Source organism: Salminus brasiliensis, chromosome 17 (genome assembly GCF_030463535.1).
Source record: "Salminus brasiliensis chromosome 17, fSalBra1.hap2, whole genome shotgun sequence".
NCBI lineage: Eukaryota > Metazoa > Chordata > Actinopteri > Characiformes > Bryconidae > Salminus > Salminus brasiliensis.
The window spans coordinates 8,689,131-8,940,333 of NC_132894.1; the positions used below are offsets into that span (position 1 = coordinate 8,689,131).

The 251,203-nt window shown below is 42.1% G+C and overlaps 9 protein-coding genes across 11 annotated transcripts; 7 read left to right on the top strand and 2 right to left on the bottom strand.

Moving 5' to 3' along the window:
* Positions 1–11,770: 11,770 nt before the first annotated feature.
* Positions 11,771–95,585, top strand: ssbp4 (single stranded DNA binding protein 4). The gene is made up of 18 exons (XM_072660010.1): positions 11,771–11,926; positions 21,758–21,830; positions 26,584–26,645; positions 36,512–36,596; positions 73,729–73,818; positions 85,783–85,866; positions 88,884–88,943; positions 89,045–89,108; positions 89,276–89,343; positions 89,840–89,907; positions 90,043–90,088; positions 90,183–90,218; positions 90,355–90,409; positions 90,947–91,017; positions 91,756–91,834; positions 92,024–92,052; positions 92,171–92,272; positions 93,883–95,585. The coding sequence occupies exons 1-18, from the start codon at positions 11,871–11,873 to the stop codon at positions 93,910–93,912; spliced, it is 1,158 nt and encodes a 385-aa protein (XP_072516111.1). The 5' UTR covers positions 11,771–11,870; the 3' UTR covers positions 93,913–95,585.
* Positions 95,586–98,354: 2,769 nt separating this feature from the next.
* On the top strand, positions 98,355–108,058 carry fkbp8 (FKBP prolyl isomerase 8). The gene is made up of 9 exons (XM_072660302.1): positions 98,355–98,460; positions 100,797–101,075; positions 101,206–101,375; positions 101,456–101,544; positions 102,188–102,408; positions 103,484–103,656; positions 103,861–103,938; positions 105,699–105,836; positions 106,852–108,058. Exons 2-9 carry the CDS (start codon positions 100,808–100,810, stop codon positions 106,936–106,938), a joined length of 1,224 nt encoding a protein of 407 aa, XP_072516403.1. The 5' UTR covers positions 98,355–98,460; positions 100,797–100,807; the 3' UTR covers positions 106,939–108,058.
* A 576-nt stretch (positions 108,059–108,634) lies between these two features.
* ell (elongation factor RNA polymerase II) lies at positions 108,635–137,527 on the top strand. The gene is made up of 12 exons (XM_072660622.1): positions 108,635–108,801; positions 118,805–118,849; positions 123,833–123,948; positions 125,103–125,266; positions 125,784–126,031; positions 127,731–127,855; positions 129,393–129,483; positions 130,875–131,460; positions 132,290–132,356; positions 132,503–132,674; positions 134,261–134,305; positions 134,415–137,527. Exons 1-12 carry the CDS (start codon positions 108,667–108,669, stop codon positions 134,529–134,531), a joined length of 1,911 nt encoding a protein of 636 aa, XP_072516723.1. The 5' UTR covers positions 108,635–108,666; the 3' UTR covers positions 134,532–137,527.
* An 11,550-nt stretch (positions 137,528–149,077) lies between these two features.
* Positions 149,078–174,976, top strand: dot1l (DOT1-like histone H3K79 methyltransferase). 3 transcript variants are annotated; one of them, XM_072660067.1, is made up of 28 exons: positions 149,078–149,414; positions 155,685–155,728; positions 155,809–155,883; positions 156,170–156,233; positions 156,372–156,600; positions 157,903–157,997; positions 158,198–158,260; positions 159,451–159,506; positions 160,169–160,248; positions 160,379–160,447; positions 160,566–160,672; positions 161,035–161,076; positions 161,238–161,330; positions 161,563–161,797; positions 162,215–162,328; positions 162,732–162,823; positions 163,043–163,156; positions 163,303–163,440; positions 164,044–164,169; positions 165,054–165,487; positions 165,566–165,674; positions 165,771–165,917; positions 166,014–166,083; positions 166,295–166,848; positions 167,164–167,369; positions 167,502–167,554; positions 167,846–168,430; positions 171,120–174,976. In XM_072660067.1, exons 1-28 carry the CDS (start codon positions 149,334–149,336, stop codon positions 171,125–171,127), a joined length of 4,083 nt encoding a protein of 1,360 aa, XP_072516168.1. In that variant the 5' UTR covers positions 149,078–149,333; the 3' UTR covers positions 171,128–174,976. The 3 variants fall into 3 exon arrangements, with proteins under 3 accessions (XP_072516168.1, XP_072516169.1, XP_072516170.1); XM_072660068.1 differs by having other exon boundaries at positions 163,043–163,144; XM_072660069.1 differs by lacking the exon at positions 171,120–174,976 and adding an exon at positions 169,212–169,840 and having other exon boundaries at positions 163,043–163,144.
* Positions 174,977–178,863: 3,887 nt separating this feature from the next.
* amh (anti-Mullerian hormone) lies at positions 178,864–186,981 on the top strand. Its single transcript, XM_072660083.1, has 7 exons — positions 178,864–178,990; positions 182,869–183,123; positions 184,142–184,320; positions 184,466–184,580; positions 184,665–184,800; positions 185,550–185,947; positions 186,419–186,981. Exons 1-7 carry the CDS (start codon positions 178,864–178,866, stop codon positions 186,838–186,840), a joined length of 1,632 nt encoding a protein of 543 aa, XP_072516184.1. The 3' UTR covers positions 186,841–186,981.
* Positions 186,982–188,091: 1,110 nt separating this feature from the next.
* LOC140538086 (uncharacterized) lies at positions 188,092–194,010 on the bottom strand. The gene is made up of 6 exons (XM_072660498.1): positions 193,159–194,010; positions 190,911–191,150; positions 190,521–190,575; positions 190,255–190,389; positions 188,777–188,850; positions 188,092–188,699 (listed from the first exon to the last, which is right to left on the bottom strand). Coding segments are annotated over exons 3-6 (384 nt in total). The 5' UTR covers positions 190,522–190,575; positions 190,911–191,150; positions 193,159–194,010; the 3' UTR covers positions 188,092–188,525.
* oaz1a (ornithine decarboxylase antizyme 1a) lies at positions 193,255–197,769 on the top strand. The gene is given in 6 exon segments (XM_072660497.1): positions 193,255–193,445; positions 194,871–194,928; positions 194,930–195,016; positions 195,389–195,564; positions 196,949–197,034; positions 197,119–197,769. Coding segments are annotated over 6 exon segments (654 nt in total). The 5' UTR covers positions 193,255–193,326; the 3' UTR covers positions 197,247–197,769.
* Positions 196,796–204,143, bottom strand: LOC140538518 (inactive tyrosine-protein kinase PEAK1-like). The gene is made up of 4 exons (XM_072661112.1): positions 204,076–204,143; positions 203,499–203,653; positions 201,147–201,622; positions 196,796–199,373 (listed from the first exon to the last, which is right to left on the bottom strand). Exons 1-4 carry the CDS (start codon positions 204,141–204,143, stop codon positions 198,279–198,281), a joined length of 1,794 nt encoding a protein of 597 aa, XP_072517213.1. The 3' UTR covers positions 196,796–198,278.
* Positions 204,144–215,577: 11,434 nt separating this feature from the next.
* org (oogenesis-related gene) lies at positions 215,578–224,109 on the top strand. The gene is made up of 6 exons (XM_072661114.1): positions 215,578–215,628; positions 215,855–215,935; positions 217,176–217,401; positions 217,553–217,707; positions 218,237–218,341; positions 224,053–224,109. The coding sequence occupies exons 1-6, from the start codon at positions 215,578–215,580 to the stop codon at positions 224,107–224,109; spliced, it is 675 nt and encodes a 224-aa protein (XP_072517215.1).
* The last annotated feature ends 27,094 nt before the right edge of the window (positions 224,110–251,203 follow it).

A 251,203-nucleotide genomic window follows, 5' to 3' on the forward strand; every position in this document is an offset into this window, starting at 1 on the left:
TGGTTGACCTCACTCTATTTCCCAGCATCCTCTACTAAACTTCACATGAATACAACTGATGGTGAAAGTAGACAGCGCTCTACTGTGACCAGTTTTCTCATATTTATACACATAGTTTCTTTTCTTTTCTTTTTTTGAAACCCAATTTTGACCCTAGTTTTGGCAATTTTTGTTCCCACCCATTAGCTAGGACTTCCCCATTACATGAGCCAGTCTCTTCTTTTTGAACTGCCACTAATGCAAAATCATTGGACAGCTAAACACGCTTGGAGGAGAACATTAACTATCAGTTCTGTTGCATCAGCTAACAGCTGCATCTTGCTATACTTGATTGAATTGTAGAAGGTCATGGGTCTGATGTTGAATGCATGTTGTAGGTTTGGCAGGTCATCTTTCCTGGAAATAATTAATAAACAGATTAATTTGGTTCCACTATACTGCTAATAACATAGCATTACTACCAGCAGCACCTATCCTCATTTATAGCACTGCCATCAGATATAATGACCTCACATACTCTCTCGCTCATCTTTCTTTGCTTCTTTTTCCTCTTCTGTTGTTCAATAGGGGATAATAGCCTGCCTCAACTTAAGTCCAAAAGTCAGAACCATCAATAACCAACCAACCCAGGTTGATTTTCAGGTTGATCTGAATTGAGACCACCTAATTTGTTCGGACCAATCTTTGGTCCTTTTGTCCGGACCGTGGTTCAAGACACCTTTCACACCTGCTTCACTTTGTGGCCAAAAGTACTGAGACACACATGCTAGCCATTGAATTGATATGTTTAAGTCAGTCCCATTATCACAGGAGTATAAAATCAAGCCCCTAGCCACGCAGTCTGCCTTTACTATCATCAGTGAAGGAATGGGTGGTTTTGAAGAGCTCTGAATTCCAGCGGGGTCCTGTCATAGGATGCCACCCTTGGAACACGTCAGCTGGTGAAATTTCTTCCTTTCTAGATATTCCACAGTTGGCTATGAGTGGTATTATTTTAAAAAGTGGAAGCAGTTAGGAACCACAGCAACTCAGCAACACAACAAATGGCGCAATCCGATCACAATGCATGTTGGGATTGGCTTTTCACACAGACAAGTGAAATCCAAATGTGATCCGATCACTAAAAATGTGTGTTAATGCCAGGTGTAAACAGGCTTCCTGTTTGATTCACGTTCACATTATATGGAAAACTTGACAAACGTCCAAATGCCGAAACCTTTTTCCCCCCAGAGGAACGCCATCATGTCCTGTTTCCGGTGTCCAATGTCTTTTGCTCAGTTTCTGATTTCCTAGTCCTGCTATTGATACACAGTGTGCTTTGTTTAATGCTCATTAAATGGCTGTGGACATTTTTTTTCAGCCAACAGATGACAGACAGTTATCATGAACACGCTGCTGAATTTGGAAGATGAAGCTAAGAGGTCTGTGTGTGTTACTTTGCAGCAGTGTGGAGCTCCAGTTCCACCAGCAGCACTAACACACACAAGCCTCATTCTCGCTGCCTGACGTGACAACCTCCATTACACTGCTTAAATCTCTGCCTCCTCCCAGTGCCCTCCACACACTCACACACACACACGCATATATACACACATGCACACACGCGCACACACAGCACGCTCTTCCCTGTGGGCACAGTGGGGTCATACAGAAGCAATGCAGGAGTCTTGTGGGCATGGGATTGGTGAGGGGGGAGGCGGCGCGACTTCAGACTTCACACACACACACACGTGTCTGTGTGGGCTACTGGGTTTGGCAAGCACACATACGTGGGCGGCTTTGTGAGAGACTGAGGGGAGAGAGAGAGAAAGAGAGAGAGAAAAGAATGGTTTGGGCACCATTCAGTTTTTTGGTGCTGAGGAGAGTGCAGAGATTGGTAGCTGTGCTGCCAAAGAAGAGCATAACTGATATTCTGCCATCAGATATCAGTAGCCTTATCTTTGTCTTATTCTCCCCTGTGATACGCTAGCAGATATTATCATCAGCTTCTCGCATTAGCCTCTCATCTGAATCACAGTGCGGAAAGGAGGGGTGAATGCTGCTGTGAGGATTTTCCTTGTCCACACTTCCCACAATGTGAAAAACTCTCCTGAAAAAAAAACAACAGCCTTTCTAGCTCAAACCGGTCAGGCTTGTTAAACTGGCTGACCAGATTACCTCTTCACCAACATAGGGGATGTTTGTCCAGTTAAGTTTGATGGTTTAACTGATCCACCAGCATGACCCACTTGACCAAGCGAGACTACTAGTATGACTGAGCATGGTGTTCAAGCTGGTCGATAAGCTCTACTATGCTGTTGGACCAGCTTGACCAACATATTGAACATGACCAAGCTTATTGAGCAGCATGACCATCATAAGTGATCTAGTTGACCAGTTTGACTAGCATGATCAAGCTGGTCAAGCAGCATAACCAGCGTGATCTATTTGGTCGAGTAATCAATATGATCAATCCAAGCTAGTCGACCAGCATGCCCAGACTAGTCCGACCATGCTTGACCATGCCGGTCAATCAGCATGGCTGGCTTGATCATGCTGGTCGACCAGCATCTCTAGTTTGACCAAAATTAATGACTTAAACCAATCAACTAGTGTGGCCAGTTAGGCTATCAGGGTAAAGTTAGTTATGCTTGGTAGATCAGCTTAACCATCAAACTCAAAAAAGGAAACCCTGAGCTGTATGACCAGCTATCTTAATTGAAGGTAAGCTTACATCAATGGCTCAATGCCACCGCAGGGCTTTATGCCCCTCTAGCCCATGTCCGGCATACTTTTCTACAGGTACTAGACAAGCTGTCAGCAATGGGCGCAACTTCAAATAGCTGGATTCATTCATTAGGAGGGGTGTCTATAAACATTTGGACATATAGTGTACATATCCATTATCAATATCTGCTGTAGGGATGCCCAGTGATACTGGAATCATAGTCCAGATAGGTGAACAGAAAATATAATATTATTAGAAGGAATTTAAAGAATTTTAGACTGATTCTATTGGTCTATTCTCCATACAACCTTCATAACATGGGGAACAAGCTATTTATTAGACTGTATATAATGTATTCCACATATAATTCAAATATCCAGACTCAAAATAAACCATCCCAACCCCTAGTGCCTGCCCTCAGCTCTTGTCCTCACTGTGTGATGCATAAGGAACACTTCTCCTCTCTCTCTTTCTCTCTGTCTCTCTCTCTCTCTCTCTCTCTCTCACACACACACATACACACACACTCTGCCATCATGGGACCATGCCTCAGCCCACAGACACACACACACACATGTGTGTGTGAGGGCTGCTGCAGTTCGAGCTGTACTGAAGCCCGGCTCTTAAAGGGCCAGCAGCGTGTGCGTGTGCCTCCAGTTAGCGTGAGCAACACACATTCCCCAGCATAGCAGAGAGGAGAGAGCGATAGCCCTGCTCTGGCTTCCTTTGCTAAAGCTTTGTGGCACAAAATGTTCTTACTGAATAGCGAAAATTAGGATTTTCATTGGAACACAAGGGTACAGCTGACTGAAGCGACTGAGCTGCAACACACAGACATTTTACTGATTGGTTGATGGAAATCTACAATTCCTTTAGCACATATTTAGTCCATATACTATATTTATACCAATAAACCCTATCATTCAGCTATTGCTGACACTTGTCTAGTCACTGTAGAGAAGTACTAAGGTGGACTCTGTAGAGCAGAAAACCATGAACCTATTGGTACTATGCCTAATGCCAGGTGTGGGCTAGAGGAGTATAAAGCCCCCCAGCATTGAGCTGTGGAGCAGTGGAACTGTGTTCTCTGGAATGATGGATGCTGCTCCATCCAGTACATTTGGGATGAGTCTGGGAGTTGGGGATGAGGTGTGGTGGTGATCATCCAACATCCTGACCTCACTAACGCTCTTGACTTTTCTCAGGGCATTTTCTGTTTCTAAGCAATGTCTGGGCCATCAGTATTTAGGGCCAGGGTGGCTCGTTTACTTCAATTTTAAAGTGCGTCAGAAATGAAATAATTAAACTGAATCCAATTTCAAGATGTATTGAATAATTTCTTAAAGAACTGTGATCAGACATGAGGGTTGCAAGAGCTGACATTTGCACCCCTATTACTTATTAATATGAACATGAGCCGTGTCACTTTGCTTTACCTCAGGAAGTTGAGAAGGTACAGTAAGCGGCTCTATAAACTGTGAACATCCAGGCTCTTACACCAAGCCAGCGGTTTGCTCTAGGGTTAATGTTGCGTGTGTTCCTGACTCAGTGCTAAAAGCTGAATAACAGGGTGCAAAAACCTGCGTCCTTGTCTAATAGCAAGTGACAGAGACACTGTTATGCTGAGATATTGATTAAAGGCTGGGGTTTGGGCGGATGTTCACTTTTCAGGATATCAAGCCTCTTTGCCGCATGGCAGCAAATGAAGCCAGTTAGACTTCAGAAAGCTGGAGTGAGGGAGTGTGAAAGATCAGAGAGTTGGTGTGAGTCAGGCTTGAGTCATTGGAGAGACTGGGGGAGGGATGAGTGTGGGGGTTTGGGGGTCGTGTGTTTCCTCTTCGGGGCCCCACACAGTGCCACATGTGAGTCTCTTTCTTCTTTACTTGGCACATCTCAGAGGAGAATAGCTCTGAATTCACAAGATTACAAGATAAGTCTGTGAATGTTCTCACAGTTCATTCTTTAAAAATCAATGACAAAATCAAGACAAAAAAATGAATTTACAAAAACTTACAAAATGTAAATCAGGGCATTTTAAGGCAGATTGAAAAGCATGAATGTGGTGGATTTCTCCACTTGCTCCAATGCTCTGTACATACGTCTTGCGATATGCCTCAGATCTACCACTAAAGCCACTACCACTAAGCTGGCCATGCAACAACTCTTGGAGAAGAAGGACACAGATGGCACTGGACAGCTTGAATTCAAACCTGTATGTTCTTTCTTGTATTCATACAAGTGGGTTGCCAAGTATTTTCAGCTTGTGGTTTCTACAGTGCAGACTCTTACTAAGAAATGGCCGTTCAGAGGAACTGTGGAGGTCAAGCTGAGATCTTTTCTTGGCCTTCTGGATTAGAAGTGAAATGCTTGTAATAAGACTGCCAATAAGACTGCCAAGAACCTGCATAGAAGTCAAGAGCCAAGTGGGTGGTGCTCCATTTCACTGTGCAGCATTGCTTACCAAACATAATCTTCATGGAAAAAATATAAGCTTTTTGACCACAATCAGCAAAAAAAAAAACTTCTTTCCAACTGTGATGCATGGGGTGGAGCTATTATTCTTTTGGGTTGTGTTGCTGCCAGTGGCATTGGCAACATAGCATAGCAGGAGAGAATATTGAATCCCACAAAATACCAGCAAATTCTGGATACAAATGTCAAACCATCTGTTAAAATCTCTAATAAGGCTGAAGTTAACAATAGGGTGGCTTCTACAACTACATAATGTTCAAAAACACACCTCAAAATCCACCATCTAGACTTTAAGGAACACAAACTAAAGCTTTTGGAATTACCCTTACAGCCTTCTAAAGACCTAAACATCATAGAGAATTGTGGATAGGCCTTAAACAAGCAGTGCAACAAGATGACCCAAGAATATCTCAGAACTAGAGGCCTGTCCAGTACTGACATGATATATTTTGATGTTTTATTACAGTATTGTTACACTGTGTGACAACAGCCTTGCCATAATCGGTCTATACAATAAATGTGGTCCCAGAGTTCAGCACAGGATGCTTTATACTGTAAACACCAATGACTGTAGAAAACATGGACAGCGCAACGTCTTGCGCAACCACAGGTCAAGCGCCTCTGCTGGCTGGTGCTCTGCCCGTCCCCGTATGTTTCATTGATAGAACAGCCCATTTTCCATCTTGTTTTTCTCCTCTAAACTCTTTCCATATTCTTTGTCTCCAAATTCCAACAGTTTCCCGTGTGCTAATACTGACCCATTTTCTATTCAATTTGGAAGGTCTGCAGGACTTGCACGGCGTCCTTTCTGTTCATTTCTTGGAGTAGCTGAGTTGTTGTGGCAATTCACTTTTACTGCTGAAACATTGCACTTCCTGAACAAACTGGGTTCAGTCTGAGACACACTTGGTCTAGGAGAAAGGGTTGGGTCTACCAAATGAGTAGGCGAGTCTGGCTCTACCACTGGTCTCTACTGTGCAGACTCTGGTTGCACAGTTTTTAACATGGGGGACAATTTTGGCTTCATTTCTATAGATTAAAAGGAAATGGAAACATGGCCTTCATGCCGTCTCCAGTCACTGGTTTACACAATTTCATTTACCTTTTACAGCGAATCCTCTCAATTTTGGTGGGCTATAAATAATTGAACAGATTACTTTCACCACTAAGTAAAATGGTCATGTTTGGGTCACTAGAAAAATGTTTCATGATTAAACTGTGATAATTGCTTGCACATAACTTAATAATGCTAATTTGACTGCCTTTTTAATTTGACCTGTTTTTTGTTCATTTATCACATTTCATTTGTTTTCAACCATTTACCACTTTTAAGTCATGAAATTTAAAATGCCTTTTTTAGGTTTACCTAGTTTGCATTCTTTGAGTACCCGAGGATTGTGACTACCAAGGTCTTCTTCTTTGGTGTTGCTTTTCCAGCCTTGTAACGCTGCTATTTTCAGTTCCTGTCTGTTTGGTGTTTCTGAAGTCCATGTTCAGCAGCATGCCGGTCAGGTGAATAAATCCACAGTTGCGTTAGGAGTGTATTTCAGGTCAATGGTCTTGCAGTAAATTGAAGCATCATCCAGTACGTTTTGAGGCACTTATTTGAATCTTCAGAATAGACTTCAAATATCATCCTGCTTCTTCTGCTGTCAATCACCTCATCGACAAAGACAGGTCACCCAGTCCACTTGCAGTAATGCTTGCTCATGTCACCACAGATAATGTTTGCTATGGACTATGAGGAGTTCTTGTTCTCTCCACACTTTCCTCTCTCTTGGGTACAGATCAGTTGTCGAACTGGTATAGTTCTCATTATCTTTAAACATGAAGCAACCGCAGATCTAGCAGATTAGATCTGTCTGGTTGCAGTATGATATGTAGCTCCACCCATCTCTATATGTTTTCATGCCAAGACAGCACATTTTAAATTTTACTATGCTGTGTTTTCAGTGCCAGTGTCTAATTCCAACAGTTAGTTGTCTCTGTGCTTTGAACCCTTACTCTGCTTTACTATAAAAAGAGGGGGTTACACTTAAATTTGATTGACAGACTTGACTGAACGAGACAATCTGCAGGTCCTTTCTGTTCATTAAATGGAGTAGCTGAGTTGTATTTTAGCTGTCAGGCAACTAGATAGTTAATCGTACTATTATTTATCATGTGTTGTTGTGTTGTTGGTCACATTGACAGCCAGCTACCATTAGTGTATTTAACAAGCTGGACTTGATGGTATTTGTACTCTGTCTTGGCCAGCACTCTCACCACATTTATTTTCCAAATACCATTTCAACTTTTTTTTTTATCATCACTGGTGGTCTCTTGTAGCAGTAGCTTGGGGGTTAAACTGGCACGTATGAACGCTAGTTTGTCTCAGTGGCAAAAAACAAGAGTTGAGCTCTGCATTACTGTAATTTGGTGGACATGTGAATCGTTTGGTAATAAAATACAGTAATTGTACCTTTACTGTTGACAAATTCCACTTATTTTAACTGGGGTTTTACCAGTGGAAAAAAAATGTTTAGACTGTGCTGTTAACTCAATAAAAGTCTGGGAAAAGGGGACGGGTCTACCAAATGGGAAGGCCAATCTGGCTCTGCCTTCGGCTCTGCCTCTGGCTTTTTCTATATTTCACAGACTCTGTCAGCAAATTTGACAACATTGGCTTCAGTTTTGGGGAAAAGGGGGCGAGTCTGACTCTACCTCTACTACACAGACTCTGTCGGCAAATTTTGCCAACATGGCGGACAGTTTTGCCTTCATTTCTATAAGACGGAAGGGAATGTAACAATGGCTTCCATGTTTTCTACGGTCATTTACTTAAACTTGTCCTGTAAACTCTCTGAGGTCATGCTAATGTGCTCGCCTTTGTGAAAGCCCTTGACATATCTTTACCCACATCCAGAACAGTGTTCTTGATCTGTTTAATGTTTTTTTTTCCTCCATGACTCAAAGTCTTATTCAGTCATCCACTACTGTGGTCTTCTGTGGTCTGCTAGAGTGTTTGCCATTGCTCACCAATTTACGTCTTGGTAACATATTACTGAAACTGAACTGAAACGTAAGTTTGACACATCTAACTGTTTTGGTAAAGACTCATTTTTGATTTATTATGTATTATTAACACGTCTGTTAACACGCCTTTGGTTCTTCTTGAGAGACAACAGCAGCAGACTCCTGATGTATGTGCCCTAGTGACATGTAAACGTAAGCAGACTCGGTTTGAGCTGATTTGATTCAGAAGATCAGAGCCAGATGTGACACATCTAAGCGAGTGGAAATCAACTACATAGGACTTACATGAGTGTGTAGATGGTACCCTAAGATTTGAACAAACTAGGTAAACTGGGATCATGTGATACCACAGGCTTGTCATATACTCAAGGCAGATTACACTCTGCATGGCAAAATCTACCTTGTGCAGTGAATCTGTTTCCAACAGCTACAGTTCATACACTGCATTCCATCTAACTTTGTTTAGCACTCAATATCAATTACCTGTCACTACTGAAATAAATGAGCTGTCACTGCTGAACTTAATTAGCTGTCACTTCTGAAATCAATTAGCTGTCACTACTGAATCCACTGAAACAAAAAAGACAAACATACTGAATCCATTATGAAATATTATTTTTCTATTTGTATTATTGTCTCCCAGGAAATTAAACTCATCCTGAATGTTCATAATGTGCTATTTTTAAATCTCAAGGTTTTTGTCACACAAAAATATAGCAGGACATGGTGAGAACAGTTAGAATACCACTAAAGCCAAATTGCAAGAAGACAGATGTGAAAGGGTTTGATGACATCCCTGCTGAAAAGTCCAGCTCAAGAAAAGCTTTTGCTGGTAGCTGGTTTCAAATAGTCTAAGCCAGTCTGTGATGGTCAAGGTGGTTAAAAAGCTGGTCATCTAAATAGAAACATGCCCAAAGCTGGCTGGTTAACCAGCTCTTGAGTCATGCTGGTCAACCAGCTGGGTCTTGCTGGTCAACCAGCTTAGTCATGCTGGTCAAGCTGGTCAACTAGAATGGTCATACTGGTGGTCTAACTTTGCCAGGTTGATCATGCTTGTAGACCAGCTAAACCATCAAACGTAAACAAAAACATACCCTATGCTGGTGAAGACCTAAGTTGGTCAACCAGCTGGTCAACCAGCTTGTCTTCGTAATTGTGCATAAGATTAAGAAAGGTTTGAGTGGAAATGTGGCTAATGTTAATCAGTGGTGTAGTCTTGTCTGAAGTTGTGGGTATACTGTGACTAGCACTTAGCAACACAACTAAAACACTTACCTAGCCACATAAATATCTACCACTCTGTAACATCACAGATGCACTTAATTGTCTGTTAATTATGGGGCATAATTATTATTGACTCATGAGTCTTGGTAGCTAAAACTAACATCTAACACAAACTCCATGAGGGTCATGAAAGCATAAGCAGGACAAGGTGCCATGGCAATTACCTTCAGCTTGCGTCTCTAAAGGTAAAGGATAGAGGTAGAGGATTTTGAATTGTGTTTAGGATCATTATCCTGCTGTAGAAGCCATCCTCCTTTCATTTTAGCTCTTTTACAGATGTGTGATGTTTGCTTCCAGAATTTGTTGCTGTTGGTGTAATTAAGTCCATTCTTCCATCCATCCCCCTACTAGTGAAGTGTTCCCCATATCACTGGCTGCAACACACGCTCAAGATCAATCCACCCGTGTGCTTAACAGTTGGAAAGGCGTTCTTTTCATGAAATTCTGCACCAGTTTTTCTCCAAACATACCTTTGTTTATTGTGGCCAAAAGTTTTAGTTCAGTCGGCAAGACCTGTTTTAAATGTTTAGATGTTCCTTTGTAAACCTCTGACATTGAATTCTGTGGTAAGGAGGAAGGGTTTCTTCTGATGACTCTTCCATGAAGGTCATTTCTGTGCATGTGCCGCCGCACAGTAGAACAGTGAACCACCACTCCAGAGTCTTTAGCCGTCAAACATGGGTTTCGATTTGTATTTCTGGCAATCATACGAGCAGTTCTCTGTTCTCTGTACCTTTTTTGTGGTCTTCTAGACCTCAACTTGACCTTCACTGTTCCTGTTAACTGCCATTTCCTAATTACATTAATTACTGAGCAAAGAGCTACCTGAAAATGCTTTGCTATCTTCTCATAGCCTTCTCCTGCTTAGTGGTCATCAATTATTAAATTTCTCAGAGTGCTGGTGACTGTGGAAATTCATAGTCTTTTATTTTCACAATTTGCTGTACCAAGCCAGTCAGCCGTAATGGCTTTATTTGTCGGTTTATAGTGGCTCAAACACCAACCATATGCACGTGTATATTACTCATGTCAGGAGTCTGGGCGAACGTATGAATTGTTTTTAGCCCAAAGAGGTTATAAGCAGGGTTAGCTGTCCAGGATGTGTGGTTATAAGAAAATAAACCACTCCAGTGTGGCAATGGCCCTTAGATTGTGTTGGGCCTCATCGCCACCCCTTTGTGATTCATATTCTTAACTGGGCAGCCCATTGCGGTTTAACTTTTATGTATTGTAACAACAGTCTCGCAACACAGACATGAAGGCTGAAGCTGAATCTGAATCTGAAATGACTCCCGACTCCCTATACAGCGCTCAACATATGGCATGAAATGATGTCTTTAACGCTTTGTGTAGAATATACATCTACAAAAGGGAGTCATTTACGATCTGCTCAACAACAAAAAAAAAGGAGGGCTTTCTCACATCTGTCACACAGACAAAATGTACATGGGTGTAAATGTCAGTTACCCAAAGTTTTTTAAACTCTAGGAAAAGCAAAACAGAAGGACTTTCCCTTTAAATGCAGTGTGTAGGCTGCTCATGTAAACAGAAGCAAGATCAACGGCCACGGAAAGGGATATTTTTAGAGGTGGCAGATGTCTGCTTTTATAAATGCACCATCTTACAAATTGCCATATAGCACTTGAATTATTTTGTCATCAAGCAACGACACAGCACATTTTATTTACACATCCTGCTTTAGAGTGGGTCTAAATTTCGCCATTCACGTCTCCCAGTCACAGACGTAGGCCTGGGGCAGCTCAAGTCGTCTGCTCCTCTACATACGCCATCGTGGTACAGTGCTCAAATTGTTCGTAGCTAAGTGTCACCGGCCAGCACCAACACTGCCAGACAGATTCTTATTATTATCGCTCTCTTACGCGCTTCAGAGCGAAGGCCTAGACATTCTGCCATCAAAGTCTCAAAGTCACACAACCAAGGCCTGAGGCAGTGTGGTGTGTCTTACTTTTTTTCCCCTGATCAGTTCCCCCCTCAGTCTAGTAAACAAGGAGTGTACGTTCCCCTTTAAGAGGCCCCCACCGTCTCCACTGCAGGGGGAGGGAGAGCGCATTCCTGGAACAGCGGTAGAGGGAGAGAAAAAAATCTTCCAGCGACCTGTTTCAAGTCCCCCCAATAGAAACTGTGCCTGATTTGTGGCCAATGTTGGAGATGTGAAAAAAGAAGGGGAGGGAGGGGGGAGGAGGGAGCGAGCGAGCGAGGGAGGGAGGGAGGGAGGGAGGGAGCGAGAGAGAGGGAGGGAGGGAAGAAGAGGAGGAGGAGGAGGAGGGGGGGAGGAAAAACACTAAAGGGGTAGCTATGGAGATATAACGTTTTCCTGGCTGCTTTCTTTGACAGGTGTTGAGTGGGTAAAAGTCTTAAAACAGAATCCAGCATGTACGCCAAAGGTAAAGGAGCTGTCGTCCCTTCTGATAGTCAAGCGAGAGAAAAGTAAGTGAATTTTGCGCGCTGTTTTAGCTATCTAACACTTTAATGTTGCGGGAGCTCCAACTTTCCAACTCCAGCTCTTCTTACTATTGTTTGAGGGGGCTTGTTACTGTAACACGCTTTTGCACGCCGGGGGTGGCTCTCTCCTGCCCCCGGCTCGTCTCTTTAACTTTTCGTCTCTTTTTTTTTTCCCACCTAAGCAACCGGCCGCCGTTGTTGTTGTTGTTGTTGTTGTTTTTTTTTGTCGTTTTCAGCAGTTCGTAAAGCTGTTATAACTACTTAGCTAGCTATAGATATAAAGCAGCCCGGTGAAAGGTAGCTAGCTAACTATCTAGCTATCACGGCTGAACTTCCAGCTTTCTCCTATCTATCTAGCTAATGGCAGTTTTCTGGAGGTTGTGTTGTGGTGCGTTGTGGTCCGGAGCTCTGAAGTTAGATAGCTAGCTAACAAAGTGAGTTTCTGCTGCTGCTGCTGCTGCTGCTGCTGCTGCTGCTGCTGTTGTGCTGGTCGACCTGCTCGCACCACGTCGCGTTCAGCCTCGGCACGACGTGGTTCAAAGTTCGGGCGATGTTTCGCAGGGTTTCGCGGTGTTTACCAGCTCACCACACATCGATAACGTTAGCCAGCCACGCTCTTGTCTAGGTGTCGGTAGGTAGGCAGGTAGGTGGCGAGATCTCGTCTCGGCTTCTCGTCTCCTCGGGACAGAAGTGGCCGTCTTCCGCTGGCAGCGCTGAACCGACTCTCCAGGCTACTGTTCGCCGGTGCTAGTGAAGCGCTCGCCGGCTTCAGTAAGCCAGCGAAGACGCGCCCGTGTTGCTGTGGACAGTCTGAACGGACCGATATTTAGCTAAACGCTGCCGTGCTTTTCTGACAGCCCAGTTCTCCACTTCTCCTCTGGCAGGTCTGTTTTGGCTGTAATTTAGGCTGTGTGAATGCGAGCGGCTCGTTCCTCTGAGGAGCTACACGTGTGGCTGTGAAACACAAGGCAGAAAAAAAGTTGCCCGAAGTTGAGGAGGCTGAATTTGGAGCAGCAGACTTTTAAAACCTCGTGGAGAAGCTTTCTGTAAAAGCAGACTGTGCTCACATGGAGTCAGAGCTTTGAAAGATTTTCAGACACTTTTCTTTCTTGTAGATCCGTGTTTGGTTCTCAAGTGGATGAATTTGGATTGAATTAGGACCTAAGGACCCCCCTCCCAGTCTTGTAGAAAACTTCTAGTTGAAGAGCAAAAAGCTCGGATTTAAAATCAGATAGAAAGTCAGTGCCTGTGCAAGTGGACTCCTGAATATTAGATGTGGCCTGATACCACTGTTTCCTCTCCGATACTGATACCGGTATTGAAATCTCTTGGCTGATACCGATCCACTACTAGGCTGCTAAGCTATATCTCTTTTAATTGTAGCTCCTAACAAAGGAGGCTATCTCTCACACCACCTACTCAGACTTCTCTACTCTGCCCTTTTCTCTTCAATGTCCAATCCTGCCTTTTCACCTCTCTCTCTCTCTCTCTCTCTCTCTCTCTATATATATATATATATATATATATATACATACATGTTCATGTATCTATCTAGCCAATACCAACACATCATCTCCCAGATAATGTAACATTTACTTCCGACGGATTTACAAATGCAATAAAATAAAAATAAATAAAAAAACATTTCAGCTAAACGGTCAGTGAATATAGTATACATATCTTCCTCTGCTAGTCTGAGATATCAGACAATATCCAGTATCAGATACCAAGTCTCTTAAAAAGCAAATATCTGCAGATACGGACATGATCCCGATGTCATTGTGCAGCCCTAGCATCTCCCCAGCTGCTCACATCAAGCCATGGGTCTGTAGGACGAGAAGCACTCTCTGTTTAAGGTAGTGAACATTCACTGGAGTTCACGGCAGTTCATGTAGCTGCAGAAAAGTGCAGAATTATGCAGCTTCACTACTGTGCTCAGATCCCTCAGAACTTGCTATTGGACAGAAGTACTGATCTGACGCTGGAGGAGTTGTAGAACATCACTTAGAAGACGCTGCAGTTATGAGCCTGATGTGACTCATGTGGAACGTTCTGCCCTTACGACTGGAGGAGGCTGTAAATGTGGTACGCTGCACAGCAGCTATGGCACACCATCTTCAGTGTGAAGTGTGGCTGTGGTATCTTCATGCTACGGGGGTCTTTTCAAGATTGATGGAAATATGGACTGGATTTGGATACACAACTCTTGCATCGCTCTGGTAGAAACCTCAAGTCTGTGGCCAGACCTGAAAGTCAGTGTGTTTTGTCGATTTCCAGACATTTCTCAGAAATAATCTTGCCTGGAGGAATGTGCAAATATTGCTGTGTAATGATTGAAAGTCTTGAAGAATCTTTATTTCTTATTCTTATACCTTCCTTCTGTTTATGTATTTGTACATACATGGGAGGCTACTTTGCTCTTTACTTTGCTTTGCTATTGTTTGCTTTTCACTGTACTTCTGTGTACATCTGCTGTAATACCTGACTTTCCTTCTGGGATTAAAAAAGTTATCTATCTATTTACCAGCTGGGTGTTTTATTAGAAAGACAGCTGAATTGGTCCTGTTTAGCTGTATTTTTTGTAGCAGAAATGCAAAACCATGCTAAACATCCAGGTATATGTCAGAGATTGTGAAAATGTGTTAAAGTAACGCAATATACTTTCAACAACTTTTTGCCTTATTGACCACCTCTTACGAGGATGTGCAAAGCTAATAGAATAGAAATGAGCGGCAGTCAAAACTGTTAGAAGAGATGCGAGAGCGATCCAGAGGGGTGAACAATTAACAGTGAGAACTTTTGCATTTTAATGTTTCATTGTTTGAATTCTGATCTTCTTTGGGGAGACTCTGAGAAAGAGGCTGTGAGTCACATGCAAAAATTTTCCAAATGAGCATACAACACTTCACCACGACAGACAGGTGAAAATGCACCCTAGTTAACATCATTAGTGCTGGGTGCTATTGATACAGTAAACATACCACAGCATTCTGGTATCAAATGATGTCTTAATTTGAGGGTTTTCTGAAATTAACATACGGTTAAATTAGGCATACAGGGTCACAAATATACGTACACCACACTAAATGTCCCGTAGCAAGTCACCCCTGGCAAAATATTTGGCAGAATTGCTAAAGTCCAATTAAATGTTTATCACGGTCAGTGTATTTTCAGTAGAGTTAAGATCAAGACTCATTGTCCTGTTTACAACCGTGTCTAACTGATTGTTGAGGCTATGCTAACGAAGTCTTCATTATTCCATCCACTTTAAAAAACTGCCCCAGAGCATGCTGCTACCACCACCATGCTTAACAGTTGGTACAGTGTTCTAGTGGTTAAATACCTCTCACTTTTACTTCTCCAAACATACACTAATGAATGCATTCAGCTACTTGAAGTTGCACTCATTGCTGACACAACTTGTCTAGTACTCTCTGGAGCAGATAAACATGGACCTATGGGCACCATGCCTAATGCCAGGGTGGGCTAAAGTGGCATACAGCCCCTCAGCATTGAGCTGTGGAGCAGTGGAACTGTGTTCTCTGAAATGATGGTTTGTGCTCCATCCAATACTTTTGGGATGAGTTAAGAAGTTTGGGACGAGGTGGGGTGGTGATCGTTCCAACTTTCTGGCCTCACTAATGCTCCTGCATTAGTGCAATCAAATGCAATCAAATCCTCACTGCAGTGCTCCACAATCTAGTTGAAAGTCTTCTTTGGACAGTAGAGACAGTTACTCCAACAAAAGCAAGATCTGTTTTTAATACCCTTGATTTTGGAAGACACAAGAAATAAGCAGGTGTCCCAAAACTTTTGTCCATGTAGCGTTCCTGTATGTCACTAAGGCCAAACAACTCAATGTTTGTCATTTGCCTGAGAAAATGAACAGTTTCATAAAATAATTGCAAACTGAAAATTGCCCTTAAAATTGTGTCCATTATGAGTGTATGTAAATGTCCGACCACAACTGTAGCTTAGATCAATGGGACTGTTTCAATGGGACCACACTATTACATTAATAGGTTCTATTAGTCTTTAGTTGTGAGACACTGACGGTAACGCTATCATATATTAACCCCTTGAACAGTCTATGGGCCGCCAGTGGGCTGAAAGTGTTACTACAAACTTCTATTGTCAAAGAGTAGCCCCACGAGAAGTCCCTGTAGTTGCTGTATAATATGCCTTAGTGTGCATTAAGCCTTTCTGCATCAAGGGTGTAACACAAGGCACATTTTCCGGCCTTCATTTTTGCCACTTTGAGACACCACCCAATCATAAGCGTTTGGTCAGTGTGACTGCCAAACTTTCAGTTCACACAGCAAACTCAACCATACCCAACCTGTTCTCTTCAGCTGACAAACTCTCAGCACATACCCTTCAGCTGAAGACGCCACGAGGCGTCACTTATAACCCCTTTTGTTAAACAGAAATGCATAATGAGACTGTAAAGTATGAATGAATTTATGATAGAAGCTCTGATGGAAAAAATCCTGGTTCTACTCTCTTTAACTCAAAGATCCATTTCTTTGCCTGGCTGAATGGTTCTCCAATACAAGGAAAACCTGTTGACGGTGCTTTATAGACCCTTAAGAAAGGGTTCCACCATGGTTACAAGTCAAAGAACCCTGTTTCAGTACTTTACAGAACCCTCATTGCTTAGAGTTTAGGAGAACAGTCTCCAGTTACTCCTTAAGAGACTTCACTTAATCCTCAGTAGATGCTAGTCTTTTGTGTTTGTGAATGGTACCAGACTAACTAAACCGCAGATTTCTCATTAACCGAACCTATTCGATATTTCAAGCTCCAAGGTTTTAGGACACTGAGTGGCTGATGACTCCAGTAGTTGTGAGGGCTTTGTGTGCAGTGGTTTGATTTGCCGTTTTATCTGAACAGTAGCACAGGTGACTCAAGGGTGAGCCTTTAGATTCCTTACCTTCATCATGTCCTGTCCATTACATTCCTCATTTCTTTAGTGTATGAAGCTTAGACCCTTTGTTCACATTAATCTTGTGTTTTGCAAAGCGCTCCATAAAAATGATCACTGCAAATCAATATTCCGACTGTTAAATCAAATGAAGAATCTGTGTGACCGCCAAGGTTTTTCACAGTGGGCACTATTAGGCCAGTTATTAAGAAAGCCAGTTCCTAGCTGAGTGTTTGTAAATACACCAAAAGAGGTTTAGGTCCCATTCAATGGGGACCTTGGCTCGAAGCAAACAGGAAAACCATTGCTTGAATTGGGCCGATCACTTAACACTATTAGAGCGGGTGAAGCGGTCTCCAGCTCCTGCTATTCGGACAAGCGAACAGGCCTAGCAATCATTTGAATGCTGGAGGATTTTCTTAGGTTGAAAGATGGCTCTTTTTCAAGGGAACGTGCAGCACTCGGTCTTCACTTAGCTATGCAGGTCTAATTAAGATCAGTGAGCGACGTGGGGGCATAGCACGCAATATCGGCGTTCGGCTCTCGAGAGTGAAGTTGTGCAAAATAGCCTATATTTTGATATGAGTCCCCCCCCCCTCCTTCTCTCCATCTCGATCACTTTCTCTGGCTTTTCTGTGGAGTTTTACTGGAGGAGTGAAGAGGCAGCGTAGGGCTGAATGTATGGTTTTGATTTTCTCCAGATGGTCCTGCCTCCTCCATAGAGGTGTTTTCAGCAACGTATAAAGAGAAGTGCACACGCATACAAAAGCAGTATGCTTTCGCATGAAGAACGTCTGATTTTGCTGTGTTTTGGATAAATGTGGCACTCAGATGTAAACGTGGCAGTCAATTAATTTCCCTGCTTTCTGTGATGGTGAAGTTTCTAATCATTCAAATTGCCTCACAAGGGCACTGTTTGACTCCAAATATTTAGATGCCACACAGCGAGTGGGCCTTTAGTTCAGGGGCTGAATTTGCCTTCGTGTTTGTTTGCAGATTTTCTCGGATGACTCTTGAGGCATTTTTCAAAATGATTGATTAATATGGGATACAGCGAGACAGCTTATCAACACATAAGTCTGTTTCATCAGCATTGCAACTTTGAGCCAGTCTTGCATTACTTCACTCCAGTGGAATGAAACTATCAGCCTTCGGTTGCCGTACAACTGCTCCAAAAGCTTTAGCGGTAAGACCGAACATCCTGGGGAATCAAAACACAGCAGAATTTACAGTGATCTTTCTGGTGGCCTTGGGATTAAAATAGTGTATGTATTTTTGTAGAATGAAAAATGTGGCCCTGTTTTTGGCATGTTTTTTGAATGATACCTTGTATTTTCTATGATATTAGAAGCATGAATAGTTAACCCTGCATACAGGGACCTGTGTTCTTGGTTATTTCTTTGGTTTCATCATGGACAGATAGAAAAAAATGCAGGTCAAATAAGGATGTATGTTTTAACAGGACTTGCAGTGCTCGTATTTGCACTTGTATATATTATTTTACACTTTGCCTTAATGTAGGCATATTACCAAGGACATGTTTTTAGAAATGTGTAGGAGACTGAGAAGGCTGAATGCTAGCGGCTCTACCTGGTGTTAGCTAGACATTAAACAATAGCCATTGTTAGATGGGTTGAGAAAGTGAAAAATACTCCTCTGACAAATTAACATCTCGATTGAGGAGAAAATACCTGAAAATATTGGGTAAAAGACGACATGTCTTCATTAGCACCTAACACTGTACTGGTGGGCTGTAGCATTACATTATTATTAGCCCCCTTGAAGAGGCATTAAATAGACTTAGTAGTCTTAAAGGCTTTATGTTCATTTTTAGGCCATTTTGGCCAATTGTGTAATGGTTTATCTGTTCTATCATTTGAATATTATATATATATTAAATATTACTATAAAAAACACTGAACAAAGAGTCCTCCGACATCTTTTCGAACTGCCGCCTACATGACATCATTTGACAGCTGAACGCTCTTGGAGGAGAATGCTAAGTGCCAAATCTGTGGCTTCACGCTGAGTCACGCTACTCCGAAGCCCCCTAGAATCTTATGATCAGGCTTACTATAGAGCAATTTGCGTTATAAAGGAATTAGATGTGAAATTAAACATGTACTGGAACCCTGATTAGGCTGTGTTGCTATAGACTATATACTGTAGACACATTTCCTCTGTTATTGACTTCAGTAAGCACATTGTTTATTTACTAAAGGAAAGAAGTTGAATGTATGTAGATTTTTCTCTCTTTCTGTACATCTTTACATCCATCCCTGGTGATTCCACTCTTCCGCTGCTGTATGAATCTGTGAACCCAGCTCTGCGAGTGAATTATTGAAATCAAGACAGGAAGGTTCATTAGTTATACTGTCTGTGCTTGAGCCTAGCAAAACTTGCCTCCGCTCCTTTTATGTTTAAAACGAACCTCAACTGGGAGCCCCAGGCTAGATGTCAGGATGTGTTCTCAGGTTAAGTTGGAAGAAGCTTACCTTGATATGACTGGACACACAGCGAGGAGCCTGCGCTGAGTGTCGGAGGAAAAAAGCTGGACTAGCGTGGCTATTCCTGTCTATCACAGCCGTATTGACATTCAAGCAGATCTCCACACAACACTATCAGGGATGTGATTTATCCTCGCTGTGAAGCTTGTAGAACCAAAAAAAAGGGGTGAACAACTAAGCCGCTAGCATTGCTTAAAGGTGCTTTTGGGGTCCTGTACGGAAAATGAACATGGTCCTTACATGAAAACTGTGTGAGCTACTCACCAATCCGGTTGACCTCACAGCAAGCACTCGTCTTTCAGCAATACTCACCAATTGTGTGGAGTAAAATCTCTGGTAGTGTTACATTTAATACAGAATTAGGCCAGCAGGAGTGGATTTAACACTGGTGATTTAACTGTGCTGATGCACATCAAGCCCTCTCAAAGTGTGACCATCTTGTCTGGCTTTCCTCTGCTTGTGGCCTGATCCAGACATGGTGACAGAAACTGTCCTTCTGAGCTAATGTCTGTTTCAATATTTCATACATTATATATATATATAGGTTAGATGCCGCTGTTTATCTGACTTCTGATACCACCACATCCCTCAGTTAAACGCTGCACATGCACCCAGCCGTCAGTGTGATGCAAAAAGAAACATGACCTGCTTACCTGTCCATTGTAGGGGCTTTTTTTAAAATAGTGGACAGGCGTTAGCATGGGCACTCTCGACTGGTCTGCGGCCACAAGCAGGGTGTGATGCACTGTATATTGTGACACCATCCTCCTGTAACCATCCACTGTTTGCAACTTGTGCTGTGGTACAGTGTCTGTTGCTCCAGCCCAGATAGGATTTCCTTTGTTGTCCCTGTATAGCGACTTGGTGCTTAACAAAGTCGCTCAGGTCTTGCCTGTTTCTCCTACATCCAACCCAAACTGACTGTTCATTTAGTGTCTAATATATCCCAGATCTTGAATGCTCCATTGATACATGATAATCATTGTTAATAGATTAATGTAATGTTTTGGCTAATAGATTGTGTATATAAACATACATAATAAATACATACAAACATAAATACAGTTGTCAGTGTTAGTTAGAAGAAAGGTTAGAAGGTTTGACTGCTGATATCTCTGTGAAATCCTATTGATTTGTTCAATTCCACCAGCATCTCACCTGGTTTACTTTGATGAAGGCCTGGTCAAATAAATGAAGTACTACATGGTAATGGAAATGGTTATAAATAAATGGCTATAAATGAAGGCTTTCTGCCAAGATAAACAGCTTTACGTATCCTTTGCACTGTACTGTATATACCAGCATAATGTTCAGTAAATACCTTGAGAAGGCCAGGGACTGATCATCAGTCCTCTGAACCCTTCAGATCATTCATTCTGCTATGCACAATCACCTTTTAGTCATTCCAGCTTCATGGTGAGAGGTTTGTGAGACCAAATGCCTGAAACAGCCCAAGGCAAGATGGCTAATGGGTAAACAGAGTGGGAACTGCCAGTGTGGGGATGTTCCTGTGGATGTTTCTGTGTGATCCAGGGATGCATTCTCATAGACCGTCTGTCTGGCTCACCATGTGACCCTGAACATTCCTTTTATTGTTTTGCTATGTGGACTATGCTGAACAAGAACTCAGAACTGGGGTTGGCCTAGTATTTGTATCAGCCTGTCTTGATTTTAAACCACTGTGAAGGCTCTTTAAGATCACAAACAGGATTGCCCCTTGACTTTCACAGACCTGTCAGAGGTCCAGACCTCCATTCTTCAGTTCTATAACTTTAGAATAACTTTTTTTTTCAACACCTAAAATCTTTAGGATATAAACATATGAAGACGCTTAAGGGCTAAATAATGTGTTAGAGAGTACAATGCAGTCGCAATGCACCAAAATAAGCCTGGATTGCCTTGACCTTTTTACATTGACTTCCATGAAAATTAAGAAAGCTGTTTCTGCCTCCTGTAAAGTTGCCATTTTGGAGATACAAGGTTTTGTCTGACAGCGACAATATGCTGCCTAGTTCGAACACTGGTAGAAAGAAAGGTGTGATTTTCTGTGACTTCCATGATTTGCTTAGACGTCATCCTCATTCTACTTGACTGAGCTTTGTGTTCTACTTCAGTGCTCCACCTTTGAGTTTGTCACTTAAGTTGACTGGTAGTGTCCTACATTTCCTCCTACACATCTTTGATACAGAAGTGCTCAAAGTTCAAGCACGCTCACCTCCTCTCTTAGAATGCGACATCCAGTTGAACTGCATTTTCTTTTCCACCTGAGCAGACTGGACTGACCCAGTAACAGAGGGACTTTTTTCAGAGGTACAGAAAAAGAAGAAAAATGTAAAGAAAAAAGGAAACTAAGAACGGTCTTTTCTGTTTCTTTCTGTTTTGCAGGTTAGCTTTATACGTGTACGAGTACTTGCTGCATGTTGGTGCACAGAAATCCGCACAGACCTTCCTGTCAGAGGTAAGTGCTTTATGGAGATGAACTTCCTCAAGTGAGCGGATGCCTAGGATTCTAAACTATTGTATAGCGTGGGGATGGAATATGCATTATGGGTCATTTAAGAGTCAAGTACAGTAAGACACTGAGCAAGCAACATTGACTGTTTTTTCTTTTTTTCATTATTTATTTAAGCATTTTGTGTGTTTAAAGATTTAATGTGTAACAGGCCATCTTCCATTTTCTGTAGTTTGCTAGTAGAAACTGCAGAAACTGGTACAAATGAGTTTTTGTATACCAGACAATCAGTGCATTCTTACTAAGCAAAGCTAAACCACAGTAAACAGTAGTTCATGAACGTGCACCCAGGCATTGAAACGCATCCTGAATGTTTGTCCTGAATTCTGATTAATAAAGTTCCAATTTATATTAAATTGTATTTCATATAAAATAAAACAAATAGCTAAACCACAAAGAAAGTTGGATTTGTGATGACAAGATTACACCACTCTTGAGAGCCTTAAGACTGAGCCTTAGCTTTCAGTTGCACCTACCACGAACTCTAGGAAGATATTGCCGCTGTCATTGCCGTGAAAACCTTGTATCTCCACTTTTACTGGTTTTCACTTTCTGACCATTTTAAAACGGCTGTTTTTTCTTTACACTGTATCAAAATTCCATGATGACTCCCTATGTCAACCTAATGTCGCGTATCACTCACAGTTAATTAGCTAGCATTTAGCTGTTTCCCAAACGAAACATTTGAATAATCTAATCTAATAATAATTGTAATCTAATTAGAAATGTGTTAGCCAATAGTGCTAAGGGCATTTATGTAATGTAAGGTTAAAAAGTAATGTCAGTTCCTTACAAATAATACTTTCAGAATTCATAATAAAAAAAGGCCTTAGTCTGCTAGTCAAGGACGAGGTTGAGGTTGTTAAAAATCCCGGGCCACTAGTAGATCATTGTGAGCTACTTCTCTCCGTACAAACGGTTCTCTTCAACACTAAAGACTCTTCCACTCTGACCTTAAAGAGAGGACTTTCGTGTCATACCACCTTTCAGCTTGGTTTATACAAGGGTTCAATGACAAGTACAGAGGAAGGGATATTAGAAATTGGAGGTCTTTGACACCTAATTGTGTTTCTCTAGTGTATCTTGAAGACGTTTGAACCTGTGACCTCTTGCTTATGGCCGTGAGTCACTGTGTACCACTGCGCCACATTTTGCTCTTCAGTGCCCGACGTTCTTTGAAGATGTACACTACAGTACAGTATTTGTATCCTGCACCTCAAGACCTCTTTGAGAAAACTCTTTATTTTGAGAGAGAGTTTTTATGAGACACCTAATTTCACATACTTCAATTTATGAAGGCCTTATAAAGACCATTCAATTAAATTTTAATGCAACAATCATACTTGGATCTCTAGTTGAGCTTTTAACACAGCGGCATTGCGACCACGAATAAGTGGCTAACAAGCACTTGAAGTTACCGCTGGCTGTAATATCGCTTTAGCTGGAAGCATTGATAAACATTTCGTAAATGAATACCTTCTTTGTAAAATATGGGGACAATCTGTAGAAGCTTGAACATTTGTGCAGCTAATGCTGCCCTGATCTGAAGTGGATTGCTCTTTTTTTGGCACTAGTCGTGGTGCTTTTACCTGCGCTGTTGTTGCTGGCGTAGCCCGTGTCAGTGCTATCCTCACTATATGAGCACTGCACGCCCTTCAGCTCGGAGTGCGGTGCAGCTCTGGAGTGGAGGCGATGGTAGCGCTCGTTCTGTCGCTCTTAAACTCGACCACATGTTAAAAGTCTGGTTAAATCTCGCCTGTGAGCAGGGTGAATAGGTACAATTGGCTAATCATATGCTCTTAACCTCTAGACTCTCTACAGTGATCCCTTTCAAGGCCAATAAAGGAATCCCATCAGTTTCTATTGTTGTTGGCGATAAGAAATGATGGGCTTTGTTAGCATGACCACTATTTTAACAGCAGAGCTCGTGTCCCCTGCTGCACGCTCCATTCAGGGTCTTTCTCGATGTTCTGTGATTAGCTAATGGCCTGTTCTCGCAAATGTTCTTAGAAAGAGTGGAACATTCTTGGAAATATAAGGCATAAATACATCATAATTATGTTCTGAGTAATTGGAAGGTTTTATTAATCTCAATTCTCAATCATTTCTGATGGGTTTTTAGCTAGAAAGATAAAAGATGGCATTTACAATACTATTTTTAGTGAAACATGTGGACAAAAGTATTGGGACATCTATTCAGTTATTGTTTCTTTAAAAAACAAAGGGTATTAATATGAAAGAGTTTATCCTGCTTTAGTTGCAGTCTGTCTCTACTGTCGCTACTGTTCAGGGAAGGCTTTCTACTAGATTTTGGAACATTGCTGTGAGCATTTGATTGTATTCCGCGACAAGAGTGTTAGTGAGGTCAGAATGTTGGATTATCACCAGCCAACTTCATCCCCAGCACCATCATTCCATAGGGGGCTTTATAACCCTTTAGCCCACGCCTGGCATTAGACACGGTGCCGATAGATTCATGTAGTTCTGTGTCAGCAATGGGTGCAGCTTAAAGCTGAAAGCATTGATTAGAAGGTGTGTCCACAAACATTTGGACATATAGTGTACATGGTAGGTTTGTCCAGTGGGAATGCAATGGTCATGCACTCTGTTCTGACAGTGGTTAGAATGGCCTTTAAGTCCTGTAGATGCATCTGCTGGCAGGAAACCTATATTCTTCTCAACCTTATATCCATATTTTGGATTGTATCACAGGCAGCAAACCCAAAAGCCTCCAGTTAGCAGAGGGATAAGATGCTAAGCTGAGAGTTGGGAGAGACAGTCAGAGATTAATTGCAGAGTGTAAGTGTTGCTTAGTGACTGCAGGGCCCTGCTAGATCCCGGGTCATTGGCACCAGAACACTTCACTCGTACTTGTATCATAAAGCATACTGTCTCTTAAGCATTTCACTCAGTAGCTTAGTTTGAGAGGCCTTGTCCATTAAGGAGCTAATGTCGTGTAAGCCTCCCATGCGATGTATTCATACGCTGAATAAATGCTGAGGGTTGCCCTGTGTGCGTAGATTGTCGAGAGCATAATAAAGGTGGTGTGTAAATTTGAGGCGAAACCACTCAGCACAGTAACCAATGTTAAACACCTACAGTGCTGCTGAGCTGCTTCACATTGTGTGGATACACCGGGGTCCAATGTACCCTGTAGGTGTTAATTTAGCGCTGGTGCGTTTACAGTGGATGAGGGACCTTCCGAGTCGGAATGGAGTGCCATAGTCACAGATGTCTGAGCTTTAGTAGACTGCACTCTTCATTCTTCAATAATAGAGACCACCTCATCTGTTGATTTGCTGATAACATCAGCCTACATTGACAACTCATGGATTTATTGGCCTCAGGAAACCTATTGCTGATACCTGAGTGTATACACATACTGGCCACTTTATTGGAAACATTGTTGCATTGTTGGTGCACATTGTAGGTTTACGGTTAATAATTACACAATATGGACAGAAGTATTGGGGCAGCTGCTCATTTATTCTCATTTATATATTATTTCATTGTTTCATCCAAAATCAAGATATTAAAAAAGAAAGTTTATTCAGCTTTTGTTGAAGTAACTGTCTCTACTGTCCAGGAAAAATGGCTTCTACTATATTTTGAAGCATTGCTGTGAGGATTTGATTGCATTCAGCGACACTTGAAGTCAGGATGTTAGATGATTACCACCTTACCTAATTCCCAGCTCCCCAACTCATCCCAAAAGTATTAGATGGAGCACCATCCATCCTTCCAGAGAACACAGTCCGACTGCTTCACAGCTCAATACTCGGGTCTGTATACCCTTTTATAGCTTTTGCCTGGCATTAGGCATGGTGCCAATATTTTCATCTGCGCCAGAGAGTCCTATTCTATTGGTAGTGGAATCTGAAGACAGAATACAGTACTGCATATACATATACAGTAGGTGGTCCTGATGACAAGTCAGTGAAAGAAAAGAGGAAATACATAATAAGAGCATATCGATAAAATATATGCGTAATAAAGGCTTCACAGCGTTTTTTTTATTAAAGATCTGTAAATATGTACACACGCACATGCTCCCTGCAGGGCAGGTCTTTAAACCTTTGCGTGTACACAGCAGGAGAGCACACCTGTGATTCATGGCCTAATGAGAGAGCAGTCACCTGCCTCCATCTCCCAATTACTGCTGCTACTCCCTCCACTCACACCCCGAGCCACCAGGGGTTAGGCCACTTTTCACTCAAAAGCACACACACACACACACACACACACACACACACATACACACATAGCATCTTTAATCAACTAATACACTCAGGACCTCAAAAATGCAAGTCATGCACTTGCAGCCATCACTTGGCACCCACTAAGGTGCACTGTTATAGAATATAACACCTCTGACGTGACACACTGAAGAAAATAGTGCTCGAGGTTTAAACATGTACACATCAGCTGTACTTCAGGTACACTTAAAGTGTTGTTTCCTGTCCCAAACCCTGTGCCAGATTTGTGTTAGTTTTGTTAGCCTCATTAGCTTAGTTCTGTTGGATGGCTGTGGATCAGCAGACTGCTGGCTCCTCAAGTATCTCCCATACGTATTTCATGCTTTCCTGCAGTAGAACACCTTGACCCATTCATGCACCTTTCACAGTGTAAGGCACATACTCATCCTGCTTTTCTCTCTTTCTGCCTGTTTCTCTCTTCCCTGCTTACGTTCTATCTTTAGATCCGATGGGAGAAGAATATCACACTAGGAGAGCCTCCCGGGTTCCTGCACTCCTGGTGGTGGTACGTATCGATTCTCTAATTCATTATCTCCTGCAAAAACTGGTAGACTCAGTAAGTTGACATCTATAACGTTGTACCTTACAGTTCATATCTAAAAATACCCTGAGAGTATCTTTGAGGAGCTTTTAATTCTTAGACGTCCTGAGGTATTGCTGTCCCATCTATGTACAATTTAAAGTCATATAAAGTTCATTACACAATGAATTAAGTTTACATTCAATTCACTTTAAATTCACATTCAGTTTTCACATCACCATTTTTTATAGTTTAGATCCAAAATTACCCAAAAATTGGAACTGGATGGACTGAACGTAATACAAAAGAGAAGCACATCTTGTAGTAGGTGACCCACTGTCCGTAAATACAGCACTGTTGTACCACATAATGTACTACAAGAGTGTCTGGCCTTTTCTTCCTGTAAGTAGAGCTCCACAAACTGTTTGACGATTGGGAAAAGAAGGCCAGTATTTCTGAGAAGTGTGGCACAGAAGTAACCAGCCCCAGTAACCTTTTGTAGATTAGTTCTAAAGGGGACCTTTAGGGGCTTGATGGAGGATGACAGGCTATAAGCTTCTAGCCGCAGTAGCCCAATTCTTTTCTGTAAAGCATTCAGAGGTAACGGTGTAGAGTAGAGCTCGAAATGTTTGTCTGAACCGTAACTGTTTTTTCTCAAAGTTTTGTTGGGATTGGGTTCATGTTTCCCACTTTTCATTCTTCCTCCATACTGTGTTAACATAAACAGTTTTAAGTCACTAAGGTAGTTGGCACAAATCCAGTTTGTGTGTGCGGGAAAATGTGTAAAAGTAAGGTGAAATAGCGAATTCAGTTTAGAGAAGTGTAGTTGTGGGAGTTTTGTCAGGCTGCAGTCTGACTAGGCCATACTTTTTCACACTGACCTTTTTTGGGCTACAGTTAGGATTGTGTAGAATTTCATTGGGCTACAGTTGGATCAAGACTGGTATTTTTAAAGCTAGAGTTGGGTTTAGAGCAAATGTTGTTGGGCTACATTTGGATTCAGACTGTATTATGTTGGGCTACAGTTGGATTTAGGCTGAATTTAGTTTGGCTACAGCTGAATTAAGACTAAATTGTGTTAGGTTATGGTTTGGATTTAAGCTGAATTTCATTAGGCTACGGTTGTAATGAGGATAAGGTCACTGGGCTACAGTTGGGTTGAGATCTAATTTTGTTGGGCTAAAGTTTGGTTTACAGAAACTTTTGTTGAGCTGCAATTAGGTATGAACAGAATTTCGTTGGGAGACAGCTGGATCCAGGCTGATGTTTTTGGGCTATGGTTGAGTTTAGACTAAATGCTGTTGGAGTACAAGTATATTCAGAGTGAATTTTGTTGGCTACATTTTAATTAAGCCAGAACATTTTGGGCCACATTTGGCTTTAGGCTGACAAGTTGGTGTGCAGTTTGGGCTTCACTTAGGTTCAGATTGGATTGTGTTGGGCTACACTTGGGTTCCGGCTGAATTTTGTTGGGTTACAGTTGGGTTTAGAATAAATTCTGTTGGGCTACAGTTCAGGCTAAATGTTGTTGGACAAAGGTTGGGTTTGGACTGAATTGTGTTGGGCTACAGTTGAATTAAGACTAACATTTGTTGGGTTATAGTTTGGATTCAGGCTAGATTTTGTTAGGCTACAGTTGTATTGAGGCTGAAGTTTTTTTAGGTTCACATTTGGGTTTAGACCAGATGTTGCTGGGCTTTAGACTAGGCTCATTTTCTTCAGGCTGCACATTTTTTTTATGCTGTGTTCAAGATAAAACAGAATTTTGTTGTGTTACAATCAGATTCAGGATGAATATGGTTGGGCAACAGTCAAGGGTTGAATCAGGAGAGAGATTGTTGTCTGGTGATATTCTGGGTTGGTTCAAAATTTTAGACCTGAATGAAACTAGTGTAAAATTGGGATGGGAGTGGGTGTGGGGGTGACCCTGCGTCTGTCTGGGTTTATAGCACATGGAAGAAGGGGGGTCATTTTGGGGCTTTGGAGGGGGGGTATAAGCATTGCCCTCACCCCTCTCTTCCTTACCAACCCCCTCCCCCAAACAAAAGGGCCAGATGGTAAGGGAAAGCCGGGCCCCTCCCCCCTCCGCTACTCCCTCCTCCCTCAACCTTTGTCTGGAGGTCTGTCCTTTGTTTGCGGAAGAGTCCTCAAACGGATTAACTCCTTGCATTCCAGGCTCCTTTGTGTTAAACAGCCAAATCTCTTTCTCCCTCCCTCCCTCCCTCCCTTCTTCCATCCCTCTCTTCGTTTTCTTCCCTCCTTCTGTCTCAGGCAGTTTCCTGTTGTGGGGGTGGGGGCCGGAGGGTGTGTGTGTGCGTGTGTATGGAATAGTAGCGGCAGGCATCAGTGGTGGAGGTGAAGGGGTGTGGGGGTGTCAGTCATCCGCATCTATTGTAAGAGAGAGTTTTTTTAGAGAGGGGTTATAGTTAGCGAGAGTGCAGGTGTTACATCATTAGCCCTAATAAATTGCTTGCTGAAATTCCCAGTGTTGCCCAAAGTTCACCTCTGGAAAACGTTGTGAAAGTAGAGGAACACGGGTTGGTGCATGGGTCAAATCTGAGATGGCCTCAAGCTGACATTCCTCATCGTGAGGGGCAGAGAAAACAGGGAGGCCAAACAGACCTGCCCTCCACCAAATCTCTCTCTGTTATTTGAACACAAACAGGTTGAGCACAGGAAACTAAAGTTTAAGGGAAAACAGAACAGAACCGAGGGCGAGCGAAAGATGTTCACTGGAGGCTTTATGTGTGAAAAGGGAATTCAGTGACTATTCTTTTGTTACTTGTGAGATGATTGTTAACCATATTCTCACTTCATTGTTTCTCTCCTCTGCTCGTAAGTCTCATATACTCCGCTATAATGTAACCGCTCACAAGTGGTTCCGGGCCTGGATGTATAGTTCAAGATTAAATAAAATAGGACATTTATATATTGCAGAGATTCTTTAAACATTAAAGAAACTCTTCACACTCGCACATCTCATTTAAAAAAATTGCTCTTTAAAGAACCATCCACTAGTGCTGTAGTACTCTAAGCCGGTCTCAGGCATTGATCTTGTCTCAGACTTGCCTTGGTCTCTCGCTAAATTTAGAATCTGGTCTGAAACGAGACCAGCTACTCTTGAATCATTTCATATATTTTGGATTTGTTCAGGTAATTTAATTGTAAAAATGTCACTTTTGTATTTTATCACAATTTGAATTGTAGCTTTATATTTTTTGTAATAGTTGTATCAAAATAGGTGGCACCCAGACGCTGAATTCTGTGGTAAAGCACTCCCCCAGACATGGCTCAAGCTTTAGCTCCAAAGGTTTAGCTTTAGATTTAGCTCACCAGGTTGCTCAGACTAAATGTTAGCCATGTTAGCCTTGTGATTGGTCAGAGTTTTGCTGATGTAAACATGACCATTTTTAGGACCACCCATTCCACATTGAGAGAAGAGTGATACTGGTGAAATACAGCAGGCATTTATCAGACTTTGGGAAGATTTGGGAAGACAGACTTGCATGTACATTTACACCGGGGGCCCTGAGGAGCCAGCTTAACTTAATTAGAAAGAAAACCTGTTAATTTTGTTGTCCTAAACAAATCTGCACGAGTGTAGCTCACTTTTAGGTAACTTGATTTTTAGGTAAAAGGATTTGCAAAAACTCGGAAGTGATCCCTAAAGTATTCCACTGCATGCAAATTCGTCATCTGAAATTTCGCCCCCATTTATTTTTAATGGTAGTAGCAGAAAAAGGTGCAAAGGATTGTGGGACAGCAATGCCGCTAACAAGACAAACTGACCAATCAGGCAGAAGCAATATTCCGTTGTTCGCGCACAACCAGTATGTGCTAGTATGTGCGACATGGATCATTTGAGCTAATAACGGCTGTGTCAGGGCCCCCATTCTATATGAATCTAAATTGCAAATATACAGAGACTAAAGTTAAAGAAACACAGCATGGAGGAAAGTCCATGACATTGTCAGTGTTCCTGGTGAGATAGCTGTTTAACCGCTGTCAAACTTCACCGATATATTTAACTCAAAAGGCCCTTTTTAGATCCAAGTTTACAGGAGTTTACCTGCGCTGTAGACAGACAGACAGGCAAGGAAGCGGATGGAGAATTCCATGGCGCGTACAGTGGACTTGGTGTTGATTTGGTCTGTTGGACCCAGTCTTGAGTGATCTTGACTAATCACAGCCTTGGACTTGTGTTGGACTCGACAGAGGTGGTCTTAACTGCAGCGCTACCACAGAAAGGTTCTTTCTGGAACCAAACGTTCATGTGAAAAGCATTAAACAACTCCTTTTGGCACCTTTATTGAGTGGGAATTACTTTAAATGAAGAATCCTCTATGTGTATTCCAGCTTGGGAAGCCAGGTTCAGAACACAGTTCAGCTATGCCATGGCACCCTTTGTACAGAGAAGGTTAAGGGCCTTGCTGAAGGGGCCCAACGGTGGCAGCTTAGTGGATGCGAGCAGTAAACCCACAACCTCATGATCAATAACCCAGTGCTCTAACCACTGAGCGACCAATTAAACCCTAAGGGTCTGTGAGTGGGCCTGCAATTCAATTCTTTACATTTTCATAGCAATTCAATTCAGCAATTCAAAGTCATTTATAGCTGTTGCTGAATAATAATTCTGAATTTTAGTAACTGAATAATAGGCCTGAAGTGTAAGGGGTTAACGGGCCTGCTTTTGTACTCCTGCATCACACATTCTCCTGTGTGGTCTGTTATATCATACATCACAGCACTGATATCATGAGGACAAAACAAAAACTTCAGTAGTTCTAATGAAAGCTTTTGTTTTAGGCCTGTTATTGTTTGATCGTACCGTTTTGTCGTGTTAAGAGCTTGGTGTGATTGTTGTCAGCCACGATAGCGAGCCGTGTTTTGCTTCTTTTGTGACAGGCACTGCAGCTTTGTAGCTTTGGGAAGAGTAGGTAGCCTATATGTCAAAGAGCGTTTGTGTTTTCTACCTCTGTGTGGTGTGTTAGCCTAGACACAGGTGACAAGACATTCTTGAAAATTGGATCTTTTTTTGTTGTTTCTGGGCTTGTTGGGGTATCGTACAAGGGTACAGATGGTATTGCAAACATGTAAACAAATTAGATAAAAGCATGTTACTGTAACTTTCTGTTTTAAGGTGATACAATGTTTGAGGAAAGGTAAATGCAAAAATGCTGAAGTAGATTTGATCAGTGATCATGTACATTGTTTTTTTTTGCGGTGTAGGTGGTAGGGGTGTAAGAAAAGAGTGATATAGAAAAGTATGGCAATGTTATGTTTTGCGATAATAAATGGATAATTTACATGTTAAGATTGGTGATGAATCTCAACTGCTAGATTGCAGTGTTGTATATGGTAGTGTGTTTCTTATGCTTTTTCAACGCAAATATTGCCTTGCTTAAAGTATAGCAGTATATCACAGTATATTGAATCATAACCCATGTATCGTATCACCAGGTTCTTGCCATTTCACACCTTTGGTAGAAGCATTGCTTTTCTCCTCCTTGAGTGTAGGAAGTCTGTATAACATAGTTATCAATGAAACTGCACAGGTTTCAGGATGGCTGCTACACTCTGCCGCATACTTTTGTCCATTATTATAGGAAACAATATGTCATACAGTATCAGAAACCACATACAGATCTTTGATGCAGTTTGAGGTGATTTTGGGCCCGCAGTTTGCGTGATGCTAATTGGTGATCATAAGCTTCTATGAGTTATTAGCATCTGACATCAGCCTTGCAGCTCTAGTGCCAAACTAAAGACGCAGGCTTGAAACCTGACATGTCTTGGCTAATGAAGAGGGAAAAGTGTGTAAATGTATGTGTGTATCCTGTTATGTTTTTACACCTTGAACTGTCTTTAAAAGCAGGCATATTTGACCCATTAGACTTGTCATGCTTACACTGACTGACATGCCCCCGCATTAATATTGTGCATAATCCCAACCAGTTCTACATACCCCTAATAACTAACGGCAGTGTAAATGAGTTCGGTGGGTTTAATCAGGGTGGTCTAAATGCACACTTAGAAAAAAACCTTCTGCTGGCAGGATCACCACTCCTACCTTGAAGTGTGCCTAGTTGCAGCTTTTCAGTAACAAAGTGTAACTGGCGCCTTATTTCATTTCCCCGCGCGCTGATTGGATTTGAGATGGTCCTGCTGTCTCCCTCCGGCAGCTCTCTGACAAAGCTGCCATCTCTTTAACGGCTCCTGATAGATATGATAATGCAGCCTGGCTTTATTGTGGAGCGGCTAAGGGGCGGCGAGCAGGTTTCACAAACCCCCTTCCACGTGCCGCTCTGTCTTCGTGCCTGGCGTTTCTGCATCCCGCTAGCTTCCTCCCAACCCCCCCCCCCCCCCCCCCATCTCTGACTTGAGGTGTCTTTCTGCTTGAACATTTTAATCGCTTTTGTCACTGACTCACACACTCACTGACTCACACTCACTCACTCACTCACACACTCACTGACTCACACACTCACTCACTCACTCTCTCAGTGACTCTCACACTCACTCGCTCACTCACATCCTTTTATTGAGTGCTCTTTGTATCATCTGTGTTCATTTCATGTTTATAGTTCTTACTAGGGGGGCACTGTTATGGCATTTCCGGCCCAGTAGCCATAGCCGGTTCCCACTAGCAGACGGTATACCAGACCTCCCTGTGTATGGGAGGTGTAGGGTTTACTGTAACCTTAAGAGTGGCATGCCACGGAGGTTCAAGCACAATGAAGGAGTCATGGATTATATTAAAGCGACATGCAGTATGTAATCATCGCCTCAGCCTGAAAATATGAATGGTTTGAAGGGTCTACAAATTATGCTGTTAATAATCTATACAGTGTGTACCTTGTTAACGTTGACAGAATTAGTATCTATATGTTGTTCAGTTCGGTTTTTACTATGTTGCTCATTAAAAAGCCATCGGATTTAGTTTATTAAAGCACCTAAAATGATTTTATCTGAAAAACAAAATCCCTGTTTCAGCTGAAGGGCTGGAGAGCACCTTTAAACCAATCAAAAGGGCCCATTTAACTGAGAGGGGGCTATATAGACAGTCAAACTCAGCGGAACCAGTCAAAGGGGCCTGTTAGGCAGACATTTAAACTCAGCAGAACCAGAACCAATTAAAATGTCTGTTCAACCCCGTGGGTGGAAAGACAAACAGTCAACCTCAGCAGCAGAACCAATCAAAATAATAATAATAATATTAATTCAAATTCAGCTCAAGTTCAATTTATATAGCGCTTTTCACAAACCCAAGGCCGCTTTACATATAAAACAGGATGGAGGGGCGAAGATTTGAAGGATTTTTTGAGCCGAGATTTGAAGGAAGCCAGGGTCGAAGTTAAAGGGCCTGTTTCACCTGGAGGTGGGAAAGCAGACAGGCAGACCCATCAGAACCAGAAGCAATCAAAAGGGATTGTTTAACCCAGGGGGTGGGAAGGCAGACAGGCAAGCTTCAGAACGCAGAACCAACAGTTAGAACCAACAGTTCCCTGAGACTCTGCTGAAGTCCAGTAATCTCCTAAATGTACTGCAAAGGTGAACGAATGCACTCAGTTGAACCTGACTACATGTTTCTTACAGTATTTCTCTCTAATACCTCCATGCGAAGCTCTTTAGAGTTGTTGGCTAGCAGCGTTAGCCCACTCAACCCTGCAGGGTCATGTTGTGTTTAGGTTAGTTATTCGGCGTCTGATTGTCAGTGGCAGGCAGCCATGATTCCATGGCTGTACACATGACCTTTTTTTTTTAAAGAACCAACACCTCTGTACCACTTTTGGAGGTGTTGCTCACCCCTGGATGTAGCTTTAGGGGTTTAGGTCAAACAATTATTGATGTAGCAGCGGCGGTTCTACGTAGTTTGGGGCTTGGTGTTATGGTATGCTCTATTTCGGTGCAGTGGAAATGAGGAATTCAATTGTAAACTAAATTATGAAATTATCGCACGTAACTAGAATGTTGGACTGCTAATTAAAACCATTTATCAGTGAATAATACGCTATATGGACAAAGGTATTGGCACACCTGCTCATTCATTCATTGAAATCAAGGGTGTAACATGTACATTTTGGAGCATTGCTGTGAGGATATGATTGCACTGAGCAACAAGAGCATTCGTGATGTCAGGATGTTGGAGCACATTTCATCATACCAGAGAACCCAGTTCTCCACTGCTGTACAGCTCAATGCTGAGGGTGCTTTATAACCTTCTAGCTCACACCTGGCATTAGGCATGGGGCCAGTGGGTTTAGGGACTAGACAAGCTGTGTGTGTGCATTTGCATTTTTTGCGTCAGCAATGGATGCAACTTCAAGTAGCTGAATTCATTCAGTATTTAGAATGACATTTGTGTTTATTGGCCTTTATATCGTGAGCCTCTTCTTTTTACAATATATTTTTTACATTTATTTTCTATTTCTTAATTTAGCCCATCTTTTTATTCCATCTCCATGGAATCTCCATGTTCACGACAGAGATCTGTGGCCTGTGCACCTTTAATGCTTCGGCTGCTCATCTGCTCTTCCGCTCGGCACTTTTGCAGTTTTGTAGTCTGATGAGCATAATGTCGTTTAACCTTGCTTTCATATTCTGCTCATAAACACAGGCTTTGATTTATGGAACCTGTCACGAGTTGTCCTTTTGGCCATGCTTACAAACACAAACAAGCCAGGCGCTTTCTACTCAACAGCAAGAAACGGAGGCGAAATGAACCTGCTTAGCCCGATCGACCTGTCGCTTTGCTGTGAGCTCTTACAGTTTTTTTTGCCCTTTTTGCAGTCTGTCACATCAAATGTAAACCCACCCCCTCCTCCCCAGCATTAAGAACAGTGGTCTAATTTTGTCACATCAGCAGAAAGGACATATGGTCTCTCCCAAAAAAAAAAAAAAAACTGCTGCTTGGAGAGATGAAACATCTCTGACTCGTTCTCTGGAGCTCCTGGTTCAGCAGCTTTTCTGAAGCATCTATTAAATCAATGTCTAAAGAGCGAGAGTGAGAGCAATTTATCGCGGACCTGTTTAACAGGTATTTCATTTCAATGAAGTAATTAACGGCACGTTTGGAGTGAAACCTGCTCCCGTCTACAGCCTTTAAGCACAGTAGTACCTTAATTAACAAATATCATGCTTAATTGATCAGTCACCTGCAGGGCGCACCAGGCAGGCTGGGGAGCGCGAGGAGAGTGGCCGATTCTAAATGAACTACGCTAAATGAAAGCTCTTGAGTCGCACTGGACAAAAAGAGTCAGAAGACTGACCCAGCGGCTTATGGGTGTAGAACTAAATATGGCTGGAGACCTGATCCAAGATCAGTGACAGAATGGTTCTTTGAATGACAATATTGTATCGAACAGTAGTGGGCAGTTCCAGCCCTGGAGGGGTGAGTTCCTGCTTAAGCACACCTGATTCAACTCATCTGTTAATTGGCAGGTTTAGGGAAATCAGCAAACTGCGCCGGACTCCAGCCCTCAGTTGCCTACCCCAGGTGTAAAAAAAAAAAAAGCCCTGACAGCACGAACTACACAACAACCACAATTTCTTCGAGCAACGTCATAGAAGAACCATTTTTGGTTCCATTAATGAGCATGTTATTAATAAAGATGTGTGAGTCATTGTGTGAACCATCGTTTGGTGTAAAATTTCTTTACCAGTTTAGAACATCTTCACACTTACATATCTCAATTACAGACATGTTTTGAAAGTAGAACCATTTGAAGACCCTTTATCTTTACGGGTGTATCTGAATCTTCTGCGGTGACCTGTAGTATCTGTATTAGGTTAAATGACTTCAGCAGTAATGTACAGCTCACTTCTTTCTGTGTGCGTCTTCTTTTTTTCAGCGTATTCTGGGATCTGTACTGTGCGGCCCCGGATCGGCGGGAGACATGTGAACATTCCAGCGAAGCCAAGGCTTTCCACGACTATGTAAGTCCCTTATATTATCTGAACACTGAACAAGTCGTAGCATTGGTTCAATCCTGAGGTATTACTTGACCTTGCTGGCCGTTTGTGTTGGCTTATATTTATGCTATGTAGTAGGTGTAGGTGGCTCGTCCATTGAATGGAAGCTAATAGTGACCTGACTAGGGTGTCTTAGTATTTGTCATTTTAGCCAGGTGCAAGTATTTTCAGTGATTGCCACTTTTATTGACCCTTAGAAGTCAATAAAAATGAAAAGCGTGGTGTAATTTGATTCTGCACCACTCGCTTGGAGCTCTTTGAAACAGGTTCTTTCAAACGTTCGGATTGGAATCGTTGGGCCTATCATTGGAGGATCACATATTTACAGCCCAGCTGCACAGCTGGGTTCAAAAGGGGGGCTTATTGTCTTGTATCTCTGCCCATAACCACTGGACATTGCTGGTGTTTGTTAGCTGACTTAACAAAATCGGCAGTTAGTGTTCTCCTGCAAGCGTGTTGAATTGTCCAGTTATGATCAGTTAGCAGCAGTTTGAGAAGATGTGGTTGTCTTGGAGAAAGCATTTCTACCACTCAGCCTCCCAGTTCTGGTGGCGTTGTGCCCTATCTAGTGGGTGGGAATTTGCCAATGATAAAATTGCTGAGAAATTCAGGAAACATCATCTTTTACTTGACACTACTTTACTATTAACTACTAGACACTATAACAAAGGGATAGTATGAGGGTTGGTAGTATGATTAGAATGTAGTACAGTTGCTTGGTAGTCTGTGTAAAATTCCAGTTAGCATTGGGATTGTTCGGATTGTTGGACTTGTACTTTTCATGTCTGGTTTAGAGAAGTAGGCCTATTTGCCTGCCTTTCAACTTCTGCCTCATGTAAAGTTCTGGATAGATAAGGTCCCTGTCTCATTTCGGTCACCCAGGCTACCCACAGTCTAACATAGGGGTTAACGCTCTGACCTCCCAGCACCCTCACCCCTTCATCTGCAGCGGCCGGTCGCTTCCACCTGGAGGCATATGTGGAGACATCCTGAACGCCCCATGCCCACAAAAGAGCGCTGTATGGTTATGCAGCTTTCCGAGTGCAAATGACCATGTTAATGTTGCCGCAAAGGCTGACCCCCTCCTCAGCCTAACCACTCAGCCCTCAGCGGTTTGAGAGTTAGTGCTTTGCTATCTGCCGTTCACTGAGCGCTTGGGGATTCTCCTTCGCCCCTGCTCTGTTTTCTTTGGCAGAAGTTTAGCGTTGCATATAAATTGTGCGAGTATCTTTTATCCACCACATTAACAGTGTTAAAACCTCACGAATACACTCTAGAGGTGGATTATGTGTCACGCGGAATAATAAAGTGGCTAAGATTTAGTGCTAACTGCTAACTCCGGAGCCTCACCTGGGCTGCTCTGTCTTGAGACTCGAAATGGATTATGATTCTATTCTTACCTCAGACATTTAATTTGCTGGGCTTGCCAGTGAGACACAGTTAGAAGTCCATGTCAGCTAACTGCCAAAGTTTCAACAGATTTGACTTTGTGTGTGTGCGTCCCTGTGTGTGTGTGTGTATTGCCACTATAAGATTAATTACATGGTTAATTAAACGCCATGCTTAATTAAACCAGACGTGTGTTCAATTAATCTATATGCCTAATCATTTTTAACTCGCCTCCCAGTGGACACCTGGGATTCTTGTGAATGGTCAGATTGGAGGACCCCTCCTGTGGCAAGTGGAACACCCATATTCATGGTTGATGTGATATTTGATGTTTGCTTAGATTGCGTGTTTGAAAGGTTTGGGGAGTGCGTGTACATGTGTGTATGCTGGGGTGTTGGGGTGTTGTAAGCAGACTGTGTCTCCGCTCTGCTCTACCAGACCTCGGGGACTTGGGTCAAGACAGAAAGGCTCAAATGTCCTGCCCCTGAGTTCCAGTCAGAGGATTAATGACTAGTTTCCCTTGACCTTTGACCTCCGCGAGGTTCAGAAGGTCAGGGTGTATCCGCCTGTGGCAGGTTGAGCCGAGAAGTTGTTTTCGGTGTGAAATGCATCTTAAGAACTGCTCTCTCTTCGCTGTGAGGTTCATCTGACGATGTGTGGAACGCTTCAGCCTTTGTGGATTGCATGAGGTTATAGGTGGAGAACAGTGCAGTGAGATTTGCCAGCAGCTTTTCTACATGGACATATGCAGTGGGCATGAGGGTTTCCCAGAGATGGCACTTTACAATACTTTCCTTTCCAATGCTGATATGGAAATCTTGAGGATTACTCTGATCTTTACATTTAATTGAAAATTAGCAAGTTTCAAATTGGGTTAAATTGAATTGAACCACTTCGAATTAAAATGCGCATTAAAGTCGGTAAATGACGCAAACACCTTACTACTCCCCAGGAGGAACCGCACAGCTAACAGCACCGCATAAGTGCTATTTCAGGTTAGATTTGGTACAGGATCAAATCAGATTAGTTCTTTTTTACATTCTGTTATCTAGGGCCGATATCGAGCTGACTGTCTCATCGTAAAAAGGAACTATTTACCAGGCAGAGAGGTTGATTTAAGCAATTAAAATTAGGGATTCTCAGAATTTTTGGCAACTGAAATTATTTTGCCGAAAATGGTAGCATAAAAAAGCAGTTGAGTTTGAGTTTTGTAATTGTTTTTTCTTTAAAAAGCAAGACAGAAATATGTTGAAGCTCTTTAATTTATGCAGTGGCACAGTGAATGAAAACCTGCGAAAACTGTGTTTAATATTTGGCCTTTAGTCTTCGGGCAAATGTTTCATTTTGTTCAGTCCTGGTTTTGGCCAAAACTTTTATTTCGGTGCATCCTTAATTCTTCACTCTTGTCATGAATCTATAACGAAGCATTGCTTTTACCAAAGAACTCTAGAAAACCCTCTTTTTAAGGGTGTAGATTTCACCAGTTCCTCTAGAACACTGAACATCATCTCTTTAAAGAGAGAGCATAATAAGTCCTGCTTCATTGGGTTAAATAAAATATATTGAACTTTCTTGAAGTGTTTTGAAACTGTATTCATGCCATATCGCTCACCCCTATTTGGCCCAGTGCTGATACCTGCTCTCAAATCTGTTCCATCAGTAGTGTTTTCTCTATCCTGATTGTTTTTAGGCTAATTCAATTTATATGCAGCCTTCATTCAGTGTCCGGGTGGTTCTGAGAGAACCCGAGGACAGCCTCTGTCTATTTTGAGTGTTTTTGTGGACTCTGGGCTAATGTTGTGTGAAGAGTGTTATCGTGGAGGTTGTGATGAGCCATGGTTTGGGATGGGGTGGGGGTGAGGGTGAAGGAGGAGGAGGAGAAGGCTGGAGTCCCCCAGGATGCTCCAGACCTCTCTCTGTCTGATTAACTTCAGCCCCGGAGTCCCTGCGGACCGGCCGCCCCATCAAGCCTGCTATCTCAGGCTAGGCTGATAACAGGGCCCATTCCCCAGTGTGTCAGTGGATCAGGGGCAGAAAAACAAGCAGGATCCCATGAGTCAAAACCTTCTCACTCCAGCAATATTGCCTTCTTCTCCTCTTCATTCAGAGCTTCCACACAGGTGGTGTTTTTGTGGTCCAAGGATTAAACGTTTGTGTGTGTGTATAAAATTCTTTTTTTACCTGGAGGCTTCTTTTTTTTTTGCTCTGGAATTTTGTTGACCTGCCAGTCGTCTTGACTTGATGGATTTTGGAAATAATCAAGAGTTTTCCATGGATGCATGTTCCTTCTCCCTTTCATGCACACCCCCCCCCCCCTCTCTCCGGCCTGTAAAATAGGCTCCGGAGGTCCTCCAGTTTGGGAAAGATAATGGGATATAATGTGCTAATCCTCAAATCTGGGGAATGGTTTATAGCTAATCGGAGGATTTTTATGGGATTGGGGCTCTGGCTGGGCCCCCAGAACCCGAGGGCCTGGCAGCCTTGGTACAGCCGAAATGCCCTCAAACACCCACCCCCCCGCCTTTCAGCCCAGCCTACAGTGTAAGAATGTCGAGTAGAATTACCTTAGCATAGCTAACAAAAGTTAGCGCTGACATTTTTATTGCATCTTAAAGCACATCTGGGCAGCGCATCCCGGTGGGTTGCTCCGAGTCCAACGCGACGAGCGTGCACTGAAGACTTAGCATAAGGGCAGAAGAGTTTGACCAGTGAAGCGAAGCTCTCTTTGTTCTGAACAGCATCCAGGGGTCTCGACGTGAGCATCTGGAGTTTATGTTAATATGACATCTGTACCCGCCGCTCGCCGCAGACTCTGGGACACACAAGCTTGCCTCGCTTCAGCGTACTGCCAGAGCTTTTCCACAAGCCTGAGTGTATGCAGTGGGCATCCACTGGCGAAACCTTCCTAAATTCGTGAGCAGGTTTGCGTGTCATAAGCAATGAAAAATGCTTCAGTGTGTGTCGTCTTGGGCTTTCTTAAAAATAAAGCAACAGGATGGTGTGAAACGGTTTGCTGTGTATCAAAAAACGCTTCAGATGTAGGAACAGGTGCACATGATTGGCATGAACCTGTAAAGTAGGTCGGAAGATGCTTGCAAATAATTTCTATTCTTCATGTCATTGAAACTAAATGGACAAAAGTATTGGGACACCTGCTCATTACTGGTTTCTTCCAAAATCAAAGGTATTAAAAAATGAGTTTATCCTGCTTTTGCTTTTGAGTAACGGTCTCTACTGTCCATAGAAGGCTTTCTACTCAATTCTGGAGCATTGCTGTGAGGACTTTATTGCATTCAGCATCAGGAGCGTGAGTGAGGTCGGATGTTGAATGATCACAACCCCACCTCATCCATCCCCAACTCCCCAGCTCATCCCAAAAGTACTAAATGGAGCATCAACAATCATTTCAGAGAACACTGTCCCACTACTTCATAGCTCCACATGCTTGGGGGCTTTATGTCCCTCTAGCCTATGCCTGGCATTAGACATGGTGCCAATAGGTTCATGTTTATCTGCTCCAGAGAGTCCTATTCTCTTGGCAATACTTCTCTACAGGGACTAGACAAGCTGTGTGTATATGTGTGTGTGTGCAATGGCACATCTATGTCAGCAATGAATGCAACTTCAAGTAGCTGAATGCATTCATTAGAAGGGGTGTCCACAAACATTTGGACCTATAGTGTACATTAGAGATTGTGAGCTAAATGAGTTTTCCTCTCTCACATTTTTAACTCTGTATCTCAGTTTGGTCAACAATACAGTTTGAGCCGAGCCTTAAAAACATTAACAAATGAGCTGTGGGTGAAATAAATGAAATAGTTGAAAGATGTTTAGTCCCTTTAATTCGCTTACTGTTTATTTCCATCCTTAGGTTAGAACAATAGAGTGCTGAGCCCTTTGCTGGATTTTGAATTTATTATCTTCCACACTTAATGAGCAGCAGTTAGACTGTAGGGCCACTCTAGAGCTGTGAAATTACACTAAAAAAGGACACAGGTCTGAGTAAATGCACCTTTCTTTTGTTTGTTGGATACAGAAATGTACATGATCCCACAGCTGTCTAACTGCCTGCTTGTCCAGAGACAATAAGGAGACCATAAGATCATTATACAAACCTCATCAACATAACATCCCTCTATGGGCAGGATCTAGAAAGAATCTAAAGAATGAATCTAGGAAGAATCTAAAGAACCATGTTTGAAAGAGAGGTGTGTGAGTGTGAAGAACCTTTAAATTGGTAAAGAACCATCTGAAGGACCTTTATTTGTAGGCGTGTATAGTCCATCCCGCAGTCTAAAGCATGTCTTCTGAAACATTCTCTTGGTGCAAAATGAAAACCCCGGCCAGAACTCATCTGCTTCTCCCTCCAGCACTTGAGTGGGGTCTAAACGGGCAACCAAAGTAGCATCCATTAAAGCTGGCATGTATGTCGCTTGTTGTCTCAGTGTTATTGAGTATACAGAGGACACAGGTGTTCCTTGATGACAAGCTTATGAGGTAGTAAACCTGAAGTGGATGGGAGTGCGCCAGATGACTGTGTATTTAGTGGCTTGGTTTGCGGGCTGCGCACAGGGCTGGCTAGTCGGAGAACAGGTGGTCGGACGACCGGAGCGTTTCAGAAGGGAAAGTGAATGCGAATCACCCGTAGTGTTTCGCTGCTTTTGTTTTTAGTCGTTCCAGGTGGTCGTGGTTTCAGAAGAGGCTTTGAAGACTTTTGTAACACATGTATGGTCGCATTCTCTCTTTCCCACCCTGTGCTTTTTTTCTGTTTCACCTGGCTGGTTTTTATTTCCTCTTCACATGTATTGTATAATATCCTCTCTCTCTCTCTCTCTCTCTCTCTCTCTCTCTCTCTCTCTCTCTCTGTGCCAGTCTGAAATATGTGCTTTGCTCCTGTATGTTCACTTCTTCCTGTCACTTTTCTACACTCTCCCTCCCTCCACCCATGTACTCCTATGGGTGCTCCTTGCCGTCTGCTCTGTTTGGTGGTAAAATATGTTTTGTTTGTTTATCTGTGTTTGTGTTGATGTGAAACGTGATCGGAATGCCAGAGGAGTGCCCCTTTGTGGGTATGCTAAATAAAACATGTCATTTGCTTGAAGCCGACTGTTTAATTGTTTGCATGATAATAGTCCTAAGATGCGAACGTGCCAGTACCACATGTGCTTAACACTGAGAAAGCGTTATACTATTGTTTGGCTGGTGTTCTTCACAAATACTGATTTTCTATATTACTACGGAAAACACTGTTGGCATGGTGGGAGGGTTGACTGAGGTGCGGTGAGGAGGTTATGGAACGTGCCAGACCCTGTTGTCATCACCTTTGTGGGATGTGTCTCCCTATACTCCCTTTACATTGGTTGGTTTTTAGAAAACTATGGGTCTGACGTCAGCGTGTTGTCAATATGATGGGTCGCCTTTCCCAGAAAAAAAGGCATGAACAGATTCATTTGGTTTCCACTGAACTTCTAAAATGATGGCATTTCTACCAACTGAACCATGTTCAAGTGCAGAACTCGAGACTAGTTCCAATTCGCACATCATGCAACAATTACGACATCGCCAACAGATATAATGGTCCCCATATGCTCCCGCCGCTCTTTTTTTTTTTTTTTTACTTTCCCGTTTTTTTTTACTTCTTCTATTGTTTAATGGGTGATGAAAGCCTGCCTCAACTTCCTGTACTGGTCCGAAAGTCTGAGCCATCCAAAAAAATGACACTGCAAACCAACCAAACCTTGGTACAGTTTGATCCAGCTTAAGACTGGACCAAATTTTGGTCCTTTGGTCTGAGGCACACTTCACACCTGCTAGCAAACTGAAAAGCCCAAAGGTCCAGCCCGAACAATGTGAGTGTGAAAGCACCCTAAGGGTGTTTTCACACTAGCGTTTTTTCACAGACCCTGGAGCACTTTCTCTGAGGGCCTAGATATGGATCTACTTTGACTGGATTCTGATAACACTTGTCATTAAATTGTATCCCCAGCCTGGCCAGATGAGATCAGATTTTTGATAAAAAACACAACAACACCAAGCAGATTTCCGTTTCTGCTTGCCTGCGGGAATTCGATGACAGAAAACGCATTCCGTTTATACTTGTAGTAAATGTGGGACGTTTACCCCTGACCTTTTTAATGCACACAAGTGAAATCTGAATGTGATCCGTACGTTAATGCCGAGTGTAAACCAAACAGGCTCTGAGAGTGTGAAAGCTGCTGTCAAGTCCGGGAGCGGCCCGGAAAACCCATCCCTGGTCCTCCCGAAATCGGTGGTGTCCCAGCACCACGTGTGGTGTTGCATGATCGGTTCATTTTGTCCCATGACTGCTTCAACCTGACGCCTGCATGGCTAAAATCCTTCTCCTATGAGGACGGCTCCTTGTTTGCTGGTGTTTCTGCATGGTGAAATTCCATGACTGCAGAAAATCGCTGTAAATTTGTAAATTCTCTCCTCTGAATATTAAACGTTTGGTTATTGGTTGGCTAATTTATGATGGCCTTGGGTCGGACAGGTTTACGCTTTCATTTCTGGTTGCTTTATTCAGAGTCATCCCGAAAATATAAACAATCTGGCTGCTTCAGCATACTATCTACACATCCATCATGGCTAATTACAAATTGTGAAGGTCAGACACGAGCAGGTTGCTTTGTTCAGAACCCAGCTGGAAGCATTTTGTAAATATGAAATACCAGGACGTTCCTTAAGTACTGTTTCTGCTCTCATAAACTCAGTCAGAGTGATCAAATGAATAATTGGTGCCCCACGTGAGGGAGATCGCACGGAAGAGTGGTGTCAGCTAGTGGGGTCATCATCTCTGGTTGAGGTGTAACCATGGACTTGCCATCCTGTCAGAATCCACACAATTACAAGCCCCTTTCACTGATGCTGTTTGATCTGAACTCCCCTGCTGCTTTGAAGTTGGCTGGGCGGCCCCGGTCCAGACACGAGCAGAAACCATTGTGAAAAATCCTGCTGCCTCCAGAAATTGGCATAAATTACTGCCATTACTCAAATAATGCTGCTGCGTCTGCTTTTCAGGCTACTTTCCGCAGGCTGTGTTTCACGCGCGACGTTTTCTTTTTGTGGCACAATTACTGCGCACTTTCGGCTGCGGAGAGAGCAGAGGATGTAGCGTGCGTATTTTGAAGTGCTTCGCTGTGTCGAGCTCACCCTGACGCGGGGTAAAGCCCTGGACGCCTCCCACCTGCCGGCCTGCGATGGCGAGTAGAAGAACTGAAGTGAAGTGCTCCGGGAGAAGAAGAATGTGATTGCTGTTCATTAAGACGGGAATGACAGCCGTCAGGAATGATGAGGGAATTCCAGCGGGATGACATAGCAGACCTTTCGTTTGTTTTTTAGGAAGACAAACGCCATTCCTGGGACCGTGCAAACAGGAAGACTTCAGTATGTTCTTCTGGTTCATAAAACCAAAACATAAACTTTCCTAGTCTCCCTCTCTCTCCCTCCCTCTCTCTCTCTTTGTAGTGTGGGCAGCTGTGGTGTGTTGGCAGTGTTACGCTGGCAGGCTGTGTGGCTGGCACTTGGTACGTCTGCTGCTGCTAGGCCATTTGCTTCTGCTCTGCCAGAGAGGAGCGTGCTAGGCTGTGCTGCAATGCTCTCAAGTACCAGCTGGGCAATGAAAATAAACCTGCCACTTTCAATATCGGGTGTTTGTGTGGGTGCTCTTTAAAACTCTCATTGGGCTCAAGTGTCAACAGGAACGCCCATCCTTTCAATGAGAGTGAGAAAACTTACTCGACTGAGATGTCTTTACACTCCTCACGGTTGAACCCTTAGAAGACATTGATTGTGTTTAAATGTAATTATGAAATTGTGTGAATAGTAACTGTTTATCTTTTGTTTCACACCGTCCAGAAACCACACAAACTTGGCAAACATTTCTGTGGGTCTGGATTTAGAGGTGATCTAGGGGTGGGGCTGTAGATCCACTGGACCCAGTAAAGATCGGATTGGCTGATATTCAGCTTTAAGGTACTCAGATCAAATTGGGGGAACCCCTGACATCAATTACCACTAATTATCAATCAGGTGGCACGTTTTATTCCCATTTTTGTCCAAAATTGATGTAGAACACTTTGATTTGTGTGGAACACCATAATCTCTACGAGAGCTAAGGGATCATCTGTAAATTACATTGCAAATGGCAATCACGGGGGCCCAAGCAATACACATCTTATATTTGATTTGCCTCTATTTACAATAATTGTTAAGGAGGGATCTCAAATGAGATGTCTGTCTAATTTCAAATACACCGAACCTTTGACCTTTGCATGGTAAGCTGATGTGTTTTTAAACAAATAAGTCCTGGATGCTCATGTGTCCCCAGTGTCTTTTTTTTGGTCATCCTAGCACTTGGATCAGATGTTTTTACGATGATGGTGATGGATATATATGTGTGTGAGTTACATTTGCTTGCTATGTCCTCCAGGTTTCTTCACTTATTTTAATACTTTGAGTGATTATTATGTGAGTATTTTTGGAATCGGGGCTGTAGTACTGTAGTACTGTAGTACTGGGGCATTTTGTAGTTAATGTTCTTCATTTTACACTTGCGCTCTCTTCAACATCCCCCACACCCCTCCCCCCGCACACTCATCTCCCCGTCCTCATTGCTTTACAGCTACCCTGGGTATATTTACAGACAGTGAATTTAATGCCGAGTAATTATTATTTTTATACCATGTGCTTCCAGAGGCTTTCACTGAAAGGCAAAACAGCTCCCCACTGATCTGTGGATTGCCTCTGAGGCTGTGTTTGCACCTGGTTCCCTCTTACCTTGGCACCACTGTACGCCACTATATCAAGCAATGACAGTGCTTAGCTGATTACAAGGGGCTTCAAATGTCCCCCACATTTAAGGTGTCCACACACAAATATTCCTGTCTTTATTTACCTTCCTTCGTGTTGTTGAGCAGTTCTGAGCAGTTCTTCAAGCTTCACAGCTTTTTTTTCTTTTTCATTGATTCCTTCCCTCTCTCGCCACGTTTATTCATCCTTTCTTGTTTCATTTTTTTTCTTACAAATATATAGATAAATATAAATATATATATATATATATATATATATATATATATATATATATATATATATATATATATATATATATATGTATATATATATATATATATATATATACATACATAAATAAAAATGTGTGTATATATGCATAAATATATTGGCACAATTAGTGAACACTTAGCTAGTGGTCCATGCTACAGCAATGAATGTCCTGGAAGCTCTGAATCCACAACATCTCACACCCCAGCATACACATGTCTCTTCAGAGTTCTTTGGCTTTAGATGGCGGCTTAATGACAGTGTTTTCTTCCGAGGACAGTTCTGCAACCAATCTCAAACACAATGACACACAAAGGCGTCTCGCTGGGCCAGTTTCCTGGACACAGGTTAAGCTCTTCTGGCTGTGTAATTTAGTCCAGAACTAGCCTATCTATGAATAACCTGTTCAGTTTCTTGCTGGAATTCCTGTACCTTTGACCTTTGGGTGTTTGGGGTGTGTAGTAAGGCTTTCTGAACTGAACTGGACACTGTATTCTGTTACTATTAACAGTTTTAAATACAGGGCAGTATGAGACCTGTAGCAGCCTGGTGGACATGTGAAATTGTATGTTGTTGCTGTCATAAAAAAGCTTTTATTGACTGTCCAAACTGATTCATTTAAAGAGAACAGCTGGTGTTTTTTTTAATGGCTTCATAGTAAAAAAAAGGAGTTGTGAGATTTTCTTATGTACATGTAGTCTGAGTGTTAGGTTACAGTGTAGTGTGTGTACATTACAAGTCGTGTGTCATCATGTTGGCTGTGATGGCTCCACTGCATGCAAAGGCTGCTCGCTTATCTGCTGTCATAACAGAAATCTGAGGCTGGGGAGGAAGCGGGAGGGACGAGCAGCTGACCTGGTTTTTGGGGGGCCATGGCGGCCGGGCTGATGGTGGAGAGCTTGTAATCCCAGGAATGGGTGGCCAGATTAGAGGCCGCTCCATATTGTCAGAGGAGAGGTGGAGGCTGCACTAAAAGGCACAGCTCTGGCCCGGCCTCAAGGGAGGAGGATCTTTCATTTATTCATCTCTCCTGCCATTTATTTATTCCTGTATTTATTTATTTACATGCATATTGGATTGGAGCATGAGGGAGAGATGTGCACTTTGGGGGCAATATTTTATATAGCTTTTTATATAAATACATATAAGGTATGTTTTGTTATTTTAAAAATATTGTCCCATGCATAGTTTTCTGAATTATTAAACAAAAATTATGTATTTTGGACCAATAGCACTGGTACATTTACAATGTATGGATGTAAAAACAAATGTTTAAATGTTTAAGAGTTAATAATAATAAAAGAAGAAGAAACTGTACAAATGATCTACCATATCAGTGTCACACACAAAATTATGTTTTTTTGTTGTTTTTCCCTTTTTGATATGATGTGAATCTGGCGGTTGTTCTTTACATTGTATCAGATTTTCCATTTTTTATGAATGGACCAATACAAATGCTCCAAATGACTTGGAATAACATCTTTTTACATTGCTTTCCAATGAAAGTTGAGAAGTTTGTGTCCTTCTCCTGTAATGTTATTAATATAATGTCAAATCTGAGGGTAGAAGAAAAATGCAGTTAATTGCATATATACGAAATATAGATTGGGAGACACCTCTGAATAATTGAATTTAGGTCTTCCATTCAGTCCCATTGCCACAGGTGTATAAAATCAAGCACCTAGCCATGCAGTTTGCCTTTACACAGTGAAAGAAAAAGAGCTCAGTGATTTCCAGTGTGGTACTGGAATAGGAGCCACCGCTGCAACAACTAGTTAGTTGGTAAAATGTCTTCCCGCCTAGATACTCCACAATCAACTGTGAGTGGTTAAGCAACCACAGCAACTCAGCCACGAAGTGGGGGACCACGTAAAGTTACAGAGCGGTGTCCCCGATCGCAGAAAACTCTCCAAAGCTCTGCTGACTCAATAACTGCAGAGCGCCAAACCTGCTGTTAGAGCTGCAAAGGGGGTCCAACTACATATTAAAGGCTTTGGATTTAAAATGGGTTGTCGTAAAAGCTCCTGTAGGTGTATTGTGTAGGTGTCCCAATACTTTTGTCCATATAGTGTACATACAAACAGCTCACAGTCATATTTGCTTGCTTTTTTTGAGAAAATCGTTCAGTTTGGTGAAGTTATGGTTTTCCCACTCTGCTCTGCTGATGGTGTGTAAGATATGCTGACTCACAGTTAACAGAAGAAGCTGAACTGATATCCTGAGCCAGTTCCTTTCTCTTTCCTTTTCTGCCTCACTTTTACGCATTTCCCCTCTGTAATTTGTTTGTTAATTCATTGTGAGGGGCTGCATGCTGGAAGCCGCAGAGTAAATGTTTATCGGGGACTAAATGGCACCGTGCATAGGAGGTGCCCGCCCAAAATACAGGGTTTGACTGGCCCGCAAATAGCGTTTAATTGGGCTAATTAGTTTGGGCCTGTGACTGCCAAATCTGATTATTCAGCAACTGTATACGCTAGGCTCTGTGTCAAAACATTGGCGTGACTGGGGCTGAAACGCACAGCTTCCTGGGCGACGGTTTATTTAGCGAATTATCAATAGTTAAATTGGTGGCTTTGCCTAAATTCAATGGAATCGGTTATTGTTTACTTACTTATTTATTTGTTTATTTGTTTTAAACGAATAACAGTGGATTAACTGCAGAACGACAGACTGGGAATTTTCAGTCGCATGACCGCATTGTACCTGAGAACGCTTTGGCTGCTTTCACTGCCATTATGCTTTTAATGTCAGGATGTATCTGAAAGTGTGTCGTGACCCTCAGATGGGTGTGAAATTATTATAACCAAGGTGATGCTGTATCAGTTCTGCTTTGCGAAGCATCGCGTTTATATAATCTGAAGGGGCATATTCCGTGCTTTCCATTACGAGACCAGGCTTTGTCTGGACGCGGCGTCGTTTGGAAGCTCAAAAATAATTACCCACCATTCCGACCAGCCGTGAAAAGTGTGGACACTCTTGATAAGAAAACAAAAGAAAAAGATTGACTTTCACTGTATATCCGACTTTACTCTCTCTCTCTCTCTCTCTCTCTCTTTCTCTCTCTCTCTCTCACTTTCTCCCTCTCTCTATCTCTCTCTGTCTTTCTCCCCTTTTCCCTCCCCCCCTTCCCTCTCCCTCCATCTCTCCCTTGCTCCTTGCAAAAATGATTTCCATTTCTGAATTAATGAGATTCTGCTGAGCTGAGAAACAGAAAGCTCATTCTCTGTGTCTCTCTCTCACTGTCACTCTCTCTCTCTCTCTCTCTCTCTCTCTCTCACTCTCACTCTCACTCTCACTCACTTTCTCTCGCACTCACCCTCTCACTCTTTCCCCCATCATGTGTTCAGCCACACATGCACATGCTAATGGTTGCATATTTGGCTGAATTCACATTTGCATAGACGCCACACACCCAAACAAATGTAGCATTTCAGATACTACATTTTTTTGCTTTAACGTAATTTAAAATCTGATTGTTGTTTTTTTTAAACATTGTGTTGAAATTTCATGATGAATGGACCAATAGAAATGCTCCAGAATGCCCCATAATGAGGAAAAAATTACATTGCCTTCCATTTAAATTTTCAGGATTTTTTTCCCTTCTCCTTTAAAGTTGTTGTTTCTGAGAAAGGCTTTTGTCTGAGTGACAAAATGCTGTAAAGCAAAAAATGACCAGAAATCAGAAAGTTTTTACATCGTAAAGTAGTGATAATGATGTCATTCTATACTGTACAACACAGAAATAGCAAACCTTAAAGTTTACATGTAATTTACAGTTTAGAAATCTGGCTTATAAAAATATAGTCTGCTCGAGTCCCCAGATACCCAGACACGTACCTCAGTAGAGTACAATCAAATATAATGCGTCATACGTACACACACACACATGCTGGCTAGATGGGCCTCATGGGTCAGGGCCTAGCATTGGGCCTAGTCACCATGGTAACACTGTGCGGTGTATGCAAAATACAAGTGAGCTTTGGGACTTGGAGGGTGTTAACCCCCTCCCCTCCCTCCCAAATACAAGTCCATGAGTACTCGCATACACACACACACACTTTACAAGTCTGGACTTTCTACCTTTAATTGTTTTTAATCAGTTAGATGTTGAGAGTTTTTACCCTAATTTTTTATCACTTTTTGATCGTAATTACATCATTAATTATGCAGTTAATTACGACAAAAAGAGGCAAAGGATGGTCAGCACTGACAAGAATGACCATCAACAACCGATACACTGCCAGTCAGTTAAAGAAGGTCCTCCTGCGTCAATTCAGTCTGTGCAGATTCTGACGTCTGAAGAAGCAGTGGTTGCTCAGTAATGTGTTAAGCAGCATTGATCAGCAGTGTTAAGTTCCCTTGGCCTGCTACTTTGGTTCTAAAATGGATCAATAATGTTGAACGGGGGTCTCGGTGATCAGGGGCTACGTGCTGCGTGCTGAGCCCACTCTCATCATTCGTCTTTGTTTGCCGTGCGGTCACTCGCTGTAATGGTCTCCATCAGAGAGAAGGGACATATGCTGGAGGTCAGAGGCTTATGAGGACCAAGCAGCGCTCTTCCAGCACTTCACTCCTGAATCAACAACTGTGCCGGGATTGGGTTCCGTTTCGCATGCGATTGTTCCGGTCAGAGTGGGGTCACAGGCTGGAAATTTGAGGGCGAAATGTTTTAAAGACAGCTGTGAAGAGTTTTGAACCAGTAACACTTCAATTCTGGGTTCATATGATATGAACGATGTAAAACGATGTAAAAACGCTCTGACCTCCATTGCCCACATCCTTCTGTGCATCCTTTATGTTGGCATGGATGTTAAGCAATACATTCACTAGAGGGCGGTTCGGGCTCAGAGGTTCCTGACTAAAACAAACATGGAGGTCGTGAAAATGTACTTACCACGTACGAGTTTCTTCTTCGTGGTCTCCATATGACAGTGGTCATGTTTCACTTGACTTGGCTACACTGCCCCCACAGTTCCCTGTGATTTCCAGTGGTACTGCTCTGTTCTGCCCGTATCTGTAAGCTTTCAGAGAACATGCACAAATACGGAGACGAAATGAACTTAGGGACAGATGGCTCTTGTCTTGACTGATCAAAAATGATATACATTTGACCAATTCATCAAAAAGTTGCTTAAACTGTCAATTTTTTAAAAGCTGAGCAGTTTTTGAAGTAAAGGAATAAAAGGCATCGTCTTTTATATAAATGTAAAAAACATTCAATGGTAAAAAAGTGATAAAAACGCTGAAAAAAGTAGAGCGGAAATTCCTAGCAGAGAACAGTTATGAGCTGCCTCTGCTCTTTACAAAGACAAACAGTGCACCATTGTCTTGTAGCGTAGTCTGGCCTTCATCAGGGAGCAAATCACAAGGTGGAACAAAGACATAAATATTCCCCGCCATCAGGTAAGACAGACCGTCTGCTAAAGCTCCATTGACGAACTCGGATTATTGTGCTCCCGGTCTCCGCTGGGTTATCTGTCAGGCAGCTCGTGCGGTTTGTCTTTTCTACGTTGTGGAGTGTCTACATTTGAGTAATCGCTATTTTAAACCCCTGTAAATCTGCAATGTCAAAGATTGTCAAAATGGCAACAGTCTGAAGCGGTGGGGCCTACTGCAGAATTATTTGTGTGGTTCTCGACAGCCAGCGCCGACTGAAGTGGGTTCAACAAGTAGCTGTTGAGCCGTTTGGAAATTTTGCTTGGCGAGGAGGGGTGATAATGGTTTGCTGGGCATTAGTAAGGTGAGAAGCAGTTTATGGCTGCATCTGCTCAAATCTTTAGAGTTCTTGACACCAGCACTTAGCTTCGTTGGGTCGGAGCCAGCTCAGGCTCAATGGCATCACAACAAGAGCTGCAAACAGACTCAACAAACTGATCCAGAAGCCGAGCTCTGTTTTAGGACCCAAGCTGGATTCCCTGAAGGCTGTTGTGGAACAAAGGACAGACAGACTCTGAACAAACTGTTAGCAACTATGAACAGTACTTCACTGCCGTGACGGAACTGAGCTTCAGTGAGTGGAGAACACAGTCGTTGAGGTGCCCTCAGAGACTGGGAGCATTTGTGAAGGTTCTTGTAGATGTTCCTGGGGTGCTAGTTGTTTGGAACATCTACTTTTTAAAGATGCTAACATTGCTAAGAGTGAGAGAGTGATAGACACTAGACACCAAATAGAATCATGCAACCTCCGTTCCTTCCTCATTGGTATGCTTCGTCAAGCCGTCAAGGCTCTTTGTTACTGCTATAAGAAACCCTGAATTTTTAAGTGCATCCAACAATAAGGGGAGCATCATGTATTACATATTTTTTTATATAATATATGATAAAATCTATGCAATAAAAGTGTATAACATTTGGCAGTTACAAGATTTTCTTATGTCATCCCTGATTTGTACAGGGGTGCCGAACTCCAGAAAGACACCTACCCCAGACTTCATTTAGGTGACTCTTTAGTAAAGCTGCGCTCAACCTTGCAGAAGGAAGCACCTCACGATTTTAGGTCATACAGGCAAAGTCTGCCGAACACTCCTGCTGGCCTAGCCTACCGCTTCATCTACCCCTTTGTTCTTTTCAGTACCCCCCAGGTTCGTACCCCCTGAGGGTTTTTATTGGTGTTACGAGGCGTCCATCACCTTTCTTTTTTAAAGTGCCCCAGTCGTATATCAGTGCCTTTTCTCACAGGATGTCCTCCCACTTCCTGCAGGCAGCTCTGAGGGATCGCTCAGTGTGCTGGGATTGAGGGGGCTCTACCTGTTAACTCCATTTCTCCTGTCACGCTTAAGCACACATCCAGACAGCCTACGCAAGTGTTCACACGTGATATGCTAACTCTGTGTATGTGTGTGTGTGTGTGTGTGTGTTTGCCTGCCTGTGTGTATGTTTTGTTTGTGTATGTGAGAGAGAGAGTTGACTGAGCTGGTTATGGTCACATGGAGATATGGAGAGAAGAAAGTTAGTCTAATGCTTTTCTAATTTGGGATTATTAATTTACATTAAGAAATATTTGATGTACATGTACATGTAATGTATACGTCTATTGTGTAGTGAATTTGTGAAAAGATTTGATTTTGCTGTGTCCATTGTTTAAACTAGGGCTGATAATATCAGCTAACATTGCTGACAGCCGAATCGCTAAAGCTGATTCACTAAAGCTAAAATGATCAGTTAGATTTTTGACCAAATTACATTACACTGCATGGTATTATCAATTATCTGTAGTTTTATCTTCTTAAATTCTGTATTTGGTCATAAAATATTAATATTGATATTTTTCAAAATCACACCGATAAAGGTCCAATATATAGCGGCTGGATATATTATAATCAAGACAATATAGAGACCACCAAGCTAACTGTTCCCACAGGCCTGTTGCTACTCAGGGTTCAGCAGAAAGGGGTTTAAGTAATTATTAAGCAAAAAACAGTAATTTAAATAATAATAATAATAATAAAATAAATACAATTGTCATTTTTTTCCCCCAATTTGGTACTGCCGATTACCCCACCCGTTCGCAACTCCCCCTAGTACTAGCTATACTTAATGGACTTAATGCATGTCTCCTTTGATATGCAAAGATAACGCAATGCCAGGCAGCCAACATGCTCGGAGGAAAGCGCTGGGTCCTCGGCTCCACCACACCAGCTAACGGAAGCCTGTGCCGGCCAACAGCGCTTTAAGAGTGATGAGGGAAGAGAGCGCCATCTACCCACCCATTAGACATCCCTGCATCCATGCTGACATTCATATCAGTTAGTAAAGCACTGTTTTGCATTAGATTACACTGTTTAGCATTATCGCCTAATGTCATTTTTATCTCCATAAATTCTGTACCGGCATCGATATCACAGAAGGATCATATCGGTCAGACTCTGAGCACCGCCATCATTCATTCTTTTTGTCATTCATTCATTTGTCATCCTCAGTGCTGCTGTAATAGCTCTCTTTATCTCATTCAGTCCCAAAATGCGATGCTTTCTGCCTCATTTTATACCTCTTTACGCTCCCTCATGGTCTTTGTTTTCCTGATGCTCTCTTTGCCCTTGTTATTTGCCTCACAGTCCTCCCTCCCCATCTCTCTCTTTTCTCTCCCTTTCTCTCTCTCTCTTTCTCTCTCCCTCTCTTTTATGTACCCCCTCCCCTCCCCTGTTGAGGACAAGGAGGTGAAAGCCAAGCGGATTACAGTGGCAGTTTAATCTGGCCAACCCACCAAGGGATTTTTCTGCACTTTCCTGCGAGTCTGTTGGGCTGGGTGGGGGAAGGGCCGAGTTTGGATTCGGAGTATTGTTCTTGTTTGGTTGAGGCTCCAGCCGCAGCCCATACCCACATCACTGCCAGGAGGGGGGTGGGCTATGTGTGGGCTATGTGTGTGTGTTAGGTGGTGAACAACCAGGGGGATGCTAATGCTACTTTGCTACTAATTTGTTTCCATCTGTCCGGTCATATTGTGTCTGTGGCTGCACTTCCCCAGAGTGCAAAGCAGTGTTATGATAGGCAAATAAGCAGCTGAAAGAAGTTTAGCGTTTCGGTCAAATGCTGAAGGAAGGACACATTCGTCTACTGGACACACAGAAACAGCACTACTAATAAAAACTGTAGTTTCTGACGAGCTTTAGTTCATGGCGAAGATGAAGCCAATTCATATTGGCTAGCATATGCTTCCTCCAAATCATGTAAAGACAGGCTATCGCTTCTTCTTAAACTGCTGTTAATGCAACATAATTGGAAAGCTGAACACGCTCGAAGGACAACACTAACTGACAATTCTGATACATCAGCTAACAGACTTTCAAAATACAGGGACAGAGAGCAAGGCCGGTTATCTATCTGGACCTGTCCACGGATGCCTGTGTCGTCACTAGGGATCAATTTCCCTTTTAAGCATGACCATTTGGCAGAGGGTATACTATTGTGAATCATGGTATTTCCTATTTTACATCCCAACCAAAACAAGCTAAAGGCCACCCAGGTGCCAATATGGCTAACGGATGCCCCCTGAAAATGATCGCTGTTTTTTTAAAACCTTGCACACCCCATATCTTTCCGTTAAAAGCTACTAAGCTCTGACATGCTTAGCTTGGCTAAAAGTACGATCTCATGCACATCCTATTCAAACATGGCATTAGCGTAACAACTTTTTACGCCAATATTGACCCAATACCGATACCTGGTGCTATCGCATTGGTGCTATCTCTAAAACGAGTGTTCTCCATCCATTTTGGGCCATCCTGTTGTGCTTCAAGAGACAGCAGCGAGCGGCATTTCATTGCTAATCGCTGTATTAACACCTACGCTTTGGCCGGGAATTATTATGAGGAATTTATGGGATTTGAGCGCCAGGTTGTTTTTGTGGATGGTCATAATGAGTGGAACCTTATTGTCCAATTGACTAATCTAACGAGCTTATTGTGCCGCCGCTGACGCAGCGGCCACTAAACAAAGCGCTGGTGCTTGCCTCGTTTCACACAGCCTTTCATGTGGTTCATATCGCAGGCGCTTTCATCAGCCCTCCCCTGCTGTGCAAATTTAGAGGGAAAGAGTCTCTTCGCCAATGGGATTAGTTTCAAACTGGTACTTGTCCAGTGGCGTTGAGATTTCTGAAAAGGGCTTACCTAACCTCCACACTCAGGAGACTCCTGGGGGTTAATGTGGTGCTCTCAAATTGTTTGACTTACAATTAACATGCTGGATAGCCTTGTGAGGAAAAGTCAAGTATCCACAATAAGTAGGAGACTGCGCTTCATCCAAGCACTCCAGATGCGTTTGGTTGTAATGGGCATCTTGAATGTTGGAAATAATTGAGTGAATGTCCTCGTTGTGTTTTTACTGTTTTTTTTTTCATAGAAATAGAAATACACTTACTGTTTGGACTCCTTATGTGCGGTGTTGTTAACAAAATGCACAGATGTGTTGGGGTTGTGCGACATCAGTCAAGACGGGAGGCGCGGTGTGCTTCTGCGATACATTCCACAGTTTTGACAGCTTGTGCAACAGTTAGCTGTTGATAATTTGCAAGATCACTCTCCGTGGAAAAGATTCCAAATTTGTGAAACAGCTGTCTCAGTTGTCAGCAGTGCTCACAAAATACACAGCAACAGGACAGGACACTGGACGGTTTCTTATTTATCAGTCTCGGTAGCTTTCAGCCTGCTCACATTTGCGCTCAATAAGAATCGTTTTTTAACTCGGATTGGATCTTTCTACTTTTATAAGTGCTGACACACTGCCTATGCTGTCTTGATTGCTCTGGGTATGGTTGCATATTCATATGTTGGAAATGCACAGTATCCTCCTAAGACTACATATGAAAGTGGCTCAAAACTGATTTGAAAAAAATCAGATGTGTGTTCACACTGTGCTGGAAAATTCAGATCAGATCATGGAGCATTAAGATTACCACACACTGATTGCAGTGGACAGTACGCAAAGGTTCAAGTTCTATGATGTCCTGGAATTGTTCAGGCCTAAATTCCTTTTTACATGCAAACTCAGGACAGGATTACTGGGACACTTACTGGTAATGTTCAGGCTTTGCATCATTCACACACGCCGCATTTCAGTGAAAAGCACATGTTCATACTTGTTTGCAGAAGAGGATATAACATCCCCAGCATGAACGGGCAACAGCTCCTTCATTTCTGCATTAAGTTACTAAAATAGACTCTCACAAAAACTGTGAGGAAAAAAACTGAAACCCCACCATACAAAAAAAAGTGTCATACAGATGTTTTTGTTGGCCGTCTGTGCTACATCACTTTTGCTGGGTAAAGATAACATGCGCAGGGTAGGTTTCCGCCTCCACTCTACAGGATCGTATACAGAATACACTCCTGTGGTGGCTCAGCGGTTAGAGCGCCGGGATATCGATAACAGAGTTGTGGGTTCGATTCCCGGGCTCGGCAAGCTGCCACTGTTGGGCCCTTGAGCAAGGCCCTTTACCCTCTCTGCTCCCCAGGCGCTGGAGTTGGCTGCCCACCGCTCTGGGTGTGTGTGTGTGTGTGTACTCACTGCCCCTAACACATGTGAGTGTGTGAGTGTGTGTTCACTACCAGATGGGTTAAATGCAGAGGACACATTTCGCTGTACAGTGTACACTGCACAGTGACAAATACATGCACCTTTACCAAATGAAAAATCTCAACTTTTGAACTGAATCTTCACAGAAATGCTCTAGTTTCTAGGTTGCAGTGTAGATGTCATTTTAGTTCCCGTTAATCTATTAGCCTGTCTGTACTATTCCGGGTATTGAACTTTCGCGCGTAACTTCTTTCCATTGCCCTCTACTGGCCACAAATTTTGATATTCCCGTTTATTTCTGGTTTAAATCTGCTGCTAGAGGACAAGAGTGGATCAGTGTGTAGAATGTGGATGCCACTACGTTTTTCATTGCTGTATAAAAGATGTATGGTTTATTTTTGGATACACTATATTTTTCTGAATAGGGATGCACCAAATATTTGGCATCTAAAATGATTCATTCTAAAAAAAAAAGAGCACTTGTGGAAGTGAAAAAATTATGTTTTTGATGACATACCTGAACTGTGTTCAGTATTAGGCCTTTTTTCCTTATTCAACGCAGTGCCGTTTGAATTGGTTATTGATTTTTGTCCAATCAGAGTAGTGATAGTGGTTTAATTTCCTAATAATGTATTTTCTGGGTTAAAATAAGAGTTTCTGACACCAGCAAAATAGACCCACACTTCATGTGACTATTATCTGGATTCGTTAACACTCAGTAGTCAAATGCATCTCTGGATAGTGAAATCTGATCACTGTGTGGGATTAGCTTGTTGTGCGGCAGTTGTTACTGGTGTTTGGGTTGTACTGGGAGAGGTTTTGGTTGTGGAATGCGTCTTGGAGAGACGGGTACGTTTATACTGCTGAACATGTGGCTCAAATGAGTCTCAGACCACCTCCTGAAGTGGTCTGAGTGATCGGATTTGAATCTGGTTTAAATGCGTCCTGGGTGTGTTTACACTTGCACTTTTATGAGGCTTGGCCTTATCCAGAAATCATGATACACAAGTTACCAGGTGTAAACGGGGTCATAAAGACCTAGGAAATCCCAGAATTGTCAGGTGATAATATTACATATATATAACATAAATACGGTTACATCAGTGAGGTGTCACGTTATTCATGATGAAAAGTAGATTAAGTGGTAGAAATGGTAACCACTCAGATATGGTCCAGTTTTTATATGCTGAAGAGTGCTTGTGCTGAGTATGTTGTCAGGACAGGCAGCGTTTAGCTACTATATCAGCTCACATAAGATCACAAACTAAACGACCTGTTTCTTTTAAAATTGTACATTTCAAGCTTTTGTCCTGGGTTTAATGTATTGCATTAGCAGCAGGATGATTGACCCTGTAATGTGACCATAGCCTTACTGACCCTTCTGCACACCAATCAGTTCTTCTTCAAAACACTGGCCATCGCTGCCTGGGCCTCTATTTTAGCCCACACCAGGTGCATGATGTTTTGGGCACGTTACATGATCCACAGCAAATGCGAGCGAGGATCTGCCAGTGACCCTGAGTCGGGATAGGGCAGGACGGCGGGCCGGGCAGGTTGGTGTGGGCCGGCGGAGGTTGTCTGAAAGGTCAGGGGTGAGGTGGGGGTACCAGGAATAGGGGTGTGAGATGCCTGCTCCGTCTGCTGGCTGAGCAAAAGCCCACAGCGGCTAAACATGCTGTCAGTCAGCCTAGCTCGACCCTGACCTTTCCACCCCATGTCAGCGGGACAATAGCTGGTTAAAGTAGGGCAGTGTTTTTGCTCCCTCGCTCTTGCTGTCTTTCTCGCTCTCTCATGCTCTGTCTGCTGATGCTCTGTATTCTGTCTCAGGCCAAGCTCTGTATGTTTCTCTCCCTCTCTCTCTTTTTCTCTCTCTCTCTCTTGCCTGTGTCCTTTCTTACGCTTTCTCTCCATCTCTTTCCTCCTTTATGGTCCTCCACCTCCTCCTTCTCTCTCTCTCCCTCTCTCCCTCTCTCACACACACACTCTTTATCTCAGCTCTCCCTCCCCTTCTCTGCACATGTAGTCTTTTTTTCTGCCTTTCTCTCTCTCTCTCTCTCTCTCTCTCTCTCTCTCTCTCTCTCTCGCTCTTTCAAGCTCTCTTACTTTTTCTCCATTTCTCCCTCTCTCTCTCTGTCTCTCTCTCTCTCTCTCTCTCTCTCTCTCTCTCTCTGTCTCTCTCTCTTTCGCACACAAAATCACGATGCTTTCTGGATCTGGGATGCCTGAGGGACGGAGCACAGACAGGACCTGTCACCATGACAACGGCCTCTGTGAGCTGCCTGACACCTAGACTCTATTGGCTGAGGGGTGTGGGAGGTGGGGGCTGAGGGGTGTGGGAGGTGGGGGACACAGAGAGAGAGAGAGACAGAAATACAGAAAGAGAGAGAGAGACATATATATACACACACACACACACACACACACACACATATATATATATATATATATATATATATATATATATATATATATATATATATATATATATATATATGGAAAGAGAGAGAGAGAGAGAGTGTCTTGGAGAGAGAGAAAGAAGAGGGTGGAGGCAGACGACCCTATTTGTCCTCTAGGGACTTTGCAGCCTGCTGGTGTTCTCATGCAGAATTAGCATAAAGAGAGAGAGAAGGAGAGAAAGAAATGAACGAGAGAGACAGTAAGACAGAGGCTAAGGCAGCCTGAGTGTGCTTTGGGTTGCAGGACACACATTCAGGAGGTCCCCCGGGTCATAGTGTTGCTCTGGTCAGCACCAGTGTCAGGCCCTGAGACATAGAGACAAAATATTGTAATGATTTTGTGGTAATTTATTAGTTTTCTTTGGTTAACTGGCCCTAAATACACTATGTGTCCAAATGTTTGTGGACACCCCTTCTAATGAGTGCATTCAGCTACTTTACGTTGCACCCACTCCTCACACAGATGTGCAAATGCTGAGAAGTAGAGAAGTATTGCCAATACAGTAGGAACTCTCTGGAGCGGATAAACATAAATCCATTGGCACCATGCCTAATTCCAGGCATAGACTCGTGGGGTATAAAGCTCCCCAGCTCACACCATCGGGCTGTGGAGCAGTGGAACTGTGTTCTCTGGAATGATGGTTGGTGCTTCATCCAGTACTTTTGAGATGAGTTGGAGAGTCAGGGATGAGGTGGGGTGATGATCATCCAACATCCTGACCTCACTAACGCTCTTGTCGCTAAACACAATCAGCAAAATTCATTTTTCAATAGCCTTGAATTCAGTGACTAAAACAGTGAATGAGCGGGTGTCTCAATATTTTTGTCCATATAGCGTATGTCTACTTTTCCAGCAAACACATTTGCCTGCTTTCTATGCAAAAGTGCTGTGAACTGTTATCGCAGGGCTCATTTCGATGTAGCTTAAAGTGCCACCTCAGTGCAGTAGAATGTGTGGGCAAAGAACATGCAAGCACCAATGGAGGTGTCAAGAGAGATGATCAGACCTTGGAAATACATAAATGGAGATATTGTGGAGAAGTAGGGGAATGTTAGGTGGACTAGAGCAGAACAAGCTCACCACGCTACACCATTAAGAGTCCTTGGGCAAGACTCCTGACGCTACATTCACCTACCTGTGTAACATGACTAAAATGCAAGTGATTCTGGATAAGAGCGTCAGCTAAAATGGCATAAATGTAGAAAACAACTGAAGCAAAAGTGAGGCAGGAGTGAATGTAGCCAGAATATAACCATGATATTTAACGTGATATTTGAGCCTAACCCAAGTCGGGCAAATATTTGAGAAATTATGTCCGAAAGCTGACTGAATCCCGAGATGAATAGCCAGGTCCTGTTGGGTCAATTATGTGAAGCTCAGTGGTGGTTGAGGAAAGAGGGCAAGAGTAAGCAGTCAAATTAGAGGGCTCATTTAGTTGTAGCTTAAAGGGCAATAGAATGTGTGACCAAAGAACATCCCAGCACCAGTGGAAGTGTCCTGAGAGATAATCAGACCTTGGAGATACACAATGTGGACAAAAGTATCAGGACACCCTTCTTAATCATTGCATTCAGGTGTAAAATGAAGCACCTAGCCATGCAATTTGCCTTCACAAGCATTGGTTAAAGAATGGGTCATTCTAAAGAGCTCTCGGAAATCCAGCATGGTACTGGAATACGATGGGGGGGGGGGGGGGGGACGGGACTCATATTAATGCCCATGGATTTAGAATGGAATGTCATAAAAGGTATTACAGGTATTACAATTCTAAACTCAAATTCTATCAAGTCTGAACCCTGGTCTGAATGATCTGCTTAATGTACTAACGTGTCCAGTTCCCACCCACTTACTAGGTCTCTAGGTTTCTTCTCTCCTTGGCAAAGTATTGAGGGTGAAGGCTAGCGTGTGCTTCCACCATAAACTCAATGGATGACTCAACCAGCATGGAGGAGAACATTAACAGTCAGTTCTGTTACATTGGGTTGACATTGAAAGTGATAGTGCTAATTACGCTCTCTTGTGACTTTTATGTGACTTTGTGTGGCTAACCTTTACATGTGTTTTTGGCTGGTGGACCTCACTATCAACAACAGGAGAGGTTAGTGGTTGGTTGTTGGTGTAGATTAGGGCTCCATTCTCTGGCCAGAAAAGCTCCATGCTACAGCAATAAGAGTCACTGGACAAGACCTTACTTTCGCCTACCTGTGTAACATGATTCAAAGGTCAGTTGCTCTGGATAAGAGAGTCAGCCAAATGCCATAACCCTAAATGTGTAAGTGAGTCCAACTTTGAATAGCCAGGTCCTGTTGAGTCAATGATTTGAAGCTCTGTGTTCCACAAGGAAGAAGGATAAGAGGAAGCAGGCAAATTAGAGGATAAACAAAGAGGCTCTGATTAGATGGAAAAGGTAGGGTCACTGAATGAAGTTGCAAGAGTGTTTCTTTTCAGAAGACGGTCTCTTCTCAAGCACTTTACAAAATCAAAGGAACGTGGTTCTGTCATGCTCTCGCAGAGACGGAGGTGGAAAAGCTCGCTGTCCTGTGCTAGGGGTGATATTTCTGTCAGTCCATGTTTACTTATTGATGGAGATGCTAGCATGGGTTAGCGTGACATGCGCACTGCTGCTAGGACAAAGGAGGTTGCTCTCCCAAAACCCTGCACTAGCTTATCATTTCCTTCTCCTCTTCCTCCTCCCCCTCTGTACTGCTATTGTGTGGCAGACCTGGAGGAGGTCAGCATGGTCTGAGTTAACGTCCTGTAAGGGTGAACTTCAGAAACTAAAGATTGGGCTGGTGTGATATCATTACCCTTACTTTTTCCCAGTAGAGGGAAACCATCACAGGCTGTGCTCGTGTTGTTTAAGAGCTGACCGCTGAGTGGGCTGAATGCTGGTGACCACAGTTGGTTAAGGATAGGGTGACTCAGTTTCAGTGGTTTCACTCATGATCTGCATAGAGGGATTGTGGCTTTGGATCTACCAGTCCTTTTAGCCAAGCTGAGACTTAGTGGAACCTGAGCCAATATTTGCACAGAGAGTTGGGCATCTTGTTCAGACATTTTTCTTCCCAGACATGTTGAAATACTTTGGCTCTTGGTCTGAGCTGTATGATGTACCCAGTATGTGCATTAAAGTTAATGGAGCTGATGTTCTGAGAGAGCTGGGAGGACAGGTGTTCTGGTCTAACTTAGCCTTTTCTTTGAAAGTATTTCTAAGTCAAGTTCTATTTCTAACGGTCACCGGTCTGTTTTCATCCCACTGCTCCAAGAACTGTTTTTATGGTGATTTCATAATTTCTCATGCCTTTTGCTTGGGTGTCCTCCAGACTGATGGTCAAGTCCCATGGTTGGTCTACATCTGAGTACAGAATCTGTTAAAAGGGATCCATCAAAGTCAATTTTTGTAGATAACATAATATTACACAAGGTTGGAAACTCAGGGCGCCGAAAGGTTCTCGCCTCAATTGGAGGTAAGGGGAAAACTGTTTCCGTTTGAATTGTTTGGAAAGCTATTGCTTTAACCATTTATGGGGAAACTCCTGGTCTTCTTAACCCATTTCTGAGCCAGAATAGTACTCCCTAAAGCAAGAGAGCACATGTGGTAGAGTGGGCCTCAGATTGCTCCAAGGGAAACTCCCCTTCCAATGCGGACCTCCAGCTCCAAACGACTCCTTTGGGACTGCCCTTCCTGCGAACCATTCTTACAGCAGACGGAGTGTAATGTGACCACCTTACCAAGCCTCCAGATCAAAAATAGAGTGGCCAGACTGCCCTCAAGAGTACTTGAAGCTCAGCTTCCTGCATTATTCCCTACTTAGTGCCTTGCTCTAGTTCAGACCTTTCTAAACGTGTTCGTGAGGTGCTTTCTCTTCAGCCGTATCTTAAAAAAATAACCACCACATGCAGAACGGAACACCTCCACATCTCCTCACCAGCAAACTCTGAGGAACCACATATTCAGGACTTAGGCCTTGTTTCAGATGTTCTCCACTTGTGTAAGGACGATAGGTGTGTTTGCACTGTTAGCACATTCAACAGAAGAGTTGGCGTTCGGTTCTCCATTGTTTGAATGTGCACACTTAATGCATTTAAACATTGGAAAAGCCTGTTACATTACCACATTAGTTTTGCTAATATATTCCCTCCCCCTCTTGTCCTCTTCCTCACTCCCTTTCTCTTCTGCGTCTTGGTTCCTGAAGTTTTACTCTGCTTTCCTCCCTTTGCTAAACCTCTCCCTTTTTCCCCTCTGGCTTTCTTTGCTCACGAAATAAAACCCAGTTGTGTGGAATGGAGAAAGAATGGAGAAAGAAGGAGGGGGTGATATTGGGGCTGCCCAACCCTCTTTTCATTTTTAATAAGTCCTGTAGGAGGCCCTGCCCATAAACTGCACACTGATATATAGCCCGCCTCAGCAAAGCTGATGTGTTGGCCTAGCTGTGCTTTCACTGTCCGCACTGGTGCTTTGCGCCTGGTATTTTGAGTTGAAGTTGCCCAGAAGTGCTGACCCTAAGCATGGCAATGGAGCATGGTGGACCCAACCCCAAAACAGCAGCTAAAGGCTATTGGTACCTGCATTTACAACGAGTTTACAAGGCAGACTTGATAGAGCAATACACTTCCAGTTTAAAAGTGTGCTGTCTAAGAAGTGGCGGTGTTGTACTTTTCTCCATGGCCAGTTTTAGAGGAGAGGTGTTTGCAGAGTAGTCAGACGGTGTGTTTATTGGGAGTTGAGGTGTTTATTGGATGTTTTTGTGTGTACCCTCATAAACACTAGCCTTGCTCAGAATGTGCACCATATTTGCCTAAGCGATGGTGAAGCTATATTCAGATTATGAGGTTGAATGTTTTTGTTAATATGCAAAAGTGAAACTGAGCAGTGACTTCTCTCCTGTGTCCAAAAGTACAGAAATCCCAGCAACTGAAATCCCAGCCTTTTCCTCCATCAATACCAAGAGTTTTTGTGGTCCTAGATGTAGTACTAGATGTGACACTTTGTGGACCTGGATGTGATGCTAGGTGTGGTGCTGGATTGCACCTTTGTGTCACTTTCAGTGGCTATGGTCTGCTTATGGATCTTTTCACTGAATACATTTTACCATGTGTAATTATAGGGACTACATCACTGCATGTGTGTGTGTGTGTGTTTTTGTATGTGAATGTGAGAAGGGTCATCGAGAACAAAGTGAGCCACCTGGGGTAACAGGCCACTCAAGCTGACAGCTATTAACACCGGACAGAGTCAATAAGGGCAGTGAGTGAGCACAGTTGGGGCCAAGGCTGCCTCCAGCTCGCAGCACGTGGCTTCCCTGCGCTGGCCTCGCAGTGCCACTCTCACTTACAGTGAAGCTAAGGGTACCTGGGCTGAATGTAGGCTGGAAGGGCTCCTGTATCGTTTGGACGTCTCCAGGCCTCTGGACTGTGTGATGTGTGTCTGTCCGTGGGGCAACAGTTAGACGGCTGTTTTGACTTTTGACAGGTGCGCCATCTGATGCCCTCAAGGCATCATCAACGGACATTATTCCCAGCCGGGAGTAGTGCAGACGTTCTTCGAAGGTAAATAAAGGAGAACGTCTATTCGCTGGAAAGCTCTGTTTTACCAGCGGGAGAACCGTTTACCTTTCTGTGTTTTTAAATCAGCACTGTGGAGCACATTCAGAACCAAGAGGAGGCTAACGCTAATGCTAATACACAGACACTATAGAAAAACACAGCACATTCACCCAATATAAACCAGTTATTTCACACCAGTAGACCAACGACAGCAGACATCAGTCCACAGTGTGTACCACTATACACCCTCCCTCCACACATATAAAGTGATTTGATGGCAGTGTTTTAAAGGAGCTGGACGCTGATTGGTCAGGGAGGAGATTCAGACTTGATTATAAGATATTAAACCCACTATAAAACAGTCATTATAAGAAAAATCTCTACTAAACTAAATCAATTAGTCCAGAATGTCTCATTATAGACAATAAAGAGATTTTACTACAGTATTAATCAGCAGCTCAGCAGCGGCTTTATTTTTATACAAACACAAAGATCAGATCGTATTGGTATCGGCTGATACTCAGTATTAAAAGACTCGGATCAAATGAGAAGGGTCAAAATAACCTGATTGGGACATCCTTAATATACATATTTTTCTTCTTACTTAGTTCTTTCTTACTTAGGTCTTAATTAGTACTTGGTAGTGCAGAGGAAGAATTTCGTTAGGCAGTGCAGCTGCTTGTTTATCTGCGTATATGACAGTAAACTCTTAAATCTTGAATTTGTGTGGACTACAGTTAGATATTTTACCCACAGTCCCTCACATTAGTGTAGTTCAGTATCTGCTGTGCATATCGACGTGGAAAAGGTTGAGCTAATTTAGCAGAATGCCAAAATGTGTTTTAAAACTAATGACTGACTGGAAGCAACTCGACTCCCAGGGGTTTTATAGCACAACATGTTGATAGCCGTGTTTTACCCTTTACAGTGGTTATTATTTGGATCACAAAGGCTTTCATTATCTCAGCTTTTACGGCACTTTTTGTTCTCCGCCGCCACATTCTTACGCCGTTACCTGCCAGATTGAGTTTCACCTGCGTGTTTGTGGTACGAGCCTGCGCGAGGCCTGCAGTCTCACTGACAGCGGCCTGAACTGGTGGAAGAGCCTCAGGACAGTGTGATGTCTGTGTCTGTCCGTGGGGCAGCAGTCACACGGCTGTTTTGACAATTTAGGAGCTGTTCCGGGAGGTCTCGTGTCAGTCCAATAGCTGTGCAACACACATATGCTTGCTCTGTAACCCCATAGGCTCGAGGAGGCTCCCTGTAGGCTTTCCCGTTGGCTGCTTAGATTGAGTAAGGTTTGGGAATTTGGATGTGTGTGTGTGTGTGTGTGGGGACAGTTTACATGTGGGCTTTCCCCAGCAGATTTGTTTGCTGGTAATTAATTCACCTGATTGACACAACAGCTGTAGGAGCCATGGGAGGCAGCGAGAGAGAGAGAGAGAGAGAGAGGGATCTTGTAGTGGTGGAGGGTTTCCCCATGTCGCAGTGCGTATAGTGTAGCACCCGCGCACCACTGATTAAAAGCCACATCTGTCAGGCAGCAGCGCTGATTATGGCCTTGGCTCCACACAGCCTAATCTTTATGGAGTCAGCAGAGAGAGAGAGAGAGAGAGAGAGAGAGATGAAGAGTGACTGGAAGAGGAGAGGTCTGAGGAGAAGAGGGCAGGATGGATGGAATGATAGGGGAATAGAAACTGAGAGCTGAAGAAAAAATGAATGGGATAAAGAAAGGATGGAAGGATAGAGAGAGCTGTAAAGGGAATGTAAGGATGGAGAGAGCTGATGAAGGGGGCTACAGAAGGGATCTAAGGATGGAGGGAGCTGAGGGAAGGATATAAGAATGATGGAAACTAATGAAGGGGGCTAACAGAGACATGTAAGGAAGAAAGAAGCAGAAGAAGGGCTGCAAAGATGGAGGAAACTGATAGAAGGAGGCTGAAGGAGGGATGGTAGGATGGATGGGGCTGAAGAAGGAATGTAGGGATGGAAGGATCAGGGGAGGTGATGTAGGGAGCTGAAGGAGGGATGGAAGGAGAGAAGAGCTGAAGGAAGGATGGACACAGCTGGAGGGTGGATGGAAGGATGGAGGGAACTGATGGAAGAAGCTAAAGTAGGGATGGAAAGATGAAGGGAATCGGGCTGAAGAAGGGATGGAATGATGGATGTAAGTAAAGAGTGATGGAGAGAGCTAAGGAAGGGGTCTAAATAGAACACTGTTCAACACACACACACACACACACACACACACACACTATAGCCAGTTACATGCATGTAATACATCTGTGACCTGTGTGTGACCCTGCTGTCCTGACAAGATATAAAAACAAATGTGCTTGTGTGTATGTATGAGGGGGGTGTGTGTATGAGTGTGTGTCTGTACGATTGGAGAATTGTGTGTGAGTGTGTGTAGTTGTGTGTGCGTGCATGTGTGTTTGTGTTATGTTGGTGTGGGCCTTTTAGTAACTCTACTGGCTGCTTTTGAGCTCATCATCAGTAGGGCTGTCTGTGACTGTAAGTGAGTAACTCCACACATTACAGTGTGTGTGTGTGTGTGTGTGTGTGTGTGTGTCTGTGTGTTACCTAGCAGGTGATCAGTGTTCCGCTGCTTGTCCGGGGGCAGATAAGACGGGATCCATTCCTCGCCTGGATCTGGGGTCTAGATCGATGCTCAGATTGAGCTGTTCTCTCCCTGTCTCCTGCCCAGCTGAGTTACGCGATTGATACTGATAATTAAAACAGCAGCAGCTAATTACTTCAGAGGGTTCAGTTGTCGTGTGAGTGTGTGTGTGTGTGTGTGTGTGTGTATGTGGATGTGGAATGTGTAAAGGGTAAAACCTTTGTAAAGATCTGCCCATGTATTATTGATGGCCATACTTTAAAGGAGGAGGCTGGAATAAGCGTGCTGGCTTAAGAAGGGTTAAGTGGAGCTGGGATATTGTGTGTCTGTTTATGTGTTTGCACAGAAGAGAGAGAGAGAGAGAGAGGGAGCGCGAGCGAGTCAGAGGGAGAGAGGGAGAGGGGGAGAGAGATAGCAGTAGCAAACAGACAGTGCTATCAAAAGCCACAGGCTCCTTTAAACTCCATCTTTATTCCCCTCTCTCTCTTCCTCTCTGCTGAGCTTTCTCTCTCTCTCTCTCTCTCTCATTCCCCATTTCTCTCTCACTCCTTCTCTCTCCCCCTCTATTTTTTTTCTCACATTCTCCTTCTCTTGCTTATCTCTCTTTCTTCCCAACTCTCTCTTCCTCTCTCTCCCTTTCTCTCTTTCTTGCTCCCTTCTCTTTCCCACTCTCTCTCTTTCTTTCCCTGTCTCTCTCCCTACTCGCTGCCTGTGCCTCTCTCTCTTTCTCTTTCTTCCTCTTCCCTTCTCTCACCTTATTCTGTCTGTGCCTCTCTCTCTCTCTTTCTCCACATTCTCTGTTTGTGCCTCTCTCTCTCTCTCTCTCTCTCTCTCTCTCTCTCTCTCTCTCTCTCTCTCTCTCTATCTTTCTCTATCTCTCTCTCTCTTTTGCTCGCCCTCTCTCTCTCTCTCTCTCCACATTCTCTTTGTGCCTCTCTCTCTTTCTTTCTCTCTCTCCACATTCTCTGTTTGTGCCTCTCTCTCTTTCTTTCTCTCTCTCCACATTCTCTGTTAGCGCCTCTCTCTCTCTCTCTCTCTCTCTCTCTCTCTCTCTCTCTCTCTCTCTCTCTCTCTCTCTCTCTCTCTCTCTCCCTCCCTCTCCACATTCTCTGTTTGTGCCCCTCTCTCTCTCTCTCTCTCACTCTCTCTCTCTCCGGGCAGGCGGGTGATTGACGGCCTGAGGGTTTTAATGGGCACTGGAGAGCGGGAGAGCCGAGGTCTGGGTTGTCATGGCAACAAGGCGAACGGACTTTTTGCTGCTCTACCTGAGAGCAGCAGAGTCGCGCTGGCTCTGTGCGTGCCTGTGTGTGTGCGTGCTTGTGTGTGTGCCTGTGTGTGCGCGTGTGCCTATGTGTGCGTGTGTGCCTATCTGTGTGTGTGTTCACAACAACTGCTGTTCCCATCATTCTTTGCTGCGTACTGCCACTGGTCATCCCTGCCTCGCTTCTTGTGCGGCTTTTGCCGCTGTATGATGGTCCATCTCGTCAGCTCTTGTTAATAAACGTGAATCTCTTGAGTCAGCCTCTCTCTCTATCTCTCTCTCTCTCTCTCCCTTTTCCTCGCTTTACCCTGCTTTTGTATGTTGTCTTATAAGCGGCAGCAAACAGTGAAAGTGAACTGGATAAATATATAACACTCAGCCTATAGCAGCCTCTGAGGAAACAATAGCTCTAAAGCCCACTGTATGCCCCCCCATCCCACCACAAAACACACGCACACACACACACTTTCCCTTTACCAGACACACTCCATGCTGGCTCTAAGCCAGCCAGGCACTGCTGAGAAACAGGCTTTACTCTGCCACATTATACCTGTTTGCATAGGACAGTGCTGACTGGGTATAGACAGGCTTAGTGATGTGGAGTTACAGGGTGAGAAATTGGTCAATAGTGGATTTAAATGTTATGTTAAGGGCTTAAACTTGAGCCTTTAACTTTCAGAAGCTGACAGTTATTGCTTTCGCTTTGCTCAAGTGTTCAGATGTAATTATGTAATTAGTTACATCAAGAATCACATTTGCATACCATTTACATTCTGCATCATCGGGTTTGAGTCTGCACTTAGCGTAGTGACAGTGCTAACTTTTCTTCAGCTTTAAATTGTTAGAAAATATACACTATGTGGACACTAATATACACTAAATATACACTAAGTATTGGGACACACCTCTTAATCATTAGATTCAGATGTTTCACTCAGTTCTGAAGAGCTCACTGAATTCCAGCGTGGTCCTGTCATAGGATGCCACCTTTGGAACAAGTTAGCTGGTGAAATTTCTTTCTACCTAGATATATAGATAGATATATCTAGATAGATATATATCGGCTATGAGTGGTATTGTTGAAAAGTAATAGACCATGTAAAAGATGTAAATATACAGGAGGAGAAGCATAGTGCAGAAAAGTGGCCGACTCTCTGCTGACTCAATAACTGCATATATTAATGCCTGTGAATTCAGAAAGGGATGTCATACAAGCTTCTGTAGGTGTAACATGTAGGTGTCCCAATACTTTTGTCAATATAGTGCACTACATGTGGAGTTTGCATCTTTGAGTGTGAATACATTTTTTAATGATGCCATGCTTTATTATTGTCACTGATAGTAACTTTGAAGGGCTGCACACTTTGTACTGTACCAATTCACATTATGATAGTACACTGACAAAGCAGAATCTTCACCAAGAGATACAATTTCTCTGTTTTTTCCTTCAGTTGTGCCAGTGGAATAAACTGCAAACATAATGCTCTGATAGTCTGAAGTCTATCCATTCACGTACAACAAAACCCACAGTGTAGTTAATACAACTAGCAGAGACATTAGTGGCTGTTTACAGTAAACAGTGGCTGTTTATGTATAATGTGTATATATACCATATACATTATAGTTCACAGGCTGGAAGGTCACTGCTATTCCAGTAATGCTTTCGCCTTGGCAACGTTTACATGGCTGTATACTGCCTTTTGTTTAGGAGCTACTGTTCATTGTTGACTATCCCTTATGAAACTACTGTGTATTATGATATACTTATGTAGAGTGAAGAGTGTGCATGGACTTTATGGACAGTAGAATGGAAGCGTGTGCTGGGTGTGTGTGTGTTGGAGATGCTCACTAAGGGGAATTTGGTGGCCTTTGCTTTGCACCTGTAGGCCTCATCTCTTCACACTCTCAGTTCTGGGGCAGTAGTCTGCTCAGTGTGCTCAGGAGAATGCTCTATGTGTTTGTATGTGTGTGTGTGTGTGTGTGTGTGTAGCTCTGACCCATGGCCTTTTAGGGTCAGCAGTGTGTGTCTGGGCTTTGAGGGTGAGCCGTGCGGGGGCTGTTTGCTCACCCTACACCCAGGCAAAGGGGGGAGAAGAGAGTGAGGGAGAGGAAAAGAGGGATCTGATTACTGAGGGGAGGAGAGAGCCTGGGGCCTCAGCTAATCGGCCATGCCTCTCTCCAGCCTGGGAAACACAGTCTGCACAGGGTGTGCGTGGGGGAGGGGGTTTAAGCTTCAGACCCAATCAAGTGCTCCGGTCTCTGAAGTGATATTCTGACTTCTTCTATGAAATATACAATCAATCAGATTTATCAGTCTCATTTCTTGAAGTGGTAGTCTGGCCAAAGATCGCACGATTGAATTTTCCCTTCACCTTAGATGTAGACGGTCAGCTAAGCCACATGTCTGAAGCTTCTTTGGCTTTGCACTGGGGCTATGAGGCTAATGTAGAACAAAGGATGCTTTTAATGGATAGCACCAGTTAGCATTGTGCATACTACATACAGGCTAAATTAGCACACATTAGATTGCTGTTTAGAGCATGTATTTGCAGAAATGACAACTGCTCAAATAATGCAAAGATGCATTATAATATACACACACACATATATATATATATGTAATTCAAATTTAAACACTACTAATATTTGAACTTTTAGAGCATTCAAAAATCACTATGGTGAAATAACCTTGACTACCAATCATAGCTTTCATGTCTTGGCTGGCTCTCCACTAGTCTTTCACATTGCTGTTGGGACTTTATGCCATTCACAGTCTGCAAATTCAGGTAACTCAGCTTTGTTTGATAAAATGCCTGGAATAAAAAGGCTACCTATACTTATATATACATAGAGATGCAAATTTAAGAAATAAATTAAGTGGTCATCATTTTTTTCCAGATCTGTATATATAAGCCAAAGATCTAGCCAAAGTCTTGAGTCATAAATATGCTACCTGGCTAAAAACACTAGACGAAGCTAGTCAGTCTTGATGCGTGAAGTTATGCCTCAGTTTTAGTCAGTTGTATCATTTTTAATAGATTGTGCCACACACATATTAGTTTGCATTCACACATATGCGTTGCGGCAGTGCGAATACTACATTTACACCTATACACCACAAGTCGTGTTGTTACCATTCTGTAGGTGAAATCATGCCCATATTTGCACCTCCAGGTCTAAGATGGATTTCTGAATGGCAGAAATAAAGGGGATTTTTGAAAGCTGCTCCGAACTCAATACAGTGTGTGCTGTGAAGAATTTTAGAGGTTGTTTATGTTGTAATATGAATTTTGCTACATATGGACAACATAAGACTGGCAACCTCAACAAAACACATCAGAAAATGTTTTTTTTAGCAGCAGTGAAATGCTTTTTGAGTACATTATATGGACAAACGAATTGGGTTGTTTCTTCTGAAAAAGTGTGGACAACCTCTCAGCTTGTCAGCAAATGCATGTGTACAGCTGTCCTTGAGCGTGGAGGGGCTGGCGCTCCACAGCTCAATGCTTGATAATTTAAGCATGTGATTTCCATTATGCTAATCGGTGGTCATAGGGTTCCATTGCTTGTTAGCTACATTAGTCTTCTACCAATATTTGTACTAACCACAGACTGCGCTAGTGTTTCACTTGTTAATCGTTCCCTTCTGGCCATCTTTCGGATGGGTAGATTAGGGATTTGTTAATTAGTCCAGTTGATTAACCAGCATGGTGGTGTTTGTTTCTGTGTTCCAGAGTGCAGCAGCAGCCCCCAGTCCTGTAATGGGTAATATGCCTCCTAACGACGGCATGCCAGGCGGGCCCATGCCTCCCGGCTTCTTTCAAGTAAGTGATGCGTTCTTTCTCACTCAGTCTCTCAGTCATAACTTACCTTCTCTTTCTGTCTTCTCGTCTTCTCCTTTTTCAGAGCCTTTTTAGCTCCTTTAATCTCTGCCCAGATGTTTCTCTTTCTCTTCCTAAGTCCATCTATCCGTCCTCATGCTGTGTCTGAATCAGCCCTAGCTGTTATGGTCGTCTCAGTTGAGTAAGAATGTCCATTGGCTGGAGGCTGCTGCAGTGCTGTTCTCTGTGCATTAACTGTCAATGGCAGAGACCGAACTGTAGGCTGACAAATGTTTTGGTGTCCATGGCATCCCATTCCATCCCGAAAGTGTGTTGCCTTTAAGCTGTAGAAGGCAGTAACTAGAGGGCAGCTGTGTGTTGGATAAACTGGTGCAGCTTCACCAGCAGGAGAAAACGTCCTTGCTGTGGTCATCCAGTTTGTTTCGTAAAGTTTTGCTGACCTGAAGGGCAACCTCGTCAAGCTACAGTCTTTCAAGGAAACCCAGCACGGCTTAGTTTTCAGCGGAGCTGCAACTAATGATTATGTCTATAACGTATTGACTAATTGACTAGACTATTAGGCCCGGCTCCTCCACCATCATTCAAAGATCTATATGTGCCAAATTTTTTGGTGTAATGTAGTGGGTGAGACCACTATACTGGGTTCAGTTCCCTCTCCGGGCTCAACAACAACCTTATAACCCTTAATACAGTCCTTGGGCAAGATTTCTTATGTTACGATTGCCCACCTCTACAGCGTAATTAAAACTGTATGGAGTGTCTGAGTGGATGGGAGTGTCTGCCAAATGCTATAAATGATTTTCTCCTTTATAGTGCAGTGAGACAATTGAAGATATACACTCGTCCTATACACTCTTAAAAAGGGATTATGCAAAAGTTCTTTGCAGAACCATGAAAATTCGAAGAACCACTTCAATGCTTACGTAATGCCTGGTTAACTAAATCGTCTCGATGTACACGGTTCTTCATAGAGCCTTTTAAAAGTGGTTCAAACTTGTACTGGTTATGAGTCAAAGAACCATGTAGTACTGTTTTCAGTACTCTATTGAAGAACCATTTTGCCCTTTTTGCTTAGACTCTAGTGAAAATCTGTCAAACTGTCCTCAAGTATGAAGTGTGAAGGACCTTTTGAAAGTTAAAGAACTGTATTTAACCATGATAATTATAAGATTCCACACAAATGTAAGGGTAGTTTTCTAGAAACCTTACATTAAGTGGAGGGTCTTTCAACATATGGAAGGACCTCCACCACACATCTACAACATATACGAATAAATTTGGACCATCTGGAGGTCCCTGAGAACCAGTTTATGAACAATTGCTGTAAGAAGCCTGAAGAACCTCCTTTTTGGTGTTATTTTTAAGCCTGTCTGAATGTTATAGAACATGATGCAGTACTGTGCAGTAAACAACAGCGCAACCAAACATCCAAAAAAAATCCATGTTTTTCAATATTAAACATTAATGACTCTGGTTTTAGGCCTTCCTTTCTTTTTTGGGTTTTTTTTTAGGATTGTAAGGTTTTTGGTTTTGGGTTTGGGTTTGGGTTTTGTAAAACTGTATTTTCTAAGATTGGCATGTCAGAATATTTTGTCATCAGAAGTTTGTGTCTGTGTTGTGTATCATCCCACATTCCTTGTCGTCCATCCACCTAAAATGCCATTGGAACTCACATCAGCTGATGAAAAGGGAAGTGTGGTGGATTCTCCAGTTATAATATCAACTCAGCAGTTGAAAAGGCTGATCTAATAATGTGGCAATTAAAAGACACATTGTCTCTTTGTTTGCGGTGAGAACTTGATCTGACCTCGATCCGACCCAAACCATAAGGTGTACTCGGCAAGTTTAAGCTAAACAGTAGTTTAACCTGGGATAGTACCCAGATAATGGCAAAGAAATCTGCACTGGTCCAGAACACAGGACCTCCTTCCTTTCTTGCTTGTGCCCCCCAGACATGTCTGACCAATCAGTGGGAGCGTTCTCACATGGTTTGTTGTTACCCATTTTGGTGCTCTTGAATTTTTTTTACTGACACAAACCAAACCAAAAAGGGGACAACGCTTGATACGAACTGATTCGGACCAGAGCAAACCAACTAGAGGTGAGAAAATGGAAGTCAATTGTGAGCCCATATACAGATTCATAGCCCCACTTGGAGGATTCCTCATCTCCACCTCCTCGAGAAAAAACAGTGATTAGAACTTGCATTCGGAGGGATTTATGAATTCTGAATGAATTCCACCCAACATGGATTTCTCTTCACGCCTCCAGTGGCTGTCATTGGAACTCAGTTAGCTGATAAAAGGGAGAAGTTGTTGCTTCTCCAGTTGTGATCATTCACTCAGCAGTTGAACAGGCTGATCCCAGGTCAGTTTTACAGCCAGTATTACAACCATTGCAGCTGTTTTGGCTTACAGAAGGCACTGTATGTTTAGGCCGTATGAGAATATGTTGACGTTAATTGCAGTTGCTCTTTAGGTTGATGTAAGAAAGTCTGCATGTGTGAAGTCTGGACTGAATGGAAATCACATAATTGCATGAAGTTTATACAGAGCACTAGTGCGTTCGTTTTTGATGTTTTATGGGGTTTAAGGGCCGCCTCTGTCGATCTCGACTCTTAAGTTGGCGTTCCATAGGTGCAGTGTGCATGTGGAAAGATCAGATAGAGAGGCAGCATCTTCTGTGAGCTGAGGAGGAGAGCGTTAATGTTGCATGAGCTGTGATCAGAGGGGAGAGTATCTGACTGTGTTGCGTGAGTGACATTGCTTTCCATAAATAGAGCCTGTGTGCATTAGAGAGAGGGAGAGAGGGAGAGAGAGAGAGAGGGAGAGAGAGAATAAGAGAGAAATAAGAAAATGTGGAAGGTCTTGCTCCACTGTTCCTCACTGCAGCAGTTTCCTTCTAGAGAAAGAGAGAGAGAGACAGACGGTGAGGAAGGGAGAAGGAAAGAGGTCCTGGAAGCAAGAGTCCAGCCCAGTTGTCACTCTGGCTGTTTTGTGTGTGTGTGTGTGTGTGTGTGTGTGTGTTCACTTCTTTTCCTAGCGACTGCTTGCCTCACTCTGCATCTGTTTCAGGCCAACATGACACCAATTATATCTTGGCATATTTTCATACTAGCCAGTATCTCACCCTTTCACACCTTTCACAAGCTAACTATCTCTCTCTCTCTCTCTCTCTCTCTCTCTCTCTCTCTCTCTCTCTCTCTCTCTAGCTCTGCCTATAGCCGCTGCTCTCAGTCGCACTAATAATTGCGGTCACCGCGTTGGTGTGTGTTGTCAGTGGAAGTCGCAGATATGGGTTGAACAGGTTGTGATGCATCTCGAGGTGACATGAAGCTCGCTTGGAAAACTGTTCTCTGTTGTTTGCTCGGATATTTAAGATGAATTGTTTGCAATAGCAGTGTAGGTACACAATGACAGTTTGGACAAAAGTATTGGGACACCTGCTCATTCGTTGTTCCTTCCAAAATCAAAGGGTATTAAAAAAATGTCAATCCTGTTTTCGTTGGAGTAGTAATCTCTACTGTCCAGGGAAAGCTTTAATTCGGATTCTGGAGTATTGCTGTAAGAATTTGATTGCATTTAGCACCAAGAGTGTTAGTGAGGTCAGAATTGTTGGATGATCTCCATCACCTCATCCATCCCCAACTCCCAGCAACTCATCCCAAATGTTTTGTGTGGAGAACCATCCATCATTCGAGAGAACGCAGTTCTGGGGAGCTTGATACCCCTCAAAATAGATGGGGAACCCTGGAGCAAAAAATAATAATTGGTGTTTAATGTTCCTGGACTCCCCCTACAGAACTCCTTATAGAGAGTATAATTTGTGCTTTGAGCGACCCCCAAAGGACCTTTCAAACCGGCACTGCCCAAATTCTTCCACGCGTCCTTTTTATGTTGGCATGGATGGGAAGCAGCAGACGCTGCAAACAGCTCAAAATGTTGTTTCTTTATGTTGTCCATATGACAGTGGTTGTGTTTCGCTTGAACTATTGGCTACACTGCCCCCTGTAACTTTGAGTGGTACTGCTCTGTACCATTCGTTTATGTAAGATTATATAAAACATACCCAAATACGGACAGAATGAATGCAGAGTACGGACAGAGGGCTCCGTCTGCATCCGTGTTTAACGTTAAATGAGCCTTTATGTGTATTTCTGGACAAGCTAAGAGATACAGAACCAACATCTGAAAGTGGAAGAAGCATGTGGACTGAGGCGGTAGAGTTATGTTACAGGATTATGCACCGTGTGTGTTACACACTCTCTCACGAGCGCTTTCCTGTCTGCTTCACCAAAGTTACATAGTGCAGTCGGCAGCATTCCTAAAGCGGAGGAGCAACAACAGAGATACTACTCTTTCTATTACAGGTCAGTTGAGCATCACAGTGATTTTAAGCTGCTATTTTAAGGCACAAATGCTACATAATGCTACTTTAAATGTCTCTTTTTCATAAACGAAGATGTGAATTTTTGCTTAATACTGTAAAATATCAGGACATTTAAAGACGTTTTTGTTACAGTTTGTTAAGCTGGAACAGAAAAAAGCCCCAGTCGTGCCATGTCCACACACTGCGCTGCACTAAATCCAATTAAACAGGACAATAATGCTCTCTTTTTAATGAAGCGTACAGATGGTCAGCGCTCTATAATTCCTGACCATATCCAAATATCCAAGACATACCCAGAGAAGCGTATGTGTATGTGTGTGTGTGTGTTCGTGTGCGCACACTTGCTTTGGCCTTGGCCCACAGATATAGTGGTGATAATTAACACAGGTGACCCCAGTTCTGCAGTGCAAGTTGTGTTGTCCTGAGAGAGAGGGACGAAGGTTTAGGGGTCTACGCCCCCCTACCCCCCCTTCCCAAACCTCCCTAATCTTCACCTCGCAGGCCCAGACTCACAGCAGCCTCCTGCAGCGAGAGAGAGAGAGCAAGAGAGAGAGAGAGTTTAGAAGGAGGGAGAATGAGATAGAGCGAGCTAGAGAGACTTGAAGAGATTGTGGAGAGAGAAAGAGAGAGAGCACAAAGCTTGCGCGCTGGCGTCTGGCCCGGATCCGCAATTTTTTTTCCCTCCGGGAAAGCAGGGGTCGGCCTGCTTAATAATCCTCACGCCAAAACTCCACTGCAGCAGCTCCTCACGGGAGGACAGGCAGAGAGAGTGAGAGAGAGAGTGAGAGAGGGAGGGAGGGAGGGAGGGAGAGAGAGAGAGGAAGAGTGCGAAAGAAACACAGAGAATATTTCAACTTTTTTAGCTGGCAGACAACAACATCTGAAATGGGTGGGTTTGTTTGAGGAGAGAAGGTGAGGATATTGCATCAGTCCTGTTTCTGTGAAAGCCCAGAAAAAGGCTCAGAGAAGTCGGAGCAGAGCGGAGCAGAACAGAGCAGGAGCAGGAGCCCGGGAGATTGAGAATTTCAGTCTTTTCCTGAGCTGAGTGAACTAGACCTCCATCAAGGTTAAAAGGACTGGAGGATCTTGTTCAGGCTTGCTTCTGGGAGCCGGGGAGGTGTGATAGGTGCCACAGTGCTCTCGCTGTTGTCCCGTTGATGCACTCGACTCTCGAGACCAACTTAGTCCGTTGATAGTTTAAAGGAACTGATGGTACTGTGTATTTCAGTATACAGTGCATTGTATGGACAAAAGTATTGGGACACCTGCTCAGTCATTGCATTCTAAAATCAAGGCTATTAAAATGCACTGTACTCTCATCACCCCACCTAACTCCCCAGCTTATCTCAAATGCATTGCGGTGCCAATAGGTTCATGTTTGCCTGCTCCAGAGAGTCCTATTCTATTGACAGTACTGCTCTACAGGACTGTACTGTCAGCAATGAGTAGTAGCTTTAAGAGTGCATTTGTTAAAAGAGGTGTCCACAAACATTTGGACATAGAGAGTAGTACTGAAAAGGGATTCTTTGGCTCATAACAAACTCACATTTTTAAAAGTGAAGGTGCTACAAAGGCTTTGGAGCAGTGCCACAGAAGAACCACTCGTGGTTCCATAAAGAAACATGCTTGTAATAAGGATTTACTGTATAAGTAAAGAGTGTGAGGAACCATTTCCAGGCTTAAAGAACCTTACACTCCATTTAAAGGCTCTCCACACTTACACGTCTCCAATTACATCTTTATTTTGTTCTTTATGGAAACAGAAGTGATTCTTCTATGGCATCGATCAAGGAACCATTTGTAGCACCTCTATTTTTTAGAATCAGTCAAAGAAATATTATGAGTTGCTATGGGTCCATATTGACTAAAGAACCCTTGAAGAACCATGAAGATGTGTAGAAGTAGGTCCATTCATCTGGAAGTGTTCACACAATGTAAACGCAAACATAATGTCTATGCTCTTGGTAGTGGTGTAACGCTCCTAAAAATGAATGTGCTTCAATCGGATGTTTAAGGGATGCCATAGAAGAACCTCTTTTGGTTCCAGAAAGCAGTGATGTTTGTAATAGAGATCAGGTGAAGTTTCTTTAGAACTTCAAAAGGTTCTTCATACTCAGACATCTCCTATCTCTCTTGGTTATGGAACCAAAAGTGGTTCTTCTTAAACATTGCTCGAAGAACCTTCAAAAGCACATTCATTTTTAAGACTTACTTTAAAGGGTCAAAAAGAGCATAAAGGTTAGATCTCTGGAAGAACAGCTTTCTTCTGGAGCTAACAGGCCTCAGTAGCACGCTAGTTTAGTTTGTTACTGATTAGCAACAATAAGGTACACTATATGGACAAAAGTTTTGGGACACCTGCTTGTTCATTGTTTCTTCTGAAATCAAGGAAAGTCCAGGAAAGAAGGCTTTCTGCTAGAGTTTGGAGCATTGCTGTGAGTATTTGATTGCATTCAGTGACAAGAGCGTGAGTTAGGTCAGGATTCCTAACTCCCAACTCATCCGAAAAGTATTGGACGGAGCTCCATCCATCATTCCAGTGAACACAGTTCCACTGCTCCACTGCTCAAAGCCCTCTAGCTTACACTTGGCTTTAGGCACGGTGCCAGTAGGTTCATGTTCATCTGCTCCAGAGAGTCTTATTCTATTGTCAGTACTTCTCTACAGGGACTAGTGTCAGCAATGGGTGCAACTGAAAGTAGCTGAGTGCATTCATCAAAAGGGGTGTCCACAAACATTTGGACACATGGTGTATCTTTAGAGAATGTTTTTACCTCCTGATCTGAGAAGGATTTCTGCTTTTCTGTGAGGAGCCACGTTATAGCATCCTCAGAAGTGTTACAACACACTAGTCTGACTTTTGTCTCACACTTTGCATATTTCTTTAAAAGCCAGTTTGGCCACACGTCATACTGTTTGTCCAAGAAGTGGCAGCAGGTCTCTCTCAGTGTTCACACAGAGGCAACAATGAAATATGCATTGTGCTGTTGTGCTGTGCTTTGTTGTGTTGGCCGCTTTGTGTCCACAGCGGTCCGCCGGCAGTTCTGCACTGCCTCCTAGTGGTTTCTAAGCCACGTTGCAGTTTTACCAGCGTGCTTGGCCCCTGTGATTGCGACTGTCCTTTACTGCGCTGTCCCAGTAGGAATAGTGTGTGCTGTTCTTTCACAAGGCAGGAGGGGCTTCTGTAGATGGGCTGGTGGTTCTGTGCCAAGCCGTTATCTCCTTAGCTGGGTAGAAAATGATTTTATTAATTGCTTCATTTAGCGCACCCCCCCACACACACACACTTCCCCAACACACTCACCCACACACATACACACACACATACAAACCCACTCATGTTGTTCCTCTCTACAGGGCCACATAGCAGGAGCAGGCAACACCATAAAGGCCATATGCCTCGCCCATTCACTCATAATGGGCCTGGGTTAGAGGGAGGAGAAGGAGGAGGCGCAGTGCTGGTGGCAGAGTGGTGTGGAGGAGAGTGGGGCAGGGGCTGCAGCAGCTGCTTCACCCAGCAGGAGTGACTTGTGGCAGGGGAAGAACATAACACTCGCCCCTCATAAACTGCAGCATTATTAGGAGCCAGGGGTGTAAATCTGACCTCACAACGAGTCGATTTGATAATGGTTCCTTATAGTCTAAGCAGTTAAGGGTTCTTTGACCGTGGTGGAGCCCTTTTTAGGGCTATATTGACTGTATCTGTGTACAGCAATCAGCCATAACATTATAAACACTGACAGAGAAGGAAACCACCTTCATTACCTAGTTACAGTGGTACTTGTCAGGCAGTGGAATCTACATTATAGGCAGTAAGTGAACAGTCAGGAAAAATGGGCAAGCATGGACAAGGTTCAGATTGTAATGGTTGGACAACTAGGTCAGAGCATATCCAAAACATGAGGAAAGTGGTCCAACCGGTGAATCGGAGACCAAGGCTCATAAATGCAAACCATGGAGGCCCCACCTCTGCTGCAAGCTATAGGGCATAAAGGATCTGCTGCTAACATCTGGAAGCCAGATACCACAGGACACCTTCAGAGGTTTTGTGAAGTCCAAGCCTTGATGGGTCAGGGCTGTTTTGATGGCACAAGGGAACAAGGGGGACCAACACATTATTAGGCTGGTGGTTTTAATGTTAAATCTATCTATCTACATATATTTAACTAAAGGTAACTGTTTATTTTAATGGTCTCCTGTATATGATCAGGTGATTCTCCTGAATATTAAATGCACTACCTTAAGCTGACAAATGTACACAAAGAGCTTTGTCTAGTTCCTTTAGAGAAGCACTGCCAACAGAATAGGAGTAGATAAACATGGACATTGGCACCATGCCTAATGCCAGGTGTGTGCTAGAGGGGTATAACCCCCCTCCTGGCATTGATCTGTGGAACAGTGTTCTGTAGAATGATGGTGGTGCTTCATCCAATACTTTTGGAATAAATTGAGGAGTTTGGGATGGATGAGGTGGGGTGGCGATCATCCAACATCATGACTTCACTATAACCCTTCCTTCACAGCAATGCTCCAAAATCTAGTAGAAAGCCATCCTTGAACAGTGGAGACAGCTACTCCTGCAAAAGCAGGACCAACTATTTTTAATACCTTTGATTTCGAAAGAAATAATGTCCCTAAACTTTTGAATATAGTGTCATTAAAAAATGGGACCCAACAGTGCGAGTATACCCTTCCTTTCTTTTCATTGCTAACACATGACAAGCCAAGCTTATCTTCTTAAGTTGAACATCTATCAACTGGATTCATGGCGGAAATAAGCACAATCTGTGGTGGAATGATGAGCCTTGTTGGGCTACTAAATGATGGCCTATAGAAAAAGTATCTGGATTTGCTAGGTTTGTAAATTTGAAAATATGTTCAGATCAGTGCGCCATTGCGTCTGTAGACCCGTTAGGACTGTTGCAACCGTAGGAAGAGCAGCTGGTCCCTCTCACCTGCATGTGGAGCTTATACCCGCTGCACTCGGAAAGCTGTCAAAGTGTTCACAGCCTTGTTGGCAGCATTTGGCAAAGCAGATCGCGGTGAGCGCCCATTCTGCCACAGGAGTGCTTTGTGGCACTGCAGATGGAAGTGAACAAATGGCTCTTGGTCATTATCTACACTGTCGGACCGCTTGATCCCTGGCTGGTTGTTGGATGGCGTTTGCGCTGAAGGTTTTATGACTTCTAATTGTTTTCTTAGCCTACGGTTAAGGGATGACTCAGTCGCTGTTCTGATTTTGTGTGAAATCTATATATAAATAATCAGACAGGATGCAAAAGTAGTGTCAGCTGCCATGGAATCATTCATTTTAATAGTTGCTCCTGCTGGACTACCTTCTGGTTTATTACCAGCAAACAGAAAAGTGGTTGTAGTGTCTCTAAACACATTAGCAACTCCAGCAGCACTGTTGTCTCGTTTTCTGGACTTGTTTATTTGCCGGTAATTTCCATTTTGGCACCTGAAAATATGTGCAGAACCTCGGCTCATTTTAAGGATGACTGCAAAATTTTTAGGGCTTGATTTGAGGGGGAGCGCTCATATATCTGCAGAGTAATAACTCCAGTATTAACCGTTCCCATCTCCAAAACACCTGATCCATGCTTATCAGGTCATCATCAGGCTTTTCATTACCTGGATCAAGTGTGTTGGGGCAAGCAATACAATTCACAGTGCGGGTGCAGAAGATCGCTGCCCTATAGACTGTCTACAAAGTATCTCAGTCCTGGTCCTGGAGAACTACCAGCCAGCACAATTTAGTGTTTTTCCAGCTCCCAACAAAAACAAATGTGGAACCAGTCATGTGGTTAAACTTCCCTAATTATCTACGAGAAGGTTTTCAAATCCAGATTTTCAGGGACAGTTGATGATTTCCCTCAAACACACCTGGGTTATATTGTCTGTTGATTACCTGGTATTTGTGGATGTGTTTGAGCAGGGAAATCACCAAACCGTGCTGTACACTGGATCTCCCGGACTGCATTTGAGTCTGATCTACAACAACAGGGTTAGGTTGGGTTGAAGTAGAGGTTGGCAGTATGACAGTGTTGTATTGTCATTATGATAAAATTACGATAGAAATGAAGGTTAGGTTAAGGTTAGATTTAATAAAATCTATTACATTCAAACTAACATTGGGTTCAGTGGAATAGATAAAGATATGTAAAGACAAGGTGAAGATCTACATGAAGTCATTAGGCGACTCTCAGAAAGTCATAAAAGTTATCTGCAATAAACTCTTAAAGTATTGTGTTTCTTTCTTGTCTTTTTTCTTGTAAAAAATGAAGTACACCTACAGTTCATAACCACCCACCCACCGCCCCCCCTGTAAACTTTTTAGAGCTGGTCCACTGCTTGTAACTACATGAAAGTTTTATAACTGGTTTTGTTGTCCAGTATCATGAATCAGCCCTAGAACTGAAATATGAATGATTTTTGTGCTCGGGGAATGTGTTGACTTTCTCCTGGTTTTTGAAGGTTCTAAATTTTATATGAACTGATCAGCCATTAAACCTTAACATTAAAACCTAACATTACACAGATTGCCTAGTTATAATGGCACCTGCCTATGTTGGATCTATAGATTAACCTGCAGGTGATGTGTTGTTAAAAGCTGGAAAAAATGTAAACATAAGAATCTGAGCTACTTTGATAAGAACCTAATTGTGACGGCTAGAACACCTGGTCAGAACACCTCCAAAACATCAGGCAGGTCTTGCGGGGTGTTCCTGGTATGCAGTGGTCAGTACTTACCAGAAGTGGTCTAAGGAAAGACAGGGTCATGGGTGCATGAGGCTTATTAATGCATGTGAGGTGTGAAGGCTAGCCTGTCTGGTCTGATCCCTTAGTAGAGCTACTGTAGCTCAAACGGCTGGAAAAGTAAGTACTGGCTGTCTATACCTTGATGGTTCAGAGCTGGTTTGGCACAAGGAGGACCTGCATGGTATTAGGCAGATGGTTTTAATATTATGTATAAGGCGTTAAATACGTAATTATTTAGTTTAAGGTTAATAAATCATAGTGCTAATAGATAAATATAAAACCAATAATTAAAATAATAATAATTTATAATGTATAATAATACTAAATAATTCATAGTATTATATGTATTTAAATACAATATTATAAGTATTGTATGAATATTATATTAAAATATACAAATATTTTGGGGACAAATGTAATAATTTGATTGTGGTCTACAGAAGTTTTTAGAGTTTATAGCTCTATAGCGCTTAATATATTAAATATAAAAGGTTCATAGTAATACTATATATATATATATATATATACATAATTGTTTTTTGTAATGTGTTTGTCTGGACTAGCAAAGTGGTCTGCTGTTGTATATGGTGGGTTTTTGAATGAAGAACATGCTTTATTTTGAGAAGCTGTGTGGCTACCTAATGGCAGCCTGCATGAAGGAATCCCTGTTTCAGTGTTTTTCTTGCATACCTGTGGTGATGGGTCTCTCTCTCTCTCTCTCGCTCTCTCTCTCTCTCTCTCTCTGTCTCTCTCACTCTCACACTCTTGCTCAATCTTGCTCTCTTTGTATTGCAGGGTCCTCCCGGCTCACAGCCCTCTCCTCACTCCCAGCCTCCACCACACAACCCCAACACCCCCATGATGGGACCCCACGGTCAGGTAAGAAACCCATCTCTCCGCTTTTGCAACTGCACCACCAGATCTGACGTGTGTTCACACTGCAGTTCAGTCCTCAGGTAAAAAGTGCCTGTCTGAAAGACACTTTAGACACTTTTCTTTGTTTGGCTTGGTGAACCATCTCGCTCTATAGACCCATTCTCCAACGGCAGGTGGTTCCACAGGTGTACAAAAATCTTACTTCTAATTGTGGTCAGCTCAATAGTTTTTTGTTTCTGACCGATCACCCAACCCTGTTATTGTTCAATAAGAAAACACTGGACACTGTTTGGTCGTATGCCTTTGCTTTTAAATAAAACTTTGTATCTCCAAAATATCAACTTTACCAGAGAAAGAACAAAAATCCTTAACTTTCAATGGAAGTCAATGCAAACACTTAATTTTTTACTAGTCATTTTAGAGCATTTCTATTGGTCCATTCATGATGACATTTTAACACAGTGTAAAGAACAACTGACCTATTCAGATTACATCAAAAAGTGAAAACTGGCAAAATTGCAGATACAAGGTTTTTTCACGACAACAGCGGTAGGCTTTTCAGTCTATCAGACAGGCTTACAGATGGGCAGTGGTGAAGTGGTTAGTAGTAGCAGGAGGTGTACACAGTGTACACAGAGAGAGGGGCCTCTAACTTCAGCACTGTTTCTGCTCCAGTCACGAGGCCCTCTGTGTGTCATCCATCTTGTTTGTTTCTTGCTTATTCATACCATCTCCATCTTCTTCTTCCTCATTCGCTTGCTCTATTTCTTGCATGTGCACTACTAAGCAGTGTAGTACATTACCTCACTGTGTGTCCTCTTAAAAAGCACTCACTCACACACATCTACACATACACACACAAACACGTACACGCACACACCCTCCTTGCGGACGGCAGCCGTGGTGCTGGATAAATAATGTAGGCTGTTGCCCAGTCTGAGAGGAGAACAGGTTCATCTGGCCAGAAGTCCACAACCGCTCCCTCTCTAAGCCTTACATGCACTATCCCATCTCCCATCAATATCTTATTAATAATGCACCACTGAGACCCACACACACACACACACAGGTTTGTTTTTAGACAGTGTCAGGCCATATGGCTATACATATGGCATATATGTATTTATATATGTGTGTGTGTATGTTATATAATAATATGTAATAATAATTTGTCTCATATGTTTTATATACCAGCCTTTTACAGGTCAGGGCTATTTTGCTCTTAATCTGGACAACAGTTGAACACACACATTCACTCACAGACGCACACAAACACACGCATATATACAATGACATGCACTGATGCACCCAGACATATACACATGTATACATGGACAATCCCATAGACACACAACACAAACAATAACGTGCGCTGGGTCATGTCAAAGAGCGAGAGGAACGCAACAGTTTGTCCCATAAGGCTGTGGTCATTGTGCAGCTCTCGCGCCTGTTTAATTGTTTGTGAAAGGCGGTTTGTTGTTGTTGTGGCCTGGCGTGCCTGCTTTGGACACAGCGCTGCGGGAGTATCCAGTTTTATGTGTGTAATTCAAGAGAGCTACATGCTACTGTACCTGGGTGTTTGGCACACGTTCCTGTAAGTGTGTGTGTGTGTGTGTGTGTGTGTGTGTGTGTGTGTGTACGTGCATTTGTGTGTACGTTTGCCTTCTTTTCTGGCCTTTGACGTTTGGAGAAAGCAAGTATTACTCGTGTTCCTGTTGCCCACCTGTGTACACATGTATATGTCTTGAAACATCAGTGCATGGAAGTAGATGGACGCCTGTGTATCTCTGTGTGTGTGTGTGTGAGACCATGACAGTAAGATATGACCCCACCTCTTTTACCTGTTTTTCCCTATTTTTTTCATTTCTCTCTCTGTGTTTTGTTAGCTGTGTGACTTGTATTTAAATGTTGAGAAGAACATCACCCTCTCAGTATGTACCTTACAGACACGGCGGTTATAAGGTTCAGCCTGAATGATCAAGGCTTTTATGCAGTGTCATTGCGCCCTCTGCTGGCACCTTTCAACATCGTCACCTCCTATTTTAACAGGCCCCCTTTATCCCCAGTAATCAGCACAGTACATGTGTACGTGTGGCCTTTAGAAATCACTCACTGTCTGTCCATCTGTCCAACAGATTTATTCCTTCTTTGCCACTTAAAAATTAAGGTGCTTCAAATGGCTCCTTGAGGAATGCCATAGAATAAGCACTTTTGATTTCAATGAAAAAGCATGTTCCCAACACTAGGAGGGTGAGGACTGACACATGTCTCCTCCAGCACATACACAACCAGCCTTTTGTCACTGGGAAACCAGCTCTTCCTCCAGCTCTTGGAGGAAAGCACTAGGTACCCAGCTCTGATGCCTTAGCTAGCACTGATTGTGCTCTGGAAGAATTGTGCTCTCTCGGGCTCCGGCTGCTGATGGCAGGCAGCATTACCTGGTCGGCTTAGTCCACAGGACCACACAGAGCATGATTCTTACAAACATGAGTCTTTATAGAACCAAAAGGGGTTCTTTTGTGGCATCGCTCAAACAACCATTTGAAGTACCTTTATTTTTAAGTGTTTTTTACAGCAAGGACCCTATGGTGTCAAAACACTTATTAAAAAGATATAGTTTTTTTTTTGGCTTTTGCTGTGCCGGGTGCTGAGTTTGAGCTCCCCTTCTGCAGACACTGGCACAGGAAAAGCTTCGGTCATGAGGCCTGTAGCACCTGTATTTCCATAACTAGCAGAGTCTGGAGATGATGAGCTGCTCTCCAGAATCTAAAACACCATATTCTCCTGAAGTCGCTATCGCTTTTACTGTTTTGCTAGCTTTGACTAGGGCTTTCACTAGTGGGCTGGGTTTATGTAAATTTTGGGGATGTAAATATAACAAGTCAGGACTGTTATGTAACAGTTTGGGGATTTTGGAATTAGTTTCCAAAGTTTTTGAATTTTCTATCCCTATGTCAGATTTTTCTTTGAATGAAGAGACAACAGTGTTTCATGGTATGTCACTTGCTCTCTCCCATCAGCCCTTCATGTCTCCACGGTACCCAGGTGGACCCCGCCCATCACTCCGCATGCCAAATCAGGTACCTGACACACCTCTTTAATATAGGGTATTGAACCCCCCTCAGCCATTCATTGGCTGCCTCTTCCTCTTGTTCTTACTCTCCCTTCTGTTTCCCCTCAGCCTCCTGTGGGTGTTCCAGGGTCACAACCACTCCTGCCAAACAGTTTGGACCCCAGACCACAGGGTAGGGCACACATTTCCACTGTGCAGCTGTAGCTCTAAAACAACCATCAACATCTAGAATAAATGAATATCCAATAAATGAATATTCCAAACATTTGATATTAGAGATATATGTGACTGAGGCACATGGATTATATTTATGACTTGCTCTCCCTCTACTCCATCCAGGACATCCAAACATGGGCGGTCCGATGAGAATGAACCCGCCCAGGGGGATGGGAGGCATGGGCCCACAGGTTGGTCAAAAATCACCCATATTCATATACAGGGAGTAAATAACTAACAGAATACATACATACATATTTTTCCTTTTCTGGCTTCTTGCAAGACAGCATGAGCATGCAGAATCTAAAACAATTACAATACAAATAATCCATGCATACACATGTACAATCCATACACATGTACAAACAAGAATACAAAGCACAAGGTGTACCACTGTAATACAACTATAAAAGTGAATACATACATACAGTTGGTACACTGTTGTTACAACTACACACTAGAGACATATTTAAGGCGAGACTCAGCGCACAGCTTCATTAAAGAGGGACTTTCTTCTCCTTCTCTGTGCAGAACTATGGTGTTTTTATGGTGTAAATCATAGCCAATTCCAAATGAGATTGAGACCCTTCTCCAATGTTAGGATGAGCATGGGTTTGGTTTGCTGTTGTAAAGCACCTGACCAAAACCAGCCTAACCAAAGTCTCTTTCTTCTCCCTCTCTATGCAGAACTATGGTGGCGGGATGAGGCCTCCTCCTAACTCTCTTGGCGGCCCAGCCATGTCAGGAATGAACATGTGAGTGCATATGACACATATGTCTTCCTGTATGCTCCTTTGAGGGTTATTGCAATTTTAGGCTTGTTCTAGTATTTCTAGGATTATTAGTAAAAACTACTTGCCTGAGTATTTGTTTTGTGTCTTTTCTCAAAGGGGTCCGGGTGGTCGAGGTCCCTGGCCAAATCCAAATGCAAACTCAGTAAGTCCTTTTCCTGTGCAGTTAAAAGTCTTTGTTAAAATCTATCATCAACTGTCAGCCGTCACTTATTCGCTCTTGCACTTCTTTTCTGCAGATAGCGTACTCGTCCTCATCACCAGGAAACTATGTGGTAAGTTTCCTGCCAGCTTTCCTTCATTAAAGAGGCAGTGGACTCTTAAAGCAACCCTTAGTGCTGGCTCCTTTACAGAACACAGAATGTTCCCTTTTTTCATTTTTATGTTTGTTTTTTATGTCCTGTCTCGCAGGGGCCTCCGGGGGGTGGAGGGCCACCAGGAACACCCATTATGCCAAGCCCAGGAGGTCAGTCTGACCTTGTCTTATCCGTTTGTGCTGAGAATGTGAACAAATAATCAGTAAAGCATGCAGTTATTTATTAGCAGGGTTTTGCATTATTTACCTGATTTTAACAGTAAAATACAACATTATCTCATATGAAAACATATATATTAGAGAGTTAGCAGAGCCCATGCAGAGTTACTCTCTAATCTCAGGTGACCTTCTTAGTTTTCTCCAAATCATGCTTTTTTCAACATAAACGTTTTCAGTCCTTTATTTTGTCTAGTTAAGCTTTCACAGGGGTTACTGTTGTTGCTGAAAAGAGCAACTACTACCCAGTAATATCCTGTAATTTTACAGCCAAACATGCTACAGTTTTGTGCCTAATTGTTGAAAGAAGAAAAAATAATGCTAGTATCCTATTTTGCATAATTGGAAAAACTGTCTTTGATAAACTAGCTTTGTAATCAGCCTTAGTGTTTCTCACCACAGAAATATTAAGGCCAAGAGCTGGTCGTTTTCCAGTCCTTTGTTCTAATAGTTGTTTTTATATTCGCCCAGACTCAACAAATTCCAGTGAAAACATCTACACTATGATGAACCCTATCGGCCCCGGTGGCAACAGACCTAATGTGAGTTGGTCAAATTGGTTATTTGTTTATTTGTGTATTCATGCTTCGGGTGCATTCGGGTCCCTGTTATAATGACAGTTTTGTAAGACTTGTGTAATATCGCTGTCACACAAAAACCTCATGTCTGCAAAATAATAACATTACAGGAGATGTAAAAAAAAGCTTCTTAAAGCAGCATTATGGGAGAATTGGCATTTCTTTATCCTATCTGAAAATGTAATTTATGCTTTGAGCCACCACTAAAGGACACACTTTTCACATGTATTTTACAAACTGAGAGATACAATACCGGCATCTGAAGTGAAAGAAGCGTGTTGGACTTAGGTAGTGGAGGATATTACAGAATTTTATACAAAGGAAGTTATGCAGCATTATGCAGTTCTGGCAAGTGTTTTCTTACCCTCTTAACCAAAGTTAGCAGCCTGGAGTAGCAACGTGATCAGCATGATTTTGAAGCTGTTATTTAAAGGTAAAATGCTACATACTGATGCTTTAATTTTCAATGTGGAGTCATTTTGGGACATTTCTATTGGTCTAGTCATCATAACATTTTGATACAGTGTAAAAAAAACAACTGCCTTATTCAGACTATTCCAAAGACTAAAAAATGCCAACAACAGAGATACAAGGTTTTTGTGTGACGATAAGTATTATATAAACCATAGCAATCTAATACATTGTATCATCTATAAGATTGTATTATACCATGCAGTGTATAATAATGACAAATGCTTCTAGTTCCCAATGGGGCCTGGCCCTGACGGTCCGATGGGTGGAATGGGGTCCATGGAACCACACCATATGAATGGGTCACTAGGTAAGACGCTTATTTGTGTGTACTTGTTATTTTGAGGTATCTTTAATAATTCAGTCTTACCTTTCCTGGCACATTTGCTGTAACATTAGCACATTAGAACCATGATGCCACCTTTGTATATTCTTTCATTCGATACGCAAGGCTCTGTAGATAGCGTAGTCATGCTTATGTCACTTTCTGTGTTCACAGGCTCGGGGGATATGGACGGGTTGCCAAAGGTGAGACGGTTCTCCTGGGATTTGGCAGCAATTGCAGCTGTTCTTCTTCAAAGTCAAATTTGGATCTCTTGAATCAGACATTGTATTTAATGCTGTATGTTTACTGTGTTTCTTCTAGAACTCTCCGAACAACATGGCAGGTATGAATAACCCCCCAGGGACTCCGCGGGACGATGGAGAGATGGCAGGCAACTTCTTAAACCCATTCCAAAGTGAAAGTGTGAGTGTTAACATGCATCACCCCTCTCTGCCCCTTCCCACTTTCCTCAGCCTATGACCACTGTACACTGTGGCAGTTTTGAACATTGTAAGCATGTATACTTGAAAGTGTAGCCACTGATAGTCAAACAGACCAGTCATCAACATTTAAAGAATGCTGTAACAATAAGAACCATGAAGATGTGCTTTAGCTGGACTTTAGAGAGGTTGCTTACATGCACATGGGCTTGGAGCCTTCAGGTCCTACACTACAGCTCTGAAGTTACTGAAAGGCTAGTGGTCCTAAGACCTCATTCTAGATGTAACATTAATATTAATTGACTACAGTCTGTAGATTAGCCTTAAATGAAGTGTACAGCCTTTTCTAATGGTATAGTCCTATTGTAAGATTCACGCTTTCATATACTGCATATACTATTGTTGTGATATTATAGAAGGACCACTTTTTGTTTCCTAACAAATCTTTTGATTAATAAATCTTTAAAGAACCATGTTTGTAAATGGCATGTGTGAGTGTTTTTTAGGTTTAAAGAACATTTTGTAAAAGGTCTATACCAATTAAACATCCTGGTCTCTCTCTGTTTTTATATTCTGTAGATCATTGTTAACAACCTGAAAATAATGATAATTGGTGAAAATAATCTCATTCCCAATAACATTGACATTATGATTAGCATCAATTTTAAATGTAAGACCAGGCTTGGGGACAGGTTTCACTTTCAGATGGAGGTTATAGTCGCTTTATTGCTGTTATACTTGTACAGTACACCTTTGTATATCCCAGCTGTATAATCCAGGGTCAGATTGCAGGGTCAGTCATGCTACAGAGAACCTGGAGCGGAATAGGAATAAGAGCCTTGCTTAAGGCCAGTTTAGCAGACCTGGGTATCAAACCCACAACCCTGTGATCGATTCCAGGGCTCGGCAAGCTGCCACTGTTGGGCCCTTGAGCAAGGCCCTTTACCCTCTCTGCTCCCCGGGCGCTGGAGTTGGCTGCCCACCGCTCTGGGTGTGTGTGTACTCACTGCCCCTAGTTCACTAGTGTGTGTGTGTGTGTTCACTACCACAGATGGGTTAAATGCGGAGGACACATTTCGCTGTACAGTGTACAGTGACAAATATGTGCACCTTTACCTTTACCTTTACCACAGTTAGTGTTAGGGTTGAGTAAGAAGAAGGTAAACGTAAAAGATATTCAGCAGAATGCAAGTGCAAAGGCAATGTGAGAATCTACAAAGCATTTACAGGGCCAACATAAAGAGTAATTTTATTGGACCTGGGTATGAAACCCACAACCCTGTGATTAATAACCTAGTTAGTTTTAAGGTTAAGTAAAATCAAAGTGAATGTAATAGATATTCAGTGAAATACAAGTTAAAGTGAAGGTGAGCATTTATAAAGCATCTACAGTTGACTATATACAATAAAGTGTTTGACGCAGGTTTTGAACCTACACCCCTGTGCTTAAGAACCCTGTTAGTTTTAGGGTTAAGTAAGACTTACAAAGCATCTACAGTCGATCATTTTCATGATTTGTGAAGCATTCTGAAGTCATTGGCTCATCACTGTACCTCCTACGCCCCCCTCCCCTTCTCTCTTTTCTCTTTGCAGTATTCACCCAACATGACGATGAGTGTTTGATTTTTTTCCCCTGCTTTTTTTATCTGTACCTTTATTTTATTTTATTTTCCCCCTTTTCTCTTGTATCCCCCCTTATTTTTCTCCTCCCCATTCTGCTGCATCTGGTGGGTTTTACACTCACCTTTTTCCTGCCCTCCCCCTTCCCATGTCCTATCCAACATTTCAAACACTCTGGGTTGGTTGTGGGGGGGTGACTCCCCTCAGCCGGTTGCTGTGGTTACGGAGCGCAGGACCCTGGGCCGGAGTCCCCACTCCAAAGCTAGCACGGTGGCTTTCCCGGGACGAAAGCAGGCCACAAGCCACAGGACGAATCTCCACTCTGCCCCCACCTGCCTGCCTGGCTTCCTCACCTGCCCGGGACACTGAGGGCCCTGAGAGAGTGATAGTGTATGTATGTGTGTGTGTGTGTGTGTGTGTGTGTATGTATGCGTGTGTGTGTGTATGGTTTTTTGTATGGGTGGGACTGTTCCAGAATAAAACTCACAGCAAGCTGCTGCTGCTCAGCACTAAGGCTGAAGGCTGGTGGTCTAAATTCAGTCATGTTTTGTTCCTTGATTCTCCTTTTTATTTGGGTGGGCAGTCGAGGACAGAGGCTGGGGTCGGCTTGTCGGACTGCTGTGTACATTCTGAAATGGAAAAAGCTAAACTGGTGATGATGCATCGGGGCAAAAACGGTCTCCTCATGATATATTTGTATATTATTGATTATATTATTGTTCTGATTTTCATAATTGATATTGCTATTGATGTAGTCATGGTTTTACGGATTATTTCCTGTAAAGGGCACATTTGTATCTCAACGACATCGAAGACAGAATAAGCACACACTCAAGAATGCACAATGACACCTCTGTTTACATGATTTTAGGTATTTGTTCGTCTTTTTTTGTTTTTATGTTGATTCGTTTCGTTGGACGTCTCCTCGCATATATATATATACCTCTTCCTGTGTTCTTCATGGAACTGATGTCATCACTACCAGAGTACCATAGTAGAAGTGTACTATCTCAGTATTGGAGTCTGTATGAAATCAATGGCTGTCTGCTTGTCTCACGAATTACAATCACTGTCAGCACTGGATCTGAAACGTGTAGAATATTTCGCATCCTCCCAAATGTTCTGTTTGTTTGTTCATTTGATTTTTTTTTTTCCCGTCATGCCTGACCTGTGTGTTCACGTGTTGTCTTCATTGAGTTTCTACGTTTCTATCATGTAGCATGAAAAGCTTATTGCAGTCACTGTCAGTAGGCTTCCTTCAGCGTAGCTTTAAAAAAAAAGAAAAAAAAGAAGAAGAAGAAGAAGTGGTGGCTCTAATCTTGCCTTGTCAAAGCATCCCAACTATGTAATCGGTTCATTTGAAACCCCTCCTCACCCTCTATTCATTGTTGTAATATCCCTTACAGTTACATGTAAGCTTGTCATTAATGTTTCTTGTGACTTTGGAATCATGTATTGATTTTGAGATGATTTTAAATCCTACCCGAGTGCCTGGAGGAGCGGTCGGTCATAATGATATATAAAAAAAGCAACAAAAAAAGCAACCCTCCTGCAGGCTCCACGGCAGTTCCTCGTGTTTTATTATTTTTTTTTAGCCCCCTGCCTGTAAATACAACCTATTTCTCCTATTGGTCATTGAATCTCATTTGTATTTTCAATACACTACTTGTCTGTGACTCTTGTGTGGTTCCATCTTTTTCCGTTCCTCAGAATCAGCTCCCAGGAAGGCCCAGTTAGGCATTTTTGTGCTCTCATTTACGGCCCTGCGGCGATTAGCAACAGCCTAGCCAAATGCCCTTTCATTCTAAGTCTAGAGTGTTCACTGTTGCAGTGGCCCATATCACTGTGCTTCAGATACCGCTTTCAAAATACTGTCTTCTGACTTCTACTTGACTGGCTTAGTCATGTTGAATCGGATGGGCCTCCTCTGAAGATGCTTTTTTTCTTATTTTTCTTATTTTTTCTTTCTTTCTTTCCCCTTCTTGTCCCGTGACCATGTGGTGGCAACGACCGTTTGAACAGCGTGTTTCTCTCCGATTGACAGCATCAGGCTCACCCTCTAATCAGATTACGAAGAGTAAACAGTCACTCCAAGTGCCCCCCAGCCCCCTCACCCTAACGCCCATCCCCAGTCTCTCCTCCCCCCTTGTTAACCCCTGCACCTTTTGATTTTATTGTAAATACTGTAAAATGCATTTTGATATCATTGACATGTTTTGATATGTCAGTCACAACCAACGAGTACAGCTGAAAATAATAAGTTATAAAGAATTTGTTTTGTGTTTTTGTATTTTAAAGAGATGGTTTGGTGTAAAGTAACAGATCAAGGGGAACCCCTATTGCATAAAATAAGGAATACGAGAAAATATTTTTCTGAATTAATACCTCAAAAAGAATCAAATTTAAATCCACTGTAAACATTTGTATCTCCGGTGGGATTCACAGATTCACGGCGGTGAGTTTGTGAAGGACAAACATTTTTTGAGTCTGAAGACAGAGCTGTATATAGTTTTCAGGAGGACAGAGAGAGAGAGAGAGAGAGAGAGCTAACAGATGAACACATTGTGGCACTTCTGGCTAGTGATTACGATGCATGCTGGCCTATATTCACGCAGATTGACCTCGGTTTGCAATGTGACCTTCACTGAAGACAGCTGCATCTTCTGCAGGGCATCTTAATGATGTTGTTTATGGTCCCTGATAACTGCAATATGAAATCTCTGTCATCAAATTGATGTACCCTACCACAAATGCAAATGCAGACCAATGTCACTCAAACAAACCAAGGGACCAAGGGACATTCTTCATTTGAAGGACTCTTAACAACCAGTAACTCCTCTCTCAGTCCTTAATTGTACAATTGTTGGCCATCTCTGTACTTCTATTGTGATGTATAATACTGTAACATTTGGAGGAATTTGGGAAAGGCAGTGTGTGTGTGTGAGAGAGCGTGTGTGTGAGAGAGCGTGTGTGTGAGCGTGTGTGTGTGGGAGGGGTGTATTTGGTGAGGGTGGGAAGAGAAGAGATTTTCCTGTACCTTTCATTGTCCTTTCTGGCGACACGACAGTATTCAATATGAAGCAGTCTGTCTCATTGGGTTTGCTTTGTATTTCATGGTAGGCTAGTTTGGATCTGTGTCTTAGGGACTTAGGTGTCTTGTGTAGGTAATAAAGATGTCCTTTGTATGTTACTTTATATTGTAAAGTTTCTTTAGACTGACAGAAAAAAAAGAAAATTTGCTTATCAAAAACAAATGGCTGCATCAATAATAAATGTAATTTGATATTTTCCTGGCTCCTAGTGGTGGTTACATGAGGACTTTTATTTTGACATATAAGGTCAAACGTTTGTATTTAACTCAAATAAACAATGATTTAATTTTAAGATGTAGTATGATGTTAAAATACTACTCTCATGAGTAAGAGAACATGATCTATAAATAAAAGCAGACCTTTTTGGGAGTGTTAATAAAAAAAAAAATAGTAAAAAAAAAAAAATGTTAGCAAGCAGAGGTGGCAAATTCAGATCCAGACCGTTAAAACATCTGTTGGACAGCTGTAAAGGCAGTTTTGCCGTTTCTGGGCCTTAATTTGACCTACAGAATTACTTAATTTGTCCATTTAGAAATGATCCCTGCTTGTTACAAATAATACCAAATACAAAAGATAAGTGTTGAGACCTGAACACAAAGGTACATCCAAATACCCAACAGCTAAATACAAATACTACAAGCACTACACTAATGTCTAAGTATCAAGATAGAACAATAATATTAAATATTCTCGATTAAATGAGCTGTTCCCTTAGTTTAACAATTCGCTTCCTCAATTTAATAAACTGTCCCTTCTATTCAGAGGGGATGCTTTAGTTAAACTGAAGGAACATCTTATTAAACTGAGGGTACGATTCTTTAAATTCAGGGAACATTTTAAGTCTCTAAATATTATTATTTGCCTTTATTTTTCTTTTCTTTGACTCTGATTCCTAATAAAATACAAATAATTAAAAATAAAATAAATCAATATAGATATTTCAGTGCAGTCACAAGCTTTTAATGATATATATTAATTATATATATATATATTTAATATATATTTAATTATTACTACTACTACTATTATTATTACTGAATGACAACCATCATTTACTAAAACTAAAGAAAAAGCTCTTTTTTGGTTCTTCTGTATGAAGCCTCTTAAAAATAATATTTACTTAAATAAATAAAAAAATAAATAAACGGTTTATTTAATCGTGGGAGCGATTTATTAAATCAAGAGAACAATTTATTCAATTTAATGGACGATTTATTAAATCGAGGGAATGTTTTAAGTCTCTAAATATATGATTTTCTACGTGTAATGTTACCTTCATACTTAAGAGGCTCAGTATTTTTGGTTTGTATAAGCAGGACTCTTATTTTGAAATGATTAGGACAGCCCCTGTTCTGGAAGAAGCGCTGCTGCTTGTTTTGCTGTCAAAGTTGGTCGCCTTGCTGGAGCTCTGATTTCTCCTGGTTCATGGTCTAGTCTGGAGGAGTTCCTGCACCCCGGGGTGAGTCTTCATGCTCTCGGAGCGCAGTAGTTCAGGCGGAAAGCTGCTGTAAACGCTGTTAATAAACGCGAGTCTTCAGTGAAGCTGAGCTGAGCTGAGCTGAGCTCGCTGTAGCATCCGAGCTAGAGCGCCTGCTAATGCTGGCAGCCTGCAAACTTTACAGAAAGTTCCCGAGAGACGTTTCTAAACGTTTCTGAATAAAAAACAGCCCATAAAACCGTGCCTGTGTTACACTGTACATGAGAGCAGATAATTAGCCTTACAACTGGTGTTCTTGTAGCTAGTGCTGGATGGTGGAGAGGCTCTCCTGGTGCTGTTGGGCAACCCTGCCATTTGGCTGCTAGCTAATGTTGACGTTAGCCAACTGCTTAGCAAGCTGCATCTGATGTATCCAGGTCACCCGGGATTGGGAGGGAGACTCGGGGGTCAAAGAACCAGCTAGAACAGGGTGGGCGTTTAGAAGCCCTCTGCTCTGCTGTCCTCTGTGCCCTCTATAGCCAGGTTGAATGTCATTGGTCATAACAAACAACCCCCCTTGCGGAGAGGTTTAGGAGCTGGCTGTGGGTGGATTAGTCTTCAGCATCCTTAGGGGAACATCCCAAGGTTCCTCTTACCTTGAATGAGTGTAAGCTGTGTGAACAGCTCCTGTTTCCTCCTGAAAACCCTCTGAAAGTGACTCAGGCCATATAATAGCAGTATAAGCAGAGAACCTGCAGCATGGTAACATTACAGCCTTTTAAATAACGTTTCACTGAAGCTGCAGCTCGTCCATCGCGCTGTAATCTGCCTAAAGGTCGTTTGTTGGCTTGCTGTGGACGCTGGCAAGCAGACCCTTTTTCTTAGAATTGCTCTCAATCATTAACCAAGAGGACAGTGAATGTACAAATCCAGTACAAAGACATAAAAGCTGTGTCACATGCACTATATGTGCCAAATGTTTGTGGACACCCCTTCGAATGAGTGCATTCAGCTGCTTGAAGTTGCACCAATTGCTGACACGGATGTGCAGATGCACACAGGCTGTCTAGTCCCTGTAGAGGACGTTTTGCAATTAAACATTAAACATTAAAAGAAACACATTGACCATTTGTGATGGACACAGATGGAATTTGGCTTCTGCACTTATCCCAGCCATGCAGTGAACACACACATGTGCCCGGGGAGCAGATAAAGGTAAAGGTGCACGTATTTGTCACTGTACAGTGTACAGCGAAATGTGTCCTCCGCATTTAACCCATCTGTGGTAGTGAACACACACACACACACACACACTAGTGAACTAGGGGCAGTGAGTACACACACACCCAGAGCGGTGGGCAGCCAACTCCAGCGCCCCGGGAGCAGAGAGGGTAAAGGGCCTTGCTCAAGGGCCCAACAGTGGCAGCTTGCCAAGCCCAGGAATCGAACCCCTGTTATCGATAGCCCGGTGCTCTAACCGCTGAGCCACCACTGCCCACATAGGGGGTAAAGAGCCTTGCTCTAGGACCCAACAGTGGCAGTTTGCCAAGCCCGGGTATCGAACCCACAACCAATAGCCCGGAGCAATAAAGTAGGACTCCCTGGAGCAGATAAACATGGACCTATTGGCACCATGCCTACTAATGCCAGACATGGGCTAGAGGGGTATAAAACCTCCCAGCAGTGAGCTGTGGAGCATTGGAACTGTGTTGTCTGCAATGATAGTTGGAGCTCCATCCAATGCTTTTGGGCCAGGCTGGGGTGATGATCACCCAACATCCTGACCTCACTAATGCTCTTGTTGCTGAATACAATCAAATCCTCACAGCAGTTCTCCAAAATCTAATAGAAAGACTTCCCTGGACAGTAGAGATGATTACTCCAACAAAAGCAGGGTGAACTGTTTCTTTTAAAACCCTTCTTTACGTAACAGAATCAAATAATGAGCAGGTGGCCCAATACTTTTGCCCATATAGCATATTAATATGTGAAGCAATTCCTGGGTGAGTTTTTTTTCTCATTTTTATTATGGACACTTGGTTTGGTCAGACAGATGCTACTGTGTACCTTTTCATTACCTGTGCTTCAGTCTTAATTCTGCTGCAGTGACAGTAAGTAACAGGAAGCATTTACATATGCAGCATTTGCCTAAAACTCTTATGCAGAGCAGCCTACATTTGAATCAGGTTATACAGGTAGGCAGATGTAGTGCTAAGAGTCTTGCCTAAGGCTTCTTATTGCTGTAGCCTGATGAGCTTGTCCCACCAGGAATCAAACCTTATTCTACCACAGGGAAGATGGTGGTGTCGCCCACTACGCTACACCAGCATGACCTTTTCAGACCTCTTCAGCTTAGTTATTTGTCCTACCTGTTGTAGATCTGTAACAGATGGAAGACAAAGACAGCACACCTGTGAATGGCTCCGGTAACAACCAGGACTTGTCCAAGAAAAAGTCGGGGCGAACCTCTTTGTTAGACAGCGGAGAAGACTTCGAGATGCTGGAAGATGTTGACGACGGAGTAGACGATGACCTTCCACCTTTAGAAGATGCGGGTGGTGGAAAGAAACAGAGCAGCCAGGCAGAGACAGCTAAAGCAGATGCCGTTACAGACCCCAGGCCTTCTCCGCCCCAAGAGGAATGGCTGGATGTGTTAGGTACACAAGCTCTTTTTAAAAGGTTGCCTGCCTCAGTGAGATTTTTTGAGGTCTGGTATGAAATAGCGTAAATGCCTTGTCTTTTTTTAAGGCAGTGTGTTTGTGTTATTTAATACAAATGTGCCTGCAGGGAATGGACAGCTGAGAAAGAAGGTTTTAGAGGCTGGATCTGGACCTGACAGCAAACCTCAGAGGGGCCAAGCTGTCACCATTAATCTTAAGACCACTTTGACTAATGGCACCACGGTAGAGGAGGAGTCCGACATCTCTTTCACTCTTGGCGATGGTGATGTCATTCAGGTATATGGTTTTTTGGGTTTAATGGGGAGTGGATCTTTAAAGATTGGTTGGGTTTAGTAACTGTTCACTGCTCTTCTCAGGCGTTGGATCTCACTGTACAGCTGATGGAGATGGGTGAAAAGGCCTTGGTTGAAGCAGGTTCTAAATATGCATATGGAGCGTTGGGAAGGTGAGACCAAAGATGGACACACTAAATGTAATGCTGGTGGTTTAGCCTTTCTCTCCTTACGTTTCTGAGATTCTAACTTGGGCTTAAATTAAGCCATCCACCTTGCTGTGACTTCTCATTTGCCTTGCATTTCACAGATAGGACCTTTTTTCCCAAGCCGTTTTGCACATGGACTCCAGAAAATGTCTGGAGAATCACGTCCACACTTTATCCGGACTTGCCATTTCACGTCAGGAAATATTCTGCGTGGTTTAGGCAAGAGGCGACACCTGTGTAGATGCTGTGTAGATCCACTGTGAATTCTCTGGAAAATTCACACCTGGGCTCACTCAGACATTATCCGGACTTTGTACTAGGGGGCTAATGCCAGGAAAAGTTCTGGGTTCCCCTGTATGTCTGAAAGGGGCTCCCGACTCCAGATAAGGCTTAAGCCTGGATTAAATGGAATTTGCATTGGTGAATTGCAATGTAGTCCAAGACTAGACTTAATCGATACCCTAGAAGCTGAGTGATCATGTTCAAATAAAGCTTAACAGTGCATGGATGACTCTATCCACCTTGTAAAACATGCATTTCTTTATGCAAGCTGTGTGTGTTTGTTTTCTCTCTTGACCTGCTGCTCTGTGCTCTTCATCACTTGCAGCTCTACTCCCCCGGTGCCTCCTCATGCTGATCTGATCCTAGAAGTGCAGCTCCTGTCTGCTACTGATGCTCCAGACCTGGAGCTCCTGTCTCCTTCTGAGAGGATCAACCTGGCCAGCAAGAAACGCGAACGGGGCAATGTTCACTACCAACGTGGCGACTATGCTTTTGCTGTCAATTCCTATGGAATTGCCCTGCAGATAACAGAAGCAAGCTCAAGAGGTACAAAGAAAATGATTTACTGTGACCTAGCCTGGAGATAAGGAAATATTTGTTGGATAATTTACTCACCATCCATGACTATGGAATGGGTTACAGTGGGAGGAAAAAGAGGAAATGCTGAGTTTATGGCAGCTGTGTTCATCAAACCAAGACTGTAAAACTCTCAGGTGTTCATCCTGATTTGTGGATTAATGGATTCTAATGGATTTTGAAATAAGGACCTTCAGCCTTGCACCTTGCACCAAATCCAGATATTTCTACTGTTGTAGTTGTTCTCCATTTAAAGCTTTCTTCATGAGGATTTTAAGACTTCGTCCTGTCGTCACTTCAGTGTTGATGTTTGCCGTAAATGTGTTAATGTTTTCAGAGTAACCTGCCTCAAAAGGTGCCAGCGTGCTGTAGGATGTAATCAAGTTCCGCTGAGTTCTCACATAAAAGTGTGTCTGTAAGAGAGGCTGTTGCATATGTTGGAGTTGTTGTTTTAGGGCATCTCCTAATGCAGAAGTCTCGCTTGCACACACATACACAGCTCGTCTAATCCCTCCTGTAGCCAGTATTGTCAATAGAATAGGGCTCTCTGGAGCAACATAACATGAACCTACATGCACCCTGGCTATTGCGAGGCGTGGGCTAGAGGGGTATAAAGACCCCTTGCATTTTTAACTGTGTTCTCTGGAATGATGGTTGGTGTTCCATCCATTACTTTTGGGCTGAGCTAGGGTGTTGGGGCGATGAGGTGGGGTGGTGATCATCCAACATCTTGACCTCACTACCGCTCTGGTTGCTGAATGCAGTCAGATCCTCACAGCAATCCTCCAAGCCCTTCCCTGGACAGTAGAGAAAGTTACTCTAGAAAAAACAGTATAAACTTTTTTAAATAACCCTAATTCTCAGAGAAACGGTGAATAAGAAGGTGTCCCAGTACTTTTGTCCATGTACTGTAGCTTGTGTGCAATACCAAAATCTCCTCCGTGGGAATAAATGTGATTGCCTGTTCACACCATGAAACCATAAAGTTTCCTCCTGATTATTACCCACATATATTAATTAAACCTTTGCATTGTTGTCGTTTCAGTGGACATCAGCTCTCAAGAAGAAGAGGACTTGTTGGACGTGAAGGTGAAATGTCTAAACAACATGGCCGCTGCTCAGCTTAAGCTGGATCACTATGAAGCTGCACTGCGCTCATGTGTCTCAGTCCTCGCTCACCAGCCAGACAACATAAAGGCTCTGTTTCGGCAGGGAAAGGTACCCTTCCGTTAGACACACGTCAAAAGTGTCTTTTTCTGCCAGTCATATCTTCAAGATGATAAACGCTTTAGTTTTGGTTTCATGTTCCTGCTTTGCTAAACAGTAGCAAGCATAAAAGAAGGGAACCTAACATACTTTACAGTCTTGAGGCTGCAAAACTGTTTGTTTACAGTTTGTTACTTGCATTTGCATTGTTTCCAGGTATTAGCTCTGCAAGGGGAGTACGCTGATGCCATTAGGATTTTGAAAAGGGCTTTGAAGTTGGAGCCAAGTAACAAGGTATTGGAGAGATTTTTGTGATACTTTAAGTCAGATTATAAACAAAACGATTTCCTAGGTACACTATATGGGCAAAAGTGTTGGGACACACCACTTAATTATTGAATACAGGTGTTTAATTCAGTTCCAGTGCCACATTGCCATCAAGCACCTAGCCATGCAGTCTGACTTTACACACATTAGTGAACGGGGCGGGTGCAACTGCATTAAAAAGGGATGTCTATATTGTGGATCTTCACCATTGTGTGAAAAGCTGTTCTGTCTGAAATGGACAATGCTGCAAGAACAACTAGACTGGGACCTGGTGTTGTGGGTGCGATCCTTCCTCTGGTCTTTTGTCTGTGGAGAGTTTGCTGGTGTGTTCCATATGTCCTTATGGATGTCCTATGGGTGTCCTATGGGTACTCTGGTTTCCTCCTAGTAAGTGAATTGGCGTTGCTAAAAAGCCCCCTATGGTACCCTGCTATAGAAGGCGCGGATTAAATGAATAAAACTAAGGAATGAAGGAATGTAGGACTGTAGAACTGGACCTATGAACAATAAAGCCCTGTATGATCTCTTAAACCACCAGAAGGTGGTGCTGTAAACCCCCACATGTGCCCAGTGTGAGAGCAGACAAGCAGACGGTCATGCACTCATCACCTACCAGGATCTTATTTCTCTCCGAGGCTGAAAATAGCCAGATCCCTCCATACACTTGCCATATCTAAAGCGACGTTGCCCTACTCTGCTTACACAGGCAGAGGGATGAGGTTCCCTGCTCTCTGCCATCTGTGCAGCACAGCGCAGGCCAGCTCAGTGCCTCAGTGCAGTGCCGTGTGCCTGCGAACAGCATGTCACCACTAACCCACCTACGCCTGTACTCTCCACCTCTCTTGTGTCTGGCCTCTTACAGATGGTTAACTTGTAATGCGTTGATATGATTAATTCCTTCAATCATTGAATCGTGTTTGTAAACCCCCCCCCCCTTTTTTTTTTTTTTTTAGTGGCAGTGGACAAGAATAGTGTTCCATTTATCTTATATAATATGCAATTCTTTACATTCCAGATTTCCTCTGGGTGGTATTTGCCTCCCACACCAATACAGAATGCTGGCGTACATTTCTGCCAGTGTTGTGTTTTGTTTGTTCCTTGATCATTGTAATTAACAGCTTAACAGCAAAGCGTGCAGCAGAGATTAATCTATTTGAATTCAGTGCAGTTGTTTTAATGCGAGTTCATCTGATTGCAGCATGGAAGTTGGAAACAGCGTGGGGCACCTCGGAAACCTTACACGCGACACGAGGCTCATGTTAATGTAGGAAGCAGCTGGAGAGGAGAGCCTGAGTGTACACGCTCTGCTCTTTTGCACCCAGGCAAAGGCGCTTGCCATATGAGCCTTGCTGTGCTTGCATAGCCAAATTGAGGGTTATGTATACCATCAACTGGGCAAGACAACAAACAGGGTTGGGTTTAGTTTGGGAGGGATTTTTTTCGCTTCACATTCCCACACAAATATTTCTCTCACACATCCACTGCTGATGCCCGTGATTCATTTGCATATGCTCCTCTTGTGAAGGAAGCACTCTCCAGAAAATCAGACTTATTGTAGTCTGTTCAGTGCTGACAATAACAGGCAGGTTGTGAGCTGTTCACAAGAGCTGGTGTGGAGCTGGGTGTCATGGTGTGAGCAACAGTTACATCAGCATGCCTCTTCACACTCACACACACATATACACACACACACACATGCTTTAATTCCACTTTCTCCTCCTGGGCAGACCATCCATGCAGAGCTGTCGAAGCTGGTGAAGAAACACTCTGAGCAGAAAGGTGCTGAGCAGGCTATGTATAAGAAGATGCTTGGAAACCCACCTGACATCAACGCGGTACAGAAACCCCGGGCCAAGTCCTCATGGGTGAGTCTGGCACCCGTCCCCATTAATACCAATAGAAGATGCACTGAGCTACCCCGTACTCTGCCCATGAATGTGTTGTTTCAGAGCAGTTGTTGCCAAGTTGGCCAACTTTTACAGACAGGTGGCAAAAACCTCAATGAACCTGATGAGAAATAGTAGTGATTAGTGGGACCGATATCATCACATACTCATGCTGTGTGATGTCATGTTGTTTCTGAGGGGTGTTTGAGCATTTTGTGATCATGATGGCCTATGTTTGGATGCTCATCTTAAAGCAGTAAAATGTGAGATTGGCATTACTTGCTCCTTGAACTTTTGGAGGTTCTTCAGTTTGTGATTGTGGAGGAACCTCTTAAGATTCTTTGAGGAACCTTCAAGAATATATACTCTTTTGTTTTCTAGAAGAAAACCCTTTCTTAAAGGTTCCTTGAAGCACCTTAAGAGGCTCCTTCACAGTTTGAAACTGAAAAACCTCTAAAGGTTCTTTATCCAGTGTCTTTAACAGTGTAGTCGGATAGTGTAATTCATGCTTTATGAGTAACATAGTGCAGTAAGTAGCATGCAGAGCCCAGAGTAGCAACGATAGAGATCGTAAGAGAGATTCTCACTATTACAGGTCAGTGGAGCAGCATGATGCTTTTGCAGCTGTTATTTTAAGGTAAAAATGCTACATAGTGTTGATTTAAGCAAAGTGCTTCAATAAACTGCTTATAAAAACAGTAGTGTTTTTGGATCTGCTTTAATTTTGTATAATACTCAAAATCTGTATCAGATTCCAGTGCAAATGGTATGCCACCAAACCAATCCAGTTTTTGTAGCTAATTGAAATTAGACTTGTTGCAAGCTGCTTTATAAAGCTTATCCAACACGTTTGTGGGTTGAGCACGGATCAGTCTGTTGGATCTATTTGTGAAATCAAATAGAATTGTGCTGAAAATATGCAGATCAGCAATGTCTGTATTATTTAAGAGATTGAAATAAGCTAATTGTTGTCTCTCTCTCTTTCTGCACACAGAGTCTAAGCTGGAAATGGCTGTTTGGTGCTACAGCTGTTGCTATTGGAGGAGTAGCCTTGTCTGTCGTCATTGCTGCTAGAAATTAAATGGAGTTAACGATGCTGGTGCGAAGTAGACTTTTGGGTATACCAACATACCTGAATCATATTCCAGTACCATATTTTATTACAGATGGTGTCAATATTTTTTGTTCACTGCATGAAAGGTGACCTGGAAAAAAAGACGAGAAGTGTTGTATAAATATGTTGATCTGCAAACACTCTCTATATTGTCGCGTTTACTCAAAAACCTTGTATCTCCATTTTTGCCACGTTTCACTTTTTGACTTGATATGAATCCGAACGCTGTCCTTTGGATTGTGTGAAAATTAAATGATGAATGGACCAATAGAAATTCTCCAAAGTGACTTAGAATAATTTTATTTTTACATTGACTTCCATTGGACGTTAATAAGGATTTTTCTTTCTCCTGTGCAGTTGATTTGTTTTGGAGAGACAAGGTTTTTGCGTGACAGTGGCTGTATATAATATATATGGGTGTAACCATACTGTTGTTTGTTGCTGCCAATTGCCCAGTTGGTTTTTGAAAGGTAACGACTGAACTTGCCCTTTCAGTTCAGGTTATGTGAATTTATGTAGGCTCTCAGACTTTTGGTAATGTGAAAGGCCTCCAGTGTGTGAGGTTGCGTGAGGTTGTGTGTGTGTTGAAGGTTGTCCAATTTTTCTAGTACTACATCATCTAATATTATTCTTACTCTCTTACATTGTTTCTACATCAGCTCATGTTGTGTACGCTGCTAGCTTTTAGTCATACATGTCTTGATTCTAAGCAGATCCCAAAACTCAGAAGAACATTTGCTGATTGCAGGTTCGACCCGCCTGTTACACAAATCAGTTACCGGCCCCTTTTGATTTTTGATTTTTATTTTTCCCCATTTCTAAATGACCAAACACTGTAAGGGGTTTCCTTCCCCTTCCACAGACCATTTATTTAGTTACTTATTGATTCCTTTTCTAGTCTAAATTTGTTAATGGTGTTCATTTAATGTACAGTGTATTTATTTTTAGCATTGATTTATTTTATAAGGAATTATCATATTTGCTCAGTTGATGTTTTAGGGAATCTGTTTTGGGGAGTTCTAACCACATTCCTGCTGTGTTTCTTTTTTGTTGTATTTTTTAATTTAAATAAAATTTTGCACATCAACCTCTGGTCAGCTAAAACACCTGCTTGGTGTCGTGGACGGTGAAGAATTTGACAGTGCACGTGTGATTAAACACCTACAAACACTATGAGGGTTGCAAACCGTGCCTGTGCCTTCCTTTCATTGTCATTTTTCCAATGTCCAACCTCGTTGCTAATGGATGGGGCATTCCCTGGTCATAGGTTGGCAAATACTGACGTTGTTCTGACGCAGCCATGACTGGCCTTCTGTTTCCCCCCTACTTACGTCGTTTCTCAGACGTCCCAACCCCACATGGTTCGTCTTTCGTCTTCACTCATTATTAATACATGAGCAGAGAGAGTACAGCACTATGTTATCTATGGCTGGTGTCTCTTTCTGGGTCACGATCAGGGACTCAATCCGTAAAAGTCGCCTTTAGGGTTTTGGTTGTTTATATTTAGGCGTTTGAAAGAGCGAGCTTGAGGAGAAGCCCCGCCCTCAGCCCCCCCGCGTCACTGACCGCCTCATGAATATTCATGAGAAGCTCAACGGAGGTTTTTCGTTGCGTTTTTTTTTTTTTTTTTTTTTCCGTTTTTTTTTTGACGACGACGGAGCGCGTGAGCGCGGTCGGAATGGTAGTGCTAGCAAGATGGCGGCGTTGAAGGAGGAGCAGTGTTACGGACTGTCCTGCGGGAGAGTGAGCAACGGCAGCAATGTCTCCGTCTTTCACGTCAAACTCACTGACAGCGCGCTGAGAGCGTTTGAAGACTACCAGAGCAGCAAGGTAACGGTCGGCGCTCGGCGTCGTTCCCCAGCAGCCGTTTGAAAACCTGCCCGGGGTAAAGTAAACAGTGCTGCGGTTAGCGGGGAGAGCTAGCCAGCCTCGGTCCTCCGTCAGCTCTGCTACACTCCTAATATCTGCTGATATTCAGAAGATTCAGAAGCAGCCACGGCAGATTCCTTCAGCCTGCTCGATAAGATGAGCGGTTGGGGGGTGAAGTCGTTATGCTGTTATTTGCCCGTTTAAACGAGAGGCGTTAAAGCGTCTGAGGGACAAACGAGGAAACACGGTGGGAGAGACAGTTTCTAGAAGTACGGGGATACTAACGTTAGCCTGCTAGGTTAGCCCGACACAAACTGTAGAGTTAGCCACTTGGAAAGCTTGTTAGGTTGTTAGCTGGCTGGCTAGCTAGTTAGCTAGCTAGTTGGCTAGCTAGTTTAGAAGGAAACTAGGGGTGGATGTGTCCAGCCTTTCCAACTGACTCAACTTGGTCCAGCTTGGCGTATTTTCGTTACTCTCTTAACCAGGTTTCGTATATTTCTCATCAACAGGCTTGGGCTACTTTGGCAGGTTATCTAGCTAAATCCCCTTTAAAAAGCCAAAAAGCAGCTCCTATTTATTCAAGTAGCTACAGCTAGCTACATAATGTGAGTTGAGGAACATATTATTATTATTATAATGGGTTAGCATTACATTTATTAGCTACCTGGCGTGTTCCTCCCCTCCTGCCAAGTGTCTCCAGGTTATTGGAGTATTTGTCCTGTATTTGCAAAGACTACAGTGGCTTACTAGATAGCTAACACGGCTGTGGCTTGTTGTCCCGTGGTATTCATTTTCAGGCAGTTTAAAAGTCTACGCTGAAACCATGAATCCAGATCACAGGTTCCCTTCCCCCTTTGTGGGAGAGGATAAAGGTATCTGCACTGTTGGCTGTGCCCTAAAAGCAGAGCAGTGAGCAAGCTTTTGTTAATGCCTCTGGTATCTCTCTGTCAGTGGGAATTCTGAAATGACACAAACTAACCAGATTGAAGCAGTTGGCCTGTGAAACAAGCCATGCAGTTTTAAACAGTGCATCATCATAAATTCTGACTAACGCATTCCCCGTCCACTGTTCTCCGAACAGCAGGAAAAGCCAGGCAAGAGCGTAGGCTTATGTTGGCCAGTGGAGACTGATCAGCTCAAGATCTTCAAGTTAAAGCTTAATCAGAGGTGTGTGTGGTCTGCCTCGGGGGGCTGGATGGACATCATGTCAATGTCTGAGGGGGCCTAGGCTTGGATGTGGAGTATACAGTCGAATGCGATAGTTTGGCCATATGTCTCACTTATTTATTAATTTATTTTATTGGGAAGTAGTAAACACAGCCTCTATAGCTAATCAAATGTAAAAGCTAATAATAATAATAATCAATGTGGCTTATGCAAATGTTTGGACACCTTGCAGAGTTGGTAACTACTTGGTAACGCCCCTTTTGGTGGTCTTGTAGTCTTTCCCCCAACTCTTAATCGCAGCAGGCCTTTACTTCTAATAGATTCTTGGGCATTCTGTCTGTACAAGTTGTTTAAGGTCTGTCTACAAATTTTCTATGATCTTTAGGCCAAGAGACTGTCTCTTCAGACTTCTGTTTGGGATCACACATTCTCTTCTCAGCTTCAGCTTTTAACAGATTGTTACACTTGCTTGTATTGGCTGGAAACTATTCCTTCCTCCACCCTTGCAAGGAATGTCAGTATGACTGGCAACAACACAACTCCAGAGCATGCTAGATTCACCTCGATGCTTCACAGTTGGCAAGGTGTTCTTTTCATGAAATGTCGTTGTCTATTTTTTCCTTTTCTCCAAACGTACCTTTGCTGATTGTTGCCAAAGAGTTTTGGCTTCATCAGTCCACAGCACTTGTTTCCAAAACTTAGCTTGCTTGTCTAGCTCTGACCTTGCTACCAAAGTATGCTACCTATTCTGTAGCATACTTCAAATGTTTTGTGGCGGCCAAAGGTAGGGTTTCCTTCTTCTTAGAAGATTGTTTGTGCAAACAACACTGCACAGTGGAATGTGCACCACCCTTTCCGGATTTCATCTTGACCTCCACAGTTCCCCTGAACTGCAGTTTTTTAATAACATACTACACTGTAGTGTATGCTCAATACTCCTGGCCGTTTCATTACAACCTTCCCCTACCTGGTAGCCTTTGAAACATTTAATTTTTAGGTCTTTAGACAGTTGTTTAGAGGAGACCATGGCTGCTGAGGGATTGTCAGATCTCAGGCCTCATTTGCTTTAGCCACAATGATTTAAATTTTTAGTTTTTATGTAATGACTGGGTCACTAGGCATTAGGCTTTGCTTAAAATATTGTGTTTTATGTTTAATTAGCTATAGAGGTTGTGTTACCACTTTTCAATTAAATACAAATCAGCTAAATTTGTAATTTGGCCAAGGGCGTCCAAACATATGCATACAAATGTAGTTCAGGTTACAAATGTAGTTTCAGGTTAATTGACCTTTTGGTTTGATGGAGCCAGCAAAGTGACATTTTCAGTGGATAGCATTCATGACACTGAAGCATAGATTGAACACATGATACCATGGGAGGGTGACTTGACTTTGCAAGTGAGCATATGTGTATTTTTAGTCTGCGAGAGGAGCGCATGGAAACCCTCACCACCAAGTTCGACGCAAGCTCTGTTTTAGTTTGGCCAACGCAAACATGTCAATCACTGATTGTATTGCATTAAATAGGCAGATTACTTTGGTTAACCACTTCTGTGACAGGTAAACATGTTTGCCCTGTGATCAGTATATGGGGGAAAAGGTTTTTTTAATGGTAGAAAAATGTTTAATAATGGTAGTTGAATGATGATTAGAGTTTTATTCAAATTAGAAGCAGTGTCTAGATATTGTTTGTGTATAGGCCTAGTGAAAGTTTGGTAGGTCAGCCACAGGTACAAACCAAACCATTCGTTATTTGCATGTTAGTTGTATATGTGATTTGGTAGGTTAAATAGTCCAAAACTAGCTTTAGGATCTGTGAGATGAGGGTCAAGAAAGGTGTTTTTGTTTGTTTGTTTCTTTTTGTTTCTTTTTTCCTTTTCCAGTGGAGTTTGTCTCAGTATAACACAGGCACTCAGATGGCAGCCTCTCAGTATGAATGTGTGAAGTGAATGGAGTGGGCACTAAAGTTTAAATTGCAGGCATGGCGGTGGCCAAGCTCGGTTCTTACAGATATGAAAACACTTTGCCTGGCACAGTACAGTGAATATGATCTCATGCCAATATAAGTGCTGTCCGTGGCCACGAAAATCTGAATGAAGTGGTAGGCTGCGGCCTGTGATTTTGATAGAATAGGCTTAATATGCATACGAATGAGCTTCCTATGCTAAGTACTGATGTAATCAGGTAGATGACCGATTCGATGGGGAGTTTACTAAAACTCCACACTGGCTTTCACAGAAATGGGAGTGTGCACTTGACAAACTTGACACAAGCCTGTTTGTTGCATCAGCAGCACAGTGTCAACCTATTTGATTTTGGAAGAGCTTTTGGACAACCTTTTTCCCCTCTGAAGCTGTAGGTGTAATTATTTTTATTACACGTTTTGAAAGCAACCTTGCTGATGAGGCATACTTATTCTTCACATGTCTTAATCATGGCTCCCCCCCAATCTCAAGAAATCTCAATCCAAGAGGTCATGGCCTGCCCCTTACGGAAATGTGTGACCCATACCTAACAAAAAAAATTCCAATAGCTGATGACATCAGCTGGTATGATACTATATTTATCTTTTAAATGTTATGAGTAGTTTGCTGGCTTATATGAATCTCAGGTGTCAATGTGTCATATTTCTTAAATAAAGCCATGGAAACTCTGCCTTAAGTCCTAAGGCATATAATGGGGGATACCAGGGCTTCCCAGGCTTTGACTGTTATTCACTTACTGTTTTTGTTTGTTTTGTTTGCTTCTAATCAGTTCTCTACATAGGACAAAAGGTTGTATATGATGTTATCATGCTAATCGTAGGATTTGGATGTATTCCACCTGTCATTTTTGTTTTCTTACTAGAGACAGTGAAACACTCAATGTTGGCAGTTTTATAACTGTCAACTTCTTTCATTACAATAACTTAGAACGTTACTGGTTGTTTAGTTGTTCATCTTTTTAGTTGTTTGTGGTCATTTTTACAATGTTATTATTTTTTATACTATTATCCCCTTCTTCCGTTCCCACTGATCATCAACCAAAATGACCACTCATCTGAGCCCCTCTCCTAGTACTCTAGTTTCACTGGAGCATATGGAACATGCTCTGCTGTTTCATTTTTCCTTAAGCATTGCATCTTCATAGCTATTTAGTACTGGGTGCTTTCCATTGCATTTCCCATAATCTCAGATTTACTGTACAGATTGCTGTACTTGTACAAGAAAAGCCTGGGGGAATTTGAAAGGCTGTGTTCTAGTGTATATAGATCCTAATTGTGTAAAGAGCTGTGCTATGACAGAAGGTCAGCTTACAGTGTTCTTTTATCAGCTAGTCACAGAACCAAACGAAACAAGATGATATAAACTCGCACCATCTGAGCCTGTTCTTCCCATGGGTGTCAGTGTGATCACATTGTTAATCACAGTATTTTTCCTGCCTGTCTTTTCAGCTCCAAAACTGTTAATCTGCAAGATAAACTGTCTCTGCGTTAGATGTTTTTTTTTTTTTTTTTTATGACAATTTGATTGTGATCAGCCAGAAGAGCATTACTAAGGTCAAATGGAGATGATGGATAATTAGTTCTGCATCACAAACACTCCAACTCGACCGAAAGTATTGGATGGAGCCTTATCTCGTTCCAGAGAGCACAGTTCCACTGCTTTGCAGCCCAGTGTTGTGTGACCTTATACCACTCCAGACCCTGCTTGGCATTGGACTTGCTCACATTAGGCTTATGTGTCTGTTTGCCTTTGGACATAGTGTTGCTATGCTATGACATGCTTAATTGGTTCAGGCTGTTGGTAGTTGAGAGTATTTCTTAGTTGACATCCGCAGTTTGATGGAGAAGCAGTTTAATAATTCTAGAGTTGGCAAAGTTGCATTACCGGCTTTGGTGGGCCTAGGGCATTGGATTCAGCCAGGGCTATGTTCTGGGAACAATGTGAAGTCTGACTGTGGGAAACACTAACAAGCTTTCGCGGTTTTAGGTAGGAGGCTGAAGGAATCAGCTGATCGTTTTGGCACACACAAGTCTAAGCGTCAAATCAGCTCCTGGGTGAAGTGTTAGCCAGGTTATTCTTGACTTCTGGGCAGGTAGTGAGTTTTTGCTTTGCTGTCTTTTGAAGCTTTGGACTTTAATAATGTGCTGATGGATATTAGAGATGCAACATGCAGAAAAATGCATTTAAAAATGTGTTTTGCTCTAAAAATAGCAAAGGAAAATCGATATGTTTTCATGTCAGATGATTTAATGGATACCTTCTCTGTGGAAGAGCTAATGAGCTAACACTGCTGAACAGGACTGTGTTTCCCGACATCATCTTGACATAAAGCTTGCAGAGCAAGCATTGCAATGAACGTTTCTGAACCCATCTAATAACAGCTGGAGTAGTTCTGGCTGTGCAAATACGAAAAGATTTTTACAGTCGCCACATAATCAGTGTTTGGCCTGTATATTTTCTGTCTCCCAGTGATTATGCTGTTGGAATACTGGCATTTCAGGTACTCAAGTGCCTGTGCCTGTCCCTAATAGGTAGGTCCAGTATACTGCATTAGTTATAGTTCAGTGAACGTTCAGTGTTTTTCGGGGTGATGCGGATCAGCAATTGTCTTTAGGCTCAATCAATCAATCGATCGTCAAAACTGATCGAGGACGGGGCTTGATGCCACATTAACCTTTCCAAGCAAACTTGGTAATGAATCATCATGCAGTGCTCCTTATCTAGCACTGAAAAACTCCCATCACTTTGGATGCGATTCCTTTGGCTGTTCGACTGTTGCTGCTGTGTGTGGTCTGCACTGTTAGCTGTTTTGTGCTATTAGTGGTTCCCATGCAAGACACGTTAGCTGTACACATTCAACAAATATGAGAGTTTCGGTAAAAATCACCAGACTAACGAAAACTGCGCCCTGGGTGAGTACAACACTGTCTTTAATGTGATTCTGCAGTCTTGCAAGAGCTTTGTAGTTCCATTAAGAGGTTGAAAATGGAACTGCACTGTCTTAAGACTGATCTGAGCTGCTGTAATCCTGAACTCTCAAATTTAATCTGATTTTAGGATTGGCTAAATTAGATTGCATATTTGGCTGAAAGTTGAACAATACAGGTGCATAGCCAATTGATTGTCCACCCCCCCCCCTTTTCTCGTTGTAATACAAAGGCAGTGCTGAAGTAGGACCTGGTAATGTGTGTGCTGTGATTGTTGTTTTTTTATGGATTCTGACGCTTATTGACCTTGCTCACTGATATATAAACAGTGTGAAATAGAATCGCTACATATTCTCTAACAGCACTAAACACTGGCTAGTACAGAAGTAGCTTGTTACCGCATTATATTGCAGTCTGAACATGTTATTTTTCAGCATCTTTATAGTGCTGTGTCACCATATTGTAGTCATTTATTGAAATGCGTTCGCCACATGCAATTGTGTGCTAAATGACTGAGTAGCTGTGTTTACACTGCTCTGGCCACACTTAAAGGGCATGCTCATCTTCATTCACAGAGTTGCTTACAGTGAAGAACAGGGGTGTTCACCAGTCGTCACTGTTTATTTCAAAAGACTGAATCAGCTGTTTACTCTCCTGCCTCATGTTTCTCTTGTCATTCAAGAACGAGAGCCAAATCTGAACTGAGTGTGCATACAGCATGTTCCCATAAAAAATAGTCTGCAAATCGGCTAAATTATGTTTGCAGTTTGTTTGCATTTGCGGTAGACAGCTGGACAGTGGAAAGGCACAATGTTTCAGTGCCTTTTAGGATAAGGGGCACTGCTTCAAGAAGAGTATTGAGGCCCATTGTAGTTGTAAGAGGTCAGGGTGGAACTGTGCACTTGATTCTGTTTGGCCTATAACCCAAATCAGTGCTTCCAATGCTAACTTAATCCTTGTGGTTATTAATTAACTTTTAAAATTAAGGTTTGAAGTTGTTTGCAAACATTGGCAAAGCTTCAAAATGTACTGTTCACTCCCTGGCTCATACAGTCCATATATGAAAACTAAGCTGCAAAAATTACGTTTCCTAGGTTTTGTGACATTATTTAAAACCAAACTCTGCACTGTGCATTATCATTTTGGAAATGGCTGTTAGAAGATACCCAAATGGGCTGTGACATTCAAAAGATTGGTAACTGGCCCAAAGTGTGCCAAGAATACAATCCCCACACAATCAGTAATGATTACACCATCTCCACCAGCCTGGATGTTGATACAAGGCAGGTTGGGTCCCTGGATTTAAGCTGTTGGAACCAAATTCTGACCCTACCGCCTGTGAGCCTCAGCAGAAATAAAGGTTTATTAGACTAGGCTACACTTTTCCAGTCTTCAGCTGTCCGGTGTTGGAGTCTGTGCTCACTGCAGCCTCAGCTTTCTGTTCTTGGGTGATAGAAGTGGAACCTGATGTAATCTTCTGCTGAAAGGTTATCCTAGCCTTTGTGTCAGCTTGAACTATATAGCTATAGAAATATAATTCACACACATACACCTGTTGACTTACTCTGGCTACCTGATGCATTCCTAATTTGGATCAATTTTGATTAGAGAATTTTGTCTCAGCTTTGCCTAGTTGTATGAGCCGATGTGGTGCCGACAGTGAGTGGTGGTCAGGAACCACGCTCTGTCCCAAGGTTTGCCCTGTGGAACATTCTGGGCTTCAGTCCCAGAGAATAGTGACATGTCAGCAGCCCATTCAAACGAACAGGCTGAGTGTTGCACTCTGTCAGGGGCTTGATTGGATGAGACGGGTTAAGTTTGATGCTCTCTTTTTTTTTTTTTTTTTTGTTCTTTTTTTTTTTTCTTTCATTGTGGGGGATCTGTGTCTCCATTAGGTTAAAAATTATCTGAATGGGAACAAATGCATCTTTCTGATGATTAAAGGGCCTTATATGATTACATTGCTTTATGAAGATGAAATGATGGCCTAGTTGGGGCTAATGTGTAAGTGTATTAGTAAAGTATTCCAGCAAGAGAAAAAAATACCTGTCTTGACACTAACCTTTATGACTGTGTTTTGCCCATAATTACCAGTGATTAAGTTTGACGTAAACAGTCAGACTGTAACGTCCTGCGAGCAGATGGAATCATGATTTGTTAATTTCCTATGTAAGCAATGATCCCACAGTGTAATCAAGTTGTTTCTGTTAAAATGCACAAAAGGGTTTAAATAAGTGGATATGACATGCTATTTTCTTGAGAAGTAGCTTTGTATGTCCCCACAAAAGCTGGGTGTGTGAAATTGAAAAGAGCAATGTCAAAGGCTTGATTTCAAGGTACTACTGCTTAGCATTTCTAAAAGAGTATTGTGTTGCAAATACAAGTTAATTATTTTTCTTTAATCTGAGAAAGGATGCGATGGGATTGTAGAGCACATAGCTGGAGTTGGGACCACTTTTAATAGTATTTCTATGATTCCTTTAAAGAAATAACATGTGTGTCCCGTTTGTTGTAAAAGAGGAATCCTATGGTTTCCGGAGAACCCATCCCTGTTTCTGCAATTCTACCTCTTTACTATGTTTATTCCACACAAAGAAGAATAACCTAATGGTAACAGTCCTCCAACAGCGCCTCACTACAGTCATGCTAGCATGCTAATTAGGTTGGACAGTCTCTGTGCAGTTGTAGGGCTCTTCACAGTTTCTACTCTGATCAAGCACTGCGCTGATTCATCAAGCCCATTCAGAGAGCAGCAGGCCACATAATAAAGAGAATTCATACTGCGCTTCCAGTGTAGTTGTGCTTGCTCTTAAATGATCCAGCGACCCCAGTGTTCCAGCGTGTTCTCTGAAGTAATATCAACTCTTGATGCTTTTTGAGATGGCCTTTAGTAAAGGATAACTTGCTTAATGTCTTGAACTTGGGATTGCAAAGATGACTTGAACATAGATTGCTTCCTATAGTTTGATTGAGCTTTATAGTAAGGGGTGGAGGAAAATGTTGATATATTGACGTATTGCGGTAGTATGTAGTGGTGTACTGTATCGATTTCCTAATGGTACTGTATGTACTATTCTCTAGTATGGGTTTTTATTTAATGGTTTACATGCAAAAATGGTCGCAGGCAGTGGTTTATATTTGTGTTGTGCATAAAGCCTGATTGCTATATAGCAGTGTTGTACTATTCAGATTCTGCTGTTCTGACTGCATACAAGGTAAACTTTTTATTTTATGTGGATTTTATGTATATTATTATTATTATTATTGCCTATACACAATTTTCTAACATTTGGTCTACTTCTCTAAAGTATTGCAGTATATTTAATCATAACCTCTATATTGTAATTCATATCATATTGCCAGGTTTTTGCCAATGCTTAGTTCTGCTTTCTATTTCATAAGAAGCTTTTGGCCTTGCTAATTGGGTTGACAAGCAGGCTACTCATGCCACATCACTAAACAGGTTTATTTTGACTGTGCAATCGAGCAACTTCTCTCCCTCAGGTTTGGGGCATTATTAGTTAAACTTTTATCAGTGGTACTTAAGTTGGATTGGGATTGAACCTGTTGTGTGGTGAGCTGGCTAAGCTAGTATTGACTGACGGTTTCCTTCTAGTTAGCAGTCGTAACATTTGAAACAGTACTGGATGAGAATGCTTAATGAAAATGTGATGTTCGCATAGGACCATTCAGCGGATAGTCACACAACATCCCTGCTAACAATGTCTATTTAAAAACTGGGTACTGCCCAATCCTAGTTGGTATGCAATTTTACATTGGTAGACTTTCCCTGCTCATTTTAAAAGACCAGTAAGCAGGTGGCCACAGTTTTCATTGTGCTTTTAAAGTGACATGTGGTTGACGCTCTTTTTGTTTCTTCCCCAGGGTGTGTCTGCTCAGCCGCTAATACGGTTCACTGGAAATCAAGGGGTAAGTATGAACTTATTCTTGGATCGAAGCTTGATGTACAGTACCATGTTATTTGTCCAGATGTCTAGCCCTGCATTTCCTGTTTTTGTCACTATTTAGAAAATAGGACATTTTGTCAGCCTAAATCTCCCTAGAGAGTTAGACATCAGTAATAGCAGTGTCCTCATTTTCTCAGTCAGGAAGTCCCCTTCTGATGGGAGGCTATATCGACGTGTGTAGGTGATGGGAAGTTATCCCAAGATGACTTTGCAGAGCATGTCGACCACAGTTACCACAATATCCTCTGCCTTAGAGGCGTAATTGTACAGAGCAAGCCATTGAGTTCCTTGGTGAGTCCAGATTGTGCTGATGATGGTGTTTTTCACTGGTCACAGGGCAGTTCCCCCTTAACCTCATATTTACTTAGTTATTTTGCCCTTCATTTTTGTCCATGACGTTTTACTATTGCAAGTCATTGAGACATGTTCCTAACTTGGTTGCAACAAGGAAACACAAGTACGGACAGACAAACACAAGGAAGTCGAATCTGATAGCCCGTATGTTGTCCGTTCTGCTTACACGGTCTACAGCGGCATTAGTTGCTAAATACCACAGTGGCATTAGAATGGATTTCCTCTAAGGCGGCCATTGTTGTCTCTCTTAGCTATAGAGTGCTGTGCATTCCAGACATTTAGCTTTTGCACATCCGTCTTAGTGCTCACACGCGGGCCGTGTTCACCAGCGAAAAGCTTCAGACGCTACCAATCGAGCAACTGTGAATGTCATACACTCCCATGCTGATGTTGTACATTTCTCTGTAAGAAAGTGCATTAGTCTTCATGCAGTTTTGCGTATGACTGCACTGAAATCAGTTTGTGTTTATGCTAGTTAACTACAGTACGGGAGATGTTAATGTTCCAGTGTTGTGGGGAGAAGTGTAGTCTGTGTGCTTGGCTCTTTTGTGGTGTTAAAGATTTTTGATAAACCCTCCAAATATTGTGCTCCTTCACATTTTATTTAGTGCTCTCATTCAGCAGAGAAACACCTCATGGGCACGTTTTTTTTATTTCCCCCTCTAAGGTTTATTTTTTTTTAAAGACTTCCTGTTTGACAGGCTTGTTTAAAGGCTAGTGGTATGTTACTGTTCAGTTCAGCCTATGTTTATTTAAAAAAGATTGTCAGAATAATCTGTGCATTACTTGGTTGCTATACAATGATCAATGTAATTGGTCGTGACAGCCTTGCAAAATTCTGCAGTGAGACTTTTTTTTTTATTTTTTATTTTTTATTACAAGGTTTATGTTGCTGCTGGCTTGTATGATAGCATTAGCCATTTTACTCAGCTTCTGATGAGGCCTCCTACACATTTTTTTTTCTATGTGCCAGGGTTGTTGACCCTACTGTATTTGGATGAGATTTTCTGAACAGCTTTGAATTGGACACGAGATGTGGCATCGTCAATGGAAAAGAATAGCGAATCATTTTATCAGTCCTATTTCACTATCTGTGTGTGTTTAACCTGACTCATCTCCTGTATGATTGCCTGGCCACATACAGGAACTGCTTCTGCTTCGCCGCAGCTTGCTGCGTCACATGCATAGATAAGAAAAGCAGAAGCTTTTTGCTGGATTGGCTTTGTGTTTTTGTAGTTGAATCAGCACCGTTCCTTTGGACTGTTATGGTGGGGTAGAGTTTCAGGCTCTTTGGTTTCCACCAGAAAAGTAGAGAAATACTGAGCTCTTGTATTGATTAGAAGTCTGAGTATTAATTAAAGTAGTTCAGCGGTGTCCCGTCATGGTCTTGAAGTCGAGTCTAGTTAAGTTTTCTGTGTTTACTTTTAAGCCCTGTTTCACATGATTGCTCTTGGTGACCAGTTTGAACAATATTGGAAAGATAAATCATACTTGTTTTTTAGTAACAGTTAATGTAGTGTGGTATTCTTGGCTGATGTCTTTTGTCTAATTGCCTACATTTAAAATTACCTTTTGTAGTGTGTTTAATATTTTGAATATGGTTTGACTGACCACCCAGTTTCTCTTTTACTCTGCAGTGAAATCACTTTGTGCCATTATACTAAGTGTGCTTTTTTAAAAATGTATATATATAACATGCATTAGCCGTATTCTTTCTGTCTTAAACTTTCTGTTCACCGCTTTAAAGCTGGTGTGCAGTAGCATTTTAGTTATTGTTTTATTTCTAGCCAGCTGCAATTCAAGAGTAAAGATGTGATGGGAGTTGTGTTGCAGTGGTATGATAACCTAAGAAAATATCAAGGTTTTGCAGCATCACAGTATATTATATTTCACAATTCCTCCTTGTTGTAGTTTCACAGTTCCTCCTTTTGCACACCCCAGTACCAGTATTAAGCTAATGTACACTGTATGTGTACCTAACTTCGGCAACCCTAGACGATAATTTTTAGACTTTATCTAAAGAGATATGGTAGTTGAAGTGATATTAAAGCCTTTCTTATACTCTGCTAAGGAAAATCAAGAAGGTTCTTATCAAAGGATGAGCCACTCTGTGCCTGTCTGTGTCTTTGGCTCTCCCTCAACTGCTTGATTAATTCCACTACTGTGGAGAAGAGCACACAGGCAGCTCCATAGGCCTAATGACGGAGGCCTGAAGAGATGCTTTGTTTTCCGGACGTCGTGCAGAAAGACCGTGTGGACGTGAAGGGGCGTCCCGCTGGTTGTGGAAATGGGTTTTATTTTTTGCTGCAAGTGTTAAGGGTGATTACACATGGTGATATTAACCCGTCTGCTAGGTTTCACTGGCGTTCCTTTAAATCTGCTTGATTGTCTTTTTGGAGGTGCTGAGTTTGGAGTTTTGTACTTTGACTTGGAAATTAGTTTCAGTAATTCTATACCTGTTTTGCAGCAGATGGGAACAGCGGAGACACTGTTTACATCTGAGCACTGCAATCAGATCCATCCAGATAAGAAACGATTTATGCTTGCCCTTTTCCAGATTTGGATATTGACCTTTTCTGCATAACATTTGAGTTTTTAAATCAGGCTGGCACGTCGCTGGAGTAGAGTAGGTGAGGCCTATATACATTGAATGTTCTGTGCTTTACAAAACATTGAATCTGCAAAATGTTGTTGAATGCTTTAGAAAACATTTTGTAGCTTCAAGCATTTCTTTGGGGTCTTTGGCACAATTCTGGGTAGTTGGAGGCCACTGGGCTCTGGCCCCACTGCCCCCCTAGCCAGCAGTTTATTTAGGGGGGTGTTAATTGGTTTAATTGCAATTAATTGATTCTTTGTCATAATTGATCATGGAACCAGTGGTTAGTTGAAGACTTGTTACTGATTTACTGGACTTCATATGTGACCACAACTCCTAGATTGGAGCTGCAGTCCTGCATTGAACTCCAGGTTGGCCTCTGTAATCCCTCTTGTCTGGGGCACTCAGTTCCTCACTCTGCCCTCAAGTGATTTGCACTGCCTCTTAATCATCTTGGATTTCACACTTTGAAATGCGTCGTGTTTGTGGGCTTATGACGCACTCCTTCCTTCGAGAGCATTTCCGCAGAAATGCTGTGTGTGTGTGTGTGTGTGTGTGTGTGTGTGTGTGTGTGTGTGTGTGTGTGTGTGTGTGTGTGTGTGTGTGTGTGTGTGTGTCCGTCCGCGTCCGCCTGCTCGGGTCTTTCTAAAAGTAAGGCTTTCAGCTGTTTCAAAAAAAAAGAGGAAGTGGAAGGATGTTGCTCAATTCAGAGTAAAAACGGAAATCGACTCTTCTTAATTCCGTACCTTTCAGTGGCTGTGAGCAGGATATCTCAAATCCTGCAAGTGCTCTGCCATGCTAAATCTTCCGGAGTAAGGGTGTGAAAAGTGCCGGGGCACAGTAGCGGGAGCCCCCTCGGCACAAGGCTGGGACATGCTTTTTATTTTTAGTCGGCCACCTGCAGGCCCCACACGTGTAAGAGGAAATTTGGGTAAACAGAGCCTGGCCTTAGAGCACGTCAGCACTGTGTGCGCCAGTTTGTGTAGGGTAGGCAGTGACTGACTGTTCACTCAACTGCTGCAGGGACGCACTTTCAAACCAGGGGTTACAACGTGTCCCCAAACCCATATTGGTCCTTTGTGCTGTTTTAGGGCAAGCCAAATCTAACGTGCCCTTTTTAGTATGTCTGCAACTTGTTGCTGTGACCTCCTAGCTCATGACGTTTATTATTGGACTTTCGCACAGCAATATTAACCTGTGTAATGTTCCCCTTTTGGTGCCATGTGCTGTCGCCTTAAGAAGCTTACTTGCCGCTTGCATAACACCATTAAGTCCAGCAGCTCACATGTCCGTGTGAATATGAGATCCCTGCCCGTGCTTTTCATGGCAAAAGCTTTAGTTACTAAAGGAGAGGAAGTTGTATACCTTAAACTAAGCCACTGGACACTACTTAATGTAGGCAAATGGTTGTTGTCCAGGGCACCAATGTGACCAGTTCTGATGCTGCTAGTGGTGCTACTTGGTTCATTAGTGTATTTTACCTTTTGGCATGGAGGAGGTGGTGCTTGTTTCTCAGGTTCCTCTCTGCAACACCTGTAAGGTGAGAGAGAGGCTGGAACTGGAAGTTGACTGGAGTGTTAGTTCTTTGAGGTGATTATAGAGGGCCATTTAAGTCACACACCTTACACCACACTCATACAGATATGCTCTCCCTTAGGCCATGAGTTGAGTATCAGGGACTATTCTACCAATGACCTATAATTTGTGTAATTTTCTGTAAACTGTTGGCCTAAACTGTCTGTCTGGTTATGGAGGATATCACTTCATCATAAACAGTTTTGGACTCTATGAAATCTGTTTCATAACATGCAAAGTGCTTCAAGGACTCTGCTCTCTGGCCACCTATTGATCTTGACTGTTAAAGCACAGCTCAGATTGGCTGAACAGTTGAGAACATGTTCTTTTTAGGGGAAAGATATTTACACAGATGATGATTGTACAGTATTTATCAGTGGAGCTGGTGTTAATTTGTTGATCTGTCATGTTTGTCAACAGAAAATTTCGATACCACGATCCGAAAATCCAAATGAGCTGCGGACGTTTACGTTCTATTTGTCCAATGTGGGGAGGGATAACCCCCATTTTGACTGTGTACAACAGTATATTACAAGGTAAGCTGGTGAAATCTACCTTTTTTGTCATTTTTTGATAGGTGTGTGTATATAGCATGGCATAACTTATTTTGCAGGTATGCTTGTAACTGTAACCCCCCTCAATTATGAATAATAATAATAATAATAATAAAATAATTATAGGACAAAGTCCCCAGTCCTCCTCCTACACGCACCCCCCTCCCCCCCAACACACACACACACACACACACACCAGATGCTACAAAGGGTTCTTTGAGTGATGTAAAGGGCTCTTTAGACTTATGGTTAGACTTATGGTGGTTATTTAACCATAAAATATCATGATAAGTACAAATGCTCTCTGTGGCTCAGGCTAAAAACCAGTGCTCAGGAAAAAATTGAATTTGGCCAATTGTAGAACATCAAGAGGAAGCAGCAGCTGAATTCAACCTCTCAAGCATTCTTGTCTTCAGCTGTTTGTAACAAGACAGAAGGGTCAGCCGGAGTTCAGGCATTGCATTGTCCTCTTAATTGAACTCCAAATTCTGACAAATTAATTGCAGAGAGCAAAGTGAGGACAGAGGACCGCCATTGCGTTTTTCTCTCTGCCAAAATTATATCAAAGCCCGGCTGTGTCGATGGGAGATGAAAGCAGTGGGTTAAGAGCGTTTTATGTGCAACGCTGACTTTGAATGCTTTTGATAATCCGCAGTTGGGCAAAGAATGCACTGTGGGCATGGAATTCTCCCATGCAGAAATTGGCTTATATCATTTATCCATGTTAACTCTGTTCTTCACAGTGTAGATAAACTAATTGACTCTGTTTGCTTTGTGGTGTACCATGCAGGGATTCATCAGCCCTTTCTTTTCACGGCTGCTGCAGAATCTGATGTATCTGCCCATGCCAAGTAGCACATTTTCTGCTTTCGTTTTTCCCAAGCCTGGCATGTATACATATTCTGCTTTGTACATAAGCTGGGTGGTCAAGTTAGTTGATGAGTAAACATAGCATTAGAATGAATATTAATGTACCATCTTGTATTCATTACTAATGGCAGTGCTTTGATGTTCGTGTCCAACTTGACCACAGTGAATCGGGGAAATCCTGTTGGCCACTCTAGTTGTTGCACTGTCAGGTTGATTCACATCATTGTGGAACTCCTATAATGATGTCCACTTCTTACTTTTCATAGTGAAGGGAGCATACAGCTGGACTGCCTGGGAGGAATCCAGGACAAAATCACAGTGTGTGCCACTGATGACTCCTACCAGAAGGCCAGACAGAGCATGGCTCAGGCCGAGGAGGAGACGCGCAGCCGGGCCGCTATTGTCATAAAGCCTGGCGGCAGATATGTGGGTAAGGCTATGCGATGAAGATTTACTAACTGACTGCTAAGGCCTTTCTGTAAGAGGTGTCTGCACCTGTCCTGTGTGTTCAGAGCACCTTTTATGCAAAGTTGCTGTTTAATTTGAGTCCGTTTATATGTGACCGTCTGTCCATCCTCCCCATGTTGCATATGTACTAAATGTGGGTTGGTTCGCTGTGAAAAGTCACTGAGGGAAGAAGGATGAGGTGTAATGACTGGATGCGGGGCTTAGCATCGAGGGACATATGGTTGGTGAAGTGTGGGTGGGGGGCATCAGTAACAGCTCACTGTCTCCACATGTCTGTAACTCGTGTACTGCATTATTTATTAAGCTGCAACCCTCTGTGCTCTATGTATGTAAGTATGGAAAATGCAAATACAATTAACTAAGGATCATTTAGGATGTCTTGAGAATGTTCTTGAAATTCCTAACTTTATTATGTACTGCCATAGCAAATGCAGCTTTCAGTATTCAGCTAACCAGCTTGATTGGTCTCTCCTGGCTAGGTAAGAGGGTTCAGATCCGGAAACCGGCGCCGGCCCTGTCGGACGTGGCCCCGTCAAGGCGCACCTCGCGGCCTGTGATCATCTCTAGCAGCATGAAGAAGAGCACGGCACCACCACGGCCACTGAGGGAGCGTCTGGTGCACCTGCTGGCTCTTAAGCCCTACCGTAAGCCAGAGCTGCTGGTCCGCCTCACAAAGGACGGTCTCTCGATACAGGACAAAGATACGCTGGATAGCCTCCTGCAACAGGTGAGTAACATGCTGGGTAAACACAATAGGTTCAGTCAAAAAAAAAAAAGAAATGTGTATGTGAAATTCGAGATGGAAACATGTCTGAAACAACTTTATGATTCTCTCTTGTGATTTGTGCAGAATGGATGGGAACAGAGCTATTGTGTGCTAAATACATTTTGTTGAATTCAGATCCAGTAATCCATGGTCACTCAAAAAATGTCTTTAACAAAGAAAAAAATATTGTATTAATTTGCACTTATCATCTGGGAAGATCCTCTTTGCTTGAATTATTGGAGCGACTGATGGACCTTGACCTCTCTGTTCACCCTGCTGGAGTGAATGGATTCTCTTTAGCTGTTGGTTTCCTTGTTGGGGTGATCTTCCTTCAGCGGCTCAGACTTTTTTTCTTCAAATACAGACCTTTCCCCTCTAATTCAGCTTTGGGAGTGATGGTGGTACTGCCGGTGGTTTATGGTTTTGCAGGTACTGACTTCAAGGCCTTATGGACACCGCTTTCTCTTATGCACCCCACCTTCCTCAATGCCGTCTGAAAAGACAAATCTGCAGCAGAAATTAATAAAATGAGCAGGAGTCTTTTAGCCTACTACTTTATCTTGTAAAGACAGTCTTTCTAGTCAGAGGTGTGATCTTATTGTGTTCCTCTAGAACATTCTTTGTAATATGGATTAGGAAGGGCTTGATGGCTCTTCCCAGCAGATCATGTATTGGAAAACAGGAATATGCTGAGCAGAACCTGGTTGGCATGACCACAGTCAATGTGACTAACAGACCTGTGGCTTGGGGCTACAGCTGTAATTTGAACCTGACAGTTTCAAAGACTCTGAAAATTAACAGTGGTTAAGGCGTCATCTAGTCTAGGCCTACTTGTGTGAAGCTTGAAGAGAACTGAGAGAAATTTAAGGAACACTGAAAGACTGTATGTCAACAAGCTGTTAGGAAGTTACAATGAAAATGCTAAAATTTTCTCCTTGATTCTAAAATCCCCATGTGCAGTGTGAATACACAGACTGAATGACCGCTTTCTTTTACTTGTTATATGAGCGGGTGGTGGTCTTGCAGATAACTCTCTGCACTGTATTGCACAATTCTTAGAAGGATTAATAAGCTCTGCAGTACCTTCACGTTTCTGTTATTGTACCATGGTATGTAACCTTGGGCCAATTGCTGATGTTAAGACTAGAAGTATCAGGTTGGGTCTCCCCATGTCGTGTTCATGAAACCTTTTGCTTTGTGACATGGTGCATTATCATGCTGGAATTGGCTGTTTGAAAGGTGGGGAGCGGTTCTGGTCCTGGAGGGCCAGGTGTCTGTACAGTCTTGTGCTTTTCCTGCTCAAGCACACCTGATTCAGCTCACCTGTAAATTGCCAGGTTTAGTAGATCTGTTCGAGCAGGAACACCAGCATGTCTGTGCGGGGCTCTGCCCCTATGTTGCCAACCTCTACATTTGGCGATTAATAAATTGTGGCCATAAAAGAATGAACATGATCAGCAGCAATACTCATGTGCTGATTGTATTGTGCTGATGGTATCTTTTAATGGCATATTTCTCTGTATGTAGACTTATTTCAGCTTTCAGGCTTTGAGTGAATTAAATGCTTCTCAGTAGTGTGGTTTGGTGTACGTTGGTGTTGGTATTTATTTTTCCTTTTTTAGAATGTGACTAACATGACCCCTGTTTTCTTTGGCTGTAGGTGGCTAACCTGAATAGCAAAGACAACACCTTCACATTGAAGGACTGTTTGTTCAAGGATGTTCAAAAGGATTGGCCTGGTTACACTGAGGTAGACCAGCAGATTCTAAAGAGGATTCTTGTACGGTAAGCTCTGCATAGAATTTTTCATGTATGATTTACTCCATTCCAACAGCTGTCAGGAAGGCAAGCTGAAGACCTCTATCTTTAGGCAGTGCAGTTAATACAGTTTTATAAAAAATAAGCTCTATGCTGCTTTAATTATATAATTTCTTCTGAGTTTCTTTCCTACTCTTTCTCCTGCTCTGACACTTCCCGCGAATTGCACTTTGCTTTACTCTTCCCATCTCACATTAGCTTGACATGCTGTATGTCTCAGTGAGGGGGAAGCCTCTGTTCTCAGTTAAAGACTGCTCCCTTTCAGCTAAATATAGAGAAGCGTCGCGCTGTTCTGTGTTACGGCTGCCAATTCAAAACATTAGTCAAAGGCGTCCTCTTAACTCAAAAGGAACCGTAAATGTCACACTGCAGGAGGAAAATGAATTGTGATTCTGAGCTGCACTTTGAGCCTTGGACCAGTGCTTATCAGCTGATGGTGCTCTTCACGTACACCCACACCTCCAATGTTCCCTCCGGTTAGGTTTAAATGTGAGGCTATCATGCGAGAGCAATGCAGCCAAGCAGTTGGAAGGTCTCTGTGATGCAATGCTTGTCCAGCACATGTTGATCCATGTGTGTGGGTGGCACAGGTCCAAGGTCCGGCTGTGCCCGAGTGTTTTGGACGACAGCTCCAGCAGCTACTGCTCCCTTATACTCCACCTCCTCTTTCAAATCGTTCTCCCACACCAGCCATGGTCTCTAGACCAGTCACTGGGGGTAGCTCCTCAGTTCTGAACTTTTTGGCCAATGTGTCTCACTGCCCCCTGCTGACAGACCCAGTCACATCTTTTACTGCCCTTTCTTGTACCGGAAGGGTTTCTTTTAGTGGGATGATGTGACACGCCAAAGGATCTGTATAATTTTCCTGAATTGCAACAAATGGTCTGGGTAGAAGCAAGAACCCAATTGGACCCAATTGGTTGGCTTTTTTTATTTATTTATTTGTTTGTTTGTTTGTTTGTTTATTTTCTCAGCCAATGTTGAAGATCCATGGATTTGTAGGTAGCAACAAAATCCTACAGATAAACAGTAGGGGACTTAATCATAGTCTGCGTTTTCCAGTGGTCTGGATATGATCCTGTATCTGTTATAAGGATTTATTACAGTAGGTCTGGTGTCATAAGCTAATGGTCTGGTGTTATATGCTATCCTAATCTTCATTGGGAGCAAGCACATAGTCAACTATTACATATTTTGGTAGCTAAGGTTTACTTAATGACAAGACTGTCATTACTATTGTGTGACATAAAAACCTCCTCCATTTCCACCACCTTGTCAGAGTATGTGTTGTGGTTCTTAACATCCTGTGATACTTGTGTCATTTGTTTTGTCCAGAGTGTCAGGTTGTTTGTTTGCTTGTTTGTTTGTTTTTAACTGTTATGTTATTGTGAACATATCCCTGAAACAGTGCAGTATCTTTGATCTAGTCAGTATTAAAATGTGCACAGAATGGAATTTCCATGGGTGTGTCTCATCTGATTCCTTCCTCCTTGTTTCTCCGCAGGAAACTGTGCAAGGCTCAGAGCAGCGCTCCAACCCCTGGGGAAAGTCCAGTCAGCCCGCACAAAGAGCAAGCCAGCAGCTCTCCATCCCAGGTCAGCCACCTGCTGTCTCTCCATTTCCCTTATACTACAGCTCATATTCTTCACAGTTGAGTTTGGATCTGGTACAAGGGCTGAAATGCAACTCTGCAGCACTTTACAGTAGTATGCATTGTTGGAGCCATGTGTAAGAGTAACCGGATAATGGTGGTTTCCACAGTGCTGTTGAAGCAGTATGTTGTACGGATTGAACAGAATGTGAAAGTAAACATTATCAGTCATTAAGGTAAATGAGTCAGTGTTAATATCCCATATAAAAGTTCTTTAAACCTGACAAAATGCAGAGATTGTGAATCATACTTTAGTCAAATATTTCAAAAGTTTATTCACTTATTCTATTGGTTTGTTGGTGGTTTTAAAGCAACATCAAGAGTGTTTTTTTTTTTTTTGTTTGTTTGTTTTTTTGTTGTTGTTTTTTTTTTTTACTCCTGAGCTCCCCCTACAGATGGAGTGTAATTCTCATTTACAGTAAATACAGGTCATGATTTGAGTGTCCCCTCATACACATGTTCTATACATACATTTGTTGATAACCTGAGAGACTCAGAACAACATCTGATGTGAAAGAAGCATGTGGACTGAGGTGGTAGAGTAATATGATAGGATTTTACACAAATATAACTAGAGGTTCACAGCATTACACAGCTCTGGTGAGAGGTCTTGTGAATCTTCAAAGTTTCAGCCTGGAGTAAAAGCTGATATTTTAGGATGCGATTGCTACATAATGTTGCTTTATTGACCACTGGGTTTACTGTAGACCTTGGGTGTCCAGGCTTATCCATTATCCACTAGTCTCGCTGTACGTTTTCATTCCAAACCAACTGTAAAACACCTGATTTGTGTGTTCCTTTTTAATTAGTCCACAGCAGGGCCAATGAGGGTGCTGGTTTTCGTTCTAACATTTCTCAGTCTGTAGATCGTGGAATCCTGCCACTGCTTTTACTGGGAGAAAACTGTAATGACCCAGCTTTACTGCAGTAAACACTGCTGCCACTTCCTCAGGTTTAAGCACCTAACCAATACGACAACTGCCCGAACTTTACACACCCCTGCAATTTTCACGAACTGCAAGGAGCTTTATGTTTGAAGTGGTGGCTGAAGCAGGCTGGATGAATGCCTGCACAAGCAGTGATTGTCTCCGTTTCGCTGTTCAGTTAAGGTCTCTGAAATTACGTCCATCTGCACCACGTGTCTTCAGAAACATCTTCTGCATCTAAATGTCTTATCTTATGGTCCTGCAGCATTTTCTGGAATTATCACGTCTTTCGTGCAGATACAACCGGAGCCCCAAATAAATTAACGTTGCTGTCTGACTGACCACATGCATGATCATTTGAAGTTTTGTTTCTTTGTACTTGTGTAATGGTAAATTTTCTGTTCTACAGAAAAGATGTGCTGCAGACTTTATTGACCCTTTGGCTAATAAGAAGCCCAGGATATCACATCTGACCAACAAGGGTGCACCCCTCAACGGAAAGCTGAGTTCTTCCAATGGGAAGGACTCCTCTAGTTCGCAGGCAGCGGGAGAGAGCTCTTCCAGTTTTCAGCTTCCGCTGCTTGACATCCCTCGACCCTTTGATCCACTTTCGGACGTCAGCAACGACTCCAGCCACAACGGGCGGGATTGTGAAGGTCCGGAGGCAGCAGTGGCCGAGAGGTTGAGCCACCCACCCCCGTTTACTGGCAACTCCGGGCAGCCGGCAGCTGGATCCAGCGCTGCATCCCCGGCCCCTGGCAGCCTCAATGGGCCTCAGGGCCGCAGCACCTCGCCCTCCCTGCATGGCAAGTCCAAGAAGAAGTCTAAAAAACATAAGGATAAGGACAAGTCTAAAGAGAAAGACCGGGAAAGAGAACGAGGACTGAAGAAGGATAAGAAAGGAAGGGAGGACAGCAGCTCAGAGCCGAGGAAACCGTGTGAGGTCACCAGAAGTCCCGACCTGAGTGGTAGCAGTGTTCCACATAAAAGCACAGGTATGCGTCGCCACACTGACTTAGCAGTGTAGTGATTGGTTCTAAAATACAGCCTTCTTTTGTGTATCCTGAATTAGTCTTATATGGCAGTCTAGATCACTTTCATTTGAGCATAAGAGTACAAATAAGAGACCGAAAAAAAATAATTTGACTGTTATTCAGTGGCTAATGACTGCCACTGGCTAATGGCGTCACTGTCGAATTGAAATACAGGCAATAAAACCCATAAATAGTTGAAGATGATGCATACCAAATGGCAAGTAGAAGAGAAGGACTTAATGGCATGCAAATTGAGGGGTGTGTTGTGGCAGTTAGTCCATGGAATTGTTGGTGAATGGTTTGACAGATGTTGGAAAATCACAGTATCCAAAAAAAATGTAACTTGTTTGTCCTTTTTACTAAAGGTAGTTCATTCCGGATCAGACCATAACCGTTTAGGGATTCATACATCACATTAACCATCTTGAAATTCTGAAGCTTTTTCCTTTGTTCTTCAGTTCATTTCCCTGGCCAAATATTTATATATGAAAAAGGGCAAAAACTTGGAATACTACATGTTTGGAATACTACATGTTCACCAAACCATTCAGTGGAAATGTTTAAAATTCCTTCTCACTGCTGCAAAATACTCTACCATGGTTGTGAAGCCAGTGAGCTGTTTGTCTAGCACACACTAAACTAAAAAGGCTTGCCGGTTGACGTGTCTCTTTACATTCTGCTATTAGCGGCAGGCTAACATCAGTCGTAGTGTCCTTGGTCATTTTTCTGTATTTTTCTGCAGCATGAATGAAGCCTTGTACTTGAGTTCACCTCTTGTATTTCCTTTTAGATCTGAATGGAATGTGCGACAGCTCCAGTATTTCTGCGTCTTCATCGGAGATGGCAGACTATTTATTGTAAGCACTGTCAGACGTATTTTAATCGAATACAGCTTCATAATTTGATGTCATCGAACCAGTGAATGTTGTGGTTCTTATCTCCTGTGCTTTTTTTGTGTGTGTGTGTGTGAACAAGGCATTGTTATTTGTTTGTGTCTAAGCAGAAAATACACTGAGATTGGCTCGCAAGAGCAGCGTCAGACCTACAAGAATGACTTCAATGCAGAGTACAGCGAGTACCGAGGCCTCCATGCGCGGATAGAGGGGATCACTCGTCAGTTCACCGTGCTGGATGCTGAACTCAAGCAGCTCCAGCAAGGCACAGAAAAGTATAAGGTAACTGCTGAGAATCTGTCAACCATATGGAGTCTTATGACACTTCCTGAAGGGGATTTTGTCAAGCAGGATTTATTTATAAGCAAGATAACTGCAGCCAAAGCTAAAGATTGTACAAGTTGTAATTCCACTGCCTTTCTCCTGTTGGGCAGACAGGGCATTTACCTAATGTCATCTGGCTAGAGCTGTTGCTTCTTGAAAAACCAAGTTGCTGACGCGCTCTAGCTGTATATTAGATGTCTAGCAGTTGAGCACACAAAGGCCTGTGATTGACTTGTCTGCCTTGATGTTGGACAGTGTACTTAAAAGGGAATTCCACTGAATCTGCGTAATTAAATGGTTGAGATGTAAACATTCAGCACTGTCTGACAAACCTTCTATCTCCTAAATATCAACTTTAGAGGTGGAGTAAAGACCTACTAAACAGTTAAAATGGAGAGATGGGGTTTAAGAGTGGCTTGATGTAGCTCTGCTCTCTTTGGATGTTTGAGAACTAGACCGGCACATTTTACCTCACAGACGGTGTTACCCGAAATAATGTAAAAATTTGCAAATATGTCAGACACAGTTTTGATGAGTTTTGCCTAAAACCAGTTTTTAAAACCAATTCAAGATGCAGTGGTACATGTACGATGTTATGATAGTATAGTCCCCAAAGAAACGGATTCACATTTACATGCCTCTCTTTTATCGTTATTAGCATTTACATACAGAACTTGGATAGCAATTAAAATGGCTGTATTTATGGTGATGCATTGCCCCATTGTTCCTGTAACCTCCACTGTAAAGTAATCCAGGTCTATTATAGACTAAAGCAATACATGAAAATCATTAGTACATTCATTGTTAAAATTTGGTATTATAGATCATTTTGACAATTTTACAGCTCATCTGAAGCATTATGAAATGTATGTTAAGAATTCTCCTCAGATGGGGAAAGCCCTCAAGAAATGTACTGTACCCTAGGCCAGTGGTTCCCAACCTTGGTCCTGGAGGACCTCCTGGCCTCCTATTTTTGTATGTATTGTCTTTGTACTCTTTGGCTGTGCAACCGGTCTAGTGTATCATGTTCTACCTATTCTGCACTGGAGATTTAGCCTAACAGTGTTTTTGTACTGTACAACCCTGTATTAGTATAATGACCAAGTTGAAGTGTAGTGGTTTCCCTGCTCTAACACATCACCTTAAACTCAGGAAGGGCCTTGTTAATTAGCTGATTAGCTGGATCAGGTTTATTGGGAGCGGGATAAACGCTAAAATGTGCAGGACGAGGCTAAATGGCTTATTAATGCTCCATAATCCACTGTTCTCTTTGCTTTGAATCATTACCTACTGATCACGTCAGTATCTGATTACCTCAGGTTCCCTACAGTGCCTCCTTTTCTATCATATGACTCTGAAAGACTCTGTATTTACATCTCAACCACTGAAAAATGGAATTCTCTTTTAAATACTATGCCTTTTTAATTATTATTTATATTATTTATATTATATTAAGTTAGAAGGGTCTGCACACACACTTTTTGCATTCACTTGTGTAATTATTTTTATATTTAGTAATTTGATGTTGATCTATCTTTTCACAGACAATCCACAATCAGATACTTCAAGAGTATCGCAAAATAAAAAAGGTAAGCTGTGAGGCCCTGACTCTGCACTGGGACAATACTTTCATATACACAGTATATTTATGTATAGATTATGTATGAACCCTCACAATCATCTCCTCTTTCCTCACAGACTAACCCCAACTATAGCCAAGAGAGGAACCGCTGTGAATATCTCCACAACAAACTGGCACATATAAAGAAACTTATAGCAGAATATGATCAGCAGCAACTTCAAAACTGGCACTAACCATGTCACGCCCCCCCCCCTCCCCCCCTTTCTCATTTGGAAACAAGATGATGAGAGAGGAACTATGTATTTGCAGGATTCTTTTTTTTTTTCCTTTTTTTTTTGGGCTTGCTCTAAATAAAGTTGCTCTAATGATAAAATGCCACGAAAAGAGGAGTATTTCCCCTCATGACGAGGGCTGAACGCTCTAGTTAGAGCAATACAGACTTATGAAATTTTGTTTTGTTTCTTTTATTTCTTTTTTTTTCCCTTTTTTTGTGGGGGAGGGCATCTGTGGCATCTTTAGCCATGCCTATCAGTGTTCTGCACTGGATTATGGGAAAGCCTTATGTGGCATCAGTTCTCAGCCTCCCTCCCTCAAAGCACACAGATCTCTCAAAGAGCTGAAGAGGAGAATCCACTTTGGGGATCGCTTTACCAACCCTTTCCTTGCTTGCTAAACTGGGGCAAGAAACACTGAAACAAATTTAGCAAAACAGATCAAGTTTTCTTTCTTTTGCTTTTTTGTTTATTAAAAAAAAGAAAAAGATTTAAGTGAATATCATCAGTTTCCCTATATATTGAATGGAAGGTACTTATATTTGATGTTTTATTTTTTATTTATTCTTTATCCTTTTTTCTTTTTCTTTTTTTGTCTTCCTTGGGGATATACCAGATCTATTACTGTACACTCCTCAGTATGAACTATTTTTTTTCCTTTCCCTCTCATCTCTAAAAAGAAAATCAGTATTTTATGCAAATGCTGCCTTAGGTTTCAGGCGGTCCATAGTGCGCAGTCCATAAATTCATTAAAGGTTTCTTTCTTAAGCTGAGATTTCCCACTATAAATCTGAAGCCAAGACCGTTTAGCCCTTTCTTACATTGTGTGCAATGTTCTACAGGTGTCTTATGTGCAATGGATGTGGATTATATGCCTACATAGGACAGAGAGAACGCAGTATGTATGTGCAAAGGCTTTGAGAGCTTTAACTCCAGTACTGCTGGAGGTTGAACCTACTATGCCAGAGATGGAAAGTACCATTAAGAATTACCCAGCATTCACAGGCTTTTGCTGTAGTTAAAGGAATACTCCATCATTTTTCAGCCTAATCTGTATCTGCTGCATCTGCACTGTGCAGCCTATTAGCACAGGCATTATTCAGTGTATTTTAACACAATAAAAAATGTTGACTAGAAACACTTATTGTAGAAACTACTAAGCAGGTGATGACTCATCTGCCCATTGTTTTGAGTCCTCTGCTTCTCTGTTCATCTCCTGAGCAGTCATCTTATCTTTGGTAAAGGACTGCACCCTACAGCTGCAGCCGATGGAGATGTTTGGGCAAGAATGGTGGAGTATTCCTTTAAGAATACTAAAAAGACCAGCCAGAGTCCAAGTGCTATTATCAGGTAGGATTTTTGAAAGGAAGGAAATTACCTGATTGTGGCTTTCCAGAATTCTGGCTTGCCTTCTTTTTATGCAGTCACCTAGTATAAATGAATATGTGCAATTGCACCGGACCAACCTGGGTGGCCTCATGCATTGGGTATGCTTTCCTCAGACAAGATTGTATCCCTTTAAAAGTACCTCGCTTGTGCCCACATGGAGAGATCCACAGAGCAAAACCCAGTGCACTATACTTCTTCAAATGATACTGTATTGTCTTCTTCCTGTTGACCAAGGCTTTTTAAGTTCAGTGGTAAAGTAGAACTTACTCTGAACTGCCTTTTTCGAGTCAATTCTTATCTTTTCTACTGAATTTTCGCAACCCACAGTAGTCTTGGTGACTTTGTCCTCTACGTCACATCCGATTCTGCAGCAATTTGAGACGACTGTTAAACTACATCGAGAGGTCAGTGTCTCGGTCACCATGAGTATTCACCCACATTGGATATGCTCAAAACTCATGTCCCCAAACAGCCTCGGACGTCTCCAAGATCTCTTCAGCCTGTTCCACCTGTCCGATTCTGTCAGAGCATCCATTGTGTCCCTGATCTTGACCTTTCATGGTCGTTCTGTTTAGACATTTACAATTCTGCACTTTGCACAGCCACTTGCTGTTACTCGTACCTGGGTTTTGTTGCAAGGGGACATTTGCCATGTCAATCTAAAGTGCATGCTTTTGTTAATGTGTTAAAAAAAAAAAAAAAGACCAGTATTTGCATCATGGTGTCCAACCACTGTTTAAGGGCATTCAAATCCAAACCAAGCCTGATGAGACTACCGCACACCACTGAGAATAGAGCATACTCTTCTTGGTTTTTCCCCTCAGTGTGAGGAAACAACTGCTCTTTGTGCTGGTTCCATTTCTTGTGGTTACAGTATTTGCTTTGGGCCTCATTTGAACTTGACTGTACATCGGGATGGCCATGTTGGTTGAGTGGGGGGGTGGGGAGGGGGAAAATAGCTCCCTGTAAGGCTAAGAGGTCTTCTTCTTTTTTTGCCTTATCTTTAAAACGAACCATGTGTTAATGGGAGCTTATCAGCCCAAGCCAGCAGGGTGGTTTTATTTTTTTGTTTGTTTTTATTCCCCCTTTTTTTTCCCCCCCTTTGTGGTATTTCATAGTTCTAATTGGTGCTAAAGCTCATGGTAACGCTCCGCAAGCCCAGAACTGTTGGTTGGGTCTCGCATCATTTCGGGACTCCTCTCAATCTTCGGTCTGTCTTCATCATTGCTATCATTTCGCTTCAGATATGCTGTCAACATTGCAAAAGAAATTGGCTACGAAGGCAAGCGCAACCCCAGAGGAGATGGTATTTGTTGGGAGTTGGAGTCTGCTGTGCTATTAGTGTGAGCTGCAAGTACACAAACACCACGACCTGGGGTGAATGTGCCAAATGACCTGTTGTATAGGTTTGCATAAGATGAAATATGCTGCTGTTTTAGCAAAAGGGGAGGCTTTGGATAAAGAAGTTTTGATGTTAACGCTAAAACCCAAAGCGTGCTTTTTGAAACAATAAGGGACTGGGACTGAAATTTGTCTTAGTATTTCAATAAAATTCTTGAGAACCTTTCTTTCTGTTTTGCGGTCATTTTCATGTTTCCAACAATCTGAACCATCTTGGAGTCTCTTAGAATAGTTTTGAGAACAACTGCTGTATAGTTTATACCAGGGGTTGCCCATAGTGTGGTCTTCAGGCCAGGTTCTCTCAATGTTATGTGGATGTTTGATTTGCCCTGGCAGCAAGCCCTGCCCACTCACCCAATGAAAGAACAAACCTATAGTTGGTAGCATACTCAATTCAGACAACCACAAACAGTGTTTTTTGCACCAACCTGAACCAGAAAGTGTGGGCTTTTCGCTTTATATAGTGTCAGAGGTACACCAAAGACTAAGCAAACGATACTATGTTCATTAGTGAGTACATCAGTGAATGCTTGCTGTAGGTGTTTCTCCACTAGGTGGCAGCAAAAGCTTATGCAGTCAGTTGTTGATGCAGTTGCTTTTGAGGTCACGGGCTACTTCTGGCTAGAGATTTTCGCACAGTTACTTTGATGTAATGTTGAAATGTGCAAATAAGAAAAAAGGCTCACAATCCAGGTCAACTGTAGCAAATTCCTACATAATGGCAGTGACTGCAATCCAAAGCAAACTATGCCAAGGACGGCAGCAAAGAGAGGGTGGCACATTTCCTGCAGTGACCATATGTTGCTTTTTCTAGGCCTCAATTACCAGACTCCTACAGCTCCTCCTCTTATAGGACTAGTGCCAGCAACCTGCTCTAAACATAGCACATACAGTTGTGGTTGGAGGTTTACATACACTCATGGACATGAATGTCTTGAACCTTTTCTCTCTTTCACTGATTTGTGTGGGTTTATTTATTTATTTTTATTTACAAAATGATACATATGCATTCATTATATGTAGATATGATTATTTAGTGGAGCTGAAAGTTCCAAAAAGGTAAGATCTCTTGGCTTCATGTTGGTGATCATGATTGGCTACAGCTGGTAACTGCTCTGGGCCCAAATCTAAAGTGTCTGTTTGACCGCACTCAGTGGCTTGACCAATGCAGTAGTTACAATGGAAAGGTCTAAGTGGCTCTGTGCAGATTTGAAAAGGACGATTGTAACTTCACACAAGTCAGGAATGTCTGTAACTGTTAATTTCATGATCATCGTGTGGAAGAAGACACAAGCTGTGACCCTTAGTTGACAGAAACTTGGTTCAGATACGAAGAATCAATGAACTAGAAGTTTCTGAAACCTCAGTGTTGCTGCCTATAGTCAAGTGAATGTTACATCATCGTGGATTAATACTCCACACCTATCTTACAGATCTTTTTCTTTGTCAGGCAAATCTTTAATCAGTTGAGACCAAGGTTGAGTTGCTTGGCTGTAACAAGCAGGGGTGTGTTTAGAGGTGTAAAGATAAGAAGTATTCAACCTCAACAACACTGAACCAACTGTTAAGCATGGTGGTGGTAGCACTATGCTCTGGGGAGGAGCTGGGACATTGCAGTGGATGGCTACTTTAGAACTCTTTAGAATCACCTCAAACCATCAGCTAGGACGTTAAAACTTGCACACAGTTGAACAGACCAATGACCCCCATATGAACATCAAAGATGGTTGTGGAATGGATAAAGCATGGCTATCATTAAGCTTTTGGTATGACCTTCCCAAAGTCCTGATGCCAACCTAGTGAAAATATGTGGATTGGGCTTAAAAGTTGTGTCTGTGCCAGAAAACCGGCTAATTTCACGGAATTTCCGCCAATTAGAAGCTTGATGAAGGCTACTGAAAGCGTCTCTACAAGCTGCAACTTGCTAATGAACATTTAACCAAATCTTTCTGATGCTGTGTTGTCCTAGAAATCCCAGATCTTTGCATTTTCTTTTTCTCTTATTAAAGATGTATGTTGTACACTCAAGTCCAAAATTGCTATGATGTTCGTATCCATGCTGAGTGCTTCTGACTAGAACTGTAGGTTTAGATGAAGCTCCAGCCCCAGTGCAAGGAAGAGAATGCGATGTGTGAAATCCGTTGCTGTGCTCCAGTTGGCCTGGCAGAGCTGCGTTTGGCTGTAGAGCACGGTGAAGGCCTCTGGTTTTTCAGGGGGAGCTGGAGGAGTGTCAGAGAGTTCAGCCTGGCAGCATGCCAGCTCCCTCATTCGTCCAATAACACACACAGCCCCTTATAAGACGCCCCTATGGTATCTTAGGACTGCAAATTGCAGGCTGACTTCTAGGTTTACTTCCCTTTAGGGTGCTTGTATGAATTTATAGATGTCTCTAAAAATGGTTGGTAATGTAGTTGGCAGCCTTCATTCCAATGTTTTGGAGTGGTCAGGAGATGCATCACCTATATGGCTAACAGCTTTTTAGAAAGTGTAGACCAGGGGTGCCCAAAGGGGATGAAGTGCAATGGTCTGCATCATTTGCATTTTAATGATGAATGGACAGCTCTGGTCTGAACTGTACCCTTGAGACCCCCTAACAGGACAGATTACTTGATTCTGATTGCCAACATTGAAATCTTGAGTATTGCCAGATACCTCTCCTACATTTCCCCCTTGAAAAAATGACTCCACTTTAAACTGATCTGTTATTAAAGCACTTCACAAAATTTGCTTAAGGCTATCATACTTAAGCTACTACCAAATCACTCAGCGTTTTCAGGCTTCGGTTGTTGCAGTATCTGAATGGATTCATTCTTTTCAGTTTCCAATTTCTTCCAAATATCTGCTGGTGTTGGTCAATACCCAAACCTACTGATACCAACATACCGTCTCTCTTCTGTAGTTCCACATGGGGCTGGCACAATACAATGGTGTAGGACAATGGCCTGAATGGTCCTAGCAATTATACAGCCCTATCTGGCACATCTCTAAGGTGTAGTCTGTCCATTGACTTCCAGGTGTGGTGCATCAACCGGTTTCTGTTCTTTTACCAAAGGCCGGGAAACATGTCTGATTGATTGTGGCAATCTCCAAAATGGCAACCAAGTAAAAACCTGTGGGGGGGGGCACAAAGAATGTGTCAAAATGGCACAAAGAATGGATCTTTTTACATTCTCATTATTTTTACATTGACTTACCTGAATTTGCAGACTATGAATGGCATAAAGTCCCAACAGCAATGTGAGAGACTAGTGGAGAGCCAGCCAAGACATGAAAGCTGTGGTTATTTCACCAGTGATTTTTGAATGCTCTCAAAGTTCAAATATTAGTACTGTGTTTAAATCTGGATAATAAACTCTTTACATTATAATTATTATAATTATTTCTTTGCATTATTTGAGCAGTTGCTTTTGAGCAGTTGTCATTTCTGCAAATAAATGCTCTTCTTTTGATTTGGAATTTAGGGGACATGTTGTCCATGGTTTAAATATATACGCAATACAGCGCGAATGTTAACTTCCCTAAACACATTGCCTATAAAGAGTAAAACCAGAGAAACTGATGATGTAGGGTGGTCTTTTAATATTTTTTAAGATGAGGTAGCCCTGGGGAAATGGCAACACATTGATGGTGTGTGTGAAGGACACACATGCTGGCTATTTTTTTTTATTATTATTGAAGGCTTAATGATTCTGGGACATTTTGTAAATGAATGGAGAATTCAGTAAATTTATCGTTTTTCTGAATTCGAATTAGGATGAATTAGGATACTTTCATTTTGTGTTTTTTGTTTGGAAGCCCTTGCTGTCAGTTATTTCCCCGTTTGTTTTACAGTGCATAGTGAAACACCAGTACTTTACAGGTTTTCTAGTATCGCCTTCAATAAAGTGACCATGCCACTAGCACTATAACCTTGTACCAACACAAGAGTTACACCCAGCATACGGCTGTTTGCTCTTACAGCCTGCAACACCAAGGCCAAACAGTCAGCCACTCCATGAAATATACGAGCATGCCTAAGAGAAGGTATCCCCAGGAAAAGAACAACACACTGAAGGTAAGTGTCCAGTGTGCAAATAGATGGTGCCAGAAACAATAATCATTTTTAACTGAATTTGAATTATTTTACAGTTATTTGACAGTTTAGTTTTATATTTATATGTAAAATAATGTAATTGTACCCTAAAATTACAAAGAAAGATCTGCATGTTCAATTACTGATCATATATAAAATATTGTAATTTTACAAATATTTGAATGTAATTTAAGAAAGCAGACACGAAATATAAAATATAGTATTTGTTCTGTAAAACAAATAAATGTAATTTGTAATTATTGGTAAAATACTTAAAATAACTGTTGGGTTGTTCATTTACAGATAATGTCTGTGTTTGTATACAAGTTAAAAACTATTACAAATTAGGGTTATTTTCCTTATAGTTTGGATTTTGTATATTACAGGTTGAGCATATACGACCACAATTACATTTTACTATGTTAGCTAGCAGACGTTTGTTTCTTTCACTTCTCAAAAGCAAACTATTAAATATTTCCCCATCCTTTAATGAAGTATTCTTGTTTCGTAAACTTTGATGTCAGTAACAAGTGACCCTCAGTCCGAGGGGTCACTGACATGCTAGGCCCACTACAATGCACACTATTGTCAGTGAATGATGTAAGAGAACTCATCAACTCATGTACTCATCCTCGGCTTTCCCTCTCATCTCTTTTCACTGATGTTTTTTTTCAGATTGTAGCCATGTAAATATTAGGGGTGGAAGATTGTAACTGAAGTATCAGTACTAGTGATGCACCAATATGGGAGAATATGAGACCAATTACCAAAATGTTACCATACATATCTGCAGAGAACAATATATACACATTTACAGAATACGCCAAAATTAGAACTTTTTTTTTAGTTTTTTTGTGTTTATTAGAGAGTGCAGTACATCTATATGATGTTTATTAGAATTACTAGAGAGTGCATTACATCTATATGGTGTTTATTAGAGAGTGCATTACATCTATATGGTGTTTATTAGAGAGTGCATTACATCTATATGGTGTTTATTAGAGAGTGCAGTACATCTATATGATGTTTATTAGAATTACTAGAGAGTGCATTACATCTATATGGTGTTTATTAGTATTACTAGAGAGTGCATTACATCTATATGATGTTTATTAGAGAGTGCAGTACATCTATATGGTGTTTATTAGTTTTACTAGAGAGTGCATTGCATCTATATGGTGTTTATTAGAGAGTGCAGTACATCTATATGGTGTTTATTAGTATTACTAGAGAGTGCATTACATCTATATGGTGTTTATTAGAGAGTGCATTACATCTATATGGTGTTTATTAGAGAGTGCAATACATCTATATGGTGTTTATTAGTATTACTAGAGAGTGCATTACATCTATATGGTGTTTATTAGAGAGTGCATTACATCTATATGGTGTTTTTTAGAGAGTGCAGTACATCTATATGGTGTTTATTAGAGAGTGCAGTACATCTATATGGTGTTTATTAGAGAGTGCATTACATCTATATGGTGTGTATTAGTGTTATTGGAGAGTACAGTACATCTATATGGTGTTTATTAGAGAGTACAGTACATCTATATGGTGTTTATTAGAGAGTACAGTATGTATATATGGTGTTTATTAGTGTTATTGGAGAGTGCAGTATGTATATATGGTGTTTATTAGTGTTATTGGAGAGTACAGTATGTATATATGGTGTTTATTAGTGTTATTGGAGAGTGCAGTATGTATATATGGTGTTTATTAGTGTTATTGGAGAGTGCAGTATGTATATATGGTGTTTATTAGTGTTATTGGAGAGTGCAGTATGTATATATGGTGTTTATTAGTGTTATTGGAGAGTGCAGTATGTATATATGGTGTTTATTAGTGTTATTAAAGAGTGCAGTATGTATATATGGTGTTTATTAGTGTTATTGGAGAGTACAGTATGTATATATGGTGTTTATTAAAGGGTGCACGTATTTGTCACTGTACACTGTACAGCGAAATGTGTCCTCCGCATTTAACTCATCTGGTAGTGAACACACACTCACACACACACACGTGTTAGGGGCAGTGAGTACACACACACCCAGAGCGGTGGGCAGCCAACTCCAGCGCCCGGGGAGCAGAGAGGGTAAAGGGCCTTGCTCAAGGACCCAACAGTGGCAGCTTGCCATGCCCGGGAATCGAACCCACAACCCTGTTATCGATATCCCGGCGCTCTAACCGCTGAGCCACTATTAGTGTTATTGGAGAGTGCAGTATGTATATATGGTGTTTATTAGTGTTATTGGAGAGTACAGTATGTATATATGGTGTTTATTAGTGTTATTGGAGAGTACAGTATGTATATATGGTGTTTATTAGTGTTATTGGAGAGTACAGTATGTATATATGGTGATTATTAGTGTTATTGGAGAGTACAGTATGTATATATGGTGTTTATTAGTGTTATTGGAGAGTGCAGTATGTATATATGGTGTTTATTAGTGTTATTGGAGAGTACAGTATGTATATATGGTGTTTATTAGTGTTATTGGAGAGTGCAGTATGTATATATGGTGTTTATTAGTGTTATTGGAGAGTACAGTATGTATATATGGTGTTTATTAGTGTTATTAAAGAGTACAGTATGTATATATGGTGTTTATTAGTGTTATTGGAGAGTGCAGTATGTATATATGGTGTTTATTAGTGTTATTGGAGAGTGCAGTATGTATATATGGTGTTTATTAGTGTTATTGGAGAGTGCAGTATGTATATATGGTGTTTATTAGTGTTATTGGAGAGTACAGTATGTATATATGGTGTTTATTAGTGTTATTGGAGAGTGCAGTATGTATATATGGTGTTTATTAGTGTTATTGGAGAGTGCAGTATGTATATATGGTGTTTATTAGTGTTATTGGAGAGTGCAGTATGTATATATGGTGTTTATTAGTGTTATTAAAGAGTGCAGTATGTATATATGGTGTTTATTAGTGTTATTGGAGAGTGCAGTATGTATATATGGTGTTTATTAGTGTTATTGGAGAGTGCAGTATGTATATATGGTGTTTATTAGTGTTATTGGAGAGTACAGTATGTATATATGGTGTTTATTAGTGTTATTGGAGAGTGCATTGCATCTATATGGTGTTTATTAGAGAGTGCAGTACATCTATATGGTGTTTATTAGTATTACTAGAGAGTGCATTACATCTATATGGTGTTTATTAGAGAGTGCATTACATCTATATGGTGTTTATTAGAGAGTGCAATACATCTATATGGTGTTTATTAGTATTACTAGAGAGTGCATTACATCTATATGGTGTTTATTAGAGAGTGCATTACATCTATATGGTGTTTTTTAGAGAGTGCAGTACATCTATATGGTGTTTATTAGAGAGTGCAGTACATCTATATGGTGTTTATTAGAGAGTGCATTACATCTATATGGTGCGTATTAGTGTTATTGGAGAGTACAGTACATCTATATGGTGTTTATTAGAGAGTACAGTACATCTATATGGTGTTTATTAGAGAGTACAGTATGTATATATGGTGTTTATTAGTGTTATTGGAGAGTACAGTATGTATATATGGTGTTTATTAGTGTTATTGGAGAGTGCAGTATGTATATATGGTGTTTATTAGTGTTATTGGAGAGTGCAGTATGTATATATGGTGTTTATTAGTGTTATTGGAGAGTACAGTATGTATATATGGTGTTTATTAGTGTTATTGGAGAGTGCAGTATGTATATATGGTGTTTATTAGTGTTATTGGAGAGTACAGTATGTATATATGGTGTTTATTAGTGTTATTGGAGAGTGCAGTATGTATATATGGTGTTTATTAGTGTTATTAAAGAGTGCAGTATGTATACATGGTGTTTATTAGTGTTATTAAAGAGTACAGTATGTATATATGGTGTTTATTAGTGTTATTGGAGAGTACAGTATGTATATATGGTGTTTATTAAAGGGTGCACGTATTTGTCACTGTACAGCGAAATGTGTCTTCCGCATTTAACTCATCTGGTAGTGAACACACACTCACACACACACACGTGTTAGGGGCAGTGAGTACACACACACCCAGAGCGGTGGGCAGCCAACTCCAGCGCCTGGGGAGCAGAGAGGGTAAAGGGCCTTGCTCAAGGACCCAACAGTGGCAGCTTGCCAAGCCCGGGAATCGAACCCACAACCCTGTTATCGATATCCCGGCGCTCTAACCGCTGAGCCACTATTAGTGTTATTGGAGAGTGCAGTATGTATATATGGTGTTTATTAGTGTTATTGGAGAGTACAGTATGTATATATGGTGTTTATTAGTGTTATTGGAGAGTGCAGTACGTATATATGGTGTTTATTAGTGTTATTAAAGAGTACAGTATGTATATATGGTGTTTATTAGTGTTATTGGAGAGTACAGTACGTATATATGGTGTTTATTAGTGTTATTGGAGAGTGCAGTATGTATATATGGTGTTTATTAGTGTTATTGGAGAGTGCAGTATGTATATATGGTGTTTATTAGTGTTATTGGATAGTGCAGTATGTATATATGGTGTTTATTAGTGTTATTGGAGAGTGCAGTATGTATATATGGTGATTATTAGTGTTATTGGAGAGTACAGTATGTATATATGGTGTTTATTAGTGTTATTGGAGAGTGCAGTATGTATATATGGTGTTTATTAGTGTTATTGGAGAGTACAGTATGTATATATGGTGTTTATTAGTGTTATTGGAGAGTGCAGTATGTATATATGGTGTTTATTAGTGTTATTGGAGAGTACAGTATGTATATATGGTGTTTATTAGTGTTATTAAAGAGTACAGTATGTATATATGGTGTTTATTAGTGTTATTGGAGAGTGCAGTATGTATATATGGTGTTTATTAGTGTTATTGGAGAGTGCAGTATGTATATATGGTGTTTATTAGTGTTATTGGAGAGTACAGTATGTATATATGGTGTTTATTAGTGTTATTGGAGAGTGCAGTATGTATATATGGTGTTTATTAGTGTTATTGGAGAGTGCAGTATGTATATATGGTGTTTATTAGTGTTATTGGAGAGTGCAGTATGTATATATGGTGTTTATTAGTGTTATTAAAGAGTGCAGTATGTATATATGGTGTTTATTAGTGTTATTGGAGAGTGCAGTATGTATATATGGTGTTTATTAGTGTTATTGGAGAGTGCAGTATGTATATATGGTGTTTATTAGTGTTATTGGAGAGTACAGTATGTATATATGGTGTTTATTAGTGTTATTGGAGAGTGCATTGCATCTATATGGTGTTTATTAGAGAGTGCAGTACATCTATATGGTGTTTATTAGTATTACTAGAGAGTGCATTACATCTATATGGTGTTTATTAGAGAGTGCATTACATCTATATGGTGTTTATTAGAGAGTGCAATACATCTATATGGTGTTTATTAGTATTACTAGAGAGTGCATTACATCTATATGGTGTTTATTAGAGAGTGCATTACATCTATATGGTGTTTTTTAGAGAGTGCAGTACATCTATATGGTGTTTATTAGAGAGTGCAGTACATCTATATGGTGTTTATTAGAGAGTGCATTACATCTATATGGTGCGTATTAGTGTTATTGGAGAGTACAGTACATCTATATGGTGTTTATTAGAGAGTACAGTACATCTATATGGTGTTTATTAGAGAGTACAGTATGTATATATGGTGTTTATTAGTGTTATTGGAGAGTACAGTATGTATATATGGTGTTTATTAGTGTTATTGGAGAGTGCAGTATGTATATATGGTGTTTATTAGTGTTATTGGAGAGTGCAGTATGTATATATGGTGTTTATTAGTGTTATTGGAGAGTACAGTATGTATATATGGTGTTTATTAGTGTTATTGGAGAGTGCAGTATGTATATATGGTGTTTATTAGTGTTATTGGAGAGTACAGTATGTATATATGGTGTTTATTAGTGTTATTGGAGAGTGCAGTATGTATATATGGTGTTTATTAGTGTTATTAAAGAGTGCAGTATGTATACATGGTGTTTATTAGTGTTATTAAAGAGTACAGTATGTATATATGGTGTTTATTAGTGTTATTGGAGAGTACAGTATGTATATATGGTGTTTATTAAAGGGTGCACGTATTTGTCACTGTACACTGTACAGCGAAATGTGTCTTCCGCATTTAACTCATCTGGTAGTGAACACACACTCACACACACACACGTGTTAGGGGCAGTGAGTACACACACACCCAGAGCGGTGGGCAGCCAACTCCAGCGCCCGGGGAGCAGAGAGGGTAAAGGGCCTTGCTCAAGGACCCAACAGTGGCAGCTTGCCAAGCCCGGGAATCGAACCCACAACCCTGTTATCGATATCCCGGCGCTCTAACCGCTGAGCCACTATTAGTGTTATTGGAGAGTGCAGTATGTATATATGGTGTTTATTAGTGTTATTGGAGAGTACAGTATGTATATATGGTGTTTATTAGTGTTATTGGAGAGTGCAGTACGTATATATGGTGTTTATTAGTGTTATTAAAGAGTACAGTATGTATATATGGTGTTTATTAGTGTTATTGGAGAGTGCAGTATGTATATATGGTGTTTATTAGTGTTATTGGAGAGTACAGTATGTATATATGGTGTTTATTAGTGTTATTGGAGAGTGCAGTATGTATATATGGTGTTTATTAGTGTTATTGGAGAGTACAGTATGTATATATGGTGATTATTAGTGTTATTGGAGAGTGCAGTACGTATATATGGTGTTTATTAGTGTTATTGGAGAGTGCAGTATGTATATATGGTGTTTATTAGTGTTATTGGAGAGTACAGTACGTATATATGGTGTTTATTAGTGTTATTGGAGAGTACAGTATGTATATATGGTGTTTATTAGTGTTATTGGAGAGTACAGTATGTATATATGGTGTTTATTAGTGTTATTGGAGAGTGCAGTATGTATATATGGTGTTTATTAGTGTTATTGGAGAGTGCAGTATGTATATATGGTGTTTATTAGTGTTATTAAAGAGTGCAGTATGTATATATGGTGTTTATTAGTGTTATTGGAGAGTGCAGTATGTATATATGGTGTTTATTAGTGTTATTGGAGAGTGCAGTATGTATATATGGTGTTTATTAGTGTTATTGGAGAGTACAGTATGTATATATGGTGTTTATTGGTGTTATTGGAGAGTGCAGTATGTATATATGGTGTTAAGTAGTGTTCATATGTAAGACATGTCATGGTGCTAGCTTCACTTCATGCAGACATTCATTTTCTTCTTTCTTACTAAAGAGACCTCTGCAGATCTGCCATATAGGAGAGGGTTGTCGTGCTCCATGGCGCTCCCTCTCCGGCTTTTTTCAGTCGGAAACTGTCCTTCAGTTCCCGGTACTTTCAAAAGTTTTTTGCGGATCCTGGCTCATAACAGAATGGTACATCCCGCCCGTTCAACGGCTATCAGCACCGGGAACTGCCATTCGTCAGCAAACCGCGGTCGCCCAGCCAATGTTAAAGTTGAGAAAAGTAATCTCCCGCTTTCTGTCAGTGAAAGGTGCCTCCCCTCGCTATCAGACGCGGGCTCGGGGTTTATCGCTGGTTTATTCTCCCTGTCGTTTTGGTTCAGCCTTCTGCTCACTCACCGCTCTGCTTTTTTTCCCCTCGCCGGTCAAGATGGCGGCGGCAGCGCCGAGATAGAGCATCCGCTCGGCATGAGCAGTTTTTTAAATATAGAAATTATCCGCGATATCTCATTTAAAACCGAGTAAACAAGACGGCGTGCATTTCTTAAAATTACGCCCAAGCGTCTCGTAACTTTCGACTGTTCGGATTTCGTCGAGTATTGGAATATTTTCTGTCAAAATGTTCAAATTCTAGCCAGTCGACTGTCTCTTGTCCCTGCACTAGCACGCTAGCTAGCTAACGCCGCCGAAGAGTAGGATGGGAGAGAAGCTGGAGCTGAAGCTAAAGTCGCCGGTCGGAGCCGAAGCTGCGGGATACCCGTGGCCGCTGCCTGTTTACGTAAGTTCAACAAATTAACCGCTCAGTAAAACGACAGCCTTCAGTCCGAATAATCCCAAATACGCGTGTGTGTGTGTGTGTCTTCTGGCCGGTGGAGTGGTTTATGATCTAAACAATCGAGACTAGCACGTTAGCCAGCTAGCTATAGCTAACCCACCTAGTGCTAGCTAGCTAGTACATGACCACCAGCTGGGTTACGGGTTGGTTTAGTCACTGGAAGGCTTAGGCTAGCTACAGCTGTTGGGTAGATAGCTAGGATAGTTAGAGATAGCTAGCATATCTAGGCTAGCTGGCTAACTCACTAAAACAGTTATAGTGCTGAATTATTGGCAAAAGCGAGATGTAGCTATTAATTAGCTAGCTATGTTAGCTAGTGCTAGTTATGTTCTCCATAAGATGATGATGATAAAGGTGCTTGTCAGGACGTCTTGGGTTTTATAGCTACTATCTACTAGCTATCTATAGCTAAACTGACTAGGAAAGTCAGCCACTGGTTATTTATCCTAGGGACTGTCTTCTTGGCTGGATATCACCCACTGAGTGTGTGTGTCTGCTTTCGGCTTAAGAGAAACCGTAACAGCTTGCTGCCTCTAATGTCATGAAGTACAGTGTAGTAGTGAGCTGACCTAGTTGGCCATCATCACTACTGTGTGTGTGTGTGTGTGTGTGTGTAAGAGAGATAGAGAGAGGGAGGGAGAGAGGGAGAGAGAGAGAAGGCAAAGTAGCTACTAGCTACTAGCTAGCTACATTGCTAGCTAACGGTTGCTACTTTTGAACGTGACATGGCGATATTCCTGTCAGAAATGCTGTAGTTTGGTGCTTTTGTCGACGGTTGGTTTTACTGTCCTAAAAACGAGTGCAGATCTGGCCCTTTAGGGTCCAAATGAGCTTGGGCTCGCTTTCAGAGAGGGCTAACGCGAGCTAGCTTATTATTCCCCTCAGTGTGAGCCGCTGACTGTAGGGCAGTGGTGCAGACGGAGCTAGCGCTAGCATAGCTAGCTAACTAACTTAGCTAGCTAGCGTTAATAACTCTTGCTGTGTCAACAGTCTCTATTATTGTCAGTGTGTGCAAGGGTAGAAAACAGCCGGTGTGTGCATGGTCAGTGGATGTAGGACTATATTCCAGTATATTTGGAGTTAGAAATTCTGTGTTTTTGCATTGGTGTCGTTTTCAGCTCTGAACAAAAGGCAAACAAGCCCGGTCAGCCAGTGCAGTTGCTCCAGTGAGGTCGACATTGTTGGCTTAATTCGCGAGTTGTAGAAAGCTAGCTGTGGTTGTTTTAATGGATTTCTGCGTGCGTTTGTTTATTTGCTTGCTTCCCTGCCTTGTGCTCCTAAGGTCATGTCAGTAAACGCTAGCTATCCACATCAGAGGCTTCTTGCGGCCACCGAGTCTGGACTTGCAGCTGCAGCACTAACCTAAGATCAGGTGGTTCATCTTGAGGAGTATTTCGTTAAGCTTTCTGAACGTGCCAGGAAAGATGGTAGACAAAAGATAATGGAGCATCTGTTTGTCCTGCAGAGGAACTGGGCCATATGTGGATGTGCATGGCTTGTGCAAATGACCTGCCTCGTGTCCCCCCCCCTCCCCTACCTCCCTTCTTCCCTCATAAGAAGGCAGTGGAAAGCCTCTGCATGTTTACACTACTCATAAGCTCGCTCCCATAGTATGAGTAACACTGATGACATGGTGTACAGTTGGGTCGTTGGCTGTGGGCAGGACAACATTCCTCAGATTTCTTAGTCTTAATCATTCCCTGCTCTGTTTCTCGCTGGGGTATAAAAGCTCAACTGTCAGAGAGGACAGCCAAGAATGATTCAGAGCCAGATTGAGCTGTTGTGAGTCCAAACATATAGATTAAGATCAAAGAATGCAGTTCCTTGCAAACATTTGGGATGTTGGACCACCCCCAACCCCCTTCCTTATCGTTTTTCCTCACTCTTCCTCTAAAGCTTTCTCATGGTTACAGTCCTCAAACGTTGGTCATGTCAGCATGATCATGAGCTATGAGCGAATGCTGCCTGGCAGCTGAGTGGCAGACGGAAATGGAGGCAGATCAAAGCCTGTGGTTTCCACAGTGACGAGTGGGTTTCAGTTGTCACGTCCCCCCATACACGCACACGCACACGCACTTTCACAAAGCGTCCATCTAAGACATTCAACCGAGAAAAAAGAGAACGTGGCTTTCTCTGAAGTTTTTCACTTTTTCTCTGAATGGAATTTGTGAACTGCATTCTCATCCTCGTCTCAGAAACCAGTGCTAGACTCCTGCAGATGAGGTCATCTTTCATACTGAGCTAAGTTCACCTCAAATGACTCCTCACCCTCTCGCGCGCACGCTCTCTCTTTCTATGACTTTGCTTGATAAGCTCTGCCGCACCCATTGTGAGACATGTTTCAGCCCTGTGCGAAAGCTAATGCAGGGTGAATAGACTTTCACAGATGTGCCCAGCTTGTTAAGCCATATGAGCTCCTGTTTTGCAATGGCTAGTTTCTGCAACGTGAGGTTTGCACGTCCAACATTTTGGGGCTGTAGAACCTGTTTCGTTCCCTCTTTCTTTTCTTTTTTTTTTTTTTTTCCCCCCTACATGTATTCCAGCAGGACTGGGAGTGGAGGTTTAGTCGATAAGATCAAAATACTTTGATCCCTGTCTAGTTTTTCTTCACGTTACTGAGTAACCTCTGCGGCTCTCTGTCAAATAATTCCACCCTGAACCAGAATATCTCCAGTTTTATGGAGAACTAGACAGAATTCTGCAGTCGTGTGACTCCTGTTCATATGCTCCTAAAGCTGAATGAATTGTTCCTCTGTGTTGCTGTTGCGCTGGCAGCTCGAGTCAACCAGCGGCTGCCCATCCGTCGTTATTCCTCACAACCTCGTGTTGTCTCGTTTACCTCTGCCAGTGAAAATGTTCTGCATGCAAGGAAAAGCGGGACTTTGAGGATGTAGTAGGGTTGATTATGCTGCGGTAACTGGATCATAAATACAGGACAATCACTGCATAGTACTCTGCGACAGAGACCGAGACCAAGACCAAGAGTGAGAAAGGACATCTGGAGGCTAAAAATCACTCTTAAGTGCTTCCATGTGATGGAACACCTCTTTGTGCAGCTTCTACAGGGACTACTACTTTCAACCAGAGGCATTAAGCTCAGTCACCATGTGCTTCGTTGACTATAAACCCTGAGCAACTGTATGCGTCTCACAAATGCAGACTAGATTTTGACCAAGTAGTGTTATGATAGCAAGCAGATAGCAACGTGAATACCAACCCTTTACGCTGTATACCAAAATGACTTACTTTCTTAAATGGTTAATAAAATAATATAAACACTTAATTGTATTTTATGGAAATCGTATACAGTATTTCAGATGTGCTGCTTCTTTTTTTGCTGGTGAATTTGGTCTGTTCCAGCTTGTTCCCAAATCTCAGGAAAATCTATTAATAGTTCTGATGCTGTTACAAGTCGCTCATCGTGAGATTGTGAAGCTATTTCTGTTCCATCGCTTCGTCACAGTGCCGTGTTCTCAAAAAGAACAGCAAGTTTCCCCCGTTGCTGAAGAACGTCTGAGGTTGTATGAGGTAATCTGCTCGATATAACGATAGTCATTGAGGCATGTGTAGTAAGGGAAGTGAGACGACCCCGACCCCCCCACACACACACACACCTTCCCGTGAGTCATACTGTGGAAGCATGAGGTGAAGACGTAAGAGTGAGTCACAGCCTCACTCCACTGCTCACGACAGTGGGGTGTGACGAGAGCTGCCTGCGACCTCTCTCTCTCTCTCTCTCTCTCTCTCTCTCTCTCGCTCTCTCTTTCGTTCGTTCGTTTTTTTTTTGTTTTTTTTTTTTTTTACATGCCTCAGCTGGTGTTATTTTTAGCCGCAGCGCTGGTGTTGCTGTGCACCGTGTGTTTGTGAGCGAGAGCCCACAGGAACACCACCCCCTCCCCTCCTCTCACGCTCTCACTCCTCCTCCCACGCTCTTTGCGAAGGCTGTTTGTGAGCGTACACGCTGTCTTCTGGCTCTTGCTCTGGCTCAGTCACAGTTTAATCACAGGTTGCTCTACCTTCGTAGTGAACGTTATTTTTATTTCAGCAGTGCCACACATACATGCACACACAATACTGACATTTCTTTTGCCTGGAAATCGTAATGATTGGAGAACGAGAGTGTAGGTGGGGCGGGGTGTATTCAGAGCGGGAAAGCGGCTCTGTGCCGAATGAGGTGGAGTCTAGAGAGGCTTTGCGTTTGGGCCCAGCAGCGGCACACTCAGGCAGACACGAGTCCTCTCAAGCCCCTGCTGACAGAAAGTGGGTCACTGGGTCAGCCAGTGGCAGGGCTGCTGTGGCTCGAATGCAGCCGTGCAGGACCGGATCTGTGCTGTTTTTCACACAATGATGATGACTGTTAATACAATAATAATGTAATTAGCACATATCCGGTCACCCAAGGATCCTGTACAACGGTAAAACGTTGTTGTCGCTGTCATACAAAAACGAATCAACAAAATGAAATGAGAAAAAAAAACATCATCTCAATCTTTAATGGACGTCAGTATAAATAGATCTAATTCCAAATCATTTGGGAACGTTTTCTATTGGTCCGTTTATCAGCTAACATTATTTTGATTTTGCGAAAATGCTGATGCAAAGTATTGCAATACTGTATCGAACACTTTTAAACTGATGGCTTGCGTGCAAAGATTGGTGGCAGACAGCATTTCTGTTTGTGCCGTGTTTAAACCATGATAAAACCAAATGCATGAAAAGTGAACTTTTCTTTTACTCAGAATTTAAGGATATAGTAGTGTTTTTATACTATGAGTTTCCCCTAAAGGTTGATTTTAATAAATCACAATATATTGAATCAGAACATCTGTATTGGGATATGCGTGGTATCTCCAGGTTCTTATACCACAATTGAAGTCTCTGATTCTGAAATATATACGTTGCAAAAAGATCTATTTTTGATTGGGGAAACGTCAGTGCAGATGAACATCTTGGAGTAAGCCATCATGCTCTTCAAGCCACTCTGACTCTTTTCTGCACCACAGGGAGAAATACACAGCTGACATGACCTCACATAGTGTGTGTGCGCTATTTCGGGCTGGATTTGTTGCAGGATCCTATTAATTCTTTTTATTTCCCCTTCTGGCATCTGATTCAGCACATTCTGCTGACATGATAACCTATCTAGACTGATGAGCCAAAACATTATGACCATTACAGATGGCAGTGTTGCTGAACAACAATAATAATAATGAACAATACATCAATATATCCATTTTCTTGCACCTCTACTTGAAAAGCACGTACATCTGGCAGGTGAGCATCAGAACTGGAGTTTAAGCAATGGAAGAAAGTGACCTGTTGATTCCTGTTGTCTTTTATATTAACTGAACAGCCAACAGGTACCAGTGCAGAGTTTATCTTCCATGCATTTTTGTGTGTGTGAGAGAAAGAGGCAGATAAAATGCTGGATGCTGGAACAATAGGATATCTTTGTGCCAGATACCACATGACACCTTCTCAAGACAGGTCTTCTCAATTGAGCTGTTTTGGTGGTGCATAGAGGATATAGGATAACGGTATATTCCCACACAGTGGGAAGTACTGATAGTGATCTGAAACAATGGCCTAAATGGTTCCTGATCATGTCTGCCCCTACTATTAATTTCCGTATAATTTATCTGATGCATCTCTAACAATTATTTCATTATTCTATGTGTATCATGTTTTAGATACCTGCACCTGGTATTATTACCTTTTTGAGATACAGACTCTCAAAAATCAGACTGCAGCAGTACTGTAGAGCTTCATTCCTTGGTTACAGAACACTTTAAATAAAAACTACATTGTCAATAAGTAATAAGAAGCAAGACAAACCTTCTGCATAACTGAACAAATCTGCAAAACGGAGGAAGAGGCGTGTTTTAACATCATTGTTACAACACTTTGCAGGCCAGTTTTGTGGTGACCAAATGTTCACGTCACAGGCCTGAAGAAAGCTGTATAGCTAATTCAGCTGTGTTTGTAAGTGCCCATTTCATCTTTGAATCTACTGATTCATTTTTTATGTGTTACAAGTAAAAATGAAGCTGTTTTGCTGACCAAAAGAAGCTGTTGTGGAAACTCTGTCTGCTCTGTGTACAAATGCTAGTTGTGATCTTTGATCTGTGAGCGTTATCTTTTGTGCTGTTGAGCTTCCAACCAATTTCAATTCTCTTATTTACCTCTTCCCTGTTTCTCTCTCCTTCTCTTAAGGATAAACACCATGATGCTGCACATGAAATTATTGAGACCATTCGGTAAGTGTCACTCTGCCACTCTGTGACTGATGAGGTAAATGTAGGATGTCAAACTGAAAGTAAGTTTTGTCTTTGTGTAGCTGGGTGTGTGAGGAGATCCCAGACCTTAAGCTGGCCATGGAGAACTATGTGCTCATCGACTACGACACCAAGAGGTAAGTTTTAGATGATGCCAGCAACTATTAATAATGTTATAAACATTTTTATGTAGTAATAATATTTGCCCTATGTGACATTTTACTTTCTACAATGTGACTATTGCTTATGCACACATTGTGACGACGATGCTGAAGTGATATATTGTGCAGGCCTAATGTCTAGCACTAAATTGTACTGAATAGAATCTGGGTCTTCAAAATCAACCCTGTGTGTCTGTGTCTTACTAAATAATTTGTATTTAACCACAAAGACAATAACAATAACAATATGTACTCTTTTCAGTTTTGAGAGTATGCAGAGACTGTGTGACAAGTACAACAGAGCCATTGACAGCATTCACCAGCTGGTGAGTTGACTCATACCACAGATGACTAAAACAGTACTTGTATCTCTACATATGGCCAATAAAGATGGTAGTTTGTATCTTACTGACACTTGTCATTTTGGAACAGTCTTCTGACTCAGCTTTCTGTGTTTATTACAGTGGAAAGGGACCACTCAGCCAATGAAGCTAAATAAGAGGCCTTCCAACGGCCTGCTGCGCCACATCCTGCAGCAGGTCTACAACCACTCCGTCACTGACCCGGAGAAGCTCAACAACTATGAGCCCTTCTCCCCAGAGGTGTACGGAGAGACCTCCTTTGACTTGGTGGCTCAGATCATAGATGAGATTGAGATGATGGAAGAGGACACTTTTGTGGACCTGGGCAGCGGTCAGTCACTGTGTTTTAAAGGGCCCATTTCATACGAAGCTGAATTTCCTTCTAGAAATGAGAATTTCAGATGTTTGCGCTATTTGAAAATGCTCTTTTACTCCAAAGTCCATAAACAGGAACTAGGCATCAAAACCTGCTTCTTTTGAATGTGATGTTTTTGTCTCAAAAAACAGCATTTACATATGCCCAGCTATTTAACCTAAAGCAGTTTAACCCTGCCCTTTCACACTGACGTCCAGACTGCTTTTAGAATGAGGCATGATCCTGGACAACCAATCAAAGCATAAATAATTAGTGTAGATCAGTCTTAAGAACCCTCTAACAGTAGAATAGCCTATGCCCCATCCTGTGCTTGACTGGCTCTGCTGTTGTGGCTGCCACCATTACAGGGAGATTGGCTGGTGGGACATGCTATTGCAGCAGCACATATGTGTTGCTAAAGGTGTCAGAAAGACACATTAGCTATGTCAGGCAGTAGATATCACATTTCAGAAGATTTACCCCTGGTTTTCAAGCAGCAGTCATGTCTTTCACTTTGCCTGTTTCAGTCTTTAGTCCTTTATGTTGCAACTTTGTAGCCTTAGATGCAGTCATTTACTGTGGCCTGTGTGAAAAAGCTCTTCTAGCCTTCAGCCATCTCTGGAATAAAAGGACTATAGGCGTTACCCTAAACAAATATTTTCCATGTTATAATCTTTTATTGTGGCAGTCACACAATTATGGTGTGTGGACATGGCGTGATAAAGCCAGCAAAAGAACATCCAAATGGTTCAGTATTGTGTTTTAATCACAAACAAATTTAACAAGATGATTGATCCTGTGATTCTGTATCATTGTCCTTCTGTGGGTTGTTGGCTCATGCTTTTACATTAGCAGGCAGTTTTTGTTCTGCTTTCAGGCAGTGAATGCAGCTTGAAAATGAATGAAAACAAATGTCTTAGCAATTTATTTAAAACACCAACTGCCAGTAAATTCAGTCAACTCTGATTCAGAGAAGGAAATGACCAAGAAAAGGAAATGAGATTGTAGCACACACAGTGAATTGCAATACTCTCTTTGCTTAATTCTCTGCTAGAAAAGTAACCATCCTACTGCACACTTTCACAGACATTTAGTCATTCACACTTTGAGCATGCATATGTGAGCGTGTTAAGACATCCTCTTAATGCATATGACTGTGGGCTGGAAGTGTGGGCATGAATCTGCTCTTTAAAAAGGCAGTGACCAACCACACACGTTCCTTTTGGATGCTTCATACATTAATTGCAGGTTGCTGACTTGTTTTTGCTTGAATTGCAGGTGTTGGTCAGGTTGTTCTGCAGGTTGCTGCAGCCACCAACTGTAAGCACTACTATGGCGTCGAGAAGGCAGACATTCCAGCCACGTATGCTGAGGTGATTCACTGTGTATTTGTGTGCAAATGAAAATTGAGTAATAGCGAAGCACTTTTGTAAGTCGCTCTGGATAAAAGTGTCTGCTGCAAGTCATATATGTAAATGCAATAGAAGGTGTAAATGGAGTAACTGTAGATGAATATGGAGAATGTCATTAAATACAATATCCCTTATTCAGATGTTCTTTGCTTGGGTTGCAGGCAATGGACAGAGAGTTCAAGAGGTGGATGAGGTGGTACGGGAAAAAGCATGGAGAGTATACGGTAAGTTATAGGAAAGGCTGGCTATGTTTACAGGCAACAGTTGATACTGGCCAAAGCTTGACCTTACTGTGCAAGTTCTTTCTTTACCCAAAAACACATTGAGCTGATTCAGTGATGTTTGTTCATACAACTTTGCAGTCATCTGGAATCTGCTATAAGTCATTTACACTCCACCCAAATACTGTCTTATCAGATCATGTGTAATTGAGTGCAAGTCACATTAGGGTATTTTGAGAGTATAATGATTAGCATTCCTTATTCTTCAGGCAACGTCTTTAAAGAAAAATGAATTATCTTGATGCTTTGACAAGAACCAAAATCTGAGGTCTAGATAATGGGTCAGAGCATCTTCAAAACATCAAGCAGGTCTAGTGGGTTTTTTCCCCCTCCCTTCTCCCCACCCCTTCTCTTAAAATGGTAAAGGTGCAAGTATTTGTCACTGTACAGTGAAATGTGTTCTACACATTAGACTGTGGTAGTGAACACTACACACACACACACACACACACTAGTGAACTAGGGGCAGTGAGTTCACACCCCCAGAACAGAGAGGGTGAGATGCCTTTCTCAAGGGCCCAACAGTGGCAGTTTACTGAGGCTGAGTATCGAACCCACAACCCTGTCGTCAATAGCTCGGAGTTCTAACCTCTGAGCCACCACTGCTCAACGTATGCAGTGGTCAGTACCTACCAAAAGTCCTCCAAGGAAGGACGACCAGTAAACCAGCCAGGCTCATTTATTCTCATGGAGGTCTTGTTGAGACCATGCCACAAATGATGAGATCTGTTGTGGTGAGGCTTACCCAGTATTAGGCAGGTGGTGCTAATGTAATGGATGATCGTTGTAAGTTTAAAACACACAGGTTTTGTTCTTTACAATGTAATGTAAAACCAGAAGTCAAAATAAATCAATTGTATAAGTGGTTAAAAAAAGGAAACAACACCTTTAACAACCACAGTACTCACTTTTTTTAACTGTGTTTTTTCTTCCTGATTCTGCTAGCTTACTGGAAAGGGTGATGTGCGTGTCCCAAGCCAACGTGCAAAGCCACAATACAATGTGATAGTTAGAACCCTTGTGTACATAAGTGGAGTCCACTTGGTAGTTCAATTTTGTAGCAGGTGGGATCAAATGAAGAAGCTTTACTTGCTGTAATGGTGTGATTGTGATTTCTTTATGTTGTTCTGTAGCTAGAGAGAGGAGATTTCCTTTCAGAAGACTGGAGGGAAAGGATAGCTAACACGAGGTAACGGAGTTAGGTGATCATTAAACTGTAATTCTTAAATTAAAGGACCAGTTTGACAAAACATCAAATGAACATTTATCGAACTTTGACTGCTTCAGGGATGCAAGGATAATCATCCTAGACTGGTTTGTTTCCATAAGTCTGTAGTTTTTGGACTGAGATATGCTAGGCTAATGTTGCTAACAAACACTGGACTTGTGCTGTCACCAGTCGCAAATACATGCCAAATATTATTATTAATTTGTTTCATTTTAGACCATCATCTGCGTGATGTTTATTTTTGTATTTAAAGACTAAAGTCATAACCAGTTCTAAACCACCATTTGTCTGTATGAAGCAAATAATGATCTGGATGTTTGAGAGGGTTGAGGGGTGTTTTGTTAGCAGCATAAGCCTAGCATTTACCAATGTAAACTAAAGAAGCATACCTCAGATATTAAACGTCTTGGTTGATTGTTCACTGACCCCAGGCAGAGACAGTCATGTTCATTTGATTTTTTTGGTGGACTATTCCTTTAAACGTGTGTTTGAGCTGTTTGCAAACATCGTTATATTAACACACTTGTGCTGATAACTGTAAGTTACCTGCTTCTAATTTTGTGTGAAATCATTTAATTTCATTTGTCTGGGCAAAGGTAGTAATTTCATATGTTCTCTTGCAGTGTTATTTTTGTGAATAACTTTGCCTTTGGTCCAGAAGTAGATCACCAGCTGAAGGAGCGTTTTGCCAACATGAAGGAAGGTTTGTACACATGATTTTAAAGCAGCTTTCTCTTAATAGCAGGCTGAATAGGGCAGTTTGATTTAATTACCTCATTCTTTTCCGTTATCTTTGACAAAAGTTGTCTTAATGAATGTCTGCTCTCTTTCAGGCGGAAAAATTGTATCCTCAAAACCTTTTGCACCTCTAAATTTTAGAATAAACAGTCGAAACTTGAGTGGTAAGTTTTTGGGTTTTTAAAAAATATATATATATATGTATATATACACATATACACATATCACATTCTTTGATAATCACCTTATCGATTATTTATTTATTTATTTTTTGGGGTACAGATATTGGCACAATAATGCGTGTTGTTGAACTGTCTCCACTGAGAGGCTCAGTCTCATGGACCGGGAAGCCAGTTTCCTACTATCTCCATACAATAGATCGTACCATAGTAAGTATCTTTTGAGTATATTCTGATGTACTGTTGAGTACAATCATTTTTTAATAATGAAATTAGTAGGGATGTCCAATTTGACAATTTCATATATACTATCCCACTAATTAAAAAATTGGATGTGTACTGTGTGACATTCTAAAATAAATGACTGCTTGTAGTCTGTTAAATATAGCATATGCTGTATATCAATTTGACTGTCCTGGGATTTGGCTACAGATTGCTTTTAGGCACTTCAGTTTTTCATTTTATAAATGTGTACATTAATCCAGATGCATCTGTCCTATATTTGATTGAGACATTCCTTATTTTTGGCTAAATGTTTTTTATTGCCTAATGCTATGGCTCTTTCTTTCCAGCTTGAAAACTATTTTTCTAGTCTCAAAAATCCTAAACTCAGGGTAAGTGTAAGCCTGTTTTAAGGGAATTTGTCCAAAGCAGTCTTTCTTTAAAATATATATATATTTTTAAAAACTATATTTCCACACATGTACCTATTCTTAAATATGTGGTGTCTCTCCCAAATACCCCCCCCCCCTTCTCTTAAATGTTTTGGCTGCAGGAGGAGCAGGAGGCCGCAAGGCGGCGTCAGCAGAAGGACACCAAGGACAGTAAGAGCAACACCACCACCCCAACCAAGCCGAAAGAACACAGGGTAGGCCTGCAGAACTTGGCTCATTTTTATTTCTTCAGAAGAATTGTTATTGAGATTGTACCAGCACAGGCCAGTGTACTTAGTTTTTGAATGAATGCCTCAGTTCACAGCCCAGAACAAGCTGAATGTGTGGTATTTTTAGAGTTGGATCACACTGCAGGGCTTGCTCAAATAATAATAAAAAAAACCTCCTACTCCCTCTCGCTCATTACTTCTCTCACCCTCCCTGCAGGACTCCGGTGGTGAGGAAGAGAGCACGGGGCCGCTGGTACCTGTGAAGCCGTCTCCTAAACCCCGTCGTGCCAAGCTGCTGGCCAAGGGCCGCAAGCTGGGTAACAAGAAACGTGGGCGGCCCAAGAAGGCTGCGGCTGCAGCAACGTCAGCGGCTGCAGAGCGCAAGACTAAGAAGAGCCAGAGTGCTTTGGAACTGTTGCACGCCAAGACCCTCTCAGCAGCCCCTCCTCAGGGTGAGTGTGGACACGCCATCTGCCTCAGGCCTGCTGCACCTGGTCTCTGTGTCTGGACTGTGCTCTGTAAATGCTTCCTTTAAGTTTTCCAGTGTATAGTAGAGGTGGTACCATATTGTGCGTGCCTTAGCATTAATTATAGGCCAATATCAATAAAAAAAAAATGAATAAGCTTTAAAAAGGGGCTGGTTTTAATTTAACTTTCCCTGCAGTATTCAACATTGTTTGATACTGATATTCGTCTGCACAGATATGCTCTCTCTGGTTAAAAAAAAAAAAGTTAAATATACAGATCCAATATGCTTCTTTTGAATTATTTGAGGATGGTATTTAATAAAAATGTTTGTTTTGTTTAACACTTGGGATGCAACTTTGGTTTGTACTCTGCTAACCTTTTATTGTTGTTGCTTGTCGCAGATGGATACAGGTCACCACAGAGCCCGTTCTACCAGCTACCTCCCAAAGTGCAGCATTACACAGCAAGCCAGCTCTTGCTTGGGCCCGTGCCGCCAGGCCTGCAGACTCTGCTGGGTAAGCACCCTAGTGCTGAAGCAGTTTACTTAGATTAGGAATGTGCAAATAATAGTAATATAATTCATATATGTGCAGTTTAATATTTAAAAAGCTATTCATCTAAGATGTAAGCATTTATGTGCTTAATAATACTGATGATACAATCAAAAACAATGACACATAACATCAGTATTTTTTATATTACTTCCAAAGCCCAGTAGTGATTGTAAACATTTTTGCAATGGAAATCAAGGAGAAATCTGGAACCAAACCGTTGTACCTCAGACTAGCACTTGTTCTAATCTTATTGTGTTTTTTACAAGCACACTTAATCTGCTGGTCTCTTACCTTATCTACCTTTTTAACGGCACCATCAGTATTAAGAAAATGTAACTCGTACAGTTCATCTTTTCCACTGCAGATAACATCAAAGTCCAGTACTTGCAGTTTATGGCCTATATGAAGACCCCACAATATCGCACCAACCTGCAGCAAGCTCTGGAGCAGGAGAGGGTACAGTACATCGCATGTCCAGCCTAGATTTGTAGACCCACTTTTTTTGATTGATTAAGTTTTTTTTCACATTCTGAATGACCATTTTCCTGAACCTTTTCCTGCTTTCTTGGAATCTTCTTCCTGTTGTGAAAAGGTTTTTGGAAGTGTTTTAGCATGGCCTAATCTCTGTGTGTTCCTTTTGTTTTTTCTTTCCACACACACGCACACCCCTTACAGCTCAGACACACTGAACTGTCAGGTCAAGCCCAACAGCTGATTAGTGCTTGCCATGCTCACAAGGAGAGGATCAAAGACCTTTTCCAGTCCAAACTGGAGGAGGTAAGGCTGTGTGTGAGTATGCACATGGGTGTGTAAATGGGGAAGCAAGAATGCTGAAACACCTGAAATCCAAACATACGAAAAGCTCTGATCAAGTCACATCTAATTAAAGTAAATATCTGTAGTCTCAGACAGTCTCCATATTGAATCCCTTGCAGCTGGGAGTGAAGGCAGTGACTGTGGAGGACCTGGTGCAGGCTCAGAAGGAGATCACAGCCCACAACATGCAGCTGAGGGAGCAGACCAAGCAATTGGAGTGTGACATGGCTGAACTGAAGGACCAGAGCCTTATGTTGGTGAGCACTGCTGATATGGTGTTATTTAATTTCAGAACTGTTCAACCTGCTCTCTCAGGGAAGACCTGCAGTACTAATGTTCACACGCACTGTTCTTGGGCCATTAAATACTGACTGCAGCATGCTCTTTTAAACAACTGATGTTCTCGGATGGTATTTTGAGGCATTAAGGCGTTTGTGACCCAAGTAAAACATTTTTGTTGTTGGTAAAACAATGCAGGCCAGTTCTAATATGAAGAAATATTAAGGGCTCCCAGTTATGTTTTAATATACTGCAAAATACAGATAAAATACAAATGCAGTATGATTTTGTCATGCAGCTCTTGTTGGTTCTTGCTCCGTATTAACCACTTTGAATCCAATAGAGAGTGCCGCCACTTATTCACAATTAATAAATTGTAGGAACTAAAGAACTGACTGATCAAAGCGACAACTAGGTGAACTGAATAGTATACCCATAGTAGTTCAAGTCGACAGAATTTGAAGTAGCTTTTTTTGCCTTCAGTTTAAAGCCCAAACTGTGAATCTAGCTTTGCAGTCTCCTTCTTTGGGTGCTTAGTGCCTCTGCTGTTTATGAGCCAAAGCTCTCTCATCCCCATGCAGCTAAAGGCTCGCTGTGAGGAGTTGAAGCTGGACTGGGGCTCTCTGTGTCTGGAGACTCTGTTGAAAGAGAAAGCTGCTCTGCGTAGGCAGATTTCTGAGAAACAGCGCCACTGCCTGGAGCTTCAGGTACCTCGCAGACTTGAAAACAGTTGCAAAAGTGCTTACAGTGCACATGCTTGACATGCTTATGCAAACATGCCTACAGCCCACATAACTCTCTAAACTAACAGCAGTACTGATTGTCAACCAGGGAAGTAAGAGTTTGTATTAGCTGAATGCTAAATACATTGCACAATACACGGTTTGGAAGTAGATTGCTCTGAGAGGTGAGGGTATTATTTTAGGATGCTTTTAAATAGTTGATAAATGACATTTTAAAAATATCCACCTCAACTATATTCAGAAAAAAGTAAGTTCTGGTTACGGAAAAGAAGGAAGATGTATCTTCCATGTTATATGCAACCGTCTGTGTGTTTACCTGTGCTTTGCACAGTCCAGCGAGAAAATTGGTCAAAGTTCAGTTTGATTGAACTTTGTGCACAGCGGCAAGGTGGCAAAACGGATTGGAGGACAGTGTCAGATTGAAGCTGCACCAACATTACTAAAGGCAAACATGGCATTACCAGCACAAAGCCGTTTTGCCAAATGTCCTCTTAAAGCGCCCTAATAAATTTGACTGATATTTGCCCTGCATTTGATTAACATGTTGAATAGGGCAACTATGATTATCTGATGACGTTAACAACCGTGATTATGAAACTGTTGACGTCAAACTGACAGATTGCAGATTGAGTTAAGAGTGATATCGCATCTGTTGTTTTTCTGCACCATAAAAAAAGAGGAACCACTTAGCACACAGAACTTAAAACAATTGCAACAGTAAAAGGATGTTAATATGTAGATTTGTTGATCAGTAAAAGATCTAATTAATTTTTGTTAAATGCAAACCTAATATTTAAGGTTCCTGCCAAGTGGCTCTGTTGTCTCACACTGTCCTTTTCACTTTACAGATCAGTATCGTCGAACTAGAGAAGAGCCAGAGACAGCAAGAGTTGCTGCAGCTCAAATCCTCCTATAGTCCATGTGAGGACTCTCCCTACCGAAAGAGCTTCCCAAGCCTTGATCCACGCCCCCCTCTGGATTCTGACACCCCAAAACTTGCTGGCCTTAATGGCCTCAGCCCTGAACTGTCCATTAACGGTACTGCATCTCCTAGCTACGAGCGGAGCAGCAGCAGCAGTAGCAAGAATGAGCTCTTTTCCCGCTACCTGCCCATCTCACCTGACCATGAGATTGTGCCACCCACCCCTGATTCCCGGTGCAGACAGGTGGGCCAGCCACTGCCTGACTACACCCGCTTTTCTCCAGCCAAGATCGCCCTGCGCAGGCACCTAAACCAGGACTCGTCCACAGGCCAGTTTAGATCGCTTGGCTACATCCACAGGTTAGTCCGCTTTTCTGGTTTCACCAGACTGTTGGTGCAATTATTGGGCTCATTTCTAATTTTGTTTTGTCTTCTCAGAGGCGATGTCGGTGCTGTAGCCTCTCCTACCTTAAGTTTGAAACAGGGTTGCTCCTCACCAAACGCGTCTGATAATCAACAAACGGCCACCCCCAAGAGTGCAGATAGGGTAAGTGACGCTTAGTACTGATTGTATGGATTTGGTTGTGGTTGGTTAAAATTCCATATTAGCTTATGTGCTAAATACATTTTTTTCTTGTATAAGGTGAGTAAGGAGAAGAGCCCAGCAGGTCCAGGGGACAATATTACTAGTCTCCCAATCAGCATTCCTCTCAGCACTGTGCATCCCAACAAGCTTCCTGTCAGCATCCCATTGGCCAGTGTAGTGCTGCCCAGTCGAGCTGAAAGACTGGTATGTATGTGTTTGAAATTCTAATGGTATCTCTTGCCAGCAAGTGAGTGTGCTGGACTCACTGGAGCTGTCCCCTCTTAATATGCTTTGTTGCAGAGGAATACTCCCAGTCCTGTATCCAGTAGGGAGCTGAACAACAGTAAACAGCCTCTGACACCTAACTCAGGTATGTGATGGGGATGTGTGTCCTGGCACATTGTGACTTGTATTGAAAAACCTGAGTTTCTTGGGAATAAAAAAGGATTGTAATATAATCAGTAAGTTGTGATGCAATTTATGCTAACCATAACCAGTCATATCCTCCTGCCCTATTCTTTAATTTTGCTGTTTGTAGACTGTACACTGTAGGTAACCTGCCTGGTCTCTCTCCAACTCAGGGTCCTTCTCCAACTCTGGGTTGGTGAACGGCTCCCACACTGCTGTGCTGGCAGGAGATCAGGACTGCAATGCGCCATCCCCTCCACCCCACAGTACCCCTTTGCTGGGCCTCCAGCCTCGTGGCACTGGACTCAGCCCTCCCATGGTTACCGGAGGAGTCCTGCAGTATGCCGACAGGCCTCCCCGTCTTCCCCCTGAGGAGTGCCCAGAGCGACAGGGTCCTGAATCGGACACTGAGGCTCTGGACAGCGAGACCCGACGTCGCATCTTCTTCTCTTCCTCCTCTTCGTCCTCTTCTTCATCCTCGTCCTCTGCTGGTGGCCATCGGCTGCACCATGGATCCTCTAAGCAACATCACCACAGCAGCAGCCGCCACCACCATCACCACCACCATTCTCCAGGCTCCCACAGCCAGGAGGGTCGCAAAAGAGGCCGCCGGAAGCGCAGCTCCTCTGGACTTCTCACAGCAAGTAGCTCCCCCAAAAGGAGGTCCTTTCCAGGCCTGGGTTGCCCCGGCCACTCATCTGGCTCCCCACTTAATATCAACACCATGGTGAGTGCTCACTAAATTAGAGTAAGGAAAAAGTGTTGTGAGGTTTCCATAAGCGATGCATCTAATTTTTTTTAAAAAGACAGTCTCAAAAGATTAGGTCTTTTGGTAATCACATTTTTTTTTGTCTTTTTGTTAACATTTGGTTTATTGTCAAATTTAGGGTTCTACTAGAAAACTATTGTTAACACAGCCAGTTCAGTTGGGAAGAATGGCTTTATGCGTGGTTCTTTTAGATTTGGGTATAGTATATAGTCTAGCCTTCACCTGGCATCCTGTGGATTGATTAATGGCCTGAATATCTCCTCTTGACCGTAGGTGAACAACATTAATCAGCCTCTGGAGATCTCAGCCATCTCCTCTCCAGAGCAGGCTGGCCGCAGTCCATGTGAAGCAGACCTGGACCAACCGCCGGTCCTGAAGAGAGAACGCCCACTGGAGCTTAATGGCTCCAGCCGCTACTCCTCCACCCCCAGCTCAGAAGATGAAGATGCAGGCTACCCTGCAGACAGCAGCTCCTCACGGTGAGGCAGCCTCCTGTCTGAACTGCTGTCTGGTTCTTACAGGCTGTTCGTGCTCTGAATGCTCAATGAGTTCTCTCTAAAGTAGCTTTTCTGCCCTAAGCTATTTGTTTTTCCCTTCTTGTCTTTTTTTAGAATCGAAAGAAAAATTGCAACAATATCCCTTGAGAGCAGAGATGGTGATAGAGGTAGAGTATATGCATATTTGTTTGAGGAAAGAAAGGAGTTTTAATAGCACTGTTTGGTGTAGAATGTATGAATTACATGATACATGATTCTGTATGTGCCTCATTCAAGGCAGACAAGTGTATAGTAAGCTCTCCATTCACTTTCAACAGATTCAAAGTTAAAATTTCTAAATGCTGAAATAAATGAAAGTGACAAGTTGTAGAAATGCCCATCATTTTTAGCCTTTTAGTTCATTTGAATGTAAGTGCAAGGAGTGTCCTATCTAGTGCATCTTTACCTGTCCCCAATAGGATCTCAGGGCCGCAAGTCAGGGGCCAGCAGCGTAAGCAGCGAGGTCTCCTCAACTTCTAGCAAATGGAAGTCCACCTTCTCGCCTATCTCTGACCCCAAACCTACTCCACCTGACCTCCGTCAGGGAGGCTCCCCCTTTGGCATGGGTGTGTCCCGCAGCGCTGGAGGAGGCACAGACTCCGACTCGGATCAGAAGCAGCAAAGGCGGGTGGAGAGGGAGGCTTACGGGAACCCCAAGGCTTTCTTGGGTTCAGAGGCAGGTGGCCGTTCAGCAGCGCTCTCGGAGAGGCCACAGCAGAAGCAGAAACCTCGGGAGTGGGAGCTGAAGGCTATGAGCCAGAATCTCTTCATCTCTGCCGCAACCACTGGTGGCATTCTAAGTGGCAAAGTGGGTGGAGCAACTACAGTTTCCTCTGCCTCTTCGGTGGGACAGTACTTCCCTTTGGGTGGAGCCTCAGTCTTACAGTCCTTGTTCGGAGCTCAGACGTCCAGCTCAGCCACCAGCGGAGCCCCACGATTGGTCAACGGCCACTCAGCACTGGGCAGCTTTTCCAGCGCTGGGCTGGCAGGAGGTGCTGCAGGAGGTAAGTTGCATCCTCTCAGTGTCTTTCACCCACCTCTTTGGGTGCACTTCAGTTTAGGTTGGCAGGTCGGTTTGGAGTGTATTTAAGGTAAGTGAAAGTCCAGCATTGCTGCCCTGCCTGGCTTTCCCCCGTGTTGCTTTTTGTGCTGCTGAACCACTAGCTGACTGTGCACAGGGTAAAGCTACACTCCCTAAGAAAATGACCACAAAGTGCAACATATCTTTTGCATAACTATGAGAGTTATGCGCTCAAGGCTGTGGCCCCAAACATTCCTCAGACACTTGGAATACCTTAATACCTTGATGGTCATTAAATTAAAAATATTATAGCCAGGTTTCTCTTTTAGCTGTCTAATTATTAAGGAACTCATGATTGGTGAGTTTTGGGTTTTTCTTATACATTTGCGTTTTTTGTATTGTGGTGTTGACATTCCCTGGGTAGTCCAGTTCCTTAAAACAGTACCATTGATGGAAAATGTATTTCTGTCAGTGAAGCCAGGCTTATAAGGTCAGGCTTTTATGCTTGGTTGAGGCTGATACCCAAATCATGTTAGTGTTAAACTGTGTTGCGTCAGCAGTGGAATGCCTCATTGCTTTGTGTGCTTTGTTTGACTTGCTTGCTGCTATGCACAACCTGGCTCAGCCCCCGTTCTCTCTCTGTCTCCCTCTCTCTCTCTCCTCATTCTTTGTCTCTCACCTCTGTCCATCCAATATCTGTCTCTCTATCTACCCCCTCTCTCTCTCCCCCCCCCCCCCCCCCCCCCTCCGCTTTGTGTTCGCAGGGATTTTTCACCACATGGTGCCTTCTTCAGTGTCCTCTCAGCAATCTGGGGCCACTCTGACCGGCCCTGGAGCCCTTGGCTCCCTGCTCAGTCTCTCTTCCCCCCAGCAGAGGCATCCGGACACCAAAGCCTCTGGGGCCTCTCCGTTCCTGGCCTCGGGCTCTGCAGTCTTCCCCTCTTCGCAGGGGCAGCATGGCCGCACACAGACCGTCCTGCACGCTCCTTCCCCTCCCACGCTCTCGTTGCCTCCCCCTCCCCCCCTCCTCAATGTTTCCTCCTCTTCCTCCACCACCTCTTCCCAGCCCTCCCTGCCGCGTTCGGAGAGACAGCAGTCCACCTCCCTCCAAACGCTGCGAACCGCCCCCTCCTCATCCTCCTCCTCCACTTTAGTCCCCTCCCCCGTTTCCGCAGTTTGTGCCACGGCCACACCCACTGCCTCCTCCCTCTCCTCGTCTTCATCCCAACCCTTCACCGTCCACTACCAGCCTCACCTGCCCCCTCCCGCAGCCCCCAGCAGCGGTAGTACTGGGGGCGGCAGTAGCGGTAGCGGAGGTCTAACCTCCTGGAGGACTCTGGGTTTGCAGGCGTCTTACGCTGCCTCGCAAGTCCCCAGTGCCCGTCCCAGATAGGAGCTAGCATGAACTGCGGGGGGGTAGGGGTGGGGTAGGGAGAGGGAAGAAGCTTGGAAATATTTATAATGGGGAAGCTGCTGCATTGTACCTCTCCCAGCTGCTATCTCAGTCTGAACAAGGTATGTTGCTTTGCCTTTGTGTGCTCTGTCTGCTTTTGGGTTTAGGGCTGCAACTAACAATTATTTTTATTTTCAGTTAACCTAGACTGATTATTTTTCAATCACTTGACTAATCAGTTCCTTTCCCTTTGCAGCTGCAGTTGCTTAAAGATCAATCTGTGCACTATATAGTCCTGTGACTGGTTAACGGTGCGATTGGAGTTACTGCTCTAGAGACAGCAAAAACTCATTTACCACTGTTGACTTAAGAAATGCCATTCCAAACCTGCCCAAGGCTGTGGAATGGCCCCATAATCCAGAAATTGCCTATTCAGTCCAATTACACTGTCTTGAAAGGAAGTGGGGACTCTGAGGAAACTCATGCTCTTGGCACTGATGGCATTGTGTGATAAAAGTCCTGACTAGTGGGTGGGAATTGAGGGAAATGCCTCAAAATAATGAATGTTCTCTGTAGAGGATGTAAGAAAAGTATATTTGAACAGGGGTGCCCAAACTTTTGCACAAACCTGTGTATTATTCAGAATTTCAGAATATTATGGCCACCCCTGGTTTGAAATGAATCAATTAAATCAGATCCACTCATCATATAAGAGCAGTTCTATACTTACAGTCTTTAGTCCATCTATTTGTCTACATTGTTGGCCTCCTTTCTCTCTGTTCTTCATTGGTCCCCACAGGACCACCACCGAGCAGGGATTATTTGGGTGGTGGGTCATTCTCAGCACTGCAGGCGCAGTGTCGGTGTGTTGCGCTGGTACGTGAGTCACTGCTGGACTGAATAGTCCACCATCCAGAAATATGAGAATGACCAGCCACCTAAATAATACCTGCTCTATTGGGGACTGACTATTGAAGAATGGGGTAAGCGAAGGCTTACAAAGTATGCAGAGGAACAGATGGTCTACTGTCTGGAATTCTGATGGCTGTATATTACTATGTATCATGTTGCGCGCAAGCCGGTCATTCCTTTAGGGAGTCCTGTTGGTATGACCTCCCATGTATCACTTGAACATTTCTTGGGCATTTTGAAGCACCATTGGTTTAATAATCGGCATCGCCGGTTAATTGTTGCAGACCTATGCATACTTTTTGTACCCTCTTATGTAAACATCACATTTAGCATTGCTTACCTTCTCGCTCTGCCTCTCTCCTATCAGGTAACTGAAGGAATCTACCTCAACCCAACGTAACCTATGCAATGGACAGGTGTGGACCAATGGGCCCTTCTCCCTCACTGGTGCTCTCACGTTTGCTAATGCCGCTGCGGTAAACCCGGCATGGGTATCAGAACTCAACGAAGGTGCAGCTGAACTCATATACACACACATACACATACATACATATAGATGCAGGCTCACTCACAGGATGGTGCTCCAGTCTGGTGAAAGGTGAAAAGGGAGGCACATAGGCAAGAATGACCATGTTAACATTCAGAAATGTTTACCCAGGTTTTACCCATGCCATGGTGTGTGGTTCATTTTTAAATGTCAGTTGAGGGGGGTGTTTATGCTCAATTTGGGATGCCACGGATATGGAATGCTTGTCACATTTAATATTGATGGGTACCTTTTCAACTTTTTTTTTGTTTGTTTTATTAATTTATTTTTTTATTTTCCAGTTACTTTTATATTTTGAACTCCATTAAACCATGAGATCAGCTGGGCAATGACACGTTGTAGAAATTGTCATTCCTGAATTGCTCTTTGCTGCAGAGGGAAATTCAGCAGTGTTTGGTTGCAATTTGGTTGCCCCCCCACCCCGTCCTCATATAAACTGTGCCTCCCTGGTGTTGGAACCTACTGTAAAATCAATATTTGCCACCTCATGTGCTGCACGCTCAAGGGCACCTTACTTGAAAATGAAGTAAAAAAAAAAAAAAAAAAAAAAAAAAAAAGTTTTTAAAACATGGTTGAATAAATTGTTTGCAATTAGAAATCACTCAAACTGCAGCCATTTGGTGGATAGATGCACTCTTCTACACTGGAGAGCAGACCTGTGGAGCTGTTCATTTTACACAACTGTCATGATGGTTAAGTGAATTTCAGTTTACTGTGATTTAAAAATGGCAAAATGATTATAATTTTGTCTGTGGGTAAATTGATTTGGCATTCTCCATAGTAGTTATTCCCAGTCCTGCCCTTTGGAGACCCACAACAATGCACATTGTGGATGTCTGGGAAATCCCTTCAAACAAGCAACTCTGTTAATTCTCACAAAATTTCTATCCTTGATGACCCCACCACACACTTACACACTTGCTAAAGCACAACCTACCAGGATTTAACACTGAAAGCCTGTGTGCAAATGCATGAAGTGAAAGGCGCTAATTAATCAGGTTAGTTAACGTAACTGCCGAAGCTATTTTATAATCACTACATTTACCCCTAGCTCAGCCCGAGGCTCGCTTATTGCTTTTTAAAGAATTCGTTTTTAAATATGAAGATCTTATTTTTAATGTGCTTCATTTTACCTTACTGCTAATACCCTTCAAAGAACATCTGCATTTAGACTCGAAGCTTAGTGGTGTGTACGTGGTACAGTCTATTCAGGTGATTTTATCAGAGACAACAGATTTGTGGTGCTGAAACACTTTTCACAGAGACCTAGCATCTGCCTTTGAATGATCCACTCCAGTAGTAATAATGTGGTGCTCTTAGCAAGCAGGAACAGCTCTCACACAACACACTCATACAGATAGACACAGATCTGAAAGGAAAGAAAATCACACTGGGGAAATGCAACAAGAAAAACTACTGGGTAACTTTCACCTTATTTTCCATTATTCCTATTTTCGTTTGTTAATTGACAGCTTTTTTGTACTGTGAATCTCAGACTGTATAATTGTATATAATTTAGATTATTTATCATTTCAGTTTTGTTATTGTAATTTTGTTTTTCTTTGTGTAACAGTTGAGCACAAATGTGCAAAGTGTGTGTACTTGACTCACAGTCTTGGGGAAAAAAAGCAAAACCATGGTGCTACAATCTGTACAACTCTGGACTGTGCCTATTTATATTATGAACATAAAACTAAAAGATCGAATCTGGGTGCTTGTTAACAGGGACTTTTTTTTGCTGATTTGTGGCTTTTTTTCCCCCTCCCTTTTCAGATATTTATAATGTAATAGGGTTTATCACCAAACGTGAAGCATGGAAGCATGTTTCAGTATTGCTCTATATGATTGCTGATGGTGTATACAGTATTTGAAACACCTTTTTGCTCTTAGGAATTAAAGATTATTTAGCTCGTGCAGCTACATGAGTTGAAGGTTTTTGTAAATCTAGTGGTTCAATCTACAGTTACAAGCTGAAGAAAATTAGAGAACCTTTTGGAATTACCTAGCTTGAGTGAAATGTGTTCTGTTCCTTATTTAAGTCACAATTATAGACAAACAATCTGAACTAGGAACACATTCATGTGCTGGTCATGTGTTATTGAGCACATTGAGTAAACGTCCACAGTGCAAGCTAGAAACGTAAGTGAAGGGCACCATTTGAAGCATTCCTCATCTGGCTAAGTCTATGCTGGTTGGCTCTAGCCTGAAGGTGGTTTTGTGAGTTTGTTTGTAGAACAGTTTGGAAAAGACCTAGGTAGCATGAGTGGTGCATATTAAATATTAGATATAATAATATTATTATTAGATATTATTATTATTATTATTATTTTAAATGGCGTCCAAATGTAGCTGCTGCATCATTTAAACACATTCTGTCCAATACTGCAGCACTACTTGGGGTGGAACGGACATTTGTACAGAAAGCTGACATCTGCCTAGTACGTAGCGTAGCCTTTAATGTCTGCTGTGCTACTCCCATCAAACTCTCTCAGATTATACAGACACACCTTGCTGGCTTTTTCATGTTTCTTTGTTTTCAGTCAACATATGGGGCTGTGAATCTGAAAAAAGGTTTTTGCAGATTGTCGAGTCTTCCGTAGGTCTTTTACTGTGGAGTTCCTGTATCTCGTCTTTTTAACGATTGCTTATGTTCTTTGAGTCATTTTAACAGGATGACCACTTCTAGGGAGAGAGAGCGAGAGAGTCCTGAAGGATCTGAACGCTCTTTAGCAAGGCTTGTTTTGGCTTTTCCAGCTTCATGTGTTTCTAGAACACGACTTCTGAAAGTTGTTTGCATCAAGGTGTGTTTCACACTATACTTTCTTTCTGAAGAACAACAGATGTGTGCCTTTATTTAATGAGCTGTGGAATCCCACACTTCTAATCTCACTTCCTTAATTAAAACATCTGTTGCCAAGTAGCTCTTGGAGAAGCCAATAACGCAAAGGTTCACTTATGTTTCACTGTGGATTGTGCTCTGTGTGCTCAGTCGAGGATGTGAACAGTACCGTGGCTTGAGTTATTAGCTTAGTTGGACTGTGTTTGTCTATAATTGTGACCTGTGTAGTGATCAGACCACATTTTATTAGTGTGTGTGTGTGTGTGTGTGTGTGTGTGTGTGTGTGTGTAAATATATAGCAGCAAATAGGTTCTATTATTGTTACTTTCTTCAGTACTTTTATAGAACCCTGTTTGCTAAGAGCGTAGGCTTGTAGTACGTGAAACCGCGTGCTTTTGCAAGAATGGTTGTCGAAAAAGAAAAATCTCACAAGGCCGAGTTCCGTCTTCACTGGTGCTGACGTTTAGCAGCAAATGCTAGCAGCCTTTAGGCAGGGTGCGATGATGATGACTTGATTAGGCTGGTGCTATTTATGCCTGTTTGGCATTCTTCCTTGAATTTTTCTTTTGTTTCGTTTTAATAACAATTCTGCAATTCTGTGCTGAGACCATTTGCCTCCCCTTTCTGGGGTCACCCAGAGCCTGTGCTAACGTTTCACAAAATCCAACCTGTTGTGAAACCGGTGCTGCTTAGACCGTAGGATTTAAAAGCTCTTTTCTCAACGCTTATCCGAGAGGGCTTTAGTAAACGACTCTACCATTCCAGAGTTCGTGTTTGTGTGTGCGTGTGCTGAAGTACATTAGATTGCTCTGATGTGAATTAAAGAGATTCCCAAGTACAGTTTTTTTTTTGTTTTTTTTTTTGGGGTGGGGGGGGGGGGGTACAGTGTCCTGGTCAGGTGAGAGCGCAGGTGTTATTTTTTGTGTGTGTGTGTGTGTGTGTGTGTGTGTGTGTGTGTGTGTGTGTGTGTGTGTGTGTTGGTTGTTTTTTACTTTTCTGTAGTGTGATCAAGATGTCAGTCAGTCTCACCCTAAGATTCATCACAAGTCACAAGGCTGTTGAATAGACACAATAGAATTGTGTGTGTGTGTGTGTGTGTGTGTGTGTGTATAGACTTACATGTGTAATTACTCTGAAGTGGAGGCTATTTTTTGAATCGTGTATGAACTCAAGCAGAGAGGAAAGTCCATTGTTACATTACCAGCACTGAAAGGGTCTTGTCTCGAAACAAATCTAAATATATAATATAGTCTTTGTTAATGTTACCTGTTTGGATTTGCTTGTTTGTGTTTGATATCCTTTATTGACATTTTGCTTTTATTATGACTTTAAGATCTGTATTGTTTTAATGCAAGTTTAGACCAGTAACATAAGGTGCTCTCCTACACTTTAAACAAAGACAATGCAGCTACAAGTTAATCCACACTTTTCACAGTGTTGCCGAAGAGGTGTGAGAGAGTTTTTATGAACAGAAAAAAGAAAAAGCTAAAAACACAAAAAAAAAAACCTCCAGTGCAAGCGTGGCTTGTTTGGCTTTCTGTGATGTCTGAATCATCCTTATTCACTTCGTAGCTTGTGTAAAAGAAACTTAGCTGGAGAGACAGCAGCACCAGGTTTAATTAGAAAGCTCGCATTTAATTAGGCTAGTGTGTATTTACTCAGGTACATGTGCAAGGTTAGAGTCGTACATTTAAAGGCAACTTGTGTTGGCATGTCTTTGTGATAGAGCGTACTGTGAGGATGCGTTTTTAGAATCCCTCTATAGTCTCAGGAAGATTGCTTCATAGACGGTGTCTCGACCCTAAAGGGAAGGTTAGAAACATTAGCTGCCTTCTCTGTGGCTTTCCCCAAGACAAACACTTTTTTAAATTTTTTTTTTTTCTCCCCTCTGCCCCTCGCCATTTTTCACGTTTCTCGCGTGTGCGTACTCTACCCGTACCTGTCTCTACCACACTAAACGATGAAGATGATCCTGGTCTTGTGTAAAGAAAATTTGTAACTCTTTGCATTGCTGTTGTATTCCGACATTTTACTTCCATTCTTTTTTCCGCGCAGAACAGAACAAGATAGGATGATGGTGCAATAAGTATTCACCAAGGTTCTACTCCTTATTGCTGTCTCTTGGTGCTGGTTCCTATATCAAATGAAAAATGAACAGCTGTTTTAAATTATGACTAAATTCTTTGGAATCTCCGAACTTTTGTTATAACTTAATAAAGTGTTTCTAATAAAGCCTTGATTGTGATTATTCTTTAATGTGTGTGTGTGTGTGTGTGTGTGTGTGTGTGTGGCTTAGCTGCTCAAATGTTTGCAATTACAGTTTTCAATAATGTAAAACCACTGTGGTAAATAAAGTACCTTCATATGTCTGTAATTACACTCATTTATTTATTTATTTATTTATTAACATGACATTCACACCCACACAAGTCTAGTTATATTATTTACCCTGGGATATTGGCTTGATTCTAAAGTATAACCGTCTCTAAGAAGCTACGTACAGACTCCGAATGGTGCAATAAAGATAAAGCATCCAGTGAGCGGCAGTTCTGCAGATGGAGGGCCTCGTTCGTGTGAGCGAGAGGTCGGCCAGACTCGTTTGAGCTCACAGCAAGGCTGCAGTAACTCAGATGAGCACTCTGGTAAAATTTCTGGTGAGCAAAAGCCATATCAGAATGTACAAACGGTCAAAACCATGAGCTACAACTGCAGAAGACTATGCCAGGTTCTGCTTTGTAGGCTCCAAATTTGTTGCCAAGCAACAGCATGACCATGGAACCACCTTGCCTTGTGAGAACAGTCCAGACTGGTGGAGGTGGATGTCTTGGTTACTAATGGTGTAGGGTATCTTTATTGCCAATCAATCATCATTTTAATGCTGCAGCTTATCTGAGTATTGTTGCTGACCTTGGGCATCCCTTCATGACCACGATTTAACCATCTTTTAGCAGCTACATGCAGCATGATCATGCATCGTGTCACAAAACAAATGTCTCAACATGACTGATCACGTGGTCGGTGTTCTTCAGTGGCCTTCTCAGTCATCCCACCGGAAGCCAATAGAGGATGTTTTGAATGTGGTAGAGCTGGAGATTCACAGGATGAAAGGGCTCCTGAAAAAATTAGCAGGAATTGCATGACTCTTGTGACATCTTGTGATCATATGAATATTCACATATATCTGTCTTACAATGAACCGTAAACTGTAACATTTAGCATAAAATTTGTCTTTTTCTTAAACTGACAGCCATTTATGCTGTAAATCAGTCATAACCCATAATTACACTTGCTTTAAAGGCCTGTTAAACTTTTACGTGAACCATAATGGGGTTGTTTGTGTTGGATGTCGTCAGATGGATGCTGATGTGAGACGCTTGTGTGTTACTCCAGATGAGTACACACTGTTCATACCTTATCACAGCCTTGACCAAGAATGGGCCTTGCTGTTTTGAGAAATCGCCTGTTTCCCCTCTTTGCTCTGAAATATTTGTTGAGCGGAAAGAATACATTCGTTGTCACATATTTCACATCTCCCAGGATGTTGCTGGAGTTTAATGTCCTTTGTGGATTCCAGTTCAGCATTGAAATAAGAGAAACGGAGGCCGATGGCGATGAGGAACTCTTCAGCTATCAACAGTGGCAGACGTTGGACTTTTGCCCAGCATCCTCAAATGTCGGCTTCTCTTTCACCGAAGACTCCGAATGCTCATCTTTTCTTCTGGAAGGAGTAAACGACTGTAGTCCTTGATCATTTGTGGCTTTTCAGCTGCTCCTTACTCCTTCTTATGCCTTATCTCTTGGGCCTTGTCTACCACCTAGCTGACCTGCACTGTGAAGACCTTGAGAGTCTTCAAAACGTTTGCAGCCGTGAGTCCGTAAGCCAGGCCACACACAGCACAGCTCTGTTCCACAGCCACAGCATACTGTTTACTGAGGAGAACGAAAGGGCATAACTCTTAAAGGGCATAACCACAAAGGGCATAACTCTTAAAGGATTCACCTGTGATTGTTTTTGGATGATTCACCAATGCTTTAGCATCAATGTTCTGATCATTAGATCAATTTGTATTTTATCACGTATATATTCCAGTCCTCAAAATTACATACACCTGACCACCACACTTACATGAGCCTTATAGATGAGCTGATGTTGCTCTTGGACTCCTCCATTTAAAAAATAATAGCACTTACTGTTGACAGGGGCAGCTCTAGCATGGTAGAAATTTCACATCACAGTACTCTCTGTTACAACACATGCTGCTGATTTTTGTCTGTGCTGAATTGCATGGCTTTGTGCTTGATTTTTTTTTTCTGTCATAAGGATAAAACAAATCCATTTGTTTTTCTAGTATTTTTATATTAACTTTCATTTCTTAAATGAGATACAAATGTACAATATTTCAAGTCACTGAAGACAAAAGCTCTTGGAAGGAAACTCACACTGTGTGTTTGTGTTCTGTACAGCAAACCATTGCATGTCTTGTGCTCTTGCTTAACTTATCATAGCTCTGAAAGTGACTGATCGCCCCTGCACATTCCCACAGCCTGCTTCGGCCTTACTACACAACAGCTACGTGCATCTAAAAGCCCTCAAGGACAGTGGTATGGTGGAGCTATTTTGGCACAGGGTTTTCCTTCAGGAATGCGGGAGCCTGTGTATAAAACACTCCCTCTTTGCCTGTGCGCCCCAAAAAGAGCACTTGACACTGTTGTGACTGCGAGGCCATGGGTGTGGAAGCAGGGCTGTGGATGTTGTTGCTTCTGCTCGTGACTGCGGGCACAGGGCCGATCCGTACCGCAGAGGGAAAGCTGGACCAGAGCCAGGAACTGACCCCGGTCCATCCACAACCAGGTCAGTCACTTCCTCACTTTGTTCTTTCGGGAACACTGAGGTAGTTCAGAATGATCACATGTGGGTGATTCAGTAGTTAGAACTGCTACATGCAGGTGGTGTAAACAGCAGCAGTGCGGCCAGAGCTGTAGTGCAGGGTGAATGTGGAGACTGGACCACCTAACATCTTCAGGGGACCACCTCTTTTGAGCAGTTTTACACCTCTGATTCATAGGTAGCTTTGCTAATGTTGTACTATAGGGGTGATCAATATTACTATATGTAATTGTGACTGCATTTTTCTTGTTTACTCCTAAAACTCTTAAAACAAGACATTGATTGAAAACCAGTAATTTGTTTTTTTGGGGTTTTTTTGTGGGGGGTTGGTTGGTTTTCCAAAAACAGCCGAAAGAGATTATGTACAGTCATGCCCGAAAGTATTCATACCCCTGTCAAAGTTTGACTTAAATTTACTTTTATTTAACCAGAAATTATATTTTTGCCTGGAAATGACACAGGCATCACCCAGGAGATAACACGATGATGTACAAGAGGCATCATTGTGGGGAAAAAATATTTCTCAGCTTTTATACACATTTGAACAAAAAGTGGCATGTCCAAAATTATTCATACCCTTCTCAATAATTAATAGAAAAGCCTTTATTGGCTATTATAGCAATCAAACGCTTCCTGTAATTGCTGACCAGCTTTTTGCATGTCTCCACTGGTATTTTTGCCCATTCATCTTTAGTGATGAGTTCCAACTCTTTGAGGTTCGAGGGTCTCCTTGCCATCACCCTGATCTTTAGCTCCCTCCACAGATTCTCAATTGGATTCAAGTCAGGACTCTGGCTGGGCCACTGCAAAACATTAATGTTTTTGTCTGCTAACCATTTCTTCACCACTTTGGCTGTGTGTTTTGGGTCGTTGTCGTGCTGAAATGTCCACCGGTTCCCAAGGCCAAGTTTCTCTGCAGACTGCCTGATGTTGTTGTTGAGGATCTTGATGTATTGCTCTTTTTTCATGGTGCCATTTACTGCGATCAAGTTCCCTGGTCCATTGGCTGAAAAACACCCCCAAAACATTAGGTTCCCACCACCATGTTTGACAGTGGGGATGGTGTTCTTAGGGTTGAAGGCTTCTCCTTTTTCACGCCAAATGGTGCACACATCATTGTGGCCAAACAATTCAATTTTTGTTTCATCTGACCATAAAACAGAACACCAGAAGTCTTCTTCTTTGTCCAGATGAGCATTTGCAAAGGTCAAGCGGGCTTTTGTGTGCCTTTTCTGGAGAAGTGGTGTCCTCCTTGGCCTGCTTCCGTGGAACCCAGCAGTGTGCAGTGTCCGTTGAACTGTCTGCCTTGAGATGTCGCCACCAGCAGAGTCCAGATTCACCAGGATGGCCTTGGTGGTGATCCTTGGATTTTTCTTCACCTCTCCCACTATTCTCCTGGCCAGCACAGGTGTCACTTTTGGCTTCCGACCACATCTTCTGAGATTTTTCTTGTATTTTTTAATAATACTTTGCACTGTAGCCACTGGAACTTGAAAACATTTTGATATGGCTTTATAGCCCTTTCCTGACTTGTGAGCGGCCACAATGCACAGCCGCAGGTCCTTAGTGAGCTCCTTTGTCTTAGCCATGACTGTCCACAAACCAACTGCAGAGAGCTGCTGTTTTTCTCCTGTTGAGTTGATTAAAACAGCTGTTCCCAATGAATCAGGGTAATTAGGATGCTTTAAAACAGCTTGGACTATTTGGAATGGTATAGAACTTTGGATTTTCCCATATACTGTGACAGTTTTCAAAGGGTATGAATAATTTTGGACATGCCACTTTTTTTCAAATGTGTATAAAAGCTGAGAAATACTTTTTCCCACAATGATGCCTCTTGTACATCATCGTGTTATCTCCTGGGAGATGCCTGTGTCGTTTCAAGGCAAAAATATAACTTCTGGTTAAATAAAAGTAAATTTAAGTCAAACTTTGCCAGGGGTATGAATACTTTCGGGCATGACTGTATATGCTGTAATTAAGCACAGGTTAAAAAGAAAACCAAATACCAAAGGGGATAAATATCAAAACATGTCATTTAAAAAAGTAAAAAAGAATGAAATGAATGAGGTAATGTAACAGACAGTCAGGCAGACATAATAAAAGTAAAAATTCTTTACATATGATGGTGATAAACACTTAAATTGTTTGGATAGAGTTACACAAAACAGAAAAAAAAAAGCTACATGGCGGATGGGGACATCAGTAATCTTTCCTCTATATGACCCAATATTGGTTGCCATATTTGAGCAAAAACCTCTAGTCTTTCGGTTAAAATATCTGATCCATGCTTCAAACTCAAAACTTTTTTAATAGTATTTTTTGTTCATTCTAACTTTGAACCCAATAAAGTTAGTACTGTGGTGTCTGTCTTGAAAATGTTCTGTGATTTTACAAATAATACAATATAAGAAAACAAGCATATAATGAATATATACAAAATAATTAATATAAAATAGAACTTAACTTTAAGAATGAACACATTAGTGCAAACAGATGATATTCATATTAAAATGTTTACATTCAGAGGTGTTTAAGATGTGGTGTTCTGACCATCACTGTGTTTCTAATCACTATATATGCAATAAAAGAGAGTTGATTGATGATTTATGATTGGCTCAGTTTGCTGTAAAAAAACAACAACAACAACGTAATAATAGTAGGACACTTGGTGCTACACAGAACCATGTTTTAAAGAACCGTATTCAAACGTTTATCCTTGTATTTATGTTTTTTATGATATTTAAAGATGCCAAAGCATGCATTTATTTCAGTATTTAGTTAAGTTGTGTTTGATGTATAAATAGTAAATATCTGCCTGGATTTTACGAGCCTACTCAGAACCCTGTTATTTTACTTCAGAATGAAACAGGCTACATTTTTCTTCTGAATAATCTGATGCTCTCTGCTATTACTGTCTGGTTCACAGCACCATGGCGGCTCACATACCACAGAACCCCATAAAACTAGAATTGTGGTGTCTATCTTAAATTGTCTTCAGGCATTATGATCTTATATTTTTGTCATACTGTCCACCACTTTGTTACAATGCAAGTAAACAAGCATTTAATGTTTTTATTATTTAATAGTTATTAATCAAAGTTGTTTTTGCTTCATAAATTGTAAATATCATTGCTGTTCAATGAAAAACATGTATCTCCAAAATGGTGACTTGACACAAGGGGAAGGGAAAAATGCATTTAACTTTAAATGGAAGTCATTGGAAAATAAGTAAATTTATTCCAAGTAATTTAGAGCATTTCTATTGGTCCGTTTTTCCGGAAGTATTTACACAGTGTACAGAGCAGCTCCAGGGTTCAAACCATTGAGAAATCTACAAATGGACAAAAATGGAGATACATGGTTTTAACAGCAGCGATATCTGCCTGGGTTTTACAAGCGTATTTACAGCCCTGTTATTTTACCTCCTATCTGTTACATATGCTATTACTGCCTGGTTTACAGCACCATGGCAGCTCACGTGAGCCACATACCACAGTTTAGCAGCTTAGTTTATTATAGCTTTGTCATTTTTTTGTTTTCTTACAGGATAGTGCTGGTATCTAACTTTTGATATGATAGCTTTTAGCCTAGCACGGACACCCGCTTGCTCCGCCGGCCTATACTACATCATGCGCTGCTTTTAACTCAGCAAAGCCACAATATTCCTATAACTAACAGAAAACCAGACCCTCTCAGAAAACTGACTGAAGGTTTCAGCACTGGAACAACACTCTGCCGAAGTGGCTTTTGCATTTTACTGTGTTTTACTTTGCAGCCTTGGTTGTTAAACAGTCTGTCTGTCTGTCAAGGCTGTCTGTTCTTTCTCCATCTCTGAGCAGGGCAGCAGCTCTCGGAACCTGTGCCGTGTGTCCAGGAGCAGCAGCAGCGTCCTCATGATGCTCTGAGTGCCTTCCTGCTTGCTCTGCGGGACAGCTGGAGTAAGCGGAGTGAACTGGGAAAGGAGGAATTAGCTCGGTTTGGAATTTGCTCTGATTCTGACGGTACAGAGCACCCGCAGCTTTCATCACTGTTAAGTCTGGGGCAGAAGGCTCATGAAGAAAGCAGCGGCCCCGGATATCTTCACACTACAAAAGGTATCAGGGCTTTACTTTAATACTCAGATATACCAACCCAGAATCACACACACGTCTTAGACGCAAGACTTAGCTGAAAGATTCGTGTTTAATGCTTTTGACCTGGGCTGCATGAAGACCCCAGCTGTGGTCGAGGTATTCTGGAGCAGCACTATAGTGAATGGTCAATCGTGATAAGTATGTCTTGGCATTGCGTTTTTAATAACCCAAACATTAAGTAATATATAAATAAATGTTAAAGCAATACATTTTACATTTTGATTTTGTGTGTGTTTGTTGTTCACCATATGGCCATTTCAAACTCTTTGTATGTGTATGGTTTTTACAGATCCTATGTAACACAAAGTTAAAGCAGCATTATGCGAGAATGGACATTTCTTTCTCGTGGGCTCCCCCTATAGTCGGGACATAGAACTTGCACTTTGATTCACCACCGGAGGACAAGTTTCTGGATGATCTGAGAAATACAGATTACAGAAATAATTATGTGGGCTGTCACAGTAGAGTAATATTACTCAGATATGTCTCCTATGCAGCTTTGCACAGTTCTCATGCTTGATATATGTTAAGAAAAGACATTAGTGGCCACAGCTAAACTGCTATAACATGAATTTTGGTTTTTTTTTTGTGGGTTTATTTAAATGTCTTGGTTCACAAAAGAAAACTGGAGCTCTGGAGTGTTCTCTGCAAAGACATAGCTCCATCCAGGACCTTTCGTATTGGTTGCAATGGTGTTTCAGAGGTTCTTATTGCAACAAAGGGGGGCAGACTCCCCATTCATTTCATTGATTTCAGAGGAAATGCTGGATGAGAAGGTTTCTAGAAACCTTTGGAGATAAAAGCTTGTTATGGTACATTTACTACACTAATGTTCACAATTTATTCTAATGGAATTGTTTCATAAGCAAACACACACACACACACACACACTGCCTAGATAGATAGTTCAAACAGGTTTACTGAATGTACTGGATTTACAAATTACGAATCTCCTCCATTTGGGTTACTCTCTCCTCAGAGCACTGGGATGTTGAAGATGATGGAAAGTTCACACTGACCCTTCATCTCACAAGACCTTGCAAGGGCCATCAACAAATCCCTGTGGCCTCCATCGCAGTCCTGTTCTTTGTGGACAACATCAAAACAGAGGGGATGAACCTGAAGTTCAGCAGCCATGGCCTTCACCCTAACAAGCAGGTTACTTCAACAGTAATAATGCCGTATGAACTCTACACTGTGTTTCAGGGCACTGAGACGTTATTATTAGCGGTGACTGCAGACGTCTTTCTGTGGTTAGCCTGTTGAGTCAGCCTATGCCTCTGTCTCATTTCTACCCCTCTAGACAGTGTGTGTTTCTAAGAACACACAGTTTCTGGTTCTGACAGCTGGTCAGACAGAGATCTTCACTCATGCTCATCTAAAGCTGAGGATTGTTGTTGATGCTCAGAAGGACAGTGGTGAGAAGCACTTTTCTCCACTTAGTAAGTGTAAGTGGTCGTTTTCCCGAGGGTAATATGTTTATCTGTCTGCGCTATTTCTAGGGCAGAAAATGGGCTTGGATGACCTTCAAGCCATCGTGATAAAGAAGGACACCAGCACAAATGCCCCACTGAGCCCAGCTGTTCTTTTTTATACACATGGAACTAACAGTGAATTGGAGGCACCACCATCTAATCAGTACGTTCTCAACCAGCCCTGTTTTGCAAGTGAAAACTTGTATAAGATGTGTGAGAAGTTGAAGGGTCTCAATCTAGTTTTTGGGGGTGCCCTAACCAGACTGGATATTTTGTTCCAGCTCCTGCTTCGAGGTCTGTGACATTCCTGGGTCTATATACATATTTCTGATGCTGTTTAGGTCGGGGGACTGTAGCAAAACCTTCAGCTTGCACTCTTGAGATCCTAAACACACCTCCCTGTAGACTTCATGTATTATTTTGTGGCCTCAGTATATTATCTCTGGGCCCTAATATATTATCTTGTGGCCTCAATGTTATTTTGTGATCTTATTACATTATCCTGTTTTTTTTCATGTTGTCTCATGGCCTCAGTGTATTATTTTGTACTATCTTAGTACACTATTTTATGGCCTTAATATATTATATTATGGCCTCAACATATTATCTTGTGGCCTCAGTATATTATCTCTGGGCCCCAATATATTGTCTCATGGTCCCAATATATTATCTTGTGGCCTAAGTATATTATTTCTGTGCTCAATATATTATTTACTTGCCTCAGTATATTATGGCTATCTTGTAGCCTCAATATTATTATATTATCTTGTTCCCTTAGTATATTATCTTGTGGCCTCTATATAAAATCTTGTGACCAAAAATAGGTGGACTGGAGAGCACTGCTGGTGAAAATCTTTGGTATATGTGATGCAGCTTTTCAGAATGACCACCTGGTCCTCTTATCTTTTTCAGAACATTCTTGTTCTTGTGCGAGCTGCAGAAGTTCCTGAATGAAGTGCTCCCTCAGAGCAACACAGTGCAGACGCAGGAGGAGGCCGCTGTGTCCCAGAGCGTTCTTCACTCTCTGCCTCCTCTAACTCTTGGAGTGTCATCGAGTGAGTCTCTTCTTCTTGAGATGATTAATTCCTCCGGCCCCACCGTCTTCTCCTTCCCCCGCCACAGCTTTGGGCTACAGAGCCACAGAGTGGAGCTGGCCTTGAACCCAGTGCTGCTGTCTGTGCTGAGACTGCGGCTGGGCGAGGCTTTAGCTCAGGTCTGCACAGAGGAGGCTGGCTACAGTGTGAAGGACAGGCTGCAGGTTCTCACTGCCCTCACAGCTCTCCCTGATGATGGAGGAGGTTCGGAGAAAGGTGATCACTATCATTTTTAACTGTTACTTTTCTTAATTTATTAAGATGGAATGAATGTAAGAGACAGTTACCTGCCTTGATGCTTTTAAGCCTTCTCAGTGGTTTTGGAATAATATACAGCTGTTTTACATACTTCAGAAATTTCAGTTTGACTCAGCTAAATTGACATGCAGGTTCTTGGCAGTCATATGGGGTATTTGTCCTACCAGCATACGAGGTGTTTTTTTCGTTTTGTGGTCTTCCAGATCTCCTTTTGACCTCCACATTTCCCCTGAACTGCCTGTTGTATGGTAGCCCATGTTTAAACAGTCAGAGAATTTATAAAGTTCGAAAATATGAGCGAAGACTCCCAATTACAATTGGTGACATGCCTCAGGCCTTAAGGACAGAGCCTTTGCCATGCATGGGGTGTCCAAACATTTGCACAGGTCATATTAAGATATGTTTGTGACCTTTATCTTCTCTATAAAGGTTTGGAGAACCCTCGTGAGGTCCAGTACAGAGCCTTGTTGCTGCTGAAGGCTTTGCAAACTGTGTTGGGTGCATGGGCAGTAGAAAGAGCACAGCGGGCAGCTAGAGCTGACCAGGAAGGCCCAACGAAGCCGACACAGTGTCGACTCCAGAGCCTCACTGTGTCTTTGGAGAAGTACCTGTTGGAGCCTCCTACAGCCAACATTAACAACTGTGAAGGGACATGCGGTTTTCCACTGACCAGCAGCAATAACCACGCCATTCTGCTGAATAGCCATGTCCAGAGCGGTCAGCCCTTGAACCGCACACTCTGCTGCGTGCCTGTGGATTACGACGACCTGTGTGTGATTGAGCTGGACAGTGACGGCACCACCATCACTTACAAAACCAACATGATCGCTAAAGCGTGTGAATGTCGCTGACGATGCCAGATTTAAAAAGTGTAGAAGTGATGAATGGAAGAATTACAACAGCAAGTTAACGATATTCCAGTAATCAGTTATTTCACTACTGATGATTTTGATCATTATTATCATAACAAGTATTCAGTTCCCAGCCTGAGCAAGCCCTCTGTACTGTGAAGTAGGTGAGCTGGAGAAGGGAAACACTACAGCGTGCCAGGCAGTAGTACTCCAGGACCAGGGCTGAGAACCGCTGGTTTGACGCATCACGCTGTTGGTTTATAACAGTGCTTTACACTGAGCAGTGTTTCATTTTTTTAAGCTCTGCACACATTTAATCAACCCAGTTTGTTCTTTATTTTATATTCACATATTTACTTTTTACATTTTAATAAAGTGTTTCCCACTTTTGGCCTGTAGTGTATAAACACCTAGTACACATGATCCAGTATATGCATATTTTATGATCACAGATTAGTCTACAGTAAGCACAGCTTAAGCAGAAGTACAGTACTGTGCTACACTGATTTTATACAGGGTGCACACTGCTGCCACAGCCCTGCTAAACAAGCAGAATATTGTTCTGCCTACAATGAAGGAATATTCCATTAACCCAGTCTCTGTCTGGCAGCACCTGCACAGTACCACAAGACACAAACAGCAATAGACTTGCAAACGTGCAATAGGTGCTGTTTTTGGGATGATGAGTATTTACATACATAAGCATATTGTCACTGTTATGCCAAAGATGTGTTCACTTTTTACCATAATGTAAATCTGGCAGTTGTTCTTTACATTTAGGTCAAAATTACACAACTAATGGTTTAAAAGAAATGCTCCAAAATGACTTGCCATCTTTTTGCATTGACCTTCACTGAACGTTAAGAAGGTTTTTTCTTTTCCTGTAAAGATGTTTTTTGCATTACATGCATAAACAATGTTGTGAGATTAAACACTTAATCTTAGTACATGAAATTTAGGCACCAATGAAAATGTGAACTGATGATTGATCAGTTAAATGTTTTAATGCAAGCCCTAAAGCATTAAAGCTGTCTTACAGCACTTTCAGTTGTCTATTTGAATACATTAAATATGTTTAAAGCAAGCTTAGTGAGTCTACTATGTGTGACAAATGGTAACATACTCAAAAAATCTATCTGGGCAATAAATGTTTATTCTGATATTAAAATAATGATATTATATTAAATATGATATTAAAATAAATGTAAATGGACTAAATAAATAATAAGAGTAAGATTGATTAGACAGTAAAAGAATTATTGTTTATTGAAATGTTATTGAAAAATTTACATTTTCCCCTCCTTGCTTCAAACTGTATAGTATCATACAATGTTAGAAGCCACATAAAGTTTATTAGACATTTTGGCTTGAGGTCAGTGTGTGATCATTCAGGCATCGAGTGTGCATGATACTGGTAGGATGTAGGTTTCTGCTACTTGTTAATGACATTAGCCTCCTTGCTCCAAACATATAATACATTATCAGCTTCACATGGTGTAATGGGAAAAGTTGTGTATGTTAGGTATGTTTGGTTTTTGAGCAAACTGCTGCTTTAACACACCTTCTCCACAAGCAGTAAGTATACTGGGTTACTTGTCACCCACAGTCTGTCTATCTTTTCTGGACTTCAGGTTTTGCTCCATGTTGAAAGCCCATATCCTCTTCCAAAAGCAGGTCTTACTTATCTAATCCCTTTCCTTTAGAAGTCCTTTCGTGGGCATTTCCCTGTTCCTGATCCGGGGTCCAGGCTTCTCTCCAGGTTGCCGCTGCCTGGCTGCTCTCTTCTTTTTAAATTCGTCTACTTTATCCTCCGCTCCCCAGTTCCAAAATGCTAGTGTATCCCACCAGGATGCGTCAGACTGGTTGAAGAATAGAGAAGATTCATTAGTATGAGCTGTGGAAGTAAATGTACAGTAATAAAGGATTTCTCCAGTACCTCATCTGTGTCCCCATCCTGCACCTCTGACCCTGCCTCCTCTTCTGCCGCCTCAAATAATGGCTCCAGTGTCTCTGAAACACAAAAGAGAGCTAAATAATCAAGTCAAGTCAAGTCAAGTCAAGTCAAGTGGGTTTATTGTCATTTCAACTACATACAGAGTACACAGTGAAACGAAACAACGTTCCTCCAGGACCATGGTGCAACATAGACAGTGCATACAAGACACAAGTGCAACACAAACAAACAAGTGTGGACAGACAACACAACACAGTACAGACAGAGAATAATAAATAATGACGGTAGTATCAGAGCTGTCATTACAAAACGATGTGATATGGTAGGAAAACAGGAACCAATTTTCTAGGGTTCTGTCTAGTATTGATCGATTGTATCTGATAAATATATATTGTGAATTGGGGAGACCTGTTACATCTACTTACTGATGCAATTATCTAATCAGCCAATCATGAGTCAGCAGTGTAATGCATATGTATGCATATGCACTGTAATGTAATCTCTGAGATTTTAAACACGACATGATGACATGTTGGTGTCAGATAGGCTGGGTAACTCCTGATCTCCTGCTATTTTCAGAACGACACGGCCTCCAGATTTTACTCAGAATGGTGTAATAAAGAAAATACATCAGTGGAAGTTCAGAAAGGCAACTCAGATAACCACTCTGTACAACTGTGATGAGCAGAAAAGCCAACATTGAGGTATGAGGGGCTACAACTGCAGAAGACCACCTCAGGATCCACTTCTGTAAGCCAAGATGGAGAATGTCCAACAATTAGGTAGATGGGCTACAACTGCAGAAGACCACCTCAGGATCCACTTGCCTTGTGTCATCAGTCCAGGCTGGTGGAGATGGTGTGATGGTGTGGGAAATGTCTTCTTGGCACACATTGGGTCTGTTAATACCAATCAATCACTGTTTGAATGGCACAGCTTATTTGAGTATTGTTGCTGTTACATTGTTACATTAACAGGACAAATGAGTTCAGTGTTCGTCAATGGCCTTCCTGGTCACCAGATCTGCATCCAGTAGCACAGAGATTCAGAGCAAGAACGTGATCCCCAAAAATCTATATGAATTGTGTGACACAGTGATGTCAACATCAACCAGAATCTAAAAGCAATGTTTCCAACATCTTGTGGAATCCACATCATGAAGAATTGCGGCTAAATTGAGGCTGAGCAAAAGGAGGCCCTACCCAGCACCAGTGTGGTATTTCTAATCAGTGGGTGTGTCCCATACTAGGTTATTCATATATGCTGGGTCAGTGTTCTGTTAGTGTAGCAGCGCTGGATTGTAGAAATGACCCAAACTGGGTTGTTTTTAACCCAGGAGTTTTTTGCGCATGTAGATAATACCTCATTTGAACACATAAAAAACCTTAACTAATCATCTGGAAAACAGGAAGACAGAAATCTCAGGTATCTTAATCCATAACAATGATAGAGTAATTTACCTTGTACAAGTTCAACCCCTGAGCTGACCACCATCACCACCATGGCCAGCAAAATGCAGCGGTTCAGAGTGACTCCCTTCCATGGGTTTTCCACCTCACTTAAAGACTTAACAGGCAGTATCCGGCGATATTTCACTGTGAGGTCAACATAATGAATCACACCTTAATCTACTATGTTACATTCATATACTAATCATAAATATGCATACACAAACAAACCGGTCAAATGACATGCAAACAAGGAAATTCAGAAAGTCTATTCTTACTGTTCTGACTTCTAATAGTGATCTTTTCCAGTCAGTCAGCGATTCCTTTGGATTCCTTCGGAGAAAGAAAGAAAAAGCAAATGTAAACAGAAAATTATTCAATATCAGTTAATTATACTAGTGACAACGAGTCAACAAGGTGGAGCAAAATCACTTTCAGAAGAGCAATCAGACATTTACAGTGTGTTCCATGTGCTCTGTCGCAGAATACTGTACGCTACCGTTACACACACTAGCTGTATGAAGTACACAGCACTTACAGCATGGCTTAAAAATAGACAGTAGGTTGGTGAAACTTGTGAAAAGGTCAAATAAGAGCGTACATGTATCACATTCAGCCTGAAAAACATCTCCAAACATCAGGTTTGTGAAAATAACTCTCAGTCTTACCTGGCATAACCTGTTCAGTCATGGAAAGAATGGATATCGATTTCAAATTCAGTGCGTCAGTATCTCAGGCTGAGCGTCAGATGTGGTTTCTTGATTGACAGGCACAGCTGAGAGTAGATTATAAACACTAAAAGGCGGCACTGAAGGTACGCTCGGCCAAAGCACTGCTGGTCGGCGCAGGCACGCTTTCACCCCCCTGCTGCTGAGATTCAGCTTTGTCCCAGCTGTGCCATGTGCTGACTGTAAGCGAACAGAGAAAATCTACATCAACTACGTGATTGAAAGAGAATTAACTAAAAAGTCATTCAATTATGATACAGTCATGATGCTGAAGTTATTTTGGTGAGAATATGCCCACTAACGGTGTCCAAGCTCTGGCCACTTTTAAGTACTATGGGTATTTTCCCAGGGTAATGTCACTGCCATTTGTAAAAAGCTAATTTAGCTCCTGGAGGACTTTAAATTTGCTGATAGGGTGGATCGGGTGTTTTTCAGTAAGGAAAACACTAAACTCTCCATGTTTATCTACTTTAGATTAGGAATTTGAAAAGAGAGCTTTAGACCAGGTTCAAGGAACTTGAGGAACTCTAGAAACTGTAGTCCTGAGGTCTGGATTTTTGCATAGTTTGGTGATTTTCCAGCTCCACCATATCTGATCATCATCCGTTCTTAATGATCAGGTTTAGTTGGAGTGTAAATGCAGAAAATCTGCAGTGCAAACTGTGTTGGACTCTGGCCCTCGGTCTCCCAACCCAATCAATCATTTATCCCTGATGCCTTTGAATTCTTAAGGCTTCATTCTGTATAAGCAGTTTCAGAACACACGGCCTTTCTTTATGTTATAGTATCTTACTATGATCACAGAAACAATGACAATACCTTATTATAATCATATTATTAGTTATTATTATATATTATCTGCATGTTTTGAATTGTAGAATTGTGCAATTTCACTAATATTGTATTTGCTATTGTCCTCACATGAACAATTTTATCTATATTTTTAGTATGTTTTTGGGGGATAGAACCTTTTTTTGATTCAAAGCAACTGTACTACTTTGCTTTTACCCACAGCAATCTCACTTCGACCTTGAGCATTTTATTTCACACCATAAAAAAGATTCCTTGCTGATAAAGACTAAAAGCAGCGTAAGAAGTTCCACTGTGATTATGTGAAATCCCCCAACGATTCAAGCTATAACTCAAATTATGCTAAAAACTTAAATTCAGTATCATTTTCATTACAATTCTTAGTAGAAATTCTAACTTCAGATTTCAACTATGAAATATCTACAGATCTAATTTAATGAACAGGAAAAATGAGTTCAGTGTTCTTCAGAGGCCTTTCCAGTCACCAGACCTGAATCCAGACCTGGTGTGGCGCAACAGATAATACCACTACATTTACATTTACGGCATTTAGCTGACGCTCTTATCCAGAGCGACTTACAAGGTTACTGTATTACAGAGGTGGGCCAGTGTAGTGTTAGGAGTCTTGCCCAAGGACTCTTATTGGTGTAGCACAGCATAGTCACCCAGACCGGGAATCGAACCCCAGTATCCCACGTGGTGTGGTAGCACACTGGCAGGTAGTGGTGTTATCTGTTGCGCCACACCAACCACTACCTGCTAGTGAGCTATCTCACCATGTGGGAGACTGGGGTTCGATTCCCAGTCTGGGTGACTATGCTGCGCTACACTAATATCTACTGTGAAACATAAAAGACTCCACTAATAATTTGGAGGCAGAAATGATGGTATTGTATAGGATATCTATATATAAATAAATTATTATTATTATTTATTTATTTATTTTACAGATTTGTGCCAGGACAACTTCTAAATCTAAACTTTGCACCAGTCAAAGATTCATGTACAGATATGTGAACCTGGATTTGTCACTAGTCAGAATTACAGTCCTGGCGTGTAAATATAGTGAAAACTGAGTTTTTACAAGTAAAAGTGAAATTTTAGATAAGTTAACTAACCTGAGGGGATGATTTATTACACTAGGTGAATTATTTGATGAATTTAGAGAATGACTGATTAAGTTGAAGGAATGATTTGTTAAGTTGAGGGAATGATTCAAGTCTCTAATAGTTTTTTCTTCTACCTTGATACTTTAGGAGCTCTGTAAAGTCATGTTCTGCTTCAGTAATGACATTTCAGACTAAAACCTCTCCCCATAGCTTGTGGTAGGTGTCTTTTTGAGCGTTTTTACCGTGTGTGTTCAGACTAGTCTACTCGCCTCTGAGTAAAACTTGAGCAGCTCGGTGATTGTCAGGTGAGGGAGGCGCTGTGATGGATCCTCCCCTGTTCGCCTTCAGGACTGAGCATAAATCCCGCAGCTTCAGCTCCAACGCGATCACACTGAGCCGAGACAGGACGAGGAGCTGTGGGCCTTGACGTTGGCCGGATGGTTAAATCCAACCTCCAGACGATCCTGAATAGCCACTGTTTTGTCAGAGAAAAAGAGAGAAATATACCCAAGATGCCAGTAGCTGAAATGCCCCGTAATAAGCCCGAGATCGAGAGGTATGTCGTGACTTTAATCCGGTTAGCGAGAACGCTGGCTGGCTGGCTGGCTAGCTAGATAGCCACTTAGCTAGCTAGCTAGCTTGCTAGCTTTGAGGCCTTGCGGTCTCGGTAAAGCCTTCCTGGACCTCGTCCAGCTAGAAAAACAGACATGGGTTATATAATACATGTGTTGTTAAAATAATGCCTATTTTAGCCTCGATTGAGTATTTAAATAAGCGTCGTCTGTGTGTTTTAGTGGGTGTTGTAGGTAACGTTATCTCGCTAACGCGCTGCTGTGGCTAGCTAATGTTAGCTACTTAGTTAATATTAGCCAGCTAGCTAATCTGGTTAGCCTGCGATAGTTCCCCACTCGTTGATTTACCAACGAAGCTTGTTGGCAGTCGTTTTCGAGACAAGGCCACGACTCGTAGTTATTGGGGCATTAGAGACACGGCTTACTGTGTCTCGTTATGAGCCGTATTAGGCAGATACTGCTGACTGTAACCTGTGACTAACGCAGGCGTTTCAGCAATGATTTATCAGCTAACGTAGCAGCGACGAGCCAGCGAGCCACCAGCGAGATCCCACCTAGAAGTACAGGACTATTTCACCTAAAACCAGTCAGCTACACTGATCTTAGTCTTAAGAAAAAGACCTAGTGTGTGTCGAGGTATATTCAATACTTATAGAGACGTAGTGGAGCTTAATAGGTTCCTTGATTTAACCCCCACCTCATGGGAGCACTTTAATAAATGTAGAGGAGGGGTTTGTTAAATTGGGGGGCTTACTCACATCTCTGAATATTAGAAATGTTAAATAAATAAATTCTGCCATAAAGTTGAATAGTTGAAGCTGAATATAGACATTATTTGATATCCAGAATAGATTAAATAATATTTAATGTATAATGTGGGAAATCTTTTTACTAATAACTCCCTGCATGGTGTGTGTATCAATTTATTTAGGCCAGATTAATCTCTAACTATTGTAAACATTGCAACATAATACGTTTGGTAAAGTAGGGTTTAGCGGTATTTAGCCCTTTAAGGTATCTACCACTATGAAGGTTGGAGAATTACGCCACACTGAAGGATTTTGTTCTCTGTTATGGAGGAAATGTGGAAATGTAGAGTATAAATATTTTAACTGTTTGGATCATTCTGGTTTTCTGAGGTGTTTGGTTGTCCCTATTAATTTTCAGTAAGTCTAGTGATTTACTGAGGGAATTACTTAATGTGATCAGTACAGCGGTGGTTCAGTGCCCAGAATTGGCAGTAGCAGTGGAAAAGGGATTACAGCTCTACTGTTAAGCAATTGTTACAAGTTTTGATCTGAAAAGGTCAGTTTGGTCAGTTTCTGCAGACCAGAAGCACTAGACCGTATTCAGAATGGTCGCCTGTTGTACAGTTGTTTCTCATTTTCATGTTCCTCTGCTTCCTGCAGTACTCGCCGTTGCCCCCGATGTTGCAGTAACCCGTGTCCGGGGCCTCTGTGGTGTTCCTGATGCCCCTCACCCACCCCTGAAGATCCCAGGTGGGCGAGGGAACGATCAGAGGGATCACAATCTTTCAGCTAAGCTATTCTACTCTGTAAGTGTCTCCTCCTTCTGCCTGTGACTTGATCTTTGCGTATGTAAAGTGAGAATGGCCTTGACCCATGTTAGAGTGTATTGGTGTTTTCTTGTGCTGTAAGTACCAGATCAGCTGTAAAAACGTGGCTGTACTTGTGAAGTCTGAAAGTACACTAGCATGAGTTAATTATTACTTAATACTGGGAAAGTCGGAGGACTTCAGCACACCAACTTCTTTCACAGGAAAATGACTGATTTGAAATGGCTTAAATTCCAAATCCAAGTAAACTGTGCAGGAAGTGTTGGAGTTTAACCGGACAGGGAACTGCCGTTGTGCTCTACTGTTGAATAAGATGTTAGTTAAAGCCCTTTCCTTCGTTTAATTCAACAGGATGCTCAGTTGCTGGTTCTTGAGGAGCCTCCCCCCTTGAACAGCCGTGTGCGTTTTTTGCTCTTTGAGCGGCGTTGCTCTGAGGCTAAGCCGCTAATATGGAGGGGGGCACTGACGGGGGCCAAGCTTTACATCGAGATTCCCCCTGGAGCTCTTCCCGAAGGCAGCAAGGACAGGTCTGCAGCACTGCTTTTGTTCTTAATCTTGTCTGTGTCCTCCACTTTCTCTTCCTTTTTGGAGTGTGTTAGAGTGAAATACTAACTTTACTCAAAACCTTGTTTGATACATCAGAGTTCAACAGTCATTTAGACCATTTCACTTTACAAGAACACATTTCGACCAGCTAACTATTACTGTTATATACTAACATATTGACAAATAAATTGGCAGGGGCCTTATGAATCCTCAGCTGTCCGACCTCCTGGTTTAATTTAAACGGTTAAAGATTCACGTTTGTTTCCTTTGAAGTGGTCTCAAGGCAGGAGGTGTGGCAGCTTGCGTTAATAAGAGACAATTAAAGCCAAATGTTGATTTTGTGCTGATATTTAAACAGGCAACAAAAAGGTTTAGGCAGTGCTTTTAATTTTTATTAACTTGTAGCAAAGGTGAATGCAGTGGAAAGCAGCTGCTCACCTGCACAGCTAGTGATGGCAAGTTCCATTCTTTATAATAAGGTCAGTTTAGCTTGGCCAACTCTTTCAGTTCCCAGAAAAAAAATTATTTAGCGGCACAGACGGTTCTTAAATCTCAGTTGACCATGTTAGTTATGTATGTATGTATTAGTCAAGCTTCTAGTTGGCACGCATGTAAAAGCTAGCACAATCCCATATGCATTCATTTTCAGGGTATGAAAGCAGGTGACTAAATGAGGGTGCATGTGTAATTAAACACTGTTCTTGGTCAAACTCTTTCTATAGAAGTAACTGAGGTGCAGCATAACTACTGGTTCATACCTACTGTAAACATGGTATATGGTGCGCAGCCAAAGTGGCACTTGTGGAAGAAGTGACTGATCGTGTGCCCCTTGGAAAATGTAATCCTTGAGTTTTCTGTAGTAAGTGAGCAGTTACTGGAGTGACCTATAGTACATCTGGCATGCAGTTTCAGATGCCCTTTACCCCGTTTATCATTGGCCAGCTGTTGACCAGATATGATATGAGACCATTCTCAGGAGTGTGTGAGGTGTGTGAGACTGGCATTAGTTACATTAGGCTTTGCTGAGGTGTTGCACGTGGCAACGTTACTGCAAGGCTAAAGGTGGTCTGTTAATTAAAATGATGATGCAGGTAATCATGAAACTTCATTAACCATCATTAATAAGGGATGATGCAATCAGTCATAAATGCCTTCAATGAATTATTAATGATTTAAAATTTAATATACAAAGGTCAAAACAAAAACCCTGTTCAGTCAAACAATCTGAGTATCAGATCAGAGTAACTCGGACTGACCGCTTGCAAGTGTACAGATGGTTGAGCCTGTAATATCCACCTGAAATTTGTTGATCCCTCCATGATGTTGGAAGATCTTTACTCAGTCTTTCCTCCTCCTCTTTTGCAGTTTTGCTCTCTTGCTAGAATTTGCAGAAGAGAAGCTTCAGGTTGATCACGTTTTCATCTGCTTCCAGAAGAACCGTGACGATAGAGGTAAGTCTTCTATCAGGTCCTTGTCTGTCTTGATTTGTTTGAGTAAAATCGAAGCATTGTCCCTTACGCTTTTTGTCTCTGCAGCATCGCTTCTGCGGACGTTCAGTTTCCTGGGCTTTGAGATTGTGCGGCCTGGTCATTCCCTTGTCCCATCCCGCCCTGACGCTTTCTTCATGGCTTACAGCATTGAAAGAGACTCGGATGACGATTGAGTAATGCTTATTAATCCCATGCTTTGATGAGTTTTTGTGCTTGTTCACTCAAATTTGTCACCATTAAAAGAATCCGAAAGATTATCGACACACTGCATTGATGTTTCCTGTGAATTACTATTCGGTAGGTCTCAAAAGTTGTGCTGTATTTCAGTGATATTTGCACTAGCGTAAACTAGCGAATTTCCACAGCAATCATTAGGCCATATCATTTCCATTGGGTTGACCATCTAAAGTAATTATGTTTATTGCTGGTTTCACTCCTGTTCCCACACATTTGCTTTGTAGATTGTAATATTTATGGTTGAAATTCCCATGCGACAAAAATGTATGTAAGTAGTTTTTGTTTCCAGTGCTATTTCTTATTGATTTTTCATGTTTGTATTTGATTTTTATTAGTGTGTGCATGAATCTTCAAGGTTTTTTGGAATTTATTTTTATTTTTTTGGTTAGTTTTGTTTTTCCTGGTTCAGTTGATTGATCTGCATGTTTGTAACAGTGCAGAATAAATGTGCTCACCCTATGCAGTGCTTCAGTTTTGCTTCTTGCTATTGTTCCATGAGTGCTTCAGATGGATGGTGTGGACCGGTGTCCTGAACAAGGCTAATAATGGGTCAAGGCTCTTCAGTTCTGATCTTGCTCAAAGGCATCTGACTCAACTCCTCTGTTAAATGCCATGTTTCATGTGTGTTTTTAACCAGGGAAGTCCAGAAATTGGGGTGAACCCTGACCCTCCAGTTCTTTCAGAAAGAGAACTTTTTGCTAGACCAAATCTCTAGCTAGATGATTCCACAGGTTCCTTGGTAAAGGTGCCTATATCTCTCATGCCACAGTATGGTGATAGTCTCAGGACCTAAAGGCAGCAGGAACCTTTTTATTTTATATTTTTTGCCAAAGTTAAGTAGAATTTGTCCTCTTAAAGCAATGTGTAATGCATTACAGTTGCTAATAGTGTGCAGTAAATTCTTAGTAGCTGGTATCCCATTACTCACAAACTGTGAACCTTTTGGGCTTAAGTTTCAGGGTTTACTCTCAGACCAGCCTCACGTTGTTATAGAGGCCCAGCTGTGCTGTTGTCTTAAGTACAGTCTCTGGATCAGCAGATGAGAGATAATGCAGGCAGAAATAGTCCTCCCAATCTGAACCAGACTGGTTTAAGGATAGTCCTTTCTCAGCCAGCTTCAACACCAGCAGCGAGCGCTTCACCATCAGCCAGTTGTGAAGCACTGTTGCGTTCGGTTGGTTCTTCTCAAAGAGTCCAGCTCTGGGGCCCCACAGCAGGGCTTGAAGAACGCCTGCTATTTCAGCCATGTGGAGCTCCGGATTCTCTCTAGTTAGGTGGTTGATCAGGTGAAGCAGGCCAGATGTGTACAGAGTATTCTTATGAGCATCTGTGTATTCTTGTAGACAGTGAATCAGAAGTCGTCCCAGTTGGAGGCCGTTTGTTGGAACTGCTTGAGAAGACTCTGCTTGGATGCTGGTGGGGGTAATCACGACACGAGGAGCGCCCCACTTCCCCCACAGTGCTTGAAGCCTTTTCTCGTGTCTGTTTTCTTGCGGGACATTATCTGAAACTATTCTTTCCCACTCAGGTTGGTCTGTTTCATGGTTTATTTGAAGGCGATTCTTGTTTCCTTCCTTTGGATCTCCAGCAGATTCAGTTTTCCCCATTGACCTCTTGTTCTTGGCATGCAACCATACCAGCATGATGTTCTGTGGTCTCAGCTCCGCATGCTTGACATTGTGGCTTTCTAGATGCTGCAGGCCCAGAGCCAGCTGGAGAATCAGCAGGCAAAGCCGCCTCTCGTACACTTCAGGTTGCAGGGCAGTTCCCTCCTGGACAAAGTCCTCCAGCGTTCCCCAAGGAAAATCCCTCACAATAGTCACTGCTAGGCCTCTTTCCAGGAAGGATAAGACTGTGTGCCTCCTGCTGCTTGCGTCAGATTCCTGCCATGGCTCAGCAGTGCCCTCATGTGATGGACTGGATGTTTCTGTTACAGTCAGAAACTCTGAGAGCTGTTGTTTTTCCAGGTCTATGCGTGGTGAGAAATGGGCCACAGTCTCTTCAATGTTGAGGTGATGTAGCAGGGGCGCTGAGCGTTCTGAGATGGTTGCTTTTGTATTTATCTAAGATGAGAAAATACAGGCATGTTTGAGTATTCTTCAACAGCATCTTCAGACCAGAGAAGTTCACGTTAAACTGAAACCGCTAACATACTTCTTATTATTTAAAGCTAGCATGAGCTACAATATAACACAGACTTTTAATATAGTTAAAGAGTTTTAAGTTGAGCATGCTTTGGGTCTTGTACTCCTGTCTGTGAATCAGTTAATTCTTTACAGCATCTAAAGATTCACCCTGATTACTGATTTGGCACCTTAGGCTTTTTTTCATCGCAAGTGTTTGATTACTGAGTTGTGTATTTAGGTCACAGAATTTCACACCCACATTATTTAATCTGGCTCCTGGTGGCTGCAACGTAGCAGTGCTTTAAAAGCGTAACTCTGGCACGGGCTAGCTGGGCTGAACTACAGCCTCCGCACAGTGGGGTTAGTTCTAATGCAGTTATAACTTAGACCTCCCAATGAAAACAATGAGAGAGGTCCACATTCCTTGCTCATCCAGAATTTAGACGTTAAATTTTTATCGTTTTTATGCACTGATTCATAAAAAATTAACTAACCCCACCCCATAAAATAGCCAATTTTGGCAAAACTGGCAGAATTGCATTGAAGCATTGAGCTGAATTAACTGTGCCTGTAGCAATTATCAGATTTTTTTAAGTGGCTGCTAGAATTTGCCCCTCATTCCATTACATACATCGATCAGCCATAACATTAAAAATTAGTATAGTTGAAGAATAACATTGTTTTTACAATAGCACTTAACCAGATGTGGTATTTACATATTAAGCAGAAACAGGCAATTCTCAATGCTCTGTAGGAAGTAGATCTGGTGAACTGATGACAGGGCACCCAAGGCTCATTGATGTGATCCATGCCCCACCTCAGAACATACAAGCTTTGAAGGATCTAGTATAACAGCTAGAACAATTTCAGAGGTCCTGTGGAGTCCATGTTTTCACAAGTTAGAGCTGTTTTGGTGGCACAAGTGGACCTTACACAAAATTAATTATGGCTGTCATGGCTGATCTGTGTGCTTTCATAAAGAGTAGGAGCACAAGTGCAAGTACTGTTAAAAAGCTATTTTTTATTTGAGTTGTAATGTTAAGCCATTTGGCACCATTAACCTATATAAAAGGAATTGGTGGCATGCTGGTGTGTTGGCGTGCAAATGGGTAGGCTGTGTCCTGACAAAGAATTTGATTGATGGTTTTAATATAAATAGCAACTTCAAATGAACGGGAAGCACAAGAGACACAGTCTTCTGGTCTGGTATTCTTGTATTCTCCTGTAAATGTAATTGAGTAAAGGTACTCAACGTGTCCAGTTTCACAGAAATATATAGTACAAGTTAAGCAACAAAGTACTATTAATGAAATATTAAAGATTTAAGCCAACTTTTATGAAGTAATCGCATGCATACACGGTGACGTTGTGCAAAACTCTGTTTTGTGCATAGTAAGTTGCTGGTGCCATTGCACAACACCTGATGATAAAAAGGAAGTGTGGGGTCAGTGAGGTTTTAGTCCTCCGATCAGAAGGTTGCCTTATAAGGCTGTAAGAGCTGTCTGTGGCTTAGGGGTACACTATAGGAAAGTGCCTGTTTACAACAGAGCTTCTATTCTTTTGTGCCCTCAACTGACTTGCACGCCCTACTGAAACTTTGTGTCTATTTTCATTCATTTTCTGCACAGTATCCTCACATTACCTCCATTTGACAGCGATAAAGGGATGGGAAATGATGAGAAAGCATGTGATGTGTAACTGTTGCCTCACCTTAGCAAAGAAAAGCCCTTCCGGGACTTTAGAGACGTTTACCATGAAGAAAATATCGTCCTCCGCCTTCTCCGACTGCACATCCTGACATAGCACAAAGTCCCGAGGCTGCAGTGTCCTCACCTGCGCCACCTTCTGTTCTCCCAGGAGAACCTGGGCCTCCAGGTGCTTCACAGTGTTCCTCATAAACTGATGGTAACGATTCTGGATGGCCATGCACACTTGCTCCTGGTGACAGAAGCTACTGAAGAAGCCTGGGAGATGCTGATCAGGGGTGTCAAAGGTTAACTGCGGCCTGAGGCTATCCTCTTTCTTATCCTCCACTGGATTTTTACAGAGCTGGCGGCTCATGAGCGGCTGGGCGGAGGTGAACAGCTTGCCTGCAGGCAAGGAATGGGTCCGTGCCAGCCTCTTCTTGGGGATGGGAGGAGGGGTCTGGTCTGAGAAGAATCTCTCCTGGTGACTTCCTGAGTTGTCTTGAAAAGTGCAATTATGTGAAATACAGGAAAATATTTGAATGTCTAAAATAATTATAATATATCTCACAATGGTGCAAACTGACACAGGCCGTCTTCAGACTGCGCTGTTTACTGAATAACAGCACTAATTATAGCTGGAAACAATAGTAGAAGTCCTCTTGGCATACTTGTTAGCCACATTTTGGCCAATTGATGTTGCCAGACATTTTTCTAAGTGAATTCAGATTATGCTGCTACACCAGGATAAACCAGCACATTTAACATATATCCACTTACAGCAGATTAGCCCCACCAGTCCATTCCTACTGTTAAAGGGGTGTTTCAGTCCAGGTGGGTTTTTTTTTACATACTGTTTTAAAGGCACAGTAATAAACCACACAAATGGCAGAAGTAGACCTAAAATAAAGTGCTTGTTGAGAACGTAGGTGGGCTCCTTAATTTACACCAAATGTAACTGTAGATTTACAAGTATTACATCAGCAGACAAATGTGTCTGTTAAATTTGTGCATGTGAATGCGCACTCACACCTGTGCCATAACCCAGTTGTGATCGAGCAAACATGCAAGAGAATTTTCTGACATTTGCTGAGAACTTGCAGGCACCAAAACTGTGGTTGAGCCATCAGGTTTGGTTTCAGATATTACTTCCCCCCCGATTCATTTCATAAGAAAAAATAAAACAGAAGCAGGACAAAAAGGTGCGTACCAATCTAGAGCATGTAGCTATATGTTGAATATATATATATACGGCAAACGACTGAATTCTTTGCTACAACCAATGTTCTATATATAAAAATGCCTAGAAATACTTCTAATCCCGTAAAACGTCTTGAGCAACCTCCAAATAATATTATAAAAACTAACCAGACAAAAAAAAAATGGCCGTGCATCGTTGCTTTCTTATAATCTTGCATCTTTCCTTAATACAAGAATCGATCCAGTCAGGTAAGGATTACACCAGTCTCTCGAGCTTGTACTGTCAGTTTTAGCCCATTCTTCTATGAACTGGGTGCACATTTCGGCTAGAGTTATTGTCTTGTTCCAGATTGAGAACTGGGATTAAGGCCTTAAAGAGACTGGTGCAATCCTTACCTGACAGAATTGGTAGTGTTATGAAGGCAAGGGCATGGCCTGCTCTAGATTACATGAGCCCCCCTCAAATGTGAACCTAACCAGTATATCTTTGAATGTGTTCCTCTCCTGCTACTGAACTATACTAATCCCAAATAAGAAAACACTGATAAAATCCAGAGTCTTTGCCGAAAAATGGTCTAGAATGGTCTAAGAGGGTTGTAAGAGGCAGTGTAATGAGGCAGAATGACTCAATGACCACTGGCAATCAACCAATCAATCCAGTCCAAGCATTTACTCCTTTTCTTAATGCAGAGCAATGACACGAAGACCCCTGTTAATACAAAGGCCCAAGTAAACTGCCTGCTCTCGTACCAAACATGGGTGAGGCAACACATATTCAAGCAAATTATGCAAGTGAGTAATTTCCCAGAGAACACGCCCATGATGGGTGTTGTCTGTATGGTTAGCTCCACATATGGCTGCCCACCAGGAGGGGTTGAACATGGGCTCCATCTCAGTTGTACACTGCACATGCCTAAAAGGGACCCATGTGAGATTATGGTGGGCTGTAATGATTGGGTCCATTTGGAAAGAACACATGTACAGACCCACTCAGAGCCCACCGGAACCCCGGAACCCATCTAGCCCATGTGTTTCACACATGAGCATATTGGCTGGGTCCTTAATTTAAGATGCCTTCACTATCACCTATCACCTCAGTTGGGTTACGTTACTGTGGAGTTTCAGTTTCCAGACTTTGCTTGAAATCCCTCAATTTGTTCCAAATGCACTCACTCACCAATGCGGTGATGGATTGGGCACTGGGCAGCGTTGCAGTCAGTGGATTCAGCAAATACATCAATTAAAGGAGAAGGAAGAGGAGAAAAGCTGTGTTGGTTCAGGGTCCCCTCCAGCTGTAGGTCTGGAGCAGAACTTGTACTGGAGCTGTGACTCCTGCAAGAGCACATGCTTCTGTTATTCAGGTCAGTGTGTGTGTTAGGGCTGTCACGATTGCTCATTTTAGCACGGTTATGTGAGTTAAAAAATTATGATGATTGATGATTCAGCAAACATAGCTTCAACTGCCCTTTCTTACAGTTAGAAATACAGTTAGCTCCAACAGGCACCAACAGTGACAGCCCTAGTTCACACAGATCCTTTTTCACATAGATCAGAGCATATGGAACATGCTAATGCTAATGCAATGACAAGACCAGTCTATGCATGTCACTGTCTTCTATATATAGTTACCAACTAATTGAGTGCAAGGGATTTGTAGTAGGAGGTGTGGCACCTCTACTACAAACACCGGACACCATCTAGTAGTTTGTGGGTCATCATACAGCACAAGTCAGTAAAAGTTGCCACTGGTTTACCTTCGCTGTTTGATTGGCAGTGCAGGGGGCTTCCTGTCTGCTGTAGCTCCTTGGAGAGCGTAGTCCATTTCTGAGCACTTTTAACCAGAGTGTTTTGTCAGCCTCTGTGAGAATGTCTGAGTGTGAACGTGCACACTTCTCCAAATGTCAGTTCCTGTAGCTTTAGTCTTCCCATGTGTCAACACAGTCTCTCTCTCTCTCTCTCTCTCTCTCTCTCTCTCTCTCTCTCGCGTGCCCTTATCTTACTGTATCTGTATCTGAGGTTGGAAGCGGAACACTTGTGTCACTGAGCATCTGTTTCTTTCTGCAAAACCTCAAAAACATTTGAAACTCTTGCTGAAGTGCTTTAGACGTCTTCTGCTTGCATAACTGATGTTTTAAAAAAAATGAAACTTAATAAGCGCTTTAACGAATGTACACATTTAGGCTTTCCTATGATTTCCTGAGGCACTAGACTATGCAAAGTATGGGTTACACAGCAGCTGCCTGCCTAACCTAATAGATAGTTACATGTTATGTTGTAATGCCTGGTGCAGTAACCCTGCATTCTGTATTTCAGACTTCATAACTCAGGAAATAACTCTTACTGATGTGGTACTCATGTTATAACACTCTTATGAACTCTAATTATAGCAAGTGCCATCAAACTGAGAGAGAGTAATCATGTTTTTAAAAAGATCTAGAATGCACTCCTTATTCTTTATACTTCATTAGGATTCCCATTAGCTTCTACGAAGTGGTCACTAATCTTTCTGGGGTCCACCAGTAATATCAATTAAAACAAAACAAACAATCTTTATCATGATTTTTATTGTGTCTCCAATTTAGCTGAGGCAATTAACCCACATGTTCACTAGAACTCCCCCATCACTTGCAATGCTCCTGACACTAGAAGGGTGAGGACAAGTACATGCCTCCTCTGATACATGTGAAGTCAGCCACTGCCTCTCTTTTCAGGCAGCCAGTACATTTGGAGGAAAGCGTCATTCTCCAGCTCTGATATATCAGCCAACAGATGCCTGTGCTGGCCGGGGTTACAATGGGAGTGATGAGTGAAGAGAGCATCATCTACCCACCCAGAGAGAGCTTGGCCAGTTGTGCTCTTTCTGGCTCTGGTTCTTGATGGCGAAGCAGCATTGCCCCAGAATTCAGACTTGCGATCCTTGAGTGTTTTCGTGAGTTTAGTAAGTGTCTCAGAGACACAAGGCTCAAAACCTTGTGATTCATCCAAACATGATTCATCAGAAGTTTAGTTTCTGTTATGTATTTGTCCATCTATGGTGAATTTTCACAAGTTTAGAGGCTACAACAGTTCCAAGAAAACAGCAGCAACTCATCTAGAAAGTTACGACAGAACCCAAACAAACATCTAGGAAACTGTAGGTGTTGCTTGCCAGTATTCATGAGTCCACTATTACAAAGAAACTTGACAAAATAGTATTAATTGGAGAGCTTAAAGTAAAACCACTGAAGGGATATGCTTGTCCAGCATTTACCAAAACTGAAATCAATGCTGTCAACTGATTTGTCTTTTTGGAAGACAGGGGTCCCATTACATCTGCCGTAAGATTAACACAGCATTCCACGATAAGAACATCCTACCAGCAGTCAAACATGATGATCTGAGTGACTTGCCATAAGTAATAAAACTGAATTCAGCTGTGTACCAGAAAATCTAATATCCAGCATGACATCCAGCCATCAGCATGATCTGAAGCTTAAGTGCATTTGAATTATGTGGCAAGACGATGATCCGCAAGTCTGAATGGCTCTGAATGGCTCAAAAGAAGCTAAATTAAGGTTTTGAAAAAGGCCTAGATGAAGTGGCGAACTGACAAATATCTACAAGGTTTATTATCTGAACCTAAATACAGTAGTATGGAAAGTGTTATGATTGGAAGTTGGTGCAGCAACTAGCTACAGCCAATGAGAGTGCAAGCCACGGGGTGAGGAGAAAGCCAAGCATTTCTCATCTATATTATTTTCTTTTTAATTTTATTTCTCCTTTTCTGTTTTCGATCAAATGAGCGTACAAGCAACTTGTATCTTATGTCTCTTATAGACATCCATTTAGCAAGAAAACTGATGTGTCTCCTGCATGGCATCGCGTCAGTGAAAGATCTTGTGAGCCTGTGTCACTGATGAGTCGTGTAGTGTGCAAAATGCAACCACTAAAAGCTTCCTCATAACACGATGACAAGTTGTGTAGTGTAAAGGGTCCCAAGATCTGGTGCCTCTGCAAGATGTGTAGCATGAACCTGGCATTAGATACAATGATGTTCAAGGCTGATCTCCAGTCATAGGAAATGTTTGGTTGCAGTTGTTGCTGCTAAATATGGCACACATTTTTCACAACTTTTTTTTTCAGAAACCCATGACACTCATGAAACAAATATGCAAAAATAGAGGAAATAGGCCATAGTATCAGAACTGACAAGTAAAAAACTGCATTTTTGAACAGATCCATTATAATATGAAACCTAGAGTCTCCCGAAAAGAAAACATCAGGTCTGACTGCAACCGTCATGCAAATACTGTGCACTTGTAACTGTAACTAAAATACAAAGGAACACACTAATCTATGTCTATGGTGGTAGGAGTTCAACTGCATACAGAGGTGCCGTCGTCAGTGCATGCAAAGATCTCAGAAACAGAAAGCCCCTCACTGTCTCATCTAGAAGCAAACATTACTGAAGTGTGTGGCATTCACGTCATGGGACTGGATCAATGGCTTCTTCAGCAGATGGAGTGTGTGTATGTGGGCTCAGGAGAGAATGTGTGAAGTTGGTCTATTGTTTCCTACACCTACCCTATTGCTCTGAGCCTTTGTCACCTTCTCAACCTCTTTGTGTAATAATAATCAGAGAAATAATGAATGACGCCTGCAGAATGATGGTGATAAGTAGTTTAACCCTTTATGCTCTAGATTAATTATTCAGTTATCTTGTGGAGTCCCACAGGGTTCTATTTTAGGGCCTATGAAACTGATGCATATAATGTAAGTAATGAAGTGTGGGCTTACATACAGAGTTTAAATGGATTAAGGGGTTAAGTGATTTTGTCCATTGTAGCCCTGCTGGATGCATATCTTACTTTGTACTCATTATGGTCTGAGGTGCCTCCAGTGCAGTGTGTACAAAAGATTAGGACTGCATTGGCACCATGCATAGCCATGGGCTAGAGGGATATAAAGCTGTGGAGTAGTGAAACTGTGTGCTATGAAATAATGGTAGTGCTTCGTCCAGTACTTTTGGAATGAGTTAGGAAATTGGGGATGATAAGGTGGGGTGGTGATCATTCAACACCCTGACCTCACTAATGCTCTAGTTGCTGAATGCAATCAAATTCTCACATGCTCTGAAAGCCCTCCTTGGACAGTAGAGGCAGTTACTCCAACAAAAGCAGGAAAAATTTTATTTCCATCTTATTTGTACACGTTACACGTTGTACACGGTACTGCATATGTCCAGAAGTTTGTAGACACCTGCTTGTTCAATATATATTTTTTCAAAATCAAGGTTAATAATAAGGAGTTTGTCCCTCTCTTCTTGTATGGGAGGGCTACCATTCACTTTCCAGGGCATTAATACACTGTATATGTCAAAGTGTTTGTGGACAGATTCAGGGTGTTAATAAGATGTTTGTTCACCCTTTGCAGCAATAACATCCTCTTCTTGTGTGAGAAGGCCATTTACTAGATGCTCTAGGATTTGAATCATCTGGGTCACAAATGCCACACCAACTCATTCCAATGGTATTAAATGGAGTACCATTAGTCCACCTCTGTATCTTTCCGATGACCTTAGACCCAAGAGTGACTCAAATAACCTGAATAAGCAGGAGTGTCTGGATACTTTTGGACATATAGCATACGATGTACCTCCAGACACTGTGCATTTTATCAGGTGCTTCTACCATACAGGTACACTTTGTCAAATTTACAGTTACCATCTGTAACCCATCTGTTGCTACACAATTGATCAGCACCCTGTACTCCACCACCCATCAATGAAAAAAGGCCACAGAAGAGCCACCACTGACCAGATATTATTTGAGTAGTGGACCAATCTTAGCATTCTTAGCAGCATAATAATGTGCTTTGCATGTCACTGGTGTCACTGCTGGGTTGATAACAGCCAACCAATCAGAATATCCAGCAAACGGTGTCAGAAACTGGTCCCCGATGAGGAATGGCTCTGTACCTCCTACAAGGTCTACCAACAAAGTAGGTGTTTCCATTAAAGTGGCCAGTGTATTCAAAGCAGAAGCAGAACCAGTGGGTTTAGCATGCTGTAGTACAGTATTATCATTTGAATCTGCATCATACTGAGTGTAGATCAAAAGATGAACATTTACTCTGGGCTCTTCTAACGCTGGGCCTAAGTGCAGGTGGGGTCGTGTCTCGGAAGCTGGGGGGCTTTCAGCGTCTCAATCTACACAAAAAAAAGGGCGAAAAAAAAAAAGCAAAGAGACAATGAGAGCACTGGAGAGCGATGAAGTGGACCCTCATTAGGCCTTTAAGAGCTTGTGGATAGATTCTTCACTTACTCCCCACAACACAGGGCATCCCTGACTCACACAGGCATGATCACGTCAGCAGCCTTATACATCATGCAGAAGCAGGCCTCATTAACAGAGATAGGAGAAACCAACCACTGTCTCAGAGGACGACTGAACCAAGAGAATCGTCCGTTGCCATACATGTCTGGGAGTTTAGACATTAGGGCTGAGAAAGTAGGGGACTAAGTAGGCTGTTATTTCTAAGCTCAATAAAATGACTCTGGTTTGGGAGAAGAAGCATGCCTGAAACTCCTTTCTTTTAGCTAGGGGTGTAAAGCAGTGCCATTATCTCTACCTGTAACTGCTTAGTGAGAGTGGTATATACAAACTATACGGGGTGGCATTCCTGCTGGGAATGAATCTTAACCTCCAAGTTCAGGTAGTAAGAACATGAATAAAGGATGATGTGTGAATTCTTTTGTGTACTGGGTGTAGTTTATAAAGAAATATGGTTTAGCTGTGTTCAAATACAAATATGAAACATTCCTTTACAGCATTTAGCAGACGCTTTTATCCAGAGCAACTAACAAAAGTGCTTTGATCCATTCTGGGAATAAATCCTAGCCAGAACAAACTACCCATGAACTCAGACACTGCCAGAAACAAAAGCCAGTGCTGCTACATAAGGAGAAAGAAACACATCATAAGTGCAATACTCAGTTTAATAAATATCTCAGTGCTCGTTTAAGTGTGATATAAAAAGATGAGTCTTCAGTCTGCGTTTGAAGACCATGAGGGACTGTGCTGTGCGGACAGCCAGTGGAAGTTCGTTCCACCACTTGGGTGCCAGGACAGTGAAGAGTCTTAAAGCATGTCTACTTTGCATCCTGAAGGATTGCGGGTCAAGATGGGCTGTACCTTGAAGCTCAAAGGTTTTGACCATAGCCATGAGGTAGGGAGGTCTTAGTGCTGGTTAGTGTTTGGCTTTGTAGGCTAGAGCCAGGGTTTAGAATCTGATGCGATCGCCAGTGAAGGGAACGCAGCAGAGAAACATCCTTTCCTAGATTTTGATCTGGTTGCCATGTGGATCCATCCCTTAATCAGCTCTGCCAGCATATGGTATATATTGAGGACATGAGCTACAGATCAGGCAGAATCAAGAAAGCGGGCAGTGAAGTAGACCGAACACTCTCTGAGTTCATTCCTCCTCTACAACTCCACATCAGTTGTCTGAGGGTTGAAGGTAACTTGTAACTTGAGTTTTACATAAAGATGTTACACTAGAATGACTAGTTTGGACCCTCAGTGAGTTGTGTAACTGAATGTGGCACAGCTGTTTGTTTACTTGCTTTTCTGTAGACAGGAAGTTTAGATTCCGAATCATTTTATTTTACCAGGTGAAATATTCCTTGTATGTTACAGGTACGAGGAATCTTGGTGCACACATTTACTACATAACCTGTTAAGCAGTCTAGACACAAACATAGACTGTTGACAAGTATTTAAACTAGGGGACTAGAGGAAGATAAAAATTGTACACTATAAATGCCAGGCAGAAGTATATAAAATCCACTGGAAAAGTAGCTCAAATAGCATAGGTGAATACATACACTATATTGACAAAAGTATTGGGACACTTGCTCATTCATTGTTTCTTCTGAAATCAAGGGTATTTAAAAAAGAGTTCATTCTGCTTTTGTTGGAGTAACTGTCTCTACTGTACAGGGAAAAGGGCTTTCTGCTAGATTTCGTAGCACTGCTGTAGGGATTTGTTTGCATTCAGTGACTAAAGCGTTGGTCAGGATATTGGATGATCACCACTCCACCTCATCCATCCCCCAACTCCCCAAATCAACCAAAAAGTATTGGATGGAGCACCATTGTTTCAGAAAACACAGCTCTGCACTGCAGCTCAATGCTGGGGGGCTTTATACCTTTTTAGCCAACAGGTTCATGTTTCTCTGCTTGAGAGAGACTTATTCTATTGGCGAAGCTTTTCTACAGGGACTAGAAAAATGTCTGTGTCTTTGTGTGTGCATTTGCACATCTGTGTCTGCAATGGGTTCAACTGAAAGTAGCTTGAAGGCATTCATTAGAAGAGGTGTCCACAGACATTTGGACATATAGTGTAAGAAAATAAAACTACTGTTATTTGCAGTTTGGCGTTTACACTGTAGTTGTCAGTGACCTCCGACAGACAAAGCAGTGGTAGTCCTGACTTGATCATGTGACAATCCTCTGAATTTAGAGGCTGAGGAGAACCACACTGAACACACTAATAAAGCAACCTTTCATTAAAGGTATCATCTGCACTTGCAAACTCTGGCCAGATGGTTTTTATTTTTTTTAAAATTATTATTATTAGACAGTGTAGACCAGTACTTACTGCCTCTTTGCCAATTTATTATATTCATATAATTTATATACATGTACATCTTTACATTTTTTCTTTTTGTTTGTATATATATATATATATATATATATATATATATATATATATATATATATATATATATATGAATTATTCAAATAAAAATGATTAGAAATTATTATACATATATATTTATAGTAATAATGATATGGCTTTGTTGTCAATATACATGTACAGTACAACAAAATTATTCGTATTGTCCTTCTCAGCTTTAGAAAACTGGGGTTAAAGGGCAGGGTCAGACGTCCTACAGCACTTCAAGAGCAGAGAGTGTAGCAGCTTAGCAAACCTGGGTATTGAACCCACAACCTTGTGATCATTAACCGAACACTCTAAATACAAAGGGTACATGTTTATACCTGGTACTGGTGTTTAACAGCTAGAGGAGCACATTTCGAGGCCTAGCCCCTGAACCATATTTAATACAGACTCATTTAAATTATTCATGTAATTCACTGCTAAATATCTCAGATTTTTGTTTCTCCTCCTTAAACATAAATAATTGAGTTTCTCAACCCGCTTCCCCACAAGTGAATTATGGAAAGCCTATCGCTGCATTTTTATGCATATCCTTTTATTGTTACCATCATCATGAAGAAGAAAGCAAAGGTGAAATCCATAACAATCCAGTTATTGAATAAAGCAACTGAGTAACTGAATTATGGTGTATGAGAAAAGACATTCAGACATTCAGCACAGCAAGTTTTAATCAAACTATATCTTTATAGCAACACAGTGATCTGAACAAGGCTCAACCAAAATCCTTACAAAAATATGCTCAGTATTTTACACAGTTCACTTCTCAGTCCGTTCAAGCGGACCCGTCCTACTTGCTGTCCTTCTGGTTAGTGAGGTGTTTGCGCAGGACACCCCAGAGGCTGCGCTTGGGTCTGCTGGTGGCTGCCTGAGTGGTCCTGGGAGGTAAAGATGACCCGGAACGTCCACAGGTCTCCCAGCTGTTGTTTCCTTTGGCTATGGATTGCTTCTTGGGGGCATTTGCGTACACATGGATGGGGAGGGTCCTGCCTGAGGAATTTGTCCTGGTCTCCAGGTTTGGGTTCCTCAGTGGCGCGTTCTCCTCTTCCCTGGCCCAGCGGCGGTGTCCCGCCTGGAGGAAGAGCTCCTCTTCATTTGCCATCTGAGGACTCTGGCTGAGGGTGACGAAGCCGTACGGGGTGGTGACTTTGGGCAGGTGTGGCAGGGAGAGAGCAGCCCTGGTGGTGGGATCGTGGCAGTGCTCGCCCTCCATCAGTGGGCAAGGGATGGAGCTCTCCCGCCGCAGAGACATTCGCTTGAGGCTTTCGGGGTCTGAGACGCAACGGTGGGCCTTACGCCCCAGCGCGGGAGACGAGCCGAAAGGCGAAGACGAGGATGATGAAGAAAGTGAAGAGGATGGTGAAGAAAGATGGGGTGACCCGGACAGGTCTTCGTTGCTCGCTCTGTCTCTGCACCTGTAGGGGTCCTCCACCGCCAGCCTGGGGATGGTGAACTGAGGGATGCTGTCTGGAGTCACCACGTTGCCCCGCAGGCTGTCCCGGCTCGCGCGGCCCTCCGAGCCCACAGAGCACGAGAACGCGCCGGACGCAGTCCAGGCAAGCGCGCGCAAACCCGCCGCGCTGTGACGGCGCGCGCCCTCGACGGAGCGCCTGAGCGGAGAGCAGCCGGTGCTGATGGTGCGCGAGACGGGCTTGTTCATGGTTCGTCAACGGGTCAGTGATGATGAGGAGCTAATGAAGGAGGCACGCGAGGACCCTGTGTTTTATCCCCGCTCCTCCACGACCCTCCACTCTCCCGCTTACGCACGCGTGACGAGCTGGTGGGCGCACGCCTCGGCGGAAGCCCGGACCAAGTGTGGCTCTCGTGCCGGACCATGGAGTTCAGGAGCTGCTTTAACTGAACCCTCTCAATTAACATGATTCACACAGCTTCCTTTCAAACACACACACACACACACACACACACACACACACACACACACCAGCTGCCTATTTAATGAAGAAAACAACAAACAGATAAACAAACACATTACATTACAAGTGTCCTTGTTGCTGTTTTTATTATTATTATTTATTATTTATTTATTTATTATTTCCTTGCCTGTTTAATTGATTTCAGCTGTTTGATATCAGGTCTAAATGTTTACTATCACTGTCATTATTAGTTTTAGCTGACTATATGAGGCGAGTCAGACAGGCAGTGGTGGCTCAGCGGTTAGAGCGCCGGGATATCGATAACAGGGTTGTGGGTTCGATTCCCGGTCTCGGCAAGCTGCCGCTGTTGAGTCCTTGAGCAAGGCCCTTTACCCTCTCTGCTCCCCGGACTCCCCGGGCGCTGGAGTTGGCTGCCCACCGCTCTGGGTGTGTGTGTACTCACTGCCCCTAACACATGTGTGTGTGTGTGTGTGAGTGTGTGTTCACTACCAGATGGGTTAAATGCGGAGGACACATTTCGCTGTACAGTCCACGCTGTACAGTGACAAATACGTGCACCTTTACAGTTACACACTATATTACACAGGACTGGACTGTGCCATATGCTGAATTGCAGCCCCCCAAGGACCGGAGTTGCAGGTACACACCACACTACCATCCATCTGAGGCAGAGGCGTCATTAGACCCAGACCCAATTTAAGAGGAAGTCAGCCATGCCACAGACAAGGTAGTGACAGCTCATAGCTACATGTTTTAGTTGAGGCCACTTATAACCATATAACCCACCAAACATTCATATTAGACCACTGAGGTAAAGGCATCATCTATTAACATGTACGCATAGGCTTGATCCTGAAACCTGATCATAATTTCACATCACAATACATAACAAAACATACAGTTATAATAATCATGATCATAATTATAATTAACTAATCAGCCACAAGCCGCAAGTACAGCTGTGCCTCTCTAAATGCTGTGGGTGTCTCACTACAACCAATGGGCTAGAGACGCCACCGATCAGAGGTGGTAAACTCTGGCGCTGGTGGGCTGCAGCGCAGCACAGTAGGGAAAAAACACTGCTCAAAGACCCCGACTGACCTCATTAGTTAATTACCAGGTTCAGTAAGCATGTTCAGTGAAGACTTCTGTATACCGTACCCTCCAAAGAGTGAAACTGCCCACCTAAACACAGAGTCAACCAATCTGAGTTTCAGCACGCAGACTAGTTCCATTTTTCACTTCCATGATCACATTACACATACATTTACATACACTTTACGGACAAAAGTATTGGGACGCCTGCTCATTCCTTGTTTCTTCTGAAAGCCAGGGTATTAAAAAACAATGAACACAGAGTTTATTCACCGCTGTGGGTTTTACTAATTGGACTACAAAAAGCTTAAAAAAAAAAAACCCAGAACCCAGTAGATTTGTAAGTCATATATTTAAATGACTTTTTGGGCACTCTATGGGACTGTATTATACAGTTTCAGCACATTGAGATGCCTGTAGCTGTAATAGTCCATTAGTGTGCTCCTTCACTAAATACTACATAGGTCGTTCTAAGTAGAACACTACCTAGGCAAGGTAGTAGTGAGAAAGACATGTTGCAGAAGAAATGCTGCCTACTCCTGAGGCAGGAAGGCATCCAGTCGTGTCTGGATCGACTCTGAGACTTTTATCAAGCCATCAAGGCATCAAGCCAGCTAGCTACTTCTAGTTTCAGACACAGCCGACATAGCCTCAGGGTCCAGTTCCTTCTAGTGTCCTCTGGAAACAACATGTAAAGCATGCTATGTATATAAAACATATCTTAGAATACTGTGATATTGCCAGGGGCGCGGTATGAGGGGACAGTTAGTATCATAGGGCCCAAAACCCCTGGCAGTGCCCCTGCATATCGCACACCTCTATAAGATGCACTATAAGGCTCTATGAGGCCACACTAACGAACCCATTGCTCATTTAGTGCGGTTCGTTAGAAATCGGACCTAGACCGGACCTAGAGCCTGGGCAGGTGGGTGTCGTTTCTCCATGGTGAGTGTCTGTGCAGACCTGCCCTCCTTTCTGTGCTTCAACGCCTTCTGTCTGACACATTTCCTTAGCGGGGCTGTGTCCCAAACCACACACTACCACACTACGCCACACTACACAGTGTTTCTAAACTAGCCACCATTAGAACTGCATCCATTAGTGTAGTTCTCTCAGTAAAGTGATGTGGATGCAGCCACACTAACGTTACATTGTACAGGTTTAAGGGTCCAGCAGTTAGATTTGAAGGTTTTACTAAACGACCCTAATTGGCTGGACACACACTGGCCTTATGCAGACCCCTACTACGCCTTCCTTTCTTACTTGGTCCGGACCAAGGGGACCGAACTACAGGTCTAAACCCCTGCTTACACTTGTCGTAAAGCTCTCCTGAAATATGATTGGCTTATGTGATTAATTAGCAGCAGAGGTGCGCAAAGCCGGCTCTGATTGGCTGAGGGCCTGACCCGTTGGTAAGTGGATGTGACTGATTGGTAAAAGCGCCACTGTTTGTGATTGGGTGAACGCCAGCGACTTAACGCTACATGAGGGAGCCGGAGCCGCACCTGCGGGAGTGTGTGGAGGCAGAGAGTCCACAGTGGCGCCATGACCTCCCAGTGTAGCAACATTGAACCTGAGAGCGGTGAGGGTCAACAGGTAAGTCTGCTCACCTGCAGTGCTGTGCGTTTGTTTGCTAGTCAGCCGGTCGGTTCGTAACCGGTTAATTTGCAGGAGTAGCAGCTGGTGCTGGTTAGTGTGGAGTCTCAGCTCCAGCTGCGGATCCTTCTTGCTTAAGCGTGCGAGCGGCTGTAGCTTAGTGAGTGTGCAGGACGTGAGCAGCTGGTTGGGCCTGAACTGCGGCTTGTTCTTGTTCTTTCAGCAGCGGGGAGCTGTTTCGAAGAGCGGCGGTATTCTTGCATCCGTCTTCTGTCGAATTTCACAGTTTTGGCCAGTCAGCTTTGTGGTGAGTTGGCTTTGGTTTAGACCTGTAGCCACATCGCCTGTGATGAAGAAAATACAGCTGAACTGACTTCTGTCTAGACCTCCTCCATTAGGCTTAATCACGCTGTTCTTTGGGGAAAAGCTGGTATAGTTGCTCAGGTTTGAGCTGCTGGGGTTTCAAATGTATTCTGGTTCACCTGTTCAGGTTTCCTGAGGTTCTAAAAGCAGACAAACTCAAAGTGCAATGCAAGTTATCAAACATTATTAATAATAATAATAATAATAATAATAATAATAAAAAATTATGTATGCATGCATGCAAAACCATTCCCAGGCTCCATTTGCAGGACCAGGGGCTGGGTTCACAATTGGGAATTTTATTAGCATCCACAACAATAAAAAAGTATAATAATAATAATATTATTATTATTATTATTATTATTATTATTATTATTATTATTAATTTATTATATCATACTTTTTTTTTTATTGTTGATGCTAATAACAAAATTCCCAATTGTGAACCCAGCCCCTGCTCCTGCAAATGGAGCCTGGGAATGGTTTTGCATGCATGCATACATAATTTATTATTATTATTATTATTATTATTATTATTATTATTATTATTATGTATGCATGCAAAACCATTCCCAGGATCGATGTGCTGGACCAGGGGCTAGGTTCACAATTGTTTTTCACATGGAGCCTGGGAATGTTTGGATGGATGGATGGATGGATGGATGGATGGATGGATGGATGGATGGATGGATGTTATCTATCTCTTGGTGCATAGTCATGTGGTTCTTAATCTTGCATCTGATTTTCTTAAATTTTTACAAAGATTATTTTAAAGCCGTTGATCTTAATTTCCTCACTTGGTAAGTTTAACTAGCAAGCCCCTAAAATGATTAGCTTAAATAGTTGAATTACTAAAATGCATATCTTCCACAGGCTGTACAGTGAATACACTGACATTTAAGAATCCACTTGCTTGCACTTACTAAATGTTTGAATGCTTTGATTGGATTACTGTCTCACTGCATGGGTGTAACTATGATCCTTATGACTGAACTTGTATGTACTTCTCTTAAACACTGATTCTTTCATAAGAATGGTGCAAAGCAGACAATCTCTGCTTCTGTGAAATCTCTTGGTAGTTGACTAGAGTAAGCTCAGTGTTTAGGTAATGCAGATTAAATGGTATTTATCAGTGAATGTCAAATGTGTCAAGTGTTTAACAGGTGGTTGATGGCTGCTTTTAGGTGCGTGGTGTACGTGGCTTGTGGTGGCTGTTTGGGTTCTCCTCTCGCAGAAAGGCTCTACTCTCTAATGCAGAGGCAGGAAGTTCACCGGCCACAAGGCAGTGCAGGACGGGCCGAAAACGCCTTCGGTGGGCTTCACGCTTGCTGCTGGCGATCCTGCCCCGCCGAGTCCAGGGGCTGCTGGGCTACCCTGTTTGCACCAGTATTGGCTGTGCTGTGTCACCAGGTCTGTTCTCTATGTGCTAATGCTACTGGGGTGTTCAGCAAAATGTGCAATTGACTGTCTTGGCTGAGCAGTTGTCATGTAGTTTTGCAAGTCTTTACCATACGTGTGATTTATTACATTTGGTTTTGGTCTTTTTATCTGTTCCTCTTAGAGGTGCGCTGCTCTCCCACTAAACCCTGTGGGAAAGGCAGCAAGAGGAAGCAGGATGACCTAGATGAGGAGGATGAGCCAGAGCAGCAGTCTTGGGTGGAGGCCCTCACCCAGGAGCTGACCGATGAGGACCATGCTGGTGATCCAGACTATGAAGTAAGCAGACATGTAACTTTTAGCTGCCCATTTGTTCTGAAGCTGATGTGCTGCTAGTATTTACCCCAAAGTAGTGTTTAACAGGAAGCTGACTTGAGGGAATGGTTCACTCAAAGGATTCTCCTTGGACAAAACATGGCTGCTTGATTAGCCAGGCCATGTTTGATGCTGGTTTCCAGGATCCTGCAGTCAGTGGTAAATCACCACTGTGAATTTGGTTCAGGCTTTGCCTTAATCAATAACCCTTAACTTGGCTTACCCACTAATTTTATGGGTTAACTTTTCAATTGGGTGGTGGTGGTCTTTGGTAGACTGATGTGGGTTTTGCATATTTAATGTGACTACTTGATTGAGACTGTTTAGCCAATCATGCCAGGTCTGTTAACATATTTGCTCATTTTGACATGACTGGTGGGCACTGCTTTTCTGTTCTGTGCCATTGTGATTGTGCCCAGTTATCATGACAAGTACTTTAGTAGTTGGTCCTGGAAACTTTAGTTTGGGTTGCTTGTCTGCCTTGTCTTTGCAGCCCAGCGCTGTTGAGACAGACAGTGAGGAGTACAGGTCACACAATGACACGGAAAGTGATATTGAAGTGGAGAAGGGGGTTGTTGTGATCCAAGATTTGGAGACGGTAAGGTTGCTCAGCTTTCTCCTTTTCTTCATAACTTGAAGGCCTCAAGTACAGTAAAAAGGTTTTGAAGGTATTCTGCTTTACCATGTCTCAGTTGGGTTGTGTGCATGGGGCATGGCAACTCAACCAGTTGAATCATCTTTCCTAATGTGTTTTAATGGCAGGGAGTTCATCATGAGGCATAGTGATGGCAGAGTGGCATGTTGGGTATGTTTGACAGTACAGTGAAGCTTGTATTGTCTATTTTTTTTAAACACATGTTTACTGGCTGTTTCTGCTCCTAGGTGTTGCGGGAGACTTCTGACTTGCCGGTTCCCTTTTGTTTGTCATTTTCAATGTATTGCTGTTCTAAAATAAAACTTTCTAATAAAGCTGCCTCACTTATTGAAGCTGGCTGATGCACAAGTTCACCAGCAGGTGGCACACTTGCTCCTATTAAATGGATGTATTCAAGAATACAGGTTTTAGTGGTGATGGATTTGATGGGAATCGCCTTCACTCATTCTTTGTTTTAGCCTTCATTACATGAACTAGTCTCAAGTGGGTTTGTGCGGCTTCAGGATGAACAGGCCATCATGGTTAAGCTTTAACTCTCTTTTACAGCAAAGTTGTAATTATGCATAATTAAAAATGGCTCAGGCTTGGATTAAGTATTCTAACTAATTTTAATACACATTGTCCTGTTCCCTGTATGGGTGCTACTTGCTTTTGTGGGCCAGAGGACAGGCATGTCCTGCATTTGGAGTATAAGTTGTACACCACATGAATGTATTCAGTGTCCTTAAGATTCAATACATTCAAACCCAGTGACAGTCAGCAATACATAATACTTGAATGCCATTTTCTTGGGTTAAATATTAATTGGTCTCATTAACTATTACCTGCTGTGTAAAGTCAGATGTTGCAAGGAGATGGAAATTTGTGTAGCAGGCCTGTCCATGGGTGTAGCTATACTGGTCCCTGCTTTCTGGTATAACAAGATACTTAAGGGTTTAGATTAGAGATTTCACAAACATGGTTTGAAGTCGTTTTATTGCAGCACCTCATGTCTTGACAATCACCCTAACCACACTGGATCACCATTTTGTAATGGTAAAGTCCAAACCTTAACCCAATAGAAGCGTGGTAGGACCTAAAATGAGCAAGTGGTGCAATGAAGCCCACAATCCTCTCGGGATTGGATTACTGGAGCTTGGCATGTGCTCAGGAGCTTCAACTGAATCAATGGGTAGCCAAAACTCTGTAGCGAGGCTAGGGCGTTGTTTCAACATGGAACAGATTCTTTACCGGTTCGATTTAAACAGTACAACGAGCCGATTTCAGGAGCAGCCTGTGAAAACATTTTCCCCCATGATGCCTAACCTGTAAAACTAAGTGGATGATTTGCAGCCCTAAAAAGTAAGCAGTTTGTCATGAGTTTTTGATTTAAATAACCTACTCTGAGTCAAAGGTGTTATTTGAGCACATTTTAGCCTGCAAAACCACAAAGCTGATGTTCAAAGGCCAGAACCTTAAAACCTACCGTTTTAGACATTCCATAAACTGAGATTTAGCAACAAAGTGTGAACTGACTCCGGAACCGAGCACGTGATCTGATTGGCGTTGGTGTGGTGCAACAGAACACCACTACCGCCCAGTGAGCTACCACACCATGTGGGAGACTGGGGTTCAATTCCTGGTCTGGGTGACTATGCTGCGCTACACCAAAAAGAGTCCTTGGGCAAGACTCCTAACACTACACTGACCCACCTCTGTAATTAGAGTACCCTTGTAAGTCGCTCTGAATAAGAGTCAGCTAAATGTCGAAAATGTTTGGATCAGAGATTTGAATATTTTAAACTTCTACGACCAATAACGTTTTGCCTGGGCCAGTGAAGACAAGGCAAAGGACTAATGAACAAAAGCTTTTATTAAAAATGAGCAATTAAAACAAGATCACAAAACCAGTGTGTACTAGAGCCACACAAACTGAACAGCACTAAACCACACTTCCAAATTGTACTTGGCCTCAAAATAAATGAAGCAAGCCAACTACTCCAAGATTCCCTGTTTAAACAAACAAATTAATCCCCACACCATCCTAGGGAACTAAAGGGAGCCCAATCCTAATACCTGTTTGAAACTCCAGGTGGCAACAGATCAAAGCCTCTTCTGTAAAAAAAAAAAAACCCAAACAAACAAAACAAAACCCCCACAAAAACAGTTGGCCTGGACTTCCTAAACATAAACACACACATTCTCATTAAATATATATATATATATAAAAAAAGAGAAGTTGGCAGTATATTTGTAAGTTACCCAAATGAAACAAAGCAAAATACCAAAAAGCAAAGTACCTTCCTAACAGAGGTCTAAAGGCTATGAAAAAGTTTAGGAAGTTGGTAAAATCTGGACTCAACAAGCTCAACCAATGAGAACTTAGCAGCCTGTAAAACAGCCATCTTGACCCTGCCTTTAAAGCTTAAACTCCTCAAATTTCTCCTGCCAGGATTTTCATTGGTCAGTAGTTCTCATGTGATTCACGTGGGTAAGTGGGTAAACCTGTGGAAGGAGAGCCAGAAAAGAAAAAAGGTCAGACAGACACAAATGCAGAATCTATGGCTGTGTTCACATTACCAGGCTGAAGTGACTCAAATCAGATTGTTTTGTTTTATTGTGACACAGATTTTTTTTTTTTTCAGTCCGATTTGAGTCACTTTCATGTGTGGTCTTAGATCGGATACGTATTCGATTTGTGGGCATGCGACATGAATGTATATGGTCTGATAGGATTTCATGCACCTCTTTGCTTGTTACAGACACTTGGTACTGTTGGTGATAGAGGCCAAAGCCCTTAAAGGAAGGTCTGTTCACTCTGTGGTCATCTTTGCAACACTGCTGGTTAGTTATTTCCAGTCACACAAGTAGATCCGGATCTTCTGTGAAGGTCGTATTTGTGCAGGAGTCGATGCACAGTACACAGCACAGGTTCTTCAATTGGGAAGTGTTGAGGAACCTCTTAACCTGTTAACCTTCAAAAAAGGTTTTTAGAAGAAAAGGTTCCTTGAAGGTTCCTCCACAACGATCTTCAAGGATCTTATTCTTTTAACAGTGTAGGGCAGTGCACCATCACTCCAGTGTCTGCTGAATCTTCCTGAAGGTCTTCTGCCGTGAGACGAAGGGTTTTGATTTGCTGTTCTAATAAGATCGCTTTGCTCTTTGGAGATCAGTTTATCTTCTCCTCATTTAACTAACTTACAGTAAGAGAAATGATGACCAGACCTATGCTGCATGAGTCTTAATTGTGTTGAATTTAGCTGTGTTTTCTCCCCAAGCCTGGCAGCCTCATTTTGTATGACTGCTTGTGTAGTCCAGGTGCACAGAAAACTGCATAGCAACTACAGCAATTGCCTCCCACATACCATTAGGTGCATTTGCTTCTACCCATGTGTTCTCAGACCACTCACTTACCTTCCATTATGAGCAGGAACATCCTACATCCTGCTCTGAAGCACTGCATGCATGGCACAGTGAATAGGATTGTGAGTGGTGGTCACATGAGCCTCATAAGGACCCTCCACCTATGTGGGACATTGCACCACCTCTTACCCTGTTGGCACCTATGTTCACTTGTCTTCCGGTTAGCACTCATCAGAAGCAGTTTGTTTGATGACCCTCTTGAAAACACCTGGTCAGTAAAGTTGACAGAACCTAAGTGCTCCCATATAAGGGTGTCATGATGATTCAGCTCATGAACAGAGTGGAGTGGATTTTGTTTGTGGTGTTTGCCCAGGATTTGGGTTTGACCTTGGGTGGTAAAAGATCGAAAACGGAATGGATTAAAATGAGGTTGCTTTAGGAGGCTTTGGTAGGAGGAAGAGAGTGGAGCGGGGAGCGGGGAGCGGGTGGGGGGGGGGTAGTGCCTCAAAGCGTGGATTGGATCGGATCTGTGCTCTGCTGGGAATTTCAGTCTGTCTGGCTTTTTGAAGAGAAGACAGTTGAGTGTAAGGAGAAGTCTGTTTTTTATTGGGCCTCAAAATAGCATGCCAGCACAGCAGCAGCACCCATTCTCCTCTCACACACGCTTTTTAATGTTGACGAGGCCTTGAAGGACGCAGCTGGATATGCATACTGAGCCAATGTAGCAGTGACACGCATTTAGCGTGCCTCCGGCTCTCGCTGCAGTGCTGTATTCTGGGGTTTGCCCAATATGCAGTATTGCAAGGTTATGATCCAGATGCTGGAGTTAGAGCACGTTCAGCCAGAGTGACAAAAACATCCTTAAAATCAGAAATCGTAGAGTTCTTATAAGAAGAGTAGAGTAGAGTAGAGAACTCGTAGAGTTCTTATAACACTGGAGAGGCATTTGATGGGCGTTCTGAGACGGGATCTTTTGGACAGCAACAGCATTGTAAAGCCCATAAAAGATTTGATTGTTCTACCATGAAAGGCCATGGTGCTAAATATACATAATGAATAATGTGTACTGTGTGTAATGTGTGTGTGTGTGTGTGTATATATATATATATATATATATATATATATATATATATATATGTATTATATATATATATATATATATATATGTATATGTGTGTGTTTGTATGTAGGTCCTGTAGAGAAGTATTGCCAATACAAAAGGATTCTCTGGAGCAAATAAACATGAACCTATTGAGTTAATGGGCTAGAGAGGTATAAAGCCCACCCAGCATTAATCTACAGAGCAGTAGAAATGTGTTCTCTGGAATGATGGTGCACCATCCAACATGAGATGGGGTGATGATCATTCTACATCCTGACCTCACTAACGCTCTTCCCCGGACAGTAGAGACAGTTCCTCCAACAAAAACTGCTTTACAGTTTTCTACATGCAAGCTATAACTGCTATATACTAGAGCAGGGATGCTCAATCCTGGTTCTGGAGATCTAGCACCCTGAAGAGTTCAGATCCAACACAGCTGACTCTAATGTTCAGTTGCTCATGAAGGCCTTCATTATCTGGATCAGGTGTGTTAGATTTGGGGTGGAGCTAAACTCTGCAGAGTGGTAGAGCTCCAGGACCAGGATTGAGCAGCCCTGCACTGGAGTAATATTATAAGGCTATAATATTAGCCTTATAATAAGACTAATATTATATAATATGCCATTATATTTTATATAATATTGTTTCATATAATATACCATTTTATATATTATAATATTATATAATATGCCATATATAATGTATAAAATACGCTTGCTATTAAGTTAAAAGGTTAGTTGGGGGTCATTGGCAGTAGGAGAGTTTAAGAAGCTGATGTTTTCAGAATTTCCTGACATGACGTCAACTATAAAACATACAACGTAGATTGGATTTTTGTTTGTGCACCAGCTTTTTCGTGCTTTTCCATTGTGTTAGATGTAATTGTGGTGTAGCGTGGTGTGCTTGCTCAGAAAGCGAATGGACAGACTGAGGGGAGAGCAGTTTCGCTCTCCAATATGCTTCACTATCAGTGGGAAAATGCAACAGCAAAGAGAGACGTCCAGGTGTAAGATGTATTTTTCTCTAATAGAAGTAAATGGAATTTTATATATTTAACAACACCAGCTTCTTAAATAAGCCTGTTTTTTTGTTGAGGTTGATAGCCTTATAATATTACTCCAGTGCACAGGAGTTATAGCTTGCATGTGGCAATATTTCATATTTTGACAATTTTTATTTTTGCCTTTATTTCTGTTGTGGTGAAATCCAGCTTAAAGTTCCCCAGACGGGCATGACTCAGAATGACAACACAACTGCAGTGGCATAGAGAACAAAGCTGCACCCTGCACTGAGATTGCTAATCTGCCAAACCCTGCTGTATTTCCTTTCTTTTCTCCATCATCTGCTGATGTTGCTAATCCTTCACTTTTCTAGGTACAAGTATTTCTAAGTACAATTTGGTAGAAGAGCTTTTGGTCAGAGCACATGCCGACGGTTCATGCTGACTGCACATTGACAGTACTCTGCTACCTAGAGATGAAAAATTCAGGTCCAGAAAGTAAAAAAAAAAATCCCCAGGATTTTGTTCCGACTGCCTGCCGTTCCTTTTGTCTCTATCTAGACAAGATGCTGTAAATGCAGAGTGCCTGGCTGATTTTGAATAACATACTCCAAGCTGTTTTCAAGAGTATGCCTAACATTTTATGAGATGAATTTTGAATGGGACGCTGCTTTGATGTTTGGAAGGATGGGGAGCAGAGCGTGTGATGCCGTCAATAACATAGATTTTCCATGAGGATGTTCTCAAGCTCCTTTTTAATATATACGCTGAAGGAGGTGAGGTGATGCAGAGAGACTCTAGTGTAATGCGTCTGTCCTCGACCTAACCTCAGCAGAGGGTGAAGAAAGAGGTGTAGGAGAGGCGTATGATACACCTCCTGTCACTTGGCTCGGGCCACTAAATCTCTCTGCACATTTTGGCACAGGCCCTCTGTTACCGTGCAGGAACGACCGCAGGTGTCCCACCTCATCAGGGCACACTGACCTGGATGGTTTTGAGCGTGAGATTATTTCATCATTTTTTTTGAAGTGCAGGCTCCTCTCTCTCTCGCTCTCGCTCTCGCTCTCTCATCCTGCTTTGTCCCTTAAAGTCTTAACCACTTGAGGAGAGACAGAGAAATAGTCTTTTCTATGCTTTTGTGTATTTATCAGATCATATTTATCAGACCACATATATCAGATCATATTTATCAGACCATATATATCAGATCATATTTATCAGATCATGTTTATACTTGCTGATTCCTTCGTCATTAAGGAATAATATAAACATGGTTTATACAACTTATTGTTTCCTGTAAAGTTAACAGTTATAACTCCATGCAGTCTGTCTGTTTAATCTGAACTGATGTTTCTTTTCGAAACCCACTTTTTAAAAACCCTACGTTTTCACAAAGCTTCTGATGCTCTATATGGACAAAAGTATTGGGACACACCTCCAATTTCTAAGATCAGGGTAAGGTCTAGAAATGCGAAAACAAAGTCGGATGAAAAATGTGAAAATAACACAGTGAAAAATGTCATTATGTGTGAGGTTTCTCAGTTGAAGATGATGTGTTGGGAGCACAGGAAACATTAAAATCCTAAATAGGGAGTCCTTAATGGCCAGATTTGGAAACCACTGATTTAAGAGAACCAGAAATCTTCTATGCCATCTTTTATGGCCCTTGTTATCCAACCTAGGTACTGGAATATCGCGGTTTCTGTTCATTTGTGTGTTTTTGTGTGTAATCTGGATCTTGGGTCCACCAGGAATCATTAGCCGCTAGACAGTAATACACCCTGGACTGGGTGCCAGTATTTTGCAGAAGTTGGAAAATGTTCATGTAAAAATGAATCATGACTGTTTTGGTACATAAACCCACACAAACATCACAACTTTATGACTTCAGGGATGAACATAAGATACAAAAAAATGTAGATACAGTCCCTTCAAGGATGCATGGTGTTATATGTCACTGTTTTCTTCACACTAAATGCTTATAAACCTTGTTTTTGCTGGACAAGGTTGAGATTATTCATCTGTGATGATTTGACTGTCTAGCTGTCGGACTAATCCTCTTCAAAAGGTTAGCTGAAGACCCTTGCTGTTTCATAATGGGTTGATGCATTAGTCATGTTTTTCTGTTTTTTTGACTGAGGCCACAGCAGGCTTTTATATCTCAAAGGTAATTAACGTATAGCAGCATCTGAGAGAGCACCGTTGTAATCACTGTGCAAATTGTTCAGTCAATAGATTTCAGTTGTGGGATGGAAGGTGCAGCAGTATGACTTTGGATTTGTGGGAGGCTTTAATGAATGCAGCTTTTGTTGCCGCAGTAGCAGATTAGAGGACTAGTCTCTGTCAAACAAAAGACGCTGCACAAATAATAGCAATAGATAGCTGTTGTGGCAGCAGGTCTTTTCGAAGTTCATTCAGCAGTCTTTTATTCCGAGTGCTTTAGAATAAGGCCTGACAGAAATCGGTGTACATATATTTATATTTTAGATGTCAAAATATTGTGATGTGTTCTGAAATCTGAATAGGCCACCTCTTAAAAGGGCTCTTCAAGGGTTCTTTAGTTAAATAAGTGTTTGGATTGATTTTTGGAATAGGTGGAAAATCTGTAGTAGAAAATTCTATGTACAAAGTTTGTATATATCACCAAAAGTATATAGAGTCAAACGAGTGGAATAACCATTTTTGTTAAACCATTGTTTTGTTTTTTTTCCTAAAAAAGAGGACACTGGGGACACACGGGTGTCATGGTTGGATGTGGTGGCTGGGGGGCTTCTAGTAGGCCTTAGTTGTAAAACCATTGCAGGGCATATGTACAAGGGTAGGAGGGGGTTAAACATTTGTAAAGTCATGCATAGTTGCACAAGCATTTACTCATTTACCAGAACTACTAAATAGCTTTAGTAGCCTTTATGTCCAAGTCATCTTTTTAAATTTTTGCTTCCTTTTAATTTTAGCCACCCTGTTACATTACGCTTTATTGTTCATGTAAAAACAAAACCAAACCAACCAAACAAAAAAAAACAAAACAGAAACATAAATAAAATAAAAAAAGTCAGGTAATGTCAATCTTATCTGTGTTTCTTTACATTTGCATTTTAGGCTGTGGCCATTTGGCTGTGCTGGGAAGCCTGCTGGCTTTGTAACGACCATGGCAGGTTATTTGTGAATATTCTTACATATAAACCAGATCATTCTCAGTGGCCGTCGTCCACTTCATAGAAATGAACGTTTTTTGTTATTTGATAGCTAATAGGGCTAGATAGGTTAGTGCTCTTTTCCCACTATGTGGTAACGTGGCATATTTCCCAGTGAAACAGGAGGCCCGGCAGGTATTCATTGTAGGTGGGACAGAATTTTATCTAGCAGGAATTGTTTGGATTATAAAAAGTGGGTATTGAGAAACAGACATGGTGTCAGACCTGGATTCTAAGGTGCATTCAAATTGCACCGGGTCCCAGAATGTCCAGCAATATCATCATTAACCACGAAGCAACATGTGCCCTTCAACGGACATGCAATGACTGATGGGTAAACTTTCCTGCAACGTCCTGGAAAGTAATGAACCATTGTTCGCACAGTTTAAAATTCCCTTTCCTTTTCACTCCCTTTGTTTGGAACCACTGTTGGAGGAGTACTCACCTCCTGCAGAACCTCCAACACTCGCACTGGAAGAAGGAGACAAAATCTTGACAGGATCTGGAAGGTGTGGAGGACTTTGTACAAGCAGTTAAACTGTATTCATTTAATTGGGCCTGTTTTTAATATTTTCTTTTCTTATTCCCTGACATTACTCTGCACTGGTCTGCACATTCTGGGTATTGTTGAGATGCGCTTCATGTGATGCTTTCAGCCTATTAGTGGTGACGAGTTGATGTCCTTTTGCTGCAAAGAGATGGTTAAAAGCATGTTAGCTGCAAGGTCTGTCAGCACAGATTTTCTTCTATGGCCCTCATGGACAGAGATGTCATTGTGCTCAGGCTAGTAGCTAAATTTCTTATTTGCAGTCTGTTGAGGCTGCACGGCTGCTGTAGTGACACTTCATCATATTCATCGTACAGAATGTTAGTTTCACTGGGTTTAATGGCTTTACAAGCTAACCATGTGCCCTGAACATAAGCTGAATTAGCTAGCTAACACACTGGTAAAAGAACATAATCAACAGATTTACGTTTAATAAAGAGTTGAGTTTTCTGTGGTAAAAAAGGCAGTTCTTTAATGGTTTATACTGGTCTGGGGCTGGTCTGGTGCTGGTTAAACAGCGTACCAGCATCCAAAACATAACATAAGCTGGCTTTGCAGGTGACTAGTATACTAGCAGCCAGACCACAACCTATGCCAGGTCTGCTGGGCACTAACTGTCCTGTTGCCATCCTGTTATTCTGAGATAATCAAACTCAATAATTAAAATCAGTAATGATTAAAAACAAACCTAAATAAAACCAAGTAAACAATGAAATTACACTCCAATAAGTAGCATTACATAGTCTCAAGTAATTGCTTGCTGTCAACCACTGTAGGTAGCTCGTGGCTACACTGCAGCAAAAATGGTTTCATGTAGTAGTAGCGTGGTGCTGTATAAAGCCATTTTTTTGGTGAAAGGTTCTTTAACTAACTGTAAACAACAGTTTTTTTCATGATGTTGAAGAACCATTTAACCTTGAACACAACCATTCATTCAGTGGAATAATCATGTGGTTATCTGTACTATATCAAAGCACTGCCTTTCTTAAAGAACCCCTAAGAATCACCTTTTCACGACATAACATATTCTCTACTACACTATATGTCCAAATGTTTGTGGACACCCCTTCCAATAAATGCACTCAGCCTCTTTAAGTTGCACCCACAGCTTGTCTAGGACTTTCTGGAGCAGATAAACATGAACCTATTGGCACCATGCCTAATGCCAGGTGTGGGCTAGAGGGGTACACCGACATCCCACCTTTCTTGTAACTTGTGGAATTGATTGAGGCTCCCTGTTGCCTGAAAATCATATACAATATTTCACTGGTGCTCATTTTGGGATGAGTTGGGGATGATAAGGTGGGGTGGTGATCATCCAACATCCTGACCTCACTGATGCTGTTGTTGCTGAATCATATTCTCACTGCAATGCTCCAAACTCCAAAGCCAGGAGAAACAATGAACGGGCTAGTGTCCCAATACTCTTGTGCTTTTAGTTAATTAACCCTTGCAGAGTGTAACAGAGAAAGTCAGAAGTAGGGTCTGTAACCGCCATCACAAAAGCTGTATTCACTGATCTCCTGATTTCTTTTGTTAAGGCCTGTTTAGGCCTTCTGTCAAGGCCTTCTGAAAGGCCGCTACATGTTATCTGACTCTGACTCTGCAGTCTTTGGACAGCAAATAGCATGTTAAGTTTGAGAAGAAGTTAAAGTGTGGACTGGCCACTTTGTATGAGGGGTACATATGTCTGCAGCTGGTGAACCATGTAAGAATTACAGCCCTTCCTATACATTTAGGAGATCAGCAGTAATTGGCCAGGCTGTCTGCTGAATGGTTTCTTTGGCTGTGTCACTGTTATATTGTTAGTTCTTACACAACAGCTAACAAAATGTCTAGATTTGATTATAGATGTGGCATTTACACAGCTCGAGTCAACAGAATATATTGTCTCTCCAGTTGAAGATTAAAGAAGTGTCAGCGCCAGTAAATCAATCTGACTGAGCCAAAACAGGAAGAAAATGAACTGCTTGGTTGGTACACAAGTTGCCAGAACACATTAGTGACTTTTAGACAGAAAACCTGTTCAGCAGATTAAGAACAGTGTAAAAGCCTAGATGCAACGTGAAGAATACAGCAAAGAGAAGAAGAACACACCAGGGTTTCCTCCGAGGGTTTACCACAAGATTCATACCACTGGTAAGCCAGAAGAACAGAAAGGCCTGGCTACAGTTTTTCTTCTTTTTTTCACAAAACCCACAAAGCTTTGGGACAAAGCCTCATAGAGCCCCCAGAGGGATGGGAAGAAAACAGTGAAGAGAAGAAGGAACTCAAAAGCCAGCTCATTTGTAAAACATGGTGGCGTTTGCTTGCTCTGGAACTGTGCCAGTGAAATTGAAATTGAAGTCCCTCAAACCTCAGGCTTCACCTTGCAGCAGGATAATAACCGGGAAGATGCTGTTAAAACGGTTCTAGAGTACATCAGGGCCAGAATGTGCCATATACTTGACTAGTCATGGGCACAGTTTTACCTAACATGAACCTTTCTGAACATACACTATACATACACTACATGGACAAATGTATTGAGACACTAGCTCATGCTTTGTTGCTTTTTAAATTAAGGGTATTAAAAAGAGTTTATCCTGCTTTTGTTGGAGCAACTGCCTCTGCTAGATTTTGGAGCACTGCTGTGGGGATTTTATTGCATTTTTAGCAACAAAAGTGTTACAGAGGTCAGCATGTTTGGTGATCACCACTCCACCTCATCCCCAACTTTCTAACTTCCATCCCAAAATTATTAGCATTTCAGAGAATGCAGCTCCACAGCTCCACTGCTCCCTAGCTCAATGCTGGGGGCTTTATACCCCTCTAGCTCACGCCTGGCATTAGGCATGGTGCAAATAGGTTCATGTTTATCTATTCAATTTAGTTTAACTTGGAACATAGGACAGAGACAAGAATAACTGGATGAAATAGTGAGAAAGTGCTTTGGCAAATGTGGCATCAAGCCATTAATTATGAGAATGCGAAGTGTAGGACATATGCTCAGTGTTAATGTGGAAGTCCATGCAGGGTGAACAGTCATGGGCACAGCTATGCACTGAGGCATGAATATAACAATGCAAAGATCTAGAGCAGGACAGCATTGCAGTGGGCAGCACTAACCCCGGGGAGAACCGTAGGAACAGGAAAAGGTAAAAACAAAGAAGATGGGGAATGTGCTCCACAAAGTCCTTTTCTACTGGCAGTATTTCTCTACAGGGACTAGACAATCTGTGTGTGTGCATTTGCACATCTTTGTTAGTAGTGTTAGCCGTAGCTGAATGCATTCATTAGAAGGGGTGTCTACAAACATTTGGACATATAGTGTAACAGTAGTAGTTTTTCAATTATTCAGTTATTTAGTATAATTCTTTTAATTAAAAGCCTCATTCTGGGAATGAAAACGGGAAAGAGCTGTTGTGCGATTAATGTATAAACAGATTCCGCAGGAATTTTGAGATATTCCTTTACCAACTGCTGAAAGCTCAAGAAAAGGGAAACAACTGGACTGCTGCAATTCACAAACAACTGGAATCCAGGTAGGGAATAAACCAAGCCCAAATTAGTTGCAAAGTTCAAATAAAACACAGAGCAAACAAACCTGGATGAACCAATCTACATAATGAGCCTGGAAACAGCAGAAAACACTCATATGACCATTCACTCTGCTCTCAGGTATGAGGCTTTTTTCTCTACACCTGTGTGATTTGAGCCTCAGTTAGCTGGACATACCTGGCTACACATCACTGCTGTTGAGTCCTATTGCATTTAACTTTAGCAGAAAATCACTTGTTTTGCCACTCAGTCCGACCAAAGGGGGCACGTCCCAGCAGAACGTGACATAAATGCATACCCTCTTTAGCACAAAGCTAATACAAAGTTATTGCCTTACAATGGCAAAACAATAACTGAAAGTACTAAAAGTAAGATCGTGTCTTCCACATAGCAGGCTGGGGTTCGATTCCCTGTCTTAACAAGCACACCACATTACACCAATAAGAACCGTTGGACCTAGGCTATTAATGCTAATGCTGGAGCTTCAGCCAAATGCCATCAACACAGTATTAAAAACGCAGTGCTTAGACTTTTGATATATTGTGCAACTCTACAGGCAGTTGTAAAGAGGCCTGGTTGAGGGGATTTAGTATGCATGACAGTGAGAGGCAGTTAGCAATGATTTTTGATTTTTGGCAGGCTAGGGCCCAGAGGCCCCACCATTTTCTTGATGTTCCATCGTCACATTTCCTGTGTCTCCCCTGGGTAGAGAGCCCACTCTCCAGACATAAAAAAGCTCTCAAGGATTCAGGGTGCCGGAGGGTCCTCTGAACTCAGAGGCACAAATGGCACAGCTCAGTTAAGTGCACCACTGTTGACAGAGTGATTGTCATTGGGAAAATACCTTCTTGTTGCTGTAACTACATCACCATAACAATGTTTTGTCATTGTGGTGAGAAAGCCTATACACCCCATTGTCTTTTTATCATATTGAAACATCTATCTAACGCAACTTTTGAGCACAAGAATCCCATGCCAACTGTGAAGCATAGAGGTGGAAATGTCATGGTTTGGAGCTGCTTTGTCGCAGCATGGCCTGGCAAGCTCTCTGTCAAAGACTTTGAATCCACTGTGAATTCTTTATTGTATCATAATGTGCTTAAAGAAAATGTGAGCCCATCTGTCCGAATACTGAAGCTGAAGTGTTGGTGGACCATGCGACATGACAATGACCTAAAACATAAGAGGAGATTGGCTCAGTAGAAAGGAATGAAGGGGTTCTAAAATGACCAGAACTTAATTTGCATGCAACAACATAAACCCTCATATATCACTAAAAGAATTTTGCATGAAGGAGTGGGATGAATGTTTTCCCAGTCAATGTCGAAGACCAGTAGATAGTTATAGGAACCTTTTAATTGAACCAATGGGGGAAGAACCTAACTCCTAACTCTTTTCAATTCAATTTCTAATCATTTTCTCTTTTCTAATGAATATATTCAGCTACTTTAAGCTGAATCCATTGCTGACACATAAGGAAATGCACATACACAGTTAGTAGCAGACAAACATGAACTATTGGCATCATGTCTAATACCAGGTGTGGGCTAAAGGAGTATGCAGCCCCCAGCATTGAGCAGTCTAAATGATGGATGGTGCTTCATCCAATACCTTTGGGATGAGCTGAGAGTTAGGGATGAGGTAGGGTGGTGATCAGGTTCTGACCTCACTGACAATCAGAAAATCAAGTAGAAAGCCTACCCTGAACAGTGGAAACAGTCAGTTACTTTTTAAATACCCTTTCTTTCTGAAGCAACAATGAATAAGCAGGTGTCCCTTTATTTTTTGTTAAAAATGGCAATGGTTTTCATGGGGTATTAAAACCAGACTGCTGCTGAGATAAAAGAGTTGAATAGACATTTCTGCATAGCCTATAAACTGTCATAGTGAAAAAGCACTGTAAGTACCATATCGCCAGTCTACTAACGACAACAAAGCATAACTGTTTTTTCCCACTTTGTTTGTTTTTGTCTTTGGACATGTGAAGAAAACAACACATTCGTCTCTGTCCGGGTCTCATTTTTACACCCCCACCCTCGAAACCAGGCCTGTTCGAAAGGTTTTGCTTATGACAGCGCCGATTTGCGTTTTGAGCATGTGTGCTGTCAGTGCTCTTCACAATAGCTTCTTGGTATAATATATTCCTGTGCTGAGGTGTCAAACAGAGTCCCAGTGGCTGAGTGGAGTGGCTGTTCTGTGCCTGTTCCAGCCCACAGCAGCTCCTTATGTAAGAGGCGTGGGCTGCAGCCTAGCAGAAGCCGAGCGGAGGCTCAGATGCTGGGGTTCCCAACAGCCTCGTCATCTGCAGAACCACACACTCGCACAGCACACTGACCTGAGGTAAAATACCATCGAACCGGACACATGAAGCAAGCTGCGTGGGCAGCAGAAGAACAGTACATCTCTCCACACTACAGCGTTAATGTTGGTGATAGGTTTTTTCAGCACTTGAATTTTGCTTGTTAAAACTGAGGACATAATCGATCCATTGATTAAATGAAAAAATATTTCAATTGACCTTCTAATTGATTAGTTGCCAATTTACATGATAATAATGCATATATTTTTATTCTACTAATTTTTTCTATTAAGAAAAGCATCTTGTTGGACACACCCCCATGTATGTGCGCTAGATTACACTTTGCTTTTAAAATGAAATAATGACTATTTGAAGAAAGTCTTGTTTTTCTAGTGTTGTGAAAGTATTGTGAAAGGCAATGCATGATCTGTTATCATTTAGTCAAGTCATGTATAAATATTAAGTATATGACTTTGCTGGGGACAAAAAAAAATCTGATTCTGTTTTACAAGCCTATTTACAACCCTGTTATTTGACTTGTTTTCCTCTTATGGTAGGCTCATAAAAAAGCTCTGTCTTTATTGGCTGGGTTCTCACATTGAGATGACCCACAGGAGCCACCCAGCATAGTGTAGCATAGCCAAATGTAGCATCTTATCACAGTCTTACCAGATAGTGTTGCTGTCCTCTCAACCTCTAGCTAAAGAGATTGTAGCTACTCAGCTGGATTAGCTTTGAGCCTAGTACCTGCTCAATTCACCAGCCTCAAAAGGCTTTCGCTAGTGGGCTGGGAGGCTAGTGGGCTGGGAGGCTAGTGGGCTGGGGGGCTAGTGGGCTGGTGGGCTACTGGGCTGGTGTATAGTATGTGGAGTAATATATAGGGAACCCAAAAGTGAGCTTATGTGGAATGTGGACTTATGTGGTACTCAAAATTGTGCTTATATGAAATGTGGGCTTATATGGTACCCAGAAGTGGGTTTATATGGTGTATAACAAGTCAAGACTGGTATGGAACACTTTTTTTCTTTTTAGAAACGGCATTAGCAAATTGAAAAATGGGAGACTCTAATGCTACAGCATCTTCAACTTAACCAATCAACAGCTTCCACCTGTCTTTAAAAGCCCTCATCCAACACACCTCTTTGCTGCTTTCAGATCTAGATGTTTCATCTTTCCTCTCCTTCCTTTTTGTTTGGTCTCGCCCAGTTGCCCAGGGGGTGGGCTTACCCAATGCCTTCCATGTGCGGCAGAATGTGCGAGGGTACAGATGTTTCAAGACCTTGCCTGACAAAAGGGCTTTTGACTTAAATACACTGTTTTCATATTGTTTACATTTTGTCAAGATGAAAGATTTTCATATAAGCTTGTCTCTGGAGTCTTCTGGCATGATTGTAGTTATGCTTAATTTTTTTTTGACAGTGCAGGTCCACGGTTTGTCACTGCCATGAACTGGGTTCTCATGAAATGTTACAAAATACTAAATAAAATTAGTTAAAAAGTCTAAAAAAGATAGTATTTTTACTCACACAATAAAAATGCAAATGGGCTTATAAGGTATGTGGTATGGTAGCCAGAACTGGGCCTGTATGGTATGTAGGCTTTTATGGTATATGGGCTTATATGGTACCTAAAGGTGGGCTTATATGGTATCCAAAAATGGGCTCATATGATATGTGGGTTTATATGGTGCCCAGAAGTGGGCTTGTATAGTATGTGGGCTTACATGGTATGTTGGTTTATAAGGTATGTGGGTTTACATGGTATGCAAAAGTGGGCTTATGTAGTATATGGGCTTATATGGTAGATTGGTATATATGGCCTGTGGGCTTATATGGTACCCAAAAGTAGGCTTATGGTAAATTGGTATATATTTTCTATGGGCTTATACTGTATGTGTGCAAATTTTGTGGGATACCATTGTTAGCGAATAAGTCAGTACACAAGCCCTAAGTGACATTTTAGATGGAAGTGCCCTTGAAATAGCAAATGATTCTTCTTTTGTGCGTTCCATACAATGCCTTCAGTCTAGCGAGAGTGACAGGCGCCCGTTAAACTGCGCACAGCCTGCCCCGGGCTAAATATGGAGAGATTGGACTGCCGCTGCTTTCCTATTCTATACTCTCTTTGAATTCTGCTTGTACAGTACCTACAAACGTAGATCTCGATGCCTTTGGAGATGCAGCACTAGCTGGGTTTTTCAGTACACTCGTATTTGAGCAGTGTCTGTAATTTTCTGTCTCAATGCAGAGAATCTGATTTTGTCTGTGGCAATCGACTGCATTCCATACACTATATTGACAAAAGTATTGGGATACCTGCTCATTGATGGTTTCTTCCAAAATCAAGGGTATTAAAAAAGAGTTCATCCTGCTTTTGTTTTAGGAGTAACTGTCTCTACTGTCCAGGAAAAGCCTTTTACCACCCCACCTTAAAGTAGCTGAATGTTTTTTTTAGAAGGGGTGTCCACATACATATGGAGTATATGACATATAGTGTACATGTGGCAGATAGAGGTTAGGTTGAAAAATACTATGTTAAATATTACTTTAATTATCCAGCATCCTCATCTTCAAAGCATGTCTGGAGGCATAGATGGGATTGCACACTATCTACAGTGCCTAGTCCCTTTTCTAAAATGGTCAGTTAGACTCCCACTCTAAACTGGTCATGTACTTACGCATACAAATATCCCTGCGAATCTGAACCGTTGTATTCATAGATGCCATTAAGCCGCCCACACGAGCCTCTTCTCTGTCTGAATCTGAATACTGCGTGGGTGGTTATTGTATGGCATTGTGACATTAGATTCACAACTGCCCTGTTCTCATGCACGCAAACACACACACACACACACACACACACACACACACACACACACTGTCCCAGAAAAAAAGAGCAATTTTAATCAAAGCTTGTGGAAGCGCAGCATTCACGTTTATGTGATCTGGTGCTCAAATCTGGATAGAAATGTAAACAACCGAAGAGTCTATTGCTAATTGAGTTTATGTAACTGTCAGTTATTCATATATTTGATTCAATGGTTTGTTCTTGCAGAATATTTGTTGTGCTACCTTGCCCATGCATGCTACTGTATTGTATATTTTTAGGAAAGCTGCCTAACCAATAGATAGGATATGTCACGAAAAGCTACACAGCAGCACACCAGAGAATGCTCTTAGCAGATGTATAGGACAGATATTTGGATAGAGTAAATCACTAGATCAGGGTAGGGGAATATTTACAGTAAGCTCGGGTTGCATGATGCACACTTGAAAAACTGAATTATCATGAAAAACTCATGGTAACATTCAAAATTGTTGATCCATGCATGAGCAGAGCCACTAAGTTATGTGCCAGCAGCTGATCATTGGATTTTTTATTGAATAATGTGCTCGAGAATGAAATACATTTGAAGGCTGATGATTGGTGTTAGTATCGCTACTAGCTACAGTTCACTGCTAGTTTAGCATTTAGAAATGTCAGATTTGGCTTATCATGGAGTTATGTAATAACTGAAAGTTTGGGAGAAGGACCACGCCCAAACCTCCCTTTCATTTCTATACACTATAAAACCGTTCCTCTCCCTTCTCGTTCTCATGACGAAAACTTGCACCCCACAACCGCCCCTGCTCCTCCTGATCATCCAATCATACTCAACCTCTACCTGACAAGGGGGCGTCTGGCTTCAGGTCCCATCAGCTCGAAGCCCCCCAGAACTCCAGCCCAAATTTCTCGAGTTCTCCTTCTTGCCTCAGCTAGCGTGGTCTGCATTCGCAAATTGTGTGTTAGCAAGTAAATGAACAGATACATGCAGAAAGAACTTCAAATCAGTGGCAATACTATTTTATTTTCTCATCTGGATGTTCAATCTTCTAAGTCAAGTCTCTAATTAATTTAATGTAATTTATCTAACTTGTTGATTATGTAGAGTTTGGTCTTCAGAACATGCTCATGGTATGTGGCCACCCTTTGGTTGTGCATTAAGGCTGGTCTCGGGCCATATTCTGGGTTCCCTGGGTGAGGTTAAACAACGGTTATTTTTCTTATAATCTAGGCTATTAATAGCCTGTTATTCTGAGAATCATAATCTGGTGTGAGATCCAGTCATACCATCACTCTCGTTTCTGCACATCTTGAGTTCAGCACATCTTGAATCGGTCAAATATTGGCATCATTTATTGCATAGCATCTTGGTTTGGTTTTACGGCTGCATATTGTTATTACTTTATGCCGAACTGCTCTTATGATGATGAAATCTGCTAAATGAGGGTGTCTGTTGTTCACTTTCCTTCATCTTTACTGCACGTTTATCTGTGCTATATATTTAATGTAGTAGTTATGTGATGATAATTTAGTGTATTGCAGTATTATTTAGTGTCTTGGAAATGCATGCAGTAGGGCAATCGGGTAAAAAGAACTTTACAGGTAGCCTAAACCTACAGACCTCCACATTAAATTTATTCCTGCCTCTGGCTCCATGCCCGGTAAATGAGGGCCTGTTTGTTTGCTGCCAAACCGTCGTCACAATATGCCACCACACAAGCAGCCACCAGATCAATTCCTCCATCTCAATTTGGTTCACTTTAATATTTTATCTTCATGTGCAGAGACTGAACTTTGCTTTCTTCCCCAATCGCAAATTGGATTTTCCGGGAATGGGTAATTTTCCCAGATCCAGCTCTGAACAGTGTGCTGTTTTTTTGTCTGTAAGCTATGAGAAGGATATTGCCTGAGGTTAATGCTGTTTTGTGTCTAAATATGTGGAGAACAATGAAAGTATTGCTATTCTTGGACAGCCTGTTCCATTCTTTATAAGTTGAAATTACAGCATCCTCTGGCAATTGTTTGTTCGTGCTTCTCTCTCTCTCTCTGTCTCTATTTCTCGCTCTCTTTTTCTCTGCGGCTGAGCGAGTCATCCCTGCTCTGACACTCTGCAGTAAGTAAACAGCCCTGGATCAGGATTCCTCCTCCTTGCACATCTTACAAAATTGCTGACAATCATAAAGCCCCACGTTCACTAAGCCTTATCTCAGGGACTTTGCTGCTCAGAGCTAATGGCCTATCAAGTCATCTTCTCTCACTCAGGGATGCTGCTTCATTTATACTGGACTCTTTTTTGTGGCCTTGGTTCCTGTGCCGTATCTCATTCAAGCTTGTTTTGTTCGGAAAGGCTGCTCGCTTTGTGTGTTCCTTTGAATTAGATAATCTCCACAAACAGTTCTGCGTCGTTTGCTGGAATGTCTTTTTTCAGAAATCTGCTCACTCGTATTCTCTTCGCCCAGAGCCTTTCTTCACTTGCGACAACTTGGAAATTGGGGTCCATGACCAAAATGTGCAATCCTCCAGCGTTAGGCTGGCTCCATGCTGTTGTCGCTGCTGAGCTTTCGTCCCCTTCTTCCTCTTCTTCCCCTTCTTTCTGAAATCCATCTCTTTAGTGTGTCAAATTATCTACGACCCTATTTTCTTTGCCCAGTCTCTCGGAAACGCATTCTTGTGTGTGAGCTCAGAAGCGGAGAAGAAGTAAGGAGAACTAATCGCCGTGACAGCAGCTCTGAGTCACGGTCTCAGAAATCAACAAAGCGCTTTTACCACCATCGTCCAAGTAGTGCGCCTTGCCATGCTTTTGCCTTCCCTCCCTCTGCCTTCAAACTACACTGTTGCAATGGCAGAAAATAGGCCATTCAATTAACCATGATCATGACAGATGTTCTCATAATTCTGACATAATAATGTAATTGAGATACTATCCCATTGTTATGACCTAATATCTTATAACTATGAGAACCTTTCCCATCAACAGGAAACATAACATCAAAACCACCTGTGCTATATCTGTGTATGTTCCCCTTCGTGCCACCAAAACAGCTAACCTATAAAGCGTGGACCTTACAAGACCTCTGAAGTGTCCTGTGGTATCTGGCACCAAGACGTTAGCAGCAGATTATCAATCCATTCATTCATTTATTTATTGGCAGGCATAAATTCCATAGTACGCACAGGAACTGCCCAGTGTGTAGGCCACATGTAAGATTCCAGATGTCGCTGAGTAGTCGTATGCACATGCTTTATTCATGTGAACTCCCCCTATCACTAGCAAAGCAACAACACTAGGAAGGTGAAGACGAGCACATGTCTCCTCCAACAAATGTGAAGTCAGCCACTGCCTCTTTTTTGTGCAGCATCACTAGGCAGCCAGTGTGCTTAAAGGAATGTGTGGCTTCCTAGCTCCAATACAACAGCTAACACACAGCTGTGCTGACCAACATCACACTTGTAGTGATGTGGGGAGGAAGTACCATCAACCCACCCCTGAGGGAGCAAGGCCGGCTGTGCCCTATTGGACTCTGGCTGCTGATGGCAAACTGCATTACCTGGGACTCGCACTTGCACGTTGAGCATGTTTGCTGGATCAGCACAACCAGATTATGATTTTTAAAACAACTTTAAAAGGATTATAAGAAAAATAACCATTGTTTAACCCACTGAGCAAAATCTGATTGGCAACAATCACAATTAAGCACCAGACCTATAGCTATTAGTGACATTGACACCAATCATCGGCCTTCGAGTGTATCTCTGTCATAACGTTGTATTATTCAGTAAAAATTGAAATGATCTGCTGTTATTACAATTTTATTTTCAAGAAAGTTAAAAAAATACAAAAATGTATAGACGGTCCATACAGCGTTGCAACTGCCGACGCCAGTGGCTACATGGAGTGGTGGCTCTGGTGTCTGCCTGATATGGTAGCCATGTGGATCCATTAGTTAGTCAGCTCTCGCAGTGTATTTACCAATGCCATTAAATACAGATCAGATAGGATCAAGTAAAGCAGACAGGAGAGCAAGTTGCAGTGAAATATCCGGACATAACCACAAACCCACACGAGGGGGCCGAGTTACATTGAAGCTTACAAATGGTCTGTGTTTGTATTAGAACATGACATTAGAACATCATATGTTCTAATAAGTATTAAGGTAATAGGTAATAAGCTTGTATTTGGTCACATTTGGGCTTCTGACTGGCCTTTACTGCAAATCTGTGTAAAAATACTGGTGCTGCTATCTTGACTTTATAGGGCTTCATTACCATGCTGCACATTTTGAATAGAGAAATGAATGTGGCCCTACAAGTCATATGACATTCTAAGCCATTATAATGGGATAGTATCACATTATTATGAGATGGAAAGTCGTAATTATGAGAATCGTTCTCATTATTGTGATACATTGAGCCATAATTCTCATAATTATGAGACACATTCTCATCATAATGTTTTTTTTAAGTGCTGGAGACACGATTCCACAAATCCAAAGAGTGTGTCTTGGTTTGGCCTGAGATGACTTGATTTGCAGCACCACCGGGAACGTGATTAAGAGACCTGTCTCCTTGTTAGAACTTCTTTTCAGACAGCATGACAAAGAAAGTAGAGAGCCAGCAAATTCCAGAGCAATTTGGCAATGCATTGTGCATGCTGTCATATTTCTGCAAAGCTCTGCAGCCCACAACTCACTCCTATTAACGGAACGCTTTCTAATACTCACGGATTTTGAAGTATCACCCATGAACAGGAGCAGCTAAAAGGATTGACGGCCGTGTTTGAGCTGGTCATAAATCACACAGACTTTGTGTGTGTGTGTTTGTGTGCGTGAAAACACACACACACACGTTGTTGCTGCACGTGGCCTGTGGCATGCTTCTGCTGATGTCTGGCCTCCAGCGCGGCAGTGACAGTTTCTTGGTTTGCTGGCTGTGATCCCAGCATTACCCTGGCATGTATCTGCAGGCAAAATGCTTGGCCGTGTTTTGTATTGCTCATTACACTCCCAGAGGCATTCATACTGCAGGCCAATTCGCAGAGACAAACAAAGACAGACGTGGCCCATGGCAGGGAATTCCCTACCCCAGCATGCTTACACTGTACCTGCAGTGAGAATCCTATCTTAAGGCGCAGACGCTGGAAAATAATGGAGTTTTAATGAGTAGTATCCTTGGAGCACATGTCAGCATCTCTGTGTGCACTGTTTGCTTATATACACATAACCAACATCATCAGTGCGGCCTGTGCTAAAGTTTGGGTGCTTGAAGGACAAGGTCTAAGACATTGATTAGCTAATCAGGCCAAAGGAATGCCACTAGTAGTAACTAGGACTGTCATCTGAATCCCATTTCCAAGCTTCATGAATTCTGTGAATCCTCAAGCCTTTTACTAACACGCATTAAACACTGGCATCAAACATCTAAGCAACTGTCTAAAGATCTGAAAACAAACGTTAATCAATGCCCAGAAGGCAGGGAACGGCTGTTAGTAATGGCAACTGCTTGTATGCTGGTAACACAGGCAAATCAAAACCTCTATATGACTGCCTAGAACCTGCATGCAGTAAAAGACCTGACAAAAACAAAAGTGCTTGCAAAAACTTTATCTTCATTGAAGAGTCATAAAAACCTCATTACAGAACTCAGTATTTAAAGTACAATACAGAACATCTCGAGAATCCAGATAAATTTTGGAAACAAGTGCTGTGGACTGATGAGGTCAAATAGAACTGCGTTTCATTAAAAGCACACCTTGCCAACTGTGAAGCATGAGGGTGGATGCCAGTGGCATTGGTAATTTACAAAAGGAAAGAATAAATTCCACAAAACATCTGCAAATTCTGAACACAAATGCCAAACGATCTGTCAAAAGGCTGAAGCTGAAAAGAAGATGGCTTCTACAAATCTAAAACATCTATAAATATTAGTGGAGTATCTGAAATTTTACAAATGGACTAGCTGAAGCTTTTGGAATAGCCCCACATTCACTGGCTTTAACAGGGTAAAATTGGTGTTTTCAGTTTTAGTCCAGACAGTGTACGTATGTAGGTTTCATAAACTGTAAATGTGTGTGTGTGTGTGTGTGAGAGAGAGTAAAAATAGGCTGGTCTTTTTGCCTTAGGCTTTCCTCCCTGTGTAGGAATGGCATCAGAGAGGTTTGAGATTGGCAGGCCTTTGGCACACAAGTAAAGTGGGAGCATTCTGCCCTCAGCAAGAGTAGTTCTGAGCAACACTGTGATATCAACATGTATAGCTGTGTGATGTGAGGTGACCAATGCTCTGACCTAGGTGAGAGAAGAAACATGTTACTGTGCCAAAAATACAATACTGTGCCAACAATACAATTACAAAAAAAAAAAAAAATGGAATCACTGGCTTTAATAACATACAGCTATTTGTTTTAAATCAGATACTTCTTGGGTACTCTTTGCAGTAGATTATGTGCATTGTAGATCTCTCAGCAACAAGGAACTTGAAGATTGTATATAATTTGCATAAACCAGGGAGCCGCTATGAATATGTGGGGGCTCCCCCGATTTCCCAGAAAGGCGGGATGTTTGCTATACATGTTTGCTATTACTGTAAAAAAGGAGACTACTGAGGTCATGCCGTGAAGCCTTTCCTGCAGCAGATATTGCAAGAAATAGGCATGTGAGGCATATTTACCAAAGTCACTTGAATGGATAAAACTGTTTGCATTGAAAAAATAAAAGGTCTGTGTGACGGTGCTGCGTTCTGAGTGTTGGTCTAAGTGAATATTAATTCATGTTGACTGCAGCAAGCCCTGTACTCCAGCCCGCTCACCCACCGCAGCATGCATAAGCCTCTAATGAAGCAGGGAAATGCTGGAGCTAGGCATCATACTGAATGTCAAGCGTGTTTGCTTTAATGACTATGAGATTTCAAGCCTCTATGGGGCCAAATAATCACTTCGTCCTACATGAGCCATGGTGTTGTCAGCTAGAGGTGACTGATTTGCATTGAATGTTGGCCTGTTGGAGCTGCTGGGAAGGGCTTGTTTTTAATTTGTGCAGTTTAGGCACAAAAGCTGGCCAGCATCGTTTGTGTTTACTCGCTATGCAAAGTGGGGCTGGCTTTATTAGGCTGGTGAGGAATCTCAAACTATGACAGTGTTTCAGATATTATCATTTAAGTACACTTAGCAAAACTAGTGAAACGTTTTGATGTAGGTAAAGAGAGGATGTGATTAGCATGTGACTCAGCTGTCCACATTTAGTGATTTAGAAGTTCCCTATAGCATTTTATTTTAGGCATTCAGGCTACTAATGGCTTTCGCCATGAAGGATTACTCTTCCCTGTGGACTGTATACAGTAAAAGCACGGTACAGATTACTGCCTAATGAATAAAGATGACCACCCATGGCTTCTTGAATCCACTGCCAGGAACAAAACCTAAAGTATTCACTTTTGCTTGAGTGCTGTTAGTTGTGCTGTTAGACAGTAGGGGTATCTGGGCCTTGTAAGCTTTGGTAGGTGTGACATTATAAGGCTTATCAATTACATAGTGTTCAACTGACAGTCATCCAGGACTGGAAACTAAATTTCTTCTAAAATCTAGATATTTATTTAATTATTTAATATATGATTTAGTACATTTTTAATACACCCAATATAGTACTGCTGTTGAAATATTTATTAAATGTTTAAATTTCACTTGTATGTTTGAAGTGTACCTAAAGTATACTTTAAATGGTTCCATTTGTAGCACACTTTCCACAATTAAAGTCATGCTTTTGTACTATTTTTGTAAAATTAAAGTATAATAAGTACAAAAACAGTTCAATTTTAGCACTCTTTAAGTGCACTGATCATTAGTGTGCCTACAAGTACACTTTAGTGCACTGTAGCATAATAAAGTTTAGCATACTTGAGTCTACCTTTCTTTTACTAGAGTAGCGATGCTCATTAGCAGCAGATCGACAGTTCAAAGCGAGGCGGTAGCTGGTTTTACGTATGTGCTAGTCTTCACTCTCCTGCTGGGGCACTGCTAGTGATGGGGGAGTTCACATGAACGGGGGTTGGTTAATTGGTCTTCCTAATTGTGTAAAAAATGGATTTATGAATGTTCATGAATTTTAAATGTAACATTAGTTACACTTCTCTTGATGGACACTGTGGACAGTGGAGGGTCTGAGGTTAGAGCACTGGGCTCTTGACGACAGGGTTGTGGGTTCGATACCCGAGCTCGGCAAGCTGCCACTGTTGGGCCTTTAAGCAAGGCCCTTCACCCTCCCTGCTCCCTGGTTGTCTACTGCTCTGTGGATGTGTGCTCATTATCACTGTGTGTGTTTGATCACTAGTGTGTATGTGTGTGTTCACTGCATGGATGGGTTAAAGGCGGAGGCCAGAACTTCCAGTTGCTGAAGCCATGAGGAGCTAATTCTTGGAGCTAACATTACTACCTCAGTGTTAAAACGAGTTCTGAGTTTCTATTTAAGATTTTCTTTTCCTTAGCAATAATGTAATGAAGAAAAATCTTATCATGCACTAAAAATGTAGCATGATGACATTGCTCACTAGCTTAGCTAAGTTCAGTGAAGAAAACAAATGACTTGCTCCTGATAAGATCTTTGCTGCTGCACACTGAGTCTGCTTTCTTGTGGTGAAGTGGAGGAGAAAAAAAGCTGGTATACTAATAAGCCAACGCCTTTTCATTCTCCAGATTAATCAGCTGCTGAGTTATAGAGACCCTTCAGAGAAGGTCTAATGATTTCTAGGAATTGAAATATACCTCACACAGTGTCTCAAGTTGTAACAATCATATTGGAGGTCTTACGCAAGACTGACAAAAGCACATTATATCTCGAAGTTTGCCTTTTAATGTTTAAAATGAATTATTTAATGTCAGTTTCATGTCGTTTTTGTACATGTATATTTTTTGTACATGTAAAGTATGGTTTATTATTTACATGCTTATCACTGAAACTGCTATAGAGTGCATGTATCCAGTATTTGAAGTTCTTTGATGTATTAATAGTAAATGTGACTTTGGTTGAGGCATAAAAATGCCTAGATGTGGTTTTACATGCACAATAAATCCTGGTTATTTTTGCCTCCGAATGAAACAGTTTTTTTATGGTGAGGTCATGAAAATAATGATGAGCTCTGCTCAGATTGGCAGTTTTTTGCCACTGTGAGGGTTCATAGAAGCCGCATAGCACAGCTTTGTTTTTAGCATTGTAACAAGAGCCTTACCCAACAGACTTGCTGTGCAGTTAACAGCAAGCTGGAGAGATCGTAGCCAGTCAAGTGGGTTAGGTTTTACTCTGGCTCCCACTTGCTTCCCTGGGTTTTCTCTCTTCTTAGCTCTTTTGATTTTTCCCTTCGGATGTGTATTAAGCTCTAATCTGGGGTAGTCCAGTTTGTTTTCGAGGGAGCAGATGCTGCAGAGAAGAGATTGTAAAAGCCAGACAGCAAAGAGATTTAGCCTAGGATTCTCTTCTGCAGACACTGGCAGAAGCAAAGCTGCAGTCACGAGTGCTAGTTCTCGTAGCAACCTATTTCCCAACAACCGAGTCTGGAGGCGATTTGCTCGTCTGTCGTCTTTTACAGCATTTGGCGCTTCAGCTGTTTCAGTTTGCAATGTAATGGCAATCTCAGCACCCTCAGCGGCTGTAAATATTAATGAAGCAAGACTGTTACGTGAGAGTTTTGGGGATTTGGACTGGATTTGGATAGCGTACTGCACATCTCAAGCTTACTGAACGTGGTAGTGGCAAAGCTGGCCAGTAAAACAGCGCGTATCTCTGAGTGTTCCCAATACGAAGAACTGGCTTCTAGCTCAGCTCTGCTCCAGACCTCCAGGGAGAAACCAGGACTTGCCATATTTCAATTTAATCACATCATCTGTGCGTGTATTTTGCTACAATATGTCCCCGAGCAGCTCCGTTACGTCCAGTTTCTGCCTGCTTCAGCAATATTGGAGCAGACGTACATGACAAATTCACATCTGCAGCACCGTCTGCAGTGTCAGCAACCTCCCACATGTGTTCTCTGTGTGTGTGAGTGTGTGTGTGCTTTGTGCCATGAATGTTATCTTGTTCCTATTCAAACCGTCAGTGTAGGGCACGTCTGCAAATTAACGAGGAAACCTTAGAAGACCTCCCGTGTCGCTCTAAAGCAGCTGTTAATCTTCTGCTGGTCCGGCACAAATCATTCCGGTTTGAATGGGCAGCCGGAGCTCCGTTTCCCTACTCATGCAATTCATGAGCTCAAGCTTGAAAGAGTCAGATACAGAGAGCTCCAAATGCTTCTCGATATGATGAATGCTGCTTTCTCCCATTAGTATATTCATGGATCCCCTGATTTGAATAACCACATGGTGTACTTTCCTCGGCTTTCAGCGGAAATGCTCGCGTGACCTTTTTGTTTGTGGGAAATGAGCGCACTCCAGCCTCAGTTAGGCACAGTTAATAGATGTGAAGGACGCTGACATTTAAATGTGGCCTTGGACGTTGGACATTGACGACCCCTCTAGTCAGACTCCTGCCAAAAAAGTGAGATTCGAGCCTGTTCTAATGCTTTTTGAATATATGGAAGAAAATATAGCATATTAATTAGGTGACAACAATGATGGGATGTACCGGAGCAAGACATGTTATGGATTCTGGACCTTTTATGAGCTTCGTTTCTCTTTTTCTAACATTTCTCGATGCTGTTGTCACATTTAGTCTGACATATAAACAAAACTGATCATGAAAACTGATGATTTAGTTTGCTTCACAAACTACTATTCTGAGCATGAGTAGGGCTCTGTCACACACACCACTTATCTACTGATAAAAACCGACAATATTTGCTGTGATTCTTCACAAAACACCTAAACTGGACTAAACTGGACTAGGCCCAGGCAACAACCAACCTGCTGGCAATGCTTCCAAGATGATGACCAGACCACCATATTGTTCACAATAGTTTGCTTCCAACCCACCTGTTTGGGGAAGATCCTTTCCTGTTCCGGCATGATTATGTTGCTGTGCACAGAGCAAGGTCCAGCGAACCCTTGGGCCTTTCCCTCCAACATCAGTGACTGACTTCATTAATCCCACATCCACTCCATCTTGCAGGGTGTGTCTTATGGAATTTCCAGAAGAATGGAGGCTGTTACATATAGGTACAGGGGGTCCAGCTCCACATTAATGCTCATGAATTTGGAAAAGCATGTCCAACAAGCTCATATAGGTGCTGATAAAGATTAAATGTCCACATACTTTAGGTCTCATAGTGTAGAATAAAACTGCACTTAATCTTTAATGCACAATTTACTGTTCTAACATTTCCATTAGAGGGAGACACACACACACACACACACACACACACACACACATACCCTCACAGTCTCCAATGGCTTCTGTATTTATTTCTGTAAATATGACTGTTGCTTATTGCTTTTGGGATGCCCTCTGGTCTGCCTCTATCTCTGTGTGTGTTTGTCTGTGTCTCTCTATCTATCTCTCTTTCTCTCTCTCTCTCTCTTGGATCCTCTGGGATTTCAGCTCAGCTCCTCTCCTTGCGTGACTCACCTCACACGCCTGCCCCTGGAGGCAGAGAGCACTAGCATCCACGACACACGTGCGTGCACACACACACACACACACACACACATACACACACACATCTTTGGCTTAAGTTTGGCCTGTATTTTTGACAATGTCAGAAAGAGGAACACACATTTAGTCCAGTGTGGTTCAGCTGAGGTCTGAATGACACTGAATGTTTGAGTCATTCCTGCCTCCCAGCCTCATGCTGATTTCACACTAGCATGTCACCTTGGATCACTATGCTTTGCTCTTCTGCCAGGCTGTAGCACTTCATCACGGCCGCCATACTGCGGACTAAAAACCAGCACATCAGTGCTTAGCGTTAATGGTATATTCATGATTTATTTACACGCTCCTCAGTGCGTTGTGCGGCTTCTGAAGTAGTACACTGTAGAGCAGCTGTGGGGTTTGGAGAAAACAGCATAACATCATTATCAAAACCACCAAACCACCTTTTAAAAAATACCCACCAGTACACGCTTAAAAATAGCGGTGCTACCAATAGTTCTTTGAGTGATGCTATAGACCTATGTTTATAATAAACTATTTTAGTAAGTCCTGGCTATCTGAAATGCTCTGCCTGGAGTGAATGCTTCTGTGACATTCTGTAACTTCTGCACTATTTAAGGTGGAATGGAAAATGTCTGCGTTTTAAGGATGCGCTGTATGTTGTGGGAAGGCTAATCAGTGGACGGATTTGATGAATCATTAAATATGAATTTGACCTTAACATCAAGTGGGGTGGGGGGAGGGGGATTTGATTCTTAGATGCATGTGCAACTAGTAGGCACATTAACAACCTCTGTGTGTTTTTTTTTAAATGTCTAAACCCAGCCACAGGAGGGCGCTGCTGCAAGTAAAATTGAGCTTGAAAGTAAAATTTAAAGAAAGCTAGGACACATATCAAAGAAGTGGCCATGGCCGAATAACATGGTGTTTCTACAGAGAGATTGGACGCATTCCTGTAATGTTCCTGAAATCTTTTGCACATGCGCGTCAGTTTAAGCATATTAACTTTTCAGACAAATATTGAATACAGGTCACATTAAAAATATTTTTGGGTCACTTTACCAAAATGTTAACTAATAATGTAATGTTGACTGAATGCAAAATGTGGAAAGCGCAGAAGTGCAGCATCGGACAGTCATAATAAAGACACAAGATGGATGAGCGAGAAATCTGACCGGCACCCTCTGCATTAAAAGCTAGCGTATTAAAGCACTTTGGCTCTAGTTGGCAGCAACTACAACGTGTTTTTTACTGCAGCCAACCAAAGGACCATCAAGCAAGCAATGTCAAGCTGCCACCCAACTCAGAAAGGGTGAAGAGAATTACATTTTTATCAGTGATGAGTGGCAGCTAGCGTCTCATGTGTTCCAAAACAGGAGCAGTGAACTAAAACCACATGGGTGAGGATATGGCTAAGCTGTTAATGAATGTAGCATGCCCACACGCTAAACCTGGCCTCTCAGTGAGTTGCCCACTGAGTCAAGGCCACTAGGAGGGTAAGATGTATTGCTAGGTTTTTTCCAAATCCTTCCAGTTGACTTGCTACATCGCTTTCATTTGTTTTATTAATAAAAGATATTGGAAGTAAATTCATTATGGATCAGTGCCAATCCTCTGGTTTCGAGTGGAGCAGGTCAAGAAATCCATTATAGAAAGAAAAGGTAATGGTTTCGTAATTGTATTGAATATCACAGCTCATTTCATCGTAATCAAACTGAATTGGGATGTGCTTAGAGATTCCCACCCCTAACATCAAGTGAACACATCCTTAACAGGGTTCGTTAAGGAACCAAAAGTGGATCGTCTATAGCATCGCTCAAAAAACACCTTTGTTTTTAAGAGTGTAGAAACAGCTCATACTACTGACTGTAAAACCCCCCTCTCAGAGATCCAAGGCTTTCTTTATGTCAGTGACGACGAAGCTGGGGTAGTCAGCCTCATGCGTCACCACGTTGAACTAATAGCTCACATTCAGTGTTACGCTGAAAGCACTTAATTAGAGCGCTAATTAGCACATCACCACTGCTAGCCACTGTCCGTTTACCCAGTGCAGTCTCAGGCCACCATACGCTAGCGGCCACATGACACGTTATATCATCATCTACTGTCAGGCAGGGACTATTGGCATTATTATTCAACTGCCTTTCCTGCTGAGACTACATCATCATCAACCAGAGCTGCTTAGCAGGATGTGGCTCCCTTTGAGTCACGCATGAACACTTCGGCATACACATGTGTGCACTAACACATACATTCTTACTCCCTTATACCTACAAACTCCAGGTGACACCCTGAAAGTATGTGGGAGAAGACCCCCTGCAGTTAAAAGGTCTGGTCACTGTCAAGCTGTATCGACTTCATGGCTTTTCCCTATTCACTGACATTTGCGTAAAAGGAGTCAGTGTTAAAGGGGTCATCAACTACATGTCCAAATGTTTGTGGATACCCCTCCTAATGAATTCTAGGTTCAGCTGCTTGTGCCTAATGCTGACACAGATGTGCAAATGCACACACACGCGCACACACATGCAGCTTATTAAGTCCCTGTAGAGAAGTACTGCCATAAGAATAGAACTCTCTGAAGCAGATAAAAATGAACCTGTTGGCACCTTGCAAAATGCCAGGCATGGGCTAGAGAGGCATAAAGCCCCCCAGCATTGAGCTGTGGAGCAGTGGAACTGTGTTTTCTGGAATAATGGCTGCTGCTCCATCCAATACCTTTGGGATGAGTTGGGGAGTTGAGGATGAGATGGGTGGTGGCTGTCCAACATCCTGTCCAACCAGATCCTCACAGCAATTCTCCAAAATCTAAAAGAAAGCCTTCCCTGGACAGTAGAGACAGTTACTCAAATAAAAGCAGGATACACTCATTTTCAATCCCCCCAGTTTAAGCAGACACAATAAATGGGCAGGTGTCTTAATACTTTTGTTTGTATAGTGTATCACTGCATGAACAAAGAATTGAGACACCTGCCCATTCACTGTGGATGATAAACAGGAGGGAGGGCTATCCTACCCACCCAGCAAGAGTCAGTTATACTCTCTAAAATTTCCAGCCACAGATGTTTGTGTTTCACTGGGTATCAAAATTAAACTGGACGGAGTCAACATTTGGACAGTAGCACCACCCAAGCTGCTTTCTAAATGAGGCACAATACATGAACAGTCCAGTCAGAGGTCATTTACATACTGTATGTTAGTCCTAAGGTCAGCTTAACAGAAACCACCTGTTTAAATTCAAGGGCTAAAAAAGTGATTGGAAAAGTCTCACGTAAAAACATAAACTCACACCGATACCTGGAAATGTGTAAAACACGACTCCTTTAAGCATATGCAGTAGTTGCCCTTTGCAGGCCACCACCAGGGTGTACCACCATGAATGTGTGTGTGA

Excerpts from the sequence above, each read along its gene's own strand:
- ssbp4 (XM_072660010.1), top strand. The coding sequence starts at position 11,871 with ATGTACGCCAAAGGTAAAGGAGCTGTCGTCCCTTCTGATAGTCAAGCG. Across the intron at positions 26,646-36,511 it reads TTCCTGCACTCCTGGTGGTG|CGTATTCTGGGATCTGTACT; the intron begins GTACGTATCGAT and ends TCTTTTTTTCAG. Across the intron at positions 92,053-92,170 it reads ATATGGACGGGTTGCCAAAG|AACTCTCCGAACAACATGGC; the intron begins GTGAGACGGTTC and ends TGTTTCTTCTAG.
- dot1l (XM_072660069.1), top strand. The coding sequence starts at position 149,334 with ATGGGAGAGAAGCTGGAGCTGAAGCTAAAGTCGCCGGTCGGAGCCGAA. Across the intron at positions 157,998-158,197 it reads TTCCAGCCACGTATGCTGAG|GCAATGGACAGAGAGTTCAA; the intron begins GTGATTCACTGT and ends CTTGGGTTGCAG. Across the intron at positions 162,824-163,042 it reads AAGCTCTGGAGCAGGAGAGG|CTCAGACACACTGAACTGTC; the intron begins GTACAGTACATC and ends CACCCCTTACAG.
- LOC140538518 (XM_072661112.1), bottom strand. The coding sequence starts at position 204,143 with ATGGACTACGCTCTCCAAGGAGCTACAGCAGACAGGAAGCCCCCTGCA. Across the intron at positions 201,623-203,498 it reads CCCAATCCATCACCGCATTG|ACAACTCAGGAAGTCACCAG; the intron begins GTGAGTGAGTGC and ends GCACTTTTCAAG. Across the intron at positions 199,374-201,146 it reads AAGGGCTTTTCTTTGCTAAG|ATAAATACAAAAGCAACCAT; the intron begins GTGAGGCAACAG and ends TTCTCATCTTAG.
- LOC140538086 (XM_072660498.1), bottom strand. Across the intron at positions 188,851-190,254 it reads AGGGGTTGAACTTGTACAAG|AGACACTGGAGCCATTATTT; the intron begins GTAAATTACTCT and ends TTTGTGTTTCAG. Across the intron at positions 188,700-188,776 it reads AGGATGGGGACACAGATGAG|TCTGACGCATCCTGGTGGGA; the intron begins GTACTGGAGAAA and ends TTCTTCAACCAG.
- fkbp8 (XM_072660302.1), top strand. The coding sequence starts at position 100,808 with ATGGAAGACAAAGACAGCACACCTGTGAATGGCTCCGGTAACAACCAG. Across the intron at positions 101,076-101,205 it reads GGAATGGCTGGATGTGTTAG|GGAATGGACAGCTGAGAAAG; the intron begins GTACACAAGCTC and ends ATGTGCCTGCAG. Across the intron at positions 103,939-105,698 it reads AGTTGGAGCCAAGTAACAAG|ACCATCCATGCAGAGCTGTC; the intron begins GTATTGGAGAGA and ends CCTCCTGGGCAG.
- org (XM_072661114.1), top strand. The coding sequence starts at position 215,578 with ATGACCTCCCAGTGTAGCAACATTGAACCTGAGAGCGGTGAGGGTCAA. Across the intron at positions 215,629-215,854 it reads AGAGCGGTGAGGGTCAACAG|CGGGGAGCTGTTTCGAAGAG; the intron begins GTAAGTCTGCTC and ends TTCTTTCAGCAG. Across the intron at positions 218,342-224,052 it reads TGATCCAAGATTTGGAGACG|CTTAAAGTTCCCCAGACGGG; the intron begins GTAAGGTTGCTC and ends GGTGAAATCCAG.
- amh (XM_072660083.1), top strand. The coding sequence starts at position 178,864 with ATGGGTGTGGAAGCAGGGCTGTGGATGTTGTTGCTTCTGCTCGTGACT. Across the intron at positions 178,991-182,868 it reads CCCGGTCCATCCACAACCAG|GGCAGCAGCTCTCGGAACCT; the intron begins GTCAGTCACTTC and ends ATCTCTGAGCAG. Across the intron at positions 185,948-186,418 it reads TGGAGGAGGTTCGGAGAAAG|GTTTGGAGAACCCTCGTGAG; the intron begins GTGATCACTATC and ends TTCTCTATAAAG.
- ell (XM_072660622.1), top strand. The coding sequence starts at position 108,667 with ATGGCGGCGTTGAAGGAGGAGCAGTGTTACGGACTGTCCTGCGGGAGA. Across the intron at positions 126,032-127,730 it reads TGGATAGCCTCCTGCAACAG|GTGGCTAACCTGAATAGCAA; the intron begins GTGAGTAACATG and ends CTTTGGCTGTAG. Across the intron at positions 127,856-129,392 it reads CTAAAGAGGATTCTTGTACG|GAAACTGTGCAAGGCTCAGA; the intron begins GTAAGCTCTGCA and ends GTTTCTCCGCAG.